The 243793-nt window shown below is 37.8% G+C and overlaps 4 protein-coding genes across 10 annotated transcripts in view; 3 read left to right on the plus strand and 1 right to left on the minus strand.

Moving 5' to 3' along the window:
- Positions 1-6367, plus strand: part of LOC114650424 (excision repair cross-complementation group 5) — a 42933-nt gene extending 36566 nt beyond the window's left edge. The window contains exons 14-15 of one of the 4 annotated variants that reach the window (XM_051926871.1): positions 5620-5708; positions 6223-6367. In XM_051926871.1, coding sequence (XP_051782831.1) covers positions 5620-5666 — 47 coding nt within the window. In that variant the 3' untranslated portion in view covers positions 5667-5708; positions 6223-6367. Of the gene's footprint in view, positions 1-4923; positions 5000-5619; positions 5709-6222 lie in introns of those variants that run through there. The other 3 variants (XM_051926870.1, XM_051926873.1, XM_051926872.1) reach the window with 3 other exon arrangements.
- A 3088-nt stretch (positions 6368-9455) lies between these two features.
- Positions 9456-42959, plus strand: mettl21e (methyltransferase like 21e). 3 transcript variants are annotated; one of them, XM_051926877.1, is made up of 7 exons: positions 9456-10750; positions 13124-13673; positions 20828-21032; positions 23168-23248; positions 33486-33649; positions 36039-36156; positions 42313-42959. In XM_051926877.1, the coding sequence occupies exons 4-7, from the start codon at positions 23200-23202 to the stop codon at positions 42717-42719; spliced, it is 738 nt and encodes a 245-aa protein (XP_051782837.1). In that variant the 5' UTR covers positions 9456-10750; positions 13124-13673; positions 20828-21032; positions 23168-23199; the 3' UTR covers positions 42720-42959. The 3 variants fall into 3 exon arrangements, with proteins under 3 accessions (XP_051782837.1, XP_028657139.1, XP_051782838.1); XM_028801306.2 differs by having other exon boundaries at positions 23168-23233; positions 33477-33649; XM_051926878.1 differs by lacking the exons at positions 20828-21032; positions 23168-23248; positions 33486-33649; positions 36039-36156; positions 42313-42959 and adding an exon at positions 15019-15163 and having other exon boundaries at positions 9489-10750.
- A 46808-nt stretch (positions 42960-89767) lies between these two features.
- Positions 89768-116393, plus strand: LOC114651417 (protein-lysine methyltransferase METTL21C-like). Its single transcript, XM_028801307.2, has 5 exons — positions 89768-90089; positions 96026-96149; positions 112310-112473; positions 115490-115607; positions 115691-116393. Exons 2-5 carry the CDS (start codon positions 96035-96037, stop codon positions 116086-116088), a joined length of 795 nt encoding a protein of 264 aa, XP_028657140.1. The 5' UTR covers positions 89768-90089; positions 96026-96034; the 3' UTR covers positions 116089-116393.
- A 3900-nt stretch (positions 116394-120293) lies between these two features.
- On the minus strand, positions 120294-239645 carry tpp2 (tripeptidyl peptidase 2). 2 transcript variants are annotated; one of them, XM_028800051.2, is made up of 30 exons: positions 239325-239645; positions 232156-232284; positions 221576-221671; positions 216257-216361; positions 216010-216134; positions 208454-208617; positions 202834-202988; positions 195997-196073; positions 195609-195736; positions 183392-183491; positions 182019-182167; positions 177804-177919; positions 172473-172644; positions 166839-166996; positions 164836-164912; positions 164590-164696; positions 161215-161369; positions 160526-160642; positions 159183-159283; positions 156057-156153; positions 150838-150975; positions 150431-150675; positions 146813-146891; positions 145166-145204; positions 134187-134338; positions 133805-133901; positions 126879-127009; positions 125964-126171; positions 123144-123263; positions 120294-120989 (listed from the first exon to the last, which is right to left on the minus strand). In XM_028800051.2, exons 1-30 carry the CDS (start codon positions 239487-239489, stop codon positions 120900-120902), a joined length of 3792 nt encoding a protein of 1263 aa, XP_028655884.1. In that variant the 5' UTR covers positions 239490-239645; the 3' UTR covers positions 120294-120899. The 2 variants fall into 2 exon arrangements, with proteins under 2 accessions (XP_028655884.1, XP_028655885.1); XM_028800052.2 differs by lacking the exon at positions 145166-145204 and having other exon boundaries at positions 239325-239643.
- Positions 239646-243793: the final 4148 nt, after the last annotated feature.

The raw sequence follows: 243793 nt of genomic DNA on the forward strand, positions 1-243793 counted from the left end.
CAGTTTATTTCTAATAGCCTCATTGTATCCATTTTTGCCAATCACTAAGATTTCAGTTTTCTCTTTATTTAGCTTGAGAAAGTTACTTTTCATCCATTCTGAAATACAAGTTAGACATTGTGTTAGTGAATCGAGAGAATCAGGGTCATCAGGTGCTGTTGATAAATACAGCTGTGTGTCATCAGCATAGCTGTGGTAGCTCTCATTGTGCCCTGAGATAATCTGACCTAACAGAAGTATGTAGATTGAGAAAAGCAGCGGACCTAGGATAGAGCCTTGAGGAACACTATATAGGATATCCTGTGTCTTTGAGTTGTAATTACCACAACTAACAAAGAATTTTCTCCCTGCCAGGTAGGATTCAAACCAATTTAAGACACTGCCAGAGAGGCCCACCCATTGACTAAGGCGATTTCTAAGAATATTATGATCAATGGTGTCAAATGCGGAACTCGGATCTAAGAGGATGAGAACAGATAAATGGCCTCTGTCTGCATTTACCCGCAAGTCATTTACAACTTTAACGAGTGCAGTTTCTGTGCTGTGATTTGTTCTAAAACCTGACTGAAATTTATCAAGAATAGCATGTTTATTGAGGTGGTCATTTAACTGCATAATGACTGCCTTCTCTAGAATTTTACTTAAGAAAGGCAGGTTAGAGATGGGTCTAAAATTTTCAAGAGCAGAGGGGTCGAGATTATTTTTCTTAAGTAGGAGTTTAACTACAGCAGTCTTAAGACAGTCTGGGAAGACCCCCGTATATAATAACGAATTTACTATGTCAAGAACATTATCAAGTAGCACACCCGATACTTCTTTGAAAAAATTTGTTGGTATTGGGTCAAGGACACAGGTGGAGGGTTTCAGTTGAGAAATTTATTTTATGTAAATCAGGTAAATCTATCCTAGTGAAAGAATTTAATTTGTTTATAACGGAATACTGGGGTTTAGGAGGATCCTTAGTGTTGGGAAGATATACTATGTTATTTCTAATATCATTAATTTTTTGATTGAAAAATACAGCAATAGCCTCACAGGTTTTACTGGAAGTACTTAGGAGGCATAAGACTACTTATGATTAGGGTTGATTGGCGAAATTTACCAAACCGTTCTCGCAAATTTTCTGGGTTTGCTTGTGACCTTCTTTGCCAAGTTATTTCCTGAAAATCCACCATGCGGCCACCTTAGGTGAATGTTTTTTCCAATGCCCTATAATGCTTTGTGAGGCCCACTTGACATCACAGAGCTGTAGTAGCCATGTAGGATGAGAATGTAAATTCCTGATTGTGCATACACAGAACTTTTCATACTTGGCAAAGAACTTTCATGCATGTGTACTATGAGCATTCTCCACTGCATACTTACTGGCACATCCAGTCTCCATGGGGCATGCCTGTTTATGGTATATAAAGTACATACACAAAGAAGTGGTAGCTAGGTGGAACAGCACTTGAGAAATGCTGCATGACACACGGTGGACACAATGGTATCTATTTTTTTTTATATATATAAACTTATTGTTAGTCATTGCCCATTTGTTCATGTTATTTATAATTATTCTGTCTTTGTCTTTTGTTTTTGGGGCATAGTGGAACAGTGATTAGCTCTGCTGTCTCATAGCTGTGGTCACATTTTTGGCCACAACAATTGGTCCCACATAGTTGGTAGTTGCTTCCTTAGCCAACATTAAAACTTAAAAGACCATTGCACCATTATAATCCACTCAAAACTCGTTCTGTTCCTGCTTCCCCATTGTCTTCAATGCATTTCCTTGAGTTCAGTGAACTTTCCAAATATTTCCACAGTTTCTCAGAACTCCCAGTGAAGCGAACTCTATAGGGTTTGCTCATGCCTGCTTATGATTTATTGTCCCCAATAGCGCCACCAAAGGAAAGACTCCTGTGTCTTTTCCAATATATGCCTTTTAATTCTGAAAGCTATAATGGAGAACCTGTCCCACGGATGCTGTAAATGCAAGTGCAATTAAATGGTACATTTTTTGTAAGGACCTCATCACTGAGAAAGAATTGTAAGTTGCACCTACATTAGTTTCATTGAGCTGAAATGTACAGTGTGGGGAAACAATATTTTGTTTGTTCTTTTTTTGTATTTCACTTTAAAATGCTAGTTGTTGTTTTTGTTATTATTATTATTATTATTATTGATTTGTTTTAATGTTTTAAAACTTGCAAAGTGCAGAAAATGCTGTAATGTGTGTGTGAATTGTTTAGTGCATGTAGGTAGTAAAATGCTAAATAGTGTTTACTTTCAGATTTGTAGTAGACTTTTTAGACACTTGTTTTTTTAAATCAGAGTAGGGCAAATAAAAAATGTTGATTTACTTTTCAGTGCCCAGAAAACAAGACTAGTATTTCTTATAGATAGATAGATAGATAGATAGATAGATAGATAGATACTTTATTAATCTTATGTGAAATTGTACTGCTTTAAGCAAATGGCAATAGTCAACAAACTCTGGTGGAGTAATATTAACATCACAAATTACTACACTGGTTCCAGTTTTAACAGTATAGTAAAAAAAAATCTCCATTTTTGATAAGACCTGAACACTCAATTTACAGTTTTCTACCCTAAGGTTAACTTGTAAAAGGAAGCTGACCTTGTCTTTGATTTGCTGCGCTTATAAAGAGGGAAACCTGACATGAAAACTGGTTTTGCCTCTCCAAAAGGTAAAGATTAAGAAGAGTTGCTGCCTAATAGCTCCAGAGACTAGACACTTCACTGTCTATGGGAGCTCTGCTCATGTTCCTCTTGACCCCCTCTGCCCCCAGATATTGTGAATTTCTTCCCTCAACCCAAATGCAAGTGTAATCGGTAAATTACTGCCTCTAAGCTGACTGCTAATGAGTAAGTGTGGTTGTGTGCACAATGACTTGCATCCCTTCCTGGGCTGGTTTATGCCAAGCATCCATTGCTGTTGGTATTAGACACTGACTCTATGTAACCCTGAAATGTACAGTTTGTTCTTATACAATATATATTCATTGTGCTGTTATTTTTTTTTTTCGTTTTAAATTTGGTAAAGTATTTTTATGACTGTTCTGCCTTCACTCAAATAATTTGATTTGGCCTAGTGTCTTTTGCATTTAGTCATCCCTCCATTTTCTTAACTTGTTTTTTCTATTACATTACAAGAAGCTGTTTTGGGCAAAACGTAGAGCACAGCTTATCACACAGTATACATAAGCACAAACCCATCAGTGAAGCCAGGCAAATTTGCTGTTTAACTTAACATGCAAGTCTTAGGCATGTTTGGGAAGAACTGAAGTACCCAAAAAACCCAACTGAATATGGAGAGAATCAGAATACTCCACACTGATTGTGACACAGCTGTGCCTTTGAATATCTGTGGTATCAGTGCTAATCACTATACCACCATGCATCATTCATTTCTTATGTGTCACCAACTGTTTGGAAAAAATGCTGGTCTAACAGAAGATTTGAAGATGATGTTGGATTCTACAACCCCTGGCAAAATATTGGAATCGCCACTCTTATAGGATGTTTTGCTGTTTTACTTTGTTAAAAACAAGTCACAGATGTGACACAACACTAATTTTATTTAACAGCTGAACATTCTGGCACTATACAACAAAACTCAGAAATGAAATTGTTAGAATTAATGGTACATTTTTTGTTCAGACCAAGTAGAAGAAAAAATTATGGAATCACTAACGCAAATTATAATTAGTATTTTGTTGTTGGTTTTTATGCCAGCTTGAATTCTTTCAGGCATGGACTTCACTGATGTAAAACAATATTGTTCATCAATCAGATTCCACCTTTTTTGTACAGCAGCTAACAGATCAGCTTTGCAGGATGGAGCTTTGTCATGGACATTTTTTCTTGTTTTCATTTTCCTTTTGGATTGTTTGCTGGTCATATTATTGAGTTGATAAGTCTTTCCTGAAGAAAAGTTTTAACCCTCTTTGCTCTGTGGCAAAATGCATTATCGTTCTGAAAAATGACTTCATTATCCCCAAACCTAGTTTTGATTGATTGAATGAGAAAAGTGTCCACAATGTCTATGTACCCCTATGCATTTACTGTTGAGGTAATGTTTGCAATCTCCCCTGGTCCTTTACCTGACATGCAACCTCATATCAGCAGTGTGTGTGGAAATTTGCTTGTTTTCTTCATCCAGTCACCGTTATATGTGTCATTGCAACGGCACTAAACAAAAGTTCCAGCATCATCTCCTTGGCCAATACAGATTTGTGATTGATCACTTTCCTGTCAGTCAGCAGGGTGGCACAGTGGTAGTGCTGTTGCCTCATAGTAAGGAAACCTGGGTTTGCTTCCCGGGTCCTCCCTGCATGGAGTTTGCATGTTCTCCCCATGTCTGTGTGGGTTTCCTCCGGGTGGTCCGGTTTCCTCCCACATTCCAAAGACATGCAGGTTAAGTACATTGGCAATCCTAAATTGTCCCTAGTGTGTGTGTGTGTGTGTGTGTGCCCTGCGGTGGGCTTGCGCCCTGCCCAGGGTTTGTTTCCTGCCTTGCGCCATGTGCTGGCTGGGATTGGCTCCAGCAGACCCCTGTGACCCTATAGTTAGGATATAGCAGGCTGGAAAATGACTGACTGACTATCAGTCAGCCAGGTGCAACAGCTTGTTAAGGTCTGCAAGCACTCACTTTTAACTGGAGACTAATTATCCTATTGAGACTTGTTCAGGTATTTGTGTTAGAAATGCAAATTACCATGTAATTCCATAATTTTTCCTCATCTTTGAGTAATTCCATAATTTTTTCCTCTACTTGGTCTGAACAAAAATTCTACCATTAATTACAACCATTTCATTTACTTTTTTGATGTATGTTTTACAATGCCAGAATATTCAGCTGTTAAATAAAATTTAGTTTTGTGTCATATCTGTGATTTGTTTTTTTCTTTTTTCAAAAAGGTAAAACAACTGAATGAAATATTACAGGGAGTATTGGAAAGGCAAGTGCTGGCAGAACAGAGCTACAAAGTTTTGTGTATGTATTTTTTAGGAAAAAGATGTGAAAATTGATTAGTTAAACCTTTCATATAGTTAAACCCTTCATTTTTTTTCAACAGAAAAATATTTCTATATCAGTAAAATATTTGAGTATTTATAGATGCTTTTTTTGTGTGTCTATGGCAAAAACTTTGTGGACCCTAACTTTAAAATTATACTTTGAATTGTAACTATGCAGAGTTTGCAGGCTTTTAAAGATCAGAAGTTTAAAATGTGATATCAGCAACAGCCAAACCACAGCTCGGAAGTTCCCAAAACTGGGCATATCCATTTAGAACTTTGAAAGAAAAACATTTGTGAATTTTGAGCATATGCTTACACAACTCAAAATTTTCAGACACAGCAGTGGTATTGCACTGTATATCTATTTTGCTATAGTATACTTTAGTCCTGTTGTAAATATGAACAAAGTCATTTGTTGGCCACATTTTATTACTTACTGTATGTTGAAAGTTGCCAATTAGAAACTAGGTTTATGGAATGTGAAATTATCTCTGCCAAAACCAGTTGTATGAATTCAATGAAAAGTACAGGCTCGGGTCACATTTTAGTGACCATTTTGATTTATAATGCTTTGCTTTTGTTGCTTATTTGGAGGTTTAAAGTGCACCAGACTTGAACAAACATCTATGTGCAGTAGTTAATTCATGAAAGGATGAAAATACAGTGTGACGTATATTCTGTAGGTATAACCCTTCTTATAACATTGTTCACTTAAAATAGTGTTGACTACTGATTCCTGATTTAGCATTGTTCAATATTTAACTCCCTTTTAAAAAGAGTAAAAGGCAAATAGTAGTTAAGTTACTTTCTCACTAAAAAAAATAAACAGAAAGCTGCAGAGTGAAGGTTTTGGAGATGCAGTCTTTATCATTTGTGTGAAAGCTATACTGCTGAAACATTGTACTTTGTACATTGTACAAGTAATTTTTGGAGTTTCCATTTGCAAATGCTTTCCAACACAACATTTAATTTACTACACCATTAAAAAGAGTTGTTTGATAATATCAAAGGTTATTTGTTCAAAAAAAAGGGAAAAATATATACTGTAGTATCTCTTTCAAATACTCTTCTGCTACCTATGGCAATAAAATGTAATAGAAGTTTGCATTTACTGTTTGTACTTATGCATAAATAAGACCACATAAGTGTCATGTTAAAAAAAAAAAAAAAATTAAATCTTTTTATTGGATTCTGTAGGTTTAAACCGAAGTAAACTAATTAATCTGGCTTATTTGCTGGGTAGTGACTACACTGAAGGAATCCCTGGTGTTGGATATGTCACTGGCATGGAGATTTTAAATGAGTTTCCAGGACTAGGAATAGAACCTCTAATTACATTTTCGTAAGTGATTTATTCATTTTATTTATAGCAACCTGATAAAAATTATGTGCCAATGATTAAGTTTCTCTTATTAACTTGTGTATCATTTAGTTCAAAGTGCTTACTGTCAAATATCCAAGTGCTAATCAAATCATCTGTGTCATCTTGTAATGAGGAACCAGCACATGTAGAATTTAAGTGGACTTTACAGCGTTCTTAAGTTGATAGTGAATATCTGTTATCGATGGATTATAATAAAAATAGTGAAATAAAGGTATTATTTGAAAAATTATTTACTTAAAATAAACAGCGATTCTTGAGCAGATATCCTTGACGTTGTTTGTTTGGACACTGCTGTCAAGGGCATTTAGTAAAGTATATTTGCTAATTTCATAAGGAAATTAGGTAAAACTTGAATTTATTGTACAAAACAGATACTGTGCAGAAAATTGCCAAATATCATGCAGTACTAAATATAAACAGTGATAAAACAAGTAAAAAGTATTATTGTAATGTAGCTAAGTTTCTCTTTCTTCTGATTAGCAAGTGGTTTGCTGAAACTCAGGAGAACAAAAAGATAAGAGAAAATCCCAATGACACTCGAGTGAAAAAGAAACTCCGGCATTTGAAGCTTCCTCCATATTTTCCCAATACTGCTGTGCAAGTAGCATATTTGAAACCAGTGGTTGATGATTGCCATGCTGATTTTTCATGGGGTACACCTGATTTGGACCTAATAAAAGAATATCCTTTATTTTACAGTATATGTAATATATATTTTAATCATTTTCCGAAATATTTCTTGCATTTTGTGTGTTTTCATTGATGTCTTATATATACTGTAGCTCTCTACATAGAAAGACATTGCTGTATATATGTAATATACACACACTTTTACATGGTATAATTTCCAGTGACTCAGTATGCTGTACACATTTACAAATACTTAGTTAAAAACAAAAACATAGTGAGTTATGTATGTACAGGCATGAAGAAGTACTTGTCTCTTTTAAAGCTGCTGACGGTGGGAATAATAATTACTGGTACATAATAAAAGCATTAAACTAATGCAAACTAGCAATGAAATGGACAAATGCAAAACCCTGGTTACACAGAGAAGATAAACACCTGGGACCAGCAGAGGATTAGAGAAGAGAAGGTAAGGTTTATCTGATTCATGTCTTTCCCTAGATGCTTTATATTGTACTATGGTGCAGGTTAGACTCATGACTTTGGAGACATGTGATAAGATGTAGTGCCAGGTCTAACTCGGTAATTTGGTCTAAGCTCTACAAAAGTACATGATAAGAGAAAGAGTAGTACTGACTCAGGAGCAGGCATTTACACTTCTCGCCTTAGTCATTAAAGAATATAGATGAACAGCCGTACCAACAGATCTAACAGCATGCTATGGAGCACAGTATGGTAAAGCAAAAGGTGAGGCTTCAGGCATGACTTAAAAAGCTGTGGGCATAGGGACATTTCTAATATTAGCAGTCGGTTCACTCAAGAATTTGGAGCGTATTATGGGTAAAGGCTCTGTTGTTTTGTTTGTTTGTAATTTTAGGAAGTTGTGCATCTTTTGATTGAAGTTTGAATTTTATGGTATGGGAATTAATGTGTTCCATGCTTATACATGTAAAATGAACTTGCTCCAAAACCTGTAGGGTTGCTAGGAAAGGGAAAAACTCAAAATATAGCTATTCTACCAATTTTCACCCTGGTCATTTTATCATATACTGTACTGTGTTGCAGGCTTGTTCCTGTGCTTGTGGTGCAATCATCCAGTGTTCTGTTGCTGAATTTTCTTACTGATGATGTAGTTTTTCCCCATCTTCTGCAAGGTTTCCCTCTAAAACCGTGGGGAGCAGGGTCCCAGGTGCTATTATATTCCCTGCGTTGGTGTACACTGAATTTCAGCTTACAATGGATTCAAAAATATTTCAGACTCCTCCACTTTCTGTATAATTTTAATGTGTTGTATGTTTATTTTAAATTGATTAATTTTTTTTTATTTTTTCCCAATCAATGTACACATCTCTGTTTGATTTTAAATACATTTGCAAACCTTACTGAAAACACATTTTCACTATGTCATTATAGGTTATTAAGTGTACATTAATGGCCAAAAATGTCAGATTTATCCGTTTAAAATTAAATCTACACAAAAACTGTGCAGTAATTGAAGAGATCTGAATCCTCTGTAAATTACTAGATAGGCCACGTTGGCTCAAGATATTTTTTGAGTTGAAACTGTTTATTCAGAATAAGTACATTATCAAATTTTGTCTGTAGTATTTACAGTAGGTTTACTCCCCTAATTTAATTAACATAACTTTGGCACACAAGCACTTACAAAATGTTTTATGTATGTATTTTTAGCCCAGGAAAGAGTGAAGTAAACACATTTTCAGTATGGCATTTTAATTAAATTAACAGATTATAATATTTGTATGTATTTTATGCAATATATTTGCAGTCTATATATTTGAAATATGAAACCTCATTATGCACTACATGAGTGCACGTTCAAGTCATCCAGTTTCCCTAGTTCTCTTTTACTTTGGTCTTTTTTTTAATATGTACAGTATATATGCATGCAACACTGTATCTGTGGTGTCTTTTCCTCTGTGCTTAACACATTTCTTCTTGTGCTTCAATTGGTGTTCAGATATTTGTAACCTCTGTAGTGAAGGCAATATGTATTGATTATTTGGTATTTCCCTGTATTTCTTCATTTTAGTTTGTCAGCTGTATCTTAATTGGTTTCTTTCTCAACATGTATTTGCCTTATTAATATATCCTGGGAGCTTCATAAATGCCTTGAGATCCCATTTTATAGCTCACTTCTCTTGCTCAACATATGTACTTTTTATTGTATGTTCTCTTCTCCGTTTCTTGGTTTGTTCAGTTTATTCCTTTCTTTTTGTTACTTTCTTTGGATGTTCTTTTGACATTGCTTCTTGAAATACATATGCATGTTATAATGTATTGCTTGCAATAATTAGCATGTTTATTGTTGACATTTGCGTTTAAAATGTAACTCCTGAACTGGATTGTTTTTAAACTTTATTGCCATCCATGACTTGCAACTTAGTCTTTATTTCTAGATATTTCTAGATATTCTTTGTCATTTCAGTCCTTTCCATTTCCTAGTATACCAAGAATCAGTAAGGATGAAATCAAACATTCTTTTTTTTTTTCAAGATACGTGATTCTCCCTTTTCACTTAAACTACTGCTGATAGCTAGCTCCTGACGAAATTATGCATAATCTCTTCAGTCCAACCTTGTACAGAGAGAGAAGCATAGTTTGTCGTGTATTTTCCACTTTAATCCTCCAAAATCTAGGAACAATATATTGTTTACTTATTTAAAAAAAACAAAATAGATTTTCTATAAATGTATCAAGCAGGTGGTACTTGGGCCTAGGGTGGTATAAAATGCAGGTGCAGTCACTAAAAATAAATTCCCCAGGAAGTAAAATTTTAGGCCCAAAGCCAATGCATAAAAAGTCTAGGAACAGTTTGTAAGAACCCACTGGCCATGTCTAATTTGTATCCATGTTGTTATACTTTAACTTTTTAATTCATTTTACTGTATCCAATAGCATTGAACACGCCATAATATCAGAGGTTGAGTGTGAGAAGTGTGCTCTAACACCGAGTCACCTTTTCCCTTCTCTTAGGATGTGATGAGATTTGTAAATCCAGGCTCTAAAACATGATCTATTAATGTTTTAATGAATATTTATTCACAAATGTTGCAGCAAAAATTAAAGTAATGTACCTTTAAATTCAGCATTTCAGTTTTGGACTATAGAAACATTATTAATACACTCTTATGGGTTGTATCTTAAATGTGGCAGACATTTTTATAAAATAAAAAAATAAGATGGCATTTTAATAGCTTTATGGTACTTGTAAAAATGTGACTCCTACTTCACATTATGTTATAAATATTAAACCTTATTAACTTTTCTTGCTTAACTGGATTTTTTTCTTTGTGTTTTAAGCATTGCTTTAATGTCTGCTCTATGTAATAAAAATAAACAGTTTCTTGAACTGCAAAATTCTCAAATCAAGGTTATTTCCAACTTTCTGCTTAAACTGTTTTTTATTTTATTAAAATAATAACTTTTTTGCTAAATTTTTAAACTGGTGAAACAGAATATATTTCATTTGACAAGGTATTTAATGTAATATGCATGGAAGATTTTAAGTGAAATTAAACAATTGAAAAAGTGTATGTGAAGCAGTACTGTGTTTTGCAACATATTTTTCTTATACATTTTAAATATTTCCTTAATATAATTTTCAAATTTTGTGTGAGTCGATTTGGCTGGAGTGGGAAAAAAACAGATGACATTTTGTTGCCTGTGATGAAACAGCTCAATGCTCATCAGGTTTGTAATAAAATTCATACTCTGTGTATCCTTTACCTGTAAATAGGCTTAGATTTAAAGGTAGAACAAAAAGACATTCTTACGTTATTAGACATCACTTTCAAAACTTTATTTGAGGTGTTACACTGCCTACCATTATCTTACAGCATGGTTTTAATTTCTTGTTAGTTTTTGGTCTGTGATTCTCATGTATAGTTTGTTGGTGTGGTATTCAGTCAGGCATCATCTTATATTTAAACACACTATTTATAGTAGCTTATTACTAGCACAAGGACTGCACACAGGCTTTCTCAGGATTAACACTGTTTTATTTGTTTGAACATAGAATAGGAAATTTAATGAAGAATGTAGCATTGTTTTATTTCAAATACAGATAATAATTGTTAACTAATAAGTACTTAATTGTCCTACATAATTTCGAAACATAAACGACTAAGGCTTATTACAGTATATAATAAATAGAAGTTCTGACAACCACCATAACAGATACTGCATTTAAAAGTATATAAAAGAGGATCCTATGTTGCTGTTTTTATTTATTTATTTTTATTTAATCTTTTTATACTATGACAATTTAACTTAACTGGAATGAGTTTGAAAATTAAGGCAGAAGTATAATATACTGTAAGTGACCATTCAGTATATCAAGCTCATTTGCCTAGCTAATGTTCAAGTTATACCAATCTTATATCTGTGTATTTTTAAAAGATTTTTAAAAGGTTTCCACTTCAACTACAAGACTCAGTGGTTTGTACTAGATTTCCATGATATTTTGTATAAAGTGCTTCCTGGTTTCTGTCTGAAATACAGTAACCGCACTGAACCATAACTGTTATCCTTGAGTACTTAATTCACTATTAAATGAAAAGAGTTCTGCTGCATTAGCTTTATTAACCTCCGTAGTGTTGCATTCACCCCTGGGAAACATGAGTCAAATTTGAACCATTTCCCATGACACAAATGACAGTTGCTGCATTGTAAATGTTGTTGTGGGGGTATCTTGATCGCAATTAGTTTGTCATTTTGCCACACACCTACTTGTACAGTGAACCTTCAAGCGACAGAATTCACCAGATATATCATGCTGGTTTGGTTGTACAGTGCCATGTGCTTCAGTTTCACTATCAGTGTTACACTGTCATCACTATCGACTGATTCAACTAATTTTTCAGTTTGTTGTAAAACTGGCTTTAAAACTTCTTTTTTATACGCCTCTATGTTTTGATTTTAAGACCCTGCCCCACTCATGAATATTGATGAATTACTTAAGAATGGTAAAAACTTATAGAAATATTTATAGATTTTTGCAGTTTATTTTATCCACTAGATGACGGCAGAATGCCATCACAAGAGTTTTCAAGCTTAAAACTATGAAAGTGGATCATTACATGTCACCCCAAGTGGGACTCGGGAAAACTAGTTACAAAGAGTTCCAAGCCCAAGTCATGCTCAGGATTAATGTCAAGGATGTTAAAGTCTTTGAGAATTTTAAATACTTGAATTATATCATCACACATCTTTTTATTTTCAGCATAAAAGAAGTAAAGATGCCTTATGCTGTTGGAATAGGATGTAATGGTGTGTCCTGGAATGCATTTTTTTGCTGTTCTCTACTCATCTGTAATTATTTTCACCCATTTCTATTGGTATTGCATTTTTATACATTTTAAATGGGTTTAATATAAATTTGCATATTAGGAAAATTGGTCATTCTAAATCTATCCCAAATGAGCGAGAATGTATGCCTGAGTGGACTCTAGTGTGGACTAGCATCCTGACTAGGGTTGGTCCCTTCCTTTCCCCTTAAATTTCCAACATAGTCTTCAGCCCCAAATTACGACAAGTATGACTAAGAATGTCATGTTATCTTTTATAGGCCACATATTTTAAATGTGTGTGCTGAAATTAAATGTTAATAATTTTGTTTTGTAAGGTACACAGTCATATTATTTAATATATACTGTATATAAATCATATTACCTTAAAAAAATCGGATAACCTGAAAACAGGCTTTCCTGGAAACATTTATGTTCAGCTTTTAGTTAATGTTAATTATTCAAACATTGGAGTTTCTTACTGTGATATTTAATATTGCTCCAGTTTCAAGTGCAGCACTTTTACATACATTAAAGTATCAAGGCTATTTATGCATTCCAATCATGAGATACAAGCCAGTTTTATCAACGATTAGAGCTAGGTTGTCTGTTATTAAGGTATCGTTTTTTTCATTTGAGAGAATCATTTTTTTGTGGTCATTATATGATGCTTTTCCAATTTTTCATTTTTGTAACATACAGGCTTGTTGATCCAGTCTGATTTTGGTCATAGTCCACTGGACTCAATTTGTATTTAATATATTTTTTTTAATTTCAGACCCAGCTGCGCATTGACTCTTTCTTTAGGCTGGAACAGCATGAGAAGCAAGCTATTAAAAGTCAACGTTTGCGCCGAGCAGTCACTTGCCTTAAAAGAAAAAAATGGGAAGACAAGGTTGATGATGAGGAGGTGGAGGAGGATTATGAGCAAACAGAGAAGGCAAAGAAGTCTGCCATCATAGAATGTCACAGCAAAACTGAAATCAAAAGAAAAGAGAGAAAAACAAAGGAGAAAAAATCATCTTTAAATCTCATGAATGAAAAGATCATAAATCCTGAAGAAAATACATTGTTTGGTGGTGGATTCCTAGTTTCTTCTTCTCAGGATCTAGGTGTGGATAGCTGTGAGGGACAAGTATCTGAACCTGTGAAGAATCCTCAAGGTTCTTCATTTATTAGAGGAGAGTCATTACCAACTAAAAGACACAATAACACGAACATAGTCCATGATACCCCTAAAACAGTTGGCAGCAGTTCCAGTGATGATACAGATGAAGATCGTGAACTTCATTTAGTCTCTGCAAAACCGGTTTTCACCAGCCAAAGAGGTAAAGCAAGAAGAGGTAGAGGACAAAAAAAAAGAAAAACTTAAAATCGGTTTGGTTTTTTTTTTAATTAGATTGTACGTGTGGATTCTCCTGTATTTTTTTAAACTTATGAATCATTTTTATTCATCATTCAACATAAAGTTAATTTCATATGATTGATATGTTTAACTCTACAGGAGGTCGAAAGTGTATGTATACTTTTGTATTTTCCATAAGTCCATGAAATACATGAACTGGAGCCATGAAATTAACCTAAATAAACATTAACTTAATAGTCTCTGTTTTTGTTCCTGATATTTGTTTTAGGTTTAGCAAAATCTGCTTCCAGATGAGGATATGTTAATACATCAAAGTTCAACTCTGCAGTATGCATTTTACATTATAGTAACAAGAACAGGCATTTTATGAGCATAGAAAGCAAAATAATTTTTACTCATGTACTGTGTATATGCAATTTTGTAATCAAAATAGAGCCATTCTTTTAAACCATTTGTATATACAGTTCATTGTTTTATTTGAATTTCAGTTTACAGTTGCATAATAAGCAACTATTTCTGTTTAAATAATGAATACATAGAAGAAACAGAAGTCCGGTTCACCCTACTTCATTTGCTATCATGCAGCCCTCACCAGGAGAAATAGTGTAGCAATTGAATTGTAAAAATATACCTTAAGCACCATTTACTTTTATATAAGTGTGTCTGCATCTACTTTATCACAAATAAAGAGACATAGGGATGGTATTTATAGGAAGTGTGGGGTTTTTTTTTAAGAGGTTAAACAGAATGACAGCTTTTATTGGCTAACTAAAAAGATTACAATATGCAAGCTTTCAAGGCAACTCAGGCCCCATCTTCATGCAAGGTGGTCTGGTGTTAAACCCATCTATTAATTTACTGATCTGCTAAATCCAAATTAGGCTCATTGGGAGCAGTAGCGTAACTAGCAACAAGTAATTCAGGGCAGGTATGTGGGCCAGGTTGTGGTCTATTTGTCTCTATTAGACAGTTTAAACATGCACATTAACCTGTGTGTTTTTGACTTGAGCAGAAACACGGAGTTTACTAAGAGGTTAGCTTGTGCAGGAAAGAAACCATTAAATGCTCAGATTTTAATGTCAAATGGAAATATCAAATCAATGTAAAGAAAACAATATATGATTAAACTGTTATTACATACTTTGGCTCATCCTTTTTTTTAAAAATTTGTTGCATCTCAAGTAAATTAGTGAAGAAGCAAACAAATATCTGTATGAACCATGCTGTGTAAATTGCTACTCTAATGATAATTTATTTTTATTTCTTTGAAAAAAATGTTAGTAACATTCTCATTTTTTGTCCTGCAGTGCAAATGTCTAATACTACATCAACTAAAAAGCCAACAGACATCAGCCATGTCTGTTAGATTTGATTAGCCAACAACAGCTGCCTTTAGACTTATTTTGAAATAATTCCAGTGAATACTGTTGAATCCTGGGATTAAATTAATCTTTCCACTATGTATCCCATCATCCATTTTATAAAGGCAAGTCTGATATATTGCCAGAGTTCAGGGATTTTTAGCTTAAAGAGCTTTGTCATAAGTGGTTAAGTGAAAAACATTTTCCATTTTTAAGAAGATAGATGTTTTAAATATTAGAGCAGCACACACTTTATGATATCAGGAAAAAAGATAAGAATTATTATTAGAAATTAAACTATTTAAATTAGAAAGGAACCTACCTGTAGAATGCATTGAAGACTGGAGACTTACTTGTTCACTGGTAAAAGCTTCAGCACATGATATTTACATTATCAAACAAAGAAAAAGATTATGCCCAGTAATCTTAGCCTAATTACATGAAAACTGGCATACAGATCATTTTGAGATGCAAGGTAAGAAATAATTACAGAATCAGACATACCAATATACTAATCTAGGTGAGTCTACATGTAGGGGGGTCATTAAAAAAATGGCCAAAACTCTCAATGTGGGTGATGCCATAAGCTGTGAATTGCTTTAGAAAGTCACACTGATGTCATATTGTGTCATCAGCCCCTCCTGCATGTAGGTAGTAGTACAATTCCAATGAAGTTGGGATGTTGTGTAAACCGTAAATAAAAACAGAATACTATGATTTGCAAATCCTTTTCAACCTATATTCAATTGAATACACTACGAAGACAAGATATCAAATGTTCAAACTGATAATCTTGATTGTTTTGCAAATCTTCACTCATTTTGAATTTGATGCCTGCAACATGTTCCAAAAAAGCTGGGACAGGGGCAGCAAAAGACTGGTAAAGTTGAGGAATGTTCAAAAAACACCTGTTTTGAACATTCCACAGGTGAACAGGTTAATTGGAAACAGGTGTTTGTCATGATTGGGTATAAAAGGAGCATCCCCGAAAGGCTCAGTCGTTCACAAGCAAGGATGGGGTGAGGTTCACCACTTTGTGAACAACTGCGTGGGCAAATAGTCCAGCAGTTTAAGAACAACGTTTCTCAATGTACAATTGCAAAGGAATCAAGGGATTTCATCATCTACTATCCATAATATCATCAAAAGATTCAGAGAATCTGGAGAAATCTCTGCACATAAGCGGCAAGGCCAAATACCAACACTGGATGCCCGTGACCTTCAATCCCTCAGGCAGCACTGCATTAAAAACTGACATCATTCTGTAAAGGATATTACCACGTGGACTCAGGAATACTTCAGAAAACCATTGTCAGTTAACACAGTTCGTCGCTACATGTACAAGTGCAAGTTAAAAGTCTACTATGCAAAGCGAAAGCCATATATCAACACCACCCAGAAACACCGCCGGCTTCTCTGGGCCCAAGGTCATCTGAGATGGACTGACGCAAAGTGGAAAAATGTGTCAGTCCACATTTCAAATTGTTTTTGGAAATCATGGACGTCGTGTCCTCCGGGCCAAAGAGGAAAAGGACCACCCGGATTGTTACCAGCACAAAGTTCAAAAGCCAGCATCTGTAATGGTATGGGGGTGTGTTAGTGCCCATGGCATGGGTAACTTGCACATCTGTGAAGGGACCATTAATGCTGAAAGGTACATACAGGTTTTAGAGCAACATATGCTGCCATCCAAGTGATGTCTTTTTCAGGGACGTCCCTGCTTATTTCAGCGGGACAATGCGAAGCCACATTCTGCATGTGTTACAACAGCGTGGCTTCGTAGTAAAAGAGTGCGGGTACTAGACTGGCCTGCCTGCAGTCCAGACCTGTCTCCCATTGAAAATGTGTGGCGCATTATGAAGCGCAAAATACGACAATGGAGACCCCGGACTGTTGAGCAACTGAAGTTGTACATCAAGCAAGAATGGGAAAGAATTCCACCTACACAGCTTCAACAATTAGTGTCCTCAGTTCTCAAACACTTATTGAGTGTTGTTAAATGGAAAGGTGATATAACACAGTGGTAAACATGCCCCTGTCCCAGCTTTTTTGGAACGTGTTGCAGGCATCAAATTCAAAATAAGTGAAGATTTGCAAAACAACAATAAAGTTTATCAGTTTGAACATTCGATATCTTGTCTTTGTAGTGTATTCAATTGAATATAGGTTGAAAAGGATTTGCAAATCGTTGTATTCTGTTTTTATTTATGTTTTACACAACGTCCCAACTTCATTGGAATTGTAGTTGTATGTGTTACATCATATCTCGTGCATCTCTATTAAAGGTATGTCTAAAACACTGTTAGCCATAGATGATTGAAAATATTTACAGAACATCATAACAGTGTTGTGTCAGTCATGGTCTTGTTGGATTGTGTGTTTGCCACTAAAAATAATCTACTGGGAGGCTTGACCTCCTAGATAAATTGTTGATGAGATGCAACTACTCCTAACAGAAATGTCTGGCTATAATGCGCAGTAATGTTCTACGCTATGAAATGCACTATCCAAACATTATGCCGTTTAAGTTCAAGTTTATTGATGTGTACAGTGAAATTATTTATTGCATGCCTGACCAACATGCATTACATTGCTACTCTCCAGTGCCATGATCAGCAAGTACTGCTATTCCAATGTGGATCTTACCTTGAAACCACACTTACTAAAGAGGAATGATGTCTGGATTGCACCACTGCTGCATCGTTTGCACATATAACTGCAGAGGCATCAGCATCAATTGAAAAGCAGTGCTTATAATTGAAAGAGAACTAATGCTAACACTGGTAGCCTAGTATGCTCAAACCTAACACCAGTCCACACACAGTGATGCCATAATGCCCATAGTAGTCATGTCACTCACCTAAATCATTGCCTGGCGTTCATAGAGGGCAATATACTGCGTTAATAGACATGATAAAATGCTTTGATATATGCAATGTGACTACATATCAAAAGATAAGCTGAAAGCAACACTACTGGAAGATTAACATAGACACCTTTGAATGGGTTCACTTCCCGGGTCCTCCCTGTGTGGAGTTTGCATGTTCTTCCCGTGTCTGCGTGATTTTCCTCCGGGTACTCCGGTTTCCTCCCACTGTCCAAAGACATGCGATTCTAAATTGTCCCTAGTGTGTGCTTGGTGTGTGGTTGTTGCGTGTGTGTGCCCTGCGGTGGGCTGGCACCCTGCCCGGAATTTGTTCCTGCCTTGCACCCTGTGCTGGCTGGGATTGGCTCCAGCAGACCTCCGTGACCCTGTGTTAGGATATAGCGGGTTGGACACTGACCGACTGACCTTTGAATGGAAGTGAGACCCTCTTGCAACCATCAACAACAGTACTTTCCCTTTATCATGTCGATATGTTGACACATGCCACTGCATAAAAAATAGCATTTGTTCCCAATGTATCATATATATATATACTTCACTAAGTCCATGGCAAGCAAGACACACGCAAGACAGCCACGCCCGCCAGCAATTCACTAAACAGCCGACCATGGCGCGAAAGCATTAATCAAGAACGAAAGTTGGAGGTTCGAAGAAGATCACATACCGTCGTAGTTCTGACCATACACGATGCCGACTGGCGATCCGGCGGCATTATTCCTATGACCCGCCGGGCAGCCAACCGGGTAACCAAAGTCTTTGGTTTCTGGGGGAGTATGGTTGCAAAGCTGAAACTGAAAGGAATTGACGGAAGGGCACCACCCGGTGTGGAGTCTGTGGCTTAATTTGACTCAACACGGAAAACGTCACCCGGCCCGAACGTGGCTCACAGGTGCATGCGACTGAGGCGGTGTGTGGAAAATGAACAGTCAACGTGACTCACGAGTGCATATGGACTGTACACAGATGAAAGCAATTCAGGTGAGGAGTTGGGTGCGGACACATGAGCAGGCAGTGCGTGCTGAACGATGACTAAGAGATGACTTAAGAAATCTGCAGACTAGAATGGCGGGGGCTGAATGGGTGTCAGATGATCGAACTTGTCTATCTAGAGGATGTAAATGTCCTAACACGGGTTCCGTAGGTGAACCTGCGGAAGGATTGTTACCGGTTGTGCCGACCCGTCGTTGGACGGTTAGGAACCGAAACCTCTCGGGCCCGCTTCCCCGCCCTCTCTCCAGAGTTCCATCTTTTCATTCACTTACGGTCGTATCCTCAAACCCACCCCATTTGGACAACTGTGTCTTTCAGGAAGTGTTCACCCATCAATACACAAATTATGCGGCGTATGCGGGTTGGCTAGTATTATTTAATTGTTTATAAGGCAACTGAACCCTTGACTGAGCCAAATTGTTTGTGTGCAACAGCAGCAATACAAGTGACTGATAATATATGTGCAAATCAATTCATTTACTTACTAGAACGTGCTAATTCTGGGAGCATCTCTTTCTACTACAAAGTGTTTATTTGATGCTACATTGTTGTGTGTATATCTGTGCATTTAATAATTCTAGGGACCAGATGGGACATTTCACCAACTAAAACACAAAGTCTTTGAATGAAATTTTAATCGTAAATATCAGGGATGCTGACAGGCATATTGAAGTGTTTATCTCGATCAGCTACAAGAGATGAGTCCTCCTTAAATGTGCCCGCAGAGGAAATTTAAGTCCTCTTTTTTAGCTCCAGCTCATCCCAAACCTATTTCCAAGTTTTTATGATCAACAAAAAAAGCAGTCTCTTATTTTATACTTACCCGACAAAGCTTTCTTTCCTTTTGACAGCTGGAACTGAACTGACATTCAGTCTTCCTTCTCCTCCATTAAAGTGCTCTTTCATCATGTAACTGGAAGACGCAGCACTCTAATTCTTGGTCTTTACTGTCCTGTGCTGCACAGACTCCCCGCAACTTCTGTCTCCCTTCTGTAGTGTGTCATTTGTTTCTAGACGCTTCCAATCCCCTCCTTAAAGCAGAGAAGAACATGCTTGAGGCATCTTTAGTTTTTCATCTTTTCACCAGTGGCTTTCCTTTTGCTTTCAAATCAGTCTTCATGGGCAGGGAGGGGGGTGAACTGAACCTTGTATGTTGGTAGGAGCATAATTATACTGAAATGTATTTCTATATTTAATTTCCAGTATTAATAATGAAAGTAATGTCTAAAAAGAAGAGCACAACTTCACACTTTTCATCCGTTGTCTGAACCTGCTTTTTCCAGTGCGTGTCAAGGGGAGGTGAACCTATCCCAAAATACTGAGCGTAAAGCAGGAACTAGTGCTAGGCTGGATGCTACTTCATCACTGGACAGACATATAGACATACACACACTCACATAATCACTTGTAGTTACCAATTTAAACACATCTGTAGAATGTTAGAGCATGTAAACCTCACACTGGTAGTGACCTGGCTGTGATGTAACTCAGAACTCAAGCTAATGGAGAGCAGAGCTAACCACTATTCCACTCTGCCACTTCAAGCTGTGAATTTTAAAAATTACAAGAGAAAAAGCATTTAAGAAAATGAAATGTTCAATCTCTGTGTACTCTATGTAGAAGTAAAAAAAAAAGTCATGAGAAACGTATTTGGTATCTAATTGATGTACTACCGATCTGTTCAAGCCACTCTTTTCATATAAAATAATAAAACAATGTTTCAGGCCTTGTTTATGTATTTTTTTTTTACTGGAGTAGACTCCAGAACTATGATGCAATGAATGGAACTTTAATTAATCCTCTTCTAATGTGTGAAATTCCAGCCTCTGGAATGATGGTGTAATTGTCTAAATGTTCTTCGTATGTGTTGTCTTTCAGTTACATTTTATGATCTGTCCAAGCTGTAAATATATTGCAGCATGGCCTAGATGTGTCACAGTGCAGCTGTCGAGATCTGTTAACGTAAGTCATACACTTCTGGGTAGGCACAACCATTAAACCTGTGTGGATAACAATCAAGGCACTGCAGTGAGAGCCATCGCAGAACAGGGAAAAAGTCATAAACAGTTCCGCATATCTTCAGGTATGTTAATTTATTAGCAGAGAATGTAAGACGAACTGGAAGCAGGCATGTTCAAATCAGGTTTATAAATGTTCATTTGGTAATGTTGAATGAGCACTTTCCTATCACTGTGTCTCAAGTAACATCTTATAAATAAACCAAGACCCATCAGTTGCTTAAGGGAGTCTTTCAGTTTCAAATTAAAGCTAAAAAACAAATGAGACACTTTAGTGCATAGACGAGCTGCTTAGTTTTCTAAATTTTTTCATTCCTACAAAGCAGATAAATTGCTGGTTATTGTAAGTTTTTCAGCGCAGCATAGGTTAAGAGCAAAAGCAGCCACTGCTATAAAAAAAAGTAATTGGATTTTGTAAACATCAATTCTCCAACTGATTTTAAAAGGCAAATTGCATCTTCTTTAATTTAATATGGTTTGACCTGTGAAATCGACTGGTCTAATCAATAGGAGTTGTGTCACAAACTCCATAAAGGTACAGTAAGTTCATTAGTCTATGCAAGTACGTCTTTTCAACTTATTTCATTAAAGGATAATGGGAATCTGGAGTCTGTCCTAGCAGCACTACTCTCATAGCAGGGACCACTCCCTAATGATACACCAGACTGGCATAAAACACATTTATTGACATACCTATAACCACACCTAGTGGGATATGGGAAAATGCTGGAGTAGCTGTAGAAAACCCACTCATATTGAATTTGGGTCCCTGATGTTATAATGGAAAACAATGAAATAGGTTTTTTTTTGCCCTTTTCTGCCCTGCGGTGGGCTGGCGCCCTGCCCAGGGATTTGTTCCTGCCTTGTGCCCTGCGCTGGCTGGGACTGGCTCCAGCAGACCCCCCGTGACCCTGTGTTAGGTTATAGCAGGTTCGACAATGACTGACTGACTGACTGCCCTTTTCAGTTTTTATGTCTGCTCTGAATGACCTCTTTCATCTTTAATCCATATTTGGGCCTTTCCTGGTGCACACTCTCTCATTGGTCATCGCCAGGAAGACTGTAGACACTTATTTAGCCAAAGTTCTCTCTGGTTTTCAATCCAGTTACTATTGCCTAACGCTGTTTTTTTTCCCTTTAAAACCAATGACTTATCTATTGATTTGACACAAATAGCGTATAGAAATTAGCAAGCCAGTTAAACACACAAAGGCATTATTACAGGCCACTTTAAGGGTAGGGTACGATGCCAAATATTATGCCAGACATAAGTACTCAAAGTGGCCCAGTGTTCTCCATCTCCCTTTAAATTTCCATCTACTCTCTTCAAATAGCCTGCTGACTAAAGGAGATGTGACCGTTTTTCGAGGACAGAAACTATAACACACAGGTTTCTGTATAGACTGTGGATTGCTAAAACTTAAGCATTTTTGTAGACAAACAAGACTTGCCAGGAGTCATTAAAAAAGATAACAATAATTCAACTGGAACCAGATTACTAAGACTGAGAATCGAATTGAGGCATGGAAAGTTATGAGACATTACCAGATAATCGAACCAAAAAATACTCAACCAATATTAGTTCACATTTCAAATCCATAACCTTGGACAAAAGACTAATGGTGCAAATCTGGACTTTATCCGCAAGATGTTGTGATGGTCTGTAGCAAGAAAAGAATGTATCTTAGTTACCAGTTAACCATTAAAATTATAAAATGGCAGCATCATGCCACTTAAGTAAAAATGGAAAAATTTAAAATCTTTGTCAAACAAACATGTTAAATAAAAACACACACATAAAGATGAAGCTTGTAAACATTAAGTCCTACAAACAGAAAACAATGTACCTAAGGCAAAAAAATGAGAACACGGTGGTTTTCCAGTTCTTAACACCCAAAAGGTTCATTAGGATATCTGAACATCTACTGGGGTTCAAGATATTAGAAAATATTTCTTCATAAAGAGGATTGTGGATAAATAAAAAGTTAACTGTTAATAAAGTTGGATGTTGTACTTCAGGATGGGGCCTTGTGATCTCCATTCTACATTATTTTCGATGCATTCACTTTCGATTCATTATTTGCCTTCACTTACTTTGCTATTGACTTTTCAGACTAAAACTATCTTAACAGTGTTATGCCATAGCTTACTTACTCCATTTCATTGTAACAGCTAATTTTTGTTTGCTTTCTCACTGTAGATAATCAAAGCAAAGCATCACTGATAGCTGGCATGGCATCCCCATGGAAGCATTCGTCAGCACAAGGTAACCACTGTTCCTGTCTTGACAATCCCGAATGCTTACTAGCAACAGGAGACCTTTGGGATTTGTCTGTGTACGTGTTCTACTATCAAAAGTAGCTGTTAAGACTGAGTATGACTGACACTGCCATTTTAAAATAACAAGTGAACTCTCTTCAGGTTTTCTTGCATTTGATGTCAGTCTTCTTAGAACGAAGTTCACTGTCAAAAATTCTTCTCTTTGTATGATTTTCTTAAAACATTTCATGCCAGTTAGTGCATCGCATTTCATGTCAGGTAGGCAAAGGATTTCAGTCTAGGTTGAACATTAAAATGTGTGAAACCACTCAAGCAAACTTGGAGTCATAGCCACAAGGCTGTATGAGTGTTTGCCAAGAATTTCATAATGGGGTTTCTGTATTATAGATAAGGAACAAACAGCTTTATGAGACAGTATTGGAGTCCCTAAGATAGTGATATCTGACAGAATGTCACCCAAACATGCAGAAACCTAATGATATCTAGCACAGGAATACCACGGAAAAGAAAATTACAAATTACAGTCTGGATTTCACCGTATGTTCCATGTACATCATGTTTTCACTACTGCTTCACTGCCAGCTTCACATACTGCTCCTATTGCTTAGGGAAAATGCATCCATTCGCTAACTTGGAAGTGATCGTTAAGTGTGCAGCACATTAGTGGGGCTAGTGGGCATCTGTTTTAACAGCTTCTTGCATTGAATCAAGTATTTATTTTAGAATCAGTCCAGTTTCTCAGCATTTATCAATTGCTAACCTTATAAAATAAACAAACAAACAATCCTCTGTGCTTCTTTCAAGTTAACTTAAGCATAGACTTAATTTATCAGACTCTTTTATGATTAATTTACTTGCATTAATGTTAGCGTGACTTGCATACGTAGTAAGATGCAATCTTTTGTCTAAAGCAGAAGTACGTTCCCAAGAATCATGCTAGGGCTTGACCTGACAAATTGTTGTAATTAATTTCCTTAGATATACTGGCTTTGATGTTCTTCACATATTTTTGTAAATTTCCAATCAAATTTGGGCTACCCTGCATGCAATTCAAGAACCACTGATGTAATATGTGATGTTTAGGCCACCATATTTTCATCCTGTAGCACACTTGAGCAGAGTGCATCTCAGTCATCAAAGGTTCATTTGCAAAACATTTTCTTTTTTCACCCAAAAGTAGGACATCTTGCATTTCTAAATGATAATCTTTGAAGAGATGGCAAGCAAGTATGGAGCAGAGCAAGTGTAAGTGGCAACAACTAGGTTATTGTGGTTCCAATGGTTTGTGTCTGAGCTGCAGCTTTACTCTTATTATTTCTCTTGTTTTAATACAGTAATTTATTAGATTTCTGACACACGATCTGTTAAATGTTGTGCATATACTGTATAATTAACTAGTTTCTTATAAATATTGCATTTGTTTATTTAATTTAGGTTAAAACTAAGCAGATTATTTTAAAAGCCACCTGTACTGCTGATGTAGGTTTTAATGAGAATTTACATGTATTCAAAAGACATAGTTTATAGCAATTTTACTTGTACAAACTGTACAAAATGTCATGTATAAATACAGTCTGTGTACCAATAAATTAATAATCAATTTTTTGCAGATTGCAATAAGTGGTTTTCTCAGCATAAATTTCTTCGCTTTATCTCAGCTAATGTTAGCCACAGGTATAATTGTGTTTGACTGCCTAAATGGTTTTAAATGAGAGGCTTGTGTTTACAGGATCAAATTAGGACTAATTATTGCTTTGATTTGAAATTAATAGATACAAATGAATAAGATCATTATAAGTGAAAATTAAGCATTTGCAGCCAAATGAACCATCTCATGGAAAAACATTTGGAATATTCATCAGTACATTAAATTGCTTGCAGAAGACGTTTCAGTTTTGTGATTGATTTAGGGGCTTCACCCCCTGCTTTCTTCACTCGCTAACTCCTCCGGCCTGCATCTACGCAACAGCCACTTCGCATCTCTGCCGCTCGCATATGTGGATTTCACTTTCACCAAACAACAAATGTTTTAATTCCCGCAGATATGCCTCTTCATTGGGAAGAAACACTACTTTTTTTTTTTTCCCCTGATGGCAACACAAATTAAACAATCTACAAGTCTCCAACTTAAAGTTTAAATCCGAACAATATATTCAATGTCTTTTCGCTGTTTCGTTATTTCACCAAGTAATAATTTCAGTTTGTCTGCGCTAATGCAATCTTTACTATCATTTTTTAAGACTTTTGAATTTTAGTACTTTCATTATCTCTAACCTGCTCTACATGTGTATCGTGCCAACGTTTTTTTGAATTCTGTACGACGTTCTACTTGCTTCGCTCGCCAACCCCCACCACTTCACATCTCTGCCACTCGTGTTGTAAAGGAGATGTGGACGCTCCTCCGAAACCCCCTCTTAAACAGTGATACAATGGGAAACAAAAAGTTTTTTTTTTTGTTTTTTTTTTTTTTTTACCTCCTCTTTGCTCGATCAGCTGCTGCTGGCTATCTGCTGCATCTCGCGCAGCACTTCAAACATTTAAAAGCCTGTACAGCAGCTGTCTTTTGTCATCTACTCTTTTGTCTTTTATTTCCGGCTGCGGGCGTGCTTAAATCTCTTGGCACAAAGTCTCGTCTCATGGGATGTGAAAGTATCTCTCTGAAAAGTCACGTCTCGTCCCAGGATTTTTTTATTATAATAGAGAGATATGTTTTATTTGATAAGAACTGTTGCAGTATGCAATGGGATTTTGAGTTATGTACTTTTGATATCAGGTTGAATGATACAAAATGCTGTGAGTGAAACATTTTTAATTAAAGACAACATCTTTTTTTTTTTACTTTTATTTTCTTATGTTACATCTTTTTTAAGTGACTTTGATTTAAACTAAATAATGGCTGTTGGATATTGAGTTATTGACTGTTATTCTGCAGTGAATGTGATGCATCCTCGAGTTGACATTGGTGTTGGAATTCAAACTGGTTGTGAAGAATTTTGAATACTATTTCTAGTTAGGCAAAAGTGTCTTTAGATTAGATTAGATTAGATTAGATTAGATAAATCCCATGGGGAAATTCAAATGCATACAGCAGCAGAAACATAAAAATCAAGAATACAGACTCACAGAATAGACAATACATCTAATCAATCAAACGATAAATAAATCCTCTTTCATAAAATCCCTTTGTGTGTCCATGTGTGTGTGTGTCTTCTGGTGAAGTGCGCATGCGCGGGGCACGGTGCGATGCGCAATATTACTGTCAGAGAAAGTTAGAGGCGTTTTACGGAAATACAAACCAGTATTACTGTGAGAGGAAATTAAAGGTACACAGTACAGTGACACATATTACAGCCACATACAAGCCAGTATTACTGTCAGCGGAGATTAAAGGCATATTACCGATGCGCACGCCTGTATTACCGCCAGAGAAAATTAAAGGTATATTACGGACGTACAAGCCAGCAGACGTACAAGACAGTATTACTGTCACAGAAAATTAAAGACACACAATACACGGCGGCAGCCCACGAAGAACGGTCAGCTCAGCAAGTAAACATCAACAAAAGAAAGGCTGAAAGAAAGAAAAATACGACCAACAAAAAGAATGAGGTCAAAGTCCCTTGCCATTTAATATAGACTGTTCCTACTAATGTTTATGCACTACTGTTCTAGAGCCCGTTATTGTAATGGGCTAAATGACTAGTAACTAAATAAATGAATAAAAAATAAACTTAACAAGTACATTGGGTGGAAGCATTGAATTGCCTGATAGTAGTAGACAGGAAAAACTGCCAGAGGTGTTTCTTAGCACACCGTGGTAGAATGAGGCTGTGGCTAAAAGTGCTCCGATGGAGAGCCTCCTGGAGGGGACATTTAATGATGGCATTCGATTTTGCCACTATCCTCTTTTCCATGATAGCTTCCAGTGTGTGCAGGGTTCGCAATGATACGATTGTTCAAGCATTGCGCCTCTTTTGACTTCATGTTGCTTCCCAGTGAGACCAGGGTGTAGAACAATACACTGGCTAGCATGACTGGTAAAACATTTGCAGCAGTTTGCTGCACACATCAAAAGACCTGAGGCTCCTTAGCAAGCACAGTCTGCTCTGGCCCTTTTTGTACAGTGCCACTGTGATCTCAGACTACTCTAGTTTGTTCTTTATGTAAACCTCCAAGTACTTGTAGCTCTGCACCATTTCCAAGTATTCCCCTTGAATGATGCTGTTAGGACCTCTCACTTTTGTCGCTTGACTATATTTCCATTTTAGTTTTGTTGATAATTTTTTGATCTTTTGGTACAACCATCTCTGACCATTCTTTTTCCTTTAGCTGTTTCTTGTTCTGTCATTCCCTGGTCATCTAACTAAAATTCTCCTTCGTTTAAACCAAATTGCACTTGTTCACAACACAGGATATATATAGTGCTGTGCTCTATTGTAAAGTAATTATTGCACTGTATTTTCATATAGATAATATCCAGTTAATTTGAAGAAATTCTTTTAAAAATACTTTGTGCTGTAAGTTATTATTCTGAGCAAAAAGGTTGCAATTGAAGTGCTTGTTTTCTTTTAATTTTCCCAGTGAAGGTGGCATATAAAGAACACTAAAGAGAGAAAAAAAATCTTTATTCTTATGGTGTATTTTTCATGCAACGAATGCAGTGTTTCATGGTTTAGCATTGTTGCTGCCTTGTAAATGTAAATTCTCTCTGCCCCTGTTATGTAAGGTATACGTAAAGAATCTGTACTTAGGTCTGTCACGGCTCCCACAACACTTGGCAGCCATTGTGCATTGCTTCTTGCATACTGTTCAGAATGTGTTGAACTGCAGCACATTCTGTCAGGTTGTAAATGTGTTATGCCCTGTCCTTAATAATTGGAAATCTGCTGGCGATGAGTGTTTGCCTTTGCCATGAAATATGGCAGAAGGTATAAATAATTCTGAAAAAATGAAGACCCACTTTTGAAAGATTAAGCAACTGAGTGTAGCAAATCAATTTTTTTTTTTTAACATTCAAGACAGAAAAGGGTAACCTTTTCATTGTTAAAGCTGTACATTCAGGCAATTTAAAAATAAATAATTTTATTAATATTGGATGGTTCCAAAGCTAGTGCTGCATGCTGAAAGAAATCTGAACAGGGGCCACACAGCTCACAAAACAAAATGAAACCATGTCTAAGGGAGCCCAAGGAAAGGAGAAAAGGCCATCAGATCATATTTGAATACTGGAATCACAGACATGATTTGACTAAGATAAATACTCTCATCTTCAAAGGTGAGAAATTAATTATTTCCACCTAATGTACACTAGAGATGTTGTCATACTTTCAGACCAGTCTGGTGCGGATCTGACATGTATGAGGCAGCCATTGTTATTTTAAAGAATAAGCTAATGCTAAAAATTAATTTTGTATTAAACGGATTACAGAAGTAGTAACTGTATATGAAACGTGACTCCTAAGTTCTTTAATGCCTGACGTAATTTTCATTAATCTCATCCTGGAACTAGCAACTAGTCCAGCATTTTTCAAGATTATTTTTCCTGCTGTATGTAACCTCTCTAGCATATGCAACTTTTGGTTCACAGTGGAACCTTAAATTTTGGCAGTGTGCAAAGCCAACTACATTTCCTAAAGAAGACCCCTGATTACAGATTAACATTAACTTTCTTCAGGATCCCTCCAAGACTACTCTGGGAGACCCTGAAATGAACTAAAAAGACTTTCTTAGTACCTTTTGGTTTAATAGTTGATAGTGATCAAGTTCCAGTTTGATTGAATATACAAAAGAAGGTTCCAAATGGAAGTCTCGGGTTAATTTAACCTTTCATTAGAATCTGTTCATTTTTTACCTAAATTCTGAAAAAACATAAAAACCTTTACATCTTAATAAGATATTTGAATTATTTTTTAATTTTAGGAAATTACATTAATATGGTCACTGAGTATTTCTGCAGCTATTATACATTTTTATATCTCGGGACACAGGGTTCAGCCAAGGACAGTTGTTGCACTTAACCTGTTTCTAGGCTTTCTTGTGGTTTGTGAGTAGGCGTCTGGTTCCGCAGTCCCAAGGAAAAGGTAAGATTGAATTGAAACACAATGAACTATGTACAATTTCAGTGTCTTCAGTTTAAGACAGGGATTTTTTTTTATATATGATTTCATCAATGTATGATTCTGATCTAATATGATCCTGTTAGATGACTTGGAGAAACTCTGGCTAAATTGGGTCTGTCTTCTTGTACATCTTACATTTCTCAGGCTGCTTCAATTTAATGGGTTGTACACATGTTTTTAAAATGGTTAACTGTAACCAGCTAACCCCACTGAATTTGCTTCTCCTCGAGTTAGGCAAATCATGGAAGTGTTCAGAAGTTTTGCCAAACTCAACAAAAAAGGCTTCAAAGCCAATGGGGAAAGAGAAACCAAACTAGTTTTGAGTGGTCTTTTAAGTGTCCCTGATGGCTAGTGAAACATGTGCCACCTATGCTGGAACGATTATTGTGGGCAAAAGTGTGACTTGCACTGTGAGGCAGCTGTGCTAACCAGTGTGCCACTGTACTTCCCTGAGATAAAATTAATAGAATTAAATATCAGAACTGTAAATATTATTCCAGACAGGAAGCATGATGTCACTGTGGCTCAAACACCCACACCGACCCCACAGATTGGATAGCTGGTATTCAGCTCTTTCAAACTTAAAATAAGTGGTTTTTTTTCCCTTAGTACATTTGCTCATTCACTGCTGCTAATACCAGATAAGCAAAATGCTAAAGCATGTGGATTCTTCACTCCATTCTGCTTTCTTCAGCTGCACAGGACTCTGGGTAATACTGTCAAAGTGGTAGGCTCATATATTCCACACAGGTCACATACAAGTCCATACAAAAAGACATCACCTTTAAGACACAAATACCCTGACACACTTCTGGTTTTCTTCTGCATGCATGTTTTCTGTTTAAATGTACAAGTTTTTCACTAATTTTTCCCCCACTAGAATCAATGTTATATATCTGGGGGGCTGTCCCATCTAAAACTGTGATTCAGCTCTCATACACTGGCCTTGCAAAGCATCATGGGGCACATGGAAAAACATTTGTCTAAGCCAGCCACAATATGGATATCCAAGAAAACGTTAGCTGAACAAGAACACAGCAGATTCACTGAGAAAATGCTTTAGTGAAATACTCTGGTCAGTATTAGTGGTTAAGTGTCTTTTTTTGTGGGTTTAATTTGGTGTATTTGCGAGAGGTAAGGAAGTCCCTATGCATTGATTGTTGGACCCAACATCATATTAAGTTTTGGAAATGTTGTGCCTTTCAAATTGCAAATAGCTGCTATCTGAGATTGAGAACTGACAGAAGTATGTATTTTGCCATCCAAAAAAGAGTAACGTGAGCTTCATCTATCCATCCATTATCCAACCCGCTGAATCCGAACACTGGGTCACGGGGGTCTGCTGGAGCCAATCCCAGCCAACACAAGGCACAAGGCAGGAAACAATCCCGGGCAGGGTGCCAACCCACCGCAGGACACACACAAACACACCCACACACCAAGCACACACTAGGGCCAATTTAGATTTGCCAATCCACCTAACCTGCATGTTTTTGGACTGTGGGAGGAAACCGGAGCGCCCGGAGGAAACCCACGCAGACACGGGGAGAACATGCAAACTCCACGCACAGAGGACCCGGGAAGTGAACCCGGGTCTCCTTACTGCGAGGCAGCAGCGCTACCACTGCGCCACCATGCCACCCTTAATATGAGCTTAAATCTAAGAAATGTCTTATTGGCCCCAAAATGTAAAGTTAAAAAGGCTAATCCCAGTACACATGCGAGAGAGGTGAAAGAGCTTAACATTATTATAAAAGGAATTGGTGTACGCAAATTACTGCAGAAAGAAAATGTTTGTCTTTTTGTATTTTTGTTTCTCCCATCTGAAAGATAGTGGACAAACTTGTAAATCTGGCCAAAATGGGGAAGGAAAAAGAAATGTTTTTATTTAATGTCATTGTGTTAGTTTCTATGTTCATTCCTTCTCTCTGTATTCTCCTCCATTTTATATATTATGAAGAATATAATTGGAAAAACAATGAAAACTAGAAACTGCTGATTGAATTCATCCACCTCCATAGTTTACATTCCATGTAGCAGGTGTGAGGAAGGCGCTATATAGGTGCCCGACCCGACACACATTCACACGGAGGCGTGTGTAAAATAAACAAACTATTTATTTTTTTCTTCACCTGTGGGTACACGTCTTCCTCGTGTCCCATAGGCAGTACACTTTCCCCAAGCACCAACACCAAGTAAAACACACAAATAAGCACTCTCTCTTCCTCCACCACTCCTCCCAGGCAACCTCGTCCTCCTCCTCCCGATTCTGGCTCCTCAAGTGGTGGCTGCTGGCCCCTTTTATAGTTCACCCAGAAGTGCTCCAGGTGCTTGATTGCCGTGTTCCGGCTGCACTTCTTGGTGTGGTGAATATGTAGTCCATACGGGCTCAGGAGTCCCAGCTGCAGCACCCCTGGCGGTGCCTGCAGGACACAACAGGGCTGCACCCAACTCCAATTCCCATGGAGCCCTGTGGGTAACCGAGGCACCGCTGCATCCGGGGGGAGGGGGGGGCATCTAGTGTCCAGGGGGAGGTATTGCACCGTCCAGGGCTGCTCCCCCTGAATATAGAGTACATGCCGGCTGGGCATGGACCTCGGCCGCCTGCCACACAGGAAAATCACTCTTGGTGTATAACGTCATGAACATGGCTGCTGGCACATCTGTTTTAAAAGACAAGACAAAGACAATTGTACTGTACGGTTGAAGTAGACTCCGGTTACCCACAGAATGACATAGGTAAAAATATTTACATACTGTACATGAAGATAGTTTATCAGGATGGCAACGCTCAATAAATATGTCCCTGGCAATATTCAGGAGTTCCAACTGTTGCTTAAAATAAATCTGTTAAAGCTCAAGGTACACTGTGGTTTATGCAGAGAGAGAGAAATTAAATGTCATAATTAAGCTTATATTTCTGAGTACAATTTGCCAAAATCTTGAAGTCACCGGAATAATGTACTTTTTCCTTTTCATAACAGCATTTTTGTACCAATCAGTGCTTTGATGTTCTGTATCTTCTGTTTTAAAGTTTATACTTTATACACTTAGATAGTTTATACTTTATATATTCCTTCAACAACACCAGCCCTTCCATGTGCTCCTATTAATAATTCCTGAAGCTATTTTTGTCAGCAAACAACATTACACCAGGGTTTTGTAGCTTGCTTATTAAATCCTCCTGACAAGTATGGTTACCAAATTGTAATTATATAAATGGAGTATTTAATAACAGTGCCATGCTCCTCAATTTGCACTCGCTGTGGTGATTAAGATAGACATGTCATTTGTAATCTTTTTACAAATATCTCAGTATATATTTGTAATCTCTCTAAGCCTCAGGCTGTGATAAGCAGGTAAGAAAATTGATAAATAATGGATATATGGAATTACTGTATATGGACTTTATATCCTTTCATTTTCCACAAACAATTGTCCCATTTAGGATTTACTGAGCCCCAGGTAATATCAAAGTGGGCAACAGTCAGAAAACAGCACACAAACACTGAATGAAATTCAAAATTCACCACATGCAATATAGTGTGTGTGTTGGGATTTAATTTAACCCAAGAGTCTACTGTGTAAAAGTAAGAAAAAAATGAGCTTATTCAGAATCAATGTAATTAAAAACAAATTTAAGACAGGAAGCATTATTTTATGTGTCACATCTTCAAACATATAAGTAATTATCCATCTTATTTAAAGGATAAGTGTATGTGTGTCTGTGTGTCTGTTCAGTTGCTATGTCTCTGTCATTCCAAAAAATGGTAATTCACAAATATTTTTAGTAATAAAATGCATTGCATTTGTCATTCTAATAGATGGTGCATTGCAAGCAGTAACATTGCTTTTACAAGTCTCATACCAAGATGCATATAACAGAGACATATGCACTGCGTGGTGTACTGCAAATGTTAACGTTGATTACTTAGATGTCAACTCATCTTAGGTGGGTAGCACAGCTAGTTGTGTGAAATAAAGTAGAAGAAAATGTTTGCCATAAATTCAGTTCTGACAGCTTCACTCCATAGGAAATTATTTTCATATTGTACTATAACTTATTCTAAAGGAGCTTACTTGTCATCTTTGGCTTTTTGTTTGTTTCAGAAAACAAAGATGATTATAATGATGAAGATGAAGAAATGGCAATAGAAATTATGAAGAGACGTTTCACCCCTTCTGTTCTCAAGACTGTTGTATGGGAAGGCTATTACTTTGCTGACTGTGAGATCAGAATCAAGGAATCTACAGATTGTTATGGGGCTGTGGTGTGGCCTTCAGTAAGTTCAGAATGATCATGCATGTGCAATCCAGCTTCTAAACAGTAGCTGCTTTTATAGCCTTCAGTAATGGCAGTTCGTCTGTCCAACTTATGCTGGCTTAGTTTCTATCTCTCTCTGTGTCTAAAACATAAAAGTTGCTCTAAGACATTTGTTTCCTATTGGAGCAGAAACAACAATGTAGAGACCACCATGGAATAGACACATGTTCTATGTAATATTGGAAACCTGAGAAAATGATCAGGAGATATAGCAGAAGTAAAGGGAACAGGCAGAATCACTGTCAAAAGAGTAGCCTAAGTCAAGTAAACCATAGTAAGATGTTTGAACTGTTCACCAGAGGCAAATTACTAACCAAATGCTGAAGTCACATACAGTAAGCGTGAAACTTCTTACGCTAGTTTAGGACTGACAGTCCCTTACTAGGATGTCAGCAGCAGTGTTACTTGATCTTTATATATCTGGTACAAGTTGGGTCACACTGCCACATGACAAACAATAAGTAGAGAAATCACAAACAATGTGACTGTGGCTATATTAAATGGAGACAGCCACCAAAAAGCATAATATAAATAGCGCTGAGGTGATATCTCCACCATAACATTAACATAAATTAACAACAAGAAGTACATACTGTATATAAATATACCAAAAACCAAAAAAGACTCAAGGAAAGCCACAAAACAGATTAATCACAGACACACAGAAACAATAATAGATGCATATATGAGGAGGAAAGAGACGTGTTTACAAACCATAACAGTTTGGGTCCCACCCCACACTTTGTAGTGTCCTCTGTTCCTTAGTGTGGATATTTTGTAACCATTCTAATTCTCCTTAACTAATATATGAGGTCAATCCTTTTTAGTCTTGGAGCCATATATTCTTAGCCTTCCCTGTTCTTCAGTGACAGCATTGTTTGGGTAGTATAGAAGACCAGAGGACCAAGAGGAGATTTTTGAGTTCCTCAAGATAATTTGGCTAGCTAGCAGCAAACATATCCCAGTATATTATCCAGATCTATTCCAGATATTCCTGATATATCCTTCTCAGTTCAAGACTGAAGGGACTGTAGTTTCCTTAGCTTTTCAGATTAGGGCAATATGTGGAAACCCTAGGGTGAGATTTATAAATTATATTGAAACTGTTTATTTGGTTTATAATATTAATAAATTAACAAAATGCCCCCAGTGCTATAAATAAGGGTTGTAAATAACATTTCACAATGGAAGATACACACAGAGTGTGCTAATAGTTATTGAACTAAGATTTTATAATGGTTGATGGCAGTTCCTGATTCTTAAAAGACAAAATTAAACACATAGCAGGAGACATAGAGCAAAATGTACAGCTACCATCACAGAATGATACTAAAGTGTAACTTGTCTCTAAAAAAGAGCTAATTACTATAGTCCAGTGGGTCACCAAGAAAAAGTACATGGAAATGCAACAGCAAAATGTTACGGTTTCAGAAGGCAATGAGCTATTCAAGCGAAGAAAGGACTCTTGGTCAATGAATGAGGGGGACAATGTGAATGCGTTTCCTCTGCGTGCACTCCTCTGATTTTTGGAAAGTACTTATTTTACAGTACTTTAGCAAAAAATGCATGTGGTTTGCCTGTTGTGAGCACACTACTGGATGACTTGAGGTGTGGATTATGTGATATGAGTAACATGAGATTTTTTCTTGGATGTTTTTATATTATTTACTGTGGTCCTTTCTCCATGAAAATTTAGATTACAATATTTTCTCAGCCATTACTACAAAGTAGTGATGTATAAAAGAAACTTAAAAAAATTAGAATTTTTTTGGGTGGAGTATTCCTTTAAGGTGGGCATTAGGACACGATACATTTACTGCCCATGTTCTTTGACAGTCAGTTTCAATTTACCACTCATACAGTATCTGCTATTTACTGTGTTATTTTGACACTGTATTGTGCACCACTGGAGAGATTTCTCCAGGACATAAACCTAGGCGTTTACTTATGGAAATTTGGGGCTCTCCAAACATCAGGATTTCCCCTTTGGCTTTACCTGTGTAGGAGTGAAAAAGTTCAGAACATGACGTTTGGCACCAGTTTGGTTACAGAAACAACTGGGAGGAATACTTTCTCTCAATCCAAAGACCTGATGAGCTCTACTCCGAACGTTCTGCTGTAGCTTACGGCATAGTCTTTCCCTTTCACATGGCGGGAATGTCTACATCCCTTACAAATCCATTGGGTTTGTCCACTGCCCACATTCATTTTATTCAAGCTAGTCTAATACTGCGCATGCCAAGTATGCATCACTTATTTTTATGACTTTGAAGATTGCAGTTGAGAAGATATTTTTTTGGCAGAGAAAAATCCGATATTCCTTAGACAGCAACTGTTTTACTTTACAGGCTATGGTGCTTTGCCATTTCTTGGAAACCAATCAGGAAAAATACACTCTCACTGATAGAAATGTGATTGAAATTGGAGCAGGGACCGGCTTGGTGTCAATTGTTTGCAGCATTCTTGGTAAGTAATATGGAGCAAACCTGTACAAAATATAAACATACTGCTTACTTTTTATCAAAACATACTTTTAATTAAAATTATGTTTATATATTGTTTTGCAATTTCATTTTAAATATATTTGTTTCTTTAGATTTATCCATTAATTCTTTTAATGTATGCAACATTTTAAATCATCTTTTTCCTTTTGCTCTTTTGAAACAAGTTCACTGACAAAACTGCGCCCAATTATATGTTATTGTATTTTAAACTTGAATCTTCTTTATTCTTATAGGTTTAAGTATAGCTCTTTCAGACATTTCATTTATATTTTTATTTATGGTTATGCTTCATTCTTGGAGTCTGGAAGTGGAAGTTAAAATACCAAAAGAACTGCTTGTATTACTTGTGAGCTATTGAAAGCGGAATTCAAGTTCACTCACAAATCACACTGAACATAAAATAATATAAATCTGCTCTCTCTATATATAAAATCCTAAGCTTAAAAGTGCAATGATTTTATATGACGTTTTTTGTCATGCTTTAAATCGGGCTTATTTTAAAACCTACATATATATGTTTGGTATTATTCTTTTCAGAATTTATCGAACTTTAATGTGATGTTGTTAGATTTTCAGATTCTTATTCTGTTTTTAAATTATAAACTAAAATATCAAGAACTCGCGTCCCGCATGATGAGACTTTGTGCCAAGACACTTAACCACTCCCACGGCCGGAAATAAAAGACAAAGAGTTTATGACAAAGACAGCAGCTGTACAGGCTTTTAAATGTTTGAAGAGCTGTGTGAGACGCAGCTGATTGAGCAAAGAGGAGGTAAAAAAAAAAATATTTGTTTCCCATTTTATCACCGTTTAAAAGGGGGTGTTGGAGGAGTGACTGCGTCTCCTTCACAACACGAGGGGCAGAGACGTGAAGTGGTTGGTGTGTAGCGCAGGCCATGGGGGTTGGCAAGCAAAGCAAACAGGGGTAACCCCCTAGTAATATTATTCTAAGTTCACAAAAGAACACAGTCCTCTAAAAAACATCTGTTATACATACTTGCAGATTTAATCTGACTTATAGACTGTTTTATCGTGGACTCGCACATATGACAAGCCATCTAAGTTTGCAGATTTGCACTGTGGTAACTGCCAGTGGCCATCTGCGACCCCACAATGTTTGGATTACAGCAGCCCTGAGAAGCAGCCTCTTATTGCTTTGAACTAAGAGAACAACTCCCAGCCTTGGCCAACCAGATAATGCATCTAAACACTGTGAGTGGGATGTTTCCTGGTGATATCAGCTGAGCTGTCTACTCTGTTCCTACCTTACTGCACCATCCACTACATCACACTTCACCCCTCCACTGTGCAAATCCTAGTGACTGTGAGAAGTTTACTATATTTTAAAGTAATTATGAGCCATGATTACCTCCAAAATCCTGTCAACTACAGCAAATATATTATCATGAAATGACACTATAAAATCAGATGACTGCTTGCTCTTCACCCTGCTCTTTGTTCCATATTTATTATTGCAGGATGTGTGTAACTCCCCAAGATCATTCTTGTATTGGTGTATTCTCACACCATAAACGTAATACACACAGAAAGACCATTGCTATGAAGGGTGTACAGGGGCTGCAGCAATGTTTAGGTAGGTGGTACATGCCCAAGTGACATCCACATGAATGCCAGGAGCCAGGTGGCCTGGATGGTCGATTTTATCTGGCCTCGTTTTTCCATCAAATTTCACAAGTCCATAGGTCAAGAACTAAACCGCTAAGCAGGCTCAGAGTTTGCATGTTGGTACATTAATTGTGACGAAATTAAAACATTTGGTCCCAATGACCCTGCATGGTCAAAGCAGCACCTTGAAATTGACCAAAATTTAATTTGAGTTTTTGGCTTAGCTATGTTTAGGCCTCAGAAACACATATTTGTAACCAACAGACTTTTTTGATTTTTTTTCCCTTATTCAGGTAACTATATAGGCTTTCTGATAAAACATCCATCCATCCATCCATCCATTTTCCAACCCGCTGAATCCGAACACAGGGTCACGGGGGTCCGCTGGAGCCAATCCCAACCAACACAGGGCACAAGGCAGGAACCAATCCTGGGCAGGGTGCCAACCCACCGCAGGACACACACAAACACACCCAGCAGACACTAAGGCCAATTTAGAATTGCAAATCCACCTAACCAGCATGTCTTTGGACTGTGGGAGGAAACCGGAGCGCCCGGAAAAAACCCACGCAGACACGGGGAGAACATGCAAACTCCACGCAGGGAGGGCCCAGGAAGCGAACCCGGGTCCCCAGGTCTCCCAACTGCGAGGCAGCAGCGCTACCCACTGCGCCACCGTGCCACCCTCTGATAAAACAATTAACAGAAAAGTAACTGTATCAGGGTTTGAACCACAGACCTCTCAAATCTAAAAATCATTTTGGATTTCATTTTCAGAGCACCCTAATGGCATGTGGAAGTGTTCAGATATTTTTTGTTAAATATTGTTCCTTTATTCTACATTGTCCCTTCTTTCTCAAAATGCAAACTTTACTTTCTTATGCAAACCTTTCATGTTTATTTCCCATCCTAAACATAGGCTGAATGTGCCATATATCAATGATGGTAATCATTGACTTTCCAAACGGTAAGTCAAAAGTCAAACTTTTTTTCATATCAAATGACAATGTCCTATCTCAGGTTGCTGAACAGAGAATGCAATTCTCCATGGTCAAAAGAGTATCTGGTACTCGAGAATACCACTGTCACATCCCTACAGAAGATGGCAAACTCAAAGTCAGCCGGGTGTCTAGTAAAGTCAGTCAATTGACCGTCCAAATATTTACCACTGGAGCAGCAGCTGAGATTCTGCCCTCTTATAATCACACTCTTGATGGATCAGATATGTCGCTCACATTAGACTGGTGTCCTACTGGAGGCTATGTTGGGTGCATGTGTGATGAAAAATGTTAGATTGTTGTGATTCATGACAAGTGAGGAATCGGACATCCTGATATGTTTCATGTATCCAGACGATCCCGCACAGCCTTTCCATTGGCCACCTAGAGACTATATTTGTTGATTTGTTGGGTGCCATTGTGGTGCTTGGTGCACCTACAGTTCTCAGTGGGAGGCAGTACCATCTTGAACTCAAAGACAAAGATGCCCTACACACTGCACTTTGATTGAAACAGAAATGAAATGGGTCACATTCCTGCTGCTGCAATACCAAGATGTTAACATTTCATAATGACTACTGTTGTATTTAATGATAAATCAAACAGCTGTTGTACTTAATTTTATTTCCATTAATCCTATACACAAGTTATTGATGATTATCATTGCTGACAAATGGTGAATTTAACCCATGTTTAAAATGGAAAATAAAAATGAAAGATTCACATAGGAAAAGTAAGACTTGTTTATTGAGAAAGAAGTGACCTTGTAGGATACAGGAAAAATATTTTATTAAAAGTGTCTGAGTGTTTCCACCACGCAGTCTGAAATTTAGATCAATTAGTTAGACCCAAAATGACTGTTTCACATTTGAGAGGTCTGCTGGTGAAACCCGGATGCAGTTTCTTCTTTTTTATAGCCTTTTGAAAAGCCCTTTACAGGTATCTAAACATGGAAAAATTTTCAGCAGGCTGTATCAGCTAGAAGTATGCTTTCTGAAAGCCTAAACATAGCAAAACCAAAGACACAAAACAATTTTTTTCATTTTTGACGGTCTTCCCTTACAAAGTGATGTCATCTGGACCAAACATTTTGATTTCATTACGTACGATAAAGGTACAAGTATGCAAAATTTGACCCTACTAGGTGGAATAGTTCATGAGATACGGCATTGTGAAATGATAAAAAAATAAAGCTGTATCAAATTTGACACTCCTCTTTCCTCACATAGTTGGCTGTGTCTTGGAAAGTATTGACCTTACATCAGAATAACTCCTGGATAACATGGTTACACCTGGTATTTTTTTCAGATTTGTTTGAGACCAAACTGCGTGAGATATATGAAAAATTGTTTGATTTAAACATTAGAACATTCTAGACGAGAACCGGCCATTTGGCCCAACAAAGCTTGCCCGTCCTATCCACTTATTTCTTCCAAAAAAACATCAAGTCGAGTTTTGAAAGTCCCCAATGTCTTACTGTCTACCACACTACTTGGTAGCTTATTCCAAGTGTCTATCGTTCTTTGAGTAAAGAAAAACTTTCTAATGTTTGTGCGAAATTTCCAGCTGTGTCCCTGTGTTCTTGATGAACTCATTTCAAAATAACAGTCTCAATCCACTGTGCTAATTCCTTTCATAATTTTAAACACTTCAGTCATGTCACCTCTTAATCTTCTTTTGCTTAAACTGTATAGGCTCAGCTCTTTTAATCTTTCCTCATAATTCCACCCCTGTAGCCCTGGAATCAGCCTAGTCTCTCTTCTCTGGACCTTTTCTAATGCTGCTATGTCCTTTTTGTAGCCTGGAGACCAAAACTGCACACAGTACTCAAGATGAGGCCTCACCAGTACATTATAAAGGTTGAACATAACCTCCTTGGACTTGTACTACACATATTTGACATAGAATGACCTATATACAGTCTTAAACAAAAATTAATCCCTGCTTTAAAGTCTACTGAAGATTAGCAGAAGTGTCAAAAGCTTAGATCTTACTACTTTATCAGTGCAATCCTTTGCTATCTGTAGTTCCTTTTTTCTGCGCAACATACATCTCAAACTTAAAGGCCATGCTCCATGTGAAATTACATCAATAATCTTAAAACCACTGTTGTGTTTGCATTACATCAGTGTTTTCTTTCCAGGCTGAAGAACCCCGTTAATCCTAATTTCTCCAGGGTAATAAATTCCAGCAATATGTCTATGCAATCTGTTTTTTAAGAGTCTAAACAAATAATCTAAAAGATGCAAGGTTCAAATCAGTAAAGATACAAAATTTAAATCAATACATAGCAGTCATTTATGAGATGAACATATTTGAACTCAAGAGTTTGTTTGAGATGATAATAATAATAATAATAATAATAATTCATTACATTTATGAAACGCTTTTCTCAGTACTCAAAGCGCTATCCACACAGGGAGGAACAGGGAAGCGAACCCACAATCTTCCACAGTCTCCTGACATTTAAAGTCTAGCAGTCTGTAGCAACTGCCTCCAAAAACAGTTTTTTGATCATCTTGAGTTAAAGGAGACTTCCTAACCTTAGCTGAGACACTGAGAACTTGGTGATTCCCGTTGATGTCAGTTGAGCTGTCTACTTCATCCTTACTGTGCACAGCAATGCACCACACCATACTATGCCCCTACCACAATGTACAGGCTCCCGGCTACACTAAGTGTTTTTGTATATACCAGAAGCCACCTCACTTCTCAGGTAATTTGGTAACTATCAATGGCCAGCCACACACCCACAACATCTGGATTACAACAGCACTTGGACGTAGTCTTTCCTGGCCTTAACTGAGCAGATACTGCTTCTGAACACTGTGAACAGAGTGCTTCCTGGTGACATTAAATGTTGACTACTGAGCCCCACATTACTGTACAACTCTGCCGCTCCACCATGACTTGCACAAGATGGCTCCCCATACCATTACAGATCCGCTGCTATTTTTAATAGTTGGCAACAGACATTGTGGGTTGAAGGCATCCTTTGGCTTTCTCTAAATGTAAACATATCTGGATGAAGTGAATGTGGTGAAAGATGATTCATCACACTAAATTAGTTTGTTCCTTTTCACAGGGGTCCAGGTTTTGAGTTCCTCACAACAGGTTCTGGGGTTTTGTTAGTAGGACTTAGAAGCACATGGTTTCTGAATGGCCATAAAATGCAGTTTGTTGAAGTTTATGACATACCGTTTTTGTTGAGACTGGGTCACGGAGGTGCTGACTGAATTCTGTGCTAATTTCTAAAGTTGAACTTTTATGTTATTTACTGTAGCAACTGTCCCATGAAGTGTGAGTCTACCTCTGTCCACAGCTTGTGTCCACTGTTTCTCTTTGCTAGTGCACGATTTCCATTATTTTGTTCACTGTCCATAGAGTCATCTGTGCATGAAGCAGTAAGCAGTACTGGATAGTGAACATTTATTTACTACATAGTACATTTTTTTTTATTTAATTATTTTTTACTTGTATATCTGTTTTCTAGGAGCTAATGTCACTGCAACAGACCTCCCAGATGTGTTGGGTAATTTGCAGTATAACGTTTCCTTCAACACCAAAAACAGATGTAAGTACTTCCCTAATGTCAAGGAACTCACTTGGGGGAAGGAGCTGGAGAAGAATTTTCCTCGTTCATCCTTTCATTTTGACTACATCATGGCAGCTGATGTTGTGTACAGCCACCCATTTCTGGAGGAGTTGCTTGTTACATTCAATCACTTGTGTCATGATGACACTATCATCTTTTGGGCAATGAGATTCCGTATGGAAAAAGAGAACAAGTTTGTTGACAGATTTCAAATTTTCTTTGACCTGGAGTTGTTATGTGATCTTCCTAGCTTGAACATTAAATTATTCAAAGCTGTACGAAAAAAACAAGAAATATCTCTATAAAGTGAGTGAGTACCTTTGAATCCAACTCTGGTGTCATAAATGACATTTCATAGTTGCTTCATAAAATAAGAAAATGGTAGCACTTAAAATCTGGTGAATCAAAAGTATAACCTGTCTTTGAAATTAAATTTATTTATACAGGATATTCCAAAACATACTGAAGTTGAATTTCTTGTCCATATATGCTCATTTGCTTTGTGCCATTGTGATTGATTACAATTGTAGTGAGTTGTAGTAAGTAAAGACATCAGCTTTTTAAAGTTTTTAAAGGAATGAAAAAGTTAGGCAGCATAAGATATAGTTTAACAATTATAAAATGGGGCCAGAAAATAATGAATAATACCTTCCTTTTCTAAGAAAGAGAAACATTTTTGTCCAAATAATTTTTTTCTGCTGTTGTTTAAAAAATTGAATTAAATACCTTTTCTGTTTCAATAATGTAGGAATGAAAGGTTCATGCATTATTTATATACATAATTTTTGACAATACGGTATATTATGCATAAGCCATGGCTTGCCCTGCCATTTGAAAATACTACCTGACTACATCAGAGACATTTTCTTACTAAAGTCCAGAGTGAATAAGAGTTCAATTCCATACCTGGAAGAAGCAAGGTGGAAGTCTTTCTTAACAATTAAGAAAAATTGGGCACAACAAAAATATATTTTTCAATGTCATAGAGAAGTTTTTCACCGTATCATATGTGGCACTGACGCGAAAGCAACATGTTGACCATTGTCTAACCAGATTTAGCATTTCAATGTCTTTTTGTTTTATTTCTTGTCTTACATGCAGAAATAATGTATGCACACATTAAGTATAATTGACAGTTACTTTTGAACATTCGTGTGAAGTTTTAATGTTTCTTTAAACAACCTGACAAACTTTCCAGTTTTCCAGAAATGCTCAGAGATAACTGTAGCTTGGAGGGTTAGTTGGGAGTGCAGTCCACACCGTAGCAAATGGAGACGTGACAGGTCGTGTGGACTGAAACAGTGGCAATGGAAGAGAGGGGTAAGGCTGCCTCTTCCCATAATAATACTAGCTAATGTACAATCAATAAAGAACAAAACAGATGAAATCCACTGCTGGATGAAAGCTCACCATCGAAGATTTCAGCATTTAAAGACTGGACTGAGACAGAATGTCTGCAGGTAAACCACACAAAGGAGGAGTGTGTCTGTTTGTTAACAATACATGGTACGCAGACGTCTCTATATTATCTGAATCCTGCTCAAGAGAATGAGGAATGTTTTACATTAAATGTTGACCATTTTATTTACCAAGAGAATTCACAGGAGTTGTAATTGCAGTGGTTTTTATTCCATAGATGGCAACCTTGAATCGTGCTTTGGATGAAATGTTTGACGTCATCACAAAACACGAAAACAAATTCCCAATGTGGGCCTAAACATCGCAGGAGATTTTAACTATTGGAAACTGAAGTCATCTCTCCCATCAGCATACATCATTTCCTACATGAGAAAATAATACACTGGATCGATGGTATACAACTATTGCTGATGCGTACAGGGCAAGTCTTAAGCCTCACTTTCTCAAGTCTGACCATGTTTCTATTGTGCTGTGGCCAGTTTATGAACAGAAACTAAAGGCACAGCCAATCACTGTTAAAAAAAAAAAAAAGTTCAATAGTGGTCAGCTGAGGCAGAGGAACAATTGCAGGGCTGCTTTCACACTACAGACTGGGACTTATCTGTAGCTGATTCCGCAGAGTTAGTGAGAATATGGAGGCTTTGACAGACTAAATTACATTCTGTACAAATAACTGTGTGTAAGTTAAACTAATTAAGGTTTTCCCCAACCAAAACCATGGTTCAACACAGATATACAGTATGTGACAGACTAAGAGTGCACAAAATGGCCTTTAGCTGTGGTGATAAAGAACTGTTCAGGTTATCAAGGAATTCACTGGAAAATTCAATTAGGTAAGCTAAAAGGGCCTATAATGCCAAACTCGTACAGTAGTACAACGGTGCTAATTGAAGGTGCATGTGTCAAGGTTTGCTGGCTTTAACAAATTTATAGAGGCTCTAGGACAAGATACTCTCACTACTGATGCCTCACTTTCTGATAATCTCAACATTTCTATGCTTACTTTGAAAGCCACAATGTGGAAAAAGCAACCAGGTCTCCATGTCAGCCAGCTGAATTCACTCTTCAAGTAACTGAGCGAGCTGTTTGTAAAGCATTCCAGAGGTTTAACCCTCCCTCGCAAAACTGTAGGACTAGACAGATAAAACTGCAGGTGCTAAATATCTGTGCCTCAGAATCATCTAAAATCTTCAGCTCATCTCTTACACAGGCAGCCATCCCACAGGTATTCCATTGTTCCTTTGTGCAAAAACCCCAGAGATACATGTCTGAATGATTACCGCCCAGTTACCTCATCTGAATGGCCATGAAATGTCTAGAAAAGCTTGTGCTGTCATACATCAACTGCATTATTCCTGCCTCTCTGGAGCCTCTGAGTTTTGCTTACCAGACAAACAGATCTGCTGTATCACAGACTCTCCACCCTGCTCTTCTGGATAGTCAGAACACATAATGTATGTTAGGATGCTATTGTACTGACTACCGCTCAGTTTTTCATACTTTTACCCCTTCTTAGCTGGTTGCAAAACTTCAAGGAACTGTGTCTACCCAAGTCAATCTGTAACTGGATATTGGAGTTTTTAACAGGTAGAAATCAAATAGTTAGGACTGGCACCAAAACATTATCACCACTGATGGTAAGCACTGGGGCTCCAATAAGGCTACTGTCTGATCCCAATGCAGTTCTCACTAATCAGTTATGGCTATACAGCCAACTATGATACTAATATAATTACATTTGCTAATGACACCACAGTTATCAGTCTCATTACAAACAATAATGAGACTGCATACCATCAGGAGATTAACAGTCTAGTTACTAGTGTGGCATCAACAATCTCACCCTGAATATAACCAACACTAAAGAAGTGATTCTGGATTTCAGGAGAGGACAGGTGAACAACTCAGCAGTCTGCATTGATGGGGGCAGTGGCGGAGAGAGTGAATAGTTTCAGATTTCTCAGAGAAACTAACCTGCTCACAAAACACCACTGCCATTATTAATTCCTCACATGCTTGAGGAAGTGTGGTATGTGGAAACAGACTTCTACCACAGCCCAACTGAGTGTGCACTGACTTAAGGGATCACATTCTGGTATGAGAACACAACAGCCCAGGAAAAACAGATCATTCCAAAGGGTGGTGAAGCAGGCGCAGCATATCACTGGCTCTACTCTTCCCACAACAATATTGTCAATATTGTATATACCAAATGCTGCAGAAATGGGACTGATGCAGTTCTGTGCTCCCTACGCACACTGTGCTCAGTCTGTCTTCCAAACTCAGGTAAGGCCATAGGTATACCAATATCAAAGCAAGCACCTCTCGCAAGGCTCAAGAACAATTTTTACCCCTCTGCATTTCATCTTCTCAATAATGTCCGTCACAGTTAGAATAAGTAACCTGTATAATAACATTCATTAAACATCCAACAGCAGTGTTCTGTTCTGTATTTTTTACTGTCTTGCAATTATTTTGTCATGTTGTATATGAGCGACCAGTACTATATTTCATGTACCTGACTGGACATCTGTAGAAACGAAAAATAAACAATCTCTATCTCTGTAGTGATGCATATTTGACATTAATGATGCTTTTTAACTATCTCCAGGAAATAGAATGAGTCTTACAGCCAGGTGTTTTTGCATTGCATGCAAGATTGGTAAAGGGGGCGCAAGAAGTTCATTCAGTACATCAAAAGTAAGCAACAAATATTGATATACTTAATGCCAGAGTAGATTTTGAGGTTAATTACAGGGCTGCAAATGTTTTTTTTTCTTTTTGCACTTATACTTTAAAATTTTTTGTTTGTTTTGAATTGGTTTACACTCCAGGGGTGGGCAGATTCAGTCCTGGAGGGCCTCAGTGGCTGCAGGTTTTTGCTCCAACCCAGTTGCTTAATAAGAAGCACGTATTGCTCATGTAACACTTCTGCTTCTCGCTTGTTAAGATTTTGAACCCTTATTGCTTATTTTAGTCTTAAAGAGCTGTAGTCTTGGTTTTTAATTGCTCCTTATCCGTATTACTAACCAAGAATGGTAAACCAGATGGCATGGACGCAGGTACACGGCGATGGGACCCTGAGACATACTGCGCAGGCACGTACAGCGCGCGTCTCATAAACCGCACACGAAGTCGTATCCACCACAAACGAAGGAGTCACGGCCCAAAAACGAAAGAGCTCAACTGACGTGAATGAGAAATGAAGCAACAATACGCCCATAGCTAACGACTAACGACACAGCCATACAAAAAAGAGGATTCTGCGCTGCAGCCCAGATTCAAATGGAAGAGGCTACGGCAGCCCCACAGGTCCACAATGATAGTACGGAAGGCGCAGGCGTCACCGCCATATTGTGAGTGGCACTACTGCGGAGTGAAGGCGCAGGCGTCACCGCCATATTGTGAGTGGCACTACTGCGGAGTGAAGTTAGGAATAATGTGCTGCTTGGGATTGTACAAACCGCTGAACGCTTTACACCAAATTCAAACACAATACAGCTCAACGATACAAACACGAGCCCACCTAGATAAGATCAATGAACGCAGGCGCCTACAACGCGCATCTGAAACTGCGGAAGCAAAGCAGGCATGGGTTCAAAACGAACAAGCTCGACTGACGGATATACAAACACGAGCCCGCCTGGATAAAATCAATGAATGCAGGCGCCTACAGCGCGCGTCTGAAATTCCACGAGCACAGCGGGCATGGCTCCAAGACGAACGAGCTCGACTAATGTATTTCAGGATACCCAACGCCGGGGGTAGGCAAGCGAAGCGAGCAGGGGGCGAAGCCCCCCTTGCTAGCAATAAGATGCAAATGACAAAAGAGACCAGCAGTTCTCCATTTAGCGTGTTACAATCCATGTGTATTTATCATGCACTATTTGGTTTAATGAAGTACTTGGAAGGAAAGTAAAGAGAAAAAAGTGAAGGACTGAGAATTACTCATCCATTTTAGCCTTCAAATCATTTGAATGATATCCTTAGAAAGGAAAAAAAATCGAGGATATGAGAATGACTTGACATAGCAGAGTTAAAGCACTAACAAGCCATGAAATGAAATTATTGGCAAGGATTGGTTTCTAATTAAACAACCGGGTTAGAACAAAAACCTGCAACCACTGCGGCCCTCCAGGACTGAGTCTGCCCCCCACCATGCTATATACCATATCGATTGGTTGTTTACAAGTCACACTGAACACAGGTAGCATTCCAAAGTTTTCTGTCTGTCTGTCGGTCTGTCTGTTGGTCTGGTCTGGTCTTTGTGGAATTATCCCAGAAAAAAAGTTTGTTTCTTTAAAAGTACAAAGCATAAGGCATTGTTACATAATTACAGGTGTTCTGGCAACATGCTGAGTGTATTTTGTAGATCATTAATCATAGATTATTTCTGTTAATTTTTCTTGCTTCTATGTTCTATTTTTATGATTTCATAATGACTAGTACTATAGCCTCATAGCACCAGAGACATGGGTTCAAGTCTTGGCCTTCTCGTTGTCTCTTTAAATTTGCCAATGCTTTCTTACATTGGCCTGTTTGGTTACTGTAGCTGGTGTTTTTAAACTGGCCTGAGGTGATTGGATATGGTTGTGAATATGAGTGTACAGTATACTTTTATTGAGTTAGTAATGTCCTGTTGATGCCTGGTTCATACTTGTTTTGTCTTGGTAGAGTATTATATTGCTTTGCTTTCCCCTTTTGTATTATTAATATGTAGCCTTTGTCATAATGCCTCAGATCTCACAGACTTACCACTGTTTATAAGGTATTATAGTATGTAACTTCTCCCCACCTTCCCTTCTACATCTATAACCTCAGGCAATTAGGTGTAGTAAAAGACAAGCAGGAGTTAAGTTACACATAAAATAATGTATTATTGATAATATTCATAAATAATAACAATATGCAAAGTACATTTGAATATTGGCAACCATACAACCTGATAAATGGTGATGTGTAGTTTCAGGCGTCACACAGAATTGTTAGTTACTTAAAATGTCTCTAGTTAAGGCATCATTTGTGGTCAGCTTTCTTCAGAACAGGCCGCATGCCTGTCTCAATATGGCTGCCAAGTTGTGCTCTTCATTGCGTTGTCCTTGTCAGTTCATGATATGTGAGATGGTCCTTCATCAGAGGTTGGTAAGAGAGAGAGAGTGAGGGAGTGAGCAAATTTATAGATTCTCTGTCCCACCCCTACAGCCAATAGGGCGTCATGGTACTTAAAGGCTTCTGATACAAGACAGTCCCAAACAGCCATACTTCAGACCAATGGGGCAAAGAACATCTTAACACCTGTCATCCCCAAAACCAAATGTTAAGGTAAAGCTTTTGGCAGTTGGGGGATGCTTTTCACTAATGTAACAGTAATATTACATTGCTTTGCCTAAGTTATAAATAAAGACATGCAAAATATTTATCAACTTGTATGCCAAATCTCACATCACAACAATACTGTAACCCTGTAATACTGAAATGGAAAAAGCTGAGTTCGGGAAATGAATGGGTTTATTTCTTCATTGAAACCATTGACTCGTACTGTTCGACACTACTGATGCATTAAGAAGAGTCAAGATGCCTGCCATTGTAATATTCAGAAATTAATGTAAAAGTGTTTGACTTGTGCTAGAAAAGACATTTTAATTGGCATCAAAGCATATATCCATCCATCCCATCCATTTTCCAACCCGCTGAATCCGAACACAGGGTCACGGGGGTCTGCTGGAGCCAATCCCAGCCAACACAGGGCACAAGGCAGGAACCAATCCCGGGCAGGGTGCCAACCCACCGCAGGACACACACAAACACACCCACACACCAAGCACACACTAGGGCCAATTTAGAATCGTCAATCCACCTAACCTGCATGTCTTTGGACTGTGGGAGGAAACCGGAGCGCCCGGAGGAAACCCACGCAGACACGGGGAGAACATGCAAACTCCACACAGGGAGGACCCGGGAATCGAACCCAGGTCCCCAGATCTCCCAACTGCGAGGCAGCAGCGCTACCCACTGCGCCACCGTGCCGCCATCAAAGCATATAGTGTATTAGAATGATTCTGAACTGTAAGACAAGATCCTTTACAAATGTAAATGGATACATATGAAGTCAACTACAATATTCTTTAAAATCAACCTATCCATTCATCCATCCATCCATCCATTTTCCAACCTGCTGAATCCAAACACAGGGTCATGGGGGTCTGCTGGAGCCAATCCCAGCCAACACAGGGCACAAGGCAGGGAACCAATCCTGGGCAGGGCACCAACCCACCGCCGAAAATCAACCTATAAAATTGATATTATTTTGTAATACAGAGCAAGTATTTAATTATTGGTAGAAACAGAATTAGAATAAGATGATAAAAAAGAGCTAACACAACCTGCTTCTGGCTGCCTTTCTACAACTTTAAGAATCATGATGCACACAAGCCCCCAAACAATCCCAAGAATACAATCCTCTGAGAGGAATATTTAAGTACTGTAGAATGATAAAAAGAGCAACAACAAAACTGCCTGCTGCTGGCTGTCTTTTTATCACGAAGAGTTCACATAGGAGTACTGTCTTACTGGAATTCAGCAAGCAAGCCAAACTGCAGACTTTTTCTCCAAATAGTTACCTGAACATGTCTGAAGAGCCAAGATCTCAGCAACAAACAAAGGAACTTGCTCATAGTCTGGCTTATCAGTTGGACCAGACTCTTGTTCTGATGTTGTGTTACCTGTCTTAATAGCCATCTTCTAATGGTTCGCTACTATTCACGTGTTTTGTCTTTCCATTGCCTATTTGGAAGAGTGTATGCATTTAAGGATATAGATATTTAGTTAATGACACAATGTCAAAGAACCACTTTTCAGGACATGTATGACCACCAAATCTCTTCATCACATCTCTGTTTCCATCTGCTTGTCCTTGTGAGGGTCTCAGGTGGCAACAAACTACTTTAATCAAATCATAATTCACTAAGAATACTCAGTACTGTTTTCAAGTTCATTGTAAAATTTTCACAGGTATTCCAAGGACAGCCAAAAAAACTGTAATCTGCCTGGCATGTTCTGCATCTTCTTCAGATACACCAAGGGCAATATATTTCATGCAGGACATACACTGGGGGGTTCTCACCTAGAAGTACAAGCTACCTCAAGTGGTTCCTCATTATCTAGAGGAGCAACAGTTCTTCAACAAGGTGCTCACAGATTGCAGACCTCCTTACCCTGCCCTCAAAGGAAAGGCCGTTCTGACCACTTTTACCAGTGATCTTTTTCTTTCAGTCACTGATTATGGTCCATAGTTGACGATGGAGATGTACACTGACTGTTAAATCGGTACATTCATCCAAGGATTTTGTTATAACTTTTTGGAATACAGTAATTTCTTTTAAACATTTACATTTTGATTACATTTGAAAAAGTAAATGTAACTCTTTTTATTCATTAATAGCTTTATAAATTTATGTTAATTAAAAAAATTTCAGCATGTACTTATTGCTTAATCTAATTAGGTTCTGTTGCATTTCAGTATACTGATTCACTAAAAAATTTGTGTTGGTTTTACATTATTTATATATTTTTTCTTTAAACATTTTAAAATATACTATCTACATCAGGGATTCCCAAACTCAGTCCTGGGACCCCCTGTGGCTGCAAGTTTTTGTTCCAAGTGGCTTCTGTTTCTAATTGGACTCCTGGGCTAATTAAGTCAACTGTTATTTCCCAGATTCTGTGTTTTGGGAACAATTTAGATAAATTAGAAAACTAAGTTTGGTAAAAAAAAAAAAAAATGTATTAAAATGTAAAATGTACTAAGATGATATACGGGAAAATGTATTTTACTTTCTTTTTAATGTTTTTATCTTGATTTTCATTCTACTTTTCCAGGTGTTCTAATTGTTTAATTAACTCATTATTTACTAATTAGTGGGTCTGACGCTGAAGTAGTTACAGCCTTTCACGATTCCGTGTTGTTTGCCTGGGTGTCTGCTCTGCTAGTTTTGAATTGTCGTTATTAAGATACACTGAAGGGAGCAAACTGCACAGAGAAAGGGTAAAATATAATGAAATCAACAAAACAGAGTTAAGCATTTAAATCTATAGCAAAAGCAGAAATATTTCTAAATGTCTTATAAATGTAAAAATTATGCTATTGTGCTTTTCTGAATGTAGAATAAGTGAAGAGGGGAAAAAAATACCCGCTAATTAAATGAGATCAATGTTATCTGTTATAGAGTATATAGAGTAGAGAATAATGTTCTACAAGAGACTGACTACAGAGGTTTGTGCTCAGCTTTAGTTTTTGTCATTTTGGCAGTCTGCAACATGCAGCTACTGTTGCTCTCTGTTTCAAAACATAAAAATGTTGCCCATCCACTTTTTGTTTTTGCATTTGTACCGTTTTCTTTATTGATTATTATTATTAATTTAGCAATATTTACAATGGACAGAGGTCATACTATGTTTAAAACGTTCAAAACACATTTTTCACTATGAATAGCACAGCAATTTAAAATATATATAGTCACACACTCATGTTTAGGAGACAACTAAAGGGCTTGAATGAATGTAATTCCATGCCGGGCGAGGGGGTGGTGAATAATAATAATAATAATTCTTTGCATTTATATAGCGCTTTTCTCACTACTTATTCTCTCTCTCAATCCCTTGCACACCATTTTCGGGAAATCCCGCCTGTTTCTGGGGCAGCCAGTGACGTCACTTCCGGTTCTGAACCTGATGACATCACATTCTTTTACTGGCCTATAAAACTGCCATCTTGCCTTCAGTATATCAGTTCTGTTTTGGACTCAGTTGTCTGAACATGTCTGTTCGTGAGAAGCATTTTTGCAGCCAGGAAATATTATATGGGCAGCTGCCCCAAACCTTCGCAATTTCTTTGTGTCGTTCTTGTGACAGAGGAGTAGTCAGCAGGATGAAAGAAACCCTGAAGAGAACAGGACCGGACCTGAATCATGACCAGGTGGGAGAGTACCGGGGCCAAGTTTCCGGGTGGGGGGTTCATCCTGGATTTCAGAAAGAACCGGTGCAGACTTCGCTCCCTTTGTCTAGTTCCGGGCCACCTAATACAAGTAGGGAGAGTGTCGATGGGACATACAGAAGTGGGCTGGTCTCTGTGGGGAAAGTGACAGGGACTTATTATGCTCTCTCGGAGGAGAGAGCTGTCCTTCCTACAGGGGCCAAGGCCCCGGAACAAAGGCGTAGAAGCTGGATCCTGAGCGATCCACCCAAGAGCAGGCTGATGCTCTTTGGGAAATGGTGACGGGATGGTTAAGGTCCACTGAGTACTCCACCTTCCAGTTAGTAAAAAAGGTAGCCTGCTTCCTATTAATGAGCAACCTTCCCACCCATTTCACCCAGCCGTTCCCGGACCATCGCAGACAGTTACGTCATCAACACGCATCTTGGTGGAGCAGGATGACTCCCCGCTCCTTGAGGTCAGACCAGACCCCCTCTCAGATCTGTTTTCAGTTTAGACAAACGCCAGCCTCGTTTAAAAGGGAACAATGAAATGATGATTTGCAGTCATTCTAGTCAACGGTCAAGACACCCATCAGCCCATGCCACAGGGCCCCCACTTTGTGATTGAGAATTATTTAGTATTTTGGGTCAGTGAACGTGAGGGGCAGGGACGGAAGTTGCTGCTGATTCCACGAACCTTCCGGCGGCAGGTTTGTGAGTTAGCGCCCACCCATCTCCTAGGAGGCCACCTGGGCGCCAAGAAAACATTGGAGCGTACAAAGCTCTGATTTTACTGGCTGGAAATTAACGAGGAAGTTCGTCGCTTCTGTATGTTTTGTCCAGAGTGTCAGCTGCTGCAGATTCCTAGGAGGGACAGTGCTCCTCTCATTCCCCTTCCCTTGATTGATGTCCCATTTGAAAGAATAGCGGTTGATATATTGGGACCCCTAGAGCCCTCAGCCCGAGGACACAAGTATACAGTAATCCCTCGCTATATCGCGCTTCGACTTTCGCGGCTTCACTCTATCGCGGATTTTATATGTAAGCATATTTAAATATATATTGCGGATTTTTTGCTGGTTCACGGATTTCTGCAGACAATGGGTCTTTTAATTTCTGGTACATGCTTCCTCAGTTGGTTTGCCCAGTTGATTTCATACAAGGGACGCTATTGGCAGATGGCTGAGAAGCTACCCAACCAGAGCGCGTATTACGTATTAAATAAAACTCCTCAAATATATTGTGAGCACGGGGGCTGTTCACACCCCTAGAGGATATGGCCGCTCCTCAAAAAACACTGAAAGATTACCTTCACATTGCTCCCTTCCTTGCTGGGCTTATATGTGGCTGCTTTGTCAAGCTATATGCTTCCCGCACGGTGCTTCGCATACTTAAAAGCTCGAATGGCACGTATTGATTTTTGATTGTTTGTTTTTCTCTCTCTCTCTCACTCACTCTGACATTCTCTGCTCCTGATGGAGGGGGTATGAGCAGGGGGGCTGTTCACACCCCTAGACGATACGGACGCTCGTCTGAAAATGCTGAAAGATTATCTTCACATTGCTCCCTTCTGTGCAGCTGCTTTGTCAAGCGACATGCTTCCCGCACGGTGCTTCGCATACTTAAAAGCTTGAACGGCACGTATTGATTTTTGCTTGTTTGTTTTTCTCCCCCTCTCTCTCTCTCTCTGACATTCTCTGCTCTTGACGGAGGGGGTGTGAGCAGAGGGGCTGTTCGCACACTGGCATAGAGGATACGAACGCTCCTCTACAAATTGCTGAAAGACTACCTTCACATTGTACATCCTTGCAGCTGCTTTGTCCGGCGGTGCTTTGCATACTTAAACGCCAAACAGCCCTATTGATTTTTGTTTGCTTTTTTCTCTTTCTCTCTGACATTCTCTGCTCCTGATGCGCACTCCTTTGAAGAGGAAGATATGTTTGCATTCTTTTAATTGTGAGACGGAACTGTCATCTCTGTCTTGTCATGGAGCATAGTTTAAAATTTTGAAAAAGAGACAAATATTTGTTTGCAGTGTTTGAATAACGTTCCTGTCTCTCTACAACCTCCTGTGTTTCTGTGCAAATCTGTGACCCAAGCATGACAATATAAAAATAACCATATAAACATATGGTTTCTACTTTGCGGATTTTCACCTTTCGCGGGGGATCCTGGAACGCAACCCCCGCGATAGAGGAGGGATTGCTGTATATTAGTCCTCGTGGATTATGCGACCCAGTATCCAGAAGCTGTTCCGTTGTGCTCAGCCATTTCCAAAGCCATCGCACGGGAACTGGTAGGTGTCTTTGCATGATATGGCATCCCTAAAGAAGTCCTTATGGACCAGGGGACGCCGTTTACCTTGGAGATGTTCAGGGAACCTGCCAAGTTACTCAAGATAAAGCACTTGAGGACCGTGGTATATCATCCTCAAACCAACGGTCTAGTGGAGAGGTTTAACCAGACTCTCAAACAGATGCTTCGCAAGGTGGTCAGCGGGGACAGAAGGAATTGGGATCAACTCCTCCCCCTCGTACTCTTTGCCAACAGGGAAGTCCTTCAAGCCTCAATGGGGTTCTCACCATTTGAATTGTTATATGAACGACAACCCCGGGGTATATTGGACATTTTGAAAGAAGGTTGGGAAGGAGAGGCTCTTCCCTCGACTAATGTTTTGGAGTATATCATGCAGTTACACGATAGATTTGAGAAATTCGACCTATACTAAAAAGTCACATGGAGGAGGTGCAAGCAGCACAGGCCTGCTATTACGACCATGGCACGATGCTTCGGGAGTTCCAACCAGGGGATCGGGTCATGGTGTTGGTTCCCACCTCCCATTCTAAACCACTTGCCCATTGGCAAGGACCATACGAAGTTAAAGAGCAGAAAGGGCTTGTCGACTATTTGGTGAAACAACCCAATTGTCGGCTGAGCAAGCAGGTTTATTACGTGAATCTGCTGAAACCGTGGAAGGAAAGGGACCCTAATCCCTCCTCCGGACAGCCCTGCTCATTCTTTGCTCAGACCAACACTTAACTTCAGCTCTAACTTGAATCCCTGATAGAGGCGAGAGCTCGAAGCAGTTATCTCGTCCGTCCCGGAGGTGGTAGACGAAAAACCTGGAAGGACCTCTCTGATTGCCCACAACATTGTGACCAAACCTGGGGTTATAGTCAGAGAGCGCCCCTATCGTCTTCAACGAGGCAAAGAAGGCTGAAGTGGAGCTTGAAATCAAGTGCATGCTGGACTTAGGAGTCATAGAGGAAAGTTATAGTCCCTGGTCCAGTCCAATAGTCTTGGTTAGTATGCCCGACAGAAGTTGGAAGTTTTGCAATGACTTCTGTCGATTTAATCTGGTCTCCCAATTTGATGCTTATCCTATGCCTCGAGTGGAGAACCTTCTTGAGAGGCTTGGACAGGCAGAATATTTGACCACTCTTGAAATGATCAAGGGGTACTGGCAGGTTCCTTTAACGGACTTCGCAAAGGCTAAGACTTCGTTTATCACCCTTAGTGGACGCTGGCAGTATTGTGTCCTTCCATTTGGGTTATATGGGGCTCCTGTGACTTTTCAGCGTCTGGTTGACAAAGTGCTCCACCCCCGTAACACGTATAGTGCTGCCTACCTGGATGACGTTGTCATCTATTCCAGCACCTGAAAGGAACACCTACAGCACGTCCGAGCAGTATTACGAACGCTAGGTGAGGCCAGTCTTCGGATCAATCCAAAAAAATGTTTTTTGGGTTGGAAGAAGCTAAATATTTGGGCTACTTAGTGGGTCGTGGTACTGTGAAGCCACAGTGGTCTAAAATAGATGCCCTGTCACACACACGTTTAGGAGTCAACTAAAGGGCTTGAATGAATGTAATTCCATACTGGGCCAGGGGATGGTGAAGTGTAGTAATTCTCTCTTTCAATCCCTTGCAGACCATTCTTGAGAAATCCCGCCTGTTTCTGGGGCAGCCAGCGACGTCACTTCCCTTACTGGCCTATAAAACCACCATCTTGCCTTCAGTATATCATTTCTGTTTTGGACTCAGTTGTGTGAACATGTCTGTTCGTGATAAACATTTTGAGGCCAGGAAATATTATATGGGTGGCTGCCCCAAACTTTCGCAATGTCTTGTATTGTAAAAAGGTGGACAGTAGGGGGCACTAACGTTGTCTTTTTTTCCCCAACAGACCGTACACTGGACACAGGGTAAAATCACCAAAGGTATTTTAATTCATTCAGTCCTCTTTAGTGTGCCTTTTAAAGCACCTCAGCCACAACAAACAGGCAACAGTGTAATAAATCTCTTCTCTCCACTACAACTCCCAGCAAGCTCCGTTACCCTCCAACTATGGCTCTCTTGCTGGGTCTTCACCAGTTCTTTATATATTCCTTGACCTGGAAGTGCTCCTGCTTTTCTTCCGGGTCAAACGGTGAATCATCAGTCCTTAAGTAGCCTGGAAGTACTGTGGGCTTCCGTCCTCCTGACTCCGAAGCACTTCCGGGTTATAGGGGAAATACGAGTCCCCAGGTCCTTTATGAGCTCCACCTGGTGGCACCCACGGCACCCAACATGACTGAGAAAGCGGACTCCATAGCCCAGGATGCCCTGAGGGAATCTGGGGCACAGCTACCATCCAGGGGAGCTGCTATCTAGCGTTCTGGAGGAGGCAGTGTCCTGGAAAAGCTGCCTTCCTCCATTCTTCCAGTTCAGGGACATCCCGGCCGGATTGAGCTTCCAGCCGTCTATCACACTATATACATATATAGTGACAGGGGCCGCTATCGCTCCCTTGAACCCTCGGACACCACACCAGACACCAGGTAAAAGTCCAATAATAATTTTTATTTGGACAAATACGTGCACCAAGCACCCTCTCTGAGGCTAGGGATCTGCACTAGCAATCGGAAGGTTGCCGGTTCGAATCCCGTAAATGCCAATAGGGACTCTGCTCTGTTGGGCCCTTCAGCAAGGTCCTTAACCTGCAATTGCTGAGCGCTTTGAGTAGTGAGAAAAGCGCTATATAAATGCAAAGAATTATTATTATTATTACTCATACAATAAACAATACTTCTCAATAATACTAATCAATCCTCCACTCCCAGACGCGTTGCCATCCTTCCATCCAGCTCAGCTCAACATCTGGGATCTCCCACAGTCCTTTTATAGTCCTTGACCCGGAAGTGTTTCTCTCTCTGTCCATGTGACTGTTAACACTTCCGGGTCAGATAAAAACTCCTTTTCTTCATCAGCCCGGAAGCACTTTATTTCTTCCAACCATGTGACTGGGATCTACTTCCGGGCTGTATGGAAAATAAACATCTCTGCGTCCCCTGCTGGCCCTGACGTTATCCAGCAGGGCTGTGTATCAAAACTCCATAGTCCATGATGCCCTGCTGGAATTCAGGGTATCTCCACGTTGCAAGGAGGGCTCCATCTTGCGGCTTGGGGGTATTGGCCGGGATGAATGGCCAGCCATATCCCACTATATATATATATATATATATATATATATATATATATATATATATATATATATATATATATATATATATATATACAGTGCATCACTTTTTCCACATTTTGTTATGTTACAGCCTTATTCCAAAATGGATTAAATTCATTTTTTTCCTCAGAATTCTACACACAACACCCCATAATGACAACATGAAAAAAGTTTACCTGAGGTTTTTGCAAATTTATTAAAAATAAAAAAAACTGAGAAATCCCATGTACATAAGTATTCACAGCCTTTGCTCAATACTTTGTCGATGCACTTTTGGCAGCAATTACAGCCTCAAGTCTTGTTGAATATGATGCCACAAGCTTGGCACACCTATCCTTGGCCAGTTTCGCCCATTCCTCTTTGCAGCACCTCTCAAGCTCCATCAGGTTGGATGGGAAGCATCGGTGCACAGCCATTTTAAGATCTCTGCAGAGATGTTCAATCGGATTCAAGTCTGGGTTCTGGCTGGGCCACTCAAGGACATTCACAGAGTTGTCCTGAAGTCACTCCTTTGATATCTTGGCTGTGTGCTTAGGGTTGTTGTCCTGCTGAAAGATAAACCGTCGCCCCAGTCTGAGGTCAAGAGCGCTCTGGAGCAGGTTTTCATCCAGGATGTCTCTGTACATTGCTGCAGTCATCTTTCCCTTTATCCTGACTAGTCTCCCAGTCCCTGCCGCTGAAAAACATCCCCACAACATGATGCTGCCACCACCATGCTTCACTGTATGGATGGTATTGGCCTGGTGATGAGCAGTGCCTGGTTTCCTCCAAACGTCACGCCTGGCATTCACACCAAAGAGTTCAATCTTTGTCTCATCAGACCAGAGAATTTTCTTTCTCATGGTCCGAGAGTCCTTCAGGTGCCTTTTGGCAAACTCCAGGTGGGCTGCCATGTGCCTTTTATTAAGGAGTGGCTTCCATCTGGCCACTCTACCATACAGGCCTGATTGGTGGATTGCTGCAGAGATGGTTGTCCTTCTGGAAGGTTCTCCTCTCTCCACAGAGGACCTCTGGAGCTCAAACAGAGTGACCATTGGGTTCTTGGTCACCTCCCTGACTAAGGCCCTTCTCCCCCGATTGCTCAGTTTAGATGGCCGGCCAGCTCTAGGAAGAGTCCTGGTGGTTTCGAACTTCTTCCACTTACGGATGATGGAGGCCACTGTGCTCATTGGGACCTTCAAAGCAGCAGAAATTTTTCTGTAACCTTCCGCAGATTTGTGCCTCGAGATAATCCTGTCTCAGAGATCTACAGACAATTCCTTTGATTTCATGCTTGGTTTGTGCTCTGACATGAACTGTCAACTGTGGGACCTTATATAGACAGGTGTGTGCCTTTCCAAATCATGTCCAATTAACTGAATTTACCACAGATGGACTCCAATTAAGCTGCAGAAACATCTCAAGGATAATCAGGGGAAACAGGATGTACCTGAGCTCAATTTCGAGCTTCACGGCAAAGGCTGTGAATACTTATGTACATGTGCTTTCTCAGTTTTTTTATTTTTAATAAATTTGCAAAAACTTCAAGTAAACTTTTTTCACGTTGTCATTATGGGGTGTTGAGTGTAGAATTCTGAGGAAAAAAATGAATTTAATCCATTTTGGAATAAGTCTGTAAAATAACAAAATGTGGAAAAAGTGATGCGCTGTGAATATTTTCCGGATGCACTGTATATATATATATATATATATATATATAATAATATTTCTCAAACACTTTATTTAAAGAAAAGGATTTTTATTGTTGAATTTTACAATTTGAATGATGTTTATGGTATTAATTTATCATTTAGTTTAAAGAAAATTAAATAGAGCCTTTTATGACATAAAAGCTAAATATTTTTTCTTTGCTGTTAAAACTTGAATTTCTAAATTTAGACTTATTTTTTGATGTCATTCCTGGTGACCTAACTGAAGATCTAAATGAAATTCCCCAATTTTGAAAGGCTAATTCATTGTAGTTGTGTTAATATTGCTGAAGTTAATTGAAATTCTATTCCAGTTCCTCATTTCAAGATTTATTGAGCAACAAAACAGTGATTAGGTTAGATTTATTTTACTTTAAATTAAATGACTATATTATAAAACTGTGTGTTTAGCCACATAGTTAACATTGCAATTTGGATTGATAAAACAACAATAATAAATTGTTCCAGGCACATAGAGAAGAAATTCCTGCTGAAAGGTGAGATCAGTTGAACTCCTTTTAAACAATAGAACAATGAATGACTGGCAGCACATTCTCAGGATAACAATCACTAACAGAAAAGCTATTTTCTAGCACTGGATCTGAGCCAAATTCAAACCATACCATCAAAGACAGTTGTATTTATCCTGGCTGCAGCTGTTATTATAAAATATGCCCTGGAGCTCATGAAACCCCAAATGACAAACTGAGTGCAGTCATATGGTGTAGTAAGACCCAGATCTGTATTTCTGGCCTTATTAAGGCAACTCATCGGTGAAGTTAGCTTCACGTGTATGAATATCATTTGCAACTGACCTACTGTTGGAAGTAAGAAGGCTGGCCAAGCACAAAGTACAGTTTTGAAAATGCATCACTCATCACAGCAACTGATAAAGCACTGGATTAGAGCAGGCAAGCAGCCAGTTAGAATTTATCCGTCCTTCTCAGATTTACTTTTTGAGTTAGTTACATGAAAAATAACAAATGCAGTACTGAAAGTCTCTCGCTGTTTTTTTATGTGTGAAAAGTATTAAATTAGAAAGTTGAATAGAAGTTTGGTAAGCCAGCGAAATACATATAGTTTGTTATATAGCTACATAATCCCTGTAATTTATTAATCTTCAAAGCCCTTTTTCCCACTACAGAATGTAACTGTTGTGCTGGAGGCCAAACTCACTTAATAAGTTTTTGGTTAACATGATCATCCTTGTAATATATGTATAATACCCATACAGTAGATGAATAGATCTGAAAGGCATTCAGATTGATAGGATCAACAAGTTCTTTGGATAGATAAATAGATAATAACAAGTTTGCTAGCTTGCAGTGGTCATGAATGGGATTACGTGAGCTCAGGATGGGGCCAAAAACATGAGCTGTTTATTTAGAAAGGAACTACACAGACTACTTTAAAGGCCGTAGCCTCGTGTCAGGCCAGGAGCCAGCAACTCTTTTAACTACATTAGATAAAGACCCTGTGGTGGTTCCTTCAGTCTGGTAGAAGGTTGCAATGTGGGACACGTACAGTAAGACTTTTTAGTCTGTTATGTATATGATTGGTGTCTATCCTTGTGCTTCATTATAATTAGACAGGAGTGCAGGAGGCCAAGGGAACTATAAACCCTTATTATTTTGTGAAAACATGCCAGATCCTAGAAGCTTATTCCATAGATATTCCCATAAGTAACTTTTACAAGTTTTAAAGACCATTTCCTTCGGCAGCCACAGTCGGTGTAGGGTTGGGCGGAATTTTTACAGGGAAATGTTTATATTGTTGTGAGGAAGTATGAAAGAGTTTGTGAGTGAGAGTGGTTGTGGTACTGTTTGAGTAACTGGGTTTTTAATTTAATGCTCTTTGTCAACAATGCATGTTACACTTATCTCCTTTCCTGGTTTTATTCTTGATTCCACTGGCACACACCATTGTATGTACTGTATTGTTCTTCCATCTCTTTAACTCTGTATTTAAAACCTACAAAAAATGTGCAGTAGTTAAGACTTTGGACTTCAATCCCTGAGGTTGTGGGTTCAACTCCTACTACTGACACTGACACTGTGTGACCATGAGCAAGTCACTTGACCAGTCTGTGCTTTAATTGGGAAAAACAAAAAGAAATGTATCCAATTGTATAATAAATATAAGTCACCTTGGATAAAGGTGTCAGCCAAATAAGTAATTATAATGAGTTTTTTTTAAACAAATTTCCCCAATTGCACTTTTTCTGTATCAAAGTCCCCAAAAACTGTATCCCTCAGTCTACTATTAGGTGATTCCTATTGATAAGACCTCATACTGCATATAAAAGGATGGTCACTCCGTACTTTACATTTGACTTAGACTATTTAAGGCAAGTCCTTTATATAGTTCAAATCATTCTGTAACTGGTTTATTTACATATTTTGTTTCATTAATTTGTCTAATTGTCTAATAATAATAAAACAGTGAGGGGTTCCAAAGTGAAGCAGTCATTAGTGCCTCTGCTTCACAGCTCGGAAAACTGACTCAGCCAGTGGCTCCATGGGTAATTAATGTTGTTCTTGTGTTGTGTGAGTTTTATCTTCTCAATACTTTGGTTTCTCCTCTCATCCAGTGATGACTTAAATTTGCCCCTTTGTGACTATTTGGTTCCTGCCTTATGCCGAATACTGCTGAAAATATCCAGGTTCCCTAAAACCTGGAGCTGGAACAAGTGAGTTTCAATATATATGAATGTAAAATTTATGTAATAATTTTGTAACAGAATCTTGTGTTATACAGCAGTAAATTGAGCTGAATTCATCCCCACACCTCTAGGATGACCGTAAAATAGTCTACTAATTTTCAGTGTCTCTAACTCACTCAGCATGTGGCAACTTCATAACAATTTGCTGAAGTAACATAAAGCCTGGAGTTTATTTTAACATGACTAGTTGAACTTAGCATAAGGAAGAAACCTCACAAAGAAGCAGGGGGGATTAGGTAAACTTCACAAAGAATGTGACCAAAGGCAGGACTCAAGGCCAAAGACCTGTTCAGAAACTGTACAAACCACTGCGCCACTGTGCTACCCTATCACAGAAATGCCCAGTGATTATTGAAAGTGATGAAGATTAGCTCAGAAGATGTTGGTAATGTAGTTTTTAAGTTGCATCAGAAGACATACTACAAGGGGAGATGGGTAAGACCAAAATTTCAATGTATTCTGAGCAAATTGTAATACTGTATCTACATATATTTGTATTTTCCTCAAAAGCCAGTGGATTTACTTCATTCCTAAAAAAAAAATATAAACAGCTTTGGTTCACTTCAGGTGGCATTGACTAGTGGTTAAGCTATCCTATTGGAGTTAAATTGTGCCCTCCTTCAAGTCCTTTGTTGCCTTTTCCATCCTATGCAGTTTCCTTACACTCTTCTCCTCTGCTTGTTTTCCTTCTTTCCTTAGTGTCTTCTACTACTCTGTAGACCTTCAACTAAAAGTCATTCTTACATGCAATATGGCTATTCCTCCCACTCTGCCTTTTATTTCTCTACATGTCCCTGTCCACTTTCTAATTTCCTTCTCTATTCGCTTTTTGTTCTCCACTTTTTTTCTTGTCATCCCTTTACATGTCCTTTCATTTTTTTGTTCTATATCCTGTAGTGGGGCGTCACGGTGGCGCAGTGGTAGCGCTGCTGCCTCGCAGTTGGGAGACCTGGGGACCTGGGTACCTGGGTTCGCTTCCCGGGTCCACCCTGCGTGGAGTTTGCATGTTCTCCCCGTGTCTGCGTGGGTTTCCTCCGGGCGCTCCGGTTTCCTCCCACAGTCCAAAGACATGCAGGTTAGGTGGATTGGCAATCCTAAATTGGCCCTAGTGCGTGCTTGGTGTTTGTGTGTGTCCTGCGGTGGGTTGGCACCCTGCCTTGTGCCCTGTGTTGGCTGGGATTGGCTCCAGCAGACCCCCGTGACCCTGTGTTCGGATTCAGCGGGTTGGAAAATGGATAGATGGATATCCTGTAGTACCTCTAGTGTCCTTTCCTTTTATGATTGCTTTATCCAGGTCTCTGTAGGACTCTACAAGCTGCAATTCTTTCCTTCTCCTTTGTCTCATTATACTGCTGTTCTCTGGTCTCTCACCTAGTCGATACCTCACATCCTCAGCCTTGATGAACTTATGTTTTGTTCTGCCTGCCAGGAGCTGCAGAATTAGAAACAACCTTCCCTTCTAAAAAATACTACTCTGTCCTTCCTCACTTCTTGTCATCTCTGTTCTCTGCAAAGAAGTAATTTCTTTAAACAATCTTTGAATCTTTGAAATAGCCCCTTATTGCCTTTCCTCTACCTTTAGTAGAAGCTTACCTATTCTCCTAAACCATTATCTAATTTATCTAATTCAACCCATCTTTGGAATTATCACTTTCTAGATCTTTCCTTTCTTTCTTCTCTTCTTTAATTGATTCTGATGTTATGGGCCTTCCATTGACATTCTCAACCTGTTCCCACAGATCTCAATTAGTCCATTTCTTTTTCTTTAGATTCCATATATATATATATATATATACATATATCCTCTGTGATCAAATCCTCACATTTATTCTAGCATTGTCACTCCTTTGTTCACCACATCTGAAATATATATCCCTTTCTCATCATCTGTGCTACTTAACTCCTTGTTTAGGCTTATTTTCACTCTTGGCTGGACTGTTTTTAAGCTTTTTTTACTGGCAGGGCTCCCAGCAATTGCTGTCTAACCTTTCCAACTCATTCAGAATGCTGCTGATGCTGCTGCTGCTGCCTGTTTCTGTTCCTCTCTATACCTACTTATTTGGTACAACATATTAATCCCTGAGGATTAAATAAGACAACAAATAAGACAACGGGGCAGCAAAACATTCAGTTATGTGAAGGATTTGCGCACACACAGATCCAGGGACTCAGCGCATATAAAGCGTATAAGGACAATACGTTATAAATGAAACGTCAAAAAATAAGCGAAGAAGACAGGAGAAAAGACTCAAAAGCGTTGGAGAGTTAAAAAGAGCAAAAAAGAAAAAATAATCTAGGTGCAAATTCAGAAAATAAGGAAAGTAATTATCAGCCCATAACAAGTGGAATTGAAACAAAGCACGTCCAATCGGGCTCAGAATTAAAAGACAGAGTAAAAGACAAAGTAGAACTTCACAGACGTTGGCGCTATACACATGCAGAGCAGATTATGAAAGCCGTGGAATTCAAAAGGCTCCAAAAAAAAAAAAAGTATACACGATACAAATCTGGAGAAAGTTAAAGAATATGAAAGTAGGAAAATTAGAAAGTATAAAAAAAAAGAAAGTAAAGATCGCAGTAGCGCAAACAAACAGAAATTATTACTCGAAAAAGAGAAAATAATCACCACGGACCAGGTGTCATTGGAAAAAAAAAGCAGGACAAAGCGAGGTCAGAAATAAAAGACAAAGAGTAGAAAACAAAGTAAAACGTCATAAAGAGGTTAAAAAACAAGGCGGCCAAACACATGCAGAGCAGGTTAGAGATAATTCAGGATAGGTTTCTCTGTTTGGAATTTCAGCACAGACAAAGCGATCTACAGTACATCATCATCAGTTAATAATTTTTTTTGCAAAGTAAACAATAAATACATGTGAGGTAAAACACGTTTTTGAAATTCTCAGACTTAAACTTCAAAGCCTTACAATATTTACATACTTCTGACATATCATCTGTGTCCATGTATTTGATCTCTATTCACCTTTTAGTTATTTCTCTGAGTAATAATGTCTCTTGTTTTGCGCTAATGTGATATTTACTTTTTTTTTGACACTGTCGTTTTTTTTCTGCTTTCATATTCTGTATCTTGCTCTGCATGTGTTTTGCGCCTACGTTTTTTTTGAGTCTTTTGAATTCCAGTTTTCATTATCTCTAACCTGACAAAGTCATTAAACACATGTCTCACTGACCTCATTTAAAAGAGTCAACAAATTGGGACTCCAAAGATTCCAAATATTGTTTTTACAGAAGTTCTGAAATAAAGGTGAAACCAATGAAACAGCAACAATTCAAAGAAAAAAAAATCTTAAAAGTGTGTATCCAGAAAACCAAACACGGGGGTTGGCAAGCAAAGCGAGCAGGGAGCAAAGCCCCCTAGTGTGTGTATGTGTGTGTGTGTGTATATATATATATATATATATATATATTGTCACACACTTGCGCATGGGAAACAGCTGATGGGCCTAGACACTTGTGATTCTACGCCAGGCCAGGGGGCGGCGGAGTGTACTGACTATCTCTCTCAGTCCCTTCCAGACCTGTCCCGGGAAATCCCACCTCTGGACGGCCCCGAGGATGACGTCACTTCCGAACACCAGGATACCACTCCCACTTCCTGCAACGAAGACGTCATTTCCCTTCTGGGCCTTTAAAACTGCCATCTTGCCTCAGTACAGGCAGTTCTGTTTTGGACTCTGAACGATTCACATCGTGTATTTAAAAAGAGCGATTGCAGCCAAGCATAATATACAGGTGGCTGCCCCAAACCTTTGTGATGTCTCCGACTCATTCTTGTTACAATATATATATATATATATATATATATATATATATATATATATATATACACACACACACTAGGGGGCTTTGCCTCCTGCTTGCCAGCCCCCCGGCCTGCGCTACGTGCCAGCCACTTCACATTTCTGCCGCTCTCATATTCAGATTTCATTTTCACCAAACAACAAATCTTTTAATTCTTGTGGATACGCCTCTTCATTGGGAAGAAACACTATTTTTCCCTAATGGCAACACGAATTAAACGATTTACAAGTCTTCGACTTTAAATCCAACCGATATATTTGATCTCTTTTGCTGTTCCATTATTTCACCAAGTAATAATTTCCATTTGATTGCGCTAATGCGAAATTTACTATCATTTTTTGAGACTTCTGAATTTTAGTACTTTCATCATCTCTAACCTGCTCTGCATGTGTATCGCACCAACGTTTTTAAACCTCTTTACAATGTTTTACTTTTCCATGTACTCTTTGTGTTTTATTTCTGGCCCCTGGCATGGTTAAATCTCTTGGCACAAAGTCTTGTCTCGCGAGACTTGAAAGTATCTCTCTGAAAAAGTCACATCTCGTCCCAGGCTAAAAAGTCTCCTCTCATCCCAAGATTTTTTATATAATTAAAATATATACAGTATATATATATAATATATATATATATATATATATATATATATATATATATATATATATATATATATATATATAACACCATGTGTAGCCTAACCCATCAGCATTAGGTGCAAGGTGGAAATTAGCACCACATACCATTTCCTAGTAAAGGATTTTTAATCGTATCAGCCAGACTTTGTTAACTTAATATCTACCATATATATGGGTTCTCAGTATAAACTATTGCTATTTTTAAATAGCCTGCTGATATTCTTTCATGCTCTTTTAGCTTATTTCAAATAACCTAAAACTATTATTTCACTCACACTGATATCTATTTCTGAAAGATTTAATACTCCTACTTATTCCTAACAATTATACCAAACAGGCAGCTGTCCAGGAGGACAAACTGCCCCGCAGTCCAAAGCTTTCTCACTTATAAACTGCAGATGGCAAGCTGTCAAAATGAACATCAGAGCCAAACAAGTATTGAATAACTGATAGTTAATTAATTCTCTCTTTTGCTTCATTTTATTAGTATCCTGACATCAACCAACAGAATGAATTTGAATGAAAATGATTTTTTTTATTATATTCCAGTAACTATACTAATTGTTAATCTGTGCCCGTAACAATTTTGGTCCTGAAAAGACACAATGTTATAATGCAAACACTGCCAATAATCTTATTAGTTCATAAATTTACTGAAGTGCTTAAATTAGTTTTAGCGGCTCAAAGAGCTGGATTCTATCATAGTAACATTAGGATCATGGTGGTTTCCAAGAGTAGATTGTCCATCGTAAGACATACTTGGACACACTCTCATAGAATTAGCCACTAATCAAACCTACCTGCATGTCCTTTGGTTGTGGGGGGAAAAATGGATACCTGCAATCAGTGAGTCATACAGATCATCAAAAACCTACAATAGAAAATTATCTAAACTCAACATATTCACTTTCATGAAATTATACTACACGTTTTCTTCCCCGATGATGCAGTTAGTCCCACTGCTGCCGTGTCTGACTCCTGGTTTGATTCTCATCCTGGTTACTGTCTGTGTGTCCATTTCTGTCAATAGTTTGGCTTCCTCATCCATGTAAGATTTATTATTAACTCTGTATGTGAATAGAGGTGCTAATGTGTTCTGTGATGCACTGGCATCCCAACTAGGACTGGTTCCAAAGCCTCTGGCATAATATTCTGTTCTCCGTGACACTGCGATAGAAAATGTTGGTATGTAGAACAGTGTATGTATGCTTATACTGTTGGTTGTACAGCTATTTCAATTTATCATTTAGTTAACAGTGTAACTCAGTCTCAGCTAATTTGCATTTAGCCACTGATTTCTTTCCAGTTATTCTGATATTAAAATTAATTAACAGTTTTTGTTTTGACCAGTTCAGAAGCAGTCCAGTTTTTGGTTATGCCAAGTAAGTGTCCTCAGGTTTAATTTTTAGCGAAACAGAAACCTGTTTCTGATACTGCTGCACTTTTGTGGAAACAGTCTTTCTTTTTTCTGACAATATATGAATGTCATTAACTACAATTTTCATTCCTCTTAGACTTTGTATATCCCTGCATGAACTAGCTCATAATGGTCTAAACAGTACACAGTGCGTAGGAACTATAGGAAGGGCCACTGTAATAACAAACAAAAAAGATTAGGGAAAACAACTATGGCCCTGTTTAAAAGTAGCTTTTAAAGATGAAAGGAAGCACAAAAATCAGGTCTTTATTGAATTTCTTTATTGTTGTTGCATAAGTACAACGAAATTGGATGAAAAACCCAGCAGAATGTCATTATGAAGAATAGTTACACATATGCAAAGAGTCGAACAAAGCACCAAAATGAAGAGCACCGAGCCGCTGCATCTTGCGTGCCAGTACTATGCCAGTTCCCAAAGGTGTTAAACTTTATGACAAAACACTAATCAAATAATTTATGTCTATTTCTTGCTCTCCCCAGCTTTGGAATGGAAAATTATGTTACTACTACTACTGCTACTGCTACTTCTACTATTTCTCTTTTTCTCTTGACATGCGATTTGCTCCTTCCTCTTCCTCTTCCAGGTCATCAGACTCTCATGGTGAGGCATGTGCTATTTGTATTAAGGTGTGGCTTGAGCTTCCATTCTCATGTTGAATTTAGTTAGAATCTTCCATTACTCCCTGACAAGGCTCCCTTATAGAAGTGAACTACTGGTCACATTTGTGGCATTATAATAATTTTCAAATAATTTCAATCCTATAGGGGCCTGTGGCCACTGCCAGGGGGTGCCCAGAAGACTGTGAAGCACTGGACGTCAGCACTTCCGCCACACCCGGAGGTGCTGGCGGAAGTATTACCAGGGACACCCGAAGTGCTTCCGGGTGCTCATGCAGCACTTCCGCCACACCAGGAAGTGCTGCAGGAAGTTCATCAGGAGGCACTTGGAGCACGTCCGGGTGGAAATAAAAGGGGCCACCTACCTCCAGTCGTCGGCTGGAGTCAGGTGGAAGAGGACAAAGCTCGGAGGAGAGGAGTGGAGGTGGCGAAGGAAGGCTGGAAATTGAAGAGGCCCAGACTGAGGGTGATTGGTGCAGGGGCACTGGGTTGTGTGCGGGACTTTTACTCACTGTAAATTGTAAATAAACGTGTGTCTGGTTTGGAACCATTGGTGTCTGCCTGTCTGTGTTGAGGCTGATCTTCCACACTTTCTTGGATACATCCTTCTTTCTACAGTAATTCGTGTGGTGGAAGACCAGACGGTGTTAACGATTGTAGTTATTCTTCGGGATATTGTAAGTTGATGTTTTCATTTTCCACACGATCAGCACAAAACGTTTCAGCATAGTCTATTGATACGCATTTAACCAATTTGCCGTATAACCGATCAACATTTTCTTGCTCTCCCCAGCTTTGGAATGGAACCTCATGGCAGATCAGACAGGACTTTTTCCACAAGGTTTCAAGTAACTGGAGCCTTGAAACAAAATTGAAGAGAATGTCAGGTAAACTATTTTGAGTTTTGTTTAACTTAAACTGAAGTTATGTATCTTAAGGCATTCCTGTCTATCATGATGTCAGAAAGAGGTGACATGTTACTACTACTACTGCTACTGCTACTTCTACTATTTCTCTTTTTCTCTTGACATGCGATTTGCTCCTTCCTCTTCCAGGTCATCAGACTCTCATGGTGAGGCATGTGCTATTTGTATTAAGGTGTGGCTTGAGCTTCCATTCTCATGTTGAATTTAGTTAGAATCTTCCATTACTCACTGACAAGGCTCCCTTATAGAAGTGAACTACTGGTCACATTTGTGGCATTATAATAATTTTCCAGAGTGAATTCATGAAGCACAATGACATTAAATAAGTCAGGTGTGTAACTTTGTTATTGACGCTTCTCTGAATTAGAAGACAGTTATGCTCAAAAAGAACAATAAATCTGAGTTGCCCAAACATTGCCCTGGTATACCACTACAGTGACAATTTATAATGGGTCATGTACATAGCAGGCCCTGTTAATATTATAAAGGACTTAGTCCATCTATGTACAAATCAGTAAGTTTGATCAGACACCACTGTATTGCTCCAGAATGGTCTTAATTCAGCATGTTTAGAAACATTAAATAATCAAATTATAGGCAAGAAGCGAATTATTAAAATCAAATGAAAACATGAAAAATTTTAAAAGTAGTTGTATGTACTATAACTAATAGTCTCACTTCAGTGATCCATCAAATTTCAATATTGTTTTAGCCTAATTAGACGCACAGGACACCACCAGTCAGCAGTTCATATTTGTTTAAAAACTGAATCACATTTTGTAGATTTGTTTACACCCCAACAAAAAATGTCGGCATACAAGGAGTAGCAGGATCATTTTCAAGTCAGTGAGAAAAATCAATAAATCAAGAATATTTAATGAAATACAATGATGTTGCACCCCAGCAGGTATCTCTTTACTCCTGCAAAAAGCCTGCAGCCTACAGATGAGCTAACAAGAGAATATTGTGCCTAACTAGCCCTTTAGAAACTGGAATCAGACACATGCCTGTGGTATTTGGAAAAGAAAAAACAAAATAACAACATGACCAACAAAATATATAAACACTACCAGTATATCATGAGCAGGAGCCCATGTCAAAATGGATCCTAGGCAAACAGACTAGTAAAGATTTGTAAGCAACAATTCAGTCTTTCTACAATTTCAAAGTCTTGACAGTTTATCTTATAATAATACTTAGGGGGCTTTGCCCCCTGCTCACATCGCTCGCCAACCCCCGTGCCTGCACTATGCCCTAGCCTCTTTGAGGTTCTGTTGCTCGCGTATGGGGATGCGGTTGTACAATTTAAACAGATTTTTATTTTCATGGGAATTGTTACATATGCATAACTATTTTACATTACAGAGAGTAATTAACCATAGTAAAAAAAGTAAAACGTAACAATTTGAAAGTAAATTATGTTTCATGTTGCATTAGAGTTATTCGTTGATAATACGATTTCTTTCTGTTTGGGTTTGAAATTAACAAACAAATAGATTTTAAACATTCATTTTTACTGTAAAACTTTTTTTCAATTTTTGTCAATATTGCATTGAATTTTGATTCTGAAATGACTTTTTTCGAATGTTTGGCTCTGAGATTTGTTAATTGTCATTGCAAAAGCTATTCTAACGGGAAACTGTTAATGTTTTAATATGACGGGTATATCAAGATCTCCTTTGTTGTCTAATGCTATCCCCTGAAGATGTACTACATTACTTTTTGTGGTGGGTGGCTGGGGGCTGTGCCTAGCAGGGATGCCAAGAAGGACCGGGAGAGGGACTATGCCTCCCCTGGACCACGAGAGGGCAGCTGCTCTGGTTTGTGTGGGGGCCAAGGGAATTGAGCATGGAAGCTCAATCCTATAGGGGCCTGTGGCCACTGCCAGGGGGTGCCCAGAAGACTGTGAAGCACTGGACGTCAGCACATCCGCCACACCTGGAGGTGCTGGCGGAAGTATTACCAGGGACACCAGAAGTGCTTCCGGGTGCTCATGCAGCACTTCCGCCACACCAGGAAGTGCTGCAGGAAGTTCATCAGGAGGCACCTGGAGCACATCCAGGTGGAAATAAAAGGGGCCACCTACCTCCAGTCGTCAGCTGGAGTCAGGTGGAAGAGGACAAAGCTCGGAGGAGAGGAGTGGAGGTGGCGAAGGAAGGCTGGAAATTGAAGAGGCCCAGACTGAGGGTGATTGGTGCAGGGTCACTGGGTTGTGTGCGGGACTTTTACTCACTGTAAATTGTAAATAAACGTGTGTCTGGTTTGGAACCATTGGTGTCTGCCTGTCTGTGTTGAGGCTGATCTTCCACACTTTCTTGGATACATCCTTCTTTCTACAGTAATTAGTGTGGTGGAAGACCAGACGGTGTTAACGATTGTAGTTATTCTTCGGGATATTGTAAGTTGATGTTTTCATTTTCCACACGATCAGCACAAAACGTTTCAGCATAGTCTATTGATACGCATTTAACCAATTTGCCGTATAACCGATCAACATTTTTGGCATTAATTCATTTGTCTTCAATGTTTCTCATTGCTAGGATTGCCCTTGTACTCATTTTTCCTATTGATAATCCTTCATGATGAAATTCTTCAGTAGGATTTGGACATAAAACGTCTTCTTTAATTGGGAACTTAAAGTGAGGAAAACGTAAAAATTTATAAGAGCTGAGAGAGCAGAAAATGAGTCTGTCAAAAGCATTCACACGAATGAGAGGTGAGATTACCGTGTGCGTAGTTGAAAATGATTGAGAGGAGGGTGTGACTTGAAAAAATCTCATGGCCAAAGTCTCAATTCGTGGGACTTGAAAAAAATCTTCCAAAAAGTCTTGTCTCATCTTCCAAAAAGTCTTTTTATTATAATAGAGAGATTTAGAAATAGAACCTATTGATCCAAATACTGTACTGCTCTCTACCAACAGGACCAGGACATGTCCTCCAGGGAGATTATGGATGTATTCCCTGGAAAGAAATGATGAAGAGATACAAATTATGGAATAGCTGCATGTGTTACTAAATCACAAGAGAAAGATAAAAGAAAATATACTACTAACAGAACTACGTAATGGGAAAAAATTCAGATGTTTCCTGAACCTGGCAAAATAAATAAGGCATCTAATCAAATGTTGCTATAACTTTTAAAGGTTTGAATGAGCTTCTGATACTACAATATCTGTCAATGAGCATAGTGGCACACCAGGGTCAAGTTTAAGATATGCGACTGTATGGTACCAGGTAGAAGCACATTTAAGCACAGAGCTTTTTTAGTTCTATCCCTTCCATAGTCTCATTGTTTCCTTCACTGTGTTCAATTTGCTGTTGCTGTTTTAAAAATAACCAAGCTATTCGGCATGACTGATTTAGGGGATCCCTGTCTGCTCTGTTATTACAGTATTCAATTGGCATTGAGGAAAGGGAATCCTCACTATCTGAATGAAACTCAAGATAGGAGAATGTGCTCCAGTTCCACAAGACAGACATTTATTTAAAGATGTGTCAAACCATGTGACCCAGCACTAGATATAGCACTTTTAAAGTGAACAATTGCAATTTAGATCTGAGGGAATCCTGATTATTTCTTTTGTCACTGGGTTAATTTTTACGTAACCATATAGTAACAACTGCCTTTGTGTCTAGAAATGATAGGTATGCTATGATGTATCTCCTCTATGCGATTTTAATAAGCTGAGGGCTCATACCATGCAAACCCATTTCAATCCAAAGAATACAGAGAAATAAAATTTGGTGCAATTCATAAAAAGTCACTGTCTTGAAATATGTTATCTTAAAATATGCCCCTTATGAGTGAGTGCCTTGTAATGGATGAGAACAGGGCTGAGGTCCAGTGCTTCATACAGTAGATATATTCCAGCTTTCATAATAATGAAATGAGATAAAAAGAACATGAATGGATGCTAACCACCTGCTCGTAGCCATTTTCTATTGATTTCCCAAACATAAGTATTTCATACAAATATAATTTGACGTATGCACAAGCAGCGATCCTCCAATCAAAAGTTATGTTTTATTTTATTATACTTAGAAGAGCATCTGCATTCTGAGTTAGCAAAGTTAAAGAAAGAAACACATGCTATGCTCACACCGGAATAATAGCAGCTGTGACATTACGTGGTGGTACATGGAGATGTTTGGATAGATATCATTGATGTGTAGCTTCAGGATGCTGAAAGTAAACAAAAACTTAGATTAAATAAATAAAAAATATCACAAATAAAGGAGCAGCCACCAGATCTTGCAAGGTGGCTGCATTTCATACATGGGCATTTAAATGAACTCATCATTATAACCCAGTGGCCACTACTGATGCCTCACAGCTCCCTGGACCATGGTTTGATTACTAGGCAAGGTTCAGTCTATGAAAAAAATTGTGTAAATGTGCCTTATACTGGACTGGCATCACATTGTCACCACTGTTGTTTGCTAAAAACTGTAATGAAAAAAGCGGATTCAGAAAATGAGTGAATGCATTGAAAGACAAAACAAAGAACTTTCTCATGATATCTTTTACACATCAAGGGCATTTGGTTTTTTTATCTTTCCCTTACTGTTTTTATTGACTCCAATATAACCATTGTAAATGGACCTTGAAGAAAATGTAAAGATTACAGGGTTTCGTTCTAACATTTCTCTCTTGTGCATTTTAGATTACAAATATGGATGGACTTTAGTAGATTAAAACACTAGGAGAGGACAGTCAAAGATGGAGAGTGAGCTGTAGCAACACTTATTTCACTTTTAGAATTAGGCCCAGACTCACTAATGACTAATTAAAGAGGCAGCTTATTTGGTTCTCCGTTTACAGTTGTCATTAACACATAAATGTTATTAATCCCTTAATCTTGAGTTGGTGGCACTAGTAGTCCCAGACTTGACTCCTCTTTCCCCTTCAAGTACATCATTCTATCCTGAATTGAGTGTTTGCCTGTTAGAGAAGGCTTTTTTAATAATAAACTCTCTATGTAATGAGATATCAGCCCCTTTGAGTGTGTGTCAGTTGAAGCCACGCTAACAGAAAATGTGGACTTTATAGATAAAACCCTGATTTTCCCCTATAAAATAATTAAATTAAGTTAGTGATCAGGAACTTGTATGCCTTGAAGTTATAAGCAGTATGTTTCAGAATGATTAGAAAATAAATGAAGAAAAAAAAATCACGAAACCTACTCACCCACCAGCTTTTGAACCTTCTATCCAGCTTGCCTCTGTGAAAACTAATTATAGGTTCAGCGTATGAAGTACGATATTCCAAAAGAACCATTTGCAATTTCAGGGCATTGATGTAAACTAATAAAAATAAACTCTCGTAATTTTGGAGGCAGAGATGGTTCAGTTAGAAAAAACACATTTTTGGCCACACATCCTCACCACTCACTCACCTGTCACCCTCATTAAATTCAAAACTATCATCTACTTTCAGCATGGTCCTTGCTATGAATAGTCACATGGAAGACCGTTGGGTGTAGGTTTCATCTTAAGAAAGTTGGATCATCATTGAAGCAGTACTGGCTCTCCTTTTATGAACAGGACTTTAGAGTATTTGCACTTAACTAAAAAACTGAACACAGCATATGTGACACATTAAACCAACTTAGAGTTAACAGACAGATGCCAAGGTAGAGTTGCCAGGTCAAGAGTTTGCTCCTAAGCTCCTAAAATTCCTTAGGTCGGGTGGTGTAGGTTCTGCCAAAGATGAACAGCATCGTTTTCCTCTGAAACCTGAGAGTGTTTATGCAGCTTCTGTTTTTTTGGCATCTGGGAGGAACTTGTCATAGTGAATTATCACAATGTAAACAAAGTCTAAGAAACCAAAACTTGCACAACAATTTGCAGAATTTGAATATTGGATATAGGATACAGAAAATGGATATTGGCAGACAGTGCAGTGTAATGGTTAGGGCTTTGGGCTTCAAACCCTACGGTTTTGGGTCCAAATCCTTCTACTGACACTGTGTGACCATAAGCTAGTCATTTCACCTGCCTGTGTTCCAATTGGAAAAACGAAACAAACATAACTAATACTCAAAGGTTGAAAGTCACCTTGGATCAAGTTGCCAGCCAAATGAATAAATGTAAATTAATATTTGGCAGTTCTGGGTTGGAGCAGTTTATTTTATCCATGCGGTTCTCCTCTCATAGGATTATAAAAGGGGACAAAATGGTAGTCAAATGTTATATATGAAAAAATTTAGTAAATACTCAAATGACACTACTCAAACATACTGTTTCTTTTCCGTACACTGCAGATCTATTGTAGTCTTACAGGAGATACAGTGAAAGAATACTACTACTGCTCTGAAAGCAAGCCTTCACAACATAAAACAGGACACACACACGTCTAGTATGGGATAGTAGTCACATTCTTAGTGTTCTGCTGAGAGCCTTATGGGAAAACTATACAAAAGAAGAAATGCTACACAGGTTTGGGGAACTATCTGATGTGTTTTGTTTCCACTGCTTCCAGCATTCCAAAAATGGACACCTTATGTAAGTTCTTCTCCTATTTTTGAAGGGAGTACTGAATAATAAAAAATATACCATCTAAGGTTGGGAGGCTGGCTACTCTGCTGAGACTATGCCACTTATAGCATCTTAAAAGACACATACTTTAAGGTGTTCTTTCATTTTTCATTAATTGGTTTTGTACTGCTATGACATTGCTGCACCCTATAAAATTACATTGAAACACCGTTCAGACAAAATTCTGTCACTTGACTTAACAACACAATAAAAAAATCACTAATGAATAGATTATTATTAGTATCCAAAGACAATGGTGCCAATGCTGATTAGACTTTGCCACCAAATTTAAACGTCAATTGTCTGGCATAGAGAGAAATTGCTCAAGGGCACAAAGTGAGTAAGAGATGCACACTGATACACTAGCCCTGTGGCTTATGGGTCACCACCAAAGTTACAAGTCTTCTCTGTGTACTGCATCTGATGTTACAAGTCCAGAGTCATCACATTAAAAAAGAATCTGGTTGAACAGCGCAGTAAGCCCTAACATTCTTAAAATTAAAATACTAAATCCATAGACATTTTAAACACAGATTGCATACATTTTGGGTTAGCATATGGAGGAAACCAATCAGATGCACCCCTGATTCAAACATGGCAGGCTTAAACAACTACAGTAAACAGTGCAAGCAATGCATAAACTTGATTAACCAACAGGGGTTCAGTGCAAAAGTTAAGACTTGGTTGCATGTCATTGTGTATAGATTCTACTTCAGAGCATTGAAGACAATATGAGCCATAAGGAAGCCAAGACCAGGAGGGCAGAGATTTTTTTGATATCAGTGAAAATACAGATAAAGTTAGAGGAAGAATTTTATTCAGCATTGGCTAAATATCTTTCTCCAAATATCTAAACTGATTAGATAAAGGAAGGTTGAAATTAATACTTTTGGAATGTCATTTACAATTAAAAGGGAACATAATCAATTTATTCCAAGTAATCACATATTCATCAAATTTTGCAAATATTTTGGAAAACTTGACTAGGAATGTCAGCTGGAGCATCATTAAAGAATAATAGAACTACATCTATACATTCTATACATAAAGGTATGGCATATAAGGTGTTGTGGTTCAAAGCCAAAAAAAAAAAACAAACAATTTGAAAAATGCCTCTAATGAAAGAAACTAAACATTCAAACATATAAGAATTACAAAAAAGAATAAAAAAAATCTGACTTGGCTAATGAGAAGATAGCAGTTATGATACAGTGAGGCACTATAAAGACATATTGCTGTCAGTATGAAGGATCCCCAATTTTGCTGAACAATTTGTTGGCTAAAAGTAGTTAATAATAGTGTGTTAGTTTTCATGATCTCATTTGCTACCACCTCTAGCAGGTCGAGAGTGTGTTCTATACCTGATTTTACTTTCTTAATCAGTTTGTTGATTCAGATAAAATTGATGAGCCACAGCATGAAGTTATGGGAATGAGTAGTGGAAGCTAGGTTAAGATGTGGGGTGATGATTAGTGAGCAGCGGTATAGTTTCATGCCAAGAAAGAGCACCACAGATGCGATGTTTGCTCTGAGGATGTTGATGGAGAAGTATAGAGAAAGGAGTTACATTTTGCCTTTGTGGACCTGGAGAAAATCTGAAAACTACACATTACTTCTACACCTCATTCCTGAAATGACCAGAACCAAATTGGCAGTTTAGAGGTGATAAATTCAATGGGGTCAAAGCTTTCCACTTCTTCCGGTAAGCCAATAAGACAAACATTGCATTTTTAATTGTGCCCCTCTGGGTCAACTGGTATATCCTGCTGTTTTTTAACTGCTGCAATGTCCTTGGCTTTCTGTCAGTCACACTCCTGTATAGCACTATTGAGAATTTTTTTATTTCTGATTTTAATGTTTTATACTCCCCTCTTATCGCGGTAATAAATGCATAGAAAGTCGAGTGTAAAGCAGATATTCACTGATTAGAGTATGAGGACCCATCTCACCCGTCTGCCATTTTTGAAGCATCCGTCAACTTCCTGTGGGGAGGCGTTTGCCAGAAAACTCAAGTTCATCGATAAGGAGATGAGGATGTGATCCACAGAGTTTCCAAAAGTACTTATTATAAAGGTAATGCTGTTAAAATATATTTAGTGAGTATGCAACTTTTAATAAAATTGTGGCTTGGGAAGGGTGCAAGTACTAAGCTTTTTTACTTATACTGTAGTTCACTATTTGTAGTTCAGATGTATTTGTTCTCTTTGTAGATTTTTACTTATTGCTGCCTAATTATGTAGGATGCCCTTCCTATTTTTTACATTTCCTTTTAAAAAAACTTCTCCACTTAACCTATATGTCATATTCTTTTTTTTTTTAAAAGTTTGTCTAGTTCTACATTCATGCAACTGGACAGATTTTACATGGCAAGACACTGGTAAGGCAAGACAGCTCGGCTGATGCTGGAAGGTGCTGTGATTTCTGTGGCCATGTCTCAATGGTGCACATCTGACTAATGTACCGTAAGTCTGTGTATTCATCATCTGCATTTTATGAAAATGGAAAATTAGTGATGAGGATAAATAGTAAACTGAATCAATTCATGTTTCAAGTCTTTTTTATCTTTGACCTATTTATTATTTCTTCTGTTGCAGTTTGCTCTGCTTTGTTTGTTAGGAATCCACAGGAGAACAAGGAATAACAGACTAGTAAAGATTGTAAAGTCTTTGTTCTCATCACCTATGAGCCACCCAAGAAAGTCATCTAAGATTTGGACAGAAAAATGCCTGAGCTTTTTGAAAATCTTTGTGTTTTGGGCCATCCTGAGTCACATAACACCTAAAATTTTATAGCATTGAATAACATACCCGATTCTTGATTGTAGAGGGCAGAAGCCTATGTCACTGGCACTGAGCAGAAGGCAAGAAATGGTATTAGACAGGATGCCATTTCAAATTCTGTATGTTATGCCATCACTTGTCCTTAACCTACAAGCACTGTAATAATGGAATTGTTTGGGTTAAAGAATCAACTCAATAAAAAAATGCAATGGTTTGGTCTTCTTACTTTCTTTCCCATGGAAATGAAAATAAAATGTACTGAAGTCAACTACAGGAGGCAGATGTGGTGTTACATTGAGGAATTGGCTCTTGTTCAGAAAGTGGACGCCACTTGGTTGTTTCACAATAATTAACATTAGGTATATAAGTAGGTTTCACATTTCTGTTATCATTTTAGCCCTAAAATAGTGACTTAACATTAGGGACCTATTTTATTGACCTTAAGGTTAGTGTCTGGGTGAGGGGAAGGCCGTCTCAAGTGGCATTCGCCTTCTGAACAAGACCCATGGAATTCAACAGAGATCAGGTGAGCCATACTGATAGGTGGGTGGGTGTTAGGGTAGCTTTGGGGCCACCAAATTTTTTCTTCTTTTAAAGTCCAACATAAAGCTCTTAATTAGGATCATCAAGGTGTATAATGAGTTGTTAAAAATGGTGGGCCATAATGACAATCAGATTCTGGCACTTAGAATGCTAAATATCCGTCTCTCAAAGTAATTAATCTGGAGGACGGGAATCAAAGAAGCAATGTCCATATAAATGCAGAGTGTGCCAGTCTTACAGACATTCTGAAGTAGTTATAGCAAGCTGTATTTCCAAGTCAGTGCAGTTTTTCTCCACCAATTGAAAGATATCACAAGCTGTATTCATCCATCCATTTTCCAACCCGCTGAATCCGAACACAGGGTCACGGGGATCTGCTGGAGCCAATCCCAGCCAACACAGGGCACAAGGCAGGAACCAATCCCGGGCAGGGTGCCAACCCACCACAGAAGCTGTATTGAATCAATGCGAATTAATCACATCTGAGGCCATTGATTATGAGGTTTTGATCATAAGACAGAGCTCAAGGATGTTAAAAAACCCTGTAATCTGTCCTTTAAAGGCTAGTAAATTAATCAGTTTTCTGATTTTAGCCTAGCATTTGCCTAAGCAAACAGTGATACCCAATGTTTCTCTTGCACTGAGCTAATCACAAGCTATTACACACCTCTGAAAACATTATCTGTGATGACTTGAAGAAATCCCTGGAAGCTATCAATCACTTTCAGGCATTTTTTTTTTTTACTGATGACAATGGTCACGTCTACTGTCTGTCTTTCAGTTCAGTTTTGTTGATTGGTTCAGTGTTAAGTGGGGTAGTTTTTGATTGGGAGCTCTGTGAGTGATTCCTACTGCTTGGTCTGCTCTTGGTAGGAACTACAGTAACACAGTTGGTCCCACGATTAAGCTCCTTTTATCTTTTTCCTTCAGTGTCTTGCTTTCGCTTTTTCTTCCGTTATCCCTGTGCCTAACACAACATTCACATCTTTGGTTAAATGTTTAATGGTTCATAGGTGAAGATGTGCCCATGTTTGGCAAATTCTAAATTTTAAAGACTGTCAAAATGATTGAATCCCCTATTAAGTAAATTCCCTGTTCCCATCTGTCAGCATACCCATCATTCTAGTTGTTCTCTCCCCAAGTTTTTGAAACTTTTGAAAAGTGTTTTTAGAAATTTTGTCCTCTCTTACTGACTTTTTGTTTAATCTCTTTTGGTTTTAGCTTTCAAATAAAAATAATTGATTTCTATTTGTGTTATGGAATTGTTATGGTATTGAAGTCTTCAACCAATCCTAGTCTGATCCCAACTTTGGCTCACATTGTCAGTCGCACTTTCCAGCATCTCTTGTTTTCCAGGAGGAAAGTTGTGGCTTAGGGGCCATGTTGTGTGCATTCGTCTGGCCCATACCTGAAACATAATATTTACCTGACTTTTTCCATTTATCCATCCATCTTTTCTATTTAAGGTTGCGTGAAGCTGGAACCCATCCCAGAAGCATTAGGTCCAAAGCAGAAACAAAACCAGGATGGGAGTGCTGGTTACTTTTTTAAAATAGCCAATTCCTACTACAGTCGCTGGCTCAGCAAGACAGGATACAATATTATCTACTCATTCCCATCCACATAGTATCTACTTATCTACAATTTTGGTAAATATATCTATAGATTTTAATTACATTTATATTTTAATCTTGGTACCCATAGGTACCGCTTGAATTTTTAACAGTTTTTCATAGCTACTGGACAGGAGGCCTGAAATGTGCATACACAACTTTTTACGCAAAAACGGAGATTTGTAAAAGAAAACTTGACCAGAAAATGTGCATATTTTTACAGCAACTCTGATTCATTAGTATGCAACATTTTGGAGAAACCGGAAAATGACATCACCATTGATTTCCCTTGATCAAGTAGGGACGTGCAGCCAAACCAGGTAAATGACATCTCACGTGTATAATAATTCATATCACCAAGCTGTAATTATAATGTACATTATTGTGACAAAGATAGTAAACCTTAAACGTGATGAATCTGATGTTCAAATTCTTTCTGTTTCTTTTTAAGAGGACTGTTTTTGCATATTTGCACTGATAAACTTTTTTGGTTTATCATCTGTTCGTATCGGCCATATGTTGTCACTTCTCAGGGAACTGGACACACATCAGGCATATCTCAACCAAGCCCACCGTGCTGGGAGCCATAAACTGACTGATAAGGCACTACATTCAGTTTTTGTATGTGGGTGTACAGGCATAAAACATAACATGTTTTTGTCAAGTTCAAAAGGCAATTTGCAACACTGTCCGGTTCTCATAACACAATCAGAGGAATTTACTGAACTCCAATTGCAATAAGGGCACCTAGCAAGAATTAGGCTGCTTTTGTTAACTGTGAGCATTTAAACTCCAGTTGAATGCACAAATCATCTTTAATGCCAATACGAGACTGACAAACTTTGTGGCTCAGTAGCCTGAGTCAACCTGTGATTCATTTATTTTGTGGCAAAGTCGCTCTGACAGATATGACAGTGATGTATGTGGCTTATTGGTAAGGTAAATGGCTGAACCCTCAGTGTTTTATGTGGCCTGTGCTGTTACATGTGCCAGGTGCATGTGGCTGCTTGCTCAGACGCTGGTGTTTTATGCCATTTCCTGACCCCGCCATACTCAGTGGCAGAGCACAGCACAGGACTTGATTCGTCAGTAGGGAGGCTGTTTTACAAGTCAATGAAGGTCTGCCCCATTGTGATTGCATTTGCATGAGGCTGACTGGCATAGTCCATATATGGTTGTTTCAGAGTGGCAACCAGGCGGGTTTTGAGGTGCGTTCACTTACATAGATTTACAATATGATTGTAATTTATAAAGGTAAGTTGCTCAGAAATGTACATATGCCAGATTCTATAAATTAGAGTTTTTGGCATACACATTTTCCTGTTTTTTGGCATACACATATTTTCTATTCATGCAGTTTTTTTTTGTAAATGAGACCCCTAGAGTGTGCTTTGTAAAGATGAGAAAAGTTAATCATACTTAGAAATCTTCTGCCAAAGCAGACTCCTTGGAAATGTTTTGTAAAATTAGGAATACCACTTTTTTTTAATAGCTATCCAGACAAATGATAGGTCATTCACTGAGCCCAAATTCACTGAAATTCATTATGAAGATTTTGGGAGAAAATCCAAAATTTTAGAGTAACAGAAGAGTTAAACCACCAGCAGGTTGCACAAGATGAAAGCATCTGAAAATAAAACACATGTTTATATGTAGTTGGAGAGAGAGGGGCAAATGAATCATTCATCAACTCAAATCTTGATATTTTATTATTTTTTATTCATATTATAGACTAGGGGGCTATGCACCCTGCTCACTTCATTTGCCCACCCCCTAACCGGGGCATGCTATGTTCTAGCCACATGGCATCTCTGCCACTTGTACGCATGCTAAGGGTCTGAACGCATGTTAAGGAGATGTGGTCAGATCAGCTGCTGTCTTTCTGCTGCTGCTGCCGCCAAGCTGCGTGTTCTGCTTGTCGTACTGTCCTCATGTCTCACGAAACGTTAAAGTGTCTTCCGAGAAAATCATGTATCGACCCAAGATTTTTTTATTATACTAGACAAATATATGTAAAAATTTTGCTAAAATTCTGTAGTACATATTTAACCATTTAATTACTGAAAATTCCCTGTTGGTTGGGCATGAAGGACATTTCTTTTGATAGGAAGTTCTTTTTTAGTTATAAAAGCAAAAATGAAACAAAACTTTTTTTTAACATAATATCACCATGACTTACATTGTATTAAATTAAAAAACAATCAATTAAAAGTAATTTTTCTATTTCAGCAAATTTTAGGGTTTGAGTTGGTATTTACTATGCAAAGTTACATCAATGGAAAGTGTGGTAAATAGGTTAGGGATGAGATTTGAACCCACACACATGGATAGCACTGTCTGTTTAGAAATTCACACACCTTCCCTTTCTTATATTTACTGAGCCAGCTTAGAGCTGCCAAATTATTTACCATGCATATCTTTCAGAAGGTTGTAAAACAAGCAAACCCTCTATTAACACAGCATAACAAGAAACAGCCCCGGAAGGTTTATGAGTCCACCCTAGGGCCTCACCTAAACTCATAATTTAGAGTCAACAATTAACTGAACATGCATGATTTTGAGATGTAGGAAAGTTTATACTCCCTCCCTTTCAAACAATTAGGGAATTTTTAAAGATTAAACTCAATTAAGATTAAGCAAATTTACTGCATGGGGCTAGCAATCTAGCCAGTGGGGGGCAAACCAGCCCAACTTGGTGCTGGGCCCAGGCCCGGATAAATAGAGAAGGTTAGTGTCAGGAAGGGCATCCGGCTGTAAAACTTTAGCCAAAACCTTAATGATGAAATCAATCCAATCGGCTTTGGAAAATGCTAGAATGTACCCCGTATGTGTCATGCAGGGGTCTCGTCTGACCCCTGTGGGATGTGAGCAAGGGTTACTGGGCCAAGGATGTGCCTGGCTATAGAAATTAATCCAGATGAAAATGTTAAGGGAGAGGCAAGAAAAAGGGTAAGTTAAAGTTAAGATTGGGGACACTGAATGTTGAGACAATGACTGGGAAAGGAAGACAGTTGGCTGTTTTGATGTAAAGGAGGAAGGTAGGAGGGGAATAAGTCAAGAGAATTTTGAGGAGGTTTTATGTTGTTGTACAGTGGAACAAATGAGCAAGAGAGCAATGGTGTAGGTATAGTAGTATCCAAAAAAGCTAAAAGATTGTTTTGTCAGTTTGATGAGTGTCAAGCTGGGCCTTGACGAGACTGTAGTTAATGTCATTTGTGCATATGCTGCTCAACTGGGCTGTAAGGAAGAGGAGAAGGACATTTTTCATTTTCTAGGCAGAAATGGATGAAGAGCTTAGAGCCGTACAAGAGGGAGAAAAGTTGATTGTTAGGGGTGATCTAAATGGGCATGTGGGAGACAGTAGATAGATAATGGAAAGGTTACATGAAGGTTGGGGAGTAGGGAAGAGAAATGGAGAGGAGGAGAGGATATTAGATTTTGCCATGGCATATGATTTGGTAATAGTTATCACATATTTTGAAAAGAAAGCAAATCTGCTTGTGATTTACCATAGTGGAGGATGGAAAGCGAAATACACTTTCTAATGTGTAGAATATCTCATTTGAAAAGAGATTAAGAATTGTTAGGTTATATAGGTGTGACAGAGCAGCAAAAAGTGGTGGCATTGGACTGGGAAATCAGAATCAGCAGGAGAATAAAACGAGAGCAAGCAGCACCAAAGATAAAGTGGTGGATATTAAAGGAAGAAGGGCTTAAGAACAGGTTAAGAATAGTGAAGACTAGTAACAGGGCTGGAAAGGATTTTAGTCAGTTAAAGCAGATGAAAAATGAACAAGGTGTGGTCTTAAATGAGCATAATAGGATCGAGAATGGATGGAAGAGGAACTTTGAAAAGCCCTTTAATGAAGAAAATCTCGGTTTAGTATTTAAGGAAGGAGTCCCAGCTGAACGGCTAGTACCAAGAATATGGAAGGAGAAAGTAAAGGAGTCACTGAAAAGAATGAAAAATGGAAAAGCAACAGGGCTGGATGAATTACCAGGGGAAGTGTGGAAGCATTTAGGAGAACAGGGAGTAAATGTGTTGTGGGATCTCATGCAGAAAATCTATGAACAGAGGAATGGTGTGATTGTACCCATTATCAGGAGAAAGGTGGTTTTCAGGGGGGGGATGTTACACACAATGAGAATATGGGAAAAGGTTATAGAGAGAAGGTTTAGGAAAAAGACCACCATAGGGGAGGAGCCGTTTAGTTTTATGCTAGGGAGAGGAAAAAACTGATGCAGCCTTTGCATTAAGACAGCTAATAGAGTAGCATCAAGAAACACAAAAAGGTCTGCATATGGTATTTACTGATTTGGAGAAGGCATATAATAGAGTGCCATGTCAAGGGGTCTAGAGGTGCATGAGAGGGAAAAGAGTACCAGAGAATATGGGAGGATTGTCCACGATATGTATGAAGGAGAGAGGACTCGGGTTAAGGCAGTGTTTGGGTAACAGACCAGATCCTACTTACAGTAGGTCTGCACCAGGGGTCTTCTTTAAGTCATTACCTCTTTGATCTGGCTATGGATGTGTTGAGTCTTAGGATAAAAGACCAATCCCCATGGCGCAGGCTTTTTGCTGATGACATTGTCTTGTGTAGCACCAGAGAAGAGGAAGTGGAGAGGAATTTAGAAGAATGGAAAAGGGCTTCAGGATCAGGATTCAGAACTTAGCTTGCAGGGTGAGCTATTGAAAAGAGTGGATACATTTCGAAATCTAGGTTCAGTGTTATTCCAAGATGGAAAATTAGATGCAGAGATAACCCATGGAGTGCAGTGTGGATGGAACAATTGGAAGAAGGTATCACAAGTATTGTGTGATTTGAAGAATTAAGGCAAAGGTTAAAGGTAATGTTTTTAAGATAATGGTAAGACCAGCAATGACGTTTGGAGCTGAGATATGGGTAGTAAAGGGAGCACAGGAGAAGAAGTTAGATGTGACAGAAATGAAAATGTTGAAATGGATGTGTGGAGTTACAGCAAAGGACAGAAAAAGAAATGAGGCAACCAGGAGTACAATAAAAGTGGGAGAGATATCTAAGAAAGTACAGAAAAGTAGGCTGAAGTGGTATGGACATGTGATGAGCAGAGACAAGGAATATGTGGGCAAAAGAGTGATGGGAATGGAAGTACAGGAGAGGAGAAAGCAAAGGAGGACAAAGAAGAGGTGGATGGATAATCCATCCATCCATCTGTTATCCTACCCGCTATATCCTAACTACAGGGTCACGGGGGTCTGCTGGAGCCAATCCCAGCCAACACAGGGCGCAAGGCGGGAAACAAACTCTGGGTGGGGTGCCAGCCCATTGCAGGGCATGGATGGATAATGTAAAGAAGATATGAAGGAAATGGGCTTCACTGGCGAGGAGGGGCAGGAGTGAGCTGTATGGAGAAGGTTGATCAAACACATTGACCCCACATAGAAGATGGAAAAGATGAAGAAGAAGAAGACAGTATGTGGCTAGCATGCAATTTAATATTTATGAAAATATTAAGTATAATCAAAAACATAAAGCTGAAATCAATTAGGGAAAACATACAGTTAAACACATGCTAACAGACGGTTTCCACTGTTTTCTGTTTTTGGCAAGTCAGGGTATGGCAGACACCTTGTTGCATCACACAATACAAGTGGATGTGTCCTTCAAAGGAAGAAATCACGTATCAAATGACTTTGTTTAACTCGGAATTTAGTTGTTCCTTTTGAACGATAAAGAATGATGATTGGCCAGATGAAAAAAGTTTAAAAGGACTGGGGCAAATGGAATGGTGAAAAAAATGGTTGACAAGCGATACCTGTGGATAATTGATTGAATGGAAACAATTTCTGTAGAAGGCCCATTCCACTTCTTCTACTGTTACGCAAGCAATAAATTGACCATTGAACTGGATGACAAGGAAGAAGAAAAAACAGCTGAAAAAGCGGCCTATAAAGTAAAGCAAAGCAAGCAGCCTTAAAAGTTGAAGATCCGTGGACTCAGCTTTATCATTGCTGCCACAGAAACAGATGATTGAACCAAATTTTGTCAGTAGGTAGGAGACAAGTCTAACATTTGCTTTGGAATCACTCCAATATTATAATTTATTTCAACCATGTTTGTTTTGTTGCAAAGTACAAAGTCTTTGCTTAAAGTGTGACTGTGATTTAATTGTAAAAACATCTTAAGGCCAAGTCACATTACATGACATCTTCTGGACAGCGATTTTCAGCTGTAGCGTTTACACACCTAATCTAAATGAGCTGGAGACGGTCAGTGACGTGTTCCTATGTAGTCCATTGTCTACTGTTTCAAGTGACTCACTCTGACTAATGTGCAACTCGCTCTGTTAAAATCAGACAGGTGTAATTTAGTCTTTAATTATGGGGGGGCTCTGTGTGTGTGAGAGCTGACAACCAATGAATGCTCATCCAGAATTACAATGCAAAGAAAGCAGTGATGAGGAATAAGGGACACCGTTGTTTTGGGTCTCACAAACACAAAAGAAGCGTCTGTCTGATTTGTCGTGTTCTGTGCGCAATGATAGAATGAAAAGAGAAAAAATAATACTTTTTAAAAACCATGCTTATATTAAGTTAAAAAGTGTACTAAAAAGTAAAAAATAAGTCTCTCATACATAACTCATAAAATAAAAGTGTGGGTGCTTTTTCTAAGATTTTAAGAAGTGTTTTTTGAATGTTGATTGATTAAATATTTTTACATATATATATATATATATATATATATTCAACTTTTTTGTCTTGGGTTTGTTTCAGTATAATTTTGTAATCAATATTGTAACACTTCCTTTAATATTTCTTTCCATTACTAGCGCCATCTATTGGTGAAATCTTTAACTATTCTTCATATGAAAATGTCATTTCTTAATTAACATGGATTAATTGATTAATTAGTGAAACTGATTATTGGTTCATGTATTGTCATCAGAAGTGAGCAAAATTTCAAGTCATTTGGACAATAGGAAGTGGGTTAAATATTGATTACAAGATTTGTACCAGACAACAAACAGGTGAAGTTAAAATAAGTGTGGTAATAAAAAAGGAGAAGAGACTGCAACTGAATTTGCCGTACCTGTTAACCCTTTGTATAGTGCCAGCTCCGTTGAGAGAGGGGTGAGCACGACTGTGCCAGAGAGTTGTCATGCAGGTGGTAAAAACAATTATGCCCAGCAATTAGTCATGTAAATCGACGTGATCAACGACAGTCAGTAAGTCTGACGTACCCAATGACTACTGTAGAAGTAGTGTAATATATCATTGGTTTTATATTGAACACCACAAACATACAGAATTGTTGACCATGATGTTCTCTATAAAATAAAATGGTCTTCATTGTGTGATTTTTTTCTTTTTCTTTTTTAATTTTTAGAATGCACTGGCACCCAGTCCAGGGTTGGTTCCTGTCTTGTATCCAGTTTTGCTAGGATAGGCTACGGTTCTTCATGGAAAATGCTTCCGAAAATGTATAACTGCAAGTATTGATATATTTTTTTTTTTATCCAAGGATCTATTTCAAATCCTGTCATGATCATACGGTACAATGTTTGTTAAAACTCTCTGTTTGGTGTTGATATTCCTCTTTTATATTCTATAGATAGCACATTAGATTACTTGGTGACAAACTGACTCCATATCAGTGGATGTGTGTAAGTGAGTGTGCACTGTGATAGCCTGCTGTCCTGCTCAGAGTTTGTTCCTGCCTTATGCTGCTGGATTTGATTGTCTTTTGAATTACTGAAATACTGCTGTAAAAAAATTCCAGTTGTTAAAGTTTAGAGGTCTGCCTCCTTGTATTTTTATTCTTCTGTCTATTAAAAAAAAAATAAATAAAGGTTCCCCACCTTGTGCAAATTCACCACTTGTTAAGTACTTCCAGTCCCAAATCATATGCCCCTTAAAAGGAGGCAGCAATTTGTCATGTTATTCTACTGATTAATCGCTTTAATATCATGCAAATGGAAAAGATGGAATACTGATAAGGCATTTTAGAAATGTATGAGAAACTGGCAACAAAGCTTCCAGCCCCTGTCACCCCCTCCCAAACACCATGATGAAGCTTGTGCAATACACACCAACACACACAATCTGAAACATTTGGCCCTGACGGGAGACACACATCTATCAACAGCACATACTTTCAAAGCACCCTGAAGGAGAGTCTGCTTAAAATCCTCTTGGAGGCCATAACGTTAATGGGACCTTGTCCAGCATGCCATCTTAAGCAGGGATTCAGTGCTCCCTAAATGGCTGGAAAATTGTTTTGACAGATGCTTTTCTGGAAGGAGCCCTCACTCTAAAGCCCTGTCATTGTGCTGCTTTAAATAAAGCTGCAGTCATTCTGTGTGGCAGCGATTCAGATGGGAGTGTCCAGCAAGGTGTATCTCTTCTATATATCTGGTATCGTGTTGGCTGGGGTGGAGTTTACTCCTCTTCTCAGACTTGTGATTTTTCGGGCAGACTAAGGTAATGCAGTTTAACTTCAAGTGCCTTTATAATTGCATGGATGCCGCCTTGGGCTACAGAATGTCATTTTTAGGGGCTGGTGTAATGTATAGATGACTGCATACATTATTCTGTAGGCTCTAATGATGGGGCATCATGTGCAGTAAAATGTTTCAGATGCTTAGCTAACAAATTGTCTTTGGTTTAAACTTTGCAGCTTGCTTGATACTATAGCTCTGGATAACTGGGACACATTGTTATTGTTACACATTTTGCAGACACATTTACCTAAAAAGACTTAAAGATATAAAATTGTGCATACAAGATCTGTCTATTAAATAATGAGACTGTGTTTCTATCTCTTAAACAAAGCAGTGAGAATTGATTATGAGCACTAGCCATGCAGGTTTAAATCTGTCCAAACCTACATGACAAACAACACTCTCTGCTGTTTAGTTGATTGTCAGCCACCGTTTAATGCAGTTGTGGTTCCACTTGTGCGCCGGAATCATGCTAATTTAAAAGTTGACCAACGTATCAATTTGAAATTTTTAATAAAATTGAACAAAACGCCATCAGAATCTTTTCAATAGCTTACTGCAGCTTACGTGGAAGACTGCATGTCTCATGCACGTGTGTTTTTCCTAAGTTGAAATTGATGCTTAAAGGAACACGTTTTGAGTCAATGGATGCAGTAAAGAAGAAAACATCAGATGTCTTAAAAACTGAAAAACTGATCTGCTCCACACCTTCAACCAGTGAAAACCAAGATTGCATTGGTGCGTATTTGTGAATGGGGAGTGTATTGAAGGGGACAAGCATTAGAATTGTTATATAAATAAAAGTGAGTTATTGTGTCAATCTTGTTATTTAATAGACAGACCTTGTATGTTCTGCAATAAGACATTTTGAAGGTCTCAGCTTGTGCCTTTATGCAGATCAAGGATGGTAGGCTCCTTGTCACTGTGTTGCATTCAAGAAAGGAATTGTCTTGAGCTGTCCACAGCAAACTAGAAAAGTGATGTTGTTCAGCTCTGTAAAAGGCCAGACACCAGATCCCGTTTCACATAGTTTGTGTGTGTGTGTGTGTGTGTGTGTGTGATGATGGCATGGGATGTAGGGACTTGGTTTGTAATAACAGCAGATCGCCTCTCAGTTCTTGCACCTGGACCCACAGCACTCTGTGTTTCAAGGCTGAGAAAAAGGTGAAAAGAAAAACTCCTCAAGAGTCTCCTGGGCTATTTAAGGCAAAAACGAAGCTGAAACACTTTTATTAAAACATTTGCTAAAACTACAGGCTAATTGCATAATTAATAGGAGAAATAGAAATCTTTCGACAAGTCTGTTAAAGTGACTGGGTGCAAAAGAATAAGAATAAGTGATTTAACAGTGTAGTAGTTTAACTGTTGCATCCTTTATTTTACACTGTGTTTCCTTGGTGTTGTCAGTTCCATCTTTTATATAAAGAGCTGGATGAATGTGCCTTTATAATTGCATTATTCAGAATAATTCAGAAGAATGGGTGCTGCTCGAGGTCTATCCAAAACAGACTTTCTACAAAAAAAACAAAACAAAACAAAAACAGAAAACCTAACCACTTTACAAAATATCTTCATCAAGATGCTACCTTCTGTCTCACAGTACCAGGGAGAAGAGTGCTTTCACTCTTGACTCAATCAATAAGAGTCCATGAATAAAATCTGGATATATTGGATGACCATTCAGATAGAGGTCAAGTTCATAAGATCCAGTTTCTGTCATGCACATTGTACATCGTGTACACAGAGTACTGCACATGGTGCAAGGACATTCTTACTTACATGTCTCCTTAGGACAGTGACAATAGTATGTTACCAACAAACACACACACAAGTCTACAGGTATATTCATAGTTTGCAGCATATATATATTTAAAAAAAATTTATTTATATACTGTGTATATATATATATATATATATATATATATATATATATATATATATATACACTAGGGTTCTTTGCACCCTGAATGCTTCGGTCACCAACCCCCTGGGCGGGCGCTACACACTAGCCTCTTTACATATGCATAACAGAACTAACTATTTTACATTACAGCGAGTAATTAGCCATATTAAAAAATAGTAAAACGTAATAATTTGAAAGTAAATTATGTTTCTTGTTGCGTAATAAGATTTCGTTCTGTTTGGCTTTGAAATTAACACGCAAATTAAATAAAATGACTTTTTCGAATGTTTGACTCTGTGATTTGTTAATTGTCTTTGCAAAAGCTATTCTAACGGGAAACTGTTAACGTTTAAACGAATGGCATATCAAGATCTCATTTGTTGTGTAATGTTATCCATGGAAGATTTACTACGTTACCTTTCTGGATACATCGTTCTTTTCTACAGTAATTTGTGCAGTGGAAGACAAGACAGTATTCTATTCTTCGGGATATTGTAAGTTTTTGTTTTCATCTTCCACACGATCTGTTTCAGCATAGTCTATTGATACGCATTTAACCAATTGGCTGTGTAACCTATCGACATTTTTTGGCGTTAATTCGTTTGACTTCATCATTTCTCGCTGCTAGGATTTCCCGTGTACTCATTTTTTGTGTTGATACCCCTTCGTGATGAAATTCTTCAATAAGATTTGGACATAATACGTCTTCTTTAATTGGAAACTTAAAGTGAGGAAAACGTTAAAATTTATAAGTGCTGAGCGAGCAGAAAATGTGTCTGTCAAAAGCATTCATGTGAATGAGAGGTGAGAGGACTGTGGACATGGGCCGTTAACCAGAAATGGTTGAAAGAAGGGTGGGACTTGAAAAAAATCGCTGAACTGAGAGCTTGCGCATCAAGTGAGTTTTATGGATGTTATTAATGACAACTGCGGAAGCTTGGCGGTGGATTCTGTAGAAGTTAGTGCAGTAAGACAGGCTCTTTTATGTGCTACATTTGTTTTACACAATGTTAAAAGAATATTTGATTGCATCTGGATTGCTGTGTTACAAAATACAAATTTATAATCTTTTTGCATTCGGCGTGGAATGTAACACAATGCGTTTGAGTTGAAATGTTGTAAAATACACCTTGAAAATGTTCTGTCAGAAACAGTTTTGGTAACTGGCCAATATGTTGTGAAGCTGAGACTGAGAAGAGGCCCGTTAGTACAGTTCTGTACCGGGTCCTACCATCATTATTGAGGTCTATCAGATGGTGTCATAATTCTTAATTTTTGCTTTCAGATGAGATTTTGGTGAGTTGTTTTACATTTTTGTTGAACATTTTATCTTGTTAGAGCCCCTTGTTGTTGGCAGAGACTAGAAGATGGCAGCGTGGTAGCGTTAGTGCCAATTAGGGTTAGACATTTCAGGCAGAGAAGACTTTACTGTGGTTTATTCACATTTCAAAGTTTGGCCCATATCTCACAGACATCCTTGTAGAGATCCTTGGCCTATTTAGTTGACTGTTCCCCTTCTGGTACTTTCATTTCATAATCATCATATTACATCAGCTTGAAGCAAACAGATCATCTGATCTTTGTTTAAAATTACAGAGCAGAATTTCTTGCAAAACAAAGGAAAACGACAGATTTGGATCATCTAGTGATGTTAAGTTTGTTTTGCCTTTTTGAATTTCAATGTTCGTTTTTGATGCTCCAGCGTGAGGAACTCTGCTCTCGTCTGATTTTGTTTCTGCCATTTCCACGTAAAACAAGTCTACTACTTGCTATGCACTTTTCCTTGTGGAAAAATCTTAATGGTTGCTGCATCTGCAGGATAACATTTTTGCCCCGTCAAAAAATCATACAGCTATTTGCAGTTGCAATGTAGAAACCAGCAGGGATAAACAAACAAATCCACTGACAATTTAAGTATAGTAGAAATGCTTGGGTGTGTGGTAGGCTGCCAAGTCCGATTTCATTCTAATTCCTCACTCCAGTGACTGTAATCACAGTCATAAAAGTTGTTCTGGTAACTGTAAATTTAATAATTAACACCAAATGTTGTTAGGGTAACTGATGAAGACTTTCTGTATTGAATAGTTTCTGAAATAAAATCAAATCCGAGTATAACTGTAGTATCTGCATAGCAGTATTGTCACATGTATAGAGAATTTCCTAGCTATCATGTAAAGGAAGGACAGCACTCCTCCCTGTAAAACCATGCAGAACAATCAAACTCCTGCTGTAGTATTTCAAAGGCTTGTTTTTTTATTACAAGTCATAGATTGTGTTGGTTTGAACATGTGCAGAGGAGAGATGCTGGGTATATTGGGAAAAGGATGCTAAGGATAGAGCTGTCAGGAAAGAGAAAAAGAGGAAGGCCTAAGAGAAGGTTTATGGATGTGGTGAGAGAGGACATGCAGGTGATGGGTGTAACAGAACAAGATGCAGAGGACAGAAAGATATGGAAGAAGATGATCCGCTGTGGCAACCCCTAACGGGAGCAACCGGAAGAAGAAGAAGATTACTGAATAATGATGAAGGATAATGGCAAGTTCATGAACATGCAGCTCAGCTCCATTTTCTGCTTGGAGCAGAAGTGGGCAAACTGTCCATACAAATATGTCCTTACATTTCAATGTCATTTTAGTAGTGCTTTAGGTTTCAAGGGACACAGTTTATAACTTTTACTTTCCCAAAGCTGTGTTATATTAACGTAGTCTCATTTTTTTTCAGGCAGACATATTTACTTTACATAAATCATCCCTTCATTCCAGTCAACTTCCCCTCAGGACACAGCGACATGCCCATCGCCAGTCAGACACTTCAAGTGAGCAGGTGTCCTGGAGCCAGCATACCTTGTACTTGTCCTCTTTGTAGTAAAAAGCCTACCAAAAAAGCGACGAGCAAAGCCTTCTGTCATTCATTCCCCCTCCTTATAATACTCAGAATGTAGAATGTGTGGCTTTTCATAACGTTGAGCCAGAAACTTGTGATTGAATTGTCTGAAGTGCCAACTGAAGACTTGGCGTGCAATACTGGAGCATATTTTGTCGATATTCTTACTACCAGAAAGTGCACCTCATTGTTCATGATTTGCAGTCCCGCAAGTGGCTGCAGGCTTTGTTACATTTCCGATGGTATGTACCCATCTGTCCTCCTTCTCATACAAGTCATGTAAGCCCTAGTGATTAAGCCATTCTGCTGTAAGATGTGATTGCCTCTGACTTACTGAACGATACTTGGCTTGCACTCTGAATGATATAATATATAAAAAAAAGAATATTAATATAACTTTATAAAGCATCCTGGTACGGCGTTCACAGTAGAAAGGTTGTAATGGATGGCATGCAGGGACTGGCATCCTGCTGGGACTGAACAAGGATCCTTACCCGGCCTTGAGGCCAATACAATGGAAGGACAGGGGAAGACAACTTACTTGGTTTATTTTCTACCTCAAAACGCTAGGTGGCAGTGTCACTGGGTTACGGTACCTCTACAGATACCCCAGGGGCATTCTGGGAACTGTAGTTTCATTACACATCCCTGTTGAATTCCATGGGTGCTATCAGAGTATGCTGATGGGATTAATGGTCCCTACTTTGTGGGGTATCCGCTTTACCCTGAAGCGCTTCAGACGGACAGTCTTGTGACACTGGAAGTACTCACAGGTTCTGTATAAAAGAAGCAGCCTGCTTGAATACGGAGAGCCAGAGTCAGGTGGAAGGAGAGCAGGAAAAGGAGAGTGAAGAGTTGTATTGTGTTTGGTGTGTGCCCTTTTGAAACATTTGTATAAGATATTTATAAGATTAAACATAGAAAGGTGCTATATAAATGTATTATTATTATTATTAAACCTTGTATTTAAAGTGGGGCTTGTATCCATGCAATTGTGTCTGGAGTTTGGGGGCCTGCAATGCCCCCTGGTGGTCACAAAGTGTTATGTAAAAGTAAAGGATGTCTGTTACTTAGATTAATCTTAAGATTTGCTCATTATGGTTCAATTTTTTTTTTCCTTAACCTATAAGATTTATAACATGGATCCAAAACAATCATTAAATCAGCAGAGTGATGTGAAGGAGGCCAATGAAAACGACACAGAAGGGCATGCAGAAATGTCAAGTGACTCCAACTCATCGAGCGCAGATGAAGGTAGGCTTCTGTTGTATTCTGATTATCCACTAATCTTTAGTTTAGAGAGCACTCTTCCTAAGATGCATAAGCACAAAGATTTTGAACAGGGAAATTACACTGAAAATATCAAAAAGGGAATAGCAGTTTGGAACAGCATGAATAGAAATGTCTGGTGGTGAATTATGGAGATAACCGAGTCAAGAAATTTCAAAGAAATGAAACAATCAGTATGACATTCTGCTAGGATTGTGACCTGGGTGTAGTGGAAGGTCTTGTGATCCATAGAGCCTTACTGTTAGGAGCCGTATGTTCCTGGTAGTTTTACCTATGGCAAGTTAGTCTAAATGGAAGGCCTAGTTGAACTGTTCCCAAAACAGGCAACCTAAGACTTTTTTTTCTTTATTTCGCCTTATGCAATTTCTTGTATTAAGAATTTGTTAGTTTTCGCATACCCCTTGGGGTCAGAGCACAGGGTCAGCCATTGTACAGCGCCCCTGGAGCAATTACAGATTAAGGGTCTTGCTCAAGGGCCCAGCAGAGTAGGATCTCTTTTGGCAGTGATGGGGATTCGAACCGGCAACCTTCTGGATACCAGCACAGATCCTTAGCCTCAGAGCCACCACTCCATTAATAATAACAATAATTAATTCTTTATATACTACTCAAAGCGATCTCTATGCAGGGAGGACCTGCAAAGCGAACCCACAATCTCCTTACTGCAAAGCAGCAGTGCTACCACTGCGCCACCTGTGAGCACTATATCACTTGATCCAGGATACCAGGTGAAGTGCGTCTTCCGGTATGGATTTTGAGAAAACTATTTTACTGGTATGCTCAAAATTAGTGAAAAATTGCAAACAATGAAAATATACAGCACGGAAATGGGACAAGAGGTTTTGTGTCAACGCCTTCATGTCGTAAAGGTATCGACTTGTATGTGAACTGTGTGTAATAAGTGAGTATACCCCTTTAAGAGTTAATCCTTCTATCGGTCCCCACATAGTGGAAGGGTTTACTATTTTATTCTGTTCTTTATGTTGTCAAACTACACATTTAAACTATATGCAGCTCACCCGTATGCTAAAATTGTTCAGACATTGTAATACAGCATACTTCTTTAAAGCGTCATAATGCAGGAGCAGTTATTATGTTTGCCAGGCTGCTGTGGTACCTGTCAACACCAAGTGCCAATGAATTCTTGCTCTTCTGCAGCTCTCCTTTAGGTAACTTAATGCTCACTGTTGCAATACTTGTTGGAATTCTTATGCAACTTTGGCAGGCTCGCCATTTTGATAGGCTTCCCTGCAGCTTGCTCTGAAGCTGCTCATTTGCACAATGAAATGCCAGCTCATACTGCTGGTTACTCGTCCTGTAATAAGCATAAATTTAATAGGTCACTGTGCTCTGTGCAAATATATCTTACTAGTCATTTAGCCCGTTACAATAACGGGCGCTAGAACAGTAGTGCATAAACATTAGTAGGAACAGTCTATATTAAATGGCAAGGGACTTTGACCTCATTCTTTTTGTTGGTCGTATTTTTCTTTCTTTCAGTCTTTCTTTTGTTGATGTTTACTTGCTGAGCTGACCGTTCTTCGTAGGCTGCCGCCGTGTATTGTGTGTCTTTAATTTTCTGTGACAGTAATACCGTCTTGTACGTCCGCTGGCTTGTACGTCCATAATATACCTTTAATTTTCTCTGGCGGTAATACAGGCGTGCGCGTCGGTAATATGCCTTTAATCTCCTCTGACAGTAATACTGGCTTGTATGTGGCTGTAATATGCGTCACTGTATTGTGTACCTTTAATTTCCTCTTGCAGTAATACTGGTTTGTATTTACGTAAAACGCCTCTAACTTTCTCTGACAGTAATATCGTGCATCGCACCATGCCCCACGGATGCACACTTCACCAGAAGATACCCACACACGGACACCTGGACGCACATAGGGATTTTATATATATATATATATAGATAAATCTGCTTTTTTCTACCCACATGCACAGCTGACACAGAGCGAAATTAAGCACAGGGGTTCACCATATAGAACTGCTAGGCAAGCAGATAAGAGATTAAAACAACTGGAGCATGTGCATTCAGACTGAGAGATGCTGTGTGCTATTTCTATTCTGTTAAGTCAGCATGGAATTAAATCTGCGTTTAAGCTCTGTTGCCTTGTTTGGAATTGCATATTCATCTGAGTGGGGGTCTGCACATGGGGAAAACAGTATTAAGCCTGGGAACATTGCCCGGCACACCTTTTGACGCCAATGGACGGATGGGAGATAACGTCATCCAATCCCGAAAATGCCTTCCACTGCACTGACGAACATCGACAGACTCAACACCTCGAGCCCCCACTCCCAAACTTAGTTTTGTCATTGGCTTCCTTCATCTGTTATACAGCATAAGCTGACATTAAACAAAGCTAAGTTATTTCTCTTGCGTGATTTCTTACTAGGCAGGGGTAATTGCCTTTTATTTGATATCTATATAGATTTGGGTTACGTAACACACCACAATCATGAAAGAACTCATTCACAGGAAACTAGCGCTCCCTGCTGGACACACATCCCCAGACTGATTCAAGTTGTCAACACTGTTTACAATATTTTGTCTAGCATAATGACATCTCTAGTTTTCAGTACAGTATTCAATACTGTTTGTTGTATGCACCGGACAGTTCTCTTAAAATGAGAGAGATAAAGTAGCAAACTTTTCAGTGCTGAGATGGCAGTGGCAGCAAAAAGGTTCAGTGACGAGGATGACAATAAAAATGTAAAGAAAAAAAACCAAACAGAAATATGACAGTTCTTGCATAAAATCTGGAATTGTGGCAGTGACTACTATGTTCTAGCAGACCCTATTCACAATACACTTTTGCTGCCATAAACCCATAAGTTTGTGCACCCAATATCAGCTAAGCTCATTGGAATCCACCCTATCCCAAAAGCCCCCGTGCACCCAGACTGGCAGACGTTCTAGCCATCCACTCTCACACCCTTGAGGCTCAGTAATGATCCTTCTACAAGTTCACCTACAGAAACAACTTTTACTTCCTCTAGATCAGGGGTGTCGAACTCCGGTCCTGGAGGGCCGCAATGGCTGCAGGTTTTCACTCTAACTACCTTCTTAATTAGTGACCTGTTTTTGCTGCCAATTAACTTCTTTTTCCTTAGATTTAATTGACTCGACTCAAACCCCTTAGTTCTTTCTATATCCTTAATTAGCAGCCAAACAATAACGAGACACAAAATAAGCAAACAGGTGACCAGCTAACCACATTATCTGAACATAAAGAAAGGTGAGGGTCTTGGTAAGGTTGACCTCTCAGGTCAATAATTAGAAAAAAAAAAAATCAACAGTTTGGGAAATGTCTGCTGTAGCAGAATGAGAGCAGCTGCAAGCCATGGAATTAAGTAACGGGTTTAATTAACAACAAGAATTGGCTTCTCGTTAAGAAATTAGTTGGAGTTTGAAACCCCAGTTTAGCTGGTCATCTGTTGGCTCGTTTCACATCTCATTTCTGTTTGGCTGCCAATTAATGAAGAAAAGAATCAATTTAGAGGGCCAAATCCTTAAAGACCGGGCTATTAAAATGAAGGGAAAAGGAGTTAATTAGCAGTGAAAACTGGTCACTGATTAGGAAAAGGGTTAGAATGTAAACCTGCAGCCACTGTGGCCCTCCAGGCATGGAGTTTGACACCCGTGCTCTAGATCAGGGGTAGGCAACGTCGGTCCTGGAGTGCCACAGTATGTGCAGGTTTTTGTTCCAACCCAGTTCCTTAACGAGAACTCAATTATTGCTGATGAAGCACATATTGCTTAAGTGACATTTTAATGCTTCATTTTAGTGCTCTCGCTTGTTAAGGTTCTCCAACCTTAATTGCTTATTTCAATCTTAAACTGCTGCATTCGGTGTTTTAATTGCTCCTTATTAGCAATAAGATGTAAAACAGGGGTAGGCAATGTCGGTCCTGGTGAGCCGCAGTGGCTACAGGTTTTCATTCAACCCAATTGCTTAATTAGAAACCAATCATTGCCAATCTCAGACCTTATTTAATTTTATGGCTTGTTAGTCTGTGCAATGTAAGGCTTTTATATCGTAGATTTTTTTCCTTTCCAAGGATATCATCCAAATGATTTGAAGCCTAAAACAGATCATTTTCAGTCTGTCACATTTTTCTATTAAGTGTTTTATTAAATCAAACCGTGCATGATGAACACACACAGATGTAATTTGAAAAAAGCTAGCTGGAGAACTGCTGGCTGCTTTGTCTTTTACATCTTATTGCTAATAAGGAGCAATTAAAACACTGAATTCAGCAGTTTAAGATTGAAACAAGCAATTAAGGTTGGAGAACCTTAACAAGCGAGACCACTAAAATGAAGCATTAAAATGTCACTTAAGCAATATGTGCTTCATCAGCAATAATTGAGTTCTCGTTAAGGAACTGGGTTGGAACAAAAACCTGCACATACTGTGGCACTCCAGGACCGACGTTGCCTACCCCTGCTCTAGATGGTCAAGTCTGATCGCCTTCTTGGTAGGCGTGTGCAATATACATTGTTTACGATTATATCTTAATTGCTGTTTTAACGATATAGCGAGATTAAATTATCGAGTATGTAACTCGCTTTGCAAAAAAAACACAGAGTTCATTCACTAATGCAACAGTATAGACCACTGCGCGTGCACAAAGCGAGCTGCGTAGGCGTGCACGTCCAGCAAGCCACAAGTTAGCGTCGCTCCCTGCCTCAAAATGAGTGAACAAACAACGCCAGATGATAAAACAGCCTCGCCATCTACGTCGTCTGAGTTAATTGCCAGTCGTGGTTCATTCTCACTCGCATGGCAGTCGTTTGGTTTTGAAAAGACTGATGTTGCTCAAAAGACGGCAATCTGCAAACTATGTGGTAAATCGGTTGACGTTAAAGACAGCTAACTTGTTTCACCATTTGCGAACTAACCGCCGCACAGAATACGAAGAATACGAAAAACGTAAGGAGTCAACTGTCCAGCACAAGTCTAAAGTAACCAAAGTACAAGCACAAAAACACACTCAGCAAACTTTAGCAGACTCATTCTGCAAAAAAGTGCCTTACGACAAGAAAAGCAACAGATGGCATGACATAACAAACGCCGTCACCAATTACATCGCAAAAGATATGGTGCCAATTCAAGTGGTTGAGAGAGATGGTCTCTGCCCACTGCCATTGAAAAAGAGATCAAGAGCTACTTAATGATACCTGAGGTGGACAATGAGGTAAATCCATTTGAGTGGTGGAAAATACAAGAAGTAAATTTCCTCAGATTGGGGAAACTAGCAAAAAAGTACCTGTGCATTCCTGCCTCAAGCAGTGCTTCTGAGCACCGGAGGAAATGTTGTAACATGTGGCCGTGCTGTTTTAAAGCCAGATGCTGTGAACAGGCTGGTGTTCCTGTCACACAACTTGAAGTTTCTCCAGTAGAATTTTACAGTTCTCATAACTTTCTCAAAACTCATAACTTTGTGCAATATTGGACAAAGGAAGTTAGTAATTTCTGTAATAGTGTTAGTTTGTGTAAAACTTGTTTACACATGCTACTTCTGCAGTATTCGATGGATGTTTAGATGTTTACAGTATAGTACAGTATGTTAGATTTGTGTTCTTGCTTGCATGCCGCACATGTTCAGTTCATGGACTGTAATTGTGATGTTCAGGTATTTTATTCCCTGTGCGTTTATAGCTTGTTTGCATGAATAGTAGGTGCTCTCATTTTAATAGTTTTGTTGGTCTAAGTGCACATGTTTGTGTACATCCTGTAGGCCACTGTTCAGTTATGTACTATAATACATACTGTAATAAGTTGACTGGTGAATTTAATGTTTTTGTTTTACTTCATCCATCAGGGTGCACACACTCACACTCACACAATTACAGGGTAAATTTAGACTCGCCAATCAGCCTACCCTGCACACTTTTGGACTGTGGGAGGAAACCGGAGCCCCCAGCAAAAACCCACGCGAACACGAGGAGAGCATGCGAACTCCACACAGTAAGGACCCGGGTGTTTTACTTCAGTTTTAATTAAATAAGTAAGACCTGTTTTCCTTAACTGTTTCATTAAGCTACAATTAATTTTCTATTACCAAGACCAAGCTAGATCTTAATAAGACTTACAAACACATGTTTAAAGGATGCAGAATATCTTGGAATTATCGTTATCGTCAAAGTCCCAGAAAATATCGAGATATTTTTTTTTCTCCCCAATATTGCACACCCCTACTTCATGTTGCTCTGCCAGAGGCCTCAAGCGATAGCAGCAGTGCTGGTCTGAGGCCCTCACTAAATCATTCAATTGGTAGTAGCGACGAACGGTGTGTACAAAGGGCAGATGCAGATGCAGCAACCATTAAGATTTTTCCACAAGGAAACACTCTCTGTGGTCAGGTGCATAACAAGTAGTAGACTTGTTTTAAGTGGAAATGGCAGAAACGAAATCAGACGAGAGCAGAGTTCCTCACACTGGAGAATCAAAGACAAATGTTGAAATTGAAAAGGCAGAACAAACTTAACATCACTAGACCGGTAGATGATCAAAATCAGTGCGAGCTTATGACCCACACACTTACTGGGAATTCATGGAGAACAATTACAAGCCCTGGTCCCCATCATGAATAGGGGTCAACAGCTTACCCACGCTCCTTGGTGCTGGGAAGACGCACATTGATTCATGCAGCGTAGTGCGCGTGTGCAGGCTGGACATCCAAGAGCATCGCAGCCCTGTTAAAGCTCAATCTCACGTTTCGCTGCAGTGTGATAGGCCTCTCAGAATTTTTCTTCTCTTCCACATGGCTGCAAATATGTTTGATGAGACTGCAGGTGTTACAAAATGGGTTACAGTTTTATAATAACAGATAAGCGTATCTGCCGCAAGAGAATCCATGAATAGCAAGGACTTACTGTATATACATTATACTGGGATCAGGTGAAACCATCAGAATTTTCATTTATACCGTGATATGGATTTTAGGCCATATCACCCAATAAAGTCAGGCCTGGGATGGTGTTTACTAGCTGCCTTTGTGTGATATTAACTTTTTCCTGTTGATGATTTGCAATTACTGATGTGATTGTTTGGGGGCAAAAACGAGATGGGTCAAACTGCAGCCTGCAATACCTATAACATAGATCAGGTAATCCCCACAACGTCCGTCACAAAACGCCCTTTGAGTCGGATAACCCTCCAACAACCCTAATCTTAACCATAGTTTAATGTGATGGGTGTTTCGTGAATTATATTGATGGCATTTTGTGATGTTGTGGTGTTACGTGACTTGACTGAACTCCTAGTTTCTGTTGGCAAAAACACTTACCAAACAAATAGCACTTACAACCACCGAGTGGCACAGTCAAGCTGTGTAGATCAACTTTTCAATGGCTTATAATGGCTGGGTACCAATCTCATTTATGAAACAATAAATTTTGATTAAACTGTTTTATTCATTCCTTGTATTTGTTAAAGAATGTCATAGCCCAGTATAACTTAAATAGGAGGAATCGGAAAATTAAATAGTATTAATAAGGCTGAGTATGACAATGAGCTCTCAAATCAAACCAATAGTCTTGGTTCAGCCTAATACTTGACCATCTCACTACAAAATGAAACAAATCAAATCAAATCAAGACTCACTAAATGCACAGGCCACAAATCTATTTTTATATATATACAGTGCGTCCGGAAAGTATTCACAGCGCATCACTTTTTCCACATTTTGTTATGTTACAGCCTTATTCCAAAATGGATTAAATTCATTTTTTTCCTCAGAATTCTACACACAACACCCCATAATGACAACGTGAAAAAAGTTTACTTGAGGTTTTGGCAAATTTATTAAAAATAAAAAAACTGAGAAATCACATATACATAAGTATTCACAGCCTTTGCCATGAAGCTCAAAATTGAGCTCAGGTGCATCCTGTTTCCCCTGATCATCCTTGAGATGTTTCTGCAGCTTAATTGGAGTCCACCTGTGGTAAATTCAGTTGATTGGACATGATTTGGAAAGGCACACACTTGTCTATATAAGGTCCCACAGTTGACAGTTCATGTCAGAGCACAAACCAAGCATGAAGTCAAAGGAATTGTCTGTAGACCTCCGAGACAGGATTGTCTCGAGGCACAAATCTGGGGAAGGGTACAGAAAAATTTCTGCTGCTTTGAAAGTCCCAATGAGCACAGTGGCCTCCATCATCCGTAAGTGGAAGAAGTTCGAAACCACCAGGACTGTTCCTAGAGCTGGCCGGCCATCTAAACTGAGCGATCGGGGGAGAAGGGCCTTAGTCAGGGAGGTGACCAAGAACCCGATGGTCACTCTGTCAGAGCTCCAGAGGTCCTCTGTGGAGAGAGAACCTTCCAGAAGGACAACCATCTCTGCAGCAATCCACGAATCAGGCCTGTATGGTAGAGTGGCCAGACGGAAGCCACTCCTTAGTAAAAGGCACATGGCAGCCCACCTGGAGTTTGCCAAAAGGCACCTGAAGGACTTTCAGACCATGAGAAAGAAAATTCTCTGGTCTGATGAGACAAAGATTGAACTCTTTGGTGTGAATGTCAGGCATTACGTTTGGAGGAAACCTGGCACCATCCCTACAGTGAAGCATGGTGGTGGCAGCATCATGCTGTGGGGATGTTTTTCAGTGGCAGGAACTGGGAGACTAGTCAGGATAAAGGGAAAGATGACTGCAGCAATGTACAGAGACATCCTGGATGAAAACCTGCTCCAGAGCGCACTTGACCTCAGACTGGGGCAACGGTTCATCTTTCAGCAGAACAACGACCCTAAGCACACAGCCAAGATATCAAAGGAGTGACTTCAGGACAACTCTGTGAATGTCCTTGAGTGGCCCAGCCAGAGCCCAGACTTGAATCCAATTGAACATCTCTGGAGAGATCTTAAAATGGCTGTGCACCCTGATGGAGCTTGAGAGGTGTTGCAAAGATGAATGGGCGAAACTGGCCAAGGATAGGTGTGCCAAGCTTGTGGCATCATATTCAAAAAGACTTGAGGCTGTAATTGCTGCCAAAGGTGCATCGACAAAGTATTGAGCAAAGGCTGTGAATACTTATGTACATGTGATTTCTCAGTTTTTTTATTTTTAATAAATTTGCAAAAACCTCAAGTAAACTTTTTTCATGTTGTCATTATGAGGTGTTGTGTGTAGAATTCTGAGGAAAAAAATGAATTTAATCCATTTTGGAATAAGGCTGTAACATAACAAAAGGTGGAAAAAGTGACACGCTGTGAATACTTACTGGATGCACTTTACAGTCATATGAAAAAGTTTGGGAAACCCTCTCAGACTGCGTAATAATTTACTTTCAACAAAAAAGAGAACAGTGGTATGTCTTTAATTTCCTAGGAACATCTGAGTACTGAGGTGTTTTCCAAACAGATTTTTAGTGACGCAGTATTTAGTTGTATGAAATTAAATCAAATGTGAAAAACTGGCTGTGCAAAAATGTGGGTCCCCTTGTAATTTTGCTGATTTGAATGAATGTAACTGCTCAATACTGATTACGTGCAACACCAAATTGGCTGGATTAGCTCGTTAAGCCTTGACCTTCATAGACTGGTGTGTCCAATCATGAGAAAAGGTATTTAAGGTGGTCAATTGCAAGTTGTGCTTCCCTTTGACTCTCCTCTGAAGAGTGATAGCATGGGATCCTCAAAGCAACTCTCAAAAGATCTGAAAACAAAGATTGTTCAGTATCATGGTTTAGGGGAAGGCTACAAAAAGCTATATCAGAGGTTTAAACTGTCAGTTTCAACTGTAAGGAATGTGATCAGGAAATGGAAAGCCACAGGCACAGCTGCTGTCAAACCCAGGTCTGGCAGACCAAGAAAAATACAGGAGCAGCATATGCGCAGGATTGTGAGAATGGTTATAGACAACCCACAGATCACCTCCAAAGACCTGCAAGAACATCTTGTTGCAGATGGTGTATCTGTACATCGTTCTACAATTCAGCGCAATTTGGTCAAAGAACATCTGTATGGCAGGGTGATGATAAAGAAGCCCTTTCTGCACTCACGCCACAAACAGAGTCGCTTGTTGTATGCAAACGTTCATTTAGACGGGCCAGATTCATTTTGGAACAAAGTGCTTGGTGGACTGATGAGACACAAATTGAGTTATTTGGTCATAACAAAAAGCGCTTTGCATGGCAGAAGAAGAAAAACGCATTCAAAGAAAAACGCCTACTACCTACTGTCAAATTTGGTGGAGGTTCCATCATTCTGTGTGGCTAATTCAGGGACTGGGGCCCTTGTTAAAGTTGAGGGTCGAATGAATTCAACCCAATATCAACAAATTCTTCAGGATAATGTTCAAGCATCAGTCACAAAGCGAAGTTACGCAGGGGCAGACAATGACCCAAAACACAGTTCGAAATCTACAAAGGCATTCATGCAGAGGGAGAAGTGCAATGTTCTGGAATGGCCGTCACAGTCCCCTGACTTGAATATCATCGAAAATCTATGGGATGATTTGAAGCAGGCTGTCCATGCTTGGCAGCCATCAAATTTAACTGAATGGGAGTGATTTTGTATGGAAGAATGGTCAAAAATACCTCCATCCAGAATTCAGACACTCATCAAAGGCTATAGGAGGCATCTAGAGGCTGTTGTATTTGCAAAAGGAAGATCAAATAAGTATTGATGTAATATCTCTGTTATAGTGCTGAAGACTACTCAGGCTATAAAAGTCCCAACTGTGTTAGTGCCATGCGTTACTCGGGCAATGGTATAGGCTAGTCTGGCTCGAGCGTCAACCGAGGCAAGGGTGGAGACGCATCTTCTCCTAGCCTAATAATGGAATCTCGTAAGAAATACCTCTCAGCAGTGATGATGAGGTGAATCTGTCTTCAGGCATTGAAATTGAAACAGTCAGTGAAACCAAAAGTGATTCTGGTGAATCTGAAAGTGACACTCACATAACTCGCACATGTGGAGTGTGCCATTCATATTATTATTATTTTTATCCATCCATCATTCAACCCGCTGACTTCGAACACAGGGGTCTGCTGGAGCCAATCCCAGCCAACACAGGGCACAGGGCAGGAACCAATCCCAGGCAGGGTGCCAACCCACCGCAGGACACACACAAACACACCAAGCCCAATTTAGAATCGCCAATCCACCTAACCTGCATATCTTTGGACTGTAGGAGGAAACTGGAGCGCCCGGAGGAAACCCACACAAACACGGGGAGAACATGCAAACTCCACGCAGGGAGGACCCGGGAATCGAACCCAGGTCCCCAGGTCTCCCAACTGCGAGGCAGCAGCGCTACCCACTGCGCCACCGTGGCGCCGTATTATTTTTATTTGTATCATTATTATACTTTCTACACTTTTGACTTTGTACTTTTAGCGTTTTGCATGTTTTACAGTAGAAAGATAAGATTTAATAAAAATGTAATTTTTCAAGCCAAAAATTGCAATGCTTTTTACATGTTTTTTTGAGAATAAATGTAACGCTAAGGAAGTAAAATCATCATATTGAATAATTCTATTGTCAGCAATTGCCTAAATCTGGTTGGCTCATGTAAACCTGTTGGACTTGGCCAGAAGTAGTCATGAAGAGCTGTCAACAACAATAACAAAAAGCAAAAAGTTAGGGTCTGAGTGAAATGTCAGTCAGGTGGGAAGTTGTGGTGGAAAAGATCCAGATGTACAGTACAGCATTAAACCTTAACGTGATGAAAGATGGCTAGATATGGCTGAACAGCAATAGATGTACAGTACATCTACTTACAGCATTTGCTCTGGAGTTAGACTTCTTGATCAACAGAGCTCTCTCTTCTTTTTTAGCGGTTTCAATTTGGAGAGTAGAAATTTTTGGTTGACTTATATGCCCTCAAGTATCTAGAGAATGCAGCCCTTTTAGAGATAGTGGGTACCTCAAACTGACTTACAGTAAGTAGTGCTACTGGCAGATGTCCATGATCACATCAGAAAGAGCAGAGATAGCTGTCTGATCTTAACCTGCATGGTGGCTTATTATTCAATTTCTGTGGAATTGGATTGTCCATAAATTAAACACCAGCTTCACACAGTATCTGAGTAATTTGGGTCAAAAGTAGTTTTGACATCTGTCCTAATGCTATATGGACTAAACAGTCAGGTAAATAGAGGTACTTGGCTCTCAGGCTCAGATGGACTGCATGTCTGCATGATAGAATTAAAAGTTCCAAACTGTTAGTGAGGGCATACTGGGAATTGTAAGTGGATGTTTCTGTTTAGAATGCTTTAGTCTTTACCTCCAGAAGATCTTCTCAGGGGATGTCAGGGAATCTGATCAGGCCTTTTACGTTTTAAATATCTCCAGCCATGAGAAGTAACAAAAAAGTGGTATCTGTCATGGAAGTAACCTTACCTTGTGGACTGCAGTAGCAAGGGAGGTTGTGGGATTTTTGAAAGGGGGCATTCAGATTTCAATGAGAGGTGCTATTAGGCCATAAAGGAAGTAGCTACTTATGTCAGTGATCAAGAAGAAGGCCTGTGTGTGGGATGAATTTGGTGAGACCATGAAGAATGAAATTTGGAATTACGGCATCCATAGATTTGGTTCGAATTTGGTCCTTTCTGTGGCAGAGGTCCTGATAATAGTTCAGTAGTGACAAGGCTACAGAGGAGAATTAGAATCTGAGAGAAATAGTGAAAGCTCTGGCTAGTGAGGAGGGGTGTCTTGATAATCATGTAACAGTGCGTACAGAAAATTGCCCCAGTATTATTTCTTAGTGTTTGGTTTAGTAATGGACTTGTATTAATATATTTATATTGTTTCACTGATCCACTTAAGAGTGAAGCTTACTTGAAGAGAGAGAAATGGGATAGATAAAGTTCAGAGTAATGGAAATTCTTGAAAAAGAAAAGCCAGCCTATTGCTGTAGGATGACGGAGCTTGATTATTGCATCAAAAGGCGTGTGCATCACCTCCTAAAGGTTTCTGATTATAGAAGGGGGATCGATATAAGGAGTTCTTGGGCCTGCAGTGTGTTCACCTTTGTTGTAATACCTGGAAATCGATGGCGATTCTCTTATTGATATCACAGCTCTGTGGCAAACTGATTTAGTGGATGATTAATTTGGCACTTGGTAGGAATATTTCAATCACTCACAGCATACCATACTCTTAAAGCACTACAGAGAATAGGTATAAACCTTTTCCAAGTGTACATACCCATCTAAGAATTCCCAGAAGTAGTTGGAAGAGTTTGTTAGAGAGAGGGTGGCTCGATCAGTCTGACTCAGTGTGTTCCGTCATGCTTTTCAACAAATCACACTGACTTTAAAAACACTGAACTCATCTTTAACTGCAGCTACCTCTTTTATAAACAATCAGCTTCAGCCTAAGTGTAACACACTTCTGGGGTCTCATCTGATAAGACTGATCAATCACAGAGATGTATCAGTATGGCACCGTATGACACAAAGAACCAGAATTCAACCACTGACCACATCGATGGACAAAATTTAGCACCAATTGCCAATGAAAGGGATGGCCTTATGTGAACTCAAGAAATTAGTGGCAGAATGTCCACACCATCCTTTATAACCCATTGCTAGCATTAGCTCTCTTGTTTCTACCCTCTCTGTGCTTGGCCTTAATGGCTGCTCTGCAGCAGAACCCCTATTTGCCTAGAGTGTGCTTGTAACAATGGCTGCCGCGATCTGTTCAACTCCAGAGGGTAACCTAATGCTGAACGTTTAGAGTTGATGATTCTCCACAACGGCGTTGGATGCGATTGTTCCTTTTAGTCCTGTCTTGCTAAAACAACAGCAAAGTGCATGAGGAAGAGAGACTGCATCTAAAGCAACACTTCAGTCTTGCTGAAGTAGGGAGTTGACCAGTGACCAACTGCCCAGAAGATGTAATTATTAGGCTAGTACAGCAAGGAGCACTGCGTGTAAAGCCTCAAAGGCTGTAAACTGAAGTGCGGCCTGCAACCTGCTATTGTGAATTGGAAGTTTTCATAATGCCAGCAAATGCATTAACACTGATATTTCACGTTATTAATTAATATGATTAATTATTATTATGAATTATTGGAAAAACTAAGTAACCTCTCATTAAGGCAGAGCAGCATCAACCTCACATGTACAAGTCCTTGTAGTCCATGCCAGTGCTAGGCTATTTTGCACCTTAGGCCAAGCTTACTAGTGTGCCAACCGACTGTTTGGTAGCTATACCATGTGGCTGGGTTTTTCCCCCACCTTATGATCTGCGCCCCAGGCGCATGCCTAATTTGCCTTCATGGTGGAGCTGGGGGGGGGTAAGGTGGGGTAAGTGAACACTGGCGAGCTTTAAATACTTATAACTACATATGAACTAATCTGCCTCAATGGCTGAAAGACCAGAGCTTCCGATCCAGAATAAATAAGATTTCCTAGGGTAAATGTTTAGAAAGTAAGCAAATAGAATTAATTTTGTACCTTTATTGTTTATTTTATTTTATTGTTTTTGTTTTTTATTTATTGTTTGCACTGTTTGTCATTGTCCTTGTGTCTGTGTGTATTTGTATACAGTATATCCATCCTATATATTAACTTTATGTAATGAATAAACTATATTATTTAGTTTATTGGAATAAGCATGTTTGGGTTATTTCTTGAAAGCTCACGTATCACCATGTGCAAAAGACAAACGGTGATTGTGAAAGTTGATTTATGTAGATTACTATCCATTTATGAACTTCTTTCATAAATTAAACAGTTCTGTTCATAGTTTTGGTGTCTGAGCAGGTGCATGAAACACACAGCTTATGCAAAATCACAAACCTCTCCATTTTTAATTTTAAAAGCAACTATTCAGACTTTGCTAAATTTTGTGTCCGTGCCTGGAATGTCTCCAAATACATTGCTTTCTAACAAATGGAGACAAACTGGTCAAAACCTGTTCTGTTTAGCTTTCATTCCACCAGCATCTGTTTTAACTTTTTACGTCCCAGATTTCAAAGAGCATGTTCAATTCTATTTTCATCTTGTTCTACTAAAGAACAGACAAAAAGATTTGAAATGAGGATGAGGAGGTTACTCATAAGTCACAAACAAAGTCAAAGAAACTGAAAAAAATTTCATGTACCAAGAAAACACAAACTAAAGCAAATTCTATTCTATCAGGAATAATCCATCAATCTCAGATAGTGAGGAAGTGCTCAGTGTGAACTTTCATTGCTATCACAACAAGACAACACTGCCATGCAATTGCATTGATTTAAAATCAACAAAATTACTTTGGAAGAACAACTATGTCAAAATTAAGCCAAAACCAAAAATTAAAGTGAGGAATTAATTCGGGATCCCAACAAACCATTACAAGTAATTAATTCAAAAAATGTTTCCGAAAAGGAATCACAATTAAAAAAACAAAGTATATTTACAACATACCATATCCTCCAGCTTTTCCTCCTCTTTTAATATTTTGTTTAAGCTCGTTTTAGGTGCTCCCTTCATTTTTCTCTTTCTCATAGTACTTGCAGAATTCACTTTTTTCTGGCATTTCCTCTTCTCTAAATTCTTCAGGTTTAACCTACAATAATCTCTCCTGAAACACTAGAAGATGCTTCCTGGTTCAAGTTGCTTTATCTGCTACTCTAATTAGTAATTTCAGTCATGTAGTTTGAGTCGTAGGAAATGTGGTTCTCACAGATACAGCATCAAAAATAAAAGATTGACAAGCATTTGAGTTATATTTACAATCTCTACTTATATATACTATCTGGGGCACATCATCAGCCACATGCTATGTTGAAAGAACATTCCTGGTTTTCTGCCAATCCTCTGGGGCTTTTTGCTGATCTTGCTGTTTATGAAGAACTCCCTTATAGAGAGTTTATTATATGTGCCATGCTTCCCACCACTTAGTGGTTGTTATACACCCACACTTGCCTTTGGAGGGACTTTTTCCCCTTCCAGTTATTTTGGATAATGCTCCCATCAGGCCCTTCCCTAATGTCATGCAAGTTTTGGTGTTTTTTTCTGCCTCTGCAACACTAAATCAAGCTTTTCATCAAGCCATTATTTGTATACTGAGCATTACAAACATCCTTTACAGTTTAAAAACACTACAGTAGGTTGCTTTTTAAAAATGTATAATTTATTTATTTATTCATTCATTTTTTGCAGAACTACCAGTAGAGCCAGCACTGGTACCATCAGCCACGCTTCCGAAACTGCCCTGGGAACCAAGCAGCTACTCAGTTTTTGGAAAAGACATCTACTCATTTTTGGGCTACGAGATAAAAATACAAGAGTCTATTGATTCTTATGCTGCCATTGTATGGCCAGGGGTGAGTAACATACAACCAGTTTTAAGGATTCAACTAATTTTAAATATGAAGCAAATTACTTTTGCATCCCATCTGTCCACTCAGGGCAAAAAGGGGCATCAAATGGCACCTAATAATTTAAAGGATAAGTCAAAGTTATTTTCTTCACAATCATGGTATATATAATTTGAAACATAAAATTATATTCTAAAGTAAAGCACGTTTTATAAAACTTTCAATAAATAAGTAGCTGGCTCTTGCATTTTATAATAAAGCGAATGGGTACTGGAGTCCCAGTATGAAAAAAAAGCATTAAAGTTTACCATATATGTCAATTTTTCAATCCAAAAATGTTGAGTATATTGATACATGTTTTGATATGACACACATATTGCAAAACAGCATATCCATATATGTATACATGGTTATAATTTTAAGAAGGAAAAAAAAAAGCAAAACATTGTTGTGATATTTAGCCAATTTTAAAAGGTGAATGGCTGTGTACTTCACTTTGCTGCTCCCCTTCCACTGTGTGGCATCTTTCTTCCCCAGAGATGTGGATTCACCTCAGAATGTCATTACCATGCAGTCTTATTGACATTGAATGTTGATGCCCAGATGTCACCTCTGTTCTGTAGACGACTACACAATAATAACTGAAAATGTCACACTCACATTCTTTCACTAAATTAAAGCTTATTTTGCTATTTTACCAACATATTTCCTGGTGCCGCCATTATCATAATTCACCTGCACAACATGCAGTCAATTGACAAGAACTGAACAGATGTTATAGGCATACACTGAGTTTTAATCATACTGAAGTTTAGTAAGCTTACTACAGAGGTACTCACTGCACCAGAATCTGCATGGAGTTTGCATTATCTTACCGTGTATTTATGGAGTGAAATTAAAAATTCGATAATCCGTTGGTGGCACTTCACTCTGCTTTATTGCACACTTTTGTCATTTTCTGAGTTATTGTACATGTGCATATTCATTTTCTGAATATACTGTATTTTTATTGTGTGTGTGCAGAACACACCACAAAACGTGTGCCATGCAGGGGGCTTAGTTCCTTCAAATGTCTTAAGGATATATTTAAAATATAATGCAGTGTAATTAGCTCAGATTTATTGATATATGTATAAAGTACAATGACACTTTTACATGTCTGCTACTTGGCATGAATCTCGCTCCATAGGCTATGTAAAATAACAAAACAGAATATAATTGGTGAACTGTAGACACCTTTTAGGAATAAATAGATTTGATTTGAGTGCATATCTATTTGTTGTTGAAAGTCATGGTGGACCATAAACGCTGAAGAAGCAAAATTGCAGAAGGAAAAATAAAATAAACAGCATAATATAGTTTGGTGTGCACAAGACATGCCACAGCAAAGACGGCTGGCCTCTTTCAAAAATAGAATTTATGTCCAAACACTACAACTCAGTATTCTGAGTGCAGAAGAACTTCAAAAAACACAGACACTTTTAGAAATACAGACATAAACTCATTCCAAAGCGGGAAAGCTGCAGACCCAGTTGAGTTTTATAAAAACATTTCAATTTTGTGGCTTCATTGTTATTAACAACATTTATAGAAGCTAAAAAAAGGCAAAATCATATCCCAAACATGCTGTCAAGCATTAATAACTGTATTCCCAAAGAAAAATCAAGACTTACTACAATGTGCATCATATAGACCAATTTCACTCTTGAGTAATGGCATTAAGATAGTAGTGAAAGTATTGCAAGTAGGACTGAAAAAGTGCTTCCATCAATAATCTCACAAGACCAAACCACATTTATTAAAGGCAGACATTTAGCATCAAACATTCAGCACCTTTTTAATGTAATATATTTGCCAACAAATTCTGACTCACCACAAGTTTTACTGTTTTTGGATGCAAAAAACTCTTTGATAAAGTGAATAGATACTCCTATACAAATCTATTGCACATATTCAGGTTCCACAATATCTGCAAGGATTTAAACTACTTTATACTAGTCCAGAAGCCCCAGTGCATATTAATAACACAAATTCAGATAATTACAAATTATAATGAGGAACTCAGCATGGGTGCTCACTATCACCAATGCTTTTCATGTCAGCCTTTGAACCATTGGCTTTTCACCTCTGGAAGAAACCAGAGATAAAGGGGATTATCAGAGAATATTATTGTATTCCAATGATATGGTGTTTTATACAGTATATCATACCAACAATTATCTCTACCATTAGACTTAGACATGTCTGGAGAATTTCGTAAGGTTTCTGCTATCAAAAGTTATCTGAATAAAAGCATGTTTTCCCAGTGATTTCTGAAGCACATCATACCAGATTGCATGGCTATTTTTTCATAATATCAAAACACATTAAAATATCCAGGAATAACCACCATAAACAAACACAAAGATCTCTTCCAATACAGTTTTGGAAGTATTACGAATAAAATCAATCACAGCTGGTCCAACCTCCATATCCCCTTAGCAGGGAGAATAACACTGTCTAAATGAACATCCTCCCTAAGCTGCTCTATCTATTTCAGTGTATTCCACATGTACTTTTATCAGATTTTTTTAAAGAAATTAGACTAAGTACGTTATCTGGAATTTAAAACAGCCACACATTCAAAAAAAGGCAGCTTTATAAAGATCTAAAGTGGAAGATGGCATGGCACTACCCAATTTTCAGTTTTACTACTCAGCAACAAATATATGCACAATAAAATCTTGTAGGCGACATATATTCATGAAGACACTTGGACGTGATAATTCATTAGGTTCTTATTTTGCTTAATGCTGCACTACTCCACCGTTTTAATTCTTTTCACTGGGGGTTCCCATCCAGTTCAGAAATCTTGCCCTTACCAACTTCTCAGCTAAGCTTAGCTGTCTCATCTCACCATAAGATCCTCCACAAACTCTGCCCAGAGTCAGTAGTTTGAAGAAACAAAGAAGAGTTTTTTAAAAAAAGAGAAAAACTGTATATAGAAATAAACATTTACATTTTCTTTCTTTTTATCATTTAGGCAATTGCCCTGGGCCAATATCTGGAAAACAACCAACAAGAATTTAATCTCAGAGACAAGGCAGTCCTGGAATTAGGAGCTGGAACAGGACTTCTTTCCATTATGGCTTGTTTGTTGGGTAACCTCATCTTAATTCTAAATATACCCTGTTTTGAATTTTTCGATTTCTGCTAGTAATCATTTTTATAATTCCTCCTGCAGGAGGCTGGGTCACAGCTACAGATCTTCCAGACGTTCTGGGAAACCTAAAGTGCAACTTACTCTCCAACACTCGAAACAGATGTCGCTATGTACCACAAGTGGCTGCACTTGACTGGGGAGAAAATGTAGCGGAAACCTACCCTCAGTCTGTTTATCGGTATGACTATGTTCTTGCAGCTGATGTGGTTTATGTCCACAAATACTTGGATGAACTGCTTAATGTCATGAAACATTTTGTACAACCTGGAACAACTCTGTTGTGGTCAAACAAATATCGCTTCCGCTCTGACCTCACATTTACAGAGAAGTTTAAAGATGCTTTTAAAACCACACTTCTTGCAGAATTCCCTGATACCGATGTAAAAATCTTTATGGCAACAGCAAAAGATAACCAGTGAATAGAAGATTACATTGCTCTTATTATATTCAAGTACTTTCAAATTTTCATTTTTAAGTGACAAGTTGAACTGCCGTTCTTCATTTAATTTTGCATATTTTCTAAATCAGTCCGGGAATTGTTCCTGTTAATGGCAATTATCCTTCATTTTATGCAAGAAACAGTGTATGCTCTTGTCATAGACAAATCCTACATTATACAGAAATATTTGTTAACTTTCTGTTATTTCTTTACATGTGTGATGTGTTCATGTTTTAAAAGTCACATTTAATTTCAGCAATCACACAACTTAAAGGTTAAGTTTGTTTTTTTTTCAGCTTCCAAGTTATGGATACTGGGGTCTTATATAAAGAAAACCCTTAAACTTTACTAAATACTGTACATTAATTTTAAAGATAAAAATGCTATAAAGTATTGGTTGACATCTTGAGATTACACACATATTTCAAAACAGAGCATCCATGTTGTTTTAAGATGGCAAAAAGCAAAAAAAAAAAAAAAAAAATGCAAAATGTTGTAAGACTCAGCCATTTTACAAGGACACCACCATTTATCCACTATGAGACACTTTCCAAAACACTGGCTTTACTGAATAACTGAAAAAGAAACAGTCGTGTATATTCTTTCACTCCATGAAAGCTGATTTCTTTATTACACAAAGATATTGCCTGCTGCTGCTAGACTGATGATGCACGCATGTGCTTCAGTGTGAAAGGATACTGAGCAGGCCTGTAGCATGCAAGAACTGAACTGATATTTTAGGCTTGCATTCATCTATCCATCTATCAATCCATCTTCAAAACCCAGTTATCCAAGGCAGGGGTGCGGGGCCGCGGGAGCCTATCTCAGAAAGCATTGGCCGCAAAGCAGAAACGCAACCTGGATAGAGCACAAGTCCATCACAGGGCAAACACACCCACACATGCACTTGGACTACTTTAGCAATGCCAATTCACCTACATTTAATAAGACTGAAGTTTACTAAGTGGAGAGCTGCCATTTCTACCTTACAGTGGAAGGGTCTACATGGAATCAGCATGTTTTCCCTGTGTATTTAGATTGATTGGCATCAGGGTCAATGAATTTACTGAGTTAAAAACATTGTGCTTAACTCTTCATGCAACTCATCATGTGTATAAAAAATACAAAAATCAATTTGCGATGCTTCAATCTGTTCTGTTACACACTCTGCCCTTTTCATTTTCATTTTTTTTTTATCATACATCTGAAAGATATGCCAAGATGACTTGGCTCTTTCAAAAATATAAAGCCATTGTAATCAGTCAAGTTCAGATTTATTGTTAGGTGTGTAAAAATTTATATTGATACTCGTATGTGCTCTTTTCACTAAATTGCCATTCGCCATGAATCTCGCATTGTTGGCTATGTAAAATAACACCACATGTTCAGTGTTATGTTTTCTTATCTCCACCCACGACGGCCACTGGAAACAGACAAATGAGCAGGAAACGCATCCTTATGTCGTTAAATCAGAAATGTGGAAGGCATGTTTTGTTACACTGGAACTGATACTTCAAATTGCACATATTCATTACCTTTTATGGCTTTTCTTTACAAAGGGACCCCTGTACCGATCAGCTCCAATATAAAACACAAGAGTCAGCTATATATTTTATTTATTTAAATTTATAAAATACAGTCATATGAAAAAGTTTGGGAACCCCTCTTAATTCTTTGGATTTTTGTTTATCATTGGCTGAGCTTTCAAAGTAGCAACTTCCTTTTAATGTATGACATGACAAACAGCAGTATTTTAGCAGTGACATTAAGTTCAATGGATTAACATAAAATATGCAATATGCATCATAAAAAATTAGACAGGTGCATAAATTTGGGAACTCCAACAGAAATATTACATCAATACTTAGTTGAGCCTCCTTTTGCAAATATAACAGCCTCTAGACGCCTCCTATAGCCTTGGATGAGTGTCTGCATTCTGGATGGAGGTATTTTTGACCATTCTTCCTTACAAAACCTCTCCAGTTCAGTTAAATTTGATGGCTGCCAAGCATGGACAGCCTGCTTCAAATCATCCCATAGATTTTCCATGATATTCAAGTCAGGGGACTGTGACGGCCATTCCAGAACATTGTACTTCTCCCTCTGCACGAATGCCTTTATAGATTTCGAACTGTGTTTTGGGTCATTGTCTTGTTGGAATATCCAACCCCTGCGTAACTTCAACTTTGTGACTGTTGCTTGAACATTATCCTGAAGAATTTGTTGATATTGTGTTGAATTCATTCGACCCTCGACTTTAACAAGGGCCCCAGTCCCTGAACTAGCCCCACAGCATGATGGAACCTCCACCAAATTTGACAGTAGGTAGCAGGTGTTTTTCTTTGAATGCGGTGCTCTTCTTCCGCCATGCAAAGCGCTTTTTGTTATGACCAAATAACTCAATTTTTGTCTCATCAATCCAAAGCACTTTGTTCCAAAATGAATCTGGCCCGTCTAAATGAGCATTTGCATACAACAAACGACTGTTTGTGGCTTGAGTGCAGAAAGGGCTTCTTTCTCATCATATTTTGGGCATAATTTACATGTCAGAGATGACACACAAATGACAAATCAAACCATCAAGTTCAATTAAATAGGTCAAGCTGATTTCAGGGCATGCATTATCACTGAATGGCACTGCAAATATAAACTTTAAAACAAACAATAACTGAATTTTCTTGCATTGATCATCATTGTATTAAACATTAATATAAAATATAGCTTCCAAATTATTTTCCACAGAAATTACAGTACATAGAGTGCAGTGCAAATGCATGGGCCCATGTCAGTGATGTATCAGGTAATCCCACTTGATCTGAATCACTATAATCATGTCTTTATGTTGCAGGCATCTTGGCAGGCTATGGCACACCACACTCATTCTCTCACACTGATTCAGGGTATAACTGCCATTTAACCTCAAATGGACATGTTTTAGATACGAGACTAAGGATTCAGTTACACAAATTACCCAACGCTTAAGTGGTGAGAAATTAAATCAGTCATATGAATGAGTACCAATGACTTCCTATCATCACCAGTACAAATTACAGCATAATGTGTGTATCACTGTGGGGTTTAAAGTAGAGCTCAAGCTGGAGATTATTTGAATCATTTTTGTTTTTTAGTTTTATCTTTTAATGAAGCAAATTGCAGATAAAGTTTTTTTTACTCACCTTTTGTCTAGATTTTGGTTCATTGGGTGCTAGCAAGCATCTGCTGTTGCAGGGTGCACTGCTGCCATTTAATATAAAGGAGAATGCATCTGAGTTTTATTTAAACAGGAAAAGCCTTCTAGTGAGAGAAAACAATGTATTTAGGATCCACTTGTTTGTAATGCTTTCAGAATTATTTGTGAGTGGCTCTGCAAATGTTCGAGTTTGTTTGTCCTTTCTGTTAAGATGAAAGACATCTAAATCTATTGTATCCATCTGTTTCTACTTTGTGTACAATTCCACCTTGCATCTTCACTATTCATCATTGCTCAGTATTACCAGGCACCATGTTATATATACTGTTCTGTCTGACAGCCACCTAATGTGGATGGCCATAAAGATCCACAAGCATAGTGCAAAGTACTTGAAACTAAAATTTCATGGCTCAAAAACCTTGTAAAAAAAATCATAAACCTTGTAAAAAGTAAAATCCTAAAAAAGCCTGTACATTCCTGTATCAAGAGTGAGTATTCAGAATGCTTGAGATTATTTAGGACAGTGTGGCCAGACTGAGTGTCTTTCCTAAGAACTGCTGATATTTTTATTATATGTTGCTTTTTCTAATCTTGTGTTATATGGTACTTTTTTTATCAATCTATTGTAGTTTACTTATATTGCCTATATATGTAATGGAGAGACTTATTTTTCACCAGACATGCTGTGCAAAGCTACTGACTAACTGATGACCTTAGTACCATATTTTGTTTTTACTGAATAAAAAAAATACAATTTCCTAACTCTCGAGTTTTTTTTTAAAGCCAATTTCAAATGGTGGACTTCTGTGTTTCCACTTGGATTGTTCAATTTAGACTTGAACAGCAAAATTTAAAATATTGAGATACGTACCTTAAAATTTGTCCATGTCTGCAAATACCAAGACACACTTTTGTCCTGTCTCTCAGCCCTAAGTTGAATATTTAAAAAGCAGTCTACTGTACAAGAACCCAAGAACTAATAAAATAAACAAATAATTGTTTAAACTTTTTTTATTCAGGATTTATGTTGAATATATTCTGTGATATTTTAAACATACAATGTCCAAAAAAAAAAAAAAAAAAAACCTGAACAGTTTGCATATGTGGTGAGAAAACATTTATTAAACAATAAATTTATGCTGTATTTAAAAAAATACCAGATATAGATACAGTGATTTTATAAATAAAATAAATCCATAAATACTTCTTTTTTGCAAATTTAGCAAAAGTATATACCATATGTACCAGTAATTTATAACGATAAAATAATGTATAGAAACTGTTGAGATATACATTTCAGTTGAACTTGAAGCAACTTAATTAAAATTGTTTAGTATAATCTGTAAAACCCTGAATATTAGCTTAATTTAAAAAAGTTGTACATAAAATTAACATTTAGGGTACATGCAAATAAACCTATGTCATCTATTAAGAATGGTTACTGCAATGTGAGTTACTCTTAGCTGCAGATTAAGGCATTCCCTTTGATGAAGTCATGCTTTACAAAATAATATAAAAGAATTTCCAAATTATTAGAAATGTCCATAAATATTTATCTTTGACATTATACAGTATAAAGACTAACTTAAATGTCTGAATATTTAGAAGAGTGTATAATCAGGAGGGTACATTACTGGAATCCAGTTTTCAGTAAAAGCAGCACAGTGCATCCATCCCAGTGACTTCATCAGCTAAAGGGGGAAAGAAAGGATGGAATTCAATCAAATACTAACCACAAAAATCAAGGTCAGAGCCTAATTTTATTTTCTTACAATGCTTGTGTTATAAATATTTGTTACTGTCTTTTCATTTTTAAGCTTTTATACCTTTTTTTAAAACTTTGAGTTCTTTTTGCTTCTTTCTCCAAGTAAACAAAAAACATCTAATTTATTGTACTCTACACAGAGACTACAAAAAAAAATAAAACAAAAACACAAAACACTGGTAAGTGACACTAAAAAGATGGTTCTAAAGCAACTTTGCCCGAGTACAAAACACACAGTGATTGACATGTGCACTGCAGCCACAGTCATTCATGTGTCAACACGTGCTACGTTTCATTTCACTGCATGACAAGCCGCACAAACGCTGCAATGTCAGCTATGTGGAACACAGCTTTTAATTTGTAATGTATTCAAGTGTTAAAGTTAGAGCAAGATGCAAACCCTTCAAGATTCTTATTGGTCTTTTCATGCATAATATGAGGAATAGTAGTTGTAGCAATATAGTCAGAGTCCAAAGTATAGTGAAATTCCTATTTGCATGTCTGACAAACAACTTGCAGTATGTTGCCACAATAAACAAGAATATGTTAAAATGCAGAACTTCAGGTTACTTAATGGGAAATACAGATGAGCTACACAACGTACTCTACAGTGGTGTCCATGCCAACTACTTACTGACACTCTCAGTGCCGGAAAACTTGAGGAAGCAACCCTGAGCAGCTGCAGAGTGTGTATATGCATTTTATTTGCCAGAGAAATTTTTGTATATAACATTTAGGTACAGTGCCTGTAAAGTGTATTGATCCCCTTAGACTTTTTCATGTTTTATTGTTTTACAACACTGAGTCACAGTGGATTTAACATGGAATTTTTGAAACAGATCACCAGAAAGACTTTTAAATAGTAAAACAAATGTATCTAAATTTAAGGCAATTATTGAACACAATCTCTTCACTCCCTTTATTTATGACACATGTAAATCATGACTGATGAAACCAATTGCATTTAGAAGTGACATCATTGGTTAAATGGAGATCACTTATTTGCAGTCAAGGATTTCAGCTGATTGTAGTCTAAACGCTCCTCTATGTGGAAGGAACAACTAACCGAGGCCTAACCTACACAATGAAAGGTGATGGATAATCACAAGTCAGGAAATCGAGACAAGAAAATATCGGAATCGGTCATTAATAAATGGAAAAAGAGTATAGCACAGCTGTAAATCTGCCCAAAACAGGCCATCTGCAAAAACTGAGTGGTCATGCAAAAAGATGACTAGTGAGAAAGGCTACCAAGACAGGAGGTACAAGTTATAGTGGCTGAGATTGGTAAGACTATGCAGACAACAACTGTTATTCAGGTGTTTCACCAGTCACAGCTTTATGGGAGAGTGGCAATGAGAAAGATGTTTTTTTAATAAAAAAAAAGAAAAAAAGTCACCTAGAAGGTTCTATGATGAGACATTTTGCCCATCAGATTTAACACCATGTTTGGTATAAGCCAGAGGTGTCTAAGCTCAACACCTGTGGGCTGGATTTGCCCCTTCGACATTTTTAAAGCAGCCTGCTTCAACAATATTGAAAATCATGTTAGCTACTAACCTGTAGTTACAATTGAAATTGATGCAGCAGGAAACTCTTATTTTTCGATTCACTTGCTAGAATAAAACAGGCTATTCACATTTTTATATGTAAGAAGTAAAGTCAATATACTCAGGGTTGTGGGAGAAGAGAAGAGTGGAAGGGATGGGGTATGTAAAATACACAGTGATTTATATGCTACAAATAAACTTGTTTTAACTTTCATATATTTAAAAATAATGTGACTGGCACAACTTGAAATGTGCAAAGGAGCACAGTAGGCATGGTGTTGTGAGAGGTGGCTAACGTGAAAGAAGACATTGTCTTCCTTGTCTGTTACTTGTCTGACACATGTTTTGGCCTTTGCTATTAGCAGTATTTTCATGTGTACAGAGGACATGTGAGAAATAAAAGACAAACACTATGTAGTAGTTGTGCTTGTCGTAGTAGTCCTGTCACAAGTACTCATACTCACAGCATGCAACACGCCACACTCTGAGCGCCAGGATGCAGCGAGAGTGTGCTTACCCACACATCTTACCTGTGCACAATTTCTCCAGTGTTCTTTATTTGGCTTCTCTTCAACAATCTTCATTGCAAATTTAAGGGCGCGCCCATACATTTTTAGAACTAAGGCATGCTTATAGGCAAATGTTAACACCTTGAAAATAAAAAGAAAAAGGCTATTTGTCACATAACAGTTCCAGTTAGGAGGAAATAGATTTACAGGCAGAACATGGCAGGATGTGAAGTTAATGGTTCATAAGGCAGCAAAAGATGTTAAAATGACTGTGTATAGAACTTGAAATAAACGCACCATTTTTACAGTCTGCTTTCCATGAATATTCCTATAGTGAAAACTTTACTTTTACAAAAGACCTAAACAGCAAAGTTGAGTATTAATGCAGCAATATTGACTATTGGCAACATGTCACATCCTGTGGTTCATAAGGCAATCTTAATCTACCATTTCATTAATGTATATATACTGTATAAACACAAACTGACATAATACACATGGTATTTATAATAGGAATAAGTTGGTTATTTTAAAGGATGCTCTTCTTGAGGTTGTACCACCTTAAGTCAGCAAAATCAGTAGCTGAGTGTCAATGGGTATAACATAACAAAACAATTTAAAAACAAAATGGTCAACTGTATATCTGTAATATAGCAAAAATAAAACAGAACTAGAAATGTTGGCAATATCTTAAGGACTTCTTCTTAACATAAAGAAATATAAAAATATATGTGTATTGGGTTCTTTGGATAAAAACTGTACAACAAAAGGCACCAAGAAAATGCTTGCGTTGGACCTTTTTAGTTACAATAATCTTCTTCATAAGCTTAGTTTAGTTTGGTTTAGTATGAAATACAGAAAACACACACAGAGATGCACACTTTTTGAACTGGCACAGCAGTACGTGGTGTAACATTGTAAAACCAAGAATAGCACTGCTGCTTCCCAGGATTTTTTGTCACTCAAAACACCCTGAAACTGCACCTTCCAGCTTTCACCTGAAATCTTTTCATTATAATAAAATCCAGAATGAAGTACAGCCTAAAAACAAGTTACAAAAGCAAATAAATTATTCATTTTTTTCCTTATTCCTTTATCATCATAAACATTTGGGTTTTATTTACAAAATCATTGATGCATTATAGACACTGGTGATATGAGGACTGTATGGCACCATTCTCAAGAGCTGTATCACGCACAACCCATCTGGAGGATACTCTGTCTGCCATTCACTAGCATGTCCCGACAGAAGGAATGTATCATTTGACCTGGTAATTCCCCTGAAGGACTGGAGACTTATGCTGAAGTTAGAAAGGTCTGACATTGTGACCCACCACCTCACTAGGCCCTATCATCCAGTCTTAGTTTCTCATATCAGTGCTATGCTAGAATCTCTATCAATCTCACAGATATTACAGCCTGGAAAAAGGAGGAACACCTCCAACTGAGCTTGGCAAAGACAAACGTTAGCTCATCTATCCATGCAACATGCCATATATGTTCAGCTCAGTTCACTATCACTATCACTAATGCCCACCAAGTAAGTTAGCAACCTTGTGGTGATGATTGATGCTGCTATTGTTCCGTATAACATCTTCAAGATCATGCCATATTTGACAGAGTATGCAGCACAACTCCTGGTCCAGGCTTTGGTCTTAAAACATTTGGACTACTGCCATCATTCTGTTGGCAGGTGTACTGGTCTGTTATACTAAGCTGGTGCAGAGGATGCAAAATGCAGTGGCACGTCTGGTGCTTAACCAGCTAAGATTATCACGTTACTTACATTTTGAGATCACTACATTGGCTCCCTGTAGCAGTATGCATTAAATCCAGATCCTTCATGCTTGCCTACAGAGCAGTCAATAAGTCAGCACTTATATAAATCGAAACACTTGTGAGGTTCTCCGAGATCATATGCTTCTTCTCACTCATTCGGTTTTACCAATGTCACCTTTGCATGGCATCAAATCTCAAATCCAACTTAAGTGTAGCTCCTAGCTGATGAACAAGCTGCCCACTTCCATTCGAACTGCTGATTCTCTCTCAATGTGTTTAAGAACATTTGAACAAACTTGTTTTGTGAATTGTGATTTAGTTGATAATAACTTGGGAAGATTCTGGTATATAGCTTGCATTTTGTTTCGAGTTCTCCACTTTTGATGACCAATGTTGTAACCATGTCCTGCGACACTTATTCCAGAACAGCTCCCAGACTGATGTTACTCAATTTTATTGACCTCTTCTGTAAGTCACTTTGGATAAAAGAATCTGCTAACTGAATGAATATCAATTTAAATGTAATCTTTGCACCTGCTTAAGTTTATAGAACTTGAAAGAAAACAAGTTAAAGAGGCATTTAAACTCTTAGTGTTTTTTAATTGCAGCTACGGTAATGCAGCAGTTAGTGGTGCTGTCTCACAGCTTCCAAAGGAACACTGGCCTGAATTTTGTTCCTATGTGTCTGTGCTGCTTTTCTATCAGTATTCTGGTTTTTAGCCACAGCCTAAACAACATGCTTGTTAGTTTACTTGGTGACTTGAAAGACCAGCCTGGTGTGACTGTGGATATTAATATATTTGAGTGATGAACTGGCATCTCACCAAGCATGGCTTTCTGCATTGTGCCTAATGCTGCTGGGCTGAACTCTGGTTCCCCATAATCCTGATAAATGCATAAAAGGAAAACTATTGGGTGAGCATCTTTTCACCAATCCACTTTATTTGTTATTTAACGGGGTTCAATCCACAAGCATATTTTTTATTATCCGAGACACAAAAAAAGGTTCTTTTTTTAGAATATTGAAATTTTGAAAACAAAACTGAATTGAAACTAAAATACCTTGGAGTCTATTAGATCAGACCATTTCTGTATTTCCCAGAATGTATCCGTCAGGCTCTTCAGACAGCTGTCGGGATCATCATCTGAGCTTCCCACTTCGCTAGACACTGCACCATCTTGTAAACTTAACTGAAGGAGTTTGTCTGCCAGTGCACAGCCTTTTCTGCATAGGGCATCAATTAGAGATGCCTTTTGCTTCTCCATCTCACTAAAAGGGAAACACAAAAGCAATAGTCAGTGTACAGTATGCTATATAACTACATACAGAATTTTATGACTCATACTAGTTAAGAATTACACTAACTGGGTGTCAGTGAGCAGTCCCTAGTTAGTATTAATGGGAAATAACAAAAGGGAGGTAAGCATTTAAAGGTACAGAAAAAAATATTTCTAAATGTCTTATAAATGCATTTAAATCACACTGTGGTGCATTTTCAAATATAGGATAAGAGAACAGAGGAAAAAATACCATCTATTTAAACATGATCAGCTGAATGTAACATGATTCACTGTGTGTGAAACTGTTTGGAACACAAACCTGCAGCTAAGATGGAGTTTGAGGACCACAGGGCAAAAGACTAAGACTGAGCCCCAGTTATACTAAAAATCTTCAGGAACACAATCTTATAAAGCAATATCATTTACTTCCATTCCCCCTTCATGGCCAGTTCTTTGTGTTGTAACCATCACACTTGGTAGAATATTAACTTCATCTGGGAAAATAAACATTTTGTGTTGTTTTAAATGGGCAAATAGTGCATACAATTAACGTTCAAATCAAAAATAAGCACTCTGGATTCAAGGCTGGGTCACTGTAAATATTAAAACGAAAAAAAAAAATGAAATAATGTTTGAAATACTTTCAAAGTTGTTGTTGCTGTTGTTTTTTTGTCTGAGGGGAGTGCAGTATCATACCTTTTTATGTTAGTGGCATCTGCTCTAGGATCAGTCTTCATGGCAAAGTATACAGCCAATTCTGTCCTATCAATCTGAGAAGTTACAAAGTCGGCAGCACAGATTATTTCACTGAGTCTCTTCATGCGGTCCTGTCATGAAAAATGAGTTGCCATTATGTAAGTCATCAAAGTAATCTTTCAAGCACTTCTCCCATAATCTCATTATCACCTTAAATGAATAGTAAACACAACATTTCTTTATTTGGTATTACAATACTAGAAACTGAAGTACAATATCTCCATGTAAAATGGGAATAAAATGACATTTAATTTACAAATAACAGTCATAACAAAACACATAATTCAAATTTGGTTTATTTGCCCTCCTACCAATCTTTATTATGTAGGGGGTTTCCAAACCTTGGTGAAATTTACAAGCTGGCCTTTCCTCCTTCTATAACAATAAATGTAAGGTGCAAGTTACATACTTTTGTTTCAGGGGTCTTAGAGGAAAAAGAAGTACTGGTAATAATAGGTTTGAAGGATCCCAAGTTATACCAGTCTTACTACCAGTTATATAATCACTGTTTGGTCACAATGATGCCTGTTGGCTTTCTGACCTCTTTGTCTTTTGTTTCAGTCAACACATAGCACCCTTTGTACAGGTTTATATTTAAACAATAGACTACTTAATAGATACAATTTTCTCTTAATCATATTACATGTAATAGGGGCACTGAGCACTTGTTTGGAGTCATGGCATGTACGGGTTTTTCGAGTTTTAAAATTACTTGTACATACTCTTTGATTAGACAGAGTTCTCCTTCCGAGATTATAGTAACTTGTGCTGGATTGGATAAAATGTTTTTCTTGTATATCAGTTTTAGAATTTGTAATGGTTCATGAAATTTTACAGATTTTTCTATTCGCGTCACTAGAATTATTATTATTATTTTTTTTTTTTTTTTTTTACCTCTGACCATGATGTTCCACTGTACCTGGTACCTGGATTTTATTAGAGAAAATGCCATAAAGATGCTGGCTGTGTTACTTTCATAGTTTTTAAACTTCTATGATTTTTTTCAATGCCTTTTATAAGTCCTCTCTCTTTTTGAAATGGCAAAGGCAAACAGATCTGCAATTTATTAGAAAAAAAAAAAGCATGCATTTTTGTACATATGGTAGCATTCAAATGCATATGTGCTTTGGAGATCCTATTCATTTATAGTGGGCAATCTGTAGATTGACATATTTATTTAAAACACATATTCCTTGTTCCAGTAATACAGTAATCCCTCGCTATATCGCGTTTCGCCTTTCGCGGCTTCACTCGATCGCGGATTTTATATGTAAGCATATTTAAATATATATCGCAGATTTTTTGCTGGTTCGCGGATTTCTGTGGACAATGGGTCTTTTAATTTCTGGTACATGCTTCCTCAGTTGGTTTGCCCAGTTGATTTCATACAAAGGACGCTATTGGCAGATGGCTGAGAAGCTACCCAACTTACTTTTCTCTCTCTCTCTCTTGTGCTGACTTTCTCTGATCCTGACGTAGGGGGATTGAGCAGGGGGGCTGTTCGCACACCTAGATGATACGGACGTTAGTCTAAAAATGCTGAAAGATTATCTTCACGTTGCTACCTTCTGTGCAGCTGCTTCGTGAAGCGACATGCTGCACGGTGCTTCGCATACTTAAAAGCTCGAGGGCACGTATTGATTTTTGCTTGTTTGTTTTTCTCTGTCTCTCTCTATCTCTCTCTCTGCTCCTGACGGAGGGGGTGTGAGCTGCCGCCTTCAACAGCTTTGTGCCGCGGTGCTTCACATACTTAAAAGCCAAACAGCCCTATTGATTTGTTTGCTTTCCTCTCTCTTTCTGACAATCTCTGCTCCTGATGCGCACTCCTTTGAAGAGGAAGATATGTTTGCATTCTTTTAATTGTGAGACGGAACTGTCATCTATGTCTTGTCATGGAGCACAGTTTAAACTTTTGAAAAAGAGACAAATGTTTGTTTGCAGTGTTTGAATAACATTCCTGTCTCTCTACAACCTCCTATGTTTCTGCGCAAATCTGTGACCCAAGCATGACAATATAAAAATAACCATATAAACATATGGTTTCTACTTCGCGGATTTTCTTATTTCGCGGGTGGCTCTGGAACGCAACCCCCGCGATGGAGGAGGGATTACTGTATATGTCTTGCTATACTGATGAGAAAAATGTATTTTCCTTTATGTGACATTAATTCAGCCCTGCATCAAAGTGAAGGTTTACTACATGTTTGATGCTCCAGGATTTACCGCAGATACTCGCGTATTAGTCGATCTCGCAGATAAGTCGAGTGTATTTTTAAGCTGAAAATTACAATATTTGTTATGACCCGCGTATAAGTCGAGGGTAAAACTTGACAGCTATCAGAGACAGAGGGCGACAATCAGCTGTTAATGGCGACAAAACTCACTGTCATATCTCTAACATCCGGCGCCGCAGAGAGTGGCAGCCTTTTCAGCAGCTCCGTGTAGGACTATATGTGTATGTGTATTTTTCTACTTTTATTTTTCTATTTTTATTTATTGATCACTCCTACCACTTTATTTTATGTGGATTTGTTCCCTGGACACACTTACTTTTACAACGTGGGCATGGATTTTTACACGCCGAGACTCGCCTATTCAAGTACTCAACTTCGAGCACTGAGAACAAATGCCAGTGCCGGTGTGGTTCCCTATTTACCTGACGAGGTAAGAAGGCGGTATCGTGGCAGCAGAGCCGGCACTAAGCTAAAAATGAAGCGGCTTGCGAGAAAGTGGTGTTTTAAGCCTTCGGTGCCTTCTGTTATTCTGGGGAATGTGAACTCAATCTGAAATAAGATCGACGAACTGGCTGCACTGGTGAAAAATGTCAGAACCTACAGAGAATGTAGTTTGTTGTGTTTCTGCGAAACGTGGCTAACTAACACCATCCCAGATGCTAATGTGGAGCTACCCGGGTTTAGCACAGTTAGAGCGGACAGAGACGCAAGTACCTGTGGGAAGCACAAAGGAAGAGGACTCGCTCTCTATGTTAATACATGGTGGTGTAACTCTGGACATGCTCTACACTTGATGCAGGGACATCGAACTGTTGGCCGTAAGTCTGCGTCCCTATTACTTGCCCAGAGAGTTTGGACACGTCATTGTTGTCATCGTGTATATTCCTCCTCGGGCGGACGTGGAGCTAGCGAGTGACATCATCCATTCTGCTGTTGCTAAGTTACAAATGCAGCACCCCGAGGCACTTGTGCTAATCGCTGGAGACTTTAACATTACCTGCATTCTCCCAGTATGTGGACTGCAACACCCGGGGAAATAAGACTATTGATTTACTGTATGCAAACGTTAAAGACGCATACAGTGCCACCCCGCTGCCTGCGCTTGGGAAAGGAGATCATAACCTGGTTCTGCTTCAGCCTCACTACAAACCAAAAGTGAGAGTCCTACCTGTAACCACACGATCATTCAGGAAGTGGACCCCGGAGGCTGAGAATGCTCTGAGACAATGTTTTGGAACTACAGACTGGGATATCCTGCAGGGATCACATAGTGAGAACATTGAGGAGGTTGTTGACTGCACTACTGACTACATCAACTTCTGTATGGACACTGTAGTTCCAGTAAGAACTGTACGCTGCTATGCTAACAACAAGCCATGGATTACAAGTGACATCAAGGGCCTTTTGAACCAGAAGAAAAGGGCCTTTAAAGACGGTGATCAGCACGAGCTCAAGCGCGTGCAGAAGGAACTCCGAGTCCAGCTCAGGGCGGCGAAGCAGCAGTACAGGAGAAAGCTGGAGCAGAAGTTGCAGAACAACAGCATGAAGGAAGTGTGGGATGGGATGAAGATCATCACTGGCTGCAGCTCGAAGCGGGGTACCACCATCGAGAGAGACGTGAAGAGAGCAAACCAAATGAACATCTTCTTTAACAGGTTTGACCACCCTAACCCACTCTCACCTCGGAGTACTGCACTCTCTACACATCCTTCTGCTGATACCAACATAGGAGAGACATCCCCACCCACAATTACAGCAGCGCAAGTGAGCAGAGAGCTGAGGAAACTTCGTGCCAGCAAAGCAGCAGGTCCAGATGGAGTATCGCCACGACTGCTGAAGGTCTGTGCATCAGAGCTGGGGGGTCCTCTACAGCGCATCTTCAACCTGAGCCTGGAACAGGGGAAAGTCCCGAGGCTTTGGAAAACATCTTGCATCACCCCAGTCCCAAAGGTATCACGTCCTGGTGAGCTGAATGACTTCCGGCCTGTCGCTCTAACATCAAACGTGATGAAGACCATGGAGCGGCTGCTGCTTCACCACCTGAGGCCACAGGTCCAACACGCCCTCGACCCTCTGCAGTTCGCATACCAGAAGAAGGTGGGAGCAGAAGATGCCATCATCTATATGCTACATCGATCCCTCTCCCACTTGGACAGAGGCAGTGGCGCTGTAAGAATTATGTTTCTAGACTTCTCTAGCGCCTTCAACACCATCCAACCTCTGCTCCTTAGGGACAAGCTGACAGAGATGGGAGTAGATTCATACCTGGTGGCATGGATCGTGGACTATCTTACAAACAGACCTCAGTATGTGCGTCTCGGGGAATGCAGATCTGACATTGTGGTCAGCAACACAGGAGCGCCGCAGGGGACTGTACTTTCTCCGGTCCTGTTCAGCCTATATACATCGGACTTCCAATATAACTCGGAGTCCTGCCACGTGCAAAAGTTTGCTGACGACACTGCTATCATGGGCTGCATCAGGAGTGGGCAGGAGGAGGAGTATAGAAACCTCATCAAGGATTTTGTTAAATGGTGCGACTTAAACCACCTACAACTGAACACCAGCAAAACCAAGGAACTGGTGGTGGATTTTATGAGACCCAGGCCCCTCATGGACCCCGTGATCATCAGAGGTGACTGTGTGCAGAGGGTGCAGACCTATAAATACCTGGGAGTGCAGCTGAACGATAAATTGGACTGGACTGCCAATACTGATTCTCTGTGCAAGAAAGGACAGAGCCGCCTGTACTTCCTTAGAAGACTGGCATCCTTCAACATCTGCAGTAAGATGCTGCAGGTGTTCTATCAGATGGTTGTGGCGAGTGCCCTCTTCTACGCAGTGGTGTGCTGGGGAGGCAGCATTAAGAAGAAGGATGCCTCACGCCTGGACAAACTGGTGAGGAAGGCAGGCTCTATTGTTGGCATAGAGCTGGACGGTTTGACATCCGTAGCAGAGCAACGGGCACTCAGCAGGCTCCTATCAATTATGGAGAATCCACTACATCCATTAAACAGTGTCATCTCCAGACAGAGGAGCAGTTTCAGCGACAGACTGCTGTCACTGCCCTGCTCCACTGACAGACTGAGAAGATCATTCCTCCCCCAAACTATGCGACTCTTCAATTCCACCAGAGGGGGTAAACGTTGAACATTATTCAAGTTATTGTCTGTTTTTTACCTGCATTTTTTATTACTCTTTAATTTAATATTTTTTGCTGCTGGAGTATGTGAATTTCCCCCTGGGATTAATAAAGTATCTATCTATCTATCTATCTATCTATCTATCTATCTATCTATCTATCTATCTATCTGTCATGTCACAGGCATTCCCTCTGTGCTTGGAGAAATGCTAGACTCGTTGACCCGGCAACTAATCCTTGCGTGTGCGTGAGTTGCGAAATGTAAACAAAGGCAAGATGGCATCGACATGTCACAAGGGAGCGAAGCGAGTGCAAAAAAGAAAACACTCGGCAGACGATGTTTTGCACATTATCGCTGAGTCGGACTCTGATTTTTCAGAATCGGATTTTATTGACAGTGATCAGGAATCAAGCAAGAGAGTGAGAAGCTGGCATCAGCTGATTGGACACCAGCCAATGCCGCGCCAGCAGATCGGCTGCCAGCTGAACGCATTCGCGCAGCTGGTGCACCTACGGCAAGGTTCGCGTGGGAGGAATACCCAGACATTGATCCGTGGGAGCCGAACTGGCTATCGGACTTCACAAGACAGCATGGCTTGCTGTTGGACACGACAGATCACCCGCTGCTGGACTACTTCAGGCTGCTCTCTCCTGATGCTGCTTTTCAGCTACTGTCAGACGAGACAAACAGGTAGGCAGAGAAATGTTTTGAATCGCGGGCTGCGCTTGCATCGCATTGATAGCGTGCGTTGCCTTGGTTCTTTTGATTCCAAATCTGGTTGCACGTGGCAGCTAATGGTATGTTTGTTATCCAAAACCTGCAAAAGCTAATGCTCGAATTCAAGTATTTCACAGTTTAAAGAATTATTTAATGAAATTAGAAAAAAACTAGCTAATTAGCAATAGTATTGCTGGCTTATAATTATTTCAAAGACCATGGGAAACGGCAGATGACCAGTGACTTAACACCGTGAAGCGTTGAGTGTACAATGTCATTACCCAAATTCTATGGACAATTGTGTTGCCCCGTGGATAAGTCGACCCTGTTTTTTTGAATAAATTTTAAGGCATAAATTTTTTGACTTATACACGAGTATAGGATAAGTCGACCCTGTTTTTTTGAATGAATTTTAAGGCATAAATTTTTTGACTTATACACGAGTATAAATGGTAATACTGCTTTACTGTGTGTTGATTGTACAAAAATATTCAAACAACTCAGCAGCATGAGCCATGACAGCTATACATGACGCAAAAGTTAAATACAGTATATTGTATAAATGGTGTTTTGTCAGTTGAGTTCACAGTTCTATAATCTCACAATCATATTATAATTCAGCTTTAAAACTTTTAAATATCAATGTTACATGATGTGGTGTACATGTATTAGCAAAGCACTGCATCTGAAAATAGGACAGAGAGATACAAGTGCCACTGCCAAAAATACTGGGTCATTTAGTTTATATACTTTTCAAACAAAGCTGTTTCACCTTTTCATTGTCCAACTGATGAAGTCTCGCAACATGCAAAGGTAGGTGATTAAAATAGGTTTCCTTTAGCTCATCATATATAGCACTATCATCTAATCTGCAAGAAATTAATAAACAATGATTAAAACATTTAAAGCTCTACAACTCATTAACATTATTACATTACCACAATAACTGTTACATATCAAAAAAGTATAATTAATTGCATAAACTAAACATTTTTGCAACTGCAACCAAGCTTCTTTGATGTGCACAATATTATATACAGTATACATTACATTTACTAAAAATTAAAATCTTACTTATTAAATTCAGTAAATGTAAAAATGCAATCATTTTCATTATGTAGTAAATAACAAAACAAATACATGAAATATTATACTTTGCCATCCACTGTATTTTCAGGTCTCTGATGGCTTCTGCAAACTCTTCTTTAACATCCTTTTCTTTTTCTGCCTCTTTTTCTTTTTCCTTTCCACCATTTTTTGGCTTATTAGGGGATTGTATCAAATGATAGTGTACACATAATACATCCTGATGGAAAAAAGAACATGTAGGTATAAATGCCCATGAAGTCGAATCAGTATTTCAGTAGTACTTTTGAAGAAAGAAAAAAAAAACCATTCAGCTGACAGTAAAGTTATATATACTTAGAAAACGAATCAGGACAATGAACAAAGCAACTGAATGCTATATAATGTTTCCTGACTTAAAAACAAATATATAGAGACAGAATATGCATATACCATTTTAAGGCAAATGTTAATAAATATATATTTAACTCCCACAGTTTTTAAAATAATTTTTTGAGTTATTTAATTTATAATACAACTGTACAGATTCAGAAGCAAAAAGCAGGAAGCATATTATTTAGGCATTGAATACACAGTATGAAGAAAATGTGACTTATCAGATAATCTTGTATTTCAGGCAGCAATTACAGACTTAAAATTTTCTTGGTTACACTTTAGTTTAGGAACTGCAAAATGCAATTATTACCCATTTACTCTTTGTAACAAGACCTTAACATGTACTTCTTTGGGTCTTCATAACACTTACAAAGCATCAGTAAAGCAGTTATTCATTTATGCAATGAGACCTACTAAAATAATTCCACTTTGGAATGCAGTGGGTCAAGACAGGAATATTTCTGTTGATATTTCAGCTTTTATATAAGTGCTGTGAATCCTTCATATTAACAAGTAATTTTACCATCATGTCAATCAATATGCCACACTGCACAGAGACAAATTGTCTATTGATTGACATGATGGTAAAATTACTTGTTAATATGAAGGATTCACAGCACTTATATAAAAGCTGAAATATCAACAGAAATATTCCTGTCTTGACCCACTGCATTCCAAAGTGGAATTATTTTAGTAGGTCTCATTGCATAAATGAATAACTGCTTTACTGATGCTTTGTAAGTGTTATGAAGACCCAAAGAAGTACATGTTAAGGTCTTGTTACATTCCAATACATGAGTAATAAATGCATGCTTAAAGTACCTAAACAAAACTGTTAGTATTTACTCATTACCAGAAGAAAACAACAAATCAGTCTCCAATTTACAGCCAAGCACACTGGCCAATAAATTATTTACAACTGGTAATAAACAGCAAACACATAATTCTATGAAAACTACCATTGTAAATGGCAACACCAAATAGTGCATGTTAAAATAAGTCACGTTTCTCTTTTATTTTTCCTCAAATATAGCATTTAACAAAATCAAAAAAAATAAGTTTTGCAAAGTATGAAGTAATCAAAACAAACTAAATGTTACCAATACAAATGAGAATATAAGATATTTATTAAAAAAAAAAATCTGCAAAAATGCAAAATTCATTTTTTCCTTCTAACATAACTAAAGCTGATATCACATTACATGACTTAGTGTCAGAGGAAAAGTCAAACTTGACGACTGCAGATGCTGTTCTAGTCATCTGAACACGTCAGTTTACATGGGTAAAAATTGTTAGGCATGTAATTTTATACAACTGTGTGATGATTTTCCAGCACAGTTTCATACTTCCAAAGAATCGTGTGCTCTACCCTTTTCCTGAGAGCTAATAACATGCTGCCTGACAGAGCTGGTGCTGTGTGAAGGGTTAACAGGTAGAGTGAGTTCAGCCGAAATCTCACTCATTTTTCTTTTTTCCATTCTGTCATGGTACGTAAAACATAAGGCATCAGGTACACGAGCCTCACTTCTGTTTGTGATCCAAAACACCTGTGTTCCTTATTCCTTGTTGCTGCATTATATGCATTGTATTTCTACATGAGTGTTCATTGGGTGTCAGCTCTCACGTACACACAGCACAACCCTATGACTTAAGACAAAATTAAACCTGTTTGCTTTTTTAGGAGCGAGTTACGGACTAGCTGATCACTGGGCAAGCCAGACTACATAACTAAGATTATGTAAATTAAGTCTGCAACTGAAAATCACTGTAAAAGTCGTCTAATGTGAAATGGGTTTTAGGCACATCAAGTGACTATTTTCTTTTTCAACATTTTCATATTAAAAACAATTTTGACCAACTCTGGTCCCACATGTTCATACTGTACTTCAATAGCAATAGTTTGTTATAGATTTTTACATATTTACTGCCAGCTACAGAACGCAGTGGAACTTTTCAGTTTAATTAATTCATTCAAAATGAGAGGAAGATTTAAATTATTTCAAGGAGCTGTCGTCAGTCACGTATCTTCCATTTAACACATAACCAATTTATGAAATATTTGTTTTTGGACACTAAAGTATCCTACAAAGAGAGCTATGCAACTACTAGATATTAAAAATTTTAATCTATATATCAAATAAATTTAAATAATTCAAACAGCTCAATCAATGGTGGCAACAAAATTGCAAAACACAAACAGGGAAATGAAAAAGCAAACAAAATAGAACAAACAAAAAAGGGGAAAAAATCAAAATGAAAACAATCTCACTCACAAGAAAAGGGTTAGTGGGTAGATCAGTAGCAACAAGCCTTTTTTGCTAGTGTTTTAACTTTTTGTTTGCATTATCTTAACCTTTATGTATTTCTATTATCCACAATGATATTAAATCCTATTTAAAATATCAACATAAAATTGAGCAATAATGATGAAAAATGTAACTGTGGAAAGTAGAGTTTTAGGACGATTATATCTGGAATCTCTGGAGACTGTTGCCATACCAACAATAGTAAAATAAACATCTATTCCAAAGCTAGTGTCTTGAAGGACTACAGTCATTACCAGCACAACTCTGTGCAAGGCAGCAGCCAGTTCAGGATTAAGTATTAACCAGTCACAGGACACACTGGCACTTACATTTATGTCCTTACCAGTTTACTTATTCCATTACAGGGATATCTGGTTTTACCCAGATTGCTGTGTTGTCCCTCTCAAAAGTGGTTGATGGAGACAGAAATGTTTACAGCCAGATTCTCTTCCTCACACCACCTTCTTTAGTTGCCTTTAACAACAAGCAAGGGAGCCAAGATTCTATTGTAAAAGTTGGTCACAGGAGTAATATCATTCACTGCATGTTGTGTATGTGTATATATAATAGATTTTTGAAGATAACAAGAAGCAAAGGTCCCCAACAAATAAACAAGGTATGCAAATGTAAACTACACCAACTTTCTCTTTTAATATGTTTGATAGACTGTGAAAACATTTGAGACAACTTTTCACACAGAAATTAATTTACTTAAGAGCCATTTGTTACTCCCTTTAATCTGTTTGGGCCTTGCCAATAAGTACAAAGAAAAGAGACAAAAAATTGTGACATGCAATAATAAAATCTCTTTCAGATCCACTGATTTTCTCATTCTGTAGCTCTGAGACAGCTGTAGAGTACCTTGCAGGTGGACAATAACAAAGTCAAACATTTGCCGGTATCTAAAATGAAACCTAAACTTATCCCTCAACCACATTGTTCAAACAAACCATTTACAAAATGCCTGGAGAAACTATTTAATATAACTAACACATGTTTATTGACTACCATTGGTCCTGATGCCCTTACATGCTGCTGTCAATCCTTTATTAAAAATGTGAAGGACTGATTTCAAAACTACACTCTTAGATGTTCAGTATAATTTGAGCTTGTTAAATATCCCAGAATCCTTCTCAAACTAAAATATTTTGCTGTTCTCTTCAGTAAGAATACATTTAACTAAGATTGCATAGACTGATTAACAATGACTATATAAATATTACGAACTATAGCAAACTGTGGCCATGTTTGATACTGTCTGAATATGAAAACATATGCCTTACCTATACAGTTATAAGCTTAATAGAAAGCATAATTATTAGAGTTGAAGGTGTTTAATGTGCATATTCACTGTATACTATCACCATATAAAAAAGTGCTTTAATGAAGAATCTTTATTAAGCAAAGCAAATGCAAAGTTGCATTGTTGCATTGTACGTAAGTAGTAACTTGATAATCTACCAGCTACAAAGAGAAGCGAAAATCCCACAGGAAACCTACTTATTTGTAGAGTGCTGACCAGGAATAAGGAGGTACTTGTAATTCATCTTCACACCCAGAGAGATACCGCGGTGGCCCAGGTAAACAGACAGGTATATTTTTAGGTATGGCTACATACTGAAGAAGGTGTAAAGCACAATACATAAAATAAAAGACTAGTGCCTGTCTGGGCCTAGCTAAACGGTACTAATTCAATGGCTGGCACATTTTTCAATTAATCAATTAATTAATTGATCAGTTAATCAAGCACTCCTTCACCTCTCCTTCTACTCAAACAATTCTGGCACTTCTTCCTCCCAATCAGGTGAGCTCTTGTCTCTGCTCTTTCAACAAGCTTATCAAGCAGGCTTGCAAATAATCTCAAATTTCATTCAAAAAGAAAACATTTGTGACATGGAGACTGTTCTTCATAATTTATATTTTGATTCACATATGTTTTAAAAACATGCTTAAATGTAACCTGATTTATAGACACCTGAGCTTTATTCTTTGAAAAATAAAATTAATCTGAAGTTAATAGCTGCAGCTCTTTAAAGCAATACAGGTGCTACTGAGAATATGACCTTAAAAACAAAACAAAATTCTCATATCAAACAAGTTTCCATCTCTTTTAGTGATTATAAGAAAGTATCTGCAGCGGCTTTCAGTTGCTGTTTGTTTGTGGGCCTTTCTGTCCGAAGTTTAGTCTTCAACAAGTGAAATGCATGCTCAATTGGGTTAAGATCAGGTGACTGACTTGGCCATTCAAGAATTTTCCACTTCTTTGCTTTAATAAACTCCTGGGTTGCTTTGGCTGTATGTTTTGGGTCATTGTCCATCTGTATCATGAAATGCCGCCCAACCAATTTGACTGCATTTAGCTGGATTTAAGCAGACAGTATGTCTCTGAACACTTCAGAATTCATTCGGCTGCTTCTGTCCTGTGTCACATCATTAATAAACACTAGTGTCCCAAGTGCCACTGGCAGCCATGCACGCCCAAGCCATCACACTGCCTCCACCGTGTTTTACAGATGATGTGGTATGCTTTGGATAATGAGCTGATCCACCCCTTCTCCATACTTTTTTCTTGCCATCATTCTGGTAGAGGTTGATCTTGATTTCATCTGTCCAAAGAATACTTTTCCAGAACTGTGCTGTCTTTTTCAGATGTTCTTTAGCAAAGTTCAATCTAGCCTTTCTATTCTTGAGGCTTATGAGTGGCTTGCACCTTGCAGTGCACCCTCTGTATTTACTTTCATGCAGCCTTCTCTCTATGGTAGACTTGGATATCGATATGCCTACCCCCTGGAGAGTGCTGTTCACTTGATTGGCTGTTGTGAAGGGGTTTCTCTTCACCATGGAAATGATTCTGCGATCATCCACCACTGTTGTCTTCCGTGGACGTCCAGGTCTTTTTGCGTTGCTGAGTTCACCAGTGCTTGCTTTCTTTCTCAGGATGTACCAAACTGTAGATTTTGTCACTCGTAATATTGTAGCAATTTCTCGGATGGGTTTTTTCTGTTTTAGCAGCTTAAGGATGGCTTCTTTCACCTGCATGGAGAGCTCCTTTGACTGCATGTTGTCTGTTCACAGCAAAATCTTCCACATGCAAGCACTACACCTCAAATAAACTCCAGGCCTTTTATCTGCTTAATTGATAATGACATAACGATGGACTTGCCCACACCTGCCTATGAAATAGCCTTTGAGTCAATTGTCCAATTACTTTTGAGCCCCCGAAATGAAGGGATTGTGTTAAAAAAAATGCTTTAGTTGCCTCACATTTTTATGCAATCGTTTTGTTCACCCCACTGAATTAAAGCTGAAAGTCTGCACTTCAACTGCATATGAGTTGTTTCATTTAAAATTCATTGTGGTAATGTACAGAACCAAAATTAGAAATAAGTTGTCTCTGTCCAAATATTTATGGACCGAACTGTAAGTACACATAAAGAGATTTGTTTAAACAAGCAGGAAAACAAAGTGGTTAAAAACTATGAACAGCCCAGAATATATTTCTTTACAATCTTCATCAAAAGGAATATACTGTAAGTGATATGCAGTTTTGAACTGAATTAGACCAAGTCTTTGCACTGAATGAGAAAGAATGCATTCTATCTAGGGTTGACTTCCATTACGTACTGAAAATTTAAAAGGTCCTTTCTCAGCACTGTTTCAAGTTTTCTGGAGATGTATTGCTATAGAAACAATTGTAAACCTTTACAACAATTAGCAAAAATAATAAGGATGAAGAAGGGCAACTTTTTAAAGTGACATCTCCGAGTTACTGACATACTGTATAAGAATCTAATTGCCATACTTGTTATATACATTAAATCAATCCAGTGCTTCTGTGTATTAAGACGTTTTGAAAATTATAGCTAATTTGTAAAATTAAAACTGAAAGTAGCAGTTCTTTCTTCATAAAACACCTTCAAGGACACCAGATCCTCATTTAGTGCTGAACAAATGAAGTTCTGCTATATTCACAACAATTTGTAAATGCTGGCATACAAAAAACAGAAAAGGCAGGTGCAGGTTTTTGTCTGTGACTATCCATGCAAAACTGAGTTCAGTGCTAATCGACTCCTCTTAACTCATGGATGTTAGCTACCCAGTAGTAAAAATCAAACTTATGTAGAGTGCTACCTTTTTTGGGTGTTTCTAAAAAAAATTACTTTTCAAGCTGTGCCTTTTTTCTACCATATAAGCGAAGTTAACGCATTTATATAATGTTAAGAGCATAGGAAAAGGTGTATGAATTGAGGCAGTACATTGATTTTAACAATACTGCTTTTTCCTTTGTAAGGTTAATAGAGGATAAGACCTGTAATACGTTACTTAAAACTCTCCGCAAGATTATGAAAGTTGAACTTAAATAGGCTTTAAAACCAATTTCTAACTGTAAACTCTGCATACACTACCTAGTCAAAAATCTGGACACACCCTGAAATTTTCATGTTTTTGGATAGAAATTTATCTTTTTTTTTTTTACCATTAAAGATACCATTAAAGTGATATACCAATACAGCCAAGACATTACTAATGTTGTTAATGGCTATTACTGCCTGACTGGTTTTTTAATTTATAATTCACGTATAATTGCAAAGCTCGATTTTCAGCAGGTATTACTTCAGTGTCCTAATTGTATACTCCTTTATGGTATCCTTAACTTGTAATGAATACATGGTAATTGATTATTAGAGAAACCTTTGTACTTACATTAGCACCACTGAAACCTGTTATTCTGTTCACCTGGATTGCAAGGTACTAGCACTCTTAAAGTTCAGTTCTTGGTTCAAAAATGTCAAAACTGAAACAGCTTTCTCAAGAAATATGCAAGTCTATTTTTTGGCAGAAGGAAGTTTTTTTCTATGTGACAAACTGCCAAGAAACTAAAGATTTCATACAAAGGTGTCTTAATGTCTTCAGAGAAAATGGCAAACTGGATCTAACCAGAGCAGAAAATGAAGGGGAAGGCCCATATGCTCAACTGCATAAGAGGATAAGTACAGTACATCATAGTCTATACTTTGTTAAACACACTACAGGTCCAAAGTTGGCTTCTTCCTTAAAAACCACACTAAATACCAGGGTCATGTGAGACAAAAGATGACTCCAGGATGCCAACCATAATATGCTTTTACAGACAACTTCCATGCAATGCCTGTGTTCTTTTATCCATTTTAATCTTTTCTTTTTATTTGCCAGTTTCAGCTATGACTTTCTTTGAAACTCTGCCTCTTAAGCCGGTATCCCAGAGCTGCCTTTGACTGGTAAATGAAATAGATTAAAAAATGAATAGATGGAAATATTTAGTCATACAATAATTTTCTTGAGTCAAAAATGACTAGAACATACCCAAAGCCTCATTATATAAAAACAGAATAAATTGAATTATAAGAATATTGAAAAGTAGTCCAATGTTACCTATTAATATTTATTACACTGTAATGTTTAGGTAACATTGACCTATAAATAACACAGTTGGTGCACTGTGCTGTGCATATCAGATGTGAGCTATCAGTTTTAACATACAGTACATACAATTGTGTTTTTGGTACTGTATACAGTGAAACAGAAATTTAAGTATGAAAACTCTGCGGTGGGCTGGCGCCCTGGCCAGGTTTTGTTCCTGCCTTGCGCCCTGTGCTGGCTGGGATTGGCTCCAGCTGACCCCCCGTGACTCTGTGTTAGGATATAGCAGATTGAATAATGGATGGATGGATGGATTATTAAAAAGCTGACATAATCCTTTCTATAAACAATTTGTTCCTGCTTAACTAAGCCTGCTTGAAAAGTAGTTTTTGTCTGTGGTTCAGATAGCATACAATAACCACAGCTTCATTTTGGTCCAGACCTGTAGTGTAACTTTGTTTTCAAATGTGCCCCGGTAACTGTGGTGACACTGCACTGGATTTACATGCAAAAAAAAAAAAAAAAACACTGTTATTTTATTCTAAATTTAAAAAGAAGGCAGCTTGTCAGTCAAAGGAGAAATTGAGAAACCGATTCTTTTCACATTTTAAGAAGTGAAATGATTTAAAAGTCTGATCATGGACAAATGTACTCTCTAGAACTGTTTACTTGCAGAAGTTTGGGGCTTATGGACATTGAAAACTTAAATGAAAATTTACTTTGTTTCAGCCTGAATAGAGAAAATTACAGAAGCAAATTCCTACCACACCAAATAAAAAAAACTGTAGCATTTCACAATAATGATCATGTAATTTCATACAGTAAAAGTACCGTGTTATTTCGCAAAGATATTGTCTTCTGCTGAAGTACAGATTAAGCATACACGCAACATACAATCGAGTGATAAAAACTGAACAGACGTTGTAGGATTACATTTAATTTTAATCAGGTTAAAGTTTAATGAGTTTTACAAATGTTTTAAAGTAGCCAGTGTAGTAGCACAGAGCTAGCATTCTAGCCTTACAGAGCAAGGGTCTGTCTTGGGTTTGTATGTTTGCATGTTCTCCCTGTATTCTCCTATATTTGTGGACTTACTGGAACAGTGACTGTGGTTAACCACAAATGGTTATTAGACTGAATGCTGGAAATGTGTCAGTAGTACTTTTTAATTACCAAAAAACGTTCAGTCCTTTATGTTTTGTGAAGTAACTAACATCCATCCTCTTTCTTCCAGGTATACAGCTTGTTGTGCATTTAGAATTTTTATTAAATTTTAAGGCTTTTAAAGGCTTTATTTTATAGTTTCATATCTTTTGATAAGCATTACATTGTTGTTTTAACTGATTACCTTATTACTAGTTTTCTAGAAATTGTTATAATTCATTGAAACTTACTAGCTGATTTTACAAACCCATTTATTTTGCTAGGTTTTGCAAGGGATGTGCCTATCCTGCCAGTTTTGTGTTCAAGGTAGAAACCTGGGCACACATTTACTCACACCTACTAGTGTCCATACTACAAATCAGTGTCTCAGTTTGGAGATGTAAAAAGGGGATAAATGTGATTTACTTCACAGCACATGAAGGACTACACATTTATAAAACAGAATAAAATTATTACAGTTGATCGTGTTCTTGGTAAGGATTCAATAACAAATGCCGGCCAGTCAAATGGACAGTGTTTCATACAAAAGAAGAAAAAGTAATGCAAATGTAACACACTGTAGCACATTATATTTTATAAATAGAAACTATATAACATATTTAATTACCTTTATTTTACATAATGAATAATGTAATTAAGTTCATTTTGAAAGTAGAATTGCCTACACTGCTTGGGAGACAGACTCCATGCTTGTTTTCATATTCACAGCAGTCAATTAGGATGGTTAACTCTTTTTAGCACAGTTTAATGACATTGGGAGTGTTTTGGCAAAAGAGAGCTCCATAAGTAACCTTGTGCATGCAACTGGAGGTTTTTAAGAAACCAGGTTTCTGCCTTAATTGGGTAACTCTTAGTCCCAGCTTTGTGTGTGCATGTAAACACACTCACTGTCAGCCCAGGTTCTTTGTTGAAATAGGTGGCAATACAGTAAGTATAGAGAGTAATTAGGTCTGCTCAGGAAAGAAGGTAACAATATAAAAACAACTTTCCTGACTTTACTTAAACTTGTCATACATTGATCATAATTTGTAGTGCCAGTGCCAATTGCCAAATTATTTACAACAACACTGTAATGATCTGAATCGGCATGAAGACTTTACGAAAATTCTCATCTACAAATGCCATATGACTTATTAAAAACACCTCTATATATTTTGTGAAGGGCATTTGGTAGAATATATTGCACATCAATGACTAAAATAAACTATGGAACTTTACATTTCACTGCAATTAAAAATCATCTAATACACTTCATTAAAGATGAAACTGAATAACAAAAGAGTTCAAAGGCCAAAAGACCATGTGGAGATGAACTGCATTCTAACAGATGTTCATCCATCAATTTACTGAACTCTTTTACTGCACTACAAGGCTGACAGTAGCCTGACAGAATTAGCCACAAAAAAGGAGTCAGCACTTGGCTTGAGATGTCAGTCATTCACAGAGTCCCACATAGTGAATTTCAGCAAAAGGAGAAAGGGAAAATTCAGATGTTTCTATGTACTAAGTTTATGAGCACATGAGCAGGAAATTATCTAAACAGAAATATGAACATTAAAATCATATAGCTAATGGTGAATTTACTTAAAATAATAACTATCTTTGTTAAAAACTGTAATTTACTGATTTAAAAGAAAGAAACGAAGCAAGGAGCTGAACCAACTGCATTAAACAGACTCTGATTAAAATCTTAAAATGAAATCTAAGACAGTGATGCATGAAAACTAAAACTGAGCACCCACTAACAGAAAAACTAAGAAAGTAAAGATTACAAAACGGTATTTCACTGATGGATTCAGTACCTTTTTAAATTTTCCTTGCCGTTTTGAAGAAGCCTGCCCCTGGGAGTCAGAACAACATAAAGTAAGAAAACATGCATATTTACTACACAAATGTGGATAATATTCCTATTTAAAATGTCTTTTTCTGCATACAGAATAACTATTCTGCCTGAATAATTCAGAAAATAACAATTGAAGCTTGGAATGGAATGTACTGAATTTGTCTTTCAATTACCATGCAACTAAAAATACATTAATAAGGAAACGTTTGTCAGGGTTCTCCCCAGAATTTCTGTTGGCAAATAGCAAAACACTGCAAATGAAAACACCGATGTGCAAGCAAAAAGCATCATTGATGTGCAATTTTCATCATTTAAAATTAGAATTTAAAAAACCATGTAATATTTTAATGTTAATTACTTTTATAGAATACAGTATTCCTCCTTAAGAAGCTGTACATTCTGTTCTCATGAATTTATTTCAATTGACATTCTGAACAAGTTCATTTGGACAAAAGTAATTTACACTTCCAATTCTAAAAAAAGAAAATGACACTTTTTAAATTTTTCTGTGAAAATTGAAAATCCAATAACAGCTTAGTACAATATGCTGTACAAGAGCTTATTTTTACAATGCATTTATAAATCTTAGTGAACATAGTCAATGGCTCTTTGGAAACACTGCCCTCATAAGCACTCTTTAATAAAGTGAAATTGTTACATAGGGAGTAATATGTCAAAAAAATTAAACACAATTCACTTAGTTGGCACATAATGCAATCATATGATGTGAAACTCTGGCAATCTGTACATACAAAGTCCAATTTTAAAATTGGGCCCTTGCTGCAAGACACATTCTTATTACCCTTCATATTGTGTTGTAACTTATTTCTTCTACTACTACGATAAGTCTGCTTCTTTCTGTATAACTGCATATTTACTTCCAATTTTATTATTTATAAAGCTATTAAAAACACTGCACAATGTTTATAAAACTTTTTTAAAAAAGGACAATCAAAGTAAACTGTGTGGCAAAAAATGAATTCCAAAATTTGCATTTGCTAGTGTAAACTACAACAAGATACAGCCACTGACCAATTAAAGTAAATAATGGAATGGGCAAAAGGATGGAGTTGTAATTCTATAAAACAAGATTTGCATATTGATAAAACCATCTGGGGAGAAGCCTAGGCTTATGTTAAAGACATTCTAGTTTAGGTTTTCAGTTAATGATTCAATTAAAATTAGAATTAAAAATACCTCTAAGAAGGCAAAGCCATTTAGAGGTTCCAAATGTCCTTGACAGCAGATGTGTTAACATTAAATTTTCACAAATGCAAATTTTACAGGTACGTAATGTCTTTACTTTAAATGTAAATTATTGTGACTAATATTATTTGCACTTCAGAAATGAAATTAACCTGCAAAAAATACATTTTGTAAACTATTTTGTCCCAAGGCTTCTCCTTTTGCTATCAAAATGTTCAACTTTATGCAACTTCATGCACACACATTGCAGAAGGCACTTACAATATGGGAAATGGTACAGTAATAAAGCTAAAGCGAACCTGTTGATAGTTTAAAAAAAAAAGACAAACCAAACAAACAAACAAACAAACAAACAAACAAAAACTGGAGTGAGCAGACATGCAACTAACAATCAACTCACTGCTTTTTTCCCATGTTCACTCTTCGATACTGAAAGGGTTCCAACAAGGTAGCACCCAGGCCCTGCACCTTTTGGAATCCTACACCAAAAAAAGAAAAGATATCAAATATTGTGAATCACTGCATTCCTTTTCAAATTTTAGTATACGATCATGCAATAATATTAACTTGTCTTTTATTTGCAAAATTTAAAACCTACCTCTTTCCACTAGAATAATAAAACTTAAAACCTGCCAAGTGACCAGGTTTTACATAATAAACTTATTTTTTTCATGCAAGTTTAGATACTCTGTAAACATATAACTATGACAGACTTGAAGGCACTAATAAGGATTATAAAGGATCTGATAATCAAAAGTTATTCTTGTTAGGAACTTTCAAACTATAAAACACAACTAAATGCCCTAAATAATAAATTAAAACATGAAAAACATTAAATAAAATACATGAATACTGCATAATAAAATGAAAACTGAATTTACTGTTCCTATGTGAGGAGTGGTGATGTCCCATGTGGATACCATAATAGATAGGAGTTACATGTATAACCAAGCACACCAAAAATAAAGTGAAAAATACACTGAAGACACACAAGTGTAATGCAAGAGATGCTTTCACAATGAGAGATGACTTAGGCGCCATCTGTTGCTGCATTTTTTCTCTGTACACGCAGTTTGAATATATGAGTGGTGTTCAATAATTTATCTACTGGAGTATGAAAGGAAGTAGCAAGCATGTTGAAACAAGTCACGGCATGTTGTGACATGCCTCAAGGTTACTTATGCATAGATGTGGCTCAGTGTGAGACTAACATTCCAAGATAAAGGATGTCAGGAGAATCCTTGTGCGAATCAAATAAGAAAATGCTAGATTTAGAGCACCGTTCAGTGATAAAATCTCTCACAAAAGAAGCGAAAAAGACAAAAGGAGATCCATAAATGCATGACTGCACTTTATGGTGAGTATACCCCATCATCCTACAAAATAAAAATTTGGAGCAAGCAGTTTAATTGGGTAGAGAGTCCATTGAAGGTGAACCTCACACTGGATGGCCTGTAGAAGCAACTTCCTCAGAAAGGTGTAAGAAAGTTGAGGATTTAATTTTGTCAAATAGACGAATTAAGGTTTTCTGAATAGATGAAGAAATGGGCATCTCAGCAGGTACAGTTTGGAAAATAATTCATGAAAATTTGGCATGTCAAAAGGTCAGTGCAAGATGGTTTCCAAGAATGCTGATGCCATGTGAGAAAGCCACAAGGCTCAAGTGCTGTTAGGAGAACTTGGAGATGCTCTGTGAAAACCAAATTAATTTTTTTTCATTGTTTGGTGACTGGAAATGAGACTTTGTTCTATCACAGAGATCCTGAGTCCAAAATGGAGTCAATCCAATGGAAGTCATTCCCCACCCCAAAAAAGTTCAAGACTGAAAAATCTACAGGCAAAGACATGGCAATTGTCTTCTGGAATATTGAAGGACTATTGCTTCTGGAGTTCATGTCCACACAAGACAACCATAACTGGGGAGAGTTATACCAACACAACAATCGCTTAGCGGGAGTCAATTATGGAGAAACGACGAGGAAAACTCACAGCAGACATGCTACTTCTTCACAACAATGAACCAGTTCATATGTCACGTCAACCACAGCCTGCCATCCGACAATGTGGGTTCCAGCAGCTGAACCATCCAACCTTCAGTCCTGACCTGGTTTCTTCAGATTATTTCCTGTTCCGAGTTTGAAGAAATCTCTCCATGGACAGCGGTTTTCAAGTGATGAAGACGTCAAGGCCAAAAAGATGATTTTTTTTTTTCCCAAAGGAGTTTAAAGTCATTGCAGGAAATGTGGAAGAAGTGTATTGAGCTATCAGGGGACTATATTGAAAAATAAAACACATTTTTTGAAAACCCTTTTCTTTCTAACTAAGGTAGATAAATTATTGAACGCCTCCCGTTGAAGCATCAATCAAAATCTGGATCAGATTTCTCTTGAATTTAGTGTTCAAACTCTTGAAGGTTTGAAGTTAGAATTGTTCGAATTATGAGGCACAACTGTACAGGCACAAGAAAAATAAGTAGTATAAACAGTTACATTATAACGTACCAATTAAATTTTTTTAAGCAAATACTTAAAGAAAAAACTATGTGTAAATAAACTTTGCTTAACACTAATGTGAAATTGCTTAGCCTTTTAATAGATAGGTCTAAAAGTCTTTAAATGGAAATGAACACCAAAAAAATATACCACATACCAAAATATGATTATTTCTATTAAGCATCACAAGCAATTTAGCAAAATCTAAGATACATATAATAATAGTTACCAAATAAAACTAGATAAAATAGTTATCTACAGAAACATTACATAAAATTGTTATGTTATACTGTGTGTATATATAAATATTACATTTCCTTCTGGTCTATGGCAAACATTATATAGCTTCACAGAGTTCCATAATGTAGTCTTTTACAATGCTGTAAACGTTTGTCAATTTATTAAGGGCTAAAGGTTTCAAAATGTAATATGCACTTCAGAGTGAAGACAAGGGCAAAAGAAGTACACCAAATTGAAAGCTTGATTTCTATTATATTAGCATGCATCAGCAACAAAGCAGTCAACAAAATGATAACTCTACATCAGTTGTGAAAGACTGGGAAGATGAAAGAACTACAACTAGGGACAGTAAAAGTATATGTTTGTAGTGAGTGCCTTGGAACCAAGAATTTCGAGGGCACAGAATTAGACACAGGGCATTGAAGGATTATGGGTAATGGCTTAGATGTCCTCCATTCCAATAGGTGGCAGCAGGGAGATCCATTATACATGACCATCTGCCATGTGTTACGGTGTACAGGCTACCTGGGGAATGACTGTCCCTTTATATGAGAACTAGGTTTCAAGATTGAAGGTAAACCTATGGTCCTCTAGGTGAAGCTCCAGGAATATGGTCAAGATGTTCCAGAGGGTATTCAAGATTTTGGCAATACTTTTGGGGATCACCATGGAAACAGCCAATGGCCAGGTCTTAAAAATTCATTCCAGCCAAAAGGACTGGAGTTGAACAATAAGCAGGAATTAGGATTTCATTGACCAAAGCATGACAGGTTAGAGTAACAGGTTAGAGTAACAGAAAGAGTACAGAGGAACATGCAGGAGGTCTTATTGTTTTTAAAAGGGTGGAAATGTTTATTAGGCCAATTCTAGACAAACAATGGTGTAAGAACAATGTTTAGAAAGGCCCATTCTGGCAAATACGGGCTTTAGGTGATTTGTTACTTTTTACCTCCTTGTATTTATGCCCCCAGTGCTATTATTTTCTTAATAACACTCCCTTTTTATAGAACACTGGTCTCTTTGGTGATCATTCAAGGTTTATAGAGGAGTCAGGAGTGCCCTTAAACGCCACCTAGTATTCTTTATAGAATAGAATTTAGCATTAGTCAGAGTCATGTCAGATGTGCTGACCCAAACACGAATGAGGCTTCTGCAAGCAGAGAATAGTAATACAAAATAATTATCAAAAACAAGATATTAAAATCAAAATATCATCTATGAACCAAACAATTTTTTTACAATGTTGATATAAACTTGCCACATATATATATTTTTTTTGTACTTACTTATCATCTGGTAAAGATGTTATGAAGAAAGGATGAGAGCAGTTTGGCGGAAAAGTTAATGTATTGGCTTTTTTCTTGCCTATTAGGGCATTTTTATGAGTTTCATAAATTTCTAAGCTTAACGTATTAGAAAGTCTGTGAGAAATATTAAAAGGCAAATCCTTCAACCGTTCTAACTCAGTAATGTGTTCATGACGGACTTGAAGCCGTACAGTATAGTCTCCTTTCTCCAACTTAAGCGAATACTGCAAAAAGAGGGAAAAACTTTGTTAAAGTATCAAATAATATGTCAACCAAGTGTTCAAACAAATTGAAAAATCTAAAGTTATAAAGAAATTGAATATGGCAACATACTATACCAAAGAAATAATTCCAACAAGTCAGCTAAAATAGGTGATTAATCATACCTGATGTGGGTATGCATCTCCTGTCCCAAGAAGTCTTTTATTTTGGTCAAAAAGCATCCATAGTTGACTGTCAAATTCTGACTCATAAAGTAACTCACAAAGTAAAGGGCAATTTGGAGTTACTTCTCCACTTTTAGGCTGTAAGTAAAATATGAATGAAAATCATCTCTGAAACTCTCGTATCTCACAGAAACAATGAACAGTTATGAGTTTAGAAATAACTAGCAAACTTCTGCCATAATATGCTATTTTGCTGTTTTCCAAAAAGTAAACACATTACAGCATTACATTACAGTGCTTTTAAGAAAAACGTAAATCACATTACAAGATATAAACTATAGTCTAATCAAAACTATAATTAATGCAACATTTCAAGGAGGGGTTTTAGAATGCTTTAATCATAAGCTGCACTCCCCCTTTCCCAGATCTATTTGAAAAGGCTCATTACAAAATATTTCCTCATATTAATTATAACAACGAGGTAAAACAAAGACTGGAACCTGGTACACTTATTTTAGAATAACATTAACACATTTCTGTAATGTTCCATCATTTAAAAACTGGATGAGCTAACAATGTAATGTAATGTAAGAAATCACTATGAATTTAAAGCTACAGGGGAAGCACAAGCCAGTGTGTTTCTTCGTGCTGGTCCCAAGCCCAGATAAATGGGGAGGGTTACATCAGGAAGGGCATCCAGTGTAAAATTTTGCCAAATCAATATGCGGACAACAATACAAATTTTCATACCGGATCGGTTGAGCCCCAGGTTAACAACGACAGCCACCAGTACTGTTAGCCAACATGGTGCTGGTGGAAATTGGGCTACTGTTGGCCGAAGAAGAAGAAGGAGAAGAAGAGGGGGGAGATGTGTCCGGAGGCAGGAGGAGAGGAGGAAAGTAAAGACAGCGGAACTGAGGGTAGGAACTTTGAATGTTGGCAGTATGACTGGTAAGGGGAGAGAGTTAGAAAATATGATGGAGAGAAGGAAGGTTGATATATTGTGCGTGCAAGACACTAAATGGAAGGGGAGTAAGGCCAAGTGGAACGGAGGTGGATTCAAATTGTTCTATCATGGTGTGGATGGGAGGAGAAATGGAGTAGGAGTATGTCAAGAGTGTTTTGGAGGTGAAAAGAGTGTCAGGCAGAGTAATGATTATGAAGCTGGAAATTGGAGATGTGATGAGGAATGTTGTTAGTGCATATGCACCGCAAGTTGGGTATGCAAAGAAGATTTTTGGAGTGAGTTGGATGAAGTGATGAACAGTGTACCCAAGGGACAGAAAGTGGTGATTGGAGCGGATTTCAACGGGCATGTTGGTGAAGGGAACAGTGGGGACAAGGAGGTGATGGGTAGGTATGGTGTCAAGGAGAGGAATGAAGAAGGTCAGAGGATAGTGGATTTTGCCAAAAGGATGGACATGGCTGTGGTGAATACGTATTACGTATTTTAAGAAGAGGGAGGAACATAGCGTTACATACAAGAGTGGAGGAAGATGCACACAGGTAGATTACATCCTATGCAGAAGAGTTGATCTGAAGGAGATTGAAGACTGCAAAGTGGTGGCAGGGGAAAGCGTAGTTAAGCAGCATAGGATGGTGGTCTGTAGGATGACGTTGGAGATCAAGAAGAGGAAGAGAGTGAGGGTAGAGCCAATGATCAAATGGTGGAAGTTGAAAAAGGAAGACTGCAAGGTTGAGTTTAGGGAGGAGGTGAGACAGGCACTGGACGGCAGCGAAGAGTTACCAGACAGCTGAGAAACTCCAGCACATGTAGCAAGGGTGACAGCAAGAAGGGTGCTTGGTGTGACATCTGGAAAGAGGAAGGAGGAAAAGGAAACCTGGTAGTGTAATGAGGAAATACAGGAGAGTATACAGAGGAAGAGGATGGCAAAGAAGAAGTGGTTTAGTCAGAGATGCAAAAAGTAGACAAGAGTACAAGGAGATAAGGCGCAAGGAGAAGAGAGAGGTGGCGAAGGCTAAAGAAAAGGCATATGATGAGTTGTATGAGAGGTTGTATACTAAGGAGGGAGAAAAGGACCTGTACCAATTGGCTAGACAGAGGGACCGAGCTGGGAAAGATGTGCAGCAGGTTAGGGTGATAAAGGATAAAGATGGAAACTTACTCACAAAAGGAGAGTGTGTTGAGCACATGGAAAGAGTACTTTGAGAGGTTGACGAATGAAGAGAACGAGAGAGAGAGAGAGAGAGAGAGAAGGTTGGATGATGTGGAGATAGTGAATCAGGAAGTGCAACGGATTAGCAAGGAGGAAGTAAGGACAGCTATGAAGAGGATGAAAAATGGAAAGGCCGTTGGTCCAGATGACATACCTATAGAAGCATGGAGGTGTTTAGGAGAGATGACAGTGGAGTTTTTAACCAGATTGTTTAATGGAATCTTGGAAAGTGAGTGAATACCTGAGGAGTGGAGAAGTGTACTGATGCCAATATTTAAGAATAAGGGAGATGTGCAGGACTGCAGTAACTACAGGGGAATAAAATTGATGAGCCACAGCATGAAGCTATGGGAAAGAGTAGTGGAAGCTAGGTTAAAAAGTGAGGTGATGATTAGTGAGCAGCAGTATGGTTTCATGCCAAGAAAGAACACCAGAAGGAGTTGCATTGTGTCTTTGTGGACCTGGAGAAAGCATATGACAGGATGCCTCGAGAGGAGCTGTGGTATTGTATGAGGAAGTCGGGAGTGGCAGAGAAGTACGTAAGAGTTGTACAGGATATGTACAAGGGAAGTGTGACTGTGGTGAGATCTGCGGTAGGAATGACGGATGCATTCAAGGTGGAGGTGGGATTACATCAGGGATCAGCTCTGAGCCCTTTCTTATTTGCAATGGTGATGGACAGGTTGACAGACAAGATTAGACAGGAGTCCCCGTGGACTATGATGTTTGCTGATGACATTGTAATCTGTAGCGATAGTAGGGATCAGGCTGAGGAGACCCTGGAGAGGTGGAGATATGCTCTAGAGAGGAGAGGAATGAAGGTCAGTAGGAACAAGACAGAATACATGTGTGTAAATGAGAGGGAGGTCAGTGGAATGGTGAGGATGCAGGGAGTAGAGTTGGCGAATGTGAATGAGTTTAAATACTTGGGAACAACAATACAGAGTAATAGGGATCGTGGAAGAGAGGTGAAAAAGAGAGTGCAGGCAGGGTGGAATGGGTGGAGAAGAGTGTCAGGAGTAATTTGTGACAGACAGGTATCAGCAAGAGTGAAAGGGAAGGTCTACAGGACGGCAGTGAGACCAGCTATGTTATATGGGTTGGAGACAGTGGCACTGACCAGAAAGCAGGAGACAGAGGTGGAGGCAGCAGAGTTAAAGATGCTAAGATTTGCACTGGGTGTGACAAGGATGGACAGGATTAGAAATGAGTGCATTAGAGGGTCAGCTTAAGTTGGACGGTTGGGAGACAAAGTCAGAGAGGAGAGATTGCATTGGTTTGGACATGTGCAGAGGAGAGATGCTGGGTATAATGGGAGAAGGATGCTAAGTATAGAGCTCCCAGGGAAGAGGAAAAGAGGAAGGCCTAAGCGAAGGTTTATGGATGTGGTGAGAGAGGACATGCAGATGATGGGTGTAACAGAACAAGATGCAAAGGACAGAAAGATATGGAAGAAGATGATCCACTGTGGCAACCCCTAACGGGAGCAGCCGAAAGAAGAAGAATAAGAAGTCTACTCCAATCTGATGTTACTCTGCCATCATGCCATCACAGGACTAACTGTAAATCCGACACTATCTGATACATAGGCAAATATCTGTCTTAATTTACAACAGTCCCAAAACATATGACTTAGCAAGTTAGATGGCATCGTTTACAATTAGGGTCCAGTCCCCGATATACAGTATTTTAGAGAATTTTAATCTTGAAAGAAATGCAAAATGCACTTTATGCTGAATTGCAGCATTTTTTATATGGATTGATGAAAAATGTGCAGTAGGAATAACTGAGTTCCATTCTCTTATCAAGAGTTAATCTCTGTTTGCTTAGAATGGAAATATTTTATTCTTTCAGACTTTATTCATTTCAGTTTTAAATTCAGTCAAGATGCTCTTCTCAGAACTTGTTCTAGTGCTGCTATGTCTTTTTTGTAGCCAGGAGACCAAAACTACAAGCAGTATTCCAGGTGAGGCTTCACAAGTGCATTATTTAGCATAAGAATAACCTCCTTTGACTTGTACTCTACATATCACTCAATGTAATCTAACATCCTGTTAGCCATTTTAATGGATTCTGTACAGGGTCTTAATGTAGATAACAGTGAGTACACTACAACTCTGATAGTAGACCCATCTCATTAAGTGCACATTGATGTTTCAGCCCTGCCATGGCTTATTTAAATCAAATGAATATATTCTAATTAATCCCAGAATTGCCATAATTGTATAATTACTTGTATAATAATTGTGCACATTATAACATTACTGATAAAGTCTAGATATACTGCTGATATTTTCCTCATTACTAGATACACTATAGTAAAGCATGGATGCTGATAAAAGTTAGGGCAGACTTCTTTTAATCAGGTTCCTGAATTAAAAATAGAAAAAATTAGGTATGTGTTGGAAGAATGTAATATTTAAGACATAGCTGATCAAAGGGTGAAAAAGGTTGCCAGTATAAATATCCCCAAAATCAGAAAAAAGTACATATTGCAGATGTTAAAAGGGTTGAAATATAAAATTATTCTGTGATGAAGCTGCAGAAAACAATATCTTTAAATTAGTTTCTTAAATTGGTTAGGTGGGTGCTGCACAAAACAGTGTCAGTTTAGACTGACTTAAGTTGCTGATTAAACTTCATTATGTACTGTACACTGACTAAGCCAGTAGGAAATATAGAACGTATAGTTCAGCTTCAAAGTATAAACAGAAAAAAATGGGATGTCTAATTTAATATGCTGTTTCTTCTACTGTATAAATATATTTTTGTGTCCATCGTGTGATGAATCATTTTTCAACATTAAAAAGTAGGTCAAATTAGATTTGTAAGAGTGCAGTGTTAATTTATAAATAGATAACTTCATCCAAGGTATGTGAAATAAAAGCCTAGACAGTATCTTTTTAAAAGTGAAAAAGATATTCACTTGAAATTGGAAGTGACAGAGGCATGAAAGAATAAGTCCTGATTGTGTACAAATGGAATACTTAAGTGATAAAAGTATTTTGAAACTGCCTTAAAATATTCTTTAAAATCACCTACCTGATGAAAGTTATATGTCAGAATAATCTCATACAGTTGACGATTGTTTGTAAAGACATCTCGGCAGCCTAAAGGTTTAATTTTTACAAGCACAGGTCTAAAACAAAAAATAAATAAATTAAGATACATCTCTTATTTACCGAAGCATAGACAGAATGCTTTAAGTTACATATGCAATAATACTATGGTGTTGCCCTAACAATGACTGGATGTGATATATTATCCTTTTTCTTGGTCTGATTACTATTGAGCTATTTATTTCTCATTTTAAATATTCATTCATACATATATTACGTTTATAGTTTATTATCCAAATGGCAGGTTTAGATAAACAGTTACAGAAACACTCATAGTTTGACAATGTCCTGAGCAAATCAGCTGTGGCACTGAAACAATTTTGAGTGTCTTGCTTGCTCAGAACTTCTCCTTTTATTTCAAACTAAATTACATTTTATTCTAGGTTTATTATCTTAGTGCAATAATTAGTGTGAAAACATAAATCACTGCATTACACATGCTGTCTTAAATATGAAGTGCTGAATCAGACATTTTTATAAAAGAAATAGAATCTATAAAAGTAAAATGTATGAAATGTAACATTGTGATTAAAGCACATACCAGAAAAGTTTCTGGTTTAATTAGCATCTTTAGAGATGCAACCTAACTTATCTGCACTATTTGCAAAGACTTTTAAGAATCTGATTAATCCCTGATTGCACATTTGTTCCCTTTCTAATTTCTCCATTTTTATTAGTAGAGAAGGAGGTATGACTAATGTGCTGAGTTAATGCACATTTGCATGTCTCATCTTTCATTCCATACAGTATATTTTTAGAATTATTGTTTTAACTGGAAAACACCACATCCCATTTTGATGTATGTTGTTATGATATCATTCTGGAATAATTAGAGGATTTTTTTTTTTTTTTTTTTTTTTAACTTTTTAGATAAAGTATTATTATTTTTTTTTAAATTCCAACAAACTTTACAGAGAAAGATGTTACATTTTTCAACCAGCTTGCTTTTCACACATTAATTTTTAGCCATCTATGAAACTTTGTGACCATGTGTTTATTTAATCAATTTTAATATGTTCAGCTATTAGAATTATCAATAAAGAAAATGTTATTTTTTGTACATGTATGTTTGCATTATTGTGTGTTACATACACGAAAGTCTCAGGTTATAGGAATCTCAATTTAGGGCAATTCCACAGATACAAACAGCACACAAAACCCACAAAATTTTCTTTTCAATTGAATTCTGTTTTCATCTAGCCAGTGCTGTTTTTTACTCACATTGAAGAGAACTATGTTAGTTTTGAAGGAGATAAATAGCCATCATCATAGTTGAGGTATGAGCACTGCACAGTAAGTCATCATTATTAATCATTGTGTTCTTAGGCAGCGCGCACAGCCATGCAGCTGGCCAGTTAGTAGAATTTTAGAAACCACTACAAGTACATGTGCCAGCTGTGTTATCTCAGAGAGTTTAGCTGTGGGAGGGGAAGGCGACACTCAGTGAACCCTCAGAAAAGGCAGCACATCACTGCAGAGACATCAGAGACAACACTATCGTCAGATAGTGGTAGGGTTTTCATGAAATCATTATGGCTTTTCCAACTCTAAAGAGGTACCTGTAGGATGTTTAAGTATACTGTAAAGTCGACATACTGTGCATACTTGTGGTTTATTTTAATTATATATAGTAATATAACTTCATTGTCACTTTGAAAAAGTTTTCTGTAAAATAAGTAATAAAGCATTATGCATTATTTAGTGAAAGTTCCAACTTTCATACAATGTTAGATAAATGTTCAGATAACTTGTTCATAGCCCATCTGTATTTTACTGTAAAATCTATTCATATTAGTATACACTGAAAACATTACCATTTGTCAACTCTAATGTCTTTCCATGATTAGTGTATTCTAGAAACTCTCTATGAAGAGAGAACTTTTTAAAAAGTAAATCCAGAAGCACTTTCTTCTTTATTTGTTTAAACAGTCACTACACTGATTGAGGTTTTCCCACCTCAAACCCCCTTTACTTCTCGTGTTCCTTTTTAAAACATACAAGCACAAGTGTTCAGTAATGTACATAAGATTATTAAAAAAAAAAACTGTTAACAGGAAATTTGTAATTTGGTAGTGTTATTTTTTTATGTATAAACTACAAAGATTCAGTATGCTGTACTTTTACTAAAATACTGTATATAGAGTTCAAGCTTATTAATTTGCATACCTAAATTGTTGATATCAAGCTGCTAACCTCATGAAAAAACAGGATCAAAATCTGAAAGCCACACACCAAGAAATGTGGTACCATAAAACAATGAAGCCCTGCAGAGTAACCTATAATTCTTGCATCAGTCAGCCTTACATAACTGAACAACATAATGCAGCTCAGAACTTAAAAACACTGCTCTCTCCTATTGGAAAACTTGCATTTTGAATAGTACAAAGGTAAGTAGAGCTCTTGAAACTTTATACTGGATTTTGAATACTGTTCTGACAGCAACAGATTTAACACCATTTTACAGTATCTTAAAAACTAGTGCCTCTTTTTCTCAAAGAGCTGTGTTTTAATCAGATATAAAAGCATTCTTATTAAGTCAGAATCTTTTCAAATTTAAATAAACTAGAAAAAATACAAGTTCCAACAAATGTAAATACAAAAAATAAAGTATATAATGTATATAAAAAGAAAGTAAAAACATTAAATGCTCATTTCTTGAAGTTTTCTTTTGTTATATGTTAAAAATATTCAGAAAATAACTGAAAATCCTTGGGCTGTCAGTAGCATGCGAGACACACAAGGATAGAAATATATTTCAATAATTAAGATAAGGAATAATCTATTGTGTTTTCAAAAACAGTAAGTTGTTTTTACACCTGACCAGACTGAAATGTATGATAAAATGCCGGATATGAAAAAAAGACAAAAAAAAAAAAAAATTTGATTCACCTGTAAAAATAAGATTATAAATAACATACTTTAGTAAGACCCACATAACATGTCTACAGTTGTTTGCACAGGTTATTCTTGTGGTCTGTGTGTTGCTCCTAAGCATGCAGCACCCAAAAGATGTCTCACAAAGTAATTTGCCAAGATAAATGATTTTTACCTTAATGGTTGCACCCAATTTTTAAAGTTTATACTTGGTGAAATGTCTTCATATTTTAATGCAGACAATACTTCAAATCTAGTAACACCTTCAGAAGCATGCTAAAGAACAAATGACAAAAAAGCAAGAAAACCAAGAGTCTTTAAAGAGATTTACTTTCTTTATCATGAGAAGCAAAAAACAAAAAGAATTCAGACAACTAAAAAAGTTGTAAAGTGAAAACAGGTCAAATCCTGTTATAGCAAATACTGAAATAACAAAATTTTCAGAATAACGGATACTTTTTGTTGGCCCAGAAAAATGTTCATGCAACATCCTATTTAACAGATTTAGTTTTAATGAAATGTAAATTTCAGTATAACAAATGTTTTTTCGACCAAAAATGGCCCGAAGATAATGAGATGCAAAAAATACTCAATGTCATGCCTATACTTTTGCAGAGACTCGGAGACCCTGCAACAGGCTGTCTCTTTCTTGTTAGACAAAAAGAAAGTGACAGTTTGTTGTACAATTTGCCATCTTGTCTCAGCGAGAATGTTGGCAACACATCATATAGGTATAGCCAAATTCTGAGTCAGTGCTCCACTGTGTGTCCATGTGGGTAGTTGTGTCCAGATACTGTACTGTTTGAGTTTCATAATGCTTCAATATTTTATTTTGCAATGATCAAAAAAAGTGAGAAACATCATCAGTTTATGCTGAAAAGAAAGTTTCATCTAACGTCTCATTTTCATTCTGTTTTCATACCTGTGTTTCTTTAAAAAAAAAAAATACAGGAACTTTATTACTGCTTAGAGAATGCAGGTACAGTTTAAAGACTTCATTTAAAATAGGAACAGTTACATCAGTACTCCAGCACACGAGATAGAAGCCATGACACGGGGCAAACGTCCTGCTTTAGTGCTCATCTTCAAATTAGAAGAACACCAGTGGCTCAGAATCACCAATGTGGCAGACTAGGACTGTGAGGAAGAGCAGGTCAAAGCCAAGTGTTAAATGTTCGAAATATTGTGCGACAAGCCTGATCCTGCAGAGGACAACCAATTGCTTTACCTTTGGTTTACTGTTTACCAGATGCAGCAAAGAAGTTATGGAGCTATCTTTGCGCCACTACTGTTAGAGATGGTGAATCACAGATGCCCCAGTCACGAGAGCACACTATTTTCCCCATTTTTGTTATAACTAAATATTTTTATGGTCCAATGAATTTTGGTACAACAGGATTCCACCTGTATCAAAAAACTTAAGATAAGCAGAATTTTGAGTATTTTGCAAATGATTTAAAAATAAAAGCAATTTTAGTGTGGTATTCTGATAAATCATCTACTAAAGCAGATACTCACAATGTGAAGAGGTGAGGGAGAACAGGTCAAGCCATGAAAACTTATTACATAATCAATTGTAACATCACCCAGACTTGCCCACCATCGAGCAATGCAAAACTCAACTGTCCTTCCTTCCTGTAAAAATAAATTAGAAATCTTCAACATCTGAAAACTGCTATCAAAATATTCACAATAAAATTAGTTTTTGGGGAAGACTCTTGGGAAGAAACTCCATTTGGTATTGTCAGATCTCTTCTTCGAATTCTGAACATAAAACAATAATTTTTGGCCATTTCTAAATACAGCAATTACAAAAAAAAAACAACATACAATCTTTATGTTTTAATAAATTATGCAAGGAAAATTTAAAAATGTGATCTGGAAAGCAAAAAGAGGATTAATTTTTGAAAATGATTAACTCTGTGATCCTGAAAAGGAATTGGGATAAAACACTCAGCTAAAAAAATAAATGTATATTAATATGCATCAGCCATAACCAGATGTGGAACATGTACAAATAAATGAATTAGTTGCACTCATAGATACCAATAAAACATACTTCATCTTTCCATGGTCTATATTTAGCAAAAAAGAAAAAAAAAAATCAAGGCAAAATAAGATATAATCTGAATGAACACTGGCACAATCACGATTTTACAGGACCAAAAAGGTCTATGATAAAAACAAACTTGAATAACTTTACTTACAAGCACAGGAAACACTTCTGTAACTGAACCCTTTTCTAGAAGAGAAGAAAACTTGTAGAATTCATTAGCACGATAAGCTTTCTGTTTAACAAGATGAACTGCATGAAGGACGAATTTTGAAGACACATCACTTGAGTTGGAAGTTAAGGTAACCTCTGGGGGGGGAAAAAAAAAAAAAGTGTAAAAAAAAAATGTTATCTTTGTATAATTTTTTTTTTTTTTTACTATCAATAAAAGTTACTGTGTTTTAAATTCTTAATCTCCTGGATGTTTTTTACTTTGTGTTAGACAGGGATATATTAAATGAAAAAGTTTCAACTAAGCATTCAAAAAATGAAATTTAAATACATTGGAAACATGATTTTCATAATAAAAAAATAGATTATAGATCACAATAAACTAGAGGCAGCAATAATTCCAATCATCAAATAAACTTAAAGCAGCACGTTGAAACATGTATTGCACCTTTTTTTTTTTTTTTACTTATACACTCAACAACTGTACAAGGAAATCATGTTTTATGTCAATTATTGTTTTATGTTGTAGTGCTTTTCTTTACTTTCAATTAGCACTCTTGAAAAAGCCTGTTGTCTCCAAAAATGAAGCGCTCACTGAGGGCAAATAGGAGTTGCATGGGAGGTGTGAAATCAGTGTTCGCTTTTGGGTTTGGGGTTGGTGTATGTTTCCCATTAACCCTAACAACAGGGAAGTTCAAACAGGACTGTGATATTATACTTCTTACCCTATTATACTTCTTAACTGATTTCTAAGTAGTATACTCTTACTGTGCTAAGTAGTACAAAAATTCAGAGAAAAGTATAAAATATAATAACCAATTTAATAACAAAATAAGCTTTATAAACTTAAAGTCAGAACAAGCACATTAGAACTTTTACAAAATAACCACAGAAAGTGGCTACATTTATATCTTTGGTCTAAGCACAAATTTGAGTAGTACAGTTAATAGTTATCCACATTCTACACAGACTGTATTTTAAATGAACAAAAAAATGTAAATTCATTGCATGCTGTAAATAGCACCTATTACCAAAATTTGTAAAAGCCTAACTAAATTCTTTTATACTTTTTCCATTTACAGCATTTAAAGAAATCCTGAACCCACACTGCAGCACAATTAAATTATTCCTGAAAAAATTCAAATTAAGGAACATGTCTGCTCAAAGCACACAACTGAAGATACCCACCAAGGCTGCATATACAGTATGCTTCAAATGATAAAACACTATAATATGTATGTACATAATACTTCAAATATATCTTTAGCTCCATCCATATAAAAAACAACCTATTCCTATTGTCTTTGTGTCTGCCTGTCCGTCTGCATGAAACAACTTGGATCCGAGTAAACTGATTTCCGTGAAATGTGTTACACTTATTCTTCAGGAAAAATTGCTGGGAAAGTTCAATTTCATGGAGAGATCTCAAATAAACAGCACTGTACAAAATTTTAAACATTTTCAACACTCTTATTTAGTGTTGATGAATTTTCAAAATCCTCGGTCTTAAAAGAAAGAAACATTCTGTGTGGCCTTAGTTACTGATTAATTTACTCATTCAAAATTACCTTGAGAGACTTTATTTCAGCTTGTAAATTTTCCTCTTTAAAGCCTGAATAACTGGTCCTGACAGAAAAGCAAATCCCCAATACAAGTTATAGAAATACCAACAGAATGTAATGTTTTTAATAAAGAACACATCCTATATTTTCATCAGGATAGAGCAAAGTGTTTGGCCTTAACTGTGAGCAAATATGAAAGAGAAAAATGAGTTGTGCAAATTATATTTGGGTATTTTACTAATATACTTCTTTCACACTGATCTGTGCTTAACAGGTCTGAAAAATAGCTCACCTAAATTACTTAAGTATACAATATGTCTTTCAAAATATTAACATGTGTCTTTTTTACTAGTTAAAATAACATATTTACCACAGAAATAAACTTAAAATTAATTCCCTATGAAACACTACTATTCAACAAATCATTTGTATAATTTTTATCATGTTATTATCATCACTTAATCTGCTCTGCAGATTTCTTTCTAGGAAAATATCTGAAATTTTAAGGAATAGGTTAGCTCTGGGAAAGCAACTCTCTGGTCCCAGACAAAAGGGACAGCAGAGGTTATGGGAGTCTAACTTACCTAAAAGTGGCACCACAGTAAGGAAAGAAACTACCCCTTCAGCAGTAAAAGTAGTTATTAAAGGAAGCATTCCTCCTAAAGGACAGTTAGCTACACTTCTTGAAAGAAGAAAGTAATTTGCAAAAGAGGCTGCCTCAGGGTTTTAAAAATATATGCTAAGTACACAACCTTTGTAGGGACTAATAACAGCTTAACTCGGACAGAATACGAAGACCTACCAGAAAAACCTGGATTACAAATTTAGTTTTGGAAAATAATAGGGAAATAAAATCTCTCTCTCTACCTATTAAAAAGTGCTGAAATAAGTACACCTAATCCCCTCATAGCAGTGTTCCAAATATTATCAAATAGGGTAATATTCCACAAAAAAAAAAAAAAGTTCAGATATCCTAGGCTATATTGTATACCATAGGAAATTGACAAATGGATTTCCTATTCTATTTAAAATTACAAAAAAAAAAAAAAAATTTCACTAGAGGAACTGTCCAAAGCTTGTTTAGAATTTAGAAAAAATTATTAGTGTTGTCCTTAAGGAGGTATGCAAGGCTACTATAAACCATCTAAATATTTCAGTATCTTTGAGTGGCAACTACATAATGGATTAAGTGATTTTAAAAATTTTCAGAGAGGTTGTGGATTGTGAATAGTGTTGAAACATTATTTGTGTTAATTTTACCTAAGCATTGTATTCTTTAACATATGTTCAATTGTTCTTACAATTTAGTGTTATACAGTAAAACTCATAACAAGGAGAAAATGAGGAAAAAAAGACAATGCTCTTTTAATTTGAACCTTAAATAAATTTACTATTATTACTATTTTAATACTTCACCATAGCATTTTCAAAGCCTGCTTAATCATAAGCAGTGTTGCTGGAGGCTGAAGTCTATTCTTGTAAGCACAGGGCACAAGGCAGGAACAACCCCTGGACAGGGTGCCAGTCCATCACACTGTGTACACACTCCCAGACATGCACACACACCACACACAACAATTACGTTTTGTCAATCCACCTAACCTGCATGTCTTTGGACTGTGGGAGGAACCCGGAACTCCAGAGGAAACCCAAGTGGACACGGGGAGAAAATGCAAACTTCCAAACAGGAAGAACCTGGGACATGAACCCTGGTCTCCTTACTGTGAGGTCAGTAATACTACCCCTACACCACAATTTTATATATATCACAATTTATACAATTTTTATATTCTTACCTGCCCATGTAGCTCCCTGAGGAACTTTAATAAAGTGACGCCTGATTTGTCCAGGCTTAAAATACATATCCTTGAAAGGTGTGTCGTAAGCAGTGATTTCATTTACCCTATAAATAAAAGAGTAAAGGTTTAAATACACATAAATACTACATACAAGCTAAGAGTTGAATGAAGAAAGCAGAATATTTCCAGACAGATTCAAATCCAAAAACAGTTCAAAAACACAGAGTGGTATCACTAACTTACTTTGTAGGTATTATAACTGTTACAGGAACTTTAAACAAAGGACCTGCATTTGGTGCTGTAGTATCATAACCACATACCTATGAGAGATAAATTCACAAAAAGCATTAATTGTTTAAAATCAATATTGTGAAAGCACTTCTTTTCTAAAGGACTTTTTTCATACATTCAAATTAAAATTTACACAATTTTTGTGGAACAAGTGAAACCAGGTAAAAGACTACTAACTATAAATATGGTATTTCTAAAAATTATCATGGCTAGTTTGAACAAAGTTACAAAGTATAGTTCCTGAGGCACTTAAATATTTACAGACACAATTTATTTAGAAGACAGAATAAGTAATTATTGTATATCTAAATTATTTTTCTACCACTGGTCCAAATTAAATACAAAGTACATAAAAAGGCATTTTGTGATGCTAGTTGTGTTAAACTTTATTTTGTGAGAATCTCTAAGAATATCACGTATTTGAAAGATTTCATCACATTGGCTTATTGGTAACACAAGGTGTGATCAGCTTTAATACTAAAACAGAGACTGTAAAAAGTCTACTTTCCTGACCAAAAATATCTGAGTAAAATCATTAAATTGCATTGTTCATCAACACTTGGCACCAAACCTTCTCAAAATACAAGGCTAGATGCCAATTTTGCAGTCACAACCACACCCAAGTTTACAGTTATAGCCAAACTGATCAATTGACATATTTCCCCTTCTAGTAAGCCAAACAAAATAACATTTAAAAGAGGTGATAATAGGAGGAACTGACGGTCTAATTAAACGGTAGTAAACTGCTCAACATTGTGCGATGTCTCTACCTTCTAATATAGCACCACGCATGTAGTGTACCATTAATAAAATGGAGCATACTATAAATATATTCTATTACAAAAACTGTCAAAATAGAATTACTTTTACAAGATAAATTGTGATCTAAAATATTACCAGTCATAAAATGTAAAGGCTACAATATATATTGTAACTTTGTAATAAAGGTCCAGATCTGCTTCAAAACTTGCTTGCTAATAATCAAATGTTAGCAGTGAAACTATCATTAAGTGGCCAGTTCAATAAATGTAAATTTCATTCCCTATGTGACATACTTATTTATAAACATGCCCTACAAAACCCAAATGTGTGATTTATTACTGAAAATGTAACACAACATTGCAACAGCAGATCATTGTCTTGATAACACAAATATTTTCACATTTTGTTTCATTAGGATAACAATTCAAATAACTGGAATATTTTAAATTCCTTAGTCTTTCAAGAATCACAGTCTTTCTCTTTTTATTTAGTTTTTTAATTAATTTAGCCTTGTTAATGAAGAAAACAAATATTTAACTAGTTAATTCACAAGTACAAGGGGCTTGCTTGTCTTTTGCTGAAAAAGTACCATTTTTGTTCATATCATATACAGCATTTGATGTTATCCTGTCACTGTACACTACTTGTTTTTAAACACTTAAATGGGGATTGTGCATGTAGGATGTAGAGCATGACTGGATCAGCATGCACTTGCAAAATAAACCTCATTAGCCAAAATATTTGCAACTTTACTTTTATAAATCACCATTTACGTATTACATATTTGTGCTGCATTTAAAAATTTTTGCTTGTAATTTCTAGCTTATTGAAGTACTCACAAGTAAGAATTTTAATACATTTGTAAAACATAAAAGTTCAAAGTCTATTTTATGATATTTGTCATTTTGGCACACAATATGAAAATTAATACACAATAAGGAGAACAGCAGTCAAGTGTGGAAATCTAATCTGCTCTGCAATAGAGGGAATAATACTGGTAATGGTGGAAGAACATTCCTGACAAAGAGGGATAACGTTTACTTATGAACAAGGGGAAAGCATTAACCCCGTTCCTTTATGACAATGATGTTAAAGGAGCTCCACCAGTAAGTTTTCCTTTATATTGTCTTAGGGCATAATAACAATTATCAAAGGTTAACGAACACAAAGTATTATTTTAAAACATACCGTACCTCAGTATAATGTATCCCTTCCCTGAGTCCTAGTGGGTCCACACGTATGTTAATATGTCTACACTGATTCATCAGCTCCATGTGTGTAGGACACTGGACCCATGAAGCATTGCATGTTAACACTAAATGTAATTGGAGGGATATTCTTTCTGAATTATCTGAGAAAAAAAAAACATTGAAAAAGTAGTATAACAAGAAATTGTCTTTCATTAATAAGAACATGTATGCAGTTTTTTAATGAAAATGCTAACCACTAATTAACTGAAAAACATAACATGATCAATTACACACTGCTGCAATAATTATATAATAATCATTATTATAATGTACTTTTGTAGCAGATTGATAGCAGTGTGACACTTTGTTTATTAGTGTGTCACCCCATAATGAAACAAATACATCCTCATATACAATTGGCTTAATTTTCAAAAGCAAAATAATCACAAGCAGCAGCAGCAGGAGAAAAGAAGAAACCTACAATTCAATACTTGTTAGTCTGTAACAGAGTGTAAACAAACAACATCAAGGAAAGTCAGTTTTACATTCTTTGGTGTACACAAATGTATGCTCCACATATCTACAGTTTTATGTGGGAAGAGATACTTCATGAGATTTATGGTAACATTTACTAGCGGTGAGAACTACTAATGATGCCACAATAAAACAAAACAATACAATGCTACCATGATGCTTGGGGCAAAATGTGATAATCCTGCATTTTTTTTGTTTTGCAATATACTAAGCATTGGGTTTTGACTTATAAGTATATTATATATTTAATAGTCCCCTTGTAGATATGCAGTACAATTTTCTTATCAAAATACTTTCTTAGCCAGGACTAGTGAAGGAAGAGCCAGGTGGGCAAAAAGATCAAAAGATGACTGTACAGTATTATAAAATCATTAAGTAATGAAAACCTTTATAATAATACTCATAGTTATTTCAAGCTAATCATTTTGAATATAAATTCTTCTCAGTTGTCTGCGGTTTTCATAATCAAACTCACTTGGATCAGGTGCCTCCAGAAAAGAAAGCATCAGATTATTTTCAGTACTCTTGATTCATGCAATTCTCAAACAGGATTTTATTCTTTTCAGTGCAAACAATCCCCTTTCACATTCAGCTGTGTTCACAAGTATGACAAGTTCAATGGCAGCTAGATTTTGCTAAATTTGGGAGACTCTTTAGATGTTGTTGCTAATTTTAGAAGCACTTCTTTGGGAAGTACATTTTTACTCATTTATGATAAAAATGCATATTCTTAATTAGTACAGTAACGGGCTAAACCTGCAGGACGTAAAATTCTGAACTGAAATGTCCTGAAAAGTAAGAAATATTTTCCATTATCAGAAAACTTTGCCATAAAGTGCTTAATACTGTGACTCTGTCTATGTATTATCAATTATAGTCTTTAACATGATAACGTTAGCATATGAATATGTGAAAGTCTCCCCATTCACCTGCAAGATGCCAATGCAGATTTCAAAAATGTCTCCAGGGATGTCTTAATTCCAAAATGGAGAAGTTTGTGAAGTGTTAGGATTGGCTCTATTTCTGTTTTCTTAACATTTTGTGTCTACCATGCAATAGTCAAAATAGACATTAAATTATAATAACAATAGTAAACAATAAATAAGGCAACACAGCTGAAAGCATCATTAGTAAAGCAACAAAGTTGTATGTTTAAATGTCAGCTGCCATATCACTACATCTGATAGCCTCTTTTTCGAGTGCTGCTACAATCATCATACATTCTTTCAGAGACTCTACTGCTGAATCATAAGACAACCATCTGGTGTCAGTAAATACTTTAAGCGAGATGTAGATGTAGTTTGGAATCATAGTTAAACAAGCTGTCCTGATGGACAAATTTTGAAAGAAGAAAAAGGTTACCTTAAGATGTCATTTTATTACATTTCACTTAATAAAGTATTTCAGCAGCTGCTTGGGCATAATCAAATCCCAGTGAGTGGTTTACTCAATAACAGATGACAAGAAGTTCACTTATTTTATGCTTGAACAATTTGACAACTTATTATAAACAATCATCAGTATTAAAAACAAAACACCTGTAGTTTCGTCATGCATGAAAGGATCTTCAGAATATATATCTAATTTCTGATGGTAAATTATTAAGTAACTCTTGCATTACGTTTTCTGAGATATAATGTGCATTTTTACCAATGTTGCAATGTTTTAAAATGGAACACCCAGTTACTGTGCTATTCTCTGTGAATTTTTCAAGTAATGTACAATTACTTATGAACACTTTGAAATCCTTTCAGTTTTTTGTCCTGCACTTCCTGACTTACTGGTTATAAGAAAAACCCTTCATATGATGTACTATTTGATTCCTCTTGATGTCCAGTTATGCAGACATTTGGAGTTCCCCTCTATTTTCGCCCCTCTAGACCTGAAAACCTCTCATTTTAATGCTATTTTTCACAATGGTTTGTACAAAAGCCCTTATGATAAAACTAAACCTAACTGATGTTTTTAGCGAAGATAATCATAAGTACTTGAAGTTGTGCATGCCAAATCAAAGGACTGTAGGGGTTCAACCCCTAATGGGATACAAGGGTCCAAAGTTATTCCTTTTCTCAAAACTTCAATAAACTTCAGTAATCTAGACACATGGAGTATAATTTTATGCTATTTTGAAGTCGCTGACCACAAATATTAAAATATTTTTGACATATAATTCTTTATCAGGGTGGCATGGTGGTGCAGTGGGTAGCGCTGCTGCCTCGCAGTTAGGAGACCCGGGTTCGCTTCCCGGGTCCTCCCTGCATGGAGTATGAATGTTCTCCCCGTGTCTGCGTGGGTTTCCTCCTGTTTCCTCCCACAGTCCAAAAGACATGTAGGTTAGGTGCATTGGCGATTCTAAATTGTCCCTAGTGTGTGCTTAGTGTGTGTGTGTTTGTGTGTGTGTGTGTGTGTGCGCCCTGCGGTGGGCTGGCGCCCTGCCCGGAGTTTGTTTCCTGCCATGCGCCCTGTGTTGGCTGGGATTGGCTCCAGCAGACCCCCATGACCCTGTAGTTAGGATATAGCGGGTTGGATAATGGATGGATGGATGGATGAATTCTTTACCAGTCATCATAACCCCATAGGAACACTCCCAGAAGGTTATATAACAAATATGTTGTTTTTGATCGCTTACTAGCCCTCTATGGGGACCTTTAATAGAAGGTGAAAAATTACAAATTTCTATTACAATTGAAATATTTAGACATTCAAGTGTCTGACAAAACTACTCATTTATTATGTATTTCTACCTCATGAAGTAAATCATTAGATTTCTAAAGAATGCCCTGAATAAGCATGGCTTACGCTAATTCAGAGTTTTTTGCTTTAAAAACGCACAGGAATCCGTAGCATAAGAGAAATGTCATGACTCTATGCTTGTAGGTTTTGATTTCAACTCAGAAATCCTCAGAAAAAGGTTGCTTTTCTTCTGTTTGTGGCAGCATCATACATAGGCACTTTATCTTACCTGCATTTTCTTGTATATTCAATTTATTTTATACTTGTGCCTATGTCTTAGGCCGGATTTATACTTCATGTGATGCGACGCATGCTGCAGCGGAAGCTCCTGCTACACAAGCATTGTACAGTTTATACTTGCGCGCGTACTTTATGTAAATCTGGAGGAATCCACCAGGTGGCAGTGCGAGATATTATCACGGTGAGAACAGGTTCGGCTTAGCTGTGTTGTGAATTGCCTGGAACACCCATTAAATTCCGATGATACCTTACCACAATATCTCTGAAAAGGATGTTTAATGATTAAATCCATCAGTCCAGGGATTTGTCCATTTCAGCTAGCACTGGGCACGAGGCAGAAATAATCCCTGGACGAGGCATCAGCTCATCGCAAGGTGAATTCAAGCACACACACATATACAGTAGCGTCATTTTAGTGTCACCAAATCTGTATATCTTTGGAAGGAAACCAGAGCACACTGTGGAAACCCAGCAGGAAAACATGTAAACTCCAGGCAGGGAATATCAGCGACGTGACTCCCTGCAAGACAGTAGCGCAACCACTCCGCCACTGTGTCACCCCCATGTGTGTAATTATTAACAGTGTTCATTATTTAAACGAAATTACAGAGTTATCTGTAAAATGTAACATACATACTTTAATGCATTTCATCATGAAAGCGATATCAAGTATACGTCTAAGGATTCTAAATGTGCAGAGAGTTGGAATATTATACATTTAATGTGCTTGATGTGGCGATCTATAGCTGGCGATCCGCTGCTGGAAGGACCGGATGGAAGCCCTACAAAAAAAGACAGCACAGAAGACTGTATGTGAGACTTTTAAAATGTATTGTGTCATTACGATCGGGAATATGTGACGCTTGAATATAAAAGCACCATGAATACATCTATATGTCGGTATTTTGCTTTACCACATCGAACCATTCACCAAACATCTCATAGAATCCGCAAAGCTTTCTGTCACAAGTAGATAGTAAATAGAGAGTCTGATGTCACATTCCAACTTTTAGCACACTGTGCCCCCCTACTTTTTGCTGGTACTGCAACTCATGCAAGCATCACATTAATTTCTGAGGACCTGCTCAGAAGACACATCAAATGAATGCTGAGAACGTGTGGCAGCCATGATGTGGGCGCATACGCGTCATGAGCGTGAAGTATAAACGAGCCCTTAGATCCTTATGTTTCTCCTATTTATGACAACATTGTTTTTTACTCATCTTGATTTTTTCTTTGCTTTATTAAATATCTGTTTTTGTTTATATGCATTAACATTACTGTTTAATACATTATATGTCACATTTGCTAAGTTCCTTACACCTTCATTTCCTAATTTAAATATTCCAAGACCAACCTGTGCATACGCTTTCTTAATGCATCATCAAGGTATTCCAAAATGTGTTTCAATTAGCTGCAAACCTGAGCCCCTCTATCACAGGCAAATATTAAAGCAATATGTTAAACCCTTTAATTTTTGAACCTTGCTTAGACCAACAACACAAAGAAAATGTTTAACAAATTAAGAAGACCTTTGACAGACTATGCAAAAAAAAAAAAAAAAAAAAAAAATCAAGACTCAGGTAGATAGCAACTTTTTTTCAGTAAACAGCAGAACTCGCTAACCTGATTGGCATGAACATAAAAGTACACATCCCATTAGCAAGTACTATAAGGATAACTTAAAAAGACTTTTCAAGTCTTATTTGGAGACAAAAATATTTAATATACAAGTAAGAAAAGACTGATCTGAACAAATAACTAAACATATCTGAATACATGTTAACCATTCTGAGGGCTACATGTATGTTTGTATATGACGTACATGTTACTACCAAGGTAAACATTATTATAATAAAGCATTATTAACATTTTTTAAAGTAAAACAATGAAAGAAAAAAAAAACAATTACTTTTAGTCTTTTTCAAACATCTGTGATACAGCAATTACACTGTCAAAATGTGTTTAATTCTTAATAATGAATAGAGATTTCTATTCTATTTCTATTTTGTAAGTAGGCAGAACTATAACACTGCTACAATTAAACTAAACTGTTAATCTTTAAAGGTTCAAAATGGAAATCTTTATTTAAATTATGAACTGAATAAAGGATTTTCTACAGCAGCATACCTGTATTTTCTGGAAAAACAGGCTCAATTCCAACTCCGTGATCAGAAGGTGCAGTAAGGTGTGCTGGTTCCCTGAGGTAGATTCCACGTTGGTTTCCAACAGTAATTGTAAAACCCAGATTGGTAATTGCTAAAGATGCATGCTGCATGAGGTAGTCATAGGCCTTGTCAACCTGTAAAAGGAAATGTAATGTTTTTGATCAAGACCTACTTCACTTTTCTGGCAAATGAAAACTGCATAGAACTATGCTTTGGTTTCATTGAAGAATTAATTGTATATAGTTGTCAACCTGAGAAAGTGTGGCTAGTCTTGGCAACAGAAGAGACATTTTTTTTTCCTTTATTATTACAACACACCTATACTTCTAAAATCATCAAAGGGCATCTGGTAGTGTTAATTATCCATATTACTAACCGAGAATAAACTGGATATGGACGCAGGTACATGGCATGCCCATGGATGCAGGAGACATAGTGCACAGGCGCCGACAGCGAACGAAGTCTGATCCACCGAGAACGAAGGAGTCACAGCTCAATAATGAAGGAGCTCAACTAACGCAAATAAGAAATGAGGCAACACGCCCATAGGTAACCACACAGCCACACAATAAAGAGGATTCAGAAAAACTGCCCCAGAGTGAAACGGGAAATACTATGGAGTCCACAAAGGTCCACAACACACAGCATAATCAAACCCGAGATAGTACGGAAAGCGCAGGCGCCTACAACGCGTTTCTGAACCATAGCTCACCACCGCAAGCGAATTCTGATACACCACCAAAACCGAAAGAGCTCAACTAACGGAAATACGAAATAAAGCAACAAGCACAGACAATACGGAACCCTGACCGTCCACACTACAGAGCATAGATAGATAGATAGATACTTTATTAATCCCAATGGGAAATTCACAAACCCGACATAGTATGGAAGGTGCGGGCGCCTACAACGCGCGTCTAACACACCGCAGGCAGACCCCTGAGATGGTACAGAAGCCCCAGAGATACGGACTCCACAGCATATGTGAATCACATTACAGTAATACAATAATATGAGTACTCACAGACAAAACAAACACAACAGGCTTCGGTGTCCCGCCCTACAATCAAACCAGAGAGAGTACGGCGTCCCCAAATGTCCACAAAACACAACATAGTCAAACCCGAGATAGTACGGAGGGCGCATGCGCCTACAACGACTACCACATGAAACACACACACAGCACCGGAGGTATAATATTAGCTCAACTAACCTACAGATGTCGTAACGGTGAACATGATACATATGTGACAATTACCAGGACAGACAATAATCTCTTTCAAATCTATTTCGGGTTACCCAAGACCAGGGGTTGGCGAGTGAAGCGAGCAGGGGGCGGAGCCCCCCTAGTATATAACATTATTTGAATGAACGCAAATGTGGTATCTCCTACCTTCTTGACCTTTGCCTAATCTTATAAAGTGTACTGTACATTTTTACACACCAGTAAATTTCATTTGAATAAGGCTTGAAATTAATTTCACATAAATATCTTGATTTATTGTAAATACTATGTTGCTTACATGCCAAATCTTAGGATTGTGATTGAGTAGTTTATTACAGTTTTTTCAGGAGAGAGAGAGAGAGAGAGAGAGAGAGAGAGAGAGAGAGAGAGAGAGAGAGAGAATACACATGTATATCTATCCATCTTCTAACCTAATCTAGTTCTAAGACATGGGAAGCTGAAGTCTGTCCTGGAAGCACTGGGTTAAAGAAAGACCCAGCCATAGGTGAAGCTCCAGTCCAACATATTTATGCACACAGGCACACTCGCAATGGACACTTTAAAGTGAAATAACATACAAATCCTTAAGATGAAGAAAATAATCTACACATAGTCAGGGAGAACATGCTAACTCCACAAAGGCAACACCCATGCCAAGAATGGAATCCAAGACTGTGAAGCTATGAGGGAACAACACTGTGCCACCGTGTATGTATATAAAAATAAAATTTTGTTTGTTACTGTGTCACACAAAAGTATCAGGCTAGCACCATGACAAAATAAATAAAACTAGTTATTCTTTATTTATTTTAAAGTTGAGTACATCATTTTCCACATATTTTCTCTCTTTTTACAGCCTTCGCTCAGCGGTTTACTATAAAAATAGTTTGTAAAACAATCTCATAATAATAATTACTTAAAGGAGCAAATAATAAGTAACAGTAACAAATATGTATTTAAATTTTTTTTTTTTTTAAATATTTAACTTATGAAAACAACTAGTATATAACAATTTAAGTTAGTTGAAGTGGGCTTTCTTCTACAATTGAAATTTGCTTTGATTATGTTATTTGTTTACTTTAATTAAATCTAACTGAAACTGCCAATTGTAAATGAAATACTTCTGGGAAACTCTTTTTTAACTGTTCAAACAGCTGAGTCAGAGTTTAATAATGCTTTTATGAGGTTACTTAAACAAAACTGGTATGGTATTCTCTGCAGATGTTCTATAACCACACAGATCGACTATACCAATATACAGGTGCTGGTCATAAAATTAGACTATCATGACAAAGTTGATTTATTTCAGTAATTCCATTCAAAAAGTGAAACTTGTATATTAGATTCATTCATTACACACAGACTGATGTATTTCAAATGTTTACTTCTTTTAATGTTGATGATTAACACTAACAACTAAATGAAAGTCCCAAATTCAGTATCTCGGAAAATTAGAATATTGTGAAAAGGTTCAATATTGAAGACACCTGGTGCCACACTCTAATCAGCTAATTAACTCAAAACATCTGCAAAAGCCTTTAAATGGTCTCTCAGTCTAGTTCTGTAGGCTACACAATCATGGGGAAGACTGCTGACTTGACAGTTGTCCAAAAGACGACCATTGACACCTTGCACAAGGAGGGCAAGACACAAAAGGTCATTGCTAAAGAGGCTGGCTGTTCACAGAGCTCTGTGTCCAAGCACATTAATAGAGAGGCGAAGGGAAGGACAAGATGTGGTAGAAAAAAGTGTACAAGCAATAGGGATAACCGCACCCTGGAGAGGATTGTGAAACAAAACCCATTCAAAAATGTGGGGGAGATTCACAAAGAGTGGACTGCAGCTGGAGTCAGTGCTTCAAGAACCACCACGCACAGACGTATGCAAGACATGGGTTTCATAAAGACAAAAAGGACTGGACTGCTGCCGAGTGGTCCAAAGTTATGTTCTCTGATGAAAGTAAATTTTGCATTTTCTTTGGAAATCAAGGTCCCAGAGTCTGGAGGAAGAGAGGAGAGGCACAGAATCCACGTTGCGTGAGGTCCAGTGTAAAGTTTCCACAGTCAGTGATGGTTTGGGGTACCATGTCATCTGCTGGTGTTGGTCCATTGTGTTTTCTGAGGTCCAAGGTCAACACAGCCGTCTACCAGGAAGTTTTAGAGCACTTCATGCTGCTGACAAACTTTATGGAGATGCAGATTTCATTTTCCAACAGGACCTGGCACCTGCACACAGTGCCAAAGCTACCAGTACCTGGTTTAAGGACCATGGTATCCCTGTTCTTGATTGGCCAGCAAACTCGCCTGACCTTAACCCCATAGAAAATCTATGGGGTATTGTGAAGAGGAAGATGCAATACACCAGACCCAACAATTCAGAAGAGCTGAAGGCCACTATCAGAGCAACATGGGCTCTCATAACACCTGAGCAGTGCCACAGACTGATCAACTCCATGCCACGCCACATTGCTGCAGTAATCCAGGCCAAAGGAGCCCCAACTAAATATTGAGTGCTGTACATGCTCATACTTTTCATGTTCATACCTTTCAGTTGGCCAACATTTCTAAAAATCCTTTTTTTGCGCTGGTCTTAATTGATATTCTAATTTTCCGAGATACTGAATTTGGGACTTTCATTAGTTGTCAGTTATAATCATCAACAATAAAATAAATAAACATTTGAAATACATCAGTCTATGTGTAATGAATGAATCTAATATACAAGTTTCACTTTTTGAATGGAATTACTGAAATAAATCAACTTTGTCATGATATTATAATTTTATGACCAGCACCTGTAATGTGCTATTTACCATGGTCAAAATATTTTTGAAATCAACAAACTTGTCATTGCAGATTCCATTACTATACTTTAACTGCAATGCACAGATCAGCTACAAAATTTCTGAGTGCACTGAGTCAAGAAGTGCTAGAAAGCTGAAGCACTACAAATCCACAGTGTGGCATGCGGCTGGGGGTAGTACCCAGCCGGGACGCCCAGGAGGACCGGAGGAGGGCTTGCGCCTCCTCCAGACCACGAGGGGGTGACCGGCCTGGTTGCTTTGGGGGCCACAGGTACAGAGCTTTGAAGCTCAACCCTGTAGGGGCCCGTGGTCACCGCCAGGGGGCGCCCGGATGCCTTGGCAGCCTTGGACCTCAGCACTTCCGCCACACCCAAAAGTGCTGCGGGGAAGAGAAGCAGGGACACCCGGAGTGCATCCGGGGATGCAGCCGGCACTTCCGCCACACTGGAGAGTGCCGGTGGAAGATTGCCAGGAAGCACTTGGAGCACATCCGGGTGGCTATAAATGGGGCCACCTCCCTCCATTCGAGGGCTGGAGTCAGGTGGAAGTGGACAAGAGTCTTGGAGAAGAGGAGTGGAGGCGGCAAAGACAGGCACTGAGGAAAGAGGCCTGGAGTTTGGGATGATTGGTGCTGCGGCACTGGTTTGTGTGCTTCATAACATTTGTAAATATTGTAAATAAACGTGTGTTGGGTGACAAAATGATGTCCGCCTGTCTGTGTCCGGGCTGCTTCCCACAACAGTCATAGAAAACAAGAAAGCTTGCACAGCCAAAGTAGTAAAATACACCACAAGGAAGAGTGTGGAAACATAAAAATGAAGGCTTTATGCATAATACTTTGCAACAAACAATTTCCAATTATTAATGTCTCTATATTTCTAGACACAAATGGTAAAATAAAACAAAGCCATACAAACACATAAATCCTTCTGCTAGCATTAGCACAAGTGAAAGTAACATTATTTATTCAAATAGCACATTTTCATACAAACACTGAAGCTCAAAAGTGCTTTACAAGATGTCAAAGAGAAAGTTACAAGAAAAGAAAAATAAGATTAGGCAATAATATTAAGAATAAGTAACAACAAAAGAAAAAATAATTGAGAAGGATGGGCACTCCAATATACTGAACTGGATAGGTTAATGGTAATAAGCTACATATTCTAAAGACCAATTGCAAAATGTTTACTAAATTAGTCTTTGTGGTGGAAGTATTGGGAAATCATAAGTAAATGTATGACACATACAAGTATATCCCACAGTACCTGAATAATTCCATGCCCCTGTGCAAATACTTCAATATCATCTACTTTCATTGCTGTATTCTCCAAAGCTCTTCTCACTGCAAATGCAGTGGGTCGGACACCATTAGATTTCAAACCTGTAAAAAACATTAAAAAATAAAAAATAAATAAATAATAATAAAATTATATTATATATATATATATTCACACACATTGCACTTGGGAGAAGGTTGGTAGGCTCAAATAATGTGATTGCTCAGCCAGACCAAGGGTTTGGCGCGGTCACTTAACTATCTCCCTTTGTCCTTCTGCAGACCAGCCGAAGAACCAACCAAGTAGTGACGTCACCATAAACCCACCCTCTGATGATGGCACTTTCGGCCATTTCTGATGACAACTTCCTTCAGAACACACGTACCATATAAAAGCCTCTGTCTACCTGCTGTATTCAGATCTGTTTTGAGCTCATTTGTAAAACCGTGTTTATTTTGCTACTTTTCAGTAAATGGGGTGGCTATCCCCCCAAACTTTTTGAGTCTCCTGCTCTCATTTATTGACTATATATAAGGAACTGGGATCAATTCTATTTTCTGATATTAATTAAGTCTAAAATTATGAGACTTATTTAAAAAAAAGCTGTCTGGTTTTGAAATAGATAATACAAATATTATTAAATTAACTAACTGCATGAAAAGAGATATTCACCTTACAGAGAATAATAGATAATGCAAAAAATTCTTAGTGCCAGTCCTTGGCAAACACATGCACACATCAAACCAGAATCAATTTTGTTGACCATCAATTAACCTCAAAATCTTTTTTGAAACTGGAGCAACATTCACTGGATAATATACAAACTTGCCACAGGGAGTGACCAAGCCTAGAGTAAATTGGGCTAAAAACAGGGGGTAAAAGACAGTTGTAAATTCCAAAGGGTAACTTGTTGTTTCAATAAATTATGTAATCTGTCCATCCATTTTCTGACCACTCTTATCCTTATTCTGAAAAGTACCAGGAACGCCATGTGAGCAGAAATGACACAATGGATCAGATACCAGGCCCATTTTGCGTCGCCTTCTAGGAGTAAGGTACTGCATGTTCTGTGAATGATCTGTATCTATGAGAAATGTTAGAACAAAGTGTTCCAGAATATGCCTATTTTATAATAAGAAAGGTGTTTAGTCTTCACAAAAATAAAAGGAACAGGTTTATAAGATTATTTACTGTACATAAGAAAGAGTAGATTACTAATACAGGACCATTAACTGATGAGAAAGTAGTTAGAAATAAACAGTATGTGAAGGAAGATTAGACTGCTGATAGACACCATTGATCCTATGATCTAACTGGAGTCGAAGATAAAAGACATGAGAGGTATAGAGGAGATGGAAGTGTGCAAGAAAAAAAAATGGCATAAGTTAGAATGCCTTGAAGACACCAGTGGGATTAAATGCATGGGTGTCCTCCAATTATTACAAATAAATTATTACATATATGAGTTGACTTGAGCAAACTTGGTATGAATCCAAGTCTACTCCAGGACTGAATGGTACAAATTATAACTGGGCCAAAATGAAGTCTACAAGATTTACTGTATAATGATTTATAATTCAGAATATTGGAAAATTTGTGAGGACTAGCTACAGAGGACTCAAGTGGTTAGCAAAAGGGAGAAAATTCAAGAACTTTAATAAAGCTAATAGGAAATAAACAACACCTATATAATGACTGAATTCCAAATATAGTAAAAAGAGGCTAGCAAAGTCTTTGTTGGAAGTTAGGGCCGGTTATATATATAATGACTGAATTCCAAATATAGTAAAGACAGGATAGCAATGTCTTTGGCAGAAGTTAGGGCCGGTTTATACTTCACGCTCAGAACACGTTCATTATGGCTGCCACGCGTTCCCAGCATCCATTTGATGCGTAATCTGAGCATGTCCTCAGAAATTAGCATGTTGCATGTGCGAGTTGCAGTACCTTCAAAAAAAAAAAAAAAAAAAAAAAAAAAAAAAAAAAAAAAAAAATCTGGGTGCAGTGTGTTCAAGGTGGAACGTGATGTCAGAGTCTCTGTTTACTATCAACATGTGACAGCAAGCCACTTTGCAGATCCTACAGGGTCAATGTGTGTGCTTTAATGTTTGATGAATGGTTTGATGTGGTGAAGCAAAATGCTGTCATACAAATGCATTTGTGGTGCTTTTATATTCAAGCATCGCATATTCCCCATTATAATGACGCGATACATTTTAAAGGTCTCGCATACCATCTTCTGGTAACACAGTGTATTTGAGCCACAGAGAAAAAAATGCCTATTTTGTGATTAAAGTGGAAATTTTGGCATTAATCTCAAAATTTCCAATTTAATCTTGTAGTTTATTTTGTCATTACAGTAGAGCATTGCAAACGTCATCTTAAAACCGACCCAGTTAATAGCTACATGCTTCTGGGGCTACCTTCTGCACTGACAGCAGTGGCAAGCAGCAATTGCCACACAGAACGTATTAAATGTATGATATTCCAGCTCCTTGCATATTTAGAATCCTTATATTTATACTTGACATCACTTATATGATGAAATGCATTAAAGTTTGTATCATACATTTTATAGATAAGTTGTTAACTTCATTTAAATAATGAATACTGTTAATAATTACTCATGTAGGGGTGGCATGGTGGTGGAGCAGCAGTGCTGCTTCCTCACAGGGAGTCATGTCCCTTGTGTTCCTTCCTGGTGTTTGCATGTTTTCCTGGTGGGTTTCAACAATGTGTTCCAGTTTCCTTCCAAAGACATTCATGTTTGGGGACTTGGTGATGCTAAAATAATGCTAGTATATGTGTGTGCTTGTATTCACCTTGCGATGAGCTGATGCTCAGTCCAGGGTTTGTTTCTGCCTGGCTCCCGATGCATACTGGAATGGGCGAATCCTTGGATTGATGGATGTAATCATTAAACATACCATCCTTGTAGAGATATTGTGACAAGGTGTCCTCGGAATTTAATGGACGTTTCAGGCAATTCACAACACAGAGAAGCCAAAAGTTTTCTCACCGTGATGATATCTCACACTGCCACCTGCTGGAATCTTATGTAGGGATTTACATAAAGCATGCACTCAAGTATAAACAGTACATTGCTTGCGTAGCAGTAGTGTCCACAAGAACATGCGTCGCGTGAAGTATAAACCTGGCCTTAGTGTTCTATATTTTAAGTAATGTTTCCTGCCATTTCAGATTAATTCAGAGAGTAGATTTAAAAGTGTGGAAATAATGTAAGGGGGAGTGGAATTCTAAAACTGTCGATATTCAGGTAGGTTCTACATTCATTTTGACTGCAGCAATTTGAGCAGTAAGGAGAAGACCAGCAGGGGGATAGTTTTTGATTTCATTGAACGTACAGGGATGGCTTTTTATGTTTTAGAATTTTATTCAGCAACAGATATAGGTCTATTCTCAAATATTTACATTTACTGGATAAAAGAATACCATTGATGGGGCATTTAGAATTAAGTGGGAACAAAACAGTGATATTCATCAATTTTTTTCAAAGTTGTGAAACAAATTTAAGACATGAGGAATATCAGATGGTGTCTCATTCCATATAGAGAGATGGCATGCGAGAAGCCTCAGAAACAAATTGGAGAGATCACAATGCAAGTACGAACAGCTATGCTAAGGCTCAAAAGATAGTGCAAACAAGAGTAGAGAAGGTGGAACTCCTTGTCAAAATCTTCAGAAAGCTGTGATATAGACTGTGTGTGTTCTTGCATTCTTACTGTATCACAAAATGGTGTTGTTTGGTTAGAAAGTGTTGAATCATTTTCAAGTACTAATTTAAGGCAATGTCCAAAGTATTGGGTTTCAGTGAGGTTGATGTTTGCTTATCAAAATAAATTATTTTGTATGCATGGCTTATAGTAGCTTATACTTTACATTAACAAAAATGGACTTCTTTACTATATGTAAGCACTCAACTAGAAAACTATGCTATCAGCAAACAAATTGATCAGTTTTTAAGAAATGCAACACACACAAACAGGCCAATGCATTTTAGTAAGAGTTTTACAAATTGTTTTGAAGATTGTTTCTTTTACTATTTTTATTTATTAATAACATTTCTGGAAATTAATTTTTGGCACAGTTATTATATCAGAGCATTTATTTTTGTGCATTGTAGTACACCAATGATCCAATGTAACTCTTTAAATGAATCCAAGTGTGCATTTTTCATTTTACCTGAGAGAATCAAAGCAATGCCACCACAGGCATTTGGTGAGGACATTGATGTTCCATTCATGAGCTGAGTGCCACGGAGCGTCCAGTTTGGGACTGAAGCAATAGCACCACCTGGAGCACTGATACTTACTCCTAAAGCTCCATCAGTACTGCAATGACAGTCAAAATATTTCATTTACAAGATTTACTAAGATATAACATTGCATAAATACAGAAAACGCCACATTAAATTATCAGTACACTCTAATCCTCTATATGGTAAAAACAAATCACTTATGTACCAATATATTTATTCTGAAATCAAAACATAAGACCCTCTTCATATTACCAATAAATATCTGAGATACTATATTTAAACAGTTTCCCAGTCACGAATTACAACTGCTGTGTACTGATACAACAGATGCTAACTGAACATATGGCCTAACCAAAGAAATGAAAACATTTTCTGATACAACATATTTTCTTAAATCCAGGCAGAATTTATTTACCGTGTTTCTAAAAGGATGTGCTCTAAGTCATTCAATACAGTGATCTTTTTACATGTGGCAAAAATACACCTAAATATTTTCTTCTGCCACGATATAAAAATTCACATTAAAAACATCTTTACATATATTAGTTTCTTCTGGTATGCATTTTGTTTCTTTCCTATTAGCTTTGACAGAATGTTCTATATACAAAAATGTTTTTCTAAGGTTAATTACTGATCACATTATATTCTGTTTTGTTTAGTTTTATAGCAATGAAAGCAACTGACACTCTTTAAAAGAGAAATCCTTTAGTTTATTTGATCAAAATATCTCAGTAATTATTGCCATAAAAGACATCACATTAAGTAAATAAGAGTCCTGACTTTAGGATGATGTGAGAGTAATTAGGTGGCCAAGTAACACATATGCTGAAATACTACATATTTTCTCATTTTCTGCTTTTAGATTTGTCAGGCTTGATTAATTAAAACTCAAATTTTCTATATTGAATTTTCTATATTGTAAATAAGTATGAAATAAAAATGTTTTGTGAAATCTGTGTCATTACATAGCTAAAGGATCTTTTAAAATGATTATTTTTCAATCCATAAGCCAAAAGAGTGAAATTAGGTATCCAAGTTAACACTATGATATTACTCTAACTTTTTGTATAAGTAAACAGCACAGTTTGGAAGGAGAATTAACTATCTTCCTAAAAGATATTGTGAAAGTGACATCAAACCTATGACTTTGCAGTTACTTGAAGATGCCTGAATCATTTTATTAAAGGTTAGCCTATAATTTTTTGTTTATATATATATTTTGAGAAAATAATGGAAGTGATAAATTTCCTCATTATCATCAAGTATTAAAGGTATCCGTCTTACTAATTTAACCCACCTCGGTCCTCTTGATGACCAAGTGTACTGGTTAGCAGGAAGTTTCTCTCGAAGTGAATATTCTGCTACCATCATGTCAGGAGTAACATAGGCACCAACACCTACAAAACAAATGACTTGCTATATAAGCAGTTCAGATTTATGCATACTGACAAACCAAATTGCAAACAAATGTATAAGGGAAAGAAGTAAAATAAGATGATTTACAAATAAAATAAGCATAATGATATAGTCAATAGTAAGTCTGATTATCAAAATGTTTTATAACATAAATATATTATAGCAGCCAAGGAACTTGCAGTCTTTTTTCTGTTAAGTGCCTATTTCATATTAAATGTAGGTTAAGAACAGATCTCCATGCAAAATATAAGTTTAAGTGATTTCCAAAATATGAAAATGGCATTCATCCACATACCTCTCAGTAAAGGGTGAATATATTACTAATAAACTGGCTAGAACACCAATAAATCCTCATTGCTCAACTCAAACATATATAAGGGTTAATGAGAGAGCAGATTTTTCATGTCACTGGAAATACTGAAATCTTTCAGAAACGACTTTAGAATATATGGAGTGATGCATTGACATCCATTTTGGTTCTAGCAATGAAATATCCCTGTTTCAATATTTTCAGTGTTTTGTGCAAGATATTGACAGTTTCCCTGTGTTATGATCAGAGATTTTAAAAATTTGTGTTTGTTCCTCCGAGAATTCTGGAAATCTATATGTCTCCTTAGGGTTTTGAAACTTGGGGGTTTCAAATTTTACATCACATTTGGAGCAAACCATTGATTACTTTCTCGTAAATGAAGTATAAGGAAAGCATTGTAATCGTTCAAAGATTTGATGTTGACATTTTGATGAATCTTGATGTTTTTGACCTCCCTAACATTCTCGTATACAAAGTATAGGGAACATATTGGAATCCTCCAAAAATTCAATTTCGAGATATTGATGAATCTCGACATTTTAGACCTCCCAAGTCCGAAAATACCATTTTTGGAATTATGTCTGTGTGTGTATGTAAACACGCTAACTTGAGTACACTTTCACTTGGTCAACCATATTTTGCATGCAAGTATTAGGTACAAAATGTAGATTTGTATCAACTTTTGGGCTATTTCCATTAAAATAGGTAAAATAGAAGTGGTATTTTACCTTTTATTAATCTTCTATTCAACTACTTCTAGCAAGTTGTATGGTGACGCGTTTTGTGACGTAATTATAAAAAAAAAAAAAAAAAAAAAAAAGCGATGCCTAGAGATCTCCGGTCTGCCACAATAAGAAAGAAGTGGTACAAAGCTGGACAAGAGTGTTGACTGCAGCTAGTCCCGTCTCAAGCAGGGGTCGAACGAGTTTAGAATTGCATCACTGAGCGACAGAGAGAGGGTAAGTATTCAAGGTTTAGGGGCTGCATTTTGTGAACATGCAAGTTTTCATTTGCTCCACTCAGTTACTGCACTCGACCTGAATCGGAGGCGAGCTGCACGTTCATGTCAGTCAGCCCACCAACGTGCTTTGGTCGAGTGAATCTCCCTATGGCCGGCGTGTCATTGTTGTTTATTGGTGTCTTTTCCTGTGATTCACTTCACGTTATTGAGACTCAATTGTCTCAAAGCACCCACACACAGGACAAGGTTTTTTTTTTCCCCAAAACTCACACTGTCCCCCCTGCCCCTCCAAGACCTCCGCCTATGCGCATCATCCAGCCAAAAAAAATGTACAATAAACATATTGTTTAATCTTTGTTAAGGTAAATATGCAAGAGATATTGATTGATCACATAATTATCTTAAAGATTAAAGTAATTTACAACAAAGAAAGAAGATCTAGCAGTTAATGTCAAGTTTATATTCTGATTTTTTGTATAAAGTAAAAGAAATAAAAATAAGTCGAGAATAAAGTTAGCAAGATCTCAAGAAGGAATTTAGAGAAGCAGAAATAATTAAAAAAAGTACAGAAGATGAGGAGAGTGCAAAGTCAAGAGAGTTATCATGAATCTGAAAGGTCTACGAATGCTGAGGCTATCAGACGTTTAAGGAGTCAAGATACTTATGATAGCACAGAAAGACAACGAAATACTGAGGCTATGAAAATTTTGAGGAGCCAGGCATCCTATCGTAAGACAGAAAGGGAAAAGGATGCTGACACTAAGAAAATTTTGAGGATCCAGGATACATATCATAATGCAGAAGAACGCTGAAGCAAAGAAGCTAAGACAAACCCAAAATGTTTATTATGAAAGTGAACAGTTACGAGACAGAGAATCAAAACAAGAAAGAAGATATGTTGATTTCTTTCGGGCTAGAAAAATTATTACAATTTATTAAGAGCAAATGATTCAAATCGGTAAAAAACTAAAATTGCAATTTCTTAAGGATCAGTGTTCCACGCCAGATAAAATTTGTTGTTGTTGTGAAGGATTATTTTTTGCTCATCCCATAGTGAAGTATAATAATGAAAATTGTGAGAAAAATAGTGAAAAATTTAGTACTAAAATATTTAACTACAATTTGGAATATATCTGTGTTACGGGTTCTCGTCAAGCAAATAAAGGAAGTGTCCCTAAAATGTCCACAAGTAATGGAATAAAGTTTGTGGAAATACCTGTGTGCTTAAAAATGTTAACTTTAGAAGAACGAATGGTTGCACCATATAACTATGTAATTAAGACCACTTAAAGCATATGCCCTCAACCCTCAAATTGGTACAAAAGGAAGTGTCGTAAACATTCCGATAGATATTGATATAGTTCAAGTGTTGCCGCGTGCATAAGAAAATTTGGCCACCTTTCAAATCAAGTTAAAACACAAGGTGATGCATAAAATCGTTCAGCCAGCAGCAGTTTGTGACGCTTTGTATCATTTAGTGGAGATGCCGCTAAATCTTGCGCACAATATTTCCATTGACAGAACCTACCTCCAACGACGTACCAACCGTGACATCAGTACTACAGTTGATTTTATCCGAGAGAATAACGAGCAATCAAGCCAATTATCGGATAATGCATTTATCAATAATTTTTTTTTTTTTATATAGAAAATGTGGATTTTGATGAAGACATTGATGAAGATTGATGAAGAAAATTTGTGCAATTAAGTGGATGAAGAAGTGATGTTGATTGATAGTTACCAGTTCCATGACATGCTGTTACAGCCATTGATGAGTTGTGTTTCCTCAAAAATATATTGTAGTCATACATTTAATACACCTGCAAAGTTTTCATATACTGATAGGGTTAAGTTTGAAACTCGCCACAGAGACAACATGCCTGTGTCCCATCAAGGTTATCAAAGAAGAAATTGGAAATGACATGCTTGGCAAGTATAAACATGTGTTTGAGGAAAACAAAGAGGACGACGGGAATGAAAGCGAAGGATGTGCTCGATAAAAATTATCTCCATGATTTACTGGAATTTGACAAAGTTTACAAGATCTTAAAACAGATTAGATCATCTCCATTGTACTGGAAAACCCGAAAAAATAAGCTGATGGCAACAATTAGGGAAGCCAACATTCTTAACAATTTCTGCTGGAGAAACAAAGTGGCTGGAACTCCTCAAGATACTTTTGATGCTACAAGGATTGCCTGTAAGTATGGAACAAGCAAATGCTCTCACTGCTATGAAAAACTCATCTCATTAAAAACAATCCCATTACCTGCGCAAGGTATTTCAACTACAAAATGTCGAAGCTAATGTTGCTATTGAAAGAAGAAGGGTCCGTATTTGGAAAATACATCGTTGAAGATTCTTACAAACGTGTTGAATTTCAACAGAGAGGATCTCTCCACGAACACATCTTTTTATGGCTTAAAAATACACCGGTTTATGATTCATTTAATCCCAATCCAATTAAAGCATGTATTGATAAATTTATTACTTGTGAGTACAAAAAGATGATCCATACATCCAACTCCAGATGCACAGACAGTCTCATACGTGCTATAAATGGAAAAGGAATAAAAAACAAGTGCAGATTCAATTTTCTCATTCCAGCTATGCTGAGGAAGATGATTTTTGGATCCATTTGCCGAAGACGAAACAAATGAGTCCCACAAATAACGTTTTTCAGCAATACGGAAGCAGATGGTATATTATTCGAAGAACAGGGAGGACGTACCATTTGAAGAAATTCTGAAAGTTTTAAATATTGGCGAGAGGATTATATATCTGCAATTAGGACTTTTCTAAAAAGGCCTCAAGTATTTTTAAGAAGAAGGAGTATGGAAATGAATGTCAATGGCAACAACAATTTTGCATTTCTTTGAGTTGAATATGGACAGTATGTACTAGAAGAGTACAGATTGCTTTGAATCTCTCTTTTATAATAAAAAAAATCCTGGCACGAGACGAGACTTTTTAGCCTGGGACTAGACACGACTTTTTCAGAGAGATACTTTCATGTCCCGCAAGATGAGACTTTGTGCCGATTTAACCATGCCCGGGGCCAGAAATAAAGGACAAAGAGTAGATGACAAAGTAGAACATCGTAAAGAATTCAAAAACATTGGTGTGATACACATGCAGAGCAGGTTAGAGATAATGAAAGTCCTAAAATTTGAAAGTCTCCAAAAAATGATAGTAAAGATCACATTAGTGCAAACAAACGGAAATTATTATGCAGTGAAATAACGGAACAGAGAAAAGAGTTTGAATATATTGTTCGGATTTAAACTTTCAGTCTGAGAATTATAGATCATCTAATTTGTGTTGCCATCAGGGAAAAGTAGTGTTTCTTCCCAATGAAGAGGCGTATCCGCAAGAATGAAAAGATTTGTTGTTTAGTGAAAGTGAAATCCACATACGCAAGTGGCAGACATGCAAAGTAGCTGGGGGGGGGGGGGTTGGCAAGCAAAGCGAGCTGGGGGCAAAGCCCCCTAGTATTATTAAATATATAAGTAAAGATGACAGTGGATTGTCAAAAATACTACGTGATGCAGCATCAGATGCCAAGAAAGGCAATAAAAGTATCAAAGAGAAATTTAGATCTATTGGAAACGTTTTCCTTAATAGCAACCTGATGTCCACACAAGAGGCAGCATACCATGTGTTGTTAATATCATTGTCGAAATGTAGCTGTAAAACAATCTACATAAATACAAGTCCTAGGGAGGAAAGAGCCAGAATGCTAAAGATAAATGCAGAATTGTGACGTCTTGGTGAAGACTCCATGGAAGTCTATATGGAAGATTTATTTGAGAAGTATAGTGTTCATTCAGGAAGTTTAGAAGACATATGCATGGCACAATTTGCATCCGAATATGTACCAATTAGGATGGAAGAACAATTGGATGAAGACAATTTTGACTTAGAGGAATCCAAGGAGTACAGACGCAAGAAGAAATTGTCAGTGATTAGGTACAGGTGCTACAAATTACAGCAGGATAGAGTAAATTACTTCAGAGAACAAGTACTTCTCTTTCTGCCATGGCACAATGAATTTCAAGACATATAAAATGTCAGTTATGAGGAGTTGTACAATGAGAGTCTGGCAAGGTTCAAAGAAAATAGGAAATTATTTTCTGCAATTGGAGACAAAATCTTGGACGAGGTGTTGGAAAGTGCCCAACAAGAAGTTATTGATATCGAAGAGGAATAAGCACAAGAATTCATAAAAGAAAAAGTTTCACTGGAACAGAACGTGGATATACTACAGCAAGGAGGACAGGAAGCAGCTAGGAATAAGAATGAGAATCGGTACAGCTGTCCAAAAAAAATACCCCATGAGGATATCTACTTATTGGCTTTCTGACTAAATGAGGAGTAGAAAGATTTCATCTTCCACATTCTGAATTTGTTTAAATTAAGAAAATACTCCTTTTTATATCTTCTTGAGTGGATCAGCAGGTGTTGGAAAAAGTACGGTCATCAGATGTATATCAATCTATCAGCAATTATTTCTACTCTCAGCCAGGTTTGACCGGAGATGTACTTTTATGCGCGCCATCAGGAAAGGCTGCATTTCTTATCAAAGGTATTACATTGCATACGGCATTACCCGTCTGCTCAATTTCGAGGTCAAATGCCTGAGTTAACTTGACAGAAATGGCAAACACAATAAGGGAAAAATTATTGAACGTCAAATTACTCATAATCAATGAAATTTCCATGGTTGGAAGCTCACTTTTAAGTCATGTAGATTTTTGTTTGTGACAAATAATGGGCGTCAACAAACCGTTTGGAGGAATGTCCAATTTGGTTGTCTGGGATTTGAACCAACTACCACTACTCACCAATTTACAACATAAGAAAAGGCAACGATTTTTTCTAATTAATAGAAGAAATCCACTTTGGAAGGTATTTCGATTTTATGATTTGAAAGAAATAATACGTCAAAAGGATGAATTTGAGTTCATTGAAGCATTGAATGCATTAGCCAATGGAAATATGGAAGAAAAATATATTGAATTGATGAAGTCCAGGCAAGTGTCAGCAGTTCCGAATGGTGCTATCAGACTGTATAGAGAAAATAAATGTTTGGACCTTTACAATGAAGAGACAATTAAAAATTATCCTGGGCCAGAGTACGTTTCCACTGCGAAAGATGGAATATTAAGGAAGATCTCCAAGACAACGAAGGGAAAAGTGTTGGAAGGACTAAAGTGCAAGAAGTTGAGTGAAGTAAATGGCCTACCACATCAATTAATTTTAAAAATAGGAATAAAATATATGGTAACCAGCAATATTGACGTGGAAGGTGGTCTAGTCAACGGAGTCTGGGGAGTATTAAGGTTAATATCATTTGAAAATTATAAAAGTCAAGAACCAAAGACTCTTTAGTTCGACTTTTCCACAAAGAATGTCAGTAATAAAGCAAGAATAGTCCACAAGAGGTTAATCTATGACAGTGAAATTGCATCTAATTTAGTGCCCATTAGGAAAATTTGTGCTGCAGTAAGCATATCGAATAAACTGCAGTACCAGATGTTGAGAACTCAACTTCCAAATGTTCCCAGAAAAGCAATTACCATCCATAAAAGCCAAGAACAGACATATGAAGAAGTAGCATTGGATTTTAATGAAATAAGGAGGATAACTAGGCCTTTGTTTGGGTACCAAAAGAGTCGAAAAGTGAGGATTCCTGCTTACAGGAGCTGTGCAGATTAAAAAGTACAAAGAATTTGTACATACCACTCCGTGTATTTAAAACTCAACAGGACTGTAAATAGCATATCAGAATGTATGCTCTATTAAGGAATAAATTGGAATTTATCAAAAGTGACAAGTGGTACTTTAACAGTGACGTACTGATGTTTTCTGAAACTCTGAATTCACAAAACGAAGAAGTCGGACTTGAGGGATGCAAGTTAATATTTGGGAGTGATGCTCAACCCGGTTTGAGAGGTCTCATTTTTTTTGAGAAACCCAATCTTGATGGTCCGAATGATGTAATACATCACTGTATAGAGAAGAGCAACGATTATCATGTTAAATTATTTGTTTTTACTGTTGATGAGATGACCATCGTTTCTATATACAAGTTTCTCATACCCCAATAAATGTGTTTCGAACCACTTTTCAATCACTGGTGGATAAGGTGAACTCTTTCGAAGAAGTCACTGTAATTGGAGATCTGAACATCATATACAATGGATGACAACAATAGTGACTTACATGTATCTTTCAGCAAATATAAACTTTAATCTGCTTTACCAGTGGAAATCCCAACCACTGATTTGAATACACAAATATACATCATATTTGCAACAAACTGAATTTATGCAAGAGTGTATGAAACATACTTTTCATATCCAATTACAAAATTCTGGTTCCTTCCCCGACTAAGATACAAAGAGTAGAGGAATCGAACAAGAAGGAAAAGTAAGTAAACCAACAGTTATTAAACAAGATGTTAATAATCATGCATGTAGTCTTCAATTGCATAATATTAATTTTATTCTTGCACCACCCGCAAATAGAAGCAACATCCGTCCATTGGATGATCAACACCATGAAGATATTTTTAGCCCAGAATGGGTTGTTAATGATGTCCACATTGATTATTTCAATAAAATATTGCCAACATTAACTACATTTTCTCCTCAGTCACCACTTCTTCAGTTACCCAATTCCATTATTCCTCATACCACAAATACACCAAATATTCAGATTTTGTTTGATGAGACATCTAGAAGTGCTGAGGACATTGGTCACTGGATTTGTTCATACTATGATGGTAGTGTAGTGCACATCTTCGAATCATAAACAACTCACTTGAGGAGAAAATATCTATTTGGAAAAGTTGTACAGTAATCCCTCGCTATATCGTGCTTCGCCTTTCGCGGCTTCACTCCATCGCGGATTTTATATGTAAGCATATTTAAATATATATCGCGGATTTTTTGCTGGTTCGCGGATTTCTGCGGACAATGGGTCTTTTAATTTCTGGTACATGCTTCCTCAGTTGGTTTGCCCAGTTGATTTCATACAAGGGACGCTATTGGCAGATGGCTGAGAAGCTACCCAGCTTACTTTTCTCTCACTCTTGCGCGGACTTTCTCTGATCCTGACGTAGGGGGATTGAGCAGGGGGGCTGTTCGCACACCTAGACAATAAGGACGCTCGTCTAAAAATGCTGAAAGATTATCTTCACGTTGCTACCTTCTGTTCAGGTGCTTCCTGAAGCGACATGCTGCACAGTGCTTCGCATACTTAAAAGCTCGAGGGCACGTATTGATTTTTGCTTGCTTGTTTTTCTCTGTCTCTCTCTCTCTTTCTGTGCTCTTGACGGAGGGGGTGTGAGCTTCCGCCTTCAACAGCTTTGTGCCGCTGTGCTTCGCATACTTAAAAGCCAAACAGCCCTATTGATCTGTTTGCTTTCCTCTGTCTTTATGACAGTCTCTGCTCCTGACGCGCACTCCTTTGAAGAGGAAGATATGTTTGCATTCTTTTAATTGTGAGACGGAACTGTCATCTCTGTCTTGTCATGGAGCACATTTTAAACTTTTGAAAAAGAGACAAATGTTTGTTTGCAGTGTTTGAATAACGTTCCTGTCTCTCTACAACCTCCTGTGTTTCTGCGCAAATCTGTGACCCAAGCATGACAATATAAAAATAACCATATAAACATATGGTTTCTACTTCGCGGATTTTCTTATTTCGCGGGTGGCTCTGGAACGCAACCCCCGCGATGGAGGAGGGATTACTGTACAGTGCTAACTTCCAAAAACAGTTTCATTTAGTTCAATAGCAGACAAATTATGTTGACTGTGGGCTCTATTATATTGCTTTTGCTGTGGGTGTCTATTTATTTTGGTAGAAAGCCATGTGAAGAAAATTATGATATAACTCGTTTACGAAGTCACACCACATAAATATTTCAGAGGCAACATTTGAACCATATTCGTAAAATTTTAAACGTATCAAGTGGTACTTTTGTACAGATGTTCAAAGTGGTTGATTGTTAGTTTTATTATTTAATTCTGATTATTGAATGTGTTACAATTAATTACATTTACATTGAATATTTTGAAGTTTCTTATTTTCTCCTTTACTTTGGTTATAGAAATACTGTACAGTGGGGCAAAAAAGTATTTAGTCAGCCACAAATTGTGCAAGTTCTCCCACTTAAAAAGATGAGAGAGGCCTGTAATTTTCATCATAGGTATACCTCAACTATGAGAGACAAAAATGAGAAAAAAAAAATCCAGAAAATCACATTGTCTGATTTTTGAAGAGTTTTTTTTGCAAATTATGGTGGAAAAAAAGTATTTGGTCAATAACAAAAGTTCATCTCAATACTTTGTTATATACCCTTTGTTGGCAAAGACAGAGGGTCAAACGGTTTCTGTAAGTCTTCACAAGATTTTCACACACTGTTGCTGGTATTTTGGCCCATTCCTCCATGCAGATCTCCTCTAGAGCAGTGATGTTTTGGGGCTGTCGTTGGGCAACACAGACTTTCAACTCCCTCCAAAGATTTTCTATGGGGTTGAGATCTGGAGACTGGCTAGGCCACTCCAGGACCTGGAAATGCTTCTTACGAAGCCACTCCTTCATTACCCGGGCGATGTGTTTGGGATCATTGTCATGATGAAAGACTCAGCCACGTTTCATCTTCAATGCCCTTGCTGATGGAAGGAGGTTTTCACTCAAAATCTGACGATACATGGCCCTATTTATTCTTTCCTTTACATGGATCAGTCGTCCTGGTCCCTTTGCAGAAAAACAGCCCCAAAGCATGATGTTTCCACCCCCATGCTTTACAGTAGGTATGGTGTTCTTTGGATGCAACTCCAAACACGACGAGTAGAGTTTTTTCATCTGACCATATGACATTCTTCCAATCCTCTTCTGGATCATCCAAATGCTTTCTAGCAAACTTCAGACGGGCCTGCACATGTACTGGCTTAAGCAGGGCAACACGTCTGGCACTGCAGGATTTGAGTCCCTGGCGGCGTAGTGTGTTACTGATGGTAGCCTTTGCTTCTTTGGTCCCAGCTCTCTGCAGGTCATTCACTAGGTCACCCCGTGTGGTTCTGGGATTTTTGCTCACCGTTCTTGTGATCATTTTGACCCCACGGGGTGAGATCTTGCGTGGAGCCCCAGATCGAGGGAGATTATCAGTAGTCTTGTATGTCTTCCATTTTCTAATAATTGCTCCCACAGTTGATTTCTTCACACCAAGCTGCTTACCTATTGCAGATTCAGTCTTCCCAGCCTGGTGCAGGTCTACAATTTTGTTTCTGGTGTCCTTTGACAGCTCTTTGGTCTTGGCCATAGTGGAGTTTGGAGTGTGACTGTTTGAGGTTGTGGACAGGTGTCTTTTATATTGATAACAAGTTCAAACAGGTGCCATTAATACAGGTAACGAGTGGAGGACAGAGGAGCCTCTTACTGAAGAAGTTATAGGTCTGTGAGAGCCAGAAATCTTGCTTGTTTGTAGTTGACCAAATACTTATTTTCCACCATAATTTGAAGATAAATTCTTTAAAAATCAGACAATGTGATTTTCTGGATTTTTTTTTCTCATTTTGTCTCTCATAGTTGAGGTATACCTATGATGAAAATTAACAGGCCTCTCTCATCTTTTTAAGTGGGAGAACTTGCACAATTGGTGGCTGACTAAATACTTTTTTGCCCCACTGTATATGTGCGATTTTGGTTAATTAATTAATTTATATTAATATATTTATTAAATTCACTCTTGCGGGTGTACCAACACACATATGTTGAACCTGCCACAAAAGGATAATGGGAATCTGTATCTGCCGTGTCCATGTCGTGGTTCCTGGGCAATGCCCATTTTTATTCGCATTCAATATGAACATAAACATGTTGTTAAAAGACATACTGTATTTGAAAGGTGTTTCATTTGCATTTTAAAATATTATGCCACCATAGAACCTTTAAAAATATTAAGGTAAATAATAATAAGACCTATTCTTTCGGTTTACCCATATGAATGACTCATCCCTATGTCTGAGGATACAAGAAAGCCGAAGGGAGATCAATCCCAATTATTTAATTAATTGAAAATGTATGGAATGAAGCCCCTAGATATTGATTAGTATATTGTACCAAAACAATACTATCTTAAAGTAACAAAAAGTTTTACCATACCCTAGCATTTTATGACCCCACAAATACTGGGACACCACAGCTTCTGACATGCTTTGAAATGCACCCCTCCATAACCTTCCACACACCAAACCTCTGCACACTTTCACAGCATCTGGGGGAGACAACAGCCAGAACATTGAGGTCATCTCACCTAATTGTTGTGTTCATGTTTATACACTTTTATAATGGGCATCCCGAAAGAGCTTGACTGTGGGTTTGTATATCATAATATTCTTTAATACAAGCTAAGTGCAAAATTATTTGTGTTGTGATTGATTTGTGCAGTTGTTATAGCTTTGAAACAGCATTGTATGCAAAATGACCTTTGCAAAGTAAAATTCCCCAGTGCATTCACAGAGATAATTTTCCCTGGTGGACACAAATGGCTAATAATTTATATATAATCTCATGGGTTTCTCTGATTATTTAACTTTTAGAGAATTATGTAGGCCCAAAGAATCCAACTTCTACTAATCTGAAATAAAACATTAAACCTTTTACAAATTGTTTAGCATTTAATAAAACAGCCTAAAACATTCTGTGTATTTAGTACACAGACTCTGATCACATGCATGCTACTAATGCAATGTTTTCAGTTAATTGATTATTTGCTGGATGAGGGAAAGAAGCTACAATTAATTTTTTTTATTTTACCTATAACACTAGATGTAGTGCCACCCGGACACCCTACAGTAGAAAGGCAAGGACCGTTATTGCCAGCACTGGAAACGTAGATTATGTTATGTTTCAACACGGCTTCGGAAATCACTTCACATATTCTCCTGAATGAAAAAAGTAAAACAAAAACAAAAAAAGGAAGTTTGAATGCATGGTGCATCACAGAACTTGAGTATTTTTTTGTGGTAAGTAAAAATCTAACACTATATTAAAATGCCTAATAATGCACACATTTTAAGTATTTCTAAATATTTCATGTAAATAGGATAAGTGAAGATCCTGACCAAATAAATGTCATTGCCATTATAGTATGCCATCTATTTTCTTCTTGCTTATGCATAAAAATCTTCAAAATGTTACTCACCCAGAATTTGGCCAATGAGTAGCTTCTCCATAGCTGTAGTTAACGAGATCACACTTGTATTTTATAACTTCTATCATCTGGATGAAAAAGGAAAAAACGTTTTTATAAGATGTCTGGCCAAACATTAGAGCTGTCTTAACTTTAACCAATACAATATCAGGAAACACCCATAAAGTCAGATTACCACATTTTTGAAATTGTAGATTCACTTTTGAATAGGTAGTGGCAGCACTGCTGCGTCACAGTAAGGAGACCAAGGTTTACATCCCAGGTCCTTCCTGCGTGGAGTCTTCATGTTCTCCGCATGTCTACATGGATTTCCTCTGGGTGCTCTGGTTTCCTCCCACAGTCCCAAGACATGCAGGTTAGGTGGCTTGGCAATCCTAAATTAACCTTAGTGTGTGGCTGGGGTGTGTATGTGTGTGGCCTGGTGCCCTATCCAGGGCTTTTTCCTGAATTGTGCCTTATGCTGGCTGGGATGGGCTCTAGCACATAATGCCCCCGCTCCCTTAAGGGACTAAGGGAATTAGGAAATAACAGACTGACTTTTGAATAGTATATTGAGCCAAGCAAGAAGGACACTTGGAGTACAGCATTGATTTATTTCTCCAATAGCAGGGATTTACAGAACCCCTCTATGCTTTGATTTAGAGTATCCTTCAATCTGTTTCCTTAGTAATATCAATTAGCTGATGCTATTTTTATTTTTTACATTGCTAACCTGTTTTTTTTTTTTTTTTGTTTAATTGCCTCTTGAGCAGACACAATTTGCTTATGATCACAAAACACTGTATTTGCTTACTCCTCCACTAACTATTTTACAGATCCAGCATTACAAAAACCCAGGATAAGACATGCCACCTGCCAAGGAAAGGTACATCAGATCTCTCTGTCAAAGTGCCTTTATACATGGGTTTCACGCATGTTTCAATTTAAGCTGGAAAATGAACAGTAAAACCAACTTGAGTCTGCCTAGCTGATTGCCTGTGGGTCCTTTAATCCACGTCACTTACATTTCCAGACTGGATGGCAGCATTGTTTAGCTTTCTTTTCCTGATCTATGCAATATGAATCACCAGAACTTTCCTTTATAACATCAACTTTAACTTGTAATTCTCCAGAACAAATCAGGATCTCCTATGTAGGAACCCAAACCTTATCACATATTTCTTGCTTATTTTATATTATATAGACAGAGATCACTCCTCATTTTTGAGTTTGTTGTGTCATTTCAGACTGAAAGTAATTAAAATTTCTGAATCTTAGTTATCAGTATAAAATTAGTTGTACAGATCTCTCTCCACTATAGTGACAAATGATGAAAGATTAAAAGAATAACAATAACAAATTAATCAAGTTGTATGGATTTAAAGTCACATTACATCATCTTATGTCCTAGTTAATCGTGTTGCCTATAGTAGTCATAATAAAACATGACACAACATTCTCAAACTTGCTAATTCCAATCTAAGACTAGTGAAGGGCTGGAATGTACCCCCTCCAGCTTTGGACATATGGCAGGAAATGGACTGGGACCTTGCCCAGAGCTATTACAGGGCCCATTCAAGCACACATAGTCAGCGAGGGGAAATTTGGAATTGTTTATTTAAAGATATATCTAAGGATGTGCTAGGACACATAATCAGTGATGTTTCCTGAGGTCATTGGATATTTTGGGTCTCAAAACATTAAACACTCTCACTCAGGTGATCTAGCCATGGCTGATCAGGCCCTGACTTGTGTCCCAGCAGCAACAGCCCACAATTCAGACCTCCTGATACAAAACCAGCTGGAGACCCTCTCTGCAGCATCTATGGCAGACTTTATGGCTTTCCTTTTTGCAGCTCCTGTCATGCCAAACATGGTATTGACCTTGCATAAAGAGCAGCCAGCAAAGCCTCTACACCCCACCTCAAAAGGACTCAAAACCACCATTCCAGCCACTCCTTCAGCCTGCTCTACCAACTCATGGTACTTGGACTGCTTTTGTTTGTTAGCTTCTTCAATGCGGTCCTTCTAAGGGACTGTCAACTCCTCTATAAGCACCTGCTGGCCTCGAAGTTGGTGTAACATGGTGCGAGATCTTGAGCTGGCTGTCCAAGTCTACTCACAGTTCCCAGTCCAATGCTGAGGTGAGCAGGCCAACTGCTTCTGAAGGCTATGGCGGAGGCTGCTTTCCTGCCCTGACAAAGATGATGTCCCCTGGCTGCAGATGATTCTGTTGTTAGCCATGGCTCTAGAGATGGCCTCTGCCACTGACTTGAGCACCTGGTTTTGTGGACAGCGGTAGCAGCCCTCACTGAGGGCTACGGTACAGCTACCAATGATGTGGTCTAGTGAGCCCTTTCCAGTGCAGAGAGGACATACTGGAGACTCAGTATTGCCCCAGGTATGTAGATTTGCTAGGCGGGTGGGGGGTGGCCATCGTACATGGCTTGAACCATGAACTTGATGTGCTGTGGTTTGGCCTGCCCAATGTCACCCCAAGATAATATCCTCTCCAGCACTCCCTCCCACCTTGTCCATGCTCCCTGCTGCCGCAAGCCCACAATCCATCTGGTTCGCTCCTCCTCCACACCTGCACGCACTTCCTCCTGGACTAGATGATGTCTGCCCTTGCCATGAACCTTGTTGTACAGAGGTTGTGGGATTGCTCCCAAACCCTCCGGCCCTGTTGCCAAAACACCCACCAGAGCCTCATGTTTCAGCCGAGACTCCAGCAGCTCCAGACTATCCTAGGCTCTGCGCCGATACCATTCTAGAGTCCCTGGTGTCCCGATAGAGCAGTTCCTCTCTTATGCATGACACTTAAAACTCTTCTTCAAGGGTGCTTATTGGAAGCTGGAGCTTACTGCTACTCCCATACAGTGATGTACTGTTTAAATTGTGTGGCAGACCCAGCTACCTGTGGAGGTAACAACTAATCTTCCTCTCCAGGGTCTCCACAGTTGGACATATTCACCTTGTACACCAGCAGAGGACACAGGATACAAGGCAAGATGCCATGTTGGTTTAACCAAGCCTTGAACCTGCTAGGTAAGCCAGATTTGCCTACTGTGGTGAACCAAGTCTCAAGCTTCTTGCTCGTTGCTTGGATAGCTGCTGAATCCCTAAGGCAACAATCAAAGATCTTGCCTAGGCTTGCGACTGGTTTCTCTGTAATGAATGGTATTGCAATGCCATCCACAAAAAAGTGAAACTTGTCCACCACCTTCCCCACTTCAGCACCAAGGCCTTGGATTTTGCTGGTCTGAAGCTCATTCTTGCCCAGGAGATAAGCTTTTCCAGGAGGAGGATCCACCTTCTACCAGGCACTGACATAGCTGTGACAGTCAATTCGTCCTTGAATCCTCTGATGGGGGGCTGCCAAGTGCCAGACTTGGACAGTGGAACTTTGCACTCAGCCTCAGCTGGCTTGACCAGCATTGTTCATGGCATGGTCGAAGAGAATAACTGAGATGGTACACCCAATTATGATCCCTTTCTCAAACCGGTGCCAGTCAGATGTTAAGTTTCCACTTCCAGTGACTCTTAAGCCTGAAGTTTCCAATGTAGTTCAGGATGAGGTCCTTGATCTTGCTGGGTACATGGTATTGATGTAGGGTAGTTTCAATCAGATGGTGGGGTAATGAGTCGTACTTGTTGGCAAGATCAAGCCACAGCATAACCAGGTTTCCCTTCCCTTTGCATGCGTCCCTGATCAGCTGGGTCACAACTCCCATATGTAAATCAACCTAACCAGGACATTTTTTGGGATGTGCAAGGAAAACCCAAACTGACATAAGGTGAACAAGCAAATTGTGCATGAACAACAAAATCGAATGAGGGATTCAAACCCAGGACACTGGATCAATGACCTAGCAGTGCTAGCCTCTGCACCATGACACAATAGGAATGCATTTTTATACACACACACATATATACGAGTGTACAGTTAGGTCCATAAATATTTGGACAGAGACAACTTTTTTCTAATTTTGGTTCTGTACATTATCACAATTAATTTTAAATGAAACAACTCAGATGCAGTTGAAGTGTAGACTTTCAGCTTTAATTCAGTGGGGTGAACAAAACAATTGCATCAAAATGTGAGGCAACTAAAGCATTTTTTTTTTAACACAATCCTTTCATTTCAGGGGCTCAAAAGTAATTGGACAATTGACTCAAAGGCTATTTCATGGGCAGGTGTGGGCAAGTCCGTCGTTATGTCATTATCAATTAAGCAGATAAAAGGCCTGGAGTTGATTTGAGGTGTGGTGCTTGCATATGGAAGATTTTGCTGTGAATAGACAACATGCGGTCAAAGGAGCTCTCCATGCAGGTGAAAGAAGCCATCCTTAAGCTGCGAAAACAGAAAAAACCCATCCAAGAAATTGCTACAATATTACGAGTGGCAAAATCTACAGTTTGGTACATCCTGAGAAAGAAAGCAAGCACTGGTGAACTCAGCAACGCAAAAAGACCTGGACGTCCATGGAAGACAACAGTGGTGGATGATCGCAGAATCATTTCCATGGTGAAGAGAAACCCCTTCACAACGGCCAACCAAGTGAACAACACTCTCCAGGGGGTAGGCGTATCCATATCCAAGTCTACCATAAAGAGAAGACTGCAATAAAGTAAATACAGAGGGTGCACTGCAAGGTGCAAGCCACTCATAAGCCTCAAGAATAGAAAGGCTAGATTGGACTTTGCTAAAGAACATCAAAAAAAGCCAGCACAGTTCTGGAAAAGCATTCTTTGGACAGATGAAACCAAGATCAACCTCTACCAGAATGATGGCAAGAAAAAAGTATGGAGAAGGCGTGGAACAACTCATTATCCAAAGCATACCACATCATCTGTAAAACACGGTGGAGGTAGTGTGATGGCTTGGGTGTGCATGGCTGCCAGTGGCACTGGGACACTAGTGTTTATTAATGACGTGACACAGGACAGAAGCAGCCGAATGAATTCTGAGGTGTTCAGAGACATACTGTCTGCTCAAATCAGGCTAAATGCAGTCAAATTGATTGGGCAGCGTTTCATGATACAGAGGGACAATGAACCAAAACATACAGCCAAAGCAACCCAGGAGTTTATTAAAGCAAAGAAGTGGAAAATTCTTGAATGGCCAAGTCAGTCACCTGATCTTAACCCAATTGAGCATGTATTTCACTTGTTGAAGACTAAACTTCAGACAGAAAGGCCTACAAACAAACAGCAACTGAAAGCCGCTGCAGTAAAGGCCTGGCAGAGCATTAAAAAGGAGGAAACCCAGCATCTGGTGATGTCCATGAGTTCAAGACTTCAGGCTGTCATTGCCAGCAAAGGGTTTTCAATCAAGTATTAGAAATGAACATTTTATTTCCAGTTATTTAATTTGTCCAATTACTTTTGAGCCCCTGAAATGAAGGGATTGTGTTAAAAAAAATGCTTTAGTTGCCTCACATTTTTATGCAGTCATTTTGTTCACCCCACTAAATTGAAGCTGAAAGTCTGCACTTCAACTGCATCTGAGTTGCTTCATTTAAAATTCATTGTGGTAATGTACAGAACCAAAATTAGAAAAAAGTTGTCTCTGTCCAAATATTTATGGACCTAACTGTACATATAAACACACAGACAAGGGCGGGTAATTAAAAAGTCTGAGGGTGGCCTATTATGAGGAAACCAAGTAAACTAAACAAGTTTTATTTTACAAAGCACTTCTGTTCTTCACATATTCATCATGGCATGGTGTATCCTGTGGAGACAGCCCTTAAGACTGGGAAACAGAGGGTAGCCATAAGGAGCCAAATCTGGAGAACAGAATTGGTGAGGCAGTGTTTTGAATCAGAAAGTGGATTGTCGGCACTTTCCCTTATTCATGGTTGCAAATTTCAAAGCAAATCAGTGTAATGTCGACCCATTAGTCTGTCTTTTCAGGCATATAATCATTGTGGAATATACCCTCAATTTAAAAAAAAACAACAAAAAAAAAAAAACAGCACAAGCTTAAATCCTGAATTTCTTTCATACTGTATAATTACCATGCTTCCATTATTATATAATTTATTATATTCAGATTTCATCTCCAGTTATAAAATTGTTCTTAAAAATGTTCTTAGTCTGAATCCATTAGCTTTTGCAAGTTTTTTGTAAGCTGCCACTTAATTTTATATTTCTGTAACATTCACTGAGACACCAGGTTTTTACAAGGTTGCACACTTCTGTGGGTCAGTATGTATGCAAACATGCCTGTATAAAATCATTTATATTTCACATTGTATGCACAGTTATCCAAAAGAATGCATAATGCTTAAAGATATAATTAAGATGCTGGTAAAATAATCAAAACATTTCTTTTTTTTTTCCATAAAACAACTTGTCCCCTAGATGTTTGACTTCTTATTACAAGTTGTTTAATAAAATGTATGGATCCCAGCCTGAGAAATATTAGCTAATTTGTGAAAGAGAGGAAAAAAAACCAAACACATACATATGTTTTTGCACTAGGACTTCCAATGAGCTGAGCTTGTTTGCATCGCGTTAGCTTTAATTAGTATGATATGTGATTAAATGGATTTGCAAATATGCAAATGTGAACACTGTCAGTAAAGACTTAATGTTCAGATGCAGTGTTTTTTTTTGTTTTATACTTTTTTTTTATGTTTATTATTTTTTCTTTCTCAAATCACGGACACAAGCCACTTTTGAACGATATGTGAATTGATATTTTTTTTCTCTCATTATGGCAGAAAAACTGCAAAGAGGGAACTGGGAAACTGCAAAGACTACATCTGCACCCTAGTCATCTCTACTCCACAAGTAATAAATTTTTCAAAATCAACGTACACTTCAGGAAATGCAACTTACCGCTCTGATCAAGCCGGTCCCAGTCTCCATTGTACTTAACCTGGTATCTCCTATCTTAATGGCCAGAATCTGTGCACCAGGAGCTACACCATTTCGCTCAGGCTCCTCCGGAAAATTACCAGCAGCAATGCTGGCTACATGTGTTCCATGTGCTCCTAAAATATTTAAAAAAAAATTTAAAATGTAATTCAACTAATATTAGCAAGATTTTTTTAAAGGCCGTACTTGTTGAATGTATGAAATGTAATATATTTTAAATATTGTTAATTTTCAACCACTATTTTGAAAACAATGTTTCTGCTGTTGCCTATAGCTCAGATATTCAAAATATCTCCTGCTGGTACAAACCTTCTTGCTTGTGGTAAATGCATAAACACAGAACAGCTTTACTTCTCACATGACAGTAGTACCCAAAAGTGAAGCAGAGTCTGGTTTTTCAGATGTGGCATGATGACATAAAACATTAGAAACTTTGAGGTTTATATTCTTTTTATTTTTAGAATTTACAATATGATTTTCAGAGATTTATAAGTTTTAAATTATTTAAAATGTATAAACCAGGATTATGTCAAACTAGCCAACCCACGGCGTACCATACGCCGCATAATCAGGCCGCTTTTTTAATGATTTTTAAGCACAGGGAAAAAATTAACATTTGAAAAATCCGTAATTTAATAAACCACCAAGAAAAGTAACATTGTAACAATGCACGGTACGAACCAACATACAATTGTCCGTGACTGAAAACTGGAGGACCGCCGTCACGCCTTCTCCTCCCAGAGCGAGGGACGGGGGTGGACAGCGCTCGGGCAGAACGGGAGGAGAGGGGAAGGACGCCCATTCCACCCCCTCCGTCATGCTAGTCTGCTGATTTCTTGTTCAGTATGCACTGCCTGCTCATGTGCCCACCCCCAACTCGTCACCTGAGTCGTTTTCGTCTTTGCACAGTCCACATGCACCTGTGAGTCACGTAGACTTTTCATTGTTCTTTGCGGTTCTGGCTGCCTTTCTATATATAATCCACCAAATCACCCGACCATGGTAGTAGCGGGGGTGGTTTGTGTGTACAAAGGGCAGGGACGTAATCAGTGCAAGCGTATGACCCGCACTTACTGGGAATTCCTCGTTCGTGGGGAACAATTGCAAGCCCCGGTTTCCAGCATGAATGGGTTCAACAGCTTACCCACGCCTCTCTGCGCCGGGTAGACACACGTTGATCCATTCAGTGTAGCGCGCGTGCAGTAAATGAAGATCTCATGGCAAGCCTGAAAGCATAAAATTGGAGCTGTGTGACTCGAGTTCTTTTCGCGGTTCGCTTTTCCTCAGCATGGATCAATTGTATGTGCCAGCCTGGATCTCTGTAAGGAAATAGCAGTGGATAAACCATGGGGTCACAGTTCATATTGAGAACAGAGATACGCTTGCAAGCATCTCCCCTTGGATATATGCAAATGTCGCGTTGTGCAGGAGGTTCCCCGTGTTCACCTACAAAGATAGCAGCAACATCAGTTTGACAGGACAGGGCATTATACCTTGTCATAACTAGACTTGGATTTTCCATGAACACCATTCGTACAGCAGTAACAGGGTTACCGTGAGTGATAATGTCATGCATTTGTATGTAAGACTTTGTGAAGGGATTAACCTGTCGTATCATGTTGTCTAGTTGAAGCAACAAAATGTCACTGCAAGCGCTATTACATTCCTTTTGCAAACGTTGACTGGTAGCCTCAGCAGAATCGAAGATATATAGCTGACCGTATTGTGGTGACGTGTCAGGATTGGTATATAAAGGAGAGACCTGGTGATAAATCTGACCATGGATTCTGAAAGCATACGGTCCTTGTCCAGATGGTTGAGCAATGTGTGCGCCCATTGACGCGAAAGCTAAAGCAGAGTTGTATTCCCTGATATGATCACAGTAATTTCGGGACAGCGGGTTCTTGCCAGTCAAGAGGTCTTCTAAAAAAAGAGGGGGTTTGGATAGCGGTGGCAAAGACACCTTGCCGGCATGACAACACTTAGTGTAATGTCCGGATTTGTTGACCTCTGCTGGCCAATGAAGAGCATTGCAAGAAGCACATAGTGCAGTAGGTAGGCCAATGTTATGTTCTTGGACGTGAATGGCGGTATCTTCTTGAAAAGCTGCAGAAAACTGAATGCGATGTTTGTGCATGAACGATTTAGTGCTGTGTGGACACAGAAGGGAATTGGAATGAGTTGTTTCGAAGCATTGCCGGCAATGTTCACACTGCATAATTCGTTCAGTAGAGTGTGTTTTTAAATGCATGTTGAGATATCTCTGCACTCGGAACGTCTTTGAACAAATCGTGCATTGAAAGATCTGTTTGGAATGCGTTTGTTCAGTGGAGTGTGTGTTTAAATGTGCTTTGAGAGATTTCTGGCGCGTGAAGGTTTTGGAGCAGTGTTGACACTGAAAAGAATTCATCGGGGAATATGTTTTGAGATGGTTAGTAAGGTATCTGCGTGCGTGAAAGTGTTTGTCGCAAAGTTTGCATAAAAATGTTTGTGTTGAATGGATCTGCATATGGTTGTGGAGATCCATCTCACCTGTGAAGTCCTCGTTACAAAATGTGCAATTGAAGGTGAGAGTGGAATGAGTTCATAAGTGTTTCTTGAGAGCGCGAGTTGTTTTGAAGCATTGCTGGCAATGTTCACATTGCATCATTTGGTTAGTGTTGTGTTTTTTTAAATGTGCGTTCAGATATCTCTGCACTCGGAAGCTTTTGGAACAAAAGGTGCATTGAAAGTCCTGTGTGGAATGCGTGCATTCAGGGGAGTGTGTCTTTAAATGTTTTTCAGGAAGAGGAGAGTGGGCAGGTGACGTCACATTAGTGTGGCGAGCAAGTGAGTGTGCACCCTGTGTGCACATACCGACAGCGTCAAAAGATGTCACCAGAAGGTTATCACGTGTGTATTTGAGAGGCATGAGAACCTCGTAATGCCCATGATCCAAAGGACCGCTAAAGAGCCGGGATATGGAGAGACGTTGGGCCAGATTGTAAACTCGAGGAGAGGCATGAGGACATTCTTGGAAGTAAATGCCGAAGTTATCCCAATGTTGGCAAATAAAGAAAACAGCCATGTTGCGAAGTTTGAGAGCAACAGTTTTGTCAATGACATTTTTCCAGAAAAACCCGACTGATAGAAACAAACAGTTACCTGATGCAGGAATTTCTATAACATTGAAGGAAGTGTTGTTTCCATGAAATACATTTGAAGCGGTAGCCATGGAGGGCAAATGAACAGTCAACGTGGCTCACAGCTGGATTTGGACCGCAGCACAGACCAAAGCGAATGAGTACGTGTTTGATGAGCTGTTCGAGTTGGCGGGCAGTGCTCTGAGGTGCGTTCCCTATCACATGGGAGGAGGGGTAGAGTTTCTGGGCGGGGCTTCGTTGTTCCTTTCCATGGTTTTCGATGGTGGATGCAGTCGGGTGTCGTAACCGAAAAGAATAATTAAAAGTCAACGTGGCTCAGAGGTGCATGTGGACTCCTAGCACAGACGAAAGAGACTTACGGGGTGGTCAGTGAGTTGTTGTGTCTGGGCACATGAGCAGGCAGTGTGAATGCCTAGAGAGCGAGGGTGGACACGAGCCGGGGAATAAGGAGTGTTGGTGGGCGGGGAAATGTTTTCCGTGTTCCTACAAGACCATCTAAGAAGACGCATGTTTGTCGCGGATGCAGTGGACGCAGGCCGGGGAATAAGGAGTGTTGGTGGGTGGGGAAATGTTTTCCGTGTTCCTGTAGGACCATCTAAGAAGACGCATGTTTGTCGCGGATGTGAATTGATGTATGTAGTGTGTAAAACAGTTTGCGATGGTGCACGCGGTCGTGCGTCGTAACCGAAAAGTCAACGTGGCTCAGAGGTGCATGTGGACTGTAGCACAGGCGAACATAAATGACGGCGTGTTTTCTGAGGCGTCGCGTCCGAGTTGGTGGGCGTGGCTCTGCGAGTTGTCGTCGTATCCAATGGTCTTAGAGTTGGTGGGCGTGGCTGTCTTGCGTGCTTTCCATGGGTGTCTACTTGTCGGCGGCTTAGTGAATTTTATATATATTATATATAAATTTATATATTTTGTTTTGGTTTGTTTGTATTGTGCCTTGTTACAAATGAAATACTAATTGTCAATGAGATGAGGTAATCACATTTTGAGATAAGGCAGAGAATGTAAATACAGTGGAGTGCCAAAGACCAAACAAATTAAAGTCTGTAGTCATTTTTATGTCACACCTGGTAAGGAATCTGTGTCTTGGAAGATCTGAAGAAATAAGTTAATTTAGTATAGGATCACATATGTGCTGCTGTAGTATCTGAATAGAAAAATGTTGTGGATGTACTGTAAATAGTCACTTTTCAAAGGGTTTGGGCAAACATAGATTTATTTTAATTGTATCAATCCATCAGAGAGGGGAAAGTGAATTCTACTACTTCTTCTACTTGAGCCACTCTGATTAACAGAGAAATCAGAGTTTTTATTGACAAGGTAAGAACTGACAACTAAAAAGCATATAATAATCAAACAACTTATCTATCTATCCCAACTTTTAGATAAGGCTGGAAGAAATCATTTATTCTATAATGGCAAAATACTGTATGTATGTAAAACAAAATCATTCACAAAACATATTGGAATTATGGTAATCCCCCTCCCATTCACACTTACTGAAAACACCTACAGAATTGTTCCCATCAACAATACGCAAAAGATCTTCTGCAAAGTATTTCTTTTAACATTGATGGCCAGTGTTTGATGCTGTCCTATGAAGAATTTTTAGATACTTCATTTATCTCATGGTCTTTGCTGCCTTCTACAAGATAAAAAAATCAAACAATACACTCTAGACCACTTTTGTTGTTGCTTAAAAATGGTTTTGGCTTCCTGCTCCTTAATGTTAAGTGTTGTTATCAAAAGAGTTGTAAGTGTGAGTAAAGACCGCACAGTGAGCAACGAGACTTTCAGCTATGCAATTTTTTTCCCCCAAATATAATTTTAGATCAACATTGGACTATTGTTATGAAGGAAAGAATTGTAGAAGGAACAGAACAATTTCAGTTCTGAATAAAATGCTTGCACTTTTGCATAAACATTTTTTTTAAACCTGTGATTGAGCAAAATAATAATTGACCTAATCAATTATCAAAATAGTTGTTGGTTGCAGCTATAAATAATATACAATAATGCCTTAGTTAACAATGTACACACATTTTTGCTTGTTATAAGAAACTTTAATACTGGAGGTAAATTTAATATAAGGATATGTATTGTAACCACCTGGGTGGAAGGAATGCTAGTATGCACATGTGTCAAAGGGATAATGCCTTATGCAGCTACCTTTCTTGGCCACCCTACAATGCTGCTCCTGTGCATGGCCACTGGTGGCTGTTTGCATGCAGCTACAAAAACACTCTTGCCTGCTTCATTCACAGCATTGACATTCAAAATGCTGCTTCCACTTCATAGCTTCTTTAGGCTCAGAGGCAGCACCATATCCTTTATTACTGTATATACATGAACCCGTGCATATATACACACATATAACTTAGCATGATTTTTGCTTGTATTTGACCGTTTCAATCTTTACTTGTTATCCTTACCTCCACTTGTCACAATGCACAGCATACTGCCTTCATCATAAATGTTTACAGAATAATTCAACATTTCTGAAGTGCCAAATGTTGCATATTCTTGGGCTACTCTAAAATTTTGGAGTGGAACACAGCAGCTAAGATCTCCAGATTCTGAAATATCGATACAAGCTCTGAAAAATAAAACAATTAAAATAAAAAATAAATATTGAGTTAATCAGGTAAGAAGCCAGCAAATAAATCAGAAATCGACACTACCAAATAGAACTTCTCCTGGAATATTGTAGTACAATTATTAAAACCAATCAACTAAAAAGACTGTAAACAATTGGGGAAATAATTAATTTGTATTATATCATTAAGTAAGAAATTGAAAAATAATAGAAGCAACACAAGTCAAAAGAACATAATATCAAAAAGAATTTTGTAAAACGGTAAAAAAAAAAAAAAAAAAAAAAAAATTACTTGCGCAGGTTTTCAATGAAAAAGGAATATTATATTTATAAAGTAAACACACAATCATGATAAGCAACACATAATCTTCACTAAGGTAAAAATACTATTTTTTTGTCCTTTCACATACTTTGGTATGTTTTGGACTACTACTTAGCAAAACAATGATATTGTTAGGTACACCGGAGGTATTACGTATATATCAACACACAAGGAGTAAATCTGTCAATTTGTGATCCTGTTGCACTGAAGCGATGGCACTGTCTTTGCAGACAGTGAGGACAATAGCTGCTCAGCCTAAATATATATTTTTTCCTTAGCTGGATTGGTTATCTTTGCATGGGTCAACAGCTGGGCTGACAGACAAAGGATCCAGTTCGAACCCAAGAGAGGGATGAACTAATGTAGACATTAACTTTAACCTTGTACTCGATTACAGTATATTCAGGAAAGTAAAGCTAGAAAGAGTCCTCCTGAGACTCATATTTATATAAACATATACATATCATTAAAAATGTATTTTTGTAAAATGTGTGTATAACTGCACTTGTTTTGATTTTATGCACTTTAAGATGTTTCTGGGTTAGAGGTGAGCAAAATGTTTATTTTTTATTTTTTTTTATTTCAAAAGTGGAAAAAAAACTATTGCTGCTACCTCAGATTCTGTTCAGTTATAGCCTTTTTATAGTTTTTATGCACTTTTTGATGTGCCTGTGTCAGATCTGACCAAATTTAAAAGGGAAACAATGAATAAACATTACTTCTTTTTCAATACATTCATTTGTGTTTGTTTGAAAATTGTTATTACCTGCTGCTTACCAGCCACTGAAAAGTGTCTGACCCAGCTAAATGTCTTGCTTTGAAAATCTGGCCCAACTGAATTTGTAATTGAAAAGCGTTGCTATGCATAATTAAATGATATTTAAATAATTTTATTCAAATTAACCACAATAATTTATAAAACAGATTTTTTTTTTAGAAGAGACATATAGTCAGAATTTAAGCAGTTCAGTTTGTTCTAAACCATTGGGAAAGTATGTGATGCAATTACTTCAATTAACTTTTGTCTTCTGCCTTTTCATACTACTGCCAAATTTCTGCTAAGGAGCAATGACTGTGGGGAATTTTACAAAATAAAAAATATAATAATAATAATAATAATAAAATAAACTGGATAGCAAGACCAAAATGAATGAATATGCTGAAGATGTCACAAGCTCTTTTTTATGAATCGATTATATGTCTTAAGGATATCCCAAAACTATAAACAAATATTCTCACAAGAGGAAGTATTTGTGAAATGTTCAGCTTGAAGCAAAAGATGGGTGGTGAAAAGTCTTTATAAATAAGAAGATTTATTTGGCCAAAATGTTATGCAACAAAGGAGACTCAGGGTAGCATAAACAGCACAAAAGCCATAGTAGGAGCAAAAAGGTCAAAAGGGCAATAATCATGAAGATTCATCAACATCACAAAGTAAGTTCAAGCCACAAGGGACTGCTTGTTTCCCCAGCCTTCATTTTCACCTCTTGGGGAAAACACACACAAAACACAAGCAGAGGAACATACTTACGTTTATTATTTGTGTAAATAATATTAATGTAAGCAAAAGAATTTGAAAAGTACAAAGAATTAATTAAAAAAGGAATTTAAGCATAGGCCAGGGTTGACACCCTGACTGAAATGTAACAGTCCTTAGAGATTCCCCTCCCATTAGAGGTCAGTTAGATATGAAGGGAGCAGAGCTATTCAAACTATCATTGGAAAAGTATAGATATTAGTTTCCAAATGAAGTATTCAAGTTTGACACCATAATTTAGAAACTAGGTAAAGACCTGAGACAATCCAGTAAAAATGATGATGCCCAACAATGAAATAGTACAGGAGAACTTAAAGTAAATAAACAAAAACCTTATCCATAATATACTATCTACTAGGGGGCTCCGCCCCCTGCTCGCTTCGCTCGCCAACCCCTGGTGTTGGGAATGACAAAGAGCGTGATGTATGAATGAGATATAGAATAGTGTGACGGTGTAGATGATGCAAATAGAAAGCAAACAATAAAGTGTGTGGCACAGTGTAAAGGTTTATTTGAAAATTTCTTTGTACACGCCGTTTAAGTGTAAAAGGTAATTCCAGCTCAGAACTTGTAAGGTCATTTAAGATGGTTATTGTTGTGATCAGAGTCAAGTTTGTCAGAGCTTAGAAAGAGTTGTGTCTTTCCAGGAAGTAATGGAATGACTTGGGTATTAATGTTTTCCATATTAATATTTTTTGGACATAATATAGTGCGTTGTGTTAAAAGGGGCATTTGGTCTAATGAGATTGCTGTTCCAAATCTCTCTATAACTAAGTTGTCGCAGATAAAGGCTTGAGGAATTGTAATAATATGTGCCTGAAGTCCATCTGTATTGGTGAGTGTACCATCTCTCAGTTGTAATAAGCAATTGTTATGATCTGGTTCTGGACATCGTATCTTTTTTACTAACTGTATCTTTTGAAAGCAATGCCAATTGTCTGCGTATTTTAAGGTGCACTGAACAATAGCTGAGTGCATGGCATCTGGAAGAATAGCTAATCACTGTCTAAAATCTCCTCCTCATAAAAGTACCTTTCCTTCAAATCGAATATTATTATTCATAAACGTTTGTAGAAGTTTATGAATGGTGTTGAGTAAGTGACTTCATGCCATTGAACATTCATCAATAAACAACATTTTTTCAAGACGGATGTCACTTGCAGTGCCACCGTTAATGTTCATAGTGGATACCGATTTGTAGGATCTAATGTAGTTGATAAAGATTTCACTTTCAGGTACATCGTCAGTTATAAGCCTCTGTAGATATTCAGTATATGAATGTAAAGAAGGCAGTCTAATTTGACCCTTTTGACAACAACGTGTAAATGTATAACTTGAATTTCCAGTTGTTTCTTCAGGGAAGTGAAGTGAATGACAATGATTGCAAATGACATTCATTAATCCGAATGAATTTTACTGGTGTATGTTTTTCTTGTGCCGTTTGAGAGGCGCGTTGTTGCATGTGTAGTATTTGGGACGTGTTGTTTTGGAGCTGTAATCGATTTGCCTGTGCTGTGTGAGAAGCCCGTTGTAGCCTTCGCTGCCATTAACGTATGTCTGAGACAGGAGGTGTTTCGTTTTGAATCCGTGCCTGTTGCGATGCAGCACTTTGATTGATAGTTTGTGTCATGTGGATCTAAGATGTAGATTTGTGCATATTTGCGTTGTTGATTTGTTTCAGGGTGCACTGTTCCAATGCGATGCAGTATTTGTGCACATATGCGAAAGTAGTATGGGCCATTGCCTTTTGGTGGCCTGATATTTACTCCGGTATATGCAAAAGCAAATGAACCATTGTAGGATCTAATGCAGTTCATAAAGTTTTTACTTTTAGGTACATCGTTAGTTAGAAGCTTTAGTTGAGCTTTGCGTTTTTGGAGTCGAGACATTTTTTCTTTTAGAAATATGGATAAGTAATAAGGAGTATTGCACTCACTGTTAATATGGAGCCTTTTCTGCGGTTGAACGGTTAATAGTGCCTTATTGTAATGAGATCCACCTATGCTGCATAGCCATCTATTTTGTTGTTTCTTTCGTTTTCGTGTGTTTGTTCCTGTTATCCTTTCCTTTTCGTTTTGTACCCGTGACCGTGTATTCATGACTTGTTTCTTTCTCAGCATGCAAAATATGGATAAGTAATAAGAAGGATCGCAGTCACTGTTAATATGTTTCTTTTTCTGCAGTTGAACGGTTAATAGTGCTTTATTGTAAGGAGATCCACCAATGCTGACACCTATGCTGTCTAGTGTGAAGGTGTTGATGTTCACTTTAGAATATGTGGCTTTGGGTGTCACTTCTTATGGATGTGTGTGTGTGTGTGTGTGTGGGGGGGGGGTTGAGGATTGTTGTCGCGCGAGCGTCTTCTTTCTTTTTGTGTTCCTGTGTCTTGTTGAATCCCCCTCTTTGTGTGTGTCCCATCCCTCGCTTGTAGGGTCTGTGGGGTGGTTTTGTGTTCTTTTTTTTGTGTTCCATGGGCTTGTTGAATCCCCCTCTTGGTGTGTGTCCCGTCCGGTGCCTGTAGGGGGGGGGGGGGGGTGCCTTGCTGTTGTGCGCGAGCCTCTTTTTTTTTTTTTTTTCGGGTCTAGTTTCGTGTGCAATGTGTTTCGTGCTTTTCCTGCGTTTGACTTTGCGCCTCATTTCTCCTTTTTGTATGTGCTCACTCCTTTTTTCTGTGGTCTTGTCCGCCACTCGCGGCCCCTCATCCGCCTTTGTCGCCCTCTTTTCTCCGCCTTTCTCCGACTCTCGCGGACTCTTTTTGCGCCTGCGCCTCTCGCGGCCCCTCATCCGCCTCTCTCGCCCTCTTTTGTCCGCCTTTCTCGGCTCCTCAGCCGACTCTCGCGGACTCTTTTTGCGCCTGCGCAGTACGTCTTTTTGCAGCTACGGCCCATGGCCGGATGTGCCTGCGTCCATCATCCGGTTTAGCATTCTCGGTTAGTAATATGGATATATATAATTCACTAAGCTGCCGACAAGTAGACACCCATGGAAAGCACGCAAGATAGCCACGCCCACCAACTCTAAGACCATTGGATACGACGACAACTCGCAGAGCCACGCCCACCAACTCAGACGCAGCAACACACAGAGCGGGGCGTCATTCGCGTTCGTCTCTGCTACATTCCACATGCACCTCTGAAGAAGTATGTTTGTCGTGGATGTGAATCTCTGTATGCGGCGTGTAGAACAGTTTGCGAGGGGTATCCCATGGTCTTACAGTTGGTGAGTGGGTCTCTGTTAGTTGCTCTTGCGAGGTTCAGTCTCTTCCTGTGCATTTCCTGTGTGACACACACACACACACACACAGGCAGCGCCAGAGAGCGAGAGCCGCGCGCACACACACACACAGGCAGCGCCAGATAGAGACAGAGGCACACACACAGGCAGCGCCAGAGAGAGACAGAGTCGCACACACACAGGCAGGGCCAGAGAGAGAGAGCCGCACACACACACAGGCAGCGCGAGAGAGAGAGAGAGAGAGAGAGAGAGAGGGCTGGACTCATAAGGTAGGAAGGCAGTTAAAGAATGCACTGGGCTTGATTTTGTTTTCACTTCTGTTTACAGCGATCGGTTCGTAGTGTGCATTTTTGAAATGTTACTTTTCTTGGTGGTTTATTAAATTACGGATTTTTTCAAATGTTCATTTTTTGTTGCTATAGCGCAAACTATGGCAGTGTTAGTTTTCTCTGTTGTTCAAGGTTTTCTCAGTGTTATTCAATGTTTTTACATCCATCCATCTATCCATTTTCCAATCTGCTGAATCCGAACACAGGGTCACGGGGGTCTGCTGGAGCCAATCCCAGCCAACACAGAGCACAAGGCAGGAACCAATCCAGGGCAGGGTGCCAACCCACCGCAGGACACACACAAACACACCCACACACCAAGCACACACTAGGGTCAATTTAGAATCACCAATCCACCTAACCTGCATGTCTTTGGACTGTGGGAGGAAACCGGAGTGTCCGGAGGACCCAGGTCCCCAGGTCTCCCAACTGCGAGGCAGCAGCCCTACCCACTGCGCCACCGTGCCGCCCATGTTTTTATATTTAGTTTACTATTACGCAGTGCATTCTGTGGTTTAATTGACTATATTTATGCTTAAAAACTTACAAAAATATATATTTACATACAGTTCGTATGGTCTGGAACAGATTAATTGTATTTCCATACAATCGTATGGGAGAAATTGCTTCGGTTCATGACCAAATCGGTTTATGACCAGAGTTTTGGAACGAATTATGGTTATGAACCGAGGTTCCACTGCATTCTTTTCGGTTATGACGCACGACCGCGACCACCATCGCAAACTGTTTTACACGCCATGGTCTTAGAGTTGGTGGGCGGGTCTCCGTGAGTTGCTCTTGCGAGTGGGCACATGACCAGGCGGTGTGTATGCTTCGAGAACGAGGGTGGACGCGGCAGGACCATCTAAGAAGAGGCATGTTTGTCGCGGATGTGAATCGCTGTATGCAGCGTGTAAAACAGTTTGCGAGGGGTATCCCATGGTCTTAGCAGTGTCTATACTTCGATGTGAATCGCTGTATGCAGCGTGTAAAATGCTGTATTGTATGTTGCCCTCTCCAGAGTAACTTCTTTTCATTCACCTACAGTCGTATCCTCAAAACCAACCCCATTTGGACAACTGTGTCTTTCAGGAAGTGTTCACCCATCAATACATAATTATGCTGCGTATGCTACGCCGCGGGTTGGCTAGTATACTTTATATTGCTATTTATTATAGGAAGCAAGGCTGAAGACAATATAAAAGACAAAGTAGAATGCTAATGTTCCAGTTTTTCAAAATAGGTTGTCTAAATCAGGCATGTCTAAGAAGTCAAACTCTTCCATATGTGGAAATCTGATCAGGGCAATTTTTTCAGCCTCGCTTTTTTGTCAGAATCCTATTTTTATTCACTGAAACACCGTGGCAAGTTACAGATCATATGGATTATTATTTAGTAATTTCCTTTAACGCTTTAAGATATAAGGTTGGTTGAAAGGTTGGAAGCATGCACTGATACACAGAGTTGCAATGTTCCTCACAGATTAATAGGCCTCCACTGTTTTGTGCAAGCTTTTACTTTGTAAACACAGCTGCTTCATGACCATGTACTAGAAAAACACATTTAGGTTATGTATTCCATGATGGTCCAATGGCAACTGTTACTGCTACAGGATAATCCCAATGCTGATCTCTATTACTATTAAAAACCAACACAGATATGTACAATGAAATATTTGTTAAACATTCTATTTATTTTACTATGCAAATATAATTTTAAAATACCCCAAGTCATTTAAGTATACTGTATGGAGAAGGCCTTAATTTAAATGCTTACACAAAAGGAAAAACACTAATAGTTAGTTTTGATCTCTAAAATAAAAAGCTGGAAACACAATGATAAAATTTTCACACAGTAAAAAGTTGATTTGAACAAAATAAAAATAATAGGATTTTTATCAATTATCCAAAAATTCTATTTGGCTTAGTAGGCAAATAAATACATTCCATAATAATTAAAAACATTCTAACCTCCATGTTTCACCATCATGCCACACCAAACAGTCAAAAACTGGCCCAGGATCACTGTATTTCTTCTCTAGTGAATTAAGCAGCTCTGTTTGACATTGCAGCTCCTCTTTTACCAATTTTTCATCCTTTAAAATGAATATTATTAACAGAAATTTCAGCAAACGTAAATAAAAAAAAAAAGTTTTATAAAAATGCAAACACTTTGCTAAAATTTAAGAAGTTTGTGTACAATAGGCTTTGAACATACCTGAGATAAGTTAGTGTGGGTGCTGTCAAATTCTTCATATTTGCGGCAAGCTTCAGCAACTGCACCTCGATGTGATGGATCCCATAACTTTTCTTTCCGTTCTTTCTGTGTGTTGAGGTGAGAGTGTATATTTAAAGCATTATAATACTGTCTTCATACTAACATGCTCAACTGGGTGATCATTTATAGTAGAGTACAAATAATTTATCATTTCATTCAAATCACGTCCTATTGAGCTGAATGACTTCAGGCCTGTTGCCCTGACGTTACATGTGATGACAGAGATGGGAGTAGATTCTTACCTGGTGGCATGGATCGTGGACTATCTTACAGACAGACCTCAGTATGTGCGTCTCAGGAACTGCAGGTCTGACATTGTGGTCAGCAGCACAGGAGCGCCGCAGGGGACTGTACTTTCTCCGATCCTGTTCAGCCTATATACATCGGACTTCCAATACAACTCGGAGTCCTGCCACGTGCAAAAGTTCATTGACGACACTACTATCGTGGGCTGCATCAGGAGTGGGCAGGAGGAGGAGTATAGGAACCTAACCAAGGACTTTGTTAAATGGTGCGACTCAAACCACCTACAACTGAACACCATCAAAACCAAAGAGCTGGTGGTGGATTTTAGGAGGCCCAGGCCCCTCACTGACCCTGTGATTATCCGAGGTGACTGTGTGCAGAGGGTACAGACCTATAAATACCTGGGAGTGCAGCTGGATGATAAACTGGGTTGGACTGCCAATACTGATTCTCTGTGCAAGAGAGGACAGAACAGACTATACTTCCTTAAAAGGCTGGCGTCCTTCAACATCTGCAATGAGATGCTGCAGATGTTCTATCAGACGGTTGTGGCAAGCGCTCTCTTCCATGCAGTGGTGTGCTGGGGAGACAGCATAAAGAAGAGGGACGCCTCACACCTGGACAAACTGGTGAGGAAGGCAGGCTCTATTGTAGGCACGGAGCTGGACAGTTTGACATCTGTAGCAGAGCGACGGGTGCTGAGCAGGCTCCTGTCAATCATGGAGAATCCACTGCATCGATGGAACAGTATCATCTCCAGACAGAAGAGCAGCTTCAGCGACAGACTGCTGTCACTGTCTTGCTCCACTGACAGACTGAGGAGATTGTTCCTCCCCCAAACTATGCAACTCTTCAATTCCACAAGATTATTGACTGTTATACATGCCTCGCACTCTCCACCTTGCACTGCATTTTTATCACTCTTTAATTAATATTGTTTTTATCAGTATGCTGCTGCTGGAGTATGTGAATTTCCACCTTGGGGATTAATAAAGTATCTAGCTATCTCAATTTTACCAACCAAGCAATACTTACTTAAAAAAATACCTGCCAATATTAACATGACACCACATTCACACTACAGCTTTACAAAATGTTGTGCCTCTTTTGACAGTTCAGGGACAAATATTCACATTTGATTATCACTTGTAATATGGCATAATGTAACATCAGAAAAAGAGAAAAGACACATCATATGTTCAGGTCTCAGGATCTGTCATTCATAAAGGCTCAGAAAATGTTAATTCTGGTCAGACCAGTCTCAACAACATTTACTTTAAAAAAAACATCTGCAACCATGTTAGGAGAAATCTGTAGCCAGCTAAGATTAACAGCTGACAAACACAACGCAAAGCAATTTTGAACAAACAGCACATGATAATGACACAACGGTGCATGCATGCTAGTGACAACTAGTGTCTTTTTACAGAAGATGAAAATGTTTTTAAGTAAGCAATTGTTTATGTGTTATTAGTTTAATTACTTTGTGTTTTTCTATTATTGTGACTTAATGTAGTAGTGTATGTCAATAATTAATGCAGAAATCCAGGTCTAGTTGTAACTAGTTGATCTGTTACTTCTTGGAGGGCATTGTATAGCCCTTCTAAAGGCAAAAAACTGAAAATACATCATGGTATGTGCTATTTGAAAAAACTGAGTAAATGGCTGAACATGTTCAAAGTTACTTTTCTTCACAGTGTATCAATGGTTGGGTACTCCATTAAATTCCACCAAGTATAACTAATTCAAATTTTCATACAATGTTTTGTAAATGGAAACAAAAAATGAACTATGATTTCTTAATACTTATTACATACTGTCAATGCCGTACATTTCACACTTATCAGCTAGTGGTGATCAGTGAAATTCATCAGTATTTATCACAGTGAATATGCTGTGTTCACTGGAGACCTTGTTTACCAAATATTTTCCCGAAAATTAGCTGTGCGGCCGAGTTAGACAAACAGATGATGCTTTGTGGAGATAAAGTGACATCACAGAACTGTAACAGCCATGCACAGAACTTTCAGGCATGTGTACTGCAAGTGTACTCCAACTTGCATTTAAGTCGCTGCCCAATCTGCTTGGTGCAGGTATTAAACAAAAACAAAAAAAAAAACTTGCAGCATTTTCATGATGTCAGTTCACACAAACAGGGCATTGCACTGTTCTCTTACAATGTTGAGAATGCGCCTGAGAATATCCAAATGGAATTGATTGAAGTGCAGTCAGATTCTATTCTGAAGGCAAAATACAACGAAGTTGGTGTGCCAGGCTTGTATGCTTACCTGCCACCCTCGTATGTGCAGATCCGTAAGTTGGTATTGAGAGTACTGTCAATGTTCGGAAGCACTTACCTTTGTGAGCAATTGTTTTCGTTAATGAAAGCTACCAAAACCCCACATCGCTCAAGACTTACCGTCGAGCACCTTTCATCCCTCATAAAAGTTGCAGCTGCACAAGATTTCAAGCCTGATATTGACGAGCTGGTTACTAACAAGAGATGCCAAGTGTCGGGACAAAAGAAATAAATCTCACACTGTAAGGCTCCTATATAAGCAATGAATATAATAGAATGAATATAATATAATAAGGACCTAGCTAAGAGGCTAAGACTCTAATTCTACACTGTTGTATGGAGACTGTATGGAAATAAATTGCTTTTCTTTAAACTTTAAGTGTTACATTTTTTAAAGTTTTCAGTATTGGAAAGAAAGCTACAGTAACTTTGTATAATAGTATAACAGTATTTGTTACAGTGCGGCCCGCTAACGCACATCTGGCAGTCGAAGCGGCCCATCAATGGTAGTGAGTTTGACATGCCTGCTCTATACCATTCTTGGGTACAACAATTATGGGGGCAACTGACCCCATTTAGCAAAATAAAGTTCCCCAAAATATCCTGCAAAATTCTCCTCTTTGTGGAAGTATTTTCCCCAAAAATCTGAGAAATGGTTGTTTGATCATTGTGTGGTGTTCCACAACACCTGAAGAGGATGCATTATGAAAATATAGCATACGACAAGACAGGAATACGTAGTAAGTAACTCATTTATTCTTATTTAACTGTTTGACAATAGTTGTTTTATGGAGGTAAAGCTAGATTGCTTTAAAAATTCATGATAGTGATGAAAGTTACAGCCACAGTATTTCTTCAGACAGAACACACAAATTTTCTGGTAAATGTACGTGTCAGTTGTCATTATTATTACTTGTGAGTGTGCTTAAGTAAAACAACGTTTCAGTACATATAGTAGCTACTGTAAATATAAAAGTTTTTTTTTTTTTTTTAACGCATTTGATAGCTTTATTTTGGGCAAAGTTGCCCTTTCACTCTTTGTCACATATTTATGTCAGGGCCTGCAACTTGCAACTTTTTATTGGTAAACTTATGGACCTGAAAGAAAACTACTTAGCAGTGGTAACATCTTATATAAGCACAAGTCAGCTTTATAAAGTTATTTTGAATATTTTCTCCAAACATTAAATTATACATAAATCACATCCAATAAGCAATGTGGCTGACACTGTAAGATGTATAGTATTTGTTTTTTTAATCTAGCGCAGTTGATCTACACTGAACGAGAGCTTGCAGTTCAACAACAGCATAGGGCAGCTGCTCCTGCTTAGAAGTTGGCTTTTTGGAAAAGAAACACAGTTCCTATTACTGTTTAGACTGCAAATGGACAGAACAAACAGCTAAGCAAAATCCTGGTTTTGACTTTAAAAAGGTATGAACATTAAGGACATCTATATATATAATTCACTAAGTCCATGGCAAGCAAGATGCACGCAAGACGAGCCCCGCCCACCAACAATTCACTAAGCAGCCGACCATGGCACACGCACTACAGAGCCAACAATTCGCGCGAGAGCATTTGCCAAGAATGTTTTCATTAATCAAGAACGAAAGTCAGAGATTCGAAGAAGATCACATACCGTCGTAGTTCCCACCATAAACGATGCCGACTGGAGATCCGGCGGCGTTATTTCCATGACCCGCCGGGCAGCCATTACTCCCACTGGCATGCCTCCGCATAAAGTCAAACTTAAAATTGGTTCAGTCATCATGCTTCTCAGAAACCTCATGCCAGCAAGAAATCTCTGTAAAGGCACTAGGCTGACTGTTCTCAGCATTCACCGCAATGTACTAGAGTGTAAAACAATCACAGCTCCTACCTCACAAATTGTCCATATTCCCCGGATTTCCCTGACCCCATCAGATTTAAATTTGCCTTTTACTTTTACATGCAGACAATTTCCTGTTAGATTGGCCTTTGCAATGACAATTAATAAGGCACAGGGACAAACTTTCAAAACGATATGCCCGTATCTGCCAAACCCAGTTTTCAGTCACGGACATTTGTATGTTGCTCTCTCCAGAGTTCCATCTTTTCATTCAATTACAGTCGTATCCTCAAACCCACCCCATTTGGACAACTGTGTCTTTCAGGAAGTGTTCACCCATCAATACATAATTATGCGGCGTATGTTACGCTGCGGGTTGGCTAGTTTTAACTTAAATAGTTCTGGGTTCTTTCCATGTTCTCAAGTCAGTGCAGACAGGCTGATGAATAAGCTGGTGACAGCGTGGTCATGTTTGTCGTCTTCTTCTTAGAGTTATTTTGGTTGTGTTTTTTCATGTCTGAGTTTTTCAAATTCTATATATCAAATTATTCAATAAATATTCAAATACAAAATACAAAAAGGGGAAAACTACCACAATAATGACTACAATGATGGGATTAGATTATCCATAAAATTCACTTCAGTTTACAAATACAAGTTACACACACACACACACACACACACACACACACACACACACACACACACACACACACACACACAGTCTTTAAAGATATTTACAAAAAAAAAAACTGAAGCGAATGTTCACAAAAGGACACAACTCAGTTTAAATCAGTTTACTCTACAATTTACACAGTTACTCTAAGCTGCCTTTGAACAATTCTGTTTAGTGAGTGACGAGAAAATGCAGGATATTTAGCTTACCTGTATTCTTTCCTTCAAAGCTTTTGGAAAAAAATCATAGCCATTCTTGATACCAATGTTATATTTTCCAGAGGGATTTGTCCAGGCTGTAGGAATCTGAAACAAAAGACCAGAACCTTCAATGCATATTTCTTTGCCAAGTAACTGTCGACTCATCATTCAATGCCCACAATATTTTGCCTGTAGCAACTTAAAAGCAAAAGGCATAAAAAGAAAACCCTTTAAAGTTCAGGATGGTATAGGTTAAGCAGCTAGCCTGTAGTGATATGGACCCAGCTTTTAAATATTTAACATGGAGGTAACGTTAATATACTTTTGCTTCAGAAAGAATAGCATGCAATTTAATGAATTAAAAAATGTTTTTTCACATTTTACTTTCCAAAAACACTACCAGACAGCTTTTTAAGTCTTTTAAGTCTGTCAGTCAGACTAAAATCTCTCCATCCATTATTCCATTTAATGAACCCACTAAAACAACAATTGCCTAATCATTAAAAAAATATCCTAATTATATACTGTATATTCTGTCCATTTTTAACACCATAATATTATGTAAATCCTTTAGAAATCAAAATATTAATTTATTAATGATTGAAAGAATTTAGATATGTCCAATATTTCTCATAACTCATTATCAGTAGACAAGAAATTCCTGATACAGTAGGATGAAAAACCCCCATGTTATCAGAGCATACACTCCAGGACAGGAAGCTGTTTAATGAGGGTTTATTTCAATGACTGAAATTCCAAATTTCAAATGACTGTGATAAGATGCTTGCTATTAGTCTGTTTATACTTATTCTGGCACTGTATTAATGCCATTGCAGTTGAATGGCTCAGGAGATTAATATATTCATACAACATAATGCAGGAAACCGGAAATGCAGTAGAAATTAATCATCTTTGCTGTCTAGTGTGTGCTTATTTGATGTCCCTATGTTCAAAAGACAAAGGTAAGACAAACCTAGATGCACTGTATATGTTATACATCAAAAAAAATATTCCACAGAAATAAAAAAAGCTTAATAGTGCTCTGTGAACAAAACTGATAAATCAATTATATGACTTCTGAGAGATAACCTGGGATAAGCAACTAAGTCCTTCAGAGAGCACACAAATACAAATGCATGCACTTATAACAACAACAACAACATTTATTTATATAGCACATTTTCATACAAAAAGTAGCTCAAAGTGTTTAACATAATGAAGAGAAGAAAAATAAAAGACAAAATAAGAAATTAAAATAAGACAACATTAGTTAACATAGAAAGGAGTAAGGTCCGATGGCCAGGGTGGACAGAAAAAACAAAAAAAAAACTCCAGAAGGCTGGAGAAAAAAATAAAATCTGTAGGGGTTCCAGGCCACGAGACCGCTCAGTCCCCTCTGGGCATTCTACCTAACATAAATGAAACTGGCCATTTTTGAGACATTAGTCAGAGAGAGAAAGAACAAACAGACAGTGACCATGCTGTACACAGGACTCAGGTCCTTGAAGATATGAGGCAGCCAAACTAACCACTGCGCCACCAGCAACAAAAAGAAAAAAAATTTTTTTACTTTAAAACCTACAATTTCCAAACCTGAATTAATTAATTAAAAAAACCCTACGAACATCATTTGTAGTTAAAAAACATTTAAATGTGTATTTGTCTTTCGTACATGTATAAACATTCTAAATAAAAATAGTTCACTAAGGGTCATTTATTAATTACTACTAATTAGTTTGTGAATGTTAAAAGCAATCACATTAAAACAAATGTAAACGTTTTTATTTATCAAGAAATTAAAAAGCAGTATTTATAACAAGGAATGTCAGAAAACTGAATGCTATTTTTCAAAAATCATTGTGTATTTTTCATTAAAAAGTTAAACGTTAATATTTAAAACAGTACATTGTCAAAATTAACCATAGACATTTAACAAATATTACTGGACTTAATTCTCATTGAAACCAAAATACTAAATAAGATATGCCTTTAATAAGCATAATGTTCTCTTTTTTGTCAAAGAAATTATTTTTATTACAGTTATATAGTTTACACGATTAATACAATAAGCAATAAGGAATTTTACAAGATGTATTTGTGCTTTTTGAAGTGAAAGGTGTACAGCTGAAAAAATATGTATATAAAAAATGTTATATTTATAAGCATCTCAGGAAGAAAGCTCATACAATTATTTTTGTATTAGAGTCTACTGGTTTTAAAAATCAAGGAGTTTTGCCAAAAGTTAAAATGCAGACAGCATATTTAAAAGTTTATCTTCTCTGAGATTGTAAATACTGTATGTTTGGATAATTTAGTCTGAAACTGTATACCAAAAAGTACATGTACAGTGGAACCTTGGGTCACGACCATAATTCGTTCCAAAACTCTGGTCGCAACCTGATTTGGTCGTGACCCGAAGTAATTTCCCCCCATAGGATTGTATGTTAATACAATTAATTCGTTCCAGACTGCACAAGCTGTATGTAAATATATATACGCTCGATCGTGCTCTCTCTCTTGCGCTCTCTCTCTCTCTCTCTCTCGCTCGCTGCACAGGGAGAGACTGAACACGTGCGGAAATCATCGGGATGTACGAACCGGAAGGGAAACTGGCTTGTTCATCACCCAGTGTGTGGTCGTGAACAGATGCAAAAGTTTGGCAAACTTTTTGGTCGTAACCCGATTTGTACGTGGTCAGACCCAAGTTTCCACTGTAGTGCCTACATAAAGTATTCTCTTCCTTTATACCTTTTTACATATTATTTTACTACAACTGTTAAATATATGACATTTTTCCAATTAACAAAATATGTCTATTACATAAAAGTAAAATCAATGTTAATAAAAAAAAAATACAAAAACAATCATCCTCTTTGCTAGCAAATAAAAGCATTTGGTACAAATTACAATTAAGAATCTTTTGCAGAAGTCACATGTATTTTTTAACCTTCTATTTGGCAAAACTCAAGTTCCCTATAGTTACATAATAACAACTGGCAAACAACAATTAACATTTCATGCCGCATATTTGAATGGATTAAGGTGTGAGGCTTTGAGTAGGCTGCTCCTTTGTTGTATTGGCTGTGTCATTGTCCTGACTAAAGATGAATCACTCATGTTTCTTAGAGTAGTCCCCCCCCCCCTCCCCCCTTAACCTACTGTATTTTTCCTTATATCTTCAAAACCTTTCAAATTCCTACAGCCAAGAAGATTTATGTGCAATGCACTTCCTGGTCTTGACCAGAATTGCAGGCTAAGGTGGATCCAACTGGACAGGAGAAGAACCTTAAGAGAGTGAACAAATATAACTGTTAATAAATTAAGTGACAGACTATCAAGTTGGTTACCACACCTTTTAAATGTAAGCTGGTGTTCTGGGTTGAAGAACACCTTAGGCTAACAGAGGGAGGGAACTCACAGGAAAGTAACCTCAACAGTTTCATTAAGGATTCCGCTCCTTTGAAAATTATTTGGACGATTACCCAAGAATTGGTCCCACTTTTGGGGCTTACAGTAAAGTCTGTTTCCAGTCAATGAGCCATTGTACTTCAAGCCAGGGACAACGTTAGAGCAAGGGTTCAATAGAAGAACAGCCTTCCCACCTAACTGATAGAAAATTACCTTATACTGGAAAATCCAAAATAGCAACAAAAGTTTTGATTTTTGCTTTCTTGTTTATTTTGTGTTTTATTGTGGCTTATACTGTTTACTTTCTCCATGTCTCTTACAGTATTTATAACAAAGACACTTTTAACAACTTTTACAATGGTGTTCTCAGACTACACATTGTTACTTAGTTGCTAAAAGATTACCAGGAAGGTGTTTTGTTGCATTTCACCTATTTTACAATGCATGGGCAATCATGGTCACTTGTACAGTTTCTCCTGTCATCTCTGAAAATCTGACTTCCATAGTATTGTCATAGGCTTTTTGGTTGCATTCCCGAATAGCAGCTTACTCAATCAGTTACTCAGTTGTCCTTCTGTATTTCCAATGAGAGAATCACAGTTTTGCCTCTTTTCCCCCCAATTTGTTTTTAATGAACTTTACAGAATTTGGGATTACAAATCCCAAGGCAATTTTTTTTATACCAGTTCCTTGATATGTGTATTAAATGACAATCTACATTTTATGTAATTTTGAATTACATCATATAGGACATAACAAAATGTACATTCATAAAAACAGGAGAATTTAATCTTATATGAAGCACCTTAGCTCCACAAAGGTGGACTAGCTACACCAGAGCATGGTTAGGTTTGTCATAGCAAATTTGTGACTACTTAATGTTTTATTAATCCTAATTAAATAAATTCAAGTTCAACAGTGTAACATGAGTAAACGTAGAAGGTTAAAACTTTTATAGCCAATGCACTTTTAAAGGAGCATCACTTATAGTAGCGCATAATTCTCATTCATTCAATCTTACACAATAGTAACAATTATGACAATGATGACAAAAATCTTGAAAAGTGAAAGGAATGTGGCTATCCTAAGCAAATGACGCACTTTACATAAATCATCAGCAGATCAGCAGGTGAAACTCAAGTACTGTACTTAACTCACTCTGACCTCACTCCTGGCACTGACTCTCAAAACAAACTCCTTCCTGGCTGCCCTATATAAATCCACCATATTTTCTGTTGTTTCAGTTCAGTTGTGCACTCAGTCAGTTAAAATAACTCTTTGCTCCTGCGAAAAACCCTTTTTGTCAAGTATATAGGGTGAATACCCCAAACCTTTTTATTAGTTTTGTCTTTCACCCTCTTAATAACCGCCTGCAACAGGTAACAACGAGTGAATCTGCATACACAGAATCTGCATAAAGTGAGTAACCTAGTTAAGGCAGAAACCAGATTTCATAAAAACTTCCATTTAAAGTGCAAATCCCTTATGGAATTCTCCCTTAGCAAAATGTTCAGATATTATTAAACTGTGCCCAAAAAAAAAAAAAGTTAAAATACCATTACCATCAGACACTGTGAATCTGAAAACAAGCACGGAGCTAGAAGGTTAGTTGCAGCATACCCGAGATAGTACCATAATAGGAAAGAATCAGGGTTAGACTATGTGAAGGTACTAAAAGGAGATGATCCTCAAGTTTAAGTGCTGTGTCAGTGAACAGCAGAATGGGATTAGTTCCAAGTTTAAGCAATCTGCAGCTAGTCCTCTTTGGTCTTGTATTTCTTCTAGGTTTGCTCAGCTGGCCATCTGATTGCCTGTTAACGGCAACACACCAGCAATTAATACCACATCCTCTCTCAACTATTCAACATGCCACTACAAATTTCTCTCAATTTAAAGGGACAGAACACAGGAAAAAGTACACCCTCAAATAAACATGATAAAACTGTAATAAAAATAATTTCTTTAACAAAAAAAAGAAAACAATCATTAAGCCATCGTTATTATAAACATTGTTCACTTCGAGTATACAAAAAGGCCCTGAAATCCCTATACGGAAAGTAATGACGATGAGAGGTACATGTTAGTAGAATCATACCTGAAGCATAATACAGATAAGTTGATACCTGTCATTCGTAATGTGCAAATGTTTCCTAATAACCAAATAAATTCAACAGTAATCAAAATGTAAAAATACCTAGTCAAAGACAGAATAATATTTATAAAGAACATCTCATTGCTGCACAAACGTCACAGCACAAGCCCTATGCAACACATACTGAATTATATAGGAGACATATTGTATTATACTGTACATATTGTGAGAGAGCTCATTTCATATCTGGAGGACACCTGCAATATACCTCCACAGCACTTCAAAGGAATACAGCATTAAGAAATTGGCAGCACCTTTCAATGCACACTTTTAGAACTAGTGGCCAAGTAACATTAAACATAATATAAATACTTCAATGTGTCGCTCGTTCCCCCCCCCCCCCCCCATGTTTTTGAGTTAAATATATTTGGTTCAGCACCTCACGATACTTTAGTCCAAATATAAACATAAAATATGGTTTCCATAAAAAGCATATAAGTGCTTTTTCATATCTAACAGTTTGCCCAATGTGTGTGGAATTCATTTTGTAACATTATCCTCCGTACTAAATCTGTTGTACCTGCTTACAAGGTGGTGTAAGTTGTTGCACAACTTTGTTCTCTTTCTCAGCTCGTAGAAGCACACTGTTATGCCTAGCATTTTTGATACCAGGTTTCTGTGAATAACCGGGTTATTAAAGCACAGGTAAAAGCACTCACTGACACATGCATTGGTACTGTATTTAGACTCCCCCCCCCCCCCCAAAAGTATTGTGCAATGTGGCACTAGAAATTTTACAGTACAGTTATCCTTTCATTTACAAGACATGGTATTTTCTCTCAGTTTGTTCAAAGCATTTGTACTTGTGTTATGTTGTTTTGCCACATTTACTATTTTCCCTTTATTTTTTATAAAAAACAATTTGTTTCCAGTAAATCAAAAAAACTTTTCAGTGGTAAAGAAGAAAATCATAATTCATGTTTAACATATATTATAATCAAAATTATATTTCTACAACTTCTGCATATACATGATTGTGGATTTATTAGATAAAGGCTTCTGGCGCCAACTCCAGAAAGCTTAAAAAAAAACCATGACTCTGACCAAGACTTCAGCCTTAGTATGTGATATCTTTCAAACCACCCCTTTTACAGGTCTTATTGTTCTGATTGTTGGTTTAGTAATTATTATTTGATCAATCCAATCATTTATCACTATGTGAACCCTCATGTCATATAGTATATGGTAAATGAGGGTGCTAGCTAAGCGTTAGTGGGACTCAGTGTAAAAGTTGTAGGTATAGGACCTTTTCACGCTCAAGTCAATAAGCATTGGTGGTGAGATTTGAAAAGTGGAGAATGACAGATTGCCTATAAAACAGACTACTAAAAAGACAGAGAAGTCAGATATTTGGAACTGGCTTTCACTGGGTTTAGATTTAGAAGGAAAGGAACTAAACTGAGCTGTGTTAATGTTTCTCAGCCAAACCAAACTGTGCTTCAGAGAAAAGCAAGATGTGCTTCCCGATAGCATTAAACAATAAAGAACAGCAAATTGGGGATGAAAACATTTGTCAATATGATTTTGAAGCTGCTAAAGGCTTTATGAAGCTTTCTCAGTAACTTCGTTGACACAGCTGCAAAATATGTCAGATCAGATTTTCGTATATAACTAATACCTTTAAGCACAATGCACATCAAAGTATAATCAGGCACAATATTTTTTCTCTCCTTGTGCTTTGAAATGTAGAAGCTGCAAATATAAGGGACATTATAAATGACACACATTTGATGCATTTGTGTTCATCATGAACAAGGCTTTAATGCATGGGATGCAGTTTCCATATCAATCCAAAGTAAACAGAAGCAGAACTTGGCACGTAATGCCAAATGAGCACTTTCAGTAAACAAAAATTTATGTTCATGTGAAAAGCACATGCCTAATTAAGAATCTTAATTTTACAATGGTTTACGGTTTTTAACAGATTTTAAATTATTGTTCAGATGCAGTTACAGTATCTCTGGCAACAAGACTAAAAAAACAGTCCTGTCGACTCTTACAATATGCGTATAACACACATACACCCGGCATATTTTCATTTACATGTCTAGTTTGTGTTGTGTAGCTTAATTCACATGATATTCCTTGCAAAGATTATATCAAATTACATTTGCAGTCGGCATACTGGTGTGTGTTTTACAAATGTGTTAGCCACTAAAAATGGCAGATGTTAAGTTAGGGTTCTAATATTTCTTGTTAAAGACCTTTGAGATTCAAGTGCTAAAGTTGAAGAGATGATTTAATAACAGTGTGCATATTTTTCTGTTTTGTTTGCTCCCTTGTGCATTTTTCCCATTCACATTTATGTCATGCTACTTCCCAGAGCTTTTCCTCTTCAGCACAGGGTACAAGGCAGGAATAAATTGTCCAAAGGGTGCCAGTCTGACACAGGACATAGTCACACACACATGAGTGCTGTTTCATATGAAGCCAAATTAAAGTGACCAATCAATATGGAAGCCTCACACTTGGGCTAGGATTGAAGCCCTACCAAACAGGTCTATGAGGCAACAGTGAGGAATAATCACTATATCAGACTAGCATAAAGAGTAGCTTCTTTAAAATATGTGCATAGTTATAGAATTGGAAATGACAAGCAATTGAAGTGAGAAATAAGGAATATGTGGGACTATAATACATTATTGTAGCACACAAGCAGGCAAAGATTAAGTTTTAGAAAAGGACACTCCACTCTTATTAGTATATTCATTTTATAGCAGAAAATGTGTCAGTGTGTCTGCTGTGACCAAATTGCTATGAGTGAACAGCAATTAAAAACGTTCGCTTGGTACGTTAGCTACAAAATTTTAAACACATCCTATAATTCATGGAATAAAATGAACAGGTAATGAATGATATGTAATACTTTGAAAGCAACCATGTCAGTTTAACAGAAAAGCAAAAAAAGCTTTTCTATCTGATTGTTGCACACAGTATTAGCAATACAATGCATACAGAGCAACGTTTATCTGAATAGATGTTTAACAGCACAAGATGCACTCATGAACCACAATGCACTAGAAAATGTATTCCTGATAAACCTTACTATACAGTAACTTCTTCTCCAACAAACAAAGGCTATACTTTAACTAGACTTTTCTGAATCTACTGTGCTGACATTAAGAACAATTTCATTTTTATAAAAAAAGAGGTAAACAGTCAATATTATATTTTCTCATCGGGTTTCCACCCTAACACTACCCATTTTCACTTGGTTTCCTGACATGTGCTCCACTAAAGTAAGTGGTTACTTCTAACTAGTTTTCAATATACAAATGCAGCTCTTTGCAAATGTATTTAGTTCTGTAAGCAACTGTCCAGTTTTCCTGGATAACGGTGCAATACTGAAATGTTGTATAGTTTTACACGAAAAATTCAAAATTATCTTTGTTTTTTTGGTAAGATAAAAATCTTAAATAAAAAAAAAAAAAAAAATGAAATAGTCTTTTTGCAAATGGATTCTATCCCTACAGTTTAATATTTTATACAGTCATCTTATGAAGAAACAGTACCATTAAGTCTTTTGGAGTATGTATTTACAAGTTTTACACAATGTTTGGGAGTGACTTTAGCCCCTTCTTCCATGCAGGTTGTTGAGGTTAGACAGATGACACCTAGGCACCCTACTTTTTAAAAAAGTGCCTTAGATTCCCAATCTGACTGAGATAAGGATATTGACCGGACTGCTGCTGGACTTTCACCCTCCTGTTGAGCTGTTTTTATTTTATTTTTACCTTGTGTTTAGGAGTATTCCCTTGCTGAAAGACAAACTTTCTTCAAGATATTTTAGCAGACTTAAAATAGATTTTTGTAGCATTTGCTTATATTTTCTGCCATCCATTTTTCCTTCAATTTTAACTACATGTCCAGTGCTTGCTTATAAAATGTAATCTCAGCTCATATTGGTATCACCACCATATTTCATTATGGATATGGTATTTTGGGATGTGTGGACAGTATCATAGCTGTGCAAATGTCTCTTTGAACTTTGGTCAAAATGTTTTTGGTCTCCTCTGACTAAAGAATATTTTTCCACATCACAACTGGGTCATTATTATGTCCTTTGACAAATTCCAATCATGCTTTCACATGATTCTTGCAACACCCTCCTATACTGCCCAGTGTCATGCAAAGTTCTTAAAAAGATTGACTGATACACCTTGAATTCCACCTCAGTTACTAAAACTGTACCTCCTTAAAACAGATTGTTGGCCACTTTATGGCTTTTATCACAGGTTTCCTTTTATTTTGCTCTGAGTGTTTAAGGGACAACTTATTCTAGGCAGTATCTGAGTGGTTTAATGTAATTTCATTTCCTTATAATTGAAACAGCATTGCTCACTTTGACAACCAAACTCTTACTGTGGATACTGTTTTGTACTAACTTTGTTTTCTAACTCTTAGTGTTTTTCAAATGCCCTTTAGTCTTCATTTTACTGCCATTCTTCAGATTCACAACCTGAATGATGATGCCATAATTGATTTTTTTTTTCAGGAAATGTGAGTGTTATTAAGGTAATTGTTTTAACCGGTGTAAACCCAGACCTTTGAAATAAACACATCACAGAGTAAAAAAATTCAGTGTAGGATTTGGATTTTCTAAACTTAGAGGCACTTCAAAAATGCAACCTTCCATTTTACTCATTTTCCTTCACCAAATTCAAAAACCTATATTATCCAATAATAATAGCTACATTTAAACTCAACATTTGAATAGTACTTCAAAATTTCTTAATCTAATATTTCCTCTTCCCAAAACACTGGTCAGACCACACTGGACACTTTCAAAAACACTTTTTCCATTAACATTTTTTTTTCTCTGCTAGTCTGGTAACAAGGTTTTGGATGAGTCATTAATTTCTGCACACTCTTCTGCTAATCTGCACAATTAATGTTCAGCCATACACATTATAGAAGACATTATCACTGCTACAACTAAAACAACAAAACAACAGGACATGGAAAAGATTTAACATTTATGCCTTGGTAAGCATGAGTTTCCATAAAGTAATCAATTCAGAAATTTGACCTTTAATGTCCTTCCTGATAAGCCTATTAATGTTCCATCTTTCGGCACCGCAATTGTCGATGTGTCTACATCACCGCTGCCTGTTGTGTCAATAATGTCTATAATCTTTGGTTTCCCATCACTTGTTATCTAGAAAGAAAGAAAAAAAAAACTACAATAAATATTGTTATGAAAAATGAAGTATTTAGCTAAACAGGTCTAAAACAGAAAACTAATTTTAGAAAATATCATTTAGAAATAAGGGTTAAGAGAAAACTGGAAACATAACAAGAAGCTAGTATTTCAGATAATTTTAGAAACAGACTATGTAGGAAACAATCCATTAGCACATTAAAGGCCAAAATTCTTAACATTAAAATTCACATAAAACAACTGAATTATTACCATCAAAATGCGTGATTTTTTTTAAAAGGAAATAAAATAATCTGCATACATTTTAATAGTACATAGAAAATGTTACAGAATCATTAAACTTAAAAGAAATCTACATTTTCATCCAGGTGGCATATTGGTCTGTATTGCTTCATCGCAGCTCCAGGAGCCAGAGATCAACTTCTGCTTAGGTTACTATACAGTATAGATGGAGCTTATGCATCCTTTCTGTGTTTGCATATACAGTACTTCCTTTTACATCCCAAAGACATGTGTTGACTTAATTTGGTCTTGTCCAAATATGTGTAAATGTGTGCATGTGCACCCTCATCAGGTTGGATTCTGCCTTGTGCCCACTGTTGCTGGGATAAGCTACAGATACCCACTGTACAGTAGTAGAGAAGGCAGTAGTAGAAAACAGGAGATGTGTGAAAGGCTTGAATAATAAATGGATGGATTAATCTCAAAACAGTTAATATGTGTACATTATTTATGTTAGAGAATGTCCAGTGAAGTTTTTCCACATACATTTTAAATAATAATAATCATGCACTTAATTTCAGTTACACACACATTATACATACCGTCTTTTTCCGAAAATAAGACATCCCCCGAAAATAAGCCCTATCGAGATTTTCGGAACTTTTTGTAATATAAGCCCTCCCCCGAAAATAAGCCCTAGTTAAAATAATGTGAAAAAAAGAATTCGTTAAAAAATGCTGTTGATTTATTAAGTATGTTTAGCTTCCCTAATACTCGTATTTCAGAGAAATGTTTGAAATAAAATATTCCGAGAAATTCATTGTTTACCTCTACAGTTCGTTTCAAATTAATTCTTGGAATTTATCTTAAAAATACAACATAAGGCAGCATGAATACATACCGTAAATATTGTGTCCGCTCTGCTCTGCTGTGTTGTACTGCGTCGCGCGTATCGCAGAGTATGGTCGAATGAGGTGGGGAGGGGGTGGAGGGGGGCATGCATATGCGGAATGCGACGGAACGCGTCGTTGGCGCACACTATAAATAATTGTTCATTAAGGCAGCAGTCTACATTGAGCGACAGTGCAGATACAATGTTTGTTCATTTCAGTCTTGTAAGTCTGATTATTTCCTCATACGTAATTTTATTTTTTATAAAGTGAATAATTTTTAACCGCAGTTAAAATGAGTACAAAACGAAAGAGCTATTCCGTCAAGTACAAAAAGGGAATTGTGGAAGACTCCAGGGGTGTAAATCTTGATTTATGACGATGTTCCAGAAGAAGATGACATGACTGTAATTGAATAAATTTTAATTTCTGTATTCTGTGTAAAATAAATAAATATTAAATAAAAATATATAAATATACTTTTATTTTTGTCCTCCCCCGAAAATAAGCCCTAGTGCGTATTTTGGACCAAAAAAGAAAGTAAGACAGTGTCTTATTTTCGGAAAAAGACGGTACATACATACATATACATATACACATATATATATATATATATATATATATATATATATATATATATATATATATATATATATATATATATATATATATATATATATATATCAGTGGAACCTTGAGATACGATCACCTCTGCATACGAGAAATTCAAAATATGAGGAAAGTATGAGCGAAAAATTCAGATCTTAATACGAGCATTGGCTCACGTAACGAGCCACGAGCCAGGCTGTGGGTATAGCTCGTGGCTTAGCGAGGGGGCGTGGTAGCTGTAGCGAGCCGCAGGGCGATCTGCGGTGTCTGCCTTTCTCACCTAAGTGCACAGGTGGGAAACTGCCCACATCCATGATTTGTCCTGTGGCTGATGGGCTGGGCAGGGTTGCCACCCGTCCTTTAAAATACGGAATCGTCCAGTATTTGAGAATGAAATTGCGCGTCCCATTTTGAATCAATACGTATGCGTCCCTTATTTTTTTGTATTAAAAGTGGTAACCCTAGCAGCTGCCATGTCTTCCCCGCATATATAGAGAAGCGCGAGCCGGTTAAGGGGGAGAAGAAGTAAAAGAAAAGAGAGGAGAGGAGAGAGAACGGAGGTTGCAGGAGGAGGCAGGAATCCGCAGCAGTAGGAAGTCGGTGCGAGAGAGCGAGCGAGCGAGTACAGGCTCGCGTGTAGCTGAACAGGCGAGCCAAACAGCTGAAGCAGGACGGTGTAGAGAAGGTCAGCTGCATTAAGTGTCTCGCCTGTTGCAGAGCCCGCATGGGAGAAGCAGGTGAGACGCTAACAGAGAAGAAGCACCGGGGATTGTCATCTGTTTTTTGAAGACTGCTTCCTGTTGACGTTTTAACCTCGTGTTAAAGGATTGTTATTCTTATGTACTTTAAACCTCCACTTCACAACTGTTTTAAGGATTAAAGATTTATTGAATGCTCTACTGCACTTTGGACACCTGTTTTGATTCTTTTAATAATCAGTTATATTATTTACCAGTGTTATTTATTAAAGGTAGACTACAGTATATATAATTTATCAGTGTTACTTGTTAGGAAAATTGATTTTTATGTTAATATATTTGGGATGCGGAACGGATTAACTGGATTTCCATTATTTTCAATGGGGATGTTTGTTCTAGATACAAGAAATTCGCTATACAAGCTCAGTGCTGGAACGAATTAAACTCGTATCTAGAGGTTCCACTGTATATGTGTATATATATATATATATATATATATATATATATATATATATATATTACACACACACACAGACTAGACTGTGGACTACTAAAAACAGTTTCCCATTTCAAAACCCAATCCTTAAATCTCAGAAATATTTCTCTTTAACTCAATGAGCTTAGCTTTATGTGGGTGGGTTTGTGCATGATTTTGTCCTGTATTAGAGTAGTGCCCTGTCATTAGGTTCCTGCCGTTCATGCAGTGCTGCCCGAGTAGCCACTAGTTCCTTGTAACCGTGAACTGGTTAAGTGGGTTAGAGGATGAATGAAAAGATGGATGTAATCCCATTTTCCCAGCTCATAGAGTCAATCAAATGATGGTGCAAGAAATTCAGAATGATTATGCAGTACAATTAAGTTGTAGTTGGAAACAGCTTTTCAGTTTTAAAAATAATCCATCCATCCAACTTTAAAAGTCAATCCATTATGATCAAGTAACCTCCTCAAACTCACTTATTCTAGCTGAACTGGGCACAAAGCAAAACCAACCCTGGAGTAAAAGAATTCATGAACCTCCTGGACTCTTTTGATTTGAGACAGCTCGTTAGTCAGCCTACACATAAAGCAGGTCATACGTTAGACTTAGTAATTACCAAATGACTAAAAGTTGATGTAAAACAGATCATTGTTATTGGTCTATCAGACCATTTTCTTTTACTATTTAATATATAAATATTGATAGAAAACATTCATGAGAAGCATTTTGTTAAAAAATGCTTCTTTGATTCATCAGCAGCTTCAAAACTTACAAACATTCTAAGCAAACAGTCCATTTATAGTGCTAACTACAATAGCGAGGATAATGTAAATAGTAAGGTGGAAAAATTTAATACTAAGGTGAGAGCTGCTGCTGACACCTGAAAAGTCAGTGAAAAAATCTTCTAGCATTGTTATACCATGGAAGATCCAAAGAGTGTCTGATTTAAAGAGAACATGGCGGAGAGCTGAGCGTAAATGGAGAAAAACTAAACTAACTATCCACTATGAGATATTGAAGGTTAAAATAACAGAATACAATAACACAGTCCGTCAGTCTTGAGAGGCGCTGCTATTTCTCTAAGATTACAAATAAAAATGCTAGTAATCCCAGAGTCTTATTCTCTACGATTGATCATCTGCTAAACCCAGGTAACTCAAAGGAATGCCTCCAAAATACTTCCAGTGAAACTTGTGAGGCTATTGCTGTATTTTTCAATCAAAAAATTAATGATAATAGAAATAATATAGTATATCTCCCCAACACTGCGGATCCTCTTAAGCCCCAATACTCCATTATAAACAAATTAAACTCTTTCACCAGGATAGATTCACCTGATTTACATAAAATAATTTCTCAACTGAGACCCTCCACCTGCGTCTTTGACCCAATACCAACACGTTTTTTCAAAGAAGTATCTGGCGTGCTAATTAATAGTATTCTTGACATAGTAAACTCGTCATTAGATACGGGGGTCTTCCCAGACTGTCTTAAGACTGCTGTAGTTAAATCCCTACTTAAGAAAAATAATCTTGACCCCTCTGCTTTTGAAAATTTTAGACCCATTTCTAACCTGCCTTTCTTAAGTAAAACTCTAGAGAAGGCAGTCATTATGCAGCTAAATGACCACCTCAATAAACATACTTTTCTTGATAAGTTTCAGTCGGGTTTCAGAACAAATCACAGCACAGAAACTGCATTCGTTAAAGTAGTAAATAACTTGCGGGTAAATGCAGACAGGCCGTTTATCTGTTCTCATCCTCTTAGGTCTGAGTGCCGCATTTGATACCATTGATCACAATATTCTTAGAAATCGCCTTAGTCAATAGGTGGGCCTCTCTGGCAGTGTCTTAAATTGGTTTGAATCCTACTTGGCAGGTAGAAAATTCTTTGTTAGTTGTGGTAATTATAACTCAAAGACACATGATATTCTATATGGTGTTCCACAAGGCTCTATCCTGGGTCCGCTGCTCTTTTTGATCTACATGCTTCCATTAGGTCAGATTATCTTGGGGCATAACATGAGTTACCAAACTTGATGCATTAGGATTAAAAGTCAAGACAGAGGTAAAGAATTTAGAAGTAACTGTTGACTGTGACCCGAATTTTAAATCGCATATTGATCAGATCACTAGGACAGCATTTTTTTCACTTAAGAAATACAGCAAAAGTTAGACCTCTTATATCATTGAAAGATGCTGAGAAATTAGTTCACGCTTTTGTTTTTAGTCGACTACATTACTTTAACGCACTCCTCTCAGGACTACCCAAAAAAGACATAAATCGTTTGCAACTAGTGCAGAATGCAGCTGCTAGAATCCTAATTAGGAAAAGAAAATCCGAGCACATTTCTCCAGTTTTGATGTCACTACACTGGTTACCTGTGTCATTCAGGATTGACTTTAAAATTCTGCTTATGGTTTATAAAGCCTTAAATAATCTCGCCCCATCTTATATATCGGAATGTCTGACATCTTATATTCCAAATCGTAACCTCAGATCCTCAAATGAGTGTCTCCTTAGAATTCCAAGAGCAAAACTTAAAAGAAGTGGTGAGGCGGCCTTCTGCTGTTATGCACCTAAAATCTGGAATAGCCTGCCAATAGGAATTCCCCAGGCCAATACAGTGGAGCACTTTAAAAAACTACTAAAAACACATTACTTTAACATGGCTTTCTCATAACTTCATTTTAGTTTAATCCTGATGCTCTATACATTCAATTAATTATCATAACTATTCATGGTGGCTCCAAAATCCGTAGTAACCCCTACTCTCTCTTCTGTTCCCAACCCCCCGTTTTCTGTGGTGGCGACCTGCACCACCACCACCTAATCAAAGCACCATGATGTTCCTACATTGATGGATTAAAAGCCTGAAGTCTACATGACCATCATCATCATGTCCATCCATGAGAACCCTAAATACAAAGATCATTTATCTTAGGTAGAATGCCCAAAGGGGGCTGGGCGGTCTTATGGTCTGGAACCCCTGCAGATTTATTTATTTTTTTTCTCCAGCCGTCTGGAGTTTTTGTTTTTTGTGTTTTTTTTTCTGTCCTCCCTGGCCATTGGACTTTACTCTTATTCTATGTTAATTAGTGTTGTCTTATTTGAATTCTTATTTTGTCTTTATTTTTCTTTTCTTCATCATGTAAAGCACTTTGAGCTACATTATTTGTATGAAAATGTGTTATATAAATAAATGTTGTTGTTGGATTGGACAATAGTCCACGGCAGGACCCACCCAACCACACTGGGGCAGTTTAGAAGTGCCAATCAACATGACATAATGTACATATCTATGGAATACAGGAGAAAAAGTGGAGAACCAGAAAGAAAAATAAAACTACACAGGCAGGAGGACAACATGCATAGCCCACACAGACAGCAAAGTTATTGTCTGTTTTTACCTGCATTATTATCAATCTTTAATTTAATATTGTTTTTTGTATCAGTATGCTGCTGCTGGAGTATGTGAATTTCCCCTTGGGATTAATAAAGTATCTATCTATCTAACCTGGTGCAGATCACAAACTTAGGATGCGGGATCCGTAAGGAACTGATGCTAATCAGTGTGCCACCACGGCATTCTCCAATTAAAATGACAGGTTCAAAAAGTAATGCCTTAAAAAGGGAACAACTGATTTGGCGTCATTTATGATAATGTACTCCTATTAAATGCCACTGAAAGCAGCAAAATGAAAAGTCCACACAACGGTAGACTGCAACAGCACTGAAATCAGGGACTTCTTTTTGTCCGGCCACATTAATGTCACGATTCTGATAGCGATTACATCAAACTGTTAAATATATCTGAGCTGTTAAATATATCTGAGTGACTGTGTTTGATGCACCCTCTTCCGAACCAGCCTCGACCCTGAACTGAAAGAAAAATTGTTCCAGCAATATACCAGTATAAACACGCGCACGTGTACCAACGTAACAAATGACTTGTGTCAGGTGCTGCTCACGGATTTCGTGCTAGTAAGAGGTGGCAGTCGTTTAATCCCGGCCATCGTTTAGTTGTCAAACTGCCGTGGAATGGCACAGGAAACACGTTCTTTTTATCTGTTTTCACTCATTCTCACACTTTTGCCGGCTGAGGCCTACACAATTTGAGCCGCCTCCCGCTGGAGTTACCTGTAGGCCCGGTGCTCCGGGATCCACGCCGGTGTCGAGGACTGCGATGAGCACTCCCCGACCATCGTATTCGGGGTATCGGTTCAAAAAAGCCGCTGCACCGGTCTCTTTCTTAGGAAGTAATCCATGAAAAGGAAAAGGCTCGTCAGTTAAATTGGCAGCCATGACTGGGATGGTAATCGTAAAGAAAGAAACAAAAGCACCGAAAACAACAATGACAGCGAGCGACAACGCGCCGGACGAAGATCTAGAATAGAAGGAACAAGAAAAAGACACACGGAAGGCGCGTGGGCCGGTGCGCCTCGCGCATTTAAAGGAACAGCGCTGCCGCCCGTGCAAGCGGTTGGTTCAGAGATGAAACATTGAAACGAGTTTGGTTTGTACTGTCAAGAAAACTCGTTAGCAATTACCACGTTTCAGAAGACAATACAGGCAGCTTAACGTTCAGGTATGACATATTCTGCATTGTCCTCTTTTTGACTTCTTTGCTGCAGTTTAACAGTATTGTCATGTAATTGTTGAGGTCACATTTAATTTTAGTCTGCAAGTCTTTTCAGTTTTGCTTCTATTGTTTCACCAAGTTGACAGTTACAGCAAGCGTAGGTTTAGAGTGGACATGACTGTGTTTAAAATTATGAATGGAAATCAGTACTGTCGGTCTCGGCTGATACAGTACCTTGAATTGAGTTCCGCAACAAGAACACGAGAACAGAGATGAGAACTTGGCGATTTCACGAAAACGTTTTAAAGTTTCTCTTCACATAGAGGACGTGGAATAAATTAGTAATGTGAAAAACAATAGGCTTTAGGTAACTTCAAAATTCAATTTACAGCATGTCATTTTGGACATAATAAGAGAATATGATTGACAATCTTTGTTAGACTGAATACCCTATTCTTGTCAATATTGTTCCAGTGTTGTTAAAAAGGAAAAAAGTAATTTTTTTGGTGAGAGTCACCACTTTAATTTTTACCCTTGATGCAATAGGAAAATAATGGAAAATCAATGGAAATATTTCGAAAATTATGGGACAAGTGTTAACTTCAGCATCTAAACAAGTAATGAAGATCCAAGAATGAGAGAATAATATCCAGCTGCAGATCCAGAGCACCATATGTCAACTCAGGACTATGCCAGCAGTTCCAGACAGGTTATAGGATGGAAGTTAACATTAACGGTTAGTATGGTTAACATGTAGGATAAATAGATAGATAGATAGATAGATACTTTATTAATCCCAATGGGAAATTCACAAATGGCTAAGGTTAGGGGTTAGTTAATGTTAGGGGTTAGTTTTAAGTTTGGGTTTGGTGTGGTTACCTGTCAATCAGTTTGATTTGTGATGACATATAAATGTTTATTACTAAATTGCTGATCTAGACATTCGGTGATGTCCCTTCTGCCCTTAAACTGCGGGCATAGACCTGCGGTGACATATGGTACTTGTGGCTCGGCAGGTCGATACATCTAGAATAAGATAATTCAAGAATGGTCGACTGACCAGAAAAGTGCATTTTAAATTGGATGTTCAAAATGTCCCAAGCCTTACCTATACCAGGTGTGACAATTTAATTTCCAGTACAGCCATGTAGTTTTGCCTGTGCTACAAAGTGCTACTGAAACGGAGCTGTTAAAAGCGAGGATAGAAAAGTCAGGTGGCTTTGACTGGAATAAGAGGTTTAAGAAAGTGAGAGAAGATCAGAACAACGACTCCAGAAGTGGTTTATCCATCTTAACAATGCCCCAAGCCATGATACAGCATTGTTATTTAGTTGTTGAGCTCACATTTCATTTCAGTCCGCAAGTCTTTACAGTTTTGCTTCTACTGTTTCACCAAGTTGTCAGTATAAACAAATGTAGGATAAGAGTGGACATTAATTGTGTTTGAAATTATGAATGGAGGGGTGGGGGTTGATTTGTTTTCAATCCTATTTTTGTAAAAATTGATCTATTTGTGTGGATTGTTGTGTGATTAGAATAAAATCAATAAAATTATTATTTTTTTTTTAAATTATGAATGGAATCAGTTCTGTGGGTCTCAGCTGTTATCTTGAAATAAGCTCTGCAAGAAGTACACTGGGGCACTTAAGGGTAGAGTTCAAGAAAATGTTTTAAAGTTTCTCTTCACACTAATAACATAGACACATGGAATAAATAAGAAATGTGGAAAACAATAAGACTTTAGGTACCTTCATAATTTGATTTATTTTATTTAGGACAAATTAAGTGAAAAGGATTGACAAGCTTTGCTAAACCGAATAGCCTGTCCTCATCAAAATTGTTCCAGTGTTATTAAAAAGAAAAAAAAGACTCATTTTGTTGAGAGTTGCCACTTTAATTTTACCCATGATGTAATAGGAAAAGACTGGATATCATCTTGAACTGTTGGCTTCAGTGTGTTAAAAAGTAAAGAATATGCAAGAATGGTTGACTGACTAGAAAAGCGCATTTTACATGGGGTGATCAAAATGTCTGAAGCCTTACCTATACGAAGTATAACAACCTAATTCCTGGAATGGCTGTTTAGTGCTACTGAAACTTTGGAGCTGTTAAAAGCAGCATATGGTGAGGATGCTATGAAAAAGTCAAGTGGTTCTAAGTGGCACCAGAGGTTCAAGAAGGGGAGAGAAGATGTGAGCAACAGCACCAGAAGAGATTTACCTATTGTGAAAATGCCCCAAGTCATGATGTGTTCTGTGTTCGCCACTTCCTTGCTAAGAAATCAGTTACCAAATTGGATCAAATGAGAAGGAGATGTGAGTCTTTAATTCAAAAATTCATTCCCATGAGGGTTTAGTTTTCTGTTTATGATATGTGCTGATTAATCTGGAAGTACTGTATATATTTAACATTAATTTATCAAAAAAGGTTGTGTTTTGCACATTTTGAACATACAATTGGCAATATGAAAGAGGGATACTGTATGTAATATGAATAACATGGGATTTTTTTTTCTTCATTTTTCAATCATTTGCCATTGTAATGCATTGGTCACTATTGGCTTCTATTATATCATACATTTCTTTCTCTCCATCCTGCATGAGAACATGAGCCACTATTGCGAACTTTATGGGGTAAGTAACACAAATAAAATCATTTTTGGTGGGAGAATTCTTTTAGGATTAACTGAAAAATCTTCTTTCCTCAAAGTTAACAGATTTCAGCCTGACTTTTCAGTTCCTGGTCCATTCTTTGTTAAACAATACACTTTTCATAATATCTCTGGTGCTCTGTTCAGTCAATTAGCAGTTACCTTAGAGCTCAATGTAGTTCCTGCCCATGCCATAGCATATTGCAGGGGCATTACTTCACGTCTGCAACTGTGTTGTTTCACGTTTTTGCCTTTCCTTATTGTAAAGGTTTGCAGTCTGTTTTGACAGTTTAGCATTTATGATTTTTTGCTGTGGATCTATATCTGGCATTTGCAGTTTTTGAATTTTAGATTTGTGGAATTTTAGCCCTAAGATATTTCTGCCCATTAGTTTTCCCCTTGTGTTTTGTTTGGAGACTCTCTTATAGGTACTGTTTTTCTATCGGTTAGTTTTTTATTTTCTGCAAGTTTTTGTAGTTAGTAATTTTTAAATTATATTCATTTTCTTTATTCCATTTCTTTCTTTAATTTTATGTTCATTGGATTTAGATTTGTGGTTAGACTGGGATTGAACTTTAGTGTTCAGATAAAAAATTTAAATTTTTGTTCAATAAATGGATTAATTGAAATATTATGCTGTACAAAATTGTAGTACAGTATATACAAGTATTTTTTTTTCTTCTAAGAGTGTTTGATTCTATATGAAATGCGAGACAACGCCTCTTTAAATGTTAACATCCAGAGATAAAAAAGACAGAGCTGAAGGTCAAATACAAAAAGCTTTTCTATCTCCAAAACCCATAATATTCTGGTTAAAGACAGTTTAGGGAAAGAGGGTAGCTGTTATGTTCAAGCCAGGGTCTTTACGGTGGCTTATGTTTAAATTTCATTTTTATGTTCTTTAATTTTTGGTCCACTGGTTATTATCAGGGAGGCACGGTGGCGCAGTGGTAGCGCTGCTGCCTCGCAGTTAGGAGACCCGGGTTCGCTTCCCGGGTCCTCCCTGCATGGAGTTTGCATGTTCTCCCTGTGTCTGCGTGGGTTTCCTCCGGGCACTCCGGTTTCCTCCCACAGTCCAAAGGCATGCAGGTTAGGTGGATTGGCGATTCTAAATTGGCCCTAGTGTGTGCTTGATGTGTGGGTGTGTTTGTGTGTGTGTCCTGCGGTGGGTTGGCACCCTGCCTGGGATTGATTCCTGCCTTGTGCCCTGTGTTGGCTGGGATTGGCTCCAGCAGACCCCTGTGACCCTGTGTTCAGATTCAGCGGGTTGGAAAATGGATGGATGGTTATTATCATCAATGTTAATGTTATTATTTATGTTTATTATTTGTATAATTATTTTTATTGAATTCTATATATGAATGCTTGTTTTGCCAT

This window comes from Erpetoichthys calabaricus, chromosome 4 (assembly GCF_900747795.2).
Source record: "Erpetoichthys calabaricus chromosome 4, fErpCal1.3, whole genome shotgun sequence".
NCBI lineage: Eukaryota > Metazoa > Chordata > Cladistia > Polypteriformes > Polypteridae > Erpetoichthys > Erpetoichthys calabaricus.

Bases quoted from the DNA above. Each gene is read 5' to 3' on its own strand.
- LOC114651417 (XM_028801307.2), top strand. From the start codon at position 96,035: ATGGATCCAAAACAATCATTAAATCAGCAGAGTGATGTGAAGGAGGCC. The intron at 96,150-112,309 runs GTAGGCTTCTGT...CATTTTTTGCAG, and splicing joins CTCATCGAGCGCAGATGAAG to AACTACCAGTAGAGCCAGCA. The intron at 112,474-115,489 runs GTGAGTAACATA...TTTATCATTTAG, and splicing joins CTGCCATTGTATGGCCAGGG to GCAATTGCCCTGGGCCAATA.
- tpp2 (XM_028800051.2), bottom strand. From the start codon at position 239,489: ATGGCTGCCAATTTAACTGACGAGCCTTTTCCTTTTCATGGATTACTT. The intron at 196,074-202,833 runs GTAAGTTGCATT...TTTTTCATCCAG, and splicing joins GGACCGGCTTGATCAGAGCG to ATGATAGAAGTTATAAAATA. The intron at 182,168-183,391 runs GTGGGTTAAATT...CTGTCATTGCAG, and splicing joins TGGTCATCAAGAGGACCGAG to TACTGATGGAGCTTTAGGAG.
- mettl21e (XM_051926877.1), top strand. From the start codon at position 23,200: ATGGCATCCCCATGGAAGCATTCGTCAGCACAAGGTAACCACTGTTCC. The intron at 23,249-33,485 runs GTCTTGACAATC...CAGAAAACAAAG, and splicing joins ACAAGGTAACCACTGTTCCT to ATGATTATAATGATGAAGAT. The intron at 36,157-42,312 runs GTAAGTAATATG...TCTGTTTTCTAG, and splicing joins AATTGTTTGCAGCATTCTTG to GAGCTAATGTCACTGCAACA.